Genomic DNA, 277,274 nt, shown 5'->3' on the forward strand with positions numbered 1-277,274 from the left:
CTGGTGTCAGAAGTGTTGGTGTGTGGCTGTGAGTGTTGTAGATGAGAAAGAGAGTTGATTTTCCCACTTCAGGCCCTGAGGAGGCCCCAGAAGAGCCGCTCTAGATCTGAGATAGATGGACCAGGCCAGGCAACCCTGGGTAGGGTGGGAAGGCCCCAGGACTGGAGGCACTGGTTCTCAAAGGACCCAGAATCCTGGGATTCAGGGCTCGGTTCTGGAAGAGTCTGGCACACAGTATGCACTCAATAAAGAAATGTGTATTGAATTAGGTTTTTTCATTAGCTTCAGGTTCAATTAGTTTTTATTTTGCCCAAAAGTTGACTCCATTCTCGCCCAAAATATAAACCGTCTATACCACGTTGCTTCACAACGTTCCCCAGGAAGGTGGGGCCTCCCATGTCCATGGTGAGGGGAGGACTGCTGAGGATTCCTCTGAACACATTTTAATATTCCTGTTTATTTTTCATCTGCAAGAGAAAAGGGGAGGGGTCATGCAGTGTCCAGAGCTGACATGACGATGACAGGAGAAGGGTAGGGCGGCCAGTGGGGAGGGGCTGCCAGGCCTTCAGGCTAATGGAAGCCCCCACTACCGTCTCCAACCTGACCTGCGCCTCCCCCAAGCCATTCCCAGGCCTCCTTCTACTCATGCGCACTCCCTACCCCCACCATCCAAGCCATGCTCTGACCTTAGTGTCCATGATGTAGGTGACAGCGAGGATAGCAACACAGCCCAGGGCAACACAGGGCCACACTGCTGCCCCGGAGGCTCCTGCATGCAGAGACATTTTAGCCACTTTCTAAATGGAGGAAAAATGGGCCAGGGTGACCTCAGTGACCCCAGGCTGACCCCACAGGATGGAGAGAATGAAGGGACTGTGGGGCTCAGGGTCCCAGGCTGATGTGGGATGGAAGCAGAAACCAGAGAATATACAGGGACACTCGAGATGGTCCAGTCCCACGGAGCTCAGTGGGAAGAATGGGCTCCAAGGCAGATGCTGGCCCTGCTCTACCCTCTGCAGTGAGCAGCTGGTGGCCCCCGGGTGTTCCCATGACTCCTTTGGCCTTGCCTCCTCACAGGTCATGGGCACCCTCCACCCCCTGGGCTGGCAGGAGAAAGCAGGTGGACATATGGAGACACCTGGAGCAAGACTGGCTGGTGAGCCGGGCATGCTGCAGAGGGGCCTCCAGGCTCTGAGAGATGGGGTCCTGCTGATTCTCCCGGCATGGCTCTGGCCAGGCCTTGGACCCTCAGTAGGGAATGAAGGCTGGGGGGGGTGGGGTGTGTCCCATGAGTCCCCAGGGAATTCCTGCCCCATCCCAGGTGTCCTGGGGGCTCAGCGCAGAAACCTCTGAAGCCTTTGGTCATCCTGGGTGCACCCTGTCAATGGCGGGACATCACCAGGGTCCTGTTTCCATCCCAGCAGCTGTGGCTGGGCGTGGCCAGGCCTGGCTGATTGCCACGGGGGTGGGGTGGGGGATTTGATCTTGACTCTCACCATGGCAGCGACAGAGAGTGAGAAGGCAAGTGAGGACCCCGCTTTTTCTGTAGTCATCTTCTCAAGGTATCAGAACTGACCCCTGTGGGGAGAACACCCCAAGTCACCTTTCCGCATACACCCATTCCTCCTCAAATGCCAAGGCCAGGTCCCAATTGCACGGGAACCGTGCCTGGAGGGGGTCTCCTAGACAAGAGACCCGAGTGTTGATTGCCCTGGAGCCTGCAGGGCTGCCTAGGCCCATTGTCCCCGGGGGCTGTAGAGGTCCCAGGACCCCACTCTGCCTCAGGCTCAGAGTTGCCTATGAAGGCCTGGAGGAAGAGCTCACCTTCCCCTCAGGACTGGGCTGAGAGCCGGCTGACTTCAGGATCCCCAACCCTGCTTCCCTAGCCCCTTGCCACAGGGCCCCTTACTGCCCCCAGGCCTGAAAACACCAGGGACCCTCACAGAAGCTGTTCTCCACGTTTCCTCATTCTTGCTCTGCCAGGCCTGGCGGGGAGGCGGCAGCAGATGGCTGGCAGGAGCTGAGAGGAGGGAGGTCAGCCTGACCCACCTCACCCTGCTCAGCCAGTGCTGTCCTGCTCTGGTCCTCGCCCCTTCAGACTACCGCTCTGGCTGGACTCCTCCCAGGGTCCCTTAGGGCCTATGGACAGTGACCACTTCCCAAGGGGTCAGCCCTCATGGCTTCCTGTCTCCAGAACCACCTGGGGAAACTGTCCTCTGAGGGAGCTCCTGTGGCTACAAGCCCAGCCCTTTCCCCTCTGCCCCATCCTCCTCAGCCCCCTCCCGCTGCTCCCCATACCTTGCAGCCCTAGGCGTGGCCCTTGGGCCCCTCTCCTGTGCTCCCTTGGTCATATGGGATACCCACCAGCAGCCCCCAATTCCTTGTCCACCAGGCTATTTTGTCTGGTTGCTCAGAATCCTGATACCACCCCCCGACCCCCTCCAACTCTGTCCCCGCAGGACCTGCTGTGAGAACCTGCTCTGGGGAGAACCTGAGAGGGAATGTCCTTTGGCAAGTGACAGTGGGGTAGGGGGCTGGGCCACCCCAGGGATTTCTCAGTGCAGAGAAAGGAGCAGCTGGGGCCCTCAACCCACTGACACTCCCTGACCAACTCCCCCCACCCCTCAGCAAATTCAAAGGCACACAATCCAAGGCCAGATGTCCCAGCTGACCATGGGCCTCATCCTTTGTTCCTTGTGCCCTGTCGTGCAGGGTGTCAGGCGGGGTCTCTGCTCCCGCTCCCCACATAAGAACGCGGGATGTGGCCAGGCCCAAAAGGAAACACCACGGAGCCATAGGTAGGGGAGTCATACCACTATACTCTCGCTGGCGGCTGGGTTGGAGAAACAGGAAGCAGGAGCCACACTGTTCGCAACCCTCGCTGCACCGCTTGCAGGCTCAGCCGCCATCTTCTTGCTAGGCCCCCATTTTCTGCTAGCGTAGCCACGACAGTTATATTAGTGGCCAATGGCTCACTGGTTACAGCTGACGGCCAACTAGCCACAGCTGATGGCCATCCAATCACAGTTGATGGCCATTTACTACCTGAGCCAGTACCTTTCTATGTGAGGCCTTGAGCCTGGAATTTGCTCTCTGGGGCTCTGTCCCACATGCCCCTTCTAGAAGGAAGATCTGATTTCTGTATGCAAATCATTTCCCTATTTCTTCTAGGCCTCCCTTGGCTGAGGACCCCATTCTCTGAGGCTAAGCCAGCTGCGCCATTGCAGATAATGAACCTCCTGTTGGAACCCCACATTTTGGTGGAGCAGCTCTCCACCCCCGCCTCTTTCCCCCGACTCTCACCTTGGGGAACAGACCAAGTTCTCTGCTTGAGCTCCTTCAGACACTGACTGACTGAGCCAGACTGAAAAATAGACTGGAGAGTTTCTCTCCTTGCTCCTCCCCACTGTACACCCAATATGGCTTCTTAGACTAGCAGTGGTTTCACTGAAATCATGTGACATTTTCCTGATGTTACTGTGGTTTGGTTTATTTGTTTTCTCTTTCACTTGCTCTGAAGGACAACCAGTTAAAATATAACTTTTTATGAAACAATTAAGGACAGCAGGGTGAGGGAGACAGAGAACCAGCACCTGGGTAGGCTTCCAAGGGGTGGGTCGAGAAGGAATGTAGGTGAAGCCCCAGACAACAGGGGCAGTGCCAGGGGGCAGCAGGGAGTGGGGACAAAGACTCCACAATTCTGAGCCATTTGAAGAGGACCCTGAGTTCCTTGTGTAAATACACCTTCAGGTCCAGCCTGTGTCCAGTCCCCCCCCCACACTCCCCAGCCCCCACCCCATACTCATAATCCCTGGAGCCAACATTTTTGGCAGAAGACCCTTCCCCTGGGAGCTCACAGCTGGGAGCCTTCAGTGCTGGGAGACTTCCTGGAGGAGATGACACTTAGGCCTGGGAGGGCAGTGACCACGGGGCAGCCTGGGGAAGGCCAGCAGGAGGGGACCTGAGCTTCCTGGAGACAGATCTGGCAGGGGAGGGTCAGGAGGGACTAGAGTCCCTGACACATGCAAAATGCCACTCAGCCTCACCATCTGCCAAATACGCATTCGCCACCATCCACCATCCACCGTCTCTGTATCCCTACCTACCTACCTCCCTTCCTTCCTTTGCTGAGAGTGTAGCCTGCCTGACTCGTGCCTTGAGAACCACGAGAGTACAGAGTTCCTCTTTTAATGCATGGTTAGTCTACAGTTAATTTAACTAATATCCCTATAGATTGGGATTTAGGTTTTTTTCCACTTTTTTTGTATTACGAAGTTGTGTCAACACTCAGCTTGCATGAATGTCTCTGTTGGACCTTAAGCCCACACAGTGCTCTATGGCCCCTCCAGCGATCGGCTCCCACAGAAGCCCCGGGGGGAGTGGGGGGAGGCTCTGCTGTGCAGGGCTGAGGGGTCCAGCCGTTTGGGGCATCGCCACTTCATATTTTATAATTTTTAAGTGATTGATCTTTCACTTTTCAGCAGTTCACCCCACCCCCCAATATTTTAAAATAAAAAGTGCCAAGCCTGGCAGTCATAATTCATCTGAAATAAAACTTTGACTGCTAACCGCTCCAAAGAGACTAAGTAAACAATCCTGAGAAAATAATGTTAGTGCTTTAAAAGTTCTAAAATACCCTACGTTACAGAGAGCATCCCCCATGAGAATGAAGGAGAGGGGGAGGGCAGTGCCCACCTGGGCTCGGGCTGCACAAAGATCACTGCATGTGGCAAAGGAGGCAACACCTGCAAAGGCACAGACTGGGGACAGTCCCTGTTTCCTGCGTGTGGGGAAAGAGCCCCAGAAAGCAGTTTCCAGGCTCTCGGCGTCATGTGGAGGGGTGCTGGCTCGGGTAGTGGATGGCCGTCAGCTGTGGCTAGTTGGCCGTCAGCTGTAACCAGTGAGCCATTGGCCACTGATATAACTGCCGTGGCTACACTAGCAGAAAAAATGGGGGCTAGCAAGAAGATGGTGGCTGAGCTGGCGAGCGCAGATTGCAGTTAGGATGGCGATTTGTGGATAGTGTGGATCCAGCCTCCAGTGAGACTATAGTGCCACCAGCGAGAATATAGTAGTATGACTCCCCTACCTATGGCTCCGTGGGTGTTCCTTTTTGGCCTCACCATATCCTGCGTTCTTATGTGGGGAGCAGGAGTAGAGACCCCACAGGTCTCCCGCACGATACTGCAGGAAGGCCTTCCCTTATTGGGCTCCTTCCTGGGCACAGAAAAATGGGCATCCTCCAGGTGCTCAATCCGAGGCTTCTTTGGGGGCAAATGCTCTGCTTGCCGGGTACCCTGCCCCACCTGTGCTGATGCCACACAGGGCCTGGAGCTACCAGGCCTGGCCAGGACCCTACTTGCAGGCCTGTGGGAAGGGGTGGGCGGGGGCCAGGCCTTCAGATAAAAGGGTGACATTGGAAACCCTCACAGGCTGCTGGCCAGCTGAGGGCACTACAGCATCAGCCCTGAGAGCTGCTCTTCCACCAGGGTTTGGTCTCCCTCTAGAGGTCGGGGGTGGGATCCCTTACCAGACCACCACCCACTTATGCTCCCCCAGCTGCTCCCATGATTGGTAATTGCCTATTTATGTGTTTGCTTATGGTCTGTCTTGCCTCAGTTGAATGGCAGCTGTGGACACAGAGTCCCAGAGAGCAGTTTCCAGGCTCTCAGCCTCACATGGGAAGGTGCTGGCTCAGGTAGTAGATGGCCGTCAGCTGTGACTAGTTGGCCATCAGCTGTTACCCGTTAGCCATTAGCCACTGATAGAACTGCCGTGACTACACCGGCAAAGGGTCGGTTGGTTGGCAGGGAAGCGGATGGCAGATTGTGGCTCCTGCTTCCCGTGTCTCCAACCCAGCCAGCCACCAGTGAGAATATAGCGGTATGACTCCTGTATCTATGGCTCCGTGGGTGTTCCTTTTTGGCCTCACCATATCCTGCATCCTTATGTGGGGAGCGGGACCAGAGACCCTGCATTACAGCAGCTCCTGGATTTCCGGTTCCAGGAATCAAGGGGTGGAAATGGGGTCACCAGCACCAGTTCCACTTCACAGGCTCTTCTGGTCCAGCGGCGTCAGTTCCAGAGGAGGAGTGCGTCCACTGTGGGGTGCTGTGACAAGGCCACGGAACCCGAGGTTGAAGGCAGAGGCCAGGCCTGTCCCCAAAGACCAAGCAAAGGCAGGTGTGAACCTGGATTCTGAGAGTGGAAGGAAAAGAGCTGACAAAAAGGCCATATTGTAGGAGGCCCAATTAAAGAGTTTTACATTTTATCCTGACGGCATTTGGGAGAGGTGTGAGCACTTTAGAAGTTTGAGTTTTAGAAATATTACTCTAATGAGACAGACACAAAACTGGTAAACAGTGGTTGTCTGTGGGAGGTGGAATTGCCTGTGTATGGTTTTTATTTTCTTTTGTTTACTTCCTTTTCTGTTCACGTATCTGCGTTTTCTCATGTTTTCCACAATGAATATGGCTTACCAGTATGTATTAGCGTCCTGGGGCTGCCATAACCAAGGACCACAAACTGGGTGGCTTAAAACAACAGGAATTTATTCTCTCCCAGTTCTGGGGGCCAGAAGTCCAAAATCAAGGTGTCGCAGGGCCATGCTCCCTCCTGGAGCTCCAGGGGAGGATCTTTCCTGCCTCTTCTGGTTTCTGGTGGTTCCTGGCGTTCCTTAGCTTGTGGCCGAATCACTCCACTCTCTGCCTCCATCTTTCGAGGCCTTTTCCCCTATATGTCTCTGAGTGTCCTCGCCTCTTCTTATTTCATATGGACACCAGTCATTGGATATAGGGTCCACCCTAAATTCATGATGATCTCATCTGGAGATCCTTAACTCATTTTATCTGCAAAGCCCAAGGTCACATTTTGAGATTCTGAACAGGCACGAAGTTTTTGGGGGCTGCTGTTCAACCCACTACACTGTAGGATACAAAGAAAGCATCAAAGGAAAATTTCCAAATATTCTGGAGGCCCCATGAAGACTGGAGGCAAAGCCCAGAGCCCAGGAGCCGGAGAGGAGGCTGTCGCTGGAGTCCAGGCCCGGGTTCGGACAGCAGCAGCTGGGAGGACAGAGTGCAGAGTGAGAGAGAGGCTTGGAAGCCACGGTGTAAGACTCCAGGGCTAACTGGGTGTGGAAACCTAGCGGGGCCAGGTGCCAGCTTTCTGGCTTGGATGACCGTGCCACTTATCCAGATGGGACTGACGGGAGGAGGGCATTCGGGAAGAGGGCGTCTGCTAGAGCCATGAGCAAACTCTCCACAAGCTGGTGGTACAGCTTCCAAGGTGACCAAGATCATGTGACGGGCCTATGCTCTCTGAAGGAGGAGTCCTAACTAAAGAATCCTGGGGGAAAGGCGTTTGTGGTTTCCTATTCATGCCAAGCATACTTTTCTAATTGTCATGCATGTTTAATTGCTCCACCTAGCAGATGAGGAAACTGAAACCTAGCATATACCGTTCAGAATGTATGGCTTTACCCATGCTGCTTAGTTTAACCAGACTGTCAACGTCTATAAGGGGAAAACCATATCTCATGTTCAACCTCACTTGTGATAAATGAAATGTGAATTAAACCTACACTGAGACACGGGCCTAAAGGGACAGGGCAGAGCTCGAGAGGGGAAGGGTTTGGAGGCCCTGGGTCTGATCTGTGGGAGCCTCATCTAGTGGGGTTCCAAGGTGGTGGTGGCGACAGCGTCATCAGTCCAGGCCCTGCTCCATGATGTCATCTGTTCCTTTTCACCCCTCTGGTTCCCCAGCTCTAGACTCTGGGCCCTTCCTCCCACCCCAGCTCTGCCCTCGGGTGTCCTACACCCAAAGCCTGCATGCGCCCTGGGGTGTCCCAGGACCAGGAGCTGGTGGGTCTGTGGGCTCCTGGGCAGGGGTCCTGGGGTGCCCCTTCTCCTTCGGGACATGTTATTCCAGTCCTCGTCTTTTCCCCGGATCTAGTATTCAGGGTGGACCGACGCAGTGGCCCCCGGCAGGTGCTGACCCTCTATAACCCCGTGGGAGGTGTGCTTTGCTTCCGAGTTCTGTGCACTGCACCTGCCATATACTCGCATACAGTATTCACTGCCGAAGGCTATGTGAAGCCTCAGTCCTGAATTGACATCCCAATTGGTCATGTGGCCCCCATTCCCAACCACTGTAATGTCCAGGACCCATTCCACATTGAGCTGTCTGAAGGCCGAGTGGGGGGTACAAGGATATCCCCTCAATTCTGAGGCCCCCAGCATACCCCCCTGAATGTCAGGAACAGCCCCATCCAGGGCCTCCTTCCTGGATAGCTCCACCCATGGCCAGACACCTCCTGGAAAAATCCCACTCGCAACTGGCCACCAGCTCCTTTTTCCTCGTCTTGCTGGTGGGCATAGTCTTGGTGGCCTTCCTGCTGCTCCTGCTCCAGGACGAACTCAGAGGCCAGCCGCCCCAAATCCTACACGTTTCCCTGGGACAAAAGTTGGTGACAGCGTACGTCTTGGGCCTCCTCACCATGGTCTTCCTCTGGACCTGAGCCCCCGGCTCAGCCTCCACCCGTCTCCCCAGGAAGGGATGTGGACGTGAGATAGCCACGGTGATGCTCGTATCTTGCCTTGTCTCCTATTCCCTCCTTCCCGCCCACTCCCCGACAAAAAATACCCAGGGACTTGTATTTATTTTCCAAGATGAATAAAATAAATTTGTAAAATTAAACTGAAAAAAAAAAAAAAAGCTATCCTGAGATAGACTGGACTTCATTAAAAACTTTATTGCATGAAAGGATACTATCAAAAAAGTGAAAAACCACCCACAGAATGAGAGAAAATAGTCACAAATCTGATAAGGAATCAATATCCAGAATATATAAAGAACTCTTAAAGAATAAAAAGAATGAAATTCTGATACATGGCACCACATGGGTAAACCTTCAAAACGTTATGCTAAGAGCAATAAGCCAGACACGAAAGGACAAATATCGTATGATTCCACTCATATGAATTACCTAAAGCAGTCAAATTCTTAGCGACGGAAAGTAGAATAGAGGTTACCAGAGGCTTGGGAGAGGGAGGAATGAGAAGTTACTGTTTAATGGGTATAGTTTCAGTTTAGGGGAGGACAACGTTCTGGAAATGGATAGTGGTGATGGTTGCACAACATTGTGAATGTATTTAATGCCACGGGATTGTACACTTAAAAGTAGTTCAACTGGTCAATTTTATGTTATGTAAATTTTACCACAAGAAAACTACACGGAAACTCCATTGCTCACCAATCAGGTTATTAAAATTGAAAAGTAGATATATTTAAGTCCTAACCCCCATGTGGCTGTGAATGTGATCTTATTAGGAAATAGGGTCTTGGGGCCGGCCAGATAGCCCAGGTGGTTAGAGTGTCCTGCTCCTAATGGCGAGGTCGCATGTTCGATTCCCACATGGGCCAGTGAGCTGCGCCCTCTACAGCTAAGATTGTGAACAACGGCTCTCCCTGGAGCTGGGCTGCCATGGGCTGCCGTGGGCTACAATATGGCAGCCAGTGGAAATTGCCGTGAGCCACTGTGAGCCGCCCACCGACGACCAGGGACCGACTGCCTCAGCCAGGGGGTAGCGCAAGGCTCATAATACCAGCATGGGTCAGGCAGCTGGGTCTTACACAACTAGACTGAGAAACAACGGCTTGAACCCGAGTGGCAAGGGGAAGAAATAGGGTCTTCGCAGGTGTAATTCGTTCAGGATTTCAAGATGAAATCATCATGGATTGAGGGTGGGGCCCTAAATCTCTTGACTGGTATCTTTATAAGAGGAAGGGAGAGGAGATGGGGATGCAGACACACAAAGAGACACAGAGAAGTGGACATGTGATGATGGAGGCAAAGATTGGAATGCTCTATAAGTTAAGAAACTCCAGGAACCACCAAAAGATGGAAGAAGCAGGGAAGGATCCTCCCCTAGAGACTCTGGGGGAGAGACACCTTGATTTTAGACTTCTGAACTGCAGAATTGAGAGAGAATACAATTCTGTTGTTTTAAGCCACACAGTTGTGGGGATTTGTTACGGCAGCCCCAGGGGACTAATATACCTATTTGGACTATCTGTACTGAAAACATCTGGAGGGACAAGGTCCAGTCCACCAGAAATGAGGAGTGTAATTGGGGGCGATGGGATAGAAAGATTGTGCTTTCACTTTACAGTGTGATATGTTTACAGGATTGACACTTCTGGCAAAATGAGATTTCATCTGTCTGTTACACTTCTACTAAGACCTACACACACAAAATTAAGGAGAGTCCTTTTGCCATTCCAACCATATTTAAGTGTATGATTCAGTGGCACTAATTATATTCACAATGTTGTTCAACCATCACCACTCTCTGTTTCCAAAACTTTTTCACCACCCCAAAAGGAAACTCTGTACCAAATAAGCAATTGTTCCCATTCCTCCCTTCCCCTAGCCACAGAACTGCAAGATAATAAATGTATGTTTTCTTAAGTCACTAAGTGTGTGATAATTTATGGCAGCAATAGGTAACTAATCTAATCTCATTCATTCATCCATTGATTAATTTATTCCTAATATTTATGGAGCACCTGCCTTGGGAACAAAACAGACACAAATCCTTGCACCGCCGGAGAGTGAGATGGTGCCTCCATAGTGGGATGGTGTTGGGGTAGGGGGATCAAGTCATGTGGGAAGATAGGGAAGGGGCCAGGCAGTGCTTGCCCTCTGCCTGTTCTATACTAAGACAGATCTAGGACCTCATTACATTTTCCCAATAGCCCATGAGGGAGCTGTGTTGTGATTTTCCTTGTACAGACAGGCCCAGAGAGGTTAAGTAACTTGCCCAAGGTCACACAGTAAGTTGCAGAACTGGGATTTGAACTGGCTCTGTAATGCTCACCTACGCTGCCAGGTGCTTGTTTCTGCCCAGCATGGGCAGTGGATGGCCAAGTGTCACCGCTATGGCTGTGATCCCATAACTATGTTTATGTAAATTCCTCTGTGGTCCTTGGGGTACCCAGCAGGTCTGGTGTTGCCATGGCTGATAATTTATTGTGGATTCACCTCTGAGGAATGGAGCAAGGAGGGGTACTGGGGGAGGTGGCAGGGCTGTGCCTGAGAGGTGGTGGGGTGGGCGATGAGAGGTAGGGGACCAGAGCAGGTTGGCCACCCTCACAGGCGCCCAGGCAGTGTGCCCACCTTGGAGCAATGTGCCCCAGGCCCAGGGTCAATCTTTGCTTTAGCAGCACAGGCCCCTCAGCTTCTTCTGAGCCCCAGAGGGATGTCAGCTGTGAAACAGATCATTGGAAAACAATTAATAATGGAAAGAGAAGTTCAAGGGGGCACACGCCATAGAGGCAGCTGGACACTCGGTCTCTGTCCTCCAGGCGCACCTGACTTTGTCCTCTCAGGCCTGGGTCTCATTCCACCTTCAGCCCAGCCTCTGCCTCCATCTCCTGTTTTTCCCCTTACTCACCACAGGGGCCTGTGTCCCCTTTTGGCTGCAGACTCCACCACATGTCCCTTTCCTTGGCTGACCCTGGCACAACCTGAGGCACTGTTTATATTTTCACCTTGGACTTTAAGTACAATTCTTCTTTTTCAGGCTTACAGGTGAATGCTGCTGGGAGAGTTGAGTGTTCTAGAAAACAGCACAGCTGTTGGGGCCAGAGCCCGGAGGTGACTTGGCAGCCCTGTGTCCAGCATTTTGGACCCCATATACCCCACTAGTCCCTATGAATCCCTGCTATGTGCTCAGGAGTGACTTGAGCACTGAAAGGACAGCAGCAGGCCAGGGGGAAGGGACTCCAGACATCTAGACGCTGAGTTCGTTCTTAAGAATGGGATGGGAGGGAATATGGTAAGAGAAAGTAGCCAGACCATATGACAAGAGAACTCTGACTGCAGTTCTTGCAACCCCTGTCCCAGGAAGCCAGACTAGTCTCTGCAGCAATCGGCCAGTTGAGCAGGACTCTGCCATTGACCATGGCTTCTCTATTTCTTGCCCCTGCTTCCAACTCAGGACCAACAGAGAAATCCCGATGTGCTCCTCAAGCCCATCCAGAGAGCGCTCGCCTGCCCACGTCAGCCGTCCCAGCTTCCCTAGGCTCACTGCCTCCGCTTAGGGCAGGCCCACGCCAGCCCTTTATTCTACCTTAAATTTTCCCACTACTCCGGATGCAGATGACATGGCTGACCCCCTTGCCATAGCCCGTCTGGGCAGAGGGGCTAGATAGTGGGAGCACCGCTGACCCGGGGCTGGAGGTCACCCCATGGCAAGCGCAGAGAACTAGAGACTGCTAGATTCGCTGTGTCTGGAGGATTGGGTTTTCTCCGAGGCCGGTGTGCATGTGGGTGTCATTGGACTGTCTTATGAACTAAAAATGACAGAAGCTGTGACAACTGGAAAAGAGATCACCATGTGAAGGTGACAGGAGCCTTGACCATGCTGGAGGTCCCACTGGCCTCCTTTTAGGTCAAGGGCACCAGGAAGGGGGAAACCTCAGGGACCCCATCTAGTGAATATGTTAGCGACTGGTTTTCCAGGCTTAGGCTGCGCAGAGGTATGAGGTCTTGTGACACAATAAGAAATATGTATTTGGTCTCTGCCTGTGGTTCCTGACACAGCCCTAAAACCCCTGCAATTTCCTCAGTGATAGGGGTGCTAGGAATATCTTTTTTTCTAATATTTGATCTTTGGCCCCAGACCCTGACATAGGGCTCCTAAATCCCTCGAAATTTCTTGGGTGACAGGAGTGTCTTTTGTTCTAATGTGGTGATGCTGGGTTGGCTCCTGGATGGGAGTTGGTCACCAGAAAGACCAAAGCTTGATTAAACATGGAACTTAGAGACTCATCCTCTGGGGAGGGGAGAGGGGCTGGAAATTGAGTTAATGATTAATGGAGCCTATGGAACGAAGCCTCCATCAAAATCGAACTGTGGGACTCGGAGAGCATCCAGATTGGTGACACATGAGGAAAGGGTGGCACCTGGAGAGGACATGAAAACTCCTTGCCCCTCCCTCCACACCTTGCCCTGTGCATCTCTTCTATCTGGTGGTTCCTGAGCTGTAGCCTTTATAATAAATGGGTGATCTAGTAAATGAACTATTTTCCTGGGTTCTGTGAGCCTTTCTAGCAATTACTGAACCCAAGGAGGGGTTGTGGAAATCCCTCATCTGTACCCAAGTAGAATAAAAGTTTGTGGGTAACCAGGGACCCACCACCTGAAATTGGCATCTGAGGTGGGGCCAGTTTTGTGGGACCAAGCCCTTAATTTCTGGGGTGTCTGATAACTCCTGTTAGTGTCAGAATTGAGCTAAATCAGAGCAAACCTGGCTGATGTCGACAGAGAAATGGAAAATTGCTTGGTGTGGAAAATCCCACACATTTGGTGTCAGAAGTGTTGGTGTGTGGCTGTGAGTGTTGTAGATGAGAAAGAGAGTTGATTTTCCCACTTCAGGCCCTGAGGAGGCCCCAGAAGAGCCGCTCTAGATCTGAGAGATAGACGGACCAGGCCAGGCAACCCTGGGAAGGGCCAGGGTTGGCGGGGGTGGGGGGTTGGGGGGGTGGGAGGGTGGGGTGGGGGGTTGGGAAGGCCCCAGGACTGGAGGCACTGGTTCTCAAAGGACCCAGAATCCTGGGATTCAGGGCTCGGTTCTGGAAGAGTCTGGCACACAGTATGCACTCAATAAAGAAATGTGTATTCAATTGAGTTTTTTCATTAGCTTCAGGTTCAATTAGTTTTTATTTTGCCCAAAAGTTGTCTTCATTCTCACCCAAAATATAAACCGTGTATACCACGTTGCTTCACAACGTTCCCCAGGAAGGTGGGGCCTCCCATGTCCACGGTGAGGGGAGGACTGCAGAGGATTCCTCTGAACACATTGTATTATTATTCCTGTTTATTTTTCATCTGCAAGAGAAGGGGGGCGGGGTCATGCAGTGTCCAGAGCTGACATGACGATGACAGGAGGAGGGTAGGGTGGCCAGTGGGGAGGGGCTGCCAGGCCTTCAGGCTAATGGAGGCCCCCACTGACGTTTCCAACCTGACCTGCGCCTCCCCCAAGCCGTTCCCGGGCCTCCCTCCTACTCATGCGCACTCCCTACCCCCACCATCCAAGCCATGCTCTGACCTTATTGTTGAGGATGGTGACACCGACGATGACACCGATGACGAAGGCTACAGCTACGATAGCAACGCAGCCCAGGATAACACTGGGCCACACTGCTGCCCCGGTGGCTGCTACTTGCAGAGACACGGTAGGCGCTTCCTATATGGAGGAAAAATGGGCCAGGGTGACCTCAGTGACCCCAGGCTGACCCCACAGGATGGAGAGAATGAATGGACCGTGGGGCTCAGGGTCCCAGGCTGATGGGGGATGGAAGCAGAAACCAGAGAAAATACAGGGGCACTCGAGATGGCCCAGTCCCACGGAGCTCAGTGGGAAGAATGGGCTCCAAGGCAGATGCTGGCCCTGCTCTACCGTCTGTAGTGAGCAGCTGGTGGCCCCCGGGTGGTCCCATGACTCCTTTGGGCCTTGCCTCCTCACAGGTCATGGGCACCCTCCACCCCCTGGGCTGGCAGGAGAAAGCAGGTGGACATATGGAGACACCTGGAGCAAGACTGGCTGGTGAGCCGGGCACGCTGCAGAGGGGCCTCCAGGCTCTGGGAGATGGGGTCCTGCTGATTCTCCTGGCATGGCTCTGGCCAGGCCTTGGACCCTCAGTAGGGAATGAAGGCTGGGGGGGGGGGGTGTCCCGTGAGTCCCCAGGGAATTCCTGCCCCATCCCAGGTGTCCTGGGGGCTCAGCGCAGAGGCCTCTGAAGCCTTTGGTCATCCTGGGTGCACCCTGTCAATGGCGGGACATCACCAGGGTCCTGTTTCCATCCCAGCAGCTGTGGCTGGGTGTGGCCAGGCCTGGCTGATTGCCACGGGGGTGGGGGGGTGCGGGGGTGGGATTTGATCTTGACTCTCACCATGGCAGCGACGGAGATTGAGAAGAAAAGCCCGGACGCCACTGTTTCAGCAATCATCTTCTCAAGGTATCAGAACTCCCCTCTGTGGGGAGAACACCGCAAGTCACCTTTCCGCATACACCCATTCCTCCTCAAATGCCAAGGCCAGGTCCCAATTGCACGGGAACCGTGCCTGGAGGGGGTCTCCTAGACAAGAGACCCGAGTGTTGATTGCCCTGGAGCCTGCAGGGCTGCCTAGGCCCATTGTCCCTGGGGGCTGTAGAGGTCCCAGGACCCCACTCTGCCTCAGGCTCAGAGTTGCCTATGAAGGCCTGGAGGAAGAGCTCACCTTCCCCTCAGGACTGGGCTGAGAGCCCGCTGACTTCAGGATCCCCAACCCTGCTTCCCTAGCCCCTTGCCACAGGGCCCCTTACTGCCCCCAGGCCTGAAAACACCAGGGACCCTCACAGAAGCTGTTCTCCACGTTTCCTCATTCTTGCTCTGCCAGGCCTGGCGGAGAGGCGGCAGCAGATGGCTGGCAGGAGCTGAGAGGAGGGAGGTCAGCCTGACCCACCACACCCTGCTCAGCCAGTGCTGTCCTGCTCTGGTCCTCGCCCCTTCAGACTACCGCTCTGGCTGGACTCCTCCCAGGGTCCCTTAGGGCCTATGGACAGTGACCACTTCCCAAGGGGTCAGCCCTCATGGCTTCCTGTCTCCAGAACCACCTGGGGAAACTGTCCTCTGAGGGAGCTCCTGTGGCTACAAGCCCAGCCCTTTCCCCTCTGCCCCATCCTCCTCAGCCCCCTCCCGCTGCTCCCCATACCTTGCAGCCCTAGGCGTGGCCCTTGGGCCCCTCTCCTGTGCTCCCTTGGTCACATGGGATACCCACCAGCAGCCCCCAATTCCTTGTCCACCAGGCTATTTTGTCTGGTTGCTCAGAATCCTGATACCACCCCCCGACCCCCTCCAACTCTGTCCCAGCAGGACCTGCTGTGAGAACCTGCTCTGGGGAGGACTTGAGAGGGATGGTCCTTTGGCGGGTGACAGTGGGGTAGGGGGCTGGGCCACCCCAGGGATTTCTCAGTGCAGAGAAAGGAGCAGCTGGGGCCCTCAACCCACTGACACTCCCTGACCAACTCCCCCCACCCCTCAGCAAATTCAAAGGCACACAATCCAAGGCCAGATGTCCCAGCTGACCACGGGCCTCATCCTTTGTTCCTTGTTGCTCTGTCGTGCAGGGTGTCATGCGGGGTCTCTGCTCCCGCTCCCCACATAAGAACGGGGGATGTGGCTAGGCCCAAAAGGAAACACCCACGGAGCCATAGGTAGGGGAGTCATACCACTATACTCTCGCTGGCGGCTGGGTTGGAGAAACAGGAAGCAGGAGCCACACTGTTCGCAACTGTGGGGGCGGAGCCCCAGAAAGAAGTTTCCAGGCTCTCGGCCTCACATAGAAAGGTGTTGGCTCAGGTAGTAAATGGCCAACTGTGATTGCATGGCCATCAGCTGTGGCTAGTTGGCCGTCAGCTGTAACCAGTGAGCCATTGGCCACTAATATAACTGCTGTGGCTACGAGGAGGAGGAAGGAGAGAGTGGAGGAGAAAGAATGGGGGCTAGCAAGAAGATGGCGGCTGGGCTGGCAAGCGTGGATGGCGGTTTGCGGACAGTGTGGATCCAGCCTCCAGTGAGAGTATAGTGCCGCCAGAGAGAATATAGTGGTATGACTCCCCTACCTATGGCTCCGTGGGTGTTCCTTTTTGGCCTCACCATATCCTGCGTTCTTGTGTGGGGAGCGGGAGCAGAGACCCCGCCGGACGCCCTGCACGACAAATGGCGCAGCGAGCAGGGTCTCCCGCATGACAAATGGCGCAGCGAGCAGGGTCTCCCGCACGACAGCAACCCTCACTGAACCGCTTGCAGGCTCAGCCACCATCTCCTTGCTAGCCCCCATTTTCTGCTAGCGTAGCCACGTCAGTTATATTAGTGGCCAATGGCTCACTGGTTACAGCTGACGGCCAACTAGCCACAGCTGATAGCCATCCAATCACAGTTGATGGCCATTTACTACCTGAACCAGCACCTTTCTATGTGAGGCCTTGAGCCTGGAAACTGCTCTCTGGGGCTCTGTCCCCACATGCCCCTTCTAGAAGGAAGATCTGATTTCTGTATGCAAATCATTTCCCTATTCCTCTAGGCCTCCCTTGGCTGAGGACCCTATTCTCTGAGGCTAAGCCAGCTGCGCCATTGCAGATAATGAACCTCCTGTTGGAACCCCACATTTTGGTGGACCAGCTCTCCACCCCCGCCTCTTCCTCCCACCGCCCTTGTCTCCCTGCCAGTCACCCGACTCTCACCTTGGGGAACAGACCAAGTTCTCTGCTTGAGCTCCTTCAGACACTGACTGACTGAGCCAGACGAGGAAATAGACTGGAGAGTTTCTTCAGACGAGGAAATAGACTGGAGAGTTTCTCTCCTTGCTCCTCCCCACTGTACACCCAATATGCCTTCTTAGAAATGCAGTGGTTTCACTGAAATCATGTGACATTTTCTTGACGTTATTGTGGTTTGGTTTATTTGTTTTCTCTTTCACTTGCTCTGAAGGAAAACCAGTTAAAATATAGCTTTTTATGAAACAATTAAGGACAGCAGGGTGAGGGAGACAGAGAACCAACACCTGGGCAGGCTTCCAGGTGGCAGGTCGAGAAGGAATGTAGGTGAAGCCCCAGACGGCAGGGGCAGTGCCAGGGGGCAGCAGGGAGTAGGGACAAAGACTCCACAATTCTGAGCCATTTGAAGAGGACCCTGAGTTCCTTGTGTAAATACACCTTCAGGTCCAGCCTGTGTCCAGTCCCCCCCCCTACAGTCTCGAGCCCCCACCCCATACTCATAATCCCTGGAGCCAACATTTTTGGCAGAAGGCCCTTCCCCTGGGAGCTCACAGCTGGGAGCCTTCAGTGCTGGGAGACTTCCTGGAGGAGATGACACTTAGGCCTGGGAGGGCAGTGACCACGGGCAGCCTGGGGAAGGCCAGCAGGAGGGGACCTGAGCTTCCTGGAGACAGATCTGGCAGGAGAGGGTCAGGAGGGACTAGAGTCCCTGACACATGCAAAATGCCACTCAGCCTCACCATCTGCCAACCACGCGTTCACCACCATCCACCATCCACCATCTCTGTATCCCAACCTACCTACCTACCTTCCTTCCTTTGCTGAGCATGTAGCCTGCCTGACTCTTGCCTTGAGAACCACGAGAGTACAGAGTTCCTCTTTTAATGCATGGTTAGTTACAGTTAATTTAACTAATATCCCTATAGATAGGGATTTAGGTTTTTTCCACTTTTTTTGTATTACAAAGTTGTGTCAACACTCAGCTTGCATGAATGTCTCTGTTGGACCTTAAGCCCACACAGTGCTCTATGGCCCCTCCAGCGATCGGCTCCCACAGAAGCCCCGGGGGGAGTGGGGGGAGGCTCTGCTGTGCAGGGCTGAGGGGTCCAGCCGTTTGGGGCATCGCCACTTCATATTTTATAATTTTTAAGTGATTGATCTTTCACTTTTCAGCAGTTCACCCCACCCCCCAATATTTTAAAATAAAAAGTGCCAAGCCTGGCAGTCATAATTCATCTGAAATAAAACTTCGACTGCTAACCGCTCCAAAGAGACTAAGTAAACAATCCTGAGAAAATAATGTTAGTGCTTTAAAAGTTCTAAAATACCCTACGTTACAGAGAGCATCCCCCATGAGAATGAAGGAGAGGGGGAGGGCAGTGCCCACCTGGGCTCGGGCTGCACAAAGATCACTGCATGTGGCAAAGGAGGCAACACCTGCAAAGGCACAGACTGGGGACAGTCCCTGTTTCCTGCGTGTGGGGAAAGAGCCCCAGAAAGCAGTTTCCAGGCTCTCGGCATCATGTGGAGGGGTGCTGGCTCGGGTAGTGGATGGCCGTCAGCTATGGCTAATTGGCCGTCAGCTGTGGCTAGTTGGCCGTCAGCTGTAACCAGTGAGCCATTGGCCACTAATATAACTGCCGTGGCTACACTAGCAGAAAAAATGGGGGCTAGCAAGAAGATGGTGGCTGAGCTGGCGAGCGCAGATTGCAGTTAGGATGGCGGGTTGCGGACAGTGTGGATCCAGCCTCCAGTGAGACTATAGTGCCACCAGCGAGAATATAGTAGTATGACTCCCCTACCTATGGCTCCGTGGGTGTTCCTTTTTGGCCTCACCATATCCTGCGTTCTTATGTGGGGAGCAGGGGTAGAGACCCCGCAGGTCTCCCGCACGATACTGCAGGAAGGCCTTCCCTTATTGGGCTCCTTCCTGGGCACAGAAAAATGGGCATCCTCCAGGAGCTCAATCCGAGGCTTCTTTGGGGACAAATGCTCTGCTTTCCGGGTACCCTGCCCCACCTGTGCTGATGCCACACAGGGCCTGGAGCTACCAGGCCTGGCCAGGACCCTACTTGCAGGCCTGTGGGAAGGGGTGGGCGGGGGCCAGGCCTTCAGATAAAAGGGTGACATTGGAAACCCTCACAGGCTGCTGGCCAGCTGAGGGCACTACAGCGTCAGCCCTGAGAGCTGCTCTTCCACCAGGGTTTGGTCTCCCTCTAGAGGTCGGGGGTGGGATCCCTTACCAGACCGCCACCCACTTATGCTCCCCCAGCTGCTCCCATGATTGGTAATTGCCTATTTATGTGTTTGCTTATGGTCTGTCTTGCCTCAGTGGAATGGCAGCTGTGGACACAGAGTCCCAGAGAGCAGTTTCCAGGCTCTCGGCCTCACATGGGAAGGTGCTGGCTCAGGTAGTAGATGGCCGTCAGCTGTGACTAGTTGGCCATCAGCTGTTACCGGTTAGCCATTAGCCACTGATAGAACAGCCGTGACTACACCGGCAAAGGGTCAGTTGGTTGGCAGGGAAGCGGACGGCAGATTGTGGCTCCTGCTTCCCGTGTCTCCAACCCAGCCAGCCACCAGTGAGAATATAGCAGTATGACTCCCGTATCTATGGCTCCGTGGGTGTTCCTTTTTGGCCTCACCATATCCTGCGTCCTTATGTGGGGAGCGGGACCAGAGACCCTGCATTACAGCAGCTCCTGGATTTCCGGTTCCAGGAATCAAGGGGTGGACATGGGGTCACCAGCACCAGTTCCACTTCACAGGCTCCTCTGGTCCAGCGGCGTCAGTTCCAGAGGAGGAGTGCGTCCACTGTGGGGTGCTGTGACAAGGCCACGGAACCCGAGGTTGAAGGCAGAGGCCAGGCCTGTCCCCAAAGACCAAGCAAAGGCAGGTGTGAACCTGGATTCTGAGAGTGGAAGGAAAAGAGCTGACAAAAAGGCCATATTGTAGGAGGCCCAATTAAAGAGTTTTACATTTTATCCTGACGGCATTTGGGAGAGGTGTGAGCACTTTAGAAGTTTGAGTTTTAGAAATATTACTCTAATGAGACAGACACAAAACTGGTAAACAGTGGTTGTCTGTGGGAGGTGGAATTGCCTGTGTATGGTTTTTATTTTCTTTTGTTTACTTCCTTTTCTGTTCACGTATCTGCGTTTTCTCATGTTTTCCACAATGAATATGGCTTACCAGTATGTATTAGCGTCCTGGGGCTGCCATAACCAAGGACCACAAACTGGGTGGCTTAAAACAACAGGAATTTATTCTCTCCCAGTTCTGGGGGCCAGAAGTCCAAAATCAAGGTGTCGCAGGGCCATGCTCCCTCCTGGAGCTCCAGGGGAGGATCTTTCCTGCCTCTTCTGGTTTCTGGTGGTTCCTGGTGTTCCTTAGCTTGTGGCCGAATCACTCCACTCTCTGCCTCCATCTTTCGAGGCCTTTTTCCCTGTATGTCTCTGAGTGTCCTCGCCTCTTCTTATTACATATGGACACCAGTCAGTGGATATAGGGTCCACCCTAAATTCATGATGATCTCATCTGGAGATCCTTAACTCATTTTATCTGCAAAGCCCAAGGTCACATTTTGAGATTCTGAACAGGCACGAAGTTTTTGGGGGCTGCTGTTCAACCCACTACACTGTAGGATACAAAGAAAGCATCAAAGGAAAATTTCCAAATATTCTGGAGGCCCCATGAAGACTGGAGGCAAAGCCCAGGAGCCGGAGAGGAGGCTGTCGCTGGAGTCCAGGCCCGGGTTCGGACAGCAGCAGCTGGGAGGACAGAGTGCAGAGTGAGAGAGAGGCTTGGAAGCCACGGTGTAAGACTCCAGGGCTAACTGGGAGTGGAAACCTAGCGGGGCCAGGTGCCAGCTTTCTGGCTTGGATGACCGTGCCACTTATCCAGATGGGACTGACGGGAGGAGGGCATTCGGGAAGAGGGCGTCTGCTAGAGCCATGAGCAAACTCTCCACAAGCTGGTGGTACAGCTTCCAAGGTGACCAAGATCATGTGACGGGCCTATGCTCTCTGAAGGAGGAGTCCTAACTAAAGAATCCTGGGGGAAAGGCGTTTGTGGTTTCCTATTCATGCCAAGCATACTTTTCTAATTGTCATGCATGTTTAATTGCTCCACCCAGCAGATGAGGAAACTGAAACCTAGCATATACCGTTCAGAATGTATGGCTTTACCCATGCTGCTTAGTTTAACCAGACTGTCAACGTCTATAAGGGGAAAACCATATCTCATGTTCAACCTCACTTGTGATAAATGAAATGTGAATTAAACCTACTGAGATACGGGCCTAAAGGGACAGGGCAGAGCTAGAGAGGGGAAGGGTTTGGAGGCCCTGGGTCTGATCTGTGGGAGCCTCATCTAGTGGGGTTCCAAGGTGGTGGTGGCGGCAGCGTCATCAGTTCAGGCCCTGCTCCATGATCTCATCTGTTCCTTTTCACCCCTCTGGTTCCCCAGTTCTAGACTCTGGGCCCTTCCTGCCACCCCAGCTCTGCCCTCGGGTGTCCTACACCCAAAGCCTGCATGCGCCCTGGGGTGTCCCAGGACCAGGAGCTGGTGGGTCTGTGGGCTCCTGGGCAGGGGTCCTGGGGTGCCCCTTCTCCTTCGGGACATGTTATTCCAGTCCTCGTCTTTTCCCCGGATCTAATATTCAGGGTGGACCGACGTAGTGGCCCTCGGCAGCTGCTGACCCTCTAGAACCCCGTGGGAGGCGTGCTTTGCTTCCGAGTTCTGGGCACTGCACCTGCCATATACTCGCATACGGTATTCGCTGCCAAAGACTATGTGAAGCCTCAGTCCTGAATTGACATTACAATTGGGCATGTGGCCCCCATTCCCAACCACTGTAATGTCCAGGACCCATTCCACATTGAGCCATCTGAGGGCCGAGTGGGGGGTACAAGGACATCCCCTCGGTTCTGAGGGCCCCAGCATACCCCCTGAATGTCAGGAACAGCCCCACCCAGTGCCCCATCCAGGGCCTCCTTCCTGGATAGCTCCACCCATGGCCAGACACCTCCTGGAAAAATCCCACTCACAACTGGCCACCAGCTCCTTTTTCCTCGTCTTGCTGGTGGGCATAGTCTTGGTGGCCTTCCTGCTGCTCCTGCTCCAGGACAAGCTCAGCGGCCAGCCGCCCCAAATCCTACACGTTTCCCTGGGACAAAAGTTGGTGACAGCGTACGTCTTGGGCCTCCTCACCATGGTCTTCCTCTGGACCTGAGCCCCCAGCTCAGCCTCCACCCGTCTCCCCAGGAAGGGATGTGGACGTGAGATAGCCACGGTGATGCTCGTATCTTGCCTTGTCTCCTATTCCCTCCTTCCCGCCCAGTCCCTAACAAAAAATACCCAGGGACTTGTATTTATTTTCCAAGATGAATAAAATAAATTTGTAAAATTAAACTGAAAAAAAAAAAAAGCTATCCTGAGATAGACCGGACTTCATTAAACACTTTATTGCATGAAAGGATACTATCAAAAAAGTGAAAAACCACCCACAGAATGAGAGAAAATAGTCACAAATCTGATAAGGAATCAATATCCAGAATATATAAAGAGCTCTTAAAGAATAAAAAGAATGAAATTCTGATACATGGCACCACATGGGTAAACCTTCAAAACGTTATGCTAAGAGCAATAAGCCAGACACGAAAGGACAAATATCGTATGATTCCACTCATATGAATTACCTAAAGCAGTCCAATTCTTAGCGACGGACAGTAGAATAGAGGTTACCAGAGGCTTGGGAGAGGGAGGAATGAGAAGTTACTGTTTAATGGGTAAAGTTTCAGTTAAGGGGAGGACAACGTTCTGGAAATGGATAGTGGTGATGGTTGCACAACATTGTGAATGTATTTAATGCCATGGGATTGTACACTTAAAAGTAGTTCAACTGGTCAATTTTATGTTATGTAAATTTTACCACAAGAAAACTACACAGAAACACCACTGCTCACCAATCAGGTTATCAAAATTGAAAAGTACAGCAACCCACTCTGTTGGAAAGGCTGTGGTTTGAAAGCAGGCCCTCTCATATGTTGCTACTGGGAATGCAAATTGGTGTAACTGTCATGGAGAGTAATCTGTCGATTGTGACAAAACTACATAGGTCTTTAACTTCTGCCCCAGCAATTCTACTTCTAGGGCTTTACCTTGTAGATATATTCTCAACCATACGAAAATACATAGGCAATTGGTTACTCATTGCAGCATGGTTTGCAATTACTAAATATTGGAAACAATTTAGATGCTCATATATAAAAGAGCGGTTGAATGAAAAGTTCATCCACACATCCCTGTGAACTGAGGTGGGATGATTTCCAGGAAATAATGTTAAGTGGAAAAGATATAGTGGGAAAGAGTACAGTGTGCTAGCTTTGTGTAGGAAAGAAGGGGATTAAGAAAATAGATGTTTGCCTCCTCACTTGAGCAAAACGAAACCTAGGAAGGCAAAAGCAGAGAGGACTGTGATTGAGTAACAGAAGGCAGTCGGCAGGAATTGCCTAGAGAGGACAGAGGAATAGGGGAGAAGACGTTTCTCTGAATACACTTTTTTGTACAGATCTACCTTTTGGTACCATGCCACTGTTTTACATATTTGAAAAAATAAAATCTCCAAGATGGGAGAAAAAAATCCTAAAATGTAATACAAACAGAAACAAATGATCCCAAGCATATTTCAAATGAATAACATAAACACACTCAAGGGTGAGAAAAAATAAAACCAACTAACTCAAGCAACTTTTGAAAATAGTATTTAGAGAACATGCCCTCAGAGTAAAAACAAAAAGAATTCTAAGCAAATATTGAACTCTAGTTGGTAGGCAGTATTTTCCAGGAGCATGAAGGAACAATTCTGAAGTTCCTTTCTGGAATTCTAGGATTGAGCAAATAAGTAAGTATATTGGGGAAATGGAATCCAAGTTCTTCATGGTTGGGGAATGAAGCCAAGTTCTCCATGGTTGGAGTTACAAATATGGAGAGAGGAAAGGATGGAATGAACCCTGTAGCATTAGATTGGAGATACCAGTGTAAACTCATGGATGCATATACACCTCATCCATTTCCCAGCTCTATCCTCCAAGAGGTAATGATGCCACAGTAACTATAAGTACACCTAGTATTCAGATCCTGGTTTCTAAATACGTTTCCCACTAGACACTTTGAAAAACAACAACAACAACACACTATGAAGGGTAGACTAGAAATTTTACAGCAGAGAAACATGGTTGACCCCTTCTTAACCAAATGATCAAAGTCAGCATTGGCAGTAATGGAACTATTGGCCGGTATGTACCTCTTCATATTCTACACCAAGAACACAGCATCACTTTTGTGGTCTTCCTGCCAAAAGTGTATGACCTGAATCTAAACATGATGAAATTGAAATTGAGGAACACTCTACAAAATAAATAGCTTGTACTCTTCAAAACGGCAATGTTGTGAATTACAAAAAAAAAAAAGTCAGGAATTGTTTCAGATTAAAGGAGTCTAAAAAAGACATGGCAACTGAATACAAAGCTTGCATGATTTTGAATTTTGCCATAAGGGTATTATTATAACATTGACAGTACCTCAGTAAGGTCTGTAGATAATAGTATTGTTTCAATGTGATGTTCTTGATTTTGAAAACAGTGCTGTGGATATACAAGGGAATTCATTGTTGTCCCCATAGGAAAAGGAGAGTAACACCTACACCAAAGGGTTGTCAGGAGCATTAAATGCACTGATTCACATACCGAATTTAGCACAAAATATTCAGTAAATATAGAGAATATCATTGGGAATTTGGTTACAAGAAAGGATTTCACTGCAGGTGATGGGTTTCAAGGAACCACCACTCTATATTCTCAACCTCAGAAACACCAGCTCTGGCACAGAAAGACAAAGGCTTTGCTACTATGGACCTCAACAAGGAATATATCTGCCAAGAAGGACGCCTCCTGGTTAACAGCACAAATTCATAACTAGAGTCTAGCTGCCATTGCCAACAGAGGCCTCTCATGTTCATTGCATTTCCGGGAAAAGCTGCAAACTGAACTTTCAGCCTTCTGTACTGTGCCACTGCCAGCCGACTCTTATAAAGGAGTTCCTGGTATGCCTTTCAACCCCTGGCTGAGAACTGCACTGCATTTTGCATCTTTGTTGACCAATCAGAGTAGCTCCATAACAACCAATCAGCACATGCAATTCTGACCAATCAGGAGAGTACTACTTGGACCAATCAGACTGTGCACATTTAGATTCCTCATTTGCATCGAAATGGACCAATCAGGGACAAGGGCAGAGACTTTCCTCCATAAAATGCAGCCTGCATTTGTCTCTGGAATGCACTGGTTTCTGCTGGAGGCTGCTTTTCTGTGGTTGCCAACTGTTCTCTTGAATAGTTTCTCTTCTTCCCATACTGTCAACTTAGGGCTTTAGTGAACATTAGGTTGGTGGCAGTGAGCTTTTGTTGACACCACGTTGCTGTAAGTTATTCCAGAGGCGCCTAGCTGGACAATCAGCGCTAATGCATCTTTTGGAGCAAAAATTAATAAAAGACCTGGCATTATATTATACCCAATCTTATAGTAAAATAAGACCAGGTCTTATATTAATTTTTGCTCCAAAAGATGCATTAGCGCTGATTGTCCAGCTAGGTCTTATTTCCGGGGAAACACAGTGGCTCATGGAAGCTGTATCCCAAGGTGTCCAAGTTCAAGGAGGCAGGCTTAGGACAACTTGTGGGTACTGTAAGCTGCAGTTATAGCTCCTGCACAAAATAGTGGGTCTCCCAGTTATAGCACCTGATGAAAGTTTACCCTTACATGGGCAGATTAATAAGAAAACTTAGTAATATTGAATACAATGCCTCAAATTCAAACGAACAACTCAATGGTTATCAGGTGCTGGTTCTTTTTGAGGCTGTAAGACACGCCACCCCCCACCCCCCCATAACCAGGACCACTGAATGGTAGTCCAAGGTGAATGGGCAAGTGAGTGGTGTCAGGTTGAAACTTTGGCCCAGCTGAGAAGCCCAGCATTTTTCAGCTCTACTCTAACACTGGCTGGCTTTCAGGCTAAAGAAAAGTGAACTTAAAGAAAATTAACAGGAGACGTTCTATAAAAGGGTGAAAATTTTAAGAATGTTACGTTTTTGCCCTGCCAAGTATAGGTATCACATCCAAGATTTTGTAGAAGACTGCATTGTTGCCTGGCTGCCTTACCCAGAGGTAACAAAAAATTATTCCCTGGGGCAGACGACCCTGTTGAGCACCGTCTGCAACCGTGGAAGCTGAAAACACAAAAGACCTCATGCTAGACGGGCTTTTGCCTCGGGCCCTGGGCCTGAAGCTGGGCTCTGGGCTCGTGGGGGTGCCCGCTGGCTGGTGTCTGAGGGGGCTTCTCCCAGGTGCACAAGACCGAGTGCGGCGCGGGTGCGGATTCGCCCCGGAAGCCCGAAGTCATACGGAAGGAGCAGGGTCCCTGGACTCGGAGCCATCGCCTCCCAACATGGGGAGACAAAATGGCGACCATGCTCCGAGCCGAAACTACATACGGGTTCCGGGCCATGCTACAACCACAACTCCCAAAATGCTCTGGGTCGAAGGCGGGAGGCCGAGGTCGCTCGATGTGGCGCTAGGCCCTGTACCCCTCCCCCCTAGCGGAAACCCTCAGGAATACGTTGCCTGCTCTGGTCCCCTCCCCCGTCCTTTCTCGCACAGGCCGACGGGACTTGTAGTTCTTCGGGAAGGGAATTGAACGTCCCTCAGGCCTTAAGAAACTACACTTCCCGGTGGGGTTTCGGCGCCTGCGCACAAGACCGCGGTGCGTACTACGATTCCCGGCGGGCTCTGCGACGCGCGCGGCGGCGTGCTGACGCGCTTAGTTAGTTGTGCTGACGTGCAGCGCGGCCCAGGCGAGGTGCGAGTGGCGCAGTCGGTGCCCGCTGCGGCCCCTGAGGAAGCGAGGAGGCGTCAGTGTCGGCTGAGGCGGCGGCTCCAGGCCCCGAGAGACTCGGGAGCTTGAGTAGCGGCAGCGACAGCATCTCTTTCTCTCGGAGGCGGCGGCAGCGGCGGCGGGCGGCGGCGGAGCGGCGGCGGCGGCGGGTGAGGGAGCGCGCAAGCCAGGTGGGGGAGGGGCAGTGGCACCGGCGCGAGGCCAAAACGCGCGGAGAACGGCCTAGGCCGCCGCGCGCACGCGCTCTCGCCGCCCCTAGCTCGCGCGGACGGTCTCGCTTGCCTGCCTCCCCTCCCCCTTCTCGCGGTTCCTGTCGCGCGCGGGCTTTTACTTTCACCCCTCCCCCATGGCAACGGCGCGCGCCGCCGACTGCACTCGGTCTCGCGCGCGTTCTGGGCGAGCGGGGGGAGCGCGCGCGACTCGGCTTCTAGCCTCCCCCACGCATGCAGCCGCGGAGGCTTTTCTGCAGCTGCCCCTTCCGGCTTTTTCTTGGCGGGGAGGGGCCGGCAGCGACGGGGGCTTGTTCTCGGATCCTTACCCTTGCGCCACTGCGGCGTCCGGCTTCCCTATCCCTCCTGGGGGCCTGTGGTCGGGCTGGGAGCCTCCCAGACTGCGGGGCGCCGCGCAGCCCCCTCCCCCATCCCTGAAAGCCGAAAATAGGCCTTGGCGGCCCAGTCTGTGCCGAGAAGGCCTTGAACTAGATGCCCCTGATATTTAGACCGTTCGGACTCGTTAACTGTTTGCCGTGAAGTGTTAGGAAGAGAAAAGCCCCAAACCTTTAATTAAAAAATTTAGCCTAGAGCAGACCAGGTGCTTTTTTTTTCTTACCCACTTTTTTATTATCTCCCCGAAAGTTGTGTTAAAGCTAGGAAGGAGGCTGTTGGAGCCCTTCCTTTGAAAGAAAACACTGGACTCTGTTTCAGGCATTATTTGGCACACAGCTCTCCTGAGCCTTGGTTTCAGTTCACGCTCATCTAAAATGTCTTCTGGATCAAAAATTCGAAGAGTCTATTTTGTTGTTTTCCGTCTTAAGTGTGTGTGCTTAGGCCTTTTCTTGAACTAAGATTTTAAGTTTTTGGGTTCCATAGTGTCCACTCAGCTATACAATGCAGCAGTGCTGAGAATGCCGTGCTTACCTAGGTCCATTTTTCTGCACACCCACCACCACTATCCGTTTTGGTGCCTTTTGCTTCTTGGATACCTTAATACTGAATTTCAGGATTTCACTTCCTCTGCCTTGTTCGCTTAGCATCATGATAATTTTCCAGTAGAAAAAAATGTATTTTGTTTTCTTTTGTAGCTTTTATTTTCTATTTAGTTTGAGTAACTTTTGCATACCCATAGTCTGTGGACCCCAGTTTAAGACTCACTATTTTATAAAGTTAACTGGTTTTTGGTGGGGGGGGGGTGTGTGTGTCTACCCCTTGGTTTGTCCTTTTAGTGTTTCCAGCACTGCCTTGGATGCTGTGGTCTATGGGTTTTTTTCTTTTCCTTTCGTTTTTTTTTTTTTCCCCCTTCCGTTTTTTTGGCTCATTCCTTAAAAGTTCTCCAATTCATTGTGACTTAATACCCTTTGCTTAGCTGTTGGTTTAACCTCCCTAGGGAGTGGGAGGATTATTGTGTGAGCTGGTATGGAAGTGTGGGTGAATGGTTAAGTTGAAGAATTAATTGCAGGTCAGAAGCATTCTGCAAGGGAAGCAGAAATTAGGAGGGGTATAGAGAGGCAAAGAAGGACAGAGTAGGGAGGATTGGTATTTGAAAAAATGAAAGTGAGGTTTGGAAGGTACAGAAACTGATTTCATGTTACAAAGAAGTTTTTCATTGTGCATTTTCACTTGGCCTTTTCTAGATTTAGCCTTATCTGTCACTCTCTTTACCCTAGTAGGGTTTTTTCTTTTTTTCCTCTTTTGAGTCTGCTATTGGGATTGGGCAGGGACCCAGACTTAGAGTTGGGAGGTTGGGCTAGCTCCCTTCCATCAACATCTTGCTATACTTTTTTTTTTTCCTTTTTCTGCACTTTAGAACATTTTCCCAGACATTGGCATGATGTTTCTTTTTTCTTTGGTTTAAAAAATGTAGCATTCCTCTTACCCAATTCAATATCTTTTCCCTCTACTTTTGACTAACTTGCCCACTTTGTTCCCTGGGTTTTTTTCCTGGGGTGGTTTTCCTCATACATTTATGCTCTGAAATTATGTTGGCCAGGATGAGTTGGAGAAAGAAATAGAGTATATGTAGCATGAGAAAGGAATATGAGTACGTGTAGCCAAGAAATCTAACCAGAAAAACGGGCTTGAGGGCTCTTCGGAGTCACGTTGGGGTTGGGACAGGTTGAGGGGATAGAGGATAGAACCTACTGGGAGGCATGAAGATAACAATATGAAAGGGATAAAGCAGGGCTGGGAGAGAACAATTAGGAAATGAGATATAGGGGATTGGTAGGGAAAGCTGACAGTTTGATATCAGTGAAAGTGAGGTATAAAGAGTAGGAGTTTTCATTATAAGTTTAAGGCAAAGAATCCTAGAGAAGGTATGGGAACCATATGAACAGAGGAGGCTGGTTTGATGTATTTAGAGCATTACGTTGAAAACAGGTAATAATTAACAGGTGCTAGGGAGACTTGGGTGAGCTGCCAATCTTGTGGGAAATCCCATTGGAAGGAAGTTAAAGAAATAAGGCATTAGGATAGTTGATAGGAGGTATAAATATTTGGAATTGAGGAAATGGTCCTTCACCTGGGAAGTAAAATACAAGAATTACATATCCAGGATTCATGAGTTTCTGGTGTGCATGCTGGCCTGTGGTCTGGGTGTGAGGCTGCACAGGATATTTCTGGTTTATCTTTAGAACTGGTCTGCCTGTTAGATATGTAGGGGCTGTTTAGTCCATTTCGTGTTCGTAACAGGGTAGTCTGAAATCCTTAGGTTAGTTCTTGGAAGAGTCTTTGGACTTGCACTGCAGGCCCTTGGGAGCCACAGATCTGTTCTGCTTGTTGTGCCTGGTTTGGAAGCCTCAGTCAGTTACCAGAGGTTAGGAATTAGAGTAGTTGGTGGAGACAACACTTGTGCATATTGGGGCCAAAGGAGAATAAAGGGACAGTGGAGAAATTTGAGAGAAATATGATCTTTGTTTGCTTAGGGTGGAAAAAGAAGAAAATCTACGTGCAAGTAGGAATGGTTCTTGGACATCGAGAGAAAAAGGCTCTAAGAGCTGAGCTATGACTTGGTAGAAAGAAAGCAGAGGGAAGGATGGAAGAAGGTTTTGTTAGGAATCCAGGAGACTTGTGCAGCTAAAGGAGATTTAGTGTGGAGATACATGTTGACATAGGGATGAAGGCGAGTAGCGATTTGGGTGGTGGTAAGTTGTTAGTTTGAGGCCAGGGGCCTGACCCGTGTCTCCCCGCTCACCCTTAGGAGCGGTGGTGCCCTCCCCCCTGGGCACGGGGCCATGTACAACGGGATCGGGCTGCCAACGCCCCGGGGCAGCGGCACCAACGGCTACGTCCAGCGCAACCTGTCCCTGGTGCGGGGCCGCCGGGGTGAGCGGCCTGACTACAAGGGAGAGGAGGAACTGCGGCGCCTGGAGGCTGCCCTGGTGAAGCGGCCTAATCCTGACATCCTGGACCACGAGCGCAAGCGGCGTGTGGAGCTGCGATGCCTCGAGCTGGAGGAGATGATGGAGGAGCAGGGGTGAGGGGAGGGCTGGGGGAGAGCCAAGCACTGAATGAGTGCAGAGCTGGGGGAGTTAGGTGGGTTGTAGAAGGTTAGGGCTGGTTGAAAGAGGCCTGGAGAAGAGTTGTAGAAGGGGTGGAGGTAAAGGAACTAGCAAATTGAAAGGAGTTAAGGGAGAGTTCAGAGTGGGTGATGAGGAAACTGTGTGTCTGGGACATAGAAGGGAGCGTGAGGGAGTCCTGAGTTATTTAGATGGAGGCACATGGGGAAAGGGGCCATTGAGAAACAAAAATGTGCTTTAAGGGGAAGGTGGGAAAGCAGAGACCAGGCAAGAGAAGAGCTAGGTGAGCTGACAGGTGTTGTTATTGGTAGAGAAGAGGAAGGTAAATGGATTTAAGGATTGAGCCCTTGGAAAGTAGCAAAGGCAGGAAAACAGGAACTGGAAGAATATTTGGATAAGGGGATCATGGGTTGAGTAAGGAAGTGAAATTTTGGAATAGGAGCACATTCAGGCAGAAAACCTTTTAGAGCAGTGGTTTTCAAACTTAAGCAGTGGCGCCCCTTTTATGTAATACACCTTTGGAATTCTGGGAAATGAAAGACCTGTTCTTGTTGAAGTTGGGAAGGAGCACCTGGAACTCTGCCTGCTTAACTTTCTTCTTTTGGCTCCTGAGTGTAGCATGTTTAAAATCCACTGTTCTAGAGGGTGTAGTGAGTGGAAGGAAGAAAGATGACAGGAAAAGATCAGAAGGATTTAAGAGAAGGGTCCTTTGGGTGACAGTGAGTGAGAAGTTCTATGTGTGCATGGAGAGGGAAGGCACCCTGTTGGGAATGAGGGAACTGTAAGTCTGGGACGGGCAAGTGTGTAGTCAAGCTCTAACCCTGAAGGGATTTGTTCTTCAGGTACGAGGAACAGCAAATTCAGGAAAAAGTGGCGACCTTTCGACTCATGTTGCTGGAGAAGGATGTGAACCCTGGGGGCAAGGAGGAGACCCCAGGGCAGCGGCCAGCGTGAGTGTCTCACTCTCCCTGGATTTCCTTTGGACTGTGTGCTGCTGCTTCTGTTGTCCTCTCTTCTTAACTTGTACTTGCTATTCTCGTCTTCCTTTTCCCAATCCTATTTGGCGTCTGCCTACAATTGTGTGAAAAGGACTGTGCCCTTTGCTCTATGTCCTTCAGACCTTTGCTGTATTTTCTTCTAGGGTAACTGAGACTCACCAGTTGGCAGAATTGAATGAGAAAAAGAATGAGCGACTCCGTGCTGCCTTTGGTATCAGTGATTCCTATGTGGATGGCAGCTCTTTTGATCCTCAGCGTCGTGCTCGAGAAGCCAAACAACCAGCTCCTGAGCCTCCCAAACCTTATAGGTATATAAGACCAAGAAACCAGTGTTAGCTTCTCTTAATTCTAAGCACTGTGCTTTCTTTTCTTTTAAAAATGTGGACTATTTCTTCGAAAACTCTTTAGATTTTGTTTTTCTGAAGTTGAAACGTCTGAGAAAATTTTCTTAGTATCCATCCCTGCTTCTTTTCATCTTTTCCAGTCTCGTCCGGGAGTCTAGCAGTTCTCGCTCACCAACTCCAAAGCAAAAGAAGAAGAAAAAGAAGAAAGACAGAGGACGGTAAGTTAGTTGGAAAGTTACTATAGTAGCCAGAGGATCAATCCTGTCATGCGTGCCCTTTCTCCTCCTCAATCTCAGTCTCCCCCCCACCCCATTTTTGCTTCTAGGAAGCAGGAGAGAGTTATCAGAAAAGTCAGGGACGAGATAGTTAACCATTCAGGTCTCAGCTGGGGGAAGGAATGTGTGCGCTTCTTTAGTGGGAAGTGTTGATTCTGCAGCTTGGCTAATTAAGAGCTGGCCAGCAGCATTTTTGGATTTCTGGGATTTTCTCATTTTGAGGTTTGTTGATTTAAGGAGGAGGTACCTGTTCTTAGAGAGTAATGAATTCTGGACTTGGGTCTGGGATGTTGATGCTGTTGGAGTGGTTTGGTACTTTAGAAGCCTTTTGAGTGTGTATTGTAAGTGGGAGGGCCTGAGAAGGGTCAAGCAGAATGACCTTGTTTCTAAACTCATCTTTAGCAGGTCAGAAAGCAGCTCTCCGCGACGAGAGAGGAAGAAGAGTTCTAAGAAGAAGAAGCACAGGTATGAGGTGGGAGTACATGGAGTGATTGGAAAGATTTGATGAGTCCTGGCGTAGATATTGGTTTATATTTTATATTTTTTTCCCCAACAGATCAGAATCGGAATCCAAGAAACGGAAGCATAGGTAAGAGCTCTTAGGGGCAGAGGGGACATGGTGGCATATGAATGGTGAGCCATTGCTTGATGGCCTTGCTTGTTCTCTGGGAGGATGGTGGTTATCTCTTGGAGTATAGCTCAGTTCTTTAATTTTTTGTCACTCCAATTCTTTACATTTCATTTTTTGTTTTGTCTTTTTAAAAAAAAGATTGTTTTTAATTTTATTTTCTAGGTCTCCCACTCCAAAGAGCAAACGTAAATCTAAGGACAAGAAACGGAAGCGGTGAGTGAATTTGTGTGAATTGGTGGGGAATTTGTATAGCAAGTAGATGAATGTCATTTAGAGGGATAGGATAGAATCCAGTACAGGTGTGACAGCACCCTAAGTTATGGTGGTCTTCCTTCAGATCTCGAAGTACGACACCAGCCCCCAAGAGCCGCCGGGCCCACCGGTCAACTTCTGCTGACTCTGCTTCCTCTTCTGATACTTCCTGCAGTCGGTAAGGGGTGGTCCACGAGGAAGGGAGGGAGAGGGACTTGTGGGCTAATCAATTTAATATTTATTGAGCGCCCACGGTGTGCTAGGCGCTGCACAGACCATTCGGAAGACACGGTCCCTGCCCTCTAGGAGCTGACAGGCTAAAGCAACAGGATGGACAGACATATACATTTCCCCTTCTCTTTTTTTTTTTGTTTTTGTTTATTTTGTTATTTTTTGTTTTGTTCTGATGTATATGGACTGCCAGAATAGGGGGGGTTGTGGTTTGTTCGTGGTGTCTGGGGGAGGAAGGAATCCTTACCCTGGCTTCCTTAATCGGGGAAGGCTTCCTGAAGGAGGTGGGCTCAGAGGTGAGTTGTGAATGAAGCGGGTAGGGAATGGCTGGGTGGAGGGATTGGGGAGGTTCGTGGGAGGTAAATAAAGGGGTAAAGGGAGAACATTTTTTGGGAGTGTGTTGGGAAGAGAAGGACCAAAGTGAATTTTAGACTTCAGTTTCAGTGAGTGATTTGAGTCTTGCGCAAAAAAGAAGGCTTTTTGGAAGAGGGTTTTGTACCAGTCAGGAAAAGTGGTTGGGAGCTGGGGAGGGGGTTTTCTGTTCTCCCCTGAGCTGATTGCCTTCCTCTCGCCCATCCTTAATTACTTCTCTCAGGTCTCGAAGTGCTGCAGCAAAAACTCATACAACTGCCTTGACTGGGCAAAGTCCTTCCCCTGCTTCAGGGCGTAGAGGGGACGGAGATGCACCTTCCAGGGAACCAAGTACCACCAACACAGGGCATCCCAGCAGCCCGGAGCCCTCTACAAAGCAGCCTAGTAGCCCTTGTGAAGACAAAGATAAAGACAAGAAGGAGGTATGTTCTTGAGTTAATGGATGTTCATTGGGTTGCAGGGTTATGGGCTTTAGAGTAGGTGTTTGAAGTGGAGGAGAGAAGTGAGAACTTACGAGAAACGAATGTTTTTTTCCTGTATTCTTTGTTATTAATTTTTTTCTACAGCTGCAAATCCTTTAGAATTGTGGTTTTTAAATGTCATTGAATTTAGGTTTTACATCATTATCCTGTTCACGTAGGTACATAGAACTCAAACGTTCGTTTGAACTACTTAGTCTTAACTACTTAACGATGCCTCTAGTTGTTTTATTTCATTAAATGTTGGTCATGGCTAAAACGTTTCAACCCACTGGGTAGCTGCCTGCAGTCTGAAAACACTACTCTGGAATGGTCCTTTCAGCACCTGTTCTTTTATACTTGATATTCTAATTTAAGCCCTAACACTTTCATGTTTCAACTATTACAGTGTATTTTAAATGTTCTTTGCTAAATTTTTTGCTTTCTTGTCCGTTTTTTCATGTCCTTTATCTTTCCCTGTGCTCCATCGTCTTTTTTACTCACACAAATCATGTTCTCCCTTTCCCTTTGTTCCTTTACTTGAATATAGTTATTTTTCAAGGATAATGTCAGATGCGACCTACATTGGGGAACTGCTTTAGCTTCCCGTTTAGAAATATCCTCTTTCCTGTTCTTGTAGCGTTTTGCAATCGTTATTTGTTGTAAAATGGGTATTTGCATTCTTTTCTCTAGATTATAAGATTTGAGGTTACAGACTGTCCATATTTTCATGTTTTCCCCCAAATGTTTTTTATGTTATGTGATCTTTTGTTATTGAATGAATGTGGCTACCTATCATCAGGAAAACGACCAGTTGGTGTAATGGGGTGTGTAGAAGAAAATTTCATTGGAGATGGTGTTGGGATCTTATGGGTGATAAGAAGTTTTGGTGACTATATATTCCTATCCCTACTTTCTTTTCCACTCTTAGAAATCTGCAGTTCGACCTAGTCCCTCTCCGGAAAAGAGCACAGGCCCAGAACCACCTGCTCCCACTCCGCTCCTTGCCGAGCAACATGGCAGCTCCCCACAACCCCTTGCAACAACCCCCTTAAGTCAGGAGCCAGTGAATCCCCCATCTGAGGCTTCCCCAACCCGGGGCCGTTTACCACCTAAGTCTCCTGAGAAACCTCCCCAATCATCATCTTCGGAGAGCTGCCCACCATCCCCTCAACCGACCAAAGTTTCTCGGCATGCCAGCTCCTCTCCTGAAAGTCCTAAACCCACACCAGCTCCTGGGTCCCGCCGAGAGATTTCTTCTTCTCCTGCATCTAAGAGTCGCTCACATGGCCGAGCAAAGCGGGATAAGTCACGTTCTCATACTCCTCGTAGGGTGGGGAGGTCCCGTAGCCCTACCACCAAGAGGGGGCGATCACGGTCTCGAACCCCTACTAAGAGAGGGCATTCTCGGTCCCGGTCCCCTCAGTGGCGTAGGTCTCGGTCTGTACAGCGTTGGGGACGATCTAGAAGCCCCCAGCGACGTGGCCGCTCTAGGTCTCCACAGCGACCAGGCTGGTCCAGGAGCAGAAATACCCAGAGAAGAGGCAGGTCTAGATCAGCAAGGCGAGGCAGGTCGCACTCTAGATCCCCAGCAACTAGGGGCAGATCTCGTTCTAGAACACCAGCCCGGCGGGGCAGGTCTCGCTCTAGAACACCCACCAGGCGGAGATCGCGATCCAGAACACCCAATAGGCGTAGATCTCGGTCTAGAACACCAGTCCGGAGGGGCAGGTCTCGGTCTAGAACACCTGCTAGACGCAGATCCAGGACCCGTTCACCAATACGACGGCGGTCTCGTAGTAGATCGCTAGCCAGGCGAGGTGGCAGGTCACTCTCTAGAACACCAGCCAGGCGTGGTCGGTCGCGCTCTCGAACACCGGCTAGACGAAGTGGTCGATCGCGTTCTAGAACGCCAGCCAGGAGAGGGAGATCTCGATCTAGGACACCAGCAAGACGAGGAAGGTCCCGTAGTAGAAGTCTAGCTAGACGGGGAAGGTCCCGTAGTAGAAGTCTAGCCAGGCGGGGAAGATCTCACTCTAGAACACCACAAAGAAGAGGCAGGTCTGGCTCATCATCAGAGCGGAAGAACAAATCCAGAGCATCACAGAGAAGGAGCAGGTCCAACTCAAGCCCAGAAATGAAAAAATCTCGTGTTTCAAGGCGAAGCAGGTCTCTCTCTTCGCCACGGTCCAAGGCAAAATCTCGCTTGTCTTTGAGGCGAAGCCTTTCTGGGTCCTCTCCGTGTCCTAAACAAAAGTCTCGGACACCACTAAGGCGTAGTCGCTCTGGATCATCCCAACCTAAAGCTAAATCTAAAACACCACCAAGACAAAGTCATTCTAGTTCATCTCCTCAACCTAAAGTGAAATCGGGAACACCACCAAGGCAAGGGTCTGTAACAAGTCCTCAGGCAAATGAACATTCTGCAGCACCACAAAAAGAAAGCTGTTCTGAAATGTCACCTGACCCTGAGGTGAAGTCTAAGACCCCTTTGAGACATAGCTGCTCTGGGTCGTCTCCTCCTACAGTAAAATCTAGCACACCTCCAAGACGGAGCCGATCTGGGTCATCATCTCCACAACCCAAAGTGAAGGCAATAACATCACCAGTCCAGAGCCATTCTGGCTCTTCTTCTCCAAGTCCTAATAGGGTGACATCTAAAATACCACCAAGACAAAGCAGATCAGAGTCTCCTTGCTCCAATGTGGAATCTAGATTGTTGCAGAGACAGAGCCATTCTAGGTCCTCCTCACCAGATACCAAAGTGAAACCTGGAACACCACCAAGACAATGTTACTCAGGGTCTACTTCACCGTGCCCCAAAGTACAGTCCCAGACTCCATCAGGGCACAATCTTTCTGGATCAAAGTCACCATGTTCTCAAGAGAAGTCTAAAGACTCACCAGCACAAAGTTGCTCTGGATTCTTCTCCCTCTGCCCAAGAGTAAAGTCTAGCACACCACCAGGAGAGAGCTATTTTGGCACCTCATCTCTGCAACAGGAAGGACAATCTCAAATTTCACCAGACCCTAGATGTGATACTTCAAGTCCAGAAACAAGACAGACCCGTTACGAATCTCCATCTTTGCAGAGCAAATCTCAGACACCTCCTAAGGGTGGCCAGTCCAGGTCCTCATCTCCAATCACTGAGCTGGCGCCTAGATCTCCAACAACACAAGACAGAAGCAAATTGTCAATAAGTCCTAGGCTGAAATCTGGACTGTCTCCTGAGCAGAACAGATCCCATTCTGACTCTTCCCCATATCCTGCAATGGACTGTAAATCTCTTCTGGGGCAGAGCAGATTGGAGTCTTTTCCTGAATCAAAAGAGAAAACAGACTCACTCTTTCAGGAGGATGTTACTGTCTCGTGTAGACTAAGAGACAAATTGAGTCCTCCTTCAGTGCAGGATAGACCTGAGTCTTCACCAGTACTCAAAACCACACCTGGAACCCCAACAAAGGAAATATGTGTTGGGTCATCTCCAGATACAAAAGACCAAAGTAGTGCATTAGCTAAACCAAGCCAAGACGAGGAATTAATGGAGGGGGTTGAGAAATCTGAAGAATCCTCAAACCAGGTCCTATCCCATGTGTCTCCAGAACTTAAGGAAATGGCTGGAAGTAACTTTGAATCATCTCTTGAAATACAAGAAAAGCCTGCTGTGTCTTTGACTCTTGGCCAAAGCCAATCACAGGCTTCTTTGGAAGCAGAAGTCCCTGCAATGGCCTCAACTTGGAGTGGGCCACATTTTTCTCCAGAACGTAAAGAACTGTTAAACTCCCCTCCGAGGGAGAAGAGCTATGAATCACCTTTAGAATTTAGAAACTCAGGTCCTTTTGCAGAAGTGAATACTGGATTTTCTCCTGAGGTTAAAGATTTGAATGTACCTTTTCCTAATCAGTTAGAGACAGATCCATCTCTAGACATGAAAGAACAATCGACTAGGTCCTCCAGACGTAGCAGTTCTGAGTTATCCCCAGATGCTGTGGAAAAAACAGGAATGTCTTCAAATCAGAGTGTTTCTTCACCAGTACATGATACTATACCCAGAACACCCTCAAGGGAAAGTAGTTCTGCATCTTCTCCTGAACTGAAAGATGGTTTACCCAGAACCCCTTCAAGGAGAAGCAGGTCTGGGTCTTCCCCAGGACTTAGAGATGGGTCTGGGACGCCCTCAAGGCACAGCTTATCTGGGTCATCTCCTGGAATGAAAGATATACCCAGAACACCATCAAGGGGGAGAAGTGAGTGTGATTCTTCTCCAGAACCAAAAGCTTTGCCACAGACTCCAAGGCCAAGGAGTCGTTCTCCATCATCCCCAGAGCTCAACAAGTGTCTTACTCCCCAAAGAGAAAGAAGTGGCTCAGAATCATCAGTTGAACAGAAGACTGTGGCTAGGACTCCTCTTGGGCAGAGAAGTCGGTCTGGATCTTCTCAAGAACTTGATGGGAAACCCAGTGCATCCCCTCAGGAAGGGAGTGAATCAGACTCTTCTCCAGATTCTAAAGCTAAGACACGAATGCCACTTAGACAAAGGAGTCATTCTGGGTCATCTCCAGAGGTCGACAGCAAATCCCGACCTTCCCCTCGGCGTAGTAGGTCTGGCTCATCTCCTGAAGTCAAAGATAAGCCAAGAGCAGCACCCAGGGCACAGAGTGGTTCTGATTCCTCTCCTGAACCCAAGGCTCCTGTCCCTCGGGCCCTTCCCAGACGAAGCAGGTCAGGTTCATCAAGCAAAGGTAGAGGCCCTTCTCCTGAAGGAAGCAGCAGTTCTGAGTCCTCTCCAGAACACCCACCCAAATCCAGAATGGCTAGAAGAAGCTCCAGGTCATCACCGGAGCCCAAGACCAAGTCTCGCACCCCACCTCGCCGTCGCAGCTCTCGATCATCTCCTGAACTGACTAGGAAGGCCAGACTCTCCCGTAGAAGTCGCTCTGCATCATCTTCACCAGAGACCCGCTCTAGAACTCCCCCAAGACGCCGAAGAAGTCCCTCAGTGTCTTCCCCAGAGCCAGCAGAAAAGTCAAGATCCTCACGCCGGCGGCGTTCAGCTTCATCCCCACGCACTAAGACAACTTCAAGGAGAGGCCGTTCTCCTTCACCAAAGCCTCGTGGACTCCAGAGGTCCCGTTCTCGCTCAAGGAGGGAGAAAACCAGAACAACCCGACGTCGGGATAGGTCTGGATCTTCCCAGTCGACTTCTAGGAGAAGACAGCGGAGCCGGTCACGGTCTCGGGTTACTCGTAGGCGGAGGGGAGGCTCGGGTTACCACTCAAGGTCTCCTGCCCGGCAGGAGAGTTCCCGGACCTCCTCTCGACGTCGAAGAGGCCGCTCTCGGACACCACCAACCAGTCGGAAGCGTTCCCGCTCACGCACATCACCAGCTCCATGGAAACGCTCCAGGTCCAGAACACCCCTGGTCAGCCGACGTAGGTCCAGGTCTCGAACTTCACCAGTCAGTCGGAGACGATCAAGGTCTAGGACATCAGTGACTAGACGAAGATCTCGCTCGAGAGCATCCCCAGTGAGTCGAAGGCGATCCAGGTCCAGAACACCACCAGTGACCCGTCGTCGTTCAAGGTCCAGAACACCAGCTCGCCGCCGCTCCCGTTCTAGAACTCCACCAGTGACTCGCAGAAGGTCCAGATCTAGGACTCCACCAGTAACGAGGCGGCGATCTCGAAGCAGAACCTCGCCTATCAATCGCAGAAGATCGAGATCCAGAACATCCCCAGTCACCCGTAGGCGATCTCGGTCTCGCACATCTCCAGTAACTCGAAGGAGGTCCCGCTCTAGAACCTCTCCAGTGACACGCCGCCGGTCTAGGTCCCGAACACCTCTAGTTATTCGGCGCCGCTCTAGGTCTCGAACCCCACTGTTGCCACGCAAACGTTCTCGAAGTCGCTCACCACTTGCTATCCGCCGCAGGTCTAGATCCCGTACTCCACGGACCACCCGGGGCAAACGGTCCTTAACAAGATCGCCTCCAGCCATCCGCAGGCGCTCTGTATCTGGAAGTAGTTCTGATCATTCACGTTCTGCTAGTCCTCCGGCAACAAGGAATCATTCTGGTTCTCGGACACCTCCAGTGGCACTCAATAGCTCCAGAATGAGCTGCTTCAGTCGCCCTAGCATGTCACCAACTCCTCTCGACCGCTGTAGATCACCTGGAATGCTTGAACCCCTCGGCAGCTCTAGAACACCCATGTCTGTCCTGCAGCAAGCTGGTGGCTCCATGATGGATGGTCCAGGTCCCCGAATTCCTGATCACCCTAGAACATCTGTGCCAGAAAATCATGCTCAGTCTAGAATTGCACTTGCCCTGACAGCCATCAGTCTTGGCACCGCTCGGCCTCCTCCATCCATGTCTGCTGCTGGCCTTGCTGCAAGAATGTCCCAAGTTCCAGCTCCAGTGCCTCTTATGAGTCTCCGAACGGCCCCAGCTGCCAGCCTTGCCAGCAGAATTCCTGCAGCCTCTGCAGCAGCCATGAATCTGGCCAGTGCCAGGACACCTGCCATACCAACAGCAGTGAACCTGGCAGACTCGAGAACACCAGCTGCAGCAGCAATGAACTTGGCCAGCCCCAGAACAGCGGTGACACCTTCTGCTGTGAATCTTGCTGACCCTCGCACCCCTACAGCCCCAGCTGTGAACCTCGCAGGAGCCAGAACCCCAGCGGCTTTGGCAGCTTTGAGTCTCACAGGCTCTGGCACCCCCCCGAACGCTGCAAACTATCCCTCCAGCTCCAGAACACCCCAGGCTCCAACCCCTGCAAACCTGGTGGGTCCTAGATCTGCACATGCCACAGCTGCTGTGAATATTGCCAGCTCAAGAACCCCTCCAGTCTTGGCTCCTGCAAGCCTCACCAGTGCTAGAATGGCTCCAGCCTTGTCTGGTGCAAACCTCACCAGCCCTAGGGTGCCCCTCTCTGCCTATGAGCGTGTTAGTGGCAGAACCTCACCACCACTCCTTGACCGAGCCAGGTCTAGAACCCCGCCAGGAGGCCCAGGCTCCAGAACCCCACCAGCTGCCCCGAGCCAGTCGAGAATGACCTCTGAGCGGGCTCCCTCTCCTGCCTCTAGAATGGTCCAGGCTCCCTCACAGTCTGTTCTCCCTCCAACTCAGGATCGGCCTAGGTCCCCTCTGCCATCTGCTTTTTCTGACCAATCACGATCTTTGCTTGCCCAGACCACCACCCCTGTAGCAGGGTCTCAGGCCCTTTCCTCTGGGACGGTGGCAAAGGCCACATCCTCTGCTGGTGACCACAATGGCATGCTGTCTGGCCCTGGCCCTGGGGTGTCACACCCTGAGGGTGGGGAACCACCTTCCTCTACGGGGGCCCAGCAGCCTTCTGCGTTGGCCACGCTGCAGTTGGCAAAGGAGCGGCGGAGCTCCTCCTCATCGTCATCCTCTAGCTCCTCCTCTTCGTCGTCGTCATCGTCATCGTCGTCGTCGTCCTCCTCTGGCTCCAGTTCTAGTGACTCGGAGGGCTCTAGCCTTCCCATTCAACCTGAGGTAGCAGTGAAGAGGTGAGAGGCTTGACTTTTAGAATTTTTCCACAGGGAAGGTTTGGGGGCTGGATGGGGGGTGGGGCCGGGAAAGCCTGTCCGGAGGTTCTTGGCTCATTGAGGAGGTATGGGGACCTTGACCGTGAAGCTGGGGGTAGAAGAGAATGCTGGGGTGGGGGTGACGGGGGCGGAGGGAGGACTGGGACAGAAAAGTCTCCAAAGGTTACTTCTCTAGAGGATAATGATAAGTTTTCCGTCTCTACAGAGGACAGAACTAGAGGAAATGGACTTAATTTTACAGCAGGAGGGATGGCAGTTAGACCTCAAGAGGAACTCCCTGGGCTGGAAGGATCTTCAGAGGTCATCCCATCCCTCTCCCTGCCTCCAGGCAGGACGGCCCCTTCCCCAGCCAGCCTGCAAACAGGGGCCTCCCCAAGCTGGCTCTCCAAGGAAGGAGACCACCCAGCTTCGCTTCCACACCTGAGCCCAGGGGCCATATTCCTCCATCAGGGACATTTCTTGAGGTTTAACCTTGATCCCTGGTGCTGCGGGCCCCAACCTGTTGCTTGTGTTAGCAGAGGTTGGGTCAGCTCGGGGCCACTGCTCTCCAGAGAATTCGCTTCACTGGCTCTTGGGCTCTCCGCTGGGAGAGCTCCCAGGGCCTTGCTCAGGAACCCCTCCCCCACTGCCCTTCCTCCAGGCCAAGGAAGGTAGGGTTGGGGCTGGGGCAGCTTGTCTCCTTGTGACACTCCCCTCCTCCCACAGGGTCCCCAGCCCGGCCCCAGCCCCAAAGGAGGCTGTTCGAGAGGGACGTCCTCAGGAACCAACTCCAGCCAAGCGGAAGAGGCGCTCTAGCAGCTCCAGCTCCAGCTCCTCCTCCTCTTCTTCTTCCTCCTCCTCCTCCTCCTCTTCCTCTTCTTCATCTTCCTCCTCTTCCTCCTCCTCTTCCTCCTCTTCCTCTTCTACTTCCTCCTCCCCCTCCCCTGCTAAGCCTGACCCTCAGGCCTTGCCCAAACCTGCAAGCCCCAAGAAGCCGAGCCCTGGCGAGCGGAGGTGAGTGCTGCCTTGCTTGAGATGGAACGGGTGGGGTGTGACCCTGGGGGGTGAGATGCCTGCTGGGTGTCTCACACGGACTTGTGGTGTCTGGCTCTCCCCACCTACACTGTTGTGCCCTGTTTTGACAAAAGGGCTGCACCATCCAAGTGGGTGCCCCAGCCCAACTTGGGGAGTCCTAGGTTCCTTCCTCTCCCGGCCTGACATGCAGCCTGGTCCCAGGTTCTAGGGAGTCTAGCTTTAAAGTCTCCCTATTGCTACTGCCAGTGCTCTGGTCTGGCCACCGTCGTCATCTCCCGACTCTGTCCACAGCCTCTTCCCTGTCTCCCTGCCTCCACGCCATTCTCTTCCACACGTAGCCAGAAGGATCTTTCTAAAACGCACATCTGGTTACTTCCCTCCACTCCACAAATCCTTCCGGGACGCCCTGTGGCCTGCAGGATAAAGCCCCATCTCTGCGGGAATGGCGTGTGAGGCTCTTCACCAACTGGCCTTGCCTGCCCTGTGTTCTCCTCTCCTGCCCGCCCCCACACATGCCCTCTGCTCCAGCCATACCCAGCGCCTTGCAGTCTAAGGAGAACCCCATGCCTTTGGACATGCTGTTCCTTCTGCCTGGAATTCCCTTGTCCGTCTGGTGAACTCCTCGTTCTGCAAGACTCCGCTCAAACAGCACCTTCAAGAAGACTACCCTGCCCCTTCCCTTCCCTTCGTCTCCCTCCCCTGGGTCCCCAGACCCATCTACTTTGGTCCCTGCGGGGCTGATTCCCACACACGGGGCTGAGCAATCCTCCCTTGGCCTTCATCACCAGACTGAGCCCCTCCAAGGGCAGGGACTGTCTTTTATCTTTGTGTCCCCCGCTGCCCCCATGCCCAACCCACTGGGGCACTCGGTGGATGGTGTGCGGGCGGATGGGTGAGTGAGCAGACAAAGGTGGGTCTGAGGCTGGCCCCGTGTGGTGAGGTTTGGTGGTCAAGACCTGGGGAGGGTGGTCCTGAGTGCTGGCAGGTGGATTTGGAAATGTGTGGCACTATGGAGACCTACTCTGCTCCCTAGGTCCCGCAGCCCCCGGAAACCAATAGACTCCCTCCGAGACTCCCGCTCCCTCAGCTACTCGCCTGTTGAGCGCCGCCGCCCCTCGCCCCAGCCCGCACCACGGGACCAGCAGAGGTAGGGCCACGGGTGTGTTCTTGCCTCCTGCCCGTAGCCAGCCTGGTCTGGCTACCATCATCTGCAAAAAGTTTTGAGATTCAGCAGTGTGATGGGTTGGTGTGTATATATATGGTTTAACATGTATCCTGTGTTGCAGCAGCAGTGAGCGGGGTTCCCGGAGAGGCCAGCGTGGGGACAGCCACTCCCCGGGCCACAAGCGCAGGAGAGAGACACCTAGCCCCTGCCCTGCGCGGCACCGCTCGTCCAGGTGCGTCCTGCGTCCTCCAGGACTGGGCCCCTCCTGAGAGCTCGGGTGGGCTGGGACCTTTGCATTGATGCCAGTCTTCTCTTGCAGGTCTCCATGAATGTTTAGTGGGGAATCACACCGTACCCCAAGTTCTGGAGCCACATGGAGTGATCCCTTTGTCCCCAACAAGGCTGCAGGAGGGGTGCCTGTCTGCCCCCCCCCAACCCTGGCAGCCTCTTGGGGGGAGGGCTCCCTTATTTCCCTCCCCCGTTTTTTTCTTTGTTCCTGTGAAATGTTAATCTCTGTGAGTTTTTCCTGGTTCACGTTTTTTGGGGGGGTTTGGGGTGGGTGGGAATGAGAATGGGAGTTGCTAGTGGAGAGGAGACAGTTCAGGACTCCCCAGTTTTGAGTCAGAAAAGGCCTGGGAGGCACTATCCCCGCCCTTTACCCAAGTTCTGGGGGAATGATGGTTTGGGACTTGGGAACTTGTGTGAGGTGTTCCTGGAAAGAAGGGTCAAGAGTAAAAAATCGTTGGCCTTTACTGTCCCCCAGTAAGATTGTGCTCCCCTCCCCCCAACTATTCTTCACCTTTCTTAAAGGCATTTTGGTTTTTTAAAATCTGTACAGTAAGAGCAACTTTTTCTGTCAAATAAAAATGAGAAATGCAGGAATTGGGTCTATATAGACTGTTTATTAGGGGTAGAGAGGGGAGCTGCCCTTCTACTGACTGCAGCCACCGGAGCGGTGGGCCCCCCTTAGAGCCCGCTCTAGAGCCCACACTGGCTCTGGCGGACACTGGCTCCTGGCCTTTGAGCAGGACAAGAGGTCCCTGCCTGGCAGCCAGTGGGGCAGTGGGGCACTGAAGGAACCTCTGTCTGCAGGGTGAGCAGGCTAGCCTGGAGCTCGAGTTCCCTTCAGTCCTCTCCCCATGGCCTGTGACGGGCAGGCTGGCATGGGAGTAAACTGCTGGGCCCGGACAGCCTGTGTGATCCAGCAGGCCAGCCTGGCAAGCAAGAGGCTGAGGAGCCTTGCGGGGAGTGGGCCCCATCCTGCTGAGGGTGGTGATGCCTGGATCAGGACAGGGTGCACAGAAAGAGGCAGCAACCAGGCGGACACCCAAATCTCTTTTATTGGAGGGGGATGGGGCACTGGAGGGTGGGCCCCAAGCCCTCTCACTGCACGGCTTGTTCATTGGCGCTGCTTCCTGAGTCCTGCGGCTTCATCACGTCAGGCAGCTCCGGTGGGCTGGAGAAGGGCTCGATGCGCAGGGCCTCAAATGCGTCATCTGGAGAGGAGACGGGGAGAGCTGGAGGGGATGGATGGCTGCCTCTAGGCTTCTAGGAGCCTCCAAGCAAACCCCCACCCCCACAAAGAGTGTCCTCCACAGCCGATACCCCCCTACATCCAACTGCCTAGACCTGAGACCTGGAATGTCACCCACCTATAGACAAACCTGATCCTGTCCCACTGCCCTGGCCTGCCATCCTGGGGCCCTTTTCCTCACCCCATCTTGTTCCCTTCACATCCCTTCTCTACCAACCAGTGATCTGAAAAATCAAACCAGACTATTTTATCCCTGCTTAAGCCTTCCAATATACTCTGAATAAAATACCAACTCCTTGCCATAATGTCTCTCCAATCACTGACTCTTGTGCTCTCCATGTTTCTGTATCAAGCTTATCTGCCGCTGGGCCTGTGACTGTTGGTCTCTAGCCTGCTACTCTGACGTTCAGGGTTCAACACATCACCTCATAGAAGCCTTCCCCAGCCACCCATGTAAACGATCACTGCATCCAAAGGCCCTGTGTGTTGCCTTAACCACTAGCCAAAATGGCCATTGCTTTTGGCCAGCTGCTTGATCCACACTAGAACAGTGGCTCCAGGAAAGCCTTCCCTGTCTTGCTCCTGCTGTCACCTCAGCACAGGGAATGAAACCCACTTCATTTAGTGTTTCTCTTGTGTTTTCTTCTACCTGGGAGACGTTACCTGGCTCAGGGTTCTCGACTAGGCCCGCCAGGGAAAGGTGGCCCTATATGGTGACAAAAGTTTGGGTTGTCATAACTTGGGGTGCAAATAGCATCTGCTAGATATATGGCCATCTCTGGTAGTGGTCAGAGATGATGCTAAGAGGCCTGCAACGCACAAGACAACCGCACGTTACTATCCAGCCCCAAATGTCAAGTGCTGAAACTAAGACACCTTACCAGCTGAATAATTCATGTTCCAAGCCACAGATGATGAGCGACTGTTCTTGCCTTCGTCACCTTTCCCAGTCTTTGGAAGTCTGGATAATGCCTTTTAACACTTGATATGAATACTGTCATCTTCCTAACTGAAGCCAATTTTGGGGTGAGGACACAGACCTGTGTCTTGTCCTTCCACAAGCTGCACAAAGAAACAATTACCCCCAGAAGTGCGTTTTTGCCCATGGTGGAAGCTAAGAGCAGCCAGTCAGGCCACAGCACACCGTGACCCCTGCCATCTGCAAAGTAGGCCTATCAACCTACTCCAAGAGTTGCTGCAAACCTATAGGGGTGCCTTTGTTCAAGTGAGAAAGGGACACTTCCTCCAGGAGAATGGTGCCAGGCCTGGCTTAGGAAGCAGAAAAGATGAGCTTTTAGCCCTCACCTGTGCCATTCAGAAGGGCATGCCTGTACCAGCTCTGCACCTGCCTCAGCATCACTGAGGGTCAGTGGGAACCCACTGAAAGGCCCTAAGACTTCTGTTTGCTGAGCACTCAAAGGCTGGGGCCTGGGGGGTGTGGGGGCTCAAGCTGCCTGGCTGTGAGGCTGGTCCTAAGATCACACTCCTTCATGAAGACAGGAACCCCAGGCCGGAGGGCTGGGTTGTGAAGTAGCTGCTTGAAGATGGGTGCTAAGGTCTAGCACACTTATCCTTATGAAACTGAAAAGTGGCTAAGGCTGTACGCTCCCTCCTTAGCTAGAAAAACAATTCCTTGTAACTTTACCCAAGATTACCCAGCTATCCACATAGCCCCTGGGTCCACAGCTGTGAAAACACTTAGCAGCTGTTTAAAAATAAAATTTAAATCTCTCTTCTTGGGGGAAGGAGGTACACTGGAGGGAAGTACACTCCCAATCCTTGTGTTTCTAAATTTTGGGCAGGGTGGCGCATGGCTGATGAGGACACAGGCTCTGGGGCAGGCAGGGCCAAGACCTGACAGTTCCAGCAAGTGACCTTAAACTTCCCAGAAGCGGTTGACTCATCCTTAAAATGGGCATAATACAAGTCTGGCCTCACAGAGACACTGGGAGATTAAGTGATGCACTGCAAAGACAGCATCTGGTGCGGTGTGTGGGAAGGTCCCAGCTGCCTGCATCTGAACCAGGGCTCCCCACGTGACTTCTGGCTAGGGTTTCCAGGCGGGAATTCCCACCCGTTCTCAGGAATTTTTTTTGCTTTCCCGTTCCCGAATCCTGAGAAAAGTTGGTTGGGAAATCGGGAAAATTGGCTCCTCGAACCCAGTAATACCCACAATGGAAAATAAACACACTATTCACAATGTATCTCTTAGACATTTTTCCTATTTATCGCTAGGGTTTCCAGAGGGGAATTCTCACCCATTCTCGGGAATTTCTTTCGCTTTTCTGTTCCCAAATCCTGAGAAACGTTGGTTGGGAAATCGGGAAAATTGGCTCCTTGAACCCAGGTGGTTGGTAGTATCGGCCGTCACTTTGTGGAAACGATTCATCATGGAGAACAGAAAACAGTTTATATCTCGGGAACGGGAAAGTGAAAAATTCCTGAGAACGGGCGGGAATTCCCGTCTGGAAACCCTGCTTCTGGCAAGTCTCAGTGTCCACATGTCCAAAATGGGGATGGCAGGGCTTACCTCCCAGAGCTATCGAGAGGATCCAATGTTACGTTAGAACCAGGTACTCAGTAATCAGTAAGTCCTCTGTGAGGTCCAAGATGGTGGTGGCAAAGGAGGAGGCTGAGCTCGCCACCTCCCATCATCAAACTCAAATACATATGTCTACAGGGAGCAATTACTCCGGTGAGACAACTGAGGGCTGAAGGAACAGCCTCTGAACAACAAATGAGAAAAAGACCGAACAGAGAAGGCTGGGAAGCCTCGAGGGGAAGCCACGGGAGCTGTCCGCAAGCTGTGAGCTCTCCTGGCCAGAGGACCTGGTGAGCACCACTGTTTACATCCCCCTAGGTAGGGTGGGGAGCTCTATTTGGGTGCTTCGGTCTACCTGCCAGATCACCACTCGGTGTTCCTGGCTATACTGCCCAGTCTTTTGCCTCCCAACAAGAACAAGCAAGAACAGGGCATCACCACAAAGAAAGACCTGGCCCCCTGCATGTTATATAATTATAAAGGGATCGATCCAAGAAGAGGATATAATAATTGTAAATATCTACGCACCCAACACAGTAGCACCAAAATATATAAAGTAATTATTAATGGACACGAACATGAAGGGAGAAATCCACAAAAATATAATAATACTAGGGATTTTAATGCTTCACTCACATCGATGGATAGATCATCTAGGCAGAAAACTAGTAAGTAAATGGTTTTATATGTCACATTAGACCAGATCAAATTAACAGACATTCTCAGAGCATTTCATCTAAAAACTACAGAATACTTATTTTTTTCCAAGTGCATATCTTCCAGGACAGATCATATATTAGCCCATAAAACAAGCCTCAATAAATTAAAAAATAATGAAATCATAACAAGCACCGGTTTCAACAACAATGGCAGGAAACTAGAAATCAACTACAGGAAGAAAACTGGAAAAAACAAATATGTAGAGACTAAAGAACGCGCTACTAAACAACCAATGGATTAAAGAGAAACTCAAACAAGAAATCAAAAACTATTTTGAAACAAATGATAATGAAAATGCAACTTTTCAAAATTGATGGGATGCAGCAAAAGCAGTCCTAAGAGGAACGTTCATAACTATACAGGCCTACCTCAAGAAACAAGAAAACTCCCAAATAAACAATCTAACTCCACAGGTAAAGGAACTAGAAAAAAGAACAAACAAAACCCAAAGTAAAGAGAAGAAAGGAAATAGTTTAGATCAGAGCAGAAATAAAATAGAAATGTAAAAAAAACAATACGAAAGAGGTTTGTACCTTCCCAACCAACACCACAGAAACAGAATCAATAAAGGGTACTACGCGTCGCAGCCCCTTGCCTTCGGCGGCGAGGGGCCGGGCCTGCGGGGGCGGAGCGGGAGGGTTGGGGGCCCGGGCGGCGACGTGGATTGGTGTTTGGCCAGGTGGCCAGCGGGGATCCCCCATCAGGGCGGGCAGCGCCAAGATGCCGCCTCCCGCGGGCGGACCACGAACGTGGACCGGGCCCCATTGAGGCAGGGGCTGTGGGACGCACCCCGCGCCTCTATCCTTCCTCCAGGTACCTAGCGCATCCCAGCGCGTGCAGGTTTAAAGACCCCGGGGGTTGCCCGTCCTCCGGTCTGCCCGTGGGGAGTCAGGTGACCTGGCCCTTCTCCCCACAGACCCCGTCACCCCCGCCCCTTACTCCCACCCCCCTCAGGTGCGGGGGTCGTGGTCATACCACGCGCCCCCCCCATGTCCACGCTTCCCCCCCATGTCCGTCGTGGGGCCTGGCGGGCATGCGCACAGCCACTCCGAGTCTTTAGGGAAGGTCAGAATCCCCCCAGACGCCTGTGGGGTGGGGAAAAAAAAAAAACACTACAGGAGGCATCCGGATGGCTCAGTTGGTTGAGCCTGAGCTCTCAACAAGGTTGCCAGTTCAATTCCCACATGGATGGTGGGCTGCGCCCCCCCTACAACTAAGATTGAAATTAGGAACTGGAATTGGAGCTGAGCTGCGCCCTCCACAACTAGACTGAAGGACAATGACTGATGATAGGTCCTGGAAACACATTGTTCCCCAATATTCCCCAATTAAAAAAAAAATACTACAAACAATATATGCTAACAAATTCAATCTAGAAGAAATGAATAAATTTCTAGAAATATATAACCAAGACTGAACCAGAAAGAAACACAAAATCTAAACAGACCAATTATAGTGATACTTTGGTTTTCGAACATAATCCGTTCCGGAAGACTGTTCGAGTTCTGAAATGTTCGAAAAGAGCCGACAGCTGGGCCTCAGGATCTTGAACTCAGCGGAAGCCGCGTGACATGTTCAACTTCCGAGGCGTGTTAGAAAACGGAAGCATTTACTTCCAGGTTTACAGCATTCGTAAACCGAAATGTTTGTCAACGGAGACGTTCGAAAACCAAGGTACTACTGTACTAGCAATGAAATTGAAGCAATAATAAAAAAAACTTCTAAAAATAAAAATCCAGGACCAGATGACCTCACAGGTGAATTCTACCAAACACTCAAAGAAGAATTAATACCTATTCTTCTTTTCAAAAAATTGAACTATTTCAAAAAATTGAAGAGGAAGAAACACTTCCAAATTTATTCTACAAAGCCAGCATTACCCTGATACCAAACCAGACAAAGACATTAAAAAAAAAAAGAAAATTACAGGCCAATATCCTTGATCAGCACAGATGTAAAAATTCTCAACAAAATATAGGCAAACCAGATACAACAATACATGCAAAGATGGTTCAACATCAATAAATCAATCACCATGATAGATCACATTAACAAAATAAAGCATAAAAACCACATAATTATCTCAACAGATAGAGAAAAAGCATTTCACAAAATTCAACATCCTTTTATGACAAAAACTGTCAATAAATTGGGTATAGAAGGGACATAGCTCAACACAATAAAGGCGATGTATGACAAACCCACAGCTGATATCTTATTTAATGGTGACAAGCTTGTTAAAAATAAATGAAAAATAAAAATAAACAGAGCCACTGTTAAGATGGAGCCAGAGCTGCCACACCAGAGGAGCTGTCTTGCACATCTTATACCTCAAATGTTTGGAATAACTTTCTAAGTTACCACAAAATAACCTTGGGACTGGGCCCAAAGCAACATTATGCCCCAAAGAACTGTTTGAAAAGATAACAAGAAAGCAATGATTATGACTACTGGACTGAAAATTAAAAACATTGTTTAGAATTAACGTCACTGTGTTATCTGCACCAACAGAAATGCCTCCTTTTTATAAATATAATTGTTTCCCTTCCCTTTCTCAATACCCATTGCCTCTGTCTTCTAATTGGAACATTATTTGGGCTTCTGAAAGAATAGATGCTTCCCAAATAGCTATTCTTTTTTTAATCCCAAATAAATGCTTGTTGCGTCTCACACTGAAAGCTCTTTTTATTTTTAGGTTAACAAGCTTAAAGCTTTTCCTCTAAGATCAGGAACAAAACAAGGACGCCCACTATCACCACTTCTATTTAACACAGTATTTAGTATTGTTAGTCCTAGTAGTCACAGCAATCACACAAGAAAAGGAAATAAAAGGCATCCAAATTGGAAAGGAAGTAAAATGCTCATTATTTGCAGGTGACATAATATTATATATAGAAAACCCTGAAGACTTCACCAAAATAAATAAATAAATCGTAAAGTTGCAGGATACAGAATCAATATACAGAAATCTGTTGCATTTCTATACACCAATAACTAACAATCAGAAGAAGTTAAAACAATCCCATTTATAATTACATCAAAAAGGTAAAATACCTACAAATAAGTTTAACCAAAGAGGCGAAAGATCTGCACTTTGAAAACTCTATGACACTGAAGAAAAGGAAGAAAATACAAATAAATAAAAGGATGTATCTTGCTCATGGATTGGAAAGATACTGTTAAAATGTCCTTATTACCTAAGGTTATATACAGATTCAGTGCAATCCCTACGAAAATACCAATGACATTCTTCTCAGAATTACAACTAATTCTAAGTTATATGGAACTACAAAAATCCCCGAATAGCCAAAGAAACATTAAGAACAAAGTGGGAGGTATCATGCTGTCTGATATCAAACTACACTACAAAACTATAATAATCAAAACAGTATGGTACTACCATAAAAATATATATACAGATCAATGAAACAGAATAGAGAGCGCAGAAATAAATCCTTGCTTATACAGTCAATTAATCTACAACAAAGAATGCGATGATATACAACAGGTAAAGAGAGTCTCTTCAATAAGTAGTATTGGAAAAACTGGACAGATGTGTGCAAGCAAAAAAAAAAAAAAAAAGGAAGAAATTGGACCCATTTCATGCACCACATACCAAAATACACTCAAAATGGATTGAAGACTTAAATGTAAGACCTGAAACCATAAAACTCCTAGAAGAAAACATAAGCAGTAAACTCTTTGAAATCACTTAGCAGTTATCTTTTTGGATATATTTCCTTGGGCAAGGGGAACAAATGAAAAAATAAACAAATGGGATTACATGAAAATAAGTTTTTACACAGCAAAGGATACATACCAAAACGAAAAGACAACCTACTGAATGAGAGAAGGTATTTCCCAAGGATAATCTGATAAGAATATCCAAAATATATAAGGAACTCATGCAACTTAATACCAAAAAAATCTGACTAAAAAATGGGCAGAGGACCTGAATAGACATTTCTCCCAAGAGGCCATACAGACGGGAACAGACATGAAAAGAGGCTCAACATCACTAATCATAAGAGAAATGCAAATTAAAACCACAATGAAATATCACCTCACCTGTCAGAATGACCATCACCAATAAATGAACAAACAAGTGCTGATGAGGATGTGGAGAAAAGGGAACCCTCATGCACTGTTGGTGGGATTGAAAACTAGTGCAGCCACTGTGGAAAGCAGTATAGAGGCTCCTCAAAAAATTAAAAACAGAGCTGCTATACAATCCAGCAGCTCTACTTCTGGGTATTTACCCGAAGAAAACAAAAACACTAATTCAAAAAAATGTATGTACCCCTATGTTTACTGTAGCATTATTAGTAAGAGCCAAGAAACCTAGATTTCCATCAACAGATGAACGTATCAAGAAAAGGTGGTACATATACACAATGGAATATTATTCAGCAATTTAAAAAAAATGAAATCTTGCCATTTGCAATAACATGGTTGGACCTAGAAAATATTATACTAAATGAAATAAGCCAGACATAGAAAAACAAATACCATGATTTCACTCACACCTGGAATCTAAAACAAAACAAATGAATAAATGAAACAAAACAGAAACAGACCCATACAGAGAACGAGCTGATGGTTGTCAAAGGGGAGGGGAATGGCGGAGATGGGAACTAAAAAAAGTCCTCTGTAAAGGTAAGCTGGTACCTTGACTAGGGATCTTTGAATCGTGTATGATACAGGCTTCAGTTTCTACATGCATCTTGTTTGCTTCTCTTTTTTGTGTGTGGGGAAACAAGTACACTGTCACAGGATACTGCCTGATGTTTGTGGTCTGGGAAGACACTGTACCTGAAGGCTCGGAAGAACAACTGCAGGATCCTTCCTGACCCCTTTCTTTGGCTGTTTCCACCCTGCCCGGCTGCCCCTCTCACCTGCCCGGAAGGCCAGCCCCACAGTGGCTGGGGCCTGCGGCCTCGCTGTTTGACTGGTGAATCCACATTCGCCCAGTGTCTTGCCATCATCCAGAAGCTGGTCATCCTGAGGAAAGAGGCAGGCAGGGTCTCAGGACTGGCCCCAGGAGGATCGAGTCCCAAAGACTTCTCTGGTCAGCAACTATACTGGAAGTCAGAAAGGGTAAGAGAGACAGCCCAAAGTAGGGCCCAGGGCCACCCCCGAGTTTATCAAACACAGTTTCCAGGGCTACACTCAAGACTTTCCAAATCAGAACCTCCCAGGGTAGGGTTCTGAAATCTGTTTTTCCCCCCCAAACTCCAGGTGAATCTAATTTCAAGAGCCTGGCTTCAATCCCAGCTCTGCCACCCTGGACAAAGTGATCTTTTTGATGTGAGTTTCCTTATCTGTAAAATGGGAATTACTGGAATTCCCAACTCAAAGGGCAGCCAAGAGATTTCAATGAGTGAAGGAGTACAACATATGGAAATACCACAGAGAGCAAGAAGGATGTTTATCAGGGATGCCCCAGTGGGTATCAGGGAGGAAAGACCTTTAGAGACCAAGGCAGTGGAGGTTCAGTTGGGAGTGAAAGGCCAGGTTCCCAGTTAGTTTCCAGGCAAAATTAGATCAGCGCCCTTAGGTGAGGGCCCTCATGCTGCCAGAGACTTCAATCAGGGGCTGACACACCACATTCCCCAAAACCCCATCCCATCCTTGCTGGATAACAGCTGGTTTGTAAGCGGGGAATGAGTGGCGGGGGAGAGAGGTTGCTTTTTGAACATCAGCAGCAGGTTGGGGAATAATAAATAGCGGTTGGGTAAAGAACTGGGGGACCTGACTCATCCTGACACTCCCCATTTTTTTTTTTTTTTTTTTGTATTAAGCAGCGTGTGCTGGCAGTGTGATTCTGATGGGCTTGCAGAGGATTATGGGCACGGGGATCAAATCCTCCCTCAGCCAATGACCTTGGGCTGTTCAGTGGCCACCTTGCCGAGCCTCAGTTTCCTCAACCATACAGTAGAGATGTCACGGGCCTGCGTGTCGCGGGTGCGACCGTTCTTAAGTATCAGATACTATGACCGTCGGCGCTCGGCACAGGGCCTGGCGCGCGACTTTAAAGCCACCTTTAATCGATACCTCCCGTGCAACTAGAGCTATTGGTGCTTCATCTCCCCGAGTCCGAACAACAGCCCCTACGCGGGGGAGTTCGCCACTGTTTACATCAATGACGCGGCCGCCGTGCGCCCACGGCCAGACTCGGGACGGCGGTTCCGGGCAGCGCCCGCCCCCGGCACCAGCCCGGGCCCTTGCCCGGCCTCAGCCCGCCTGGAACCGGCGCGGCCGCACCTTGTACAGCCGCTGCTCATCAGGCGGCCGCTTGAGGATGCCCTCGACGATGCGCTTCAGCTCGAACACGGTGCTCGACTCCTTGGCGTCCGTAAAGATCGTGGTCTTGTGGCGCCGGATCATGAGGAATACGTCCTAAGGGCAGACGGCTGGTGTGAGCGCAGAGCCCAGACACCCCGCGCGGCCGGCCGCCCCCGCCGCCCCCGGCCCGGGCCCCGGCCCCGGCCCAGCGCCCCTCCCCCCGCGCCCGCTCACCATCTCAGCGGCTGCCTCTCCCACTCGACGCGCCGGCGCGGCCGCGCTCCGCCCCGTTCCCGGCGGCCCGCGCGCTGGTCCCCAGAGTGCCCCGCGCCGAAGGGCCCCGCCCCTGAGGCCGCCATTTTAAAAGATCAGCAAGCCGTCGCGCTGGCCGAACGTCCGGCCGCCATTTTGGCGCCGTCGCGCTGGGCAGTGCCGATTGGCAGGGTGGCCGAGGTGGTGGGAGACTGGCAGGGCTCGAGCGCTGCAGAGACGCGGGAGGCAGTGGCGCCATCTTGGGAGTGTCAAAGGCGAGGTCCCCGTGTTCATCAGTCAGGGGGAGGCGCGGGCCCAGGCTTATTTTGAGGGTATTCGGGACTAGTTTCGCGAGTGTAGGGTACCCCGACATCCCGGGGAGCGTGAATAAGTGATGTGTATTTTGGTCATCGGAGGGGCAAGACATTTCACATCTCAGTGACACCTGGGCTGCTATATTGAGGGATCTGACTCATGATTCTGAGGCTCCGTGGCGGCCATTTTGAGGAGGTTTTAAATTCTGGATTTCCTGGCCACCGTGTGGGAGGACTGACACCGTTTCTCTGCCCCAGCCTTGGGTGTAAGGGTTGTTTCATCAAATACAGAGACGCTTTATGACTTGTAAGGACCTCGGGGAGCTGCTGTTTGGGGTAAGGACTAGGTCGGTGTGGGGACAGAGCCAGGAGTGCAGTTTCCAGGCTCTCGGCCTCCCATACAAAGGTGCTGGCTCAGGTAGTAAATGGCCATCCACTGTGATTGCATGGCCGTCAGCTGTAACCAGTGATCCATTGGCCACTAATGTAACTGCTGTGGCTACGGTAGCAAAAAGTGGGGGCTGGCAAGAAGGTGGCGGCTGAGCCTGCAAGCGGCACAGTGAGGGTTGAGAATTGTGTGGCTCCTGTTTCCTGTGTCTCCAACCAGCCGCCAGAGAGAATATAGTGGTCTGACTCCCCTACCTATGGCTCTGTGGGTGTTCCTTTTTGGCCTCACCATATCCTGCGTTCTTGTGTGGGGAGCGGGAGCAGAGACCCCGCCTGATACCCCGCACGACAGTCGGGCGAGCATCCTGGGAAGACGCAGCTGAATGTCTGAAGTTGGTGCTCGGTTGCCCAGGAGGAGGAATGGCGAGCCCCTTGGCCTCATGGGCCTTGAGCACCTCCCCGCCTCTCTGCGTAGGTGGAGTTGGGCCCCGAAAGGGCCTTTGGACTGTATTTCCCTGTCTAGCCGCCCTTTTACGGGGGCATCGCTACCGACAGCCTATACTTCCATTTTGGCTGTTGGACACTGTCCTGTGTCACCCCAAATTGCAGTTACGCTAGAGCGAGGGAGAGAGGTTTTTTTCTCACTTAACCACTTCCCGGCAGAGGGAGAGCCTCAGCTGCATCGTTGCTGGTGTGTGTCAGAGAAGGCACGCCATGGCACCCAGAGAGAGACGAGCCGGTGGATGGCCCTGGACGGCAAACAGCTTTGCAGTTGTTGGGGCTGCAATTTGAGAATTCTTGAGAGTGAGTGGTGGAATCTGCTGGTGGCCAACCTCACAGGCTGCTCCGGGCCCAGACCAGCTGGTATTCAAGTCCGTGCTTCAGCGCTGCCTGTGCAGCTTTGGGCAGTTAACCTCACGGAGGCCCAACTCCCTCCTCTTCAAGATGGGAGAATAACCATGTGTCAAGTTTTTAAGGCCTCGCCAAGAGTTAGCACTCAATAGACGTTTCGTAAACTCTTAACTAGTTATTTTTGACTATCCTCTGGCTCCTCAGGAGCCCTCTAAAGTCCCTTCCCCTCCTGTAATTCCTTCTCTGCACCTCAGGGCAGCCCTGGCTCCTTGCTAGCACACCAACCCCTTGCTCATCTCTGCCTTGGGTCATCCCCAGTCACGAGGAGGTGGACACACAACTGATGGGGTGAATCCTTGGTCCAGGCTGAAGGTTACCTTCTTAATCTCCTCTGTGTGTACAGAGTTGGAGGCTTTTAGATACTGTGTTGCTGAGGAAGGAGAAAGAGGGATGTGGGTGGTGAGGGCCAAGGCGGTTCTCAGAGACCGCCAACAGACTTCCCAGAATGAGGCAGGTGAAGATAGAGTCCATGGGTACGGGGACAGGAGGGACCTCCTGTCCCCCATGATGTTCGGGCTCTGTACAGCCTGGCCACACCTTCCCGAATCGGGGCTCTATTGCAGACCAGCATGTAGATCCCTGGCTTGCTGGGGCTGGCCCAGCTGTTGGTCCAACTCCTGTTCACCAGCAGTGGGGGGGTGGGAGGGTGATGGGGGGGCAGCCAACTCCACCCCATCCCTCTGAGGATCCTGCCTGTCCCCATCCACCTGTGAGCAGACCGCCTGAGTTCAAACCCCAGCTTATTAACTATGAACTTGGGGAAGGAGGCACTGAGACTCCACCTGGTTTTGCATCCATGAAGGGAGAATACACAACTGGACCCCATAGGGCATTTGGGAGTAAGTATTAATGAGCTAATGCACAGCACGGTCCCAGGGTTCAGGTGATAACTGGTGTCTGATTGTAGTTGTCTGTGCTGTCTGAGGTTGCCCAGCCTGGGGGAGGTGGTGAGTCCTTCCCTTCAGAGGGGGGGTCTTTGTGCATCCCAACATGATCCCCTTGGTGGGTTGGTTGTAGGAGGTGACTGCAGGCATCTGTGTCATTCAGTGTAGTGACACCCACACAGTGGGAATGGGGTGGGGGACAGTCTGGGGGGGAGAGCAAGGGCACACCCCATCCCCAGCCCTGGTCTCTATGTTCTTGCTGGTTGTAGGTCCTCCTTCCTGGGTGCTGGTGCCATGACACACCAGTGGGGGGTCCTGGGCCGTGGGGTTCCAGACAGGACTAGGACACAGCCCCGGGCTCACCCTGGGCATAGATGGGGTAACAACAGAAACAACAGATGGCGGAAGCTCCTGCCAGGCCTGCCTGGGGGCTCCTGGTCCCTCTCAGGCAGAGGGCATTATGCCCGGTGGCCTGGACTCGAGCCTGGTGGAGGCCCGCCCCGCCCCCAGGCACCTCCATTACGGTGGGGCAAAATCTAGATTTGTTTCTATTGCTGTGTAACTAATGACTACAAACATAGCAGCTTAAAAACAACACAAATTTATTAAATCACAGCTCTGTGGGCCAGAAGTCTGGGTGGGCTCAGCTGGGTTCTCTGCCTAAGGTCTCACCAGGCCGAAATCAAGGGCTTAGCCTGTCAGGCTCTCACCTGGAGGCTGGGGGAAGAATTTGCTTCCATGTTCAGCTAGGTGTTTGCGGTCACCAGATTCAGTGCCTTGCGGTTGTAGCAAGTTTCCCTTTTCCTGAAGGCCGTCAACCAGGGCTACCCTCAGCTCCTGGTGGCTGCTTGCAGTTCCTTGCCACGTGACCCGCCCCCATCTTCAAAGCTAGCGATGGAGAGCCATCTCCTTGGTGCCAAATCTTTCTACACTTAAATCTCCCTAATTTCCTCTAGAAAAAGGGGCATACAGGCCAGACCAGGCACTAGTTTGCTTGCCTGTTTCTGGGTGCCAGTCCCAGCCCTGGCTGCAGCTGAGGAGGGTAAATGAGCAGGAAGGGGAAGGCAGAAGTGTGAGACCCCGACACATGGGTGGCTTCTAGACGGGGTGACAGCTTGGATTTGGTGAGCCCCAAGGAAGAGGCAGGGATGGACAGATGGACGAATGGATGGCCCGTTAGCTTTATCAGGCCTCTGAGCCTCAAGTCAGAAGTGGATGTGCAGGTCCCCAGATGGTCCAGGTAGCTGACGGACCCCAGTGTCTGACTCCAGGTCAGTGTCACCACATCAGAGGCTGAGGCAAGCCTGAATCCAGGGACTGTAAATGGCCACATTGGTATAGACACCTGGACGGTTGGGCAGGGCACAGCCCTTGCCCCAGCTCACCACGCCCACCAGGACCCAGCGCCCAGACTTCAAGCAGGTCAGGGGTCCCCCGGAGTCACCCTGAAGGAGAAAGGTGAGCTTAGGTGGCAGCCGTCTGGAGACTACGGCAGTCCTAGGGCACCAGTCCCCTAGGGGGTGCATCGGGGTTAGCGGCCAGGACGCTGAGCCTTGGGTTGGTCCCTCCTGCATCCTGGGTTCTAGGGAGGTAGGGTGCTGGGCACAGAAGCTTGACTCCAGAGGTTCCAGGCACCTTCACGCACCTGGCAGGCATCCTTGTGGCCCTGGATATAGCCAGCGCACAGGTTCCCCGGGAGCACTATGTGCTGGGCAAGGGGCACATTGGTGCCAACGTGGTAGAGGCGGTCACAGGTGTGCGAATCCAACAATGGGACCCTTACTCCCTGTAGAGGTCGCCACTCTGGAAGTGGCACTGAGGGAAGAAGGGGGACATGAGAAAGGGTGTGGCAGTAAGCAGGGGTGGGTGGGAGAAGCCACACCTGAGACTGACCTGCGGGACTGGGAGGTTTGGGTGCCTGGAGGTGGAGGTCGTACTGGGTCCCAGATAGAGGCAGTGGGGGACACCTGGCCCTCTCCCCCGCCCCCCCGTGCCCCGCCCTCTGCCTCACCTCCAGGATGGAGGCTGCCCCAGCCAGTGACCCAGCACGGTGTACCGGGTGGCGGGTGGACCCCGGGCTCCGGCAGGCAGACAGGCTGGACTCGGGTGCTTAGGGGCACTGGGCGGCGCAGCTGCAGCAGCGCCAGGTCGCCGCGGGCCTCGTCCTCGAAGTAGTCCGGGGGCCGCAGCACCTTTCGCACAGGCACCGAGAGAGCGCGAGGCGAGGCAGGACCCAGGCGCATCGCCCCGAGGCGCACGCGGTACTCGGTCGGCAGCGCCCGACTGCGCCAAAGGAACGGAGCTACTTACAGCAGCCCCTCCTTCCCGTCCCACAGGACCTCAGTCCCTGCCGTCCCACGGGAGCCGCTACCGTCCCCGTGCCTCCGCCAGGTGGTGCCCCACGTTCCCTGGGCCTTGCTCCCCCAACACCACCGTGTCCCCCTTGCCCAAGTTGGGTGCCTTGCCCGCAGACCTCCGGAAGCAGTGCGCTGCCGTCAGCACCCACTGGAGGGCGATGAGCGAGCCCCCGCACACATGCGCCCCGCGGTGCTGGATGCTCGCCTGCCACGGCCACTCTCCGACCCCGGCGTCCTGGCCCCCCACAATCCGACTGGACACACGAGGCTGCCCGCAGGCTGCGAGAGGACACGGGGAAATGCCAGGGTGGGCGGAGGAGCGGGAGCCTGCGAGGCAGGTGGGGGCGGGGAGACGAAGGGCCAAGGTCAGGGAGGGGTTGGCTCCCGGGTTGGGGATGGGGATGGGGACCCTGAGGCTTCCTAACCTGCAGACTCCAGTGTCCCAGCAGTTCCTAGAGGAGGAAGCAAGGAAGGGACTGGATTACGGATTTGGTGTCAGATAACAGGTTGAAGAGGAGGGAGATCAGATTAGGAAGGAGGGTGGAACATATTTTATCCACTGACCTGGTGCCAGGCTTTTGTGCAATGGGTTACCTGATTTAACCCTCCCCAGAACAATGTGAGGTGGGGACTTATACCCATTACGCAGATGGGCACATCCTGCCCTGGTTTGGAGAGCCCAAGATTAGTGACAGAGAAAACTTGAACCCTTGAAGCCAAGATTAGGGTGCCCTGTAGTGCTCTAGGGTAACCAGGCCAGAGAGCAGTGAGGTGAGACATTTGGTAGCCAAGGTCCCTGTAGTCAGCACCCATAGTCCCTGCCCCCCCACCCCGACTCACCCAGCAGAAGTAGGAGCAGGACCTGTAGGCAGGAAGCCCCCCTCATTCTGTTTTCAAGACTGGGCTGGTTAAGGATGGCACTGCCCAGGGCTTGGAATCTGGTGGGAGCCTGCAGAGAGGAGGGGAAGGTGCTAGCCCAGGGCACTAGTCCCCAGAGGCCCATCTGTCTTCCCTCAGCCCCTAGTTGGTCCCAGACATAGCCCCATGACTAGGCTCTATCTGCTTCCCTCAGCCCAGGCCTCAGGGACCACCCCTGCCCCCCATCCCCTGTGAGATTTGGGCACCGTAAGTCTCCAGGTGAGCCCTGGAGCACGGCCCTTTCCCCACCCTCTATTTCCAGTGCCTGACAGTTTCCCCAGACCGCCCTGGCAGCCCCTGGACCCCGTTCTCACCCTCACAGCCTGGCTCCCTTCCTGCTGACTGGGCTGGGGGAGGACATGGGGGCTTAAAGGGCCAGGAGGGGGCGGGAGCATGGACCTGGTAATTAAGGAGGCCAGGGCGGGGCTTCAGCTTCACCTGTCCTGTCTCAAACAAAGATGCTTTGAGAAGTGCTTTCGAAGTGGCAGGAAAGGGGCACCTGTATTTCCCAAAAGAAACCTGGTTTAGGCTAAGGTGCTGAGAACTGGGGGCAGGAGCCTGGGCCCAGCTGAGCAAGGGTTTGTGGGGGGAGGGGGACGGAGACAGGGAGGGGAGCCTGGGGTCAGGCCAGGAAGCCCCAGAGAGGATCCTTGGCTGCTCACCTCCAAAACTGACCCTGGCTCCTGGCTTCTTGCAGTACCGGTGTTTGGGGCATCTGAGCACTATTACTCTGTGCAGAAATTCCGGCTTGGACGGCCCCACACGGAACCCCGACCCCACGACTGGCCAAGTGCTCTCTGAACATGGGCGCTTGTGAGCTGGGTGATCCCGGCAGTCCTGTCACCTCACGGAGCACCAGTTTCCTCACTGTGACAAGGAGGAAGGGAAGTTCCAGTCTCGCAGGGCTGTGGGTCAGCAGGTTCAACAGACTCACTTTTCGAAGCCTTGCATGGCCAGCTGAGCAGGCTCGCTCTGCAGGTGTGACCTTTAGGAAGGCGCAGGCTGACCTGCCACGGCCAGTGCCTGCAAGGGAGTCTTTTCTGCCCATGACGGTGGATGTTCAGGTGGCCACATGGCCCTGGGATGGACAATGGCTGAGTTGCAGGAGAAAGGTCCACCTGCGCGCCACAGCCTACCAGGGAGCACTCCCTGAGAAACTACGAGTGTGGTCGTGCTGTGGAAGGAGAAGGGAACGCTGGGGGCCCTCCCCACATGCTCAGCAGGCACCCGCTCCTCGCCCCTGGGCCCATCAGTTACATGGAAACAACAGTGAGTTCTCGAAACCTGGGCAGAAGAGATGAAAAGATGAGGCACCTTTTACGCTCCGGCCCAGGTGTCCTGCATGAGGAAGCGCGCGTCCTGGGCCCCTCACCTGGAAACAGCAGGTCCTCATCCTGCAACTCTGCAGGGAGGAGAGAAGGTGAGCCCTCCTCGGTCTCCATGTGCCCCATCCGACCCCCATCACCCCTAGGTCGGCCCGCAGCTCCGGCCTGAGCTCACCCTGCAACTGTAGTTCCACTCGCACCAATAGCTGCACCAGCAGCAGGACCCCGACCTGAGCACCCATGGCCTCCTCTCCCGCTGCTTGGCGCCCCCTCTGCTTCCGCCTGCTCCAGAGCCCGGCTGGGGCGCCCCCTGGTGGAGAGGGAGCAGCAAGAACCCTGGCCTCCACCTTCTCCCAGCTCGACATCTCTGGGTCCAAGCGTTTGTGGAAAGATCAGACCTCACAGCACCTCAGCTTTGAGCTTCTCTTGGGGCTGGGTCCCCAACCACCCCCCTTGATATGGCCCAGGTACCAGTGCACCCAACAATCCCTTTTTGTCTGCCACCCTGGGACCCTGGCTGCCCCCTTTTCTACCCTCTCCTCCTTCCAGGAAGAGCTGAGGCCCTGGCCCCCAGCCAGGACTCCCGGGAAAGCACATGACGTCTTCACTGAGTGCTCATTAGGGAGCAAGCACTGTGTCACCTCTGTTAAAAGTGATAATCCTTTATGGGACCCACAGAATAAAAGTTGGCCTGATTTTGACGACCCAGAGGGCTGTTCGCCTCCCTGTCTGCCTGCTGTCCTGTAACAGGCCCCACCTAACTGCACAGAACGTACGGGAAGCTTTCCTTTCTTGTGGGCAATGTTGCAGGGCACCAAAGTTAACGAGCTGGCTCTTCAGTCATAGATGTGAGTGGACAACGGAGCTGGGTTCACAGAACCACCCTCAGAATCAATGGTTCACAAGAAGGATTCACAGAACTCAGGAAAGCTGTTACACTCTGGTTATGGTTCATTATAGTGAACGGATAACAGGTAACATCAGCAAATGCAAAAGGTGCAGAGAACAGAATCCAGGAGAGGCCAGGTGCAAGCTTCCAGCTGTCCTCTCAGTGGAATTAGATGGACAATGCTGAATTCTCCCAGCTTTGATGTGTGACAACACACGTGAAGTGTTGCCAACCAGGGAAGCTCATCTGAGCCTTGGTGTCTGAAGTTTTTATTGGGGTTCCATCACATAGGCATGGAGTGCCCATGTGACTGACCTTAGTTTTCAGACTCCAGCCCCTCCCGAGGTCTGAGGGGTACAGCGTAACCCAAGGCCCCACCATAAATCACATTGTTGGCATCAACTGCCTGTAGTGGCACAAGGTTCCAGGGCTACAAAAACACTTTTTAGGCAGGACATTCCAAGGACTCAGAGGTCACTTCCTAGGAGCTGGTCAATGACCAGTCTTTTCTTTGGACTATGCAGGGTTTGAATATCTTAGGTCTGTTTAGTTAACCTTTTACTGCACAGCAACCAAGATGAAGAAATGTTCGAGGAAAATGTGCACATGCAGCAGAATGGTCTATCTGAATAAACTGAACTGACTCCAGAGAAAACTGAGATAATACAGGGAAGATCAGACAACTTGGAAAATTCTAACTGGTATCCTGAGAGAGTTTCAAGAAGTGTTTACAAGCATTAAAGAAGAATTATATGGGAAAAAAAGCAATCAGAATAAGAAAGAATGTTTGAAAATTTAAAATATTGCTGAAGTAAAACATTTTAGCCAAAGGGCTGAATAATAAAATGGATAGTGCTAAAGAACAAATTGGCAAACTTGAGGATAAAGTAGAGAAACATATTCAGAACTTAGAGCAAAAATTTATTTTTATTTTTATTTTTTTATTGGTTGCCAAATGATCTTTAATTGAAATAGTTTCTTTTGTAGTTCTTAACTAGCTGGGCCTTCTACGGCACCACTGTTGATGTCATCTATGATGTCATGAGGGTGGCGGCCATCAATATTGCAGCCCACAGACTGGGCAGTCCCCAAGATCTCTTTAATGGTTCCAGAGAGTTCTCTAGCTAAAGATTGGTGCCACATCTGTAGGGCGATGTTGACAGTCTCATTAAAAGTGGTATTTCCGGAGGGAGGGAGTGGTAAATGAGGGTAAAAGGGACCAAATATATGGTGATGGAAGGAGAACTGACTCTAGGTGGTGAACGCAAAATGTGATATATAGATGATGTGTTACAGACTTGTACACCTGAAACCTATGTAACTTTGCTAACAATTGTCACCCCAATAAACTTTAATAATAATAAAAAAGTGATATTTCCACTGTGCTTAATGTTTTTCTTGCTTCTTTCCATCTCTTGGCGGTTCTTTGAGGGCTTTGATGATCCGGGCAAAAGCAGAAGGTACCACCTCAGTCTGGCCCTGTCTGTTCTGAATGGTCAGTTTCACTGTTATCCTAGACCCTTCTAATCACCGGTTGCTTTAGTGATGAACTTTTTTGGAGACAGACCCAGGGGGCTGATCTGGGGGGCCAGGGCAGATGTGGCACCAGCTTCCCCACTGGTGCACCTCAGGTATACAACTTTGATTTCATTGGGGTCAAACTTGGTGGCATGGTGGAGACGGCTGGTGTTAAAGGAACCCAGACTCAGGAGGACAGGAAAAAGTTGCTCCTTGGCCTCCTCCGAGCCAAAAGCCAAAAGCTAGAGCAAAAATTTTAAAAGGACTGATTCCATGAGAGAAAAATGTGAAGATGTGGAGAGATCTAAAGATCGGTTCTATATTGATAATTGTTTAAGCTGAGTGACAGATGTAGATTTTAAAAAAAAAAAGATTTTTTTGGGGAAGGGGAACAGGACTCTTTTGGGGAACAGTGTGTACTTCCAGGACTTTTTCCAAGTCAAGTTGTTGTCCTTTCAATTGTAGTTGTGGAGGGCGCAGCTTAGCTCCAGGTCCAGTTGCTGTTGTTAGTTGGAGGGGGCGCAACTCACCCTCCTTTGCGGGAATCGAACCGGCAACCTTGTGGTTGAGAGGACGCGCTCCAACCAACTGAGCCATCCAGGAGCTCAGTGGCAGCTCCGCTCAAGGTGCCGTGTTCAATCTTAGTTGCAGGTGATGGGGCCCACCATCCTTTGTGAGAGTCCAGGAGTCGAACTGGCAACCTTGTGGTTGAGAACCCACTGACCCATGTGGGAATTGAACCGGCAGCTTTCGGTGTTAGGAGCATGGAGCTCCAACCGCCTGAGCCACCGGGCCGGCCCAATGATTTATTTATTTATTTATTTATTTATTTATTTATTTATTTATTTATTTAATACTCATCAGCATTTGTGTATATTTTTTAATTTCCATAATAAAAAGTATTTCAAGTAAAATAAAGGGTTGAGAAAAAACACAGACCAGGCCAGGCTCTAGAATCCCCATCAGCAGACTTGGTGTTGATTCCATATACTCCAGGTTTTGTTCTACAGCTGTGTGAACTGTCCTGGATTGTGTAAGTCTGAAGAGAAAGAAGTATCTCGTCCACTTTGTATATTCCTAATGTAACATGAGCAGAAACTGGGAACGTACTAAACACAACACGGGAAAGGCATTTCCCAGTCAAATGCTTTGCTGGGTGTCCTAGTCTGCTTGAGCTGCTGCAACAGAATACCACAAAGTGGGTAGTTTATCAATCACAAACGTCTTTCTCACAGTTCTTCGGCTGAAAGTCTGAGATTAAGGTGCCAGCAGATTTGGTGTCTGGTGACGGCCCGCTTCCTGGTTCAGAACTATTGCCTCTCATGGTGTCCTCACATGGCAGAAGAGGAGAGGTGGGGGTTAGGATTTCAACGTATAAATGGGGGAGGGGGGCACAAATATTTAGACCATAGCACCTGGGCTGTGACTATTTTACTTCCTCAATGTCACCTTCAGCAGGTGACCTGATCCTGTGAGCACAAAAGGGGTTATTGAATGGGTCTGAGTTCTAAGCAACACTCATTGATGACGATGGTAAGGACTGTTGTGATGTCTTTAAATCAGATTTACTGTGAAATGCATGGGCTCTTCCATAATTCTGATCATCTAGGAGTTCTCAAACACAAGCTCAAGGAGGCAGGATGTGCCTTTATCCCCATAATGTATCAGTGAATCATAAAAAACTTTTGTAGTCACAAAAATCGATAATACTGTTAATAGAATTATTTATTATTTATTACTGTTAATAGAATTATTCACTTTTTTTTGCAAGTATTCCAGCAAGTATATTCCCATCAAGGCAAGTAAGTTAAGACATTTAATTATTTTGTAATTTCTTTCTAAATGTCTTTGTTTCATTTTGTCTTAATTTAAAAAATATATTGGTGAAGAAATTGCAAATAATAGGAAAGCAGCTGTGGACTATCACATATCAGATAATCTCATGTAAAATAGAACCCAAGGCTAACCCAATGAAATATAGGGATATTTTACATTGATCAGTCATTGGAAAGATGTAAGAGGCATGAGCCTTTAAGCCCCCGTCAACAGCTTTGAAATACATTTAAAAAAATGTTCTAAGTATTTGAGAAACAAATCCACAATTTTTTCTCAGAAATCAAAGTATGGGGTAGAGAGAAAAAGCAGTAACACCTGAGTATTCACTGAGCATGATTTTGGCTTAAATCAAGCATTGGGGGCTGCTGAGACCCATTGTGCCATCCAGGGGTAATGAGCCCCTTGGAGGGGGGAGCTGCCTGGAACTTAGGTTGATTGGTGGGGGGGAGGGCATTGGAAGGATGGGTACTTTTCTTTCGAGAAGTGGAAAAAGCTTAGGAATCAGGATAAATCTCCCACATCCCTTTCTGACCCATATAGCAGCTGTAAGGCCCCTGGCTCAGAGGGCCAAGGTCACAGCTGCAGGCCAGGGCAGAGGCAATGGACATCAAGGTGCCTGCTATTTGTGGTCAGAGGGGGGTATCAGGGGGCCGTCATCTTCTCAGGTTGAGAATCCCACTTCTCCAGCTGCTCTACCTCCTTGAATAATGGGTCCCCTCTCAGGACCCAGGCATCCTGGCCCCACCTTAGGCCCTTGAGAGCCCCAGGTTGAAAATGAATAGTCAAGGGGGAAGAGTGGCATATGCCCCAGGGTCTACAATTCCACCCTCTCCCAGGGTTGCTGGGCACTGCATAGGGTGCCGAGTAGATTTTATCTGGCTTTGCCACCTGTAGGGCTTTGGGCAAATCATTCAACCATCAGAGTCTTGGATCCTCTGTTGTAAGATAGGGTCATAATAACCTCTGGGAAATCAGGCAAGAAGATATAGCATGGTTGGCAGAGTGCCAGCACACAGTAAGTACCCCATAGGTGGTGGGGGAGTTAGGTGCTGTGATGCCAGAGCCAGGGCAGGGGAGGGAAGGATTGAAGGTCTTGTCAAGGATGTTTCTAGGAGGGGTGAAAGGGCCCAAGGCCTGAGGACATGGAGTGGAGGTGTCAGCCCCACCCAAGGGCGAACCCAGAAACTTGGACTGGAGCTGCAATCATCTTCTCCGTCCTGAGTGTGTTTGAGGACTCTGACCCCAAGAAACAACCCGGAAGTGGCTGCCGGAAGGTAACATGGAGCTGGCCATAATCGCCATCCTGCTCTCCCTCCACCTGAGAGCCCTTCAGGGAAGCCCCCCAGCTCTCCCATTCAACTTCACCCCAACAAATGCCATAGCGATAAAACTGGACTCAGGTAGGACAAATACCAGGGTGGGGGAGAGAGGTACTGCAGGAGAGAGAGCCTGGGTTTGGGGGGCAGATAAAGAGAGGTGTGTAATCCCAGCTCCGCCCCTGGTAGCCTTCTACTTGGGCAAGTCCTGTAAGGAACCCAGACGTTGGGGGCCAGCATCCACTCCCCCAGACTCAGCACCTTCACAGCTTCTGCCAAAACCCCACTGCCTGCTGCATTTTGTGTTGCATTTACTGCACTGCATTCAAACCCTCCCCAGAAGCCCCAGCCCAGCTGCTCCAAGATTCCCTCTCCCCAGTAAGCTTGGCTGAGCAATCCAGGCCCCCAGCTCCCACCTCCCCCAACTCAGCTGCTATACACCTGCCCCAGGGTCGTAAGTCCTACCATGAGGAGAGGTTCCTGCATCACAGGGGACAAGATGCCAGCCCACGAGGGGCAGATATAAATGAGGGCACGTCTGCAGGGTGAGGGGAAGAGTACAGAGGGGACTTGGTATAACCCACTGCCTCACCCCGCAGTGTGTGGACGCCCACGTGAAATAAGCCGCATTGTGTCGGGCCAGGATGCCCGGCCGGGCCAGTGGCCATGGCAAGTGAGCCTGAGGGAGCATGGAGAGCACGTGTGTGGGGGCTCGCTGATCACCAAGGACTGGGTGCTAACTGCAGCCCACTGCAAGGACCGGTGAGGATCTGCAGGCCAGCTGGGACCTACCTGTCACCCCTCCCCAACACCCTCCTTTCCCCATTTGAACAGGAGCCTTCTGCCCACTTGGGCAGGACACAGGCTGGGGATGTCTCACGTATGCGCTCGGGATGCCGCTAATCCCTGCGTTGGGCACTGGGGAGAGAGCAGGGGAAGAGACAGACCCAGCGCCAGCCCTCCCATTGTCCACCTCCTGGGAGTTATTCATTCCCCAGAAATCAAAACCTCCCAGGTCAGGATGTCCTTTGAGAACCCGAGGTCCCAGGTCCATTACTTACCAGCTGGGCAAGCTTTGGACAGGTGGTTTCACCTCCCAACAAACAGAGGGAGAACTGGGCACCTTGCAGGGTTGCATGTGGATTAAACAGGGTGCTTGTCATTGCTGGTATATGCTCATCTCACAGAAACATCCCTTCGCAATGTTAAGACCCTCAAATCAAGATTGGGACGTGGGCACAGCCTTATAACCCCCTTGACTTCTGGCTCCAGGAACCAGCCGCTGTCCAGCTACTTGGTGCTGCTGGGCACCATCTCCTCCTACCCCCCGCCTGGCGAGGCCCAGGAGCTCCGCGCCGTGGCCCAGTTCATCATCCACCCAAGCTACAAGGATGTGCAAGGCGGGGACATCGCCCTAGTGCAGCTGGCTTCCCCTGTCACCTTCAGTGACCGCATCCTCCCAGTCTGCCTCCCCAAACCCGGAGACCCACTGGGTCACGGCACCTTGTGCTGGGTCACCGGCTGGGGGAACATCGGCACAACTCAACGTAAGGAGGTCCAGCGGGTGGTGGGGCTGGGTGGGCGGGGGTGACTCACTGGAGGCTGATCCTGACACCCTCCCTAGGGCCAGCTTTACCTGTCACTAACCCCACTCAGGCCTCACTGGCATGGCCCCGGCTGGGGGGGGGGGGGCTCTGAAATACTGCCATGCTAATGCAGAATCAGCCCGCCACCCCAGATCCCACCTTGGGCTTCCAATCCATCCTCCCAGCATCCAATAACATAAGGATTAATGCTGGGCCCAGCAGAGGGTTCTAGAATGCTGGCCCAACCTGGTCCAGACCATTCTGAAGGGCTAGTGCCTGTGCCAGCTATGCATTTACAGAATTCACCCATCAGTCTGCATGGGGCTGGGGCAGAGCCTAACTGCCTGGCCTCTTTCTGGCTGGCTGATCTCCACCAGCCTCGCCAGATCGTGGTTTGCTCCTGTGGCAAGTGGAGATCTCAACCGCAAGGGGTCAATGCGAGGGTTACATGGAATGATGCATTTCAGGCACTTCCAGCAGGGCTGGGCAAGAGTGAGTTGTCAATATTTATCAGCAACTATCGTTGCTATCATCTTCGTCATCCTCTTCCTCCTCATCTTTGTGATATCATCTCAGATCAGTGTCTTGGGGCTGCCATAACAAAGGACCACACACTGCCTTACAACAACAGGAATTCATTGTCTCCCGGTTCTGGAGGCCAAAAATCTGAAATCAAGATGTCGTAGGCCCTCCCTCTTTCCAGAGGCTGTAGGGGAGGCTCCTTTCTGCTCCTTCCCGCTTCTGGTGGCTCCTTGGCACGTGGGTGCATGACTCTGGTCTCTGCCTGTCTTCACGTGGCCATCTCCCTGTGTGTCTCCCTGTGTCTTTTCTTTTACTGTCTGTTACAAGGATAATCACCCTAATCCAGTCCAACCTCATCCTAACTAACTGCATCTGCAAAACCCCTATTTCCAAATAAGTTCACATTCTGAGGTTCAAGGTGGACATGAAGTTTTGAGGGGCACTATTCAACCCCCTTTTGACCTGAGCCTTGGAAAGCCCAGAAGGGTAGGGTTATTAGGTGGAATTGATTTGACCATAGTCCATGGCCAGCCCCAGACCCTGAAACCAGGTCTCAGCTCGTGTCCAGCTGCCCACTGTGTCCATCTTCCCCCCTCCCTGCACTGGGGGGAAGGCCGAGGCTGAGGAGCTCAACACCCCTCTGCCCAGTCCGCCTCGGGGAGGACAAGAACGGGTCTTCCTAGCATTTTGAATTTTAAACACTTTGCTACCCTGGTGTGGTATTTCCTGAACACAAATGCGGGCCCCTGTTCCTCGGGGAGGGACACGCAGAAGTGACTTCTTGTCATCAGTCCATCAAAGTGTGGGCAAGCCCCCTGAGAGCCAGGAGGCCACTGCGTCCCCTCTGAGCTCTGCTCTCTACTCCCCACCCTAGCGCTCCCGCCACCCTTTACCCTGAAGGAAGTAGCGCTGCCTCTCATTGACACCCAGACCTGCGACACCTACTATCACGAGAATTCCGGCATCCCCAGCCAGGAGCCCATTATCAAGGAAGACATGCTGTGTGCTGGCTTCGAGAGTGGCCAGAAGGACGCCTGCGGGGTGAGCAAGCACTCCTGGTGGGGACCCCAAGGCAGACGACGAGGGCAACATTTTTCTAAATATAACAGTCAATTCAAAAGAAAAAGACTGTTTCGGAACCCCTTTCAAATATCTTATAAATATTGTCAAAACATAGAATACCTCCTGCAAGTGTGCTTAAGCAAACTGTGACATACCCCTCTCCCTAAAGCTTTCCTCTGGGGCCAGAAATTTCTTTTTTCTTTCCAAAAAATAACACTCGGAGACTTTGAACAAAATTTCCTAAGGAGCAGGTCACTTCTGAGGTGGGTGGGTTTTATCTTTCCTTGTCTGCTTTTATAGGCAAAACACGCTTTAGCTCCCATCGCCTCTTTGTACTGTTTTATCTCAGTCAAAAATTTTCATCAAAAACAAAGCAAACAGCACTGTCAGCAACACAGACATGCTCCTTGGAAAAAACAGTTTTATTTAGAGAATAGAGTATTCCCATCGCATTGCTTGTCCCACCTGCCAAGTATTTCATCCCTAAGTCCCAGACCAGCCAATCTTGCGGCCTTCCAGAAATATCCAAGCCTCCTTGATGACCTGGCCAACAGTGCTGAAGGGAGGTTTGTGGGACTGAGGGGGGCCCTGTGAACCTCAATATCCCCCCTGGGTAAGGAGGGCAGCTGGCCCCGCACAGCCCGCCCTCTGGCCCTACACTTCCGGATTCCTTCTTTCTCCCTAGGGTGACTCCGGAGGCCCCCTGGTTTGTAACATTGATGGCATCTGGACCCAGGCAGGGATAGTGAGCTGGGGCTTCGAATGTGGCCTTCCCAAGAAGCCGGGTGTTTACACCAACGTCAGCGTCTATACCACATGGATTCTCAGCACAATCCAGAACTCAGCCGCAGATGACGGAAGCATCTCTCCAAGCCTCGCTGGGATCTTTTTCTCTGCTTTATTGCTGTTTCTGGGACCACTAGGGGCACCCCCTCTCTCCCTGGGGCTTGCTTAACCAGCTCTGACACCTCAGCTCCCATAATTCAAACTCATGCCCTCTCCTTGCTCCCTGCCGGGAATGCAGTAAGCAGCTTCTCACAGGGACCCCCTCCCAAATCCTCCCCTGAAAGCTGCCTCCACCTTGTCCTCCAGGGATCTTCTCTGGCCCCTCCCCCTCAGACAGCTCCCCACTCTAGTACCCCCACATCTCTCCTTCTTCAGAAGGCTCATATGTCCCCCATAGGTCATAAGCTGCCCTCTCACCCTTCCCCCCCCCCAGGGACAGAGCCTAGTGTTCCCCACTTCTCACCCACCATCCACAGCTGAGTCCCTGCATGTTTTCAGGCTCAGGGATTCCTGTGGGGGGTTCTGGGACTCTTGGAAGTGAGATTTGCAGTCCCCGGTGCTGGGCTGGTCCCTTTGCAGGCATGTCTGTCTGAAAGGCAATAAAGATGAGCTGGCAGAGGGCCATTCCTCCTGTGGGTGTCTTTCCCATACGTCGGGAGCTGGAAGGGTGTACGTCACAGGATCTCCTAGCAGCACTTCGAGGTGTACATTACTATTATCTCCATTTTTCAGACGGAAAACGAGGGCTGCAAGCTCCAGGGCTTACCTGACAGGGTTTTCCCGAGCAGCCCTGTCTTTACATTCAGTGGGTGGCAGAGCAACACATCTGGGAGGCCCTGGGGTCATAGCAGGGCTGGGGGTCATTCCCAGGGTCATGGGAAGGCCTGGGGTGAATCCACCTCACCTCGGGCACAAACAGCAATGGCTCAGGCCAGGCTGAGCTTGCTCTCCTTCTCTCTCCTTCCGTCTCTAACCTGTCTCTCCAGGGAAGCTTGGGAACTGGCTGGAAATATGTCAGCTGGCAGCTGGAGGAGGGAAGAGCAGGTGTGGAAGCCTCAGCTCCACGATGTCCCCAACCGCTAGCCCTAAGCCTGGCTCTCCCATCCGTGGCTGAGCCAAGTGGTCACACACTCTTCAACAGCCCTCACCCCCCACTGGCCCCATGGCAAGGATCCTCCACCCGCTGCAGCCTCCACTTGCGAGGTCAGACTGGCTCCCCTGCCTGGAGGGACCCCTAGAAGCCAATGCTGAGTAACTCATCTCTGTGAATTCCATATCTCTGCTGGTATTCAAGACACACAGAGGGCCACCAAGCAGGCACAGCCCTCCTGGGACCGCCACATCTCCCCATACAGAGAATCACCAGTCACAGGGACACTGGGATGGGCAACCTAGCAGTGTCTCTCCCATTTTGGTGATTTTCTTCCATTCAGTACCACAGGCAAGAACATTTACAAAAGACAGTTTCAACTTGCAAAATTTAATCCAGATGGTGACGAGACAGGCTGGGGCCTGCCACCAGGGGGCAACCTGGGCAGGCGGGGACTAGTCTGGTTGTCAGCTCAGGAAGAGACAAGACCCAAGGCCATCATTTCCCAAAGAAAGTCTGGTAAGGGATCTTCCCTTCCTGGGTCATCCCAAGAGTGCTAGCCCCCCAAGGGGCACTCAATGAAGACGTCGTGTGCTGTCACGGGAGTCCTGGCTGGGGGCCAGGGACTCAGCTCTTCCTGGCAGGAGGAGTGGGTAGAAAAGGGGGCAGCAAGTGGCAGCTAGGGTCCCAGGGTTGCAGACAAGGAAAGGATTGTTTGGGTGCACTGGTTCCTGGGCCATATCAAGGGGTGTGGTTGGGGACCCAGGCCCAAGAGAAGCTCAAAATGGGGTACTGTGAGGTCTGATGTTTCCACAAGCGCTGGGACTCAGAGATGTCGAGCTGGGAGAAAGTGGCGGCTAGGGTTCCCGCCGCTCCCTCTCCCCCAGGGGGCGCCCCAGCCGGGCTCTGGAGCAGGCGGAAGCAGAGGGGGCGCCAAGCAGCGGGAGAGGAGGCCATGGGTGCTCAGGTCGGGGTCCTGCTGCTGGTGCAGCTGTTGGTGCGAGTGGAACTACAGTTGCAGGGTGAGCTCAGGCTGGCGCTGCGGGCCGACCTAGGGGTGATGGGGGTCGGATGGGGCACATGGAGACCGAGGAGAGCTCACCTTCTCTCCTCCCTGCAGAGTTGCAGGATGAGGACCTGCTGTTTCCAGGTGAGGGGCCCAGGACGCGCGCTTCCTCACGCAGGACACCTGGGCCGGAGCGTAAACGGTGCCTCATCGTTTTTTCATCTCTTTCGCCCCAGGTTTCGAGAATTCATCGTTGCTCGCATGTAACTGATGGGCCCCAGGGGGGAGGGGCGGGCGCATGCTGACCATGTGGGGAGGGCCCCTAGCGTTCCCTTCTCCCTGGACAGCACGATGCCAGGACTCTCGTGGTTTCCCGGGGAGTCCCTTCCCTTCGCGCTCTCTGGTAGGAGATGCCGGTCAGGTGGGCCTTTCTCATGCAGCTCAGCCGCCTGTCCGTCTGTCCATCCCAGGGCCATGTGGCCTACGGGCCTTGCCTACGCGTGTGGTGGGTGGAAAGGACGCGGAGCTCGGGCGCTGGCCCTGGCAGGGCAGCCTGCGCGTATGGGGTTCCCACGTCTGTGGAGCGAGCCTGCTCAACCGGCGCTGGGTGCTCTCTGCTGCGCACTGCTTCGAAAAGTGAGTCTGGGGGCTGGGAGGGCTGACCCCAGGCCGTGGTCTGCACCACGCACATTGTACACCGATGTGACCCTCGTGTCCTCCTGAGTCCCAGGCCCCACTGCAGCTGGTTGCATCCACGCGAGTTCCCGATGGTGCCCTTACAGGGAACCCTGTTTAATTTTTTTCCAGAAGGGTCTTCCAGAATATTCCCATACACATTTGTGTCTGGTTCTCTTCTTTGTCTCCTTCCTGTTCTCTTTTCCCCAAATGGCACCACCAGCCTTCACCTTCCATATCCCACCTCCACTGGAGGTGTACCACGTGGGAGGAAGGAGCTGAGGTGGGTGAGTGCTGGGCACAGAGCCTGGCCTGTGGTGACAGTGGCCCTCAAGCTGTTGTGACTCCACCCTGCTGAGTGTCCCACTTTGGCACCTGTGCATCTGCTTCTTCTTTTTTTTTTTTTTAAGTGTGTTTTTCCAGGACCCGTCAGCTCCAAGTCAAGTAGTTGTTTCAATCTAGTTGTGGAGGGTGCAGCCCACTGTGGCCCATGAGGGCATCCAACCGGCAACCTTGTTGTTAAGAGCAGGGTGCTCTAACCAACTGAGCTAACAGGCTGCCCCCTGCTTATTCTTTTTTAAGAACAGTTCTGGGAGGTGATAGGCTGGTTGAGTGGCCAGGTCAGACCACAGGGGGCGGCACCCTCCTGCCCCACCCCCACCCCCTAAGTCCCCAGGTTCTGGGGCTTTGGTTACTGCCTCTCTGGGCCTCTGGGCTCTCACCACTCATGGAGTCCGGGATGAACCCTAGTAGCTCCCCTGGCAGTCTCCCCTCAGGGAGCGGAGCCCAGGTGCGCTCAGATGGCACACCCTCCACTAAGGACCCCTCACTGCTCTCCTCTCTGCCAGGTACAATGACCCCTATGAGTGGACAGTCCAGTTTGGTGAGCTGTCTGCCATTCCGTCTATCTGGAACCTGCAGGCCTACTTCAACCGTTACCAGGTGGAAGAGATCATTCTGAGCCCCATGTATCTTGGGGCTTCAGCCTATGACATTGCCCTGCTGAGGCTGTCATCCTCTGTCACCTACAATAAGTACATCCAGCCCGTCTGTATTCTGGCCTCTTCCACTGAGTTCCAGAACCGGAGTGACTGCTGGGTGACCGGCTGGGGGGACATCGAAGAAGATAAGGGTGAGGCTGGGAACTGGTGGTGGGTATGGGGTGGGGGAGCAGGCGCATGACCCTGTGCCCCCTGTGCCCGCTGCACAGCCCCCACCCTGGTCTGTGTTTAGCTGCCCCTCCCATCCCCCCACCCCGGCCTGCTCAGAATTCTCTCCCTACCTGCTTTTCTTTTCTCTTTCCTGTTCAGAAAGGGCAGGAGCTTCTGTACCCACATCCAGTTCCCTCTCTCCCCCTTCCCCCACCAGAAACTGAGAGCCAGAAGCCAGCGGTGAGAGGGAGGCCAGCCGCACTCCCAGCCTGCAGGGTTGTTGGCAGGAGAGGTGCATGGGGCCATATCAGAAAGGCCTCCGTGTGGTGCTTAACCTCACCTGGCCATCCAGCCTCCCCATTTTGGCTCCTCCGTACCTTCTTTATCCATCCACATTGGCCCACTCTCCTGGAATGCTGAGCCCATTTCGCTATCTTCCAATCTCGGGCTCTGCCGGGGTCCTTAGGCCAGCATGAGCTGCCACCAGCTTATCCCTTACCACGAATCCCCCGAAACCGCTAGGCACATCCTCCCCCCAGGTGCCCAGGGGGTTCTAGCCCCCCAGATGGGGCATAGTCCCTCCATGTCGACTGCCCCTTACACTGCTCCCTGGCCTGGTCCATTCCTGCCTCACCTTTCACAACAGTGATAATAACAGAGAAAGTTCCTGCAGGCACCCTGTGTGCCCAGCGCTGGTCTATGCGGTAGGGATCCAGGAGTGAGCAGGGCACGGGATGTCTTGCTTCTGGAGCCTACCTGCAAATGAGGCTGGGAACATTTTTACACCTACTTTACAGATGAGGAAGCTGACAAGGGTATGGAACTTGCCCGAGGCCCCAGGAGTCAGTGGAGAAGCCAGAGCTTATTGGCCTCAAGGGAGTGATGTGTCCCTAAGGTCACACATCTGGACTTGGCAGGGGGGATAGGGAAGTCAACACTAGACCTGTTTCCCTCTAGAGGTGGGGTGCTTTCCTTTCCCCTAGAAGGGCTGGATAAAGTGCCCCTGCTGTAGACCTCCCTGGGCCCAAAGGGCTGAAAGAGTGTGAGCCAGGGGACCCAGCCAGGAAGACTCTGCTCCCTTTCTCTCTGGCCCAAGACTGGTAGGTGGTCACATCCAGTCCCAAGCTCCACCCTCCTTCTCACAGGTGGCAGGCAACTTCTGGTGTCCCCCTGCTTGGTGTAAAACTTAGCTCTGCCATGTGCTAGCTGGCAGACCTCGGGCAAGCATTTCATCTAACTGTGCCTCAGCTTCCTCACCTGTAAAATGGGGTAACAACCGTTCCCACCTCACAGAGCGGTTCTGTGTAGGGCTTAGCAGAATCCCTGGCAGGTAGGAGGCTCTACCGACATGTCAGCCTTTAGTGTTATTGCCGTCAGCATCCTCTGTAGGATAAGGTGGTGACCAGGGCCTGCACTTAGGAATCGGACAGATCCCGGGTTCATGTCAAGCTCTGGTATCTCCCCGGGGGGTTTGCCAGGGGTGGGGGAGGGAACCTTCCCCCAGTATCTTTCCTTACTTGAAAGTGAGTCATGATTGTGCTGCATCCTGGAGGTGCTGCGGGAGCCCTAAGAGCACGTAGGAAAGCTCTCAGCTCAGGCCCTGGAGTATTCACAGACATGAGGAGAGCAAGCCCATGGGCTGTCCCACCTGCTCAGGCACATGGCTGCTACAGTTGTACTGTACTAACCCCAAACCATCAGCCGCGTTAGCCCCCACGGTGCATGCTAAAGTCTCTCCCCACTGGCTCAGGCGGGGGCTGTCATCTGCATGCTGCAGATAGGGAAACCGAGTCTCCGGGAGGAGCTCTAACAGCCTGTCCAGCCACTGGGTCCTTCTGTGATGTTGCTCATCACCTGTGATGTGCTGGGTGCTGGACTAGAGCAGAGGACTCATCAAGGCACTATGGGTGTCCCAGGGACACCCCACCCACCCGTATAGCCTATGCCGTTCCTCCCAACCAGCTGGCAGAGGAAAGGCTCAGGATGCCATCTTTCTCTGTCCCCTCAACTCCCATGTAGCGCTGCCATCTCCCTACATCCTCCAGGAAGTGCAGGTCGGCATCATAAACACCACCATGTGTAACAACCTCTACTCACAGCCTGTTTTCACCTATGACATCTGGGGAGACATGATTTGTGCTGGTGATGCGCAAGGTGGCAAAGACGCCTGCTTCGTGAGTGTCCCTCCCCACTCCAACCAGGCCCTCATGTGTCCCAGCCTCCCGCCACCCCAACCCCAGGCCTGAGAGCCACTTGTATCCTTGTGCCTCATTTGGTCCTCATGGCAACCCCGGGGGGTTAGAGACTATTGTCCCACTTTGCAGATGCAGAAACTGAGACTTGATTGCTTCTAGGGGGAGGAGTAGGATTTGCACCAGGTCTGCCCAGCTCCACAGCCCCTCCCGCTCTCCCAGCCTCTCTGTTAACCCTTCCTGCCCTGACCCAGGCCAGGCTCACCCATGCTGCTCCCTAGGGTGACTCAGGTGGACCCATGACCTGCGAAAAGAAAGGGCTGTGGTATCAGGTTGGAATCGTGAGTTGGGGAGTGGGCTGTGGTAGGCCCAACCGGCCTGGTGTCTACACCAACGTCAGTAGGCACTTCAACTGGATCCGGATGCTGATGGTCCGCAGCGACACTCACATGCCAGACCCCTGGCTGCTGCTGCTGCTGCTGCTGGTGCTCCGCCCACTGCTCTGACTGCCCTGTTCCCGCAGCTGGCCTGAGCCTAACAGCCCCTGAGCAGGGCAGTCTGCTGCATCAGGCCCAGCCCCCTTCTGTCCCACTTCTAATAAATACGTTTGCATGTTCGAGTTAATGCCTTGCAGAGAATTCTGTGGACTCCCGTGGCTTCCTAGACACCATCATGGTAACCCGTGTCCCGTCCACCTCAAGCCCACTCCCTAACTCCTCAATCTTTCTCCACCCACCTGCACCATACAGGCTTGGGTTGCAAACAGCAGAACCCACTCAGGTTAGTTCAATCAGAAAGATAATTTATGGAAGGACATTAGTAGCATCAGAGACTGTGGGGGCTAGGAAGACAGGAGTGGGGGGGTGTTGGGACAGAACCAGGAGAGCAGTGTCCAGGCTCTCGGCCTCACATGGAAAGGTGCTGGCTTGGGTAGTAGATGGCCGTCAGCTGTGACTAGTTGGCCATCAGCTGTTACCAGTTAGCCATTAGCCACTGATATAACTGCTGTGGCTGAGCTAGCAAGCGCGGATTGCAAGTTAGCACGGCAGATTGCAGCTAGCAAGTGACATTGGTTGGCGGAAAAGTGGACGGTGGGTTGCAGATCGTGTGGCTCCTGCTTCCTGTGTCTCCAACCCAGCCGCCAGCGCAAGTGTGGTGGTATGACTCCCCTGTCTATGGCTCTCTGGGTATTCCTTTTTGGCTTCGCCATATCCTGCATCCTTGTGCAGGGAGCGGGAGCTGAGACCCCGCATAACACCCAGAATGACAGGGTACTCTGGAGGAAACACCCCCAGTTATCATGCTGGTGTCCCCATCACACAGACATCAGCGTCCTCCTGGTCTTACTGCAATTCCCCAAAGGCCAACCTGAGACCAGGACTGAGGTGCGGGTAGTTTATTTGGAAGGTGATACCAAGAAGCCCCAGTGAGGAGTGGGGAAACTGAGGCAGGAAAGGCAGAACCCAGTGATATTTGCCTGAACGAGGAGATTACTGCTATGGGCAACTGAGCTGCAGTCTTGCTAGGGCCCTCTGAGAAACCACGAGGAACGCACCCCTGCACTGGGTGCCTGGAGGGCAAGGGCACTGGGTGTGGGCACTTCTCTACTGAGCCCCTCAGGATTCTGCAGATGTTGTTCAGTTAAAGACTTGAGATGGGGAGATTTTTTGGATTGTCCAGGTGGCCTAGTGTCATCACAAGAGTCCTTAAAGCTGGGAGAAGGAGTCAGAAGAGGAAGTCAGAGTGACGTGATATGAGAAGGACACGACCCGTCATTGCCTGCCGGCTTTGAAGACAGAGGAAGGGCCACAGGCCATGGACCGTGGGCGGCCTGTACAAGCTGGAAAAGGTGAGGTAATGGATTCTCCTCTAGAGCCTCCAGAAAGGAATGCAGCCTGCTGACACCTTGGTTGTAGCTCAGTGAGATAATTGTCAGAATTCTAGCCTACAGGGGCCGGCCCGGTGGCTCAGGCGGTTCGAGCTCCGTGCTCCTAACTCCGAAGGCTGCCGGTTCGATTCCCACATGGGCCAGTTGCCATTTCAATCCCTCGAGTCCCGCAAGGGATGGTGGGCTCTGCCCCCTGCAACTAAGATTGAACACGGCACCTTTAGCTGAGCTGCCTCCCAGATGGCTCAGTTGTTGGTTGGAGAGCGGGCTCTCAACCACAAGGTTGCCAGTTCAATTCCTTGACTCCCGCAAGGGATGGTGGGCAGCGCCCCCTGCAACTAAAATTGAACACGGTACCTTGAGCTGAACTGCCGCTGAGCTCCCGGATGGCTCAGTTGGTTGGAGCGTGTCCTCTCAACCACAAGGTTGCCGGTTTGACTCCTGCAAGGGATGGTGGGCTGTGCCCCCCTGCAACTAGCAACGGCAACTGGATCTGGAGCTGAGCTGCGCCCTCCACAACTAAGACTGAAAGAATAACAACTTGAAGCTGAACAGAACCCTCCACAACTAAGATTGAAAGGACAACAACTTGACTTGGAGAAAAGTGCTGGAAGTACACACTGTTCCCCAATAAAGTCCTGTTCCCCTTCCCCAATAAAATCTTTAAAAAAAAAAAAAAGAATTCTAGCCTACAAACTATGACAATAAACTTACGTTGTTTTAGGCCACAAACAACGTTGTTTTACGTTGTTTGAGTGTGTGTGGTAATGTTAGGGCAACAATAGAAAAATAATACGTAATGTAAGCCTGCATTCCTGCAAATCTAGGGTGAAAACTCAGAAAAGGAAGATGCGGAATACAAAAATGGTGGAACCTATCCAGGGAGATCTGAAAAGAGATTCAAAGGTAAGTGTGGCTGGACCAGAAAGCAATCAGAACAGTAAGTCAGCAGGCTTCAGGCTGTGAAATGGAATGGACTTAGGAACTAGAATAAACAAGAAATTTCAAGATGGTAGAAATAAAGTACAGCAGTCATGTTTCTAAGGAAAGAAAAAAAATCAGAAACCCTCGGGTGAAGGAGTCAGGACTATGCAACAAACCCAAGATCCAAAATGAAACAGTATGTCCTCTAGCTTCTAGCCATGACATGGCCGGGCTGACCCAGCCCTGCCGGTGAGAGCAAGGTCCCATCAGATCCACCAGGGACCTAACATGAGGCGGAAGTGGGAGAGGGCTTGGGATTCAGAGGGGACGTGAGGACAGAAGGCTGTAGAGAGGGAGCCCCCTAGTGGCATCCACCTGACTTTGCACAGCTCCCTTCCGTGTCAGAATGGGTATCTGGGGCAGACGTCCCAGGTGACCACACACAACCCCAGCTGGCTGGGGAGGCGCATGTTAGAGCTCCTCAATGTCCTGAGGAGACAGGGAAGGTCCCCTTGGAGCCAGAATCAGCCCCCAGGATAGGGAACAGAAGGGAGGCAGAAGGTCCTGGGAGGTGAAGTAGAGCCCAGTCATGTCACCAGCTGTTTGCTCAGGTCCAGCCTTGGGCACACTGTGTGTCCAGGAGGGGACAAGAGCCCTGCACTGATCCCTTCCCGGGAACTGGCACTGGGACCTGGCCCCTGGCCTGGCTGGGAGCCAGTGGGGCCAGCAGGGGCCTGGCCCAGGAGCACCTGAGTCAACACCAAGAAGACAGACAGGCCCAGCCTGGCAGCTGTGTTGGGTGACGTTACCCAAGACATGGTGTTAGGCGGAATGAGAAGAGGACAGCTGACCGGCTCACCCAGGGCCCGAGAGGACATGGGATCCAGACTGAGGAGCCCCAGACCCAATGCAGGTCCTGCTGTGAGGGTGAGGGTGGGGTAGGGTGGGGAGTGCAATCCCCTCTTCCTGGAGCTGGTGACTCACGAGTAACCCAGACAGACCGGGGCCTGCTCTCAGGAGCACCACCTAGTCATTGGGCCGACATCCAGTCAACGAATAAACAAGAAATATTGAACAAAACCAAGAAATATTTATATCTCCTCTCTTCTCGGAGTTCCTGGGGCACACTTGCTTCAAGGCTGAGCCTAACCAGGAGAGGGGAGATGATCTGGGGGGTGGCTCTCCAGGCCCCTCTCCTGAGAAGGGCAGGGGCTGGTTCTGGCCCCACGGGGATTCCTGGGCTGCCCCCTCGACAAAGCCTGGGATGGCCTCTGAAGGCCTCATCTCCCTGACCCTCCTAGCAGGTGGGGGTCTGTCACACACCTGAGTGACAGGGCTCTACCCCTCCCAGGCTTCGCTGCAGATTGGGACAGCGCCCTCTCCTGGCCCAGGGAGGAAATCCCACATCAACACTGATGGGCTCCTGGGGACAGAGACAGAAAAGGAGTCACCACTTGGTGCACAGAGAGTGAAGACAGTTCTGCCTCCGGCCAGGCTGCCTCCTGCTCCACGCAGGACCCCCTAGACCCCGCAGATGTGTCTCCCCAAAAGAGAAGCAGGCTACAGCTAGCTATCCTGCTGTCCTCATGCCCCCTTATCTCTCCCTCCCTCACACTTGATGCCCCTCAACGTCTACCTCTGGAGAACCTCAGAAACAGATGGGTCCGTCCCTTTTTATTCTAGGGAGACCCTCTCTTATTTGAAGAAACCGTCCTCCTCAGGCCATCGGAAGACCCTGTGGGTCGCCCTGTGGGCATTAATTGGATTTAGATGCGTCCCTAACTGTACAGCAGCCCGGGAGACATGTCTGTCTTCCAAAGTGGCTGTATCAATTTTGTGTTCCCACCAGCAACGAATGAGAGTTCAACTTAGTTTTTCGTATCGAAAAATTTGTACATACCCTATAGACTGTTGTGAGAATGAAATGAGTTAATATATCAGGTGCTTAGAACCATACCTGGCATAGAGGAAGCACTATGCATATGCTAGGTGCTGGCGTCATATTATTATTTTCTGAATTCACCCGGCTGGACTTTGAGATGAAGAAACTGCCAATTCCTGAGATCCCAGCATGAGAACTGAGCCAACATGACCACTTTACTTTCCCGTCTCCAGCCTGATCCTGGGACAGCCCAGCCATCCTCCTCACCCACGGTTCCTCTTCAGCAATGGTTTCAACAGAACGTTATTTCCGAGAGATGTTAGTGGACTGTATTTGTAAGAGGATTTTATGATCACAGACTTTTGGAAAAGTGAAATTGTTTTCTTGTTGCAAGACCTTTCAATGACTTTGTGCTGAAATGCATCAGGAATGTGTAAGAGGAAATATAGTAGGCAGCATTGTGCAAAGTTACTTAACCACGGAACCCTGGTTTGGGGGGATTTCATAAGAGACTTGTGAGATGCTGTCCCATGGTCGCTAGGGCCTAGCTGGATCTTGGCAGTTCCCTTGGATGCTTCTTTTCGTAAGATCCCCTCATCAGACATCCATCTTCTCAGGTGGAGTCTTCTTCAGTAAAATCACATTCCTTTCAGCATCTGTCCCTGCCATGTGCAAACGGGGGGCGCTGGTGAGATGCGACCTCACTGTCTAAGTTGCCCAGGTACCCATCTCCAGGTTAGAAAATGGCACGAAGTCCTGGGTCCTCACTGGATGTTTACTGAATAAAGCAGGTATGTGAAAATGAAGGTAACTTGAGGTGCCTAAAGCAATGCTTATTTGTGATATATGTCAATAAGACCCCAGACCCCTGCCTCCCTGTTCCCATCAACCCCATTCTCAGTCTCCAGGCTGAGCAGCCCCTCTCTGCGTCCTTCACGGGTGTCTCCCTTTCTCTCCACCCTCAGGATGTCTCCCCCTTTCTGGGTCTGCGGCCAGGTGCAAAGCCACGTATCCAGATCATCTGCCTACAAAGGAGGCCTGTTTTCTTCTTAATGTAAGAACTGGATCATGGTTTGAAGAGGAATTTGCACGCTGCCTGTCGTTCTCAGTCTGATTATGCCACTGCCCTGGACAGCTGGGAACAGGAGAAATGGTTCTGTCATTTCATAACCAGACTACTTGGCAAAGGAAAAATAGCTTCACGATAATTATAAAAACAACGGACTTTCATTAGAAAGGAGCATAAGAGGAAATTCTTGAAAATCACCAGAACCAAACTTTAACCTATATCATGTTGTTGGATATTTGACTTGTTGACAAATTAAAAACAATATCTTCATATAAATCTTTATTTACAAATTTTGGCACATCTTTCTAATCATCCCTTAGGATAACTTATCTCTGGGTGCAATGCTTTAATCAAATGGGCTTCATGTTTTTACAGGTTTTTAAACCTTGAGAAGGTCCCCAGGAAACTCCCCCAGCAAAGTAAGAGGGACCCATTTCCTGAAGTGTTCCCGACACTGAGGACCTTCCACTTTTATATCCTTTGTGAAGTTGTAGGTTAAAAAATGCATCTCAGTTTTTAAAAGAATAATCACTTTGTTTTTATAGAATTGGTACAATCTTTAAAAAATTGAAGCAATTAAAGAAAAGAACAGGGCCGGCCCGGTGGCTCAGGAGGTTGGAGCTCCGTGCTCCTAACACCGAAGGCTGCCGGTTCGATTCCCACATGGGCCAGTGGGCTCTCAACCACAAGGTTGCCAGTTCAATTCCTCGAGTCCCGCAAGGGATGGTGGGCTCCGTCCCCTGCAACTAAGATTGAACACGGCACCTTGAGCTGAGCTGCCTCTGAGCTCCTGGATGGCTCAGTTGGTTGGAGCGCGTCCTCTCAACCACAAGGTTGCCGGTTCAACTCCCGCAAGGGATGGTGGGTTGCGCCCCCTGCAACTAGCAACGGCAACTGGACCTGGAGCTGAGCTGCGCCCTCCACAACTAAGACTGAAAGGACAACAACTTGACTTGGAAAAAAGTCCTGGAAGTACATGCTGCTCCCCAATAAAGTCCTGTTCCCATTCCCCAATAAAATCTTTAAAAAAACAAACAAAAAAAAAACAAAAAAACCCAGAGAAGTAGAAAAATGTCCTAAATCAAATCATCTGGAAATAATCATAGTTTCGTTTGAACATTGTTCCAGAAATCTGTTTGGAAAAGCAGGTTCAAAGGACAGGCAGATGGAAAGATGTCTAGGGTGTGGGTCAGGATGGAGGCCTAGACCTACTTGCCTACTTGTCAAGACACCTCCAAACTCTCAAAAACAACAGGGAGATATTTACAAAGAGAATAATTCTTTAAGAAAGCTGGGCCTCAGAGATATGGTGGAGTCTCTCAAAGGAGGGAGGAAGATGGTGTCCTATTAATGGGGATAGAGGCCTCAGTGTTGCTGGGAGCAGGAGTTCTGGGGACTTCAGGTAGGGTACAGTCTCTTGTTGAAGTGTTCCAGTCTATGGTGTTTGTTACAGCAGCCCATGCTGACTAATACACCAGGTAACGAGTACACGTGCCACGGCAGCCTTGGGGAATCACAACCTGTATCCCCTGCCTCCCTCAGTTTCCCACTTGGGTAGAATTCATTTTCTTTTCAACACTTGCACGAATAGAATTTGAATTACATAAAAGATTAGACAAAATGTGTGGTTAGGTGTCCTGGTTTTCCAAGAAAAGGATTGAGTTTCTTTGGGGAAAAGTGGAGATAAATGCTTAGCTTAGAGCTCAGCATCCAATTAAGAATTGGAATGAGTGAGTCAGTGAATGAGGGGGAGAGCACTGAGAGTTTCAGAAACGCAAAGCCAAATTGCCCCCCCCCCCTTAATGTGGGCCTTCTGCCTGGCAGCAGCCTCTCAAGGGAAAAACACAAAGGCCAGCAAAGGCCACAAAGGTCACGCCCGTCCCCCAACCAGCAGGCTTTTTCCTCTGATTTCTGGGGCCCCAGGGATCAGATGAAGCCATGTGAAGGAGCCAGCTCCCCCACTTTGCCCTGGGAGTCTCAGCCAGGCCAGGCTTACCCTGAGACCCGAACCAGTAACACAGTTCCATCCTCCAAGGTGGGCTGAGGGCTTCCCAAATAGGGTGGCAGGGAGGCTTGGCCAGATGAGTGGGCAGGGAATGGAGCCCCTCCTGTCTGCTATGCCTCAGGATGCCCAAACTCCACACTCAGAGGGCAGGGAGCTCAGGGAAGCCAGCCCTGACCACCCCCCCACCCCATCCCCAAAACCAAACCAGCCAGGCCAGGGCCTGCCTGTGCTGGAAGAAGGGCCCATTGTTTGGGGCTCCTGGCAGAATGAGGTCTGGGGCACGCCCATGGAGGAGATTATGACCTTGTAAATGTCCAGTAAATCCCCTCATGGGGAGCTCTGATCCCAACGGACAAAGGGCCTGTGTTGAGTCTCCCTCAGGCTCAGGGCCAGCACTGAGCCAGAGTGACCTAGGAGGAGGGTCTCCTATAGGCTCGAGGCCTCCTACGCAGGTGTGCACGAGCTTATGCAGGTGTGTGGAGGGCATGTGCAAGCTCCTGTGCATGGCGGTAGTGAGTAAGTGTGTGTGTGTGTGTGTGTGTATCATGGTGCATTTGTGGGCCAGCATATGTGTGTGAACGTGCATCCCTTATAATTATGTTCACAGCTCTATGAAAATGTGCCTCATGTGTGCTTTCGGGCAAGTTCAGTTATCCCCTCGTTGCTCAGGCCAGAAACCTGTCTCTTCTTCCAACTCCCACCCCAGGTGGGGCTTCCTGGAGTCCTCGCCCAGACACACTCTCTGGGCGCCAAACCCTGCCAGCTTGGAGCTGGAAAGAAAATGCCTGAATTGGCAGCAAAACTCGCAAAAGTACCCTCCGGCTGGGCTGGGGCAGGACCACAAGCCCCTTTGTGCAACGTGCCAGCCCCTGCCTCCCAGAGCTGTGCTGTGAGGTCCTAGGCCTCTTCCACCTCCTTTCAGGAGGAGGTTTCTGGAGCCTGGGGGATGGGAGGCCTGAGCATCAAGGAGCCTTTCCAGGGAAACCACTGCAGAGTCAGAAGAAAGGGCACAGTTTTCAGCATAGAGCACCTCTCTGTTGTGTTTGTTAAATGGAACGCCCCTCCTGACCTCCCAGCCCCGTGTGTCCAGCACCCTGGACAGGGCTGCGACTGTTCCCAGGAAGAGGGATCACCAGGGGTCTGCTGACTTTGTGAGTGAAGGGCCAGAGAGTACACAGTTTAGGTTTCCTAGGTTTTAAAGTCTCTGTCACAAGGACTTAGCTCCGCCTGTAGTTGAAAGCAGCCCCAGAATATATGCAAATGAGTAACACTTTATTGGTGGGTGATAGCACTGGAATTTCATAGAATGTTCCTGTGTCACAAAATACTATTCTTTTTTTTTTTGAGTATTTCCTAACCATTTAAAAAAATGTAAAAAGTGTTCTTAGCTCATGGGCTGTGCAGAAACAGGCAGAGGGCCAGCTTCGGCTGCAGACCGTCGTCACTAACCCCTGCCCTTGGTACCTGCTGAATACAATGGAGGTGCCAGCTAACAGGGCCTCCACCCCATTCTCCAGTCCTTCCAGCACTGCCATCCTGATGAAACCAGTGTTCCCAGCTCCTGGTGAGCCAGCACTCCCAAAGCAAGTCTGTGTACACATGAGGCCATTCTTTGCAGCCTTGTAGGCAAATGAGGACATTCTAATCCATCGTGTCTCCAGTGGCCTGTGTCCTTGGGCAATGTGTCAGTGCGGCAGGAGTGTTTCATTCCTTCTTCACACCTCTGTAGTATTCCACTGTATGGATGACAGCATCATTTATGTAACGGGTCACCTCTAGACGGACAAGTCTTGTTGTTTTTAATCTGTGATTTCAAAGGATGCTGCAAAGAAAAACCTTGTATACCTGTCCACGTGGCATAAAGTCTTTGGTGTTCAGACCCTTAGCTGGAGAAGCATCTTGTTAAATTCTCATAACACCCTGTGAGTAGTTTCTACCATTATCCACATATATCAGATGAAATACTCGAGGCACACAGAGGTGACATACGCTCCCCAAATCGCATGACTAGCAAGTAGAGAAGAAAGGACTTGGACCTGATCTGGCTCCAGCACCCACACCCCCATTCAGCCCCTATCTTGACTCCCTGTGGCTCTTCTCAATGGTTGGGGAGACCCCTGTGGACAGCCTTAGCTCCGGCCCTTCGCAGAAAGCCTGAACTTGCCACACCAGCAGGGTCCCCAGAACCCTTAAGAATTACACCGTTACCTTCCAAATAAAATCTGACCCCTTGGCCTGGCCACAGGTGCCTTTGGAAGGACTGGCCTGGAGGCTCACCTGTCTCCAATGCTCTGTGCCTCCTGTCATTGCACCTTTGCTGTTGGTCATCCTATAGCCCGTTAAGGCTAGTTCATCCTTAGCTACTCCCAGACCTGACACAGAGGAAAGATCACAGACATCTTCCAAGTGACAGCCCGTGGAAGCCCTGGGATATGTCTTCCACCTCGCACCAGACACACAGAACTGGATCGTCCATTCCAGCTCTGAGGGGGAGCTGGGAACTTGACCTGGGCTCCTGGAAGCCCACAGGACTCCAGGCTCTGCCCAGGCCTGAATGAGGTCTTGAACTCAATTGTGCACAAGACAGGATTCCTGCGCCCCATGAACCTTCTGTGGACATTTGACCTACATCCCCCCATGGGGTTGAAACCCGTTTGGCCAACCTGAGAAGGGCTCTCAGCCAACATCCCCCACCTATGAAGTCAAGATTTAGTTCAGGTGCTGAGGAGAGAGACCCAGAGGTGACAGTGACATCCCTGTCACTGTCTCGTTTTGTTTGTGTAGGCCCTGGATCCAAGAAAACAAACACAGCATGTCCGGGAGCCGCCCCTAGGATGGCTCCGGGGATTCCCCCAGGAAGAACCCCCGCCGACCAGCTCCTTCCTGTCCCCCTGGTGGCCCCTGCTCCTTCCTTCTGGATGGGGGCCCACAGGGCTTGGGAGAGTATAAAGGGCCAGGTGAAGGGCACCCAGGTGCAAGACTCCCAGTGCCAGGACTGGGTGACAAGATTTTCCTGGCCAGGTAGGTGGTGCTCCCCTCTCATGGATGGGGCCCAACAAGGTCAGGCAGGGCCCCTCTCTGAGAGCCAGGTGGCCTATCCCTTCTCTCCAGGAGCCTTGGGACTCACCAGCCAGAAGTCATGCTGCTGTGGCTGACCCTCACCCTCCTCTGGAGTACCACCTGCTGGGCACAGCGTAAGTCTGGCTGGGTCTGCCTCTCTCCAGCCCATCCCCCTGGTGGCCACCCTCAGCCCCTCCAACGAGGAGACCAGAGTCTAGGCTCAGTCCTTGTCACAGACTAACTCTAGTCTCCGGACCGTCCCGTCTGCCTGGAGGGGCTGCATCGAGTCTGGGCAAAGATAACCTGTATATTACTGTGTGTGTGTTGTTTTTTTCATCTTCTTCTTTTATCCATCTAGAGATGTATGGGAATGGAGGAGGAACGTATTTCAGTAGCCCTGTAGATGAAGACAATGATATAACTGGGATTCGGGTGTCTGTGGGTCCTATAGGCATATTTAAGAGGTGAGTAGGAGCAGGGCACGGCCCTATCCCTGTGACCCAATTCATTCCACAGTCTTGGGAACTTGGGGAGGGGGGTCCCCGCCTCTTCTCCAACATCTTCACTAGGCTCTTGATGACTCTTTGAGGCCACTTGAGTCCTTGGAGTCAGGCAGCCACCAGCCATCACCTTTCCATGTGTCCCTTTTCCTCAGCCACCTCCTCTCCTGCGTGCTAACCTCACTTCTTTCTGTCTCCACCTGCAAGTCCAGTCATTGCTTTCTGGACTGACCTCAAAAAGGCGGGGGGGTGATGTTTCTCCCTACTTTCTCCTTTCAACCCAAACCCAACTCAACCAAAACCGGCCTTTCAGTCTGAGAATGCCTGATGGGAAAATCAGGGGGGAAGGTCAGGGTCAAGGAGGAAAGGAAATGAAGGTCAGTGGACCCCTGATTGAACACAAGTCGCCAAAAGTGTGTACAGGCAGAAAGACCAGGGACATTCCCCTAATGTGGGGGTGATGTCCTTGCTCAAAGCCTGGGGCAAATCTTTGCTCTGCACTTAAGGGGTCCCAGGGACCTGGTAGACCGAATGGGGCAGAGAAGCTGGCACTACAGGGGACGAGTTGCGGGCAGGGGAGGTGGCGGCGGAGGCTCTAGGACAGGCACCGAGGACACACAGATGAGTCCAGATGGGTGGAGCGAGTGGAAACCCCCTCCCCCAGTAAGTGTGGGAGCTCACCTGCTTCTCAGAACTGCAACCTGATCCACTTGGAGTGACTTGGGCTCAGAAAGCCCAAGCTTGGCCAGGGGACAGCTCCCCACTCTGAACAATCATGACAGCTGGCGCCGCCTGAGGGTCATGGTGACCGGGCTCTGTGCAGAACTCTCCTTACGGAGACCTCAGTGCTTGCTCCCAACCATCACTCCCACTTTGCAGATGAAGAAACTGAGGCCCAGAGAGGCTGGATAACAAGCCCAAGACCACAGAGTCCGAAAGCGGCAGAGCAGGGGTTTGACACCAGTATGTGTCTCAGGAACCCCAAGCCATGTGCTCAGGGACTTGTATTGCAGTGACAGGGTCACTCTCCTTGCCAGTGACTGGGGGGGGGGGGAGAGGTGATGCAGGGGTAGAGGACCTGGGGAGTGGTGAGTCACCCTGGATCTGGGGTATTCAAAGTTCCCCCTTTGTCCCAGTATCCAGGTGAAACATGGATCCAACTGGAGCGAAATATATGGTGTCTCAGGCGGGGAAACGCAGGAATTCCTCCTGTGGCCGGAAGAACACATTATAGGGGTGTACGGCATGCACAGGATTTTCCTCCGGTACCTGGTCCTATACACCGACACTGGGCGCTGGGCTGCCTTTGGGAAAGAAGGTGGCCGCAGCTTCGTCGCCTACCCCGAGCAGCACGAAAAGGTGCTCACAGGAATCTTTGGCCAGTATCAGGGCCTCGGCCTCACGGGCATTGGTTTTAAGTGGGATTATCCTCGAAAAGAGCTTGGCGCTGAGCAGCAATCAGAGGGGATGAATGGTTGACTGCCCCTGGGTCCCCAGGGATGGGGAGTGGGGTCACCTTGCTGTATATGTCTGGCTAGTGGCGGGCTGACGGCACTGAGGTGGGACCCTGAATCAGAATCCAATAAATGAAGCTTCTGCAGGAACAGTGCTTCCAGGTGTGGTTCTTGGTCTGGGGTACAACCAAAGCCCTCTGAGTGTTGAGGGCTGAGCCCTCTGGGGTGGAGCTCAGTGAACCAAGCTGCAGGACGAGACAGGAGGTGGGTCTGACCCTCCAAGTCCTGGTGATTCTGCTGAGAATGCAGGACCTGCCCATGCAGACCTGGGCCGATCCCACAATCCTTGAGGATTCCTGGCTCTCGGGATGCCCTGCCCCCGACTCCCTACCCCAAGCCCAGCCAGCGGGCCTCAGCTGGCCCAGGCTCAGTTCCAGACTTCTCTGATTACGCAAGGGGCTTCAGGGAAGTCACTCCTTCATTCATTCACCCATTCACTCACCCATTCAGCACACATTTGCCAAAACCTCACCCATGCCAGGCTCTCCTGAGCACTGGGGATATAAAGAAGCCACGTGTCCAGCTGAAGGGCTCCCCATGGGGGATGAACGCAGAAGCAGATGATAACAGATGGTTGTGGCATCTGTGTTAATTGGGATCCATGCAGGGCGTTGTGCACAGGCACCTTCCCAGAGGTGGGGTGGTGGAGGTGTGCTTCAGGGAAACCTTCCTGGAGGAGGCAGTGTCTGAACTAAGTCCTAAAGGCAGAGTGAGAACTGGCCAGGTGGAGATAAGGGGAAGAGGACATGCTAGGCAGAGGGATCCACATAGACAAAGGTGAAAGCCAGAGATAGCCAAGGGCAGCGCTCCTCAAAGTGTGGTAAATTGTTACAGCAGCAACGGGAAACTAATGCAGACCCCCGACCTTGCACGTTCTTTGTATCCCCTGTCCCAAGCATGGAATCCCACATGAGCGTTTGCCAAGGTCTGAGTCCCAGAATCCTCCAGGGTCAAGGCTTCCAAACATTTTGCACCACAATCCTCAGGAAGAAACACATTCTACGTTGTGATACAGAGCATGCCCGCATCGATCCATCTGCAATAGCCAAACAGCCAAGCGCCAGGCCCCAGCCCACGCGGCCTCCCTACTCACAGCAGCCCTATTAGGACAGGACTTCCATTATCACCATTTGCAAAAGGAGAAAACGGAGGCACGGAGAGCAGTGGCTCTAAGTCACACAATATGTGACAGAGTTGGGGTTTAACTTGAGGAGTCTGGCTGTAGAGTCTGGGTTCTGAACCCCAGACCAAGGCAAAGATTTCCCAACCAATCCTCATCTTCCTGCGTGAGATATAAGCTGACATTTTTCTCTTCTCTGCTTTAATTTTAAATGCTGGTGGAGAACCACTTTGGGGTTTCAGTCTGGAGGCTGTGGGGAAAATTCAGAGAATCCATGAACTTAGATGGGGGAAAATTACTTCTTTATTTCCGCTGTCTTCTGCTGGAAATTGTTTTTCATTCAAGTATGAATGTAACCTTGCACACAGTGCCTGTGACTTTGTCATATCAATTACGAGTATTGTCCCATATATCTTGGAATGTATACTCATAACTACGTCAAAGTTATGGATGTTTTCAGACTTGTCTTTTAATGTGTCAATAATAAAAGCACAGGAATTTATAGAACACAGGTAAGAAACATTTTGACGAGCGTGTCTGAGGTTGCTTCGCAGGACCCCCTTTTCTTCCCGCGTGGGGGAGAAGCTGCTGGGGTGGGCAGGGGTCTTCCCGTCCCACTTTTGCATCTGCTCTGTGTTGCCTGAGGGCCAGTGCTGTTGCAGAATGGTCTTGCCCTTCACTCGCTAAAAAAAAAATCTGTTTTCAGTCCTCAGGGGATTCTTGACCCCTTTCACTGGCTCCCACCTTTCTTGGGGCTGACGACTGCGAGGAGAGACCGTGTCTCCCCATATCTCCTGGTGTGGCAACAAGGAGAGTCAGAAATGGGACAACGTTCACTTGAAAAGTGACAGCAGTGATCCGCGTAGCACTCACTGTCTTGTGATGGGGAGCAGATCGGATGAGGGGAGGAGGGAGAGGAGGAGGGGCGGACAATGGCGCCAGCTCAGGGCTGCTGTGTGGACTAATGTGAGACGGTCGGTGGGACAGTCAATCCTTATTTGTGGGACGGTTCTCCATCCACAAATTCCTCCATGGTTCCCGCAGCAAACACAGCGTGGCACCACGGAGTCAGGCGTTGGCTGAGACGCCCCACCTAGTCTCAGGACCTGGGCGTCATCGGGACGCAATCCTCCCGCAGTGTGCGGGCCCAGGGTCAGAGCTAGGGGCAAGAGAGCTTGGGGCCGCCCGGACCCACTCCCTTTGGTGACAAGGACCACGCGGGTTCACGGGTGTGAGGAACATTTATTCAACACGGGCATTCAGGGTCGCTCTGGCCTTGTCAGGGGGTACCCGCGGAGTCACCTGGCGTCCCGGCCTCGCCAGGTGAACGAGCACAGCTAGCCACGAGGATGCCGCGCGCGGTGCCACCTCGGACCGGCTCAGGAACCCGCCGGCGATCTCGCTGTGACTCCCTTCCCCTCGCTGGTCGCCGGCTCCCCTGTTACCGCGGCGGGCCCTTGGGCGGACGGCTTCTCTGGGGCAGATCCCCACTTGAAGCCGATCCCGGAGAGGCAGAAGAGCCCATGCTGGCCGTTGGCAGACAGGAGCTGCTGCCCGGCGGCGGGAGGGTGGGCGCTGAACCTCCCTCCCGCCGGGCGCCCGAAGGTGGCCTGGCGCCCCCTGCTGGTGCTCCAGCGCAAGTGTCGGACACAGGCGCGCGCGCTGCCGGCCACCGCGGTGATTCTCTCGCCCGACCGCAGTAGGAACTCCTGCGCGCGGCCGCCGGGCGCTCCGTACCGCGGGCTCCAACGCTCCCCAAACTTCAGCTGGATGCTGGGGCGGGAGGGAGGCGGACTCACTGGCCCGTCCCTGCCTGCCCAAGGTCTCCGTGCCCCGCTCCATGCCTTGTCCCAGCTCTGCCCGCCCCACGTCTAGGAAGTCCTTTCTACCGTCTGCCCATTTGCTGGCCTGCACTGGCAGCCCGCTTCTCCCGCGGGAGTGGACAGTTCTTTCCCTTCTGTACCAACCGTCCAGCCCCTGGGCTGCGGCTGGGACTTCTCCCGATTCATTACATGCACTTCTGTCTCCTGGACAGCTGCTTTGCTCACTTGTACTCTGACAAGTGGTCACAGCCGCTTCCTCCAAAAGGTGTTGGAGGCCTGTGGGGGCAGAGCCAGGAGAGCAGTTTCCAGGCTCTAGGCCTCACGTGGAAAGGTGCTGGCTCGGGTAGTAGATGGCCATCAGCTGTGACTAGTTGGCCATAAGCTGTTAGCGATTAGCCATTGGCCACTGATATAACTGCCTTGGCAGAACTAGCAAGCGCGGATTGCAGTTAGCAAGGAGTGGGTTGGTTGGCAGAGAAGCAGACGGCAGGTTGTGGCTCCTGGTTCCTGTGTCTCCAACTCATCCGCCAGCGACACTATAGTGGTATGACTCCCCTATCAATGGCGCCGTGGGTGTTCCTTTTTGGCCTCATCATATCCTGCACTCTTATGTGGGGAGTCAGACTAGAAACCCTGCATGACAAGGCCTCATTGGGACACATCCCTTCTCCTCAGTTCCCAAAGAGCTTGGACCCAGGTGTGAGTGTGAGACCCACAGTTGAGGTCCTGGGTCCCCCAGCTGCTTCAGAGTCTGCTCCTGCATGTCCTATTGAAACAGGTAGACAGCTGCGAGCTGGCTGGGGCAGAGGCCACAGCCATAGGTGTTCTGGCCAGCGACTTCCTGCTGCCCCCGTGGGAAAGACTCTAAGAGTGTGGGGTGCCTCCCCCCTGCAGCCCTCCTCCTGTGGCTGCGTCTTGTACTGAATCTGCCCAGTTCACAATTTTTCCCTGTCTGGGCCCCCTTTCACAATTCACCTCGAGGGAGGCTGAGGCAGCCACACTGAGCCCTTTGGCCTATCCCTTCACCTAAGCCCAATAGAGCACAGGTGGATCTTGACCCAAGCTGGGCAGTCATTCTTAGGGCTAGAGATGGGCAAGTGAGGCTCTGGGTGGGCCTGACTTATGAACAGATGGCTGTGGGGCAGCTGTGCCCACCAAGGGCTGGGCCTTCTCTCTTGACTAGGTGAGGAAAATCAATGAACAAAGAACAGCAGAAAGATGGAGAGAGGTGGCCTCAGTGGTCTTCTAGCCAGGTTGTAGACTATTCCTAACTTAGCTTATTCCTGCTCTTACATTCCATGACACAGCCCAAGTAGGAATGCCAGATAAAACACAGGACACTCAGTTAAATTTGAATTTCAGATACACAAGGAAGAATTTTTTAGTGTAAGTATATATCAAACATTGCCTTTTTTTTAAGTATAATTGTATCGCAAATATTGATATTTTTTTTTAGTATAAGTATCCATGGGGCATACTTATAATGAAAAACTATGTGTTGTGTATCTGAAATTCAAATTTAATGGAGTGTACTGTTTTTTTTGTTTTTGTTTTTTTCATTTGCTGAATTTGGCAACCTTAACCCAAGACACTCTGGGCGCTGGGGGAGGAGAGGTCCCAATAGGCAGAGGTTGATGGGAGCTGTCAGGATTGGGCCTGTCAGGGGGACCACTCCTCTAGGAGAGAGAAAAGGATCTGTGGGGGAGACAGAACTGCACACCATGAAGAGATGTCTGTTGGTTACTACCAAGGGGCCCCAAGGCACCAGGAAGGGATCCTTTAGATCAGGGGTGTCCAAACTGCGGCCCGCGGGCCAACTGTAGCCAGCGATCCATTTTTTATTGGCCCACAGCAAATTCCCAAAATATATTTAGTTTACTTAAATAAACCAGGTGAGGCAATACGTACTTCACCTCGAGTGAGTGGCCTGGCTGTTTGTGTATTTTACCGAATATGGCCCTTGGTGAAAAACATTGGAAAAAGTTTGGACACCCCTGCTTTAGATGTTCCCATCCTGACACACCCTGTGTATGTGTGTGTGTGTGCACCTTTCCGAACTTTAAGCACTTTCACCAGCCTCATTTAGGACTTGCCCCTCCCTCACTCAAGCCTCTATCATTCCCTTCTCCCTCTAGCATCCCAAGCCTTGAGTGGGACGCGCAGGTAGGGTGGGGAAGGTGAGACAGAGGGCATGCTGAGTGGTGTCGGCAGGAAGGCAGGGACTGATCTAGGGCTCCAGTGGTTTGAAACCCTCCTCGGAGAAGCAGCACATTTGGGGACCATCTGGGGAGTCTTACTTACCCCTTGATGAGGCCCATCATCCCTACGAAGATCCGGATTCCCTGGATCTCCCCTTGCTCTTCCCCCCTGACGTAGAAGTAGGAGCCACCGCCTGGGCCCTGCATCTCTGCAGGTAGGTGTGGGGCAGAAAGTGAGATGACAGGGCAGCTCCTTGGGCAGGGACTGCATCTTCAAATGTCTGGTCTGGCTTTGCATTCAGCTGATGTGGAGACCAGGCCTGAGAGCTGGGCAGACATTAGCGGGAGGGACAGAGTCTTACCCTGGGCGCTGCAGGCAGGACTGGAGAGCAGCGAGAGGACCAGGAACAGCAGCATGGTTTTGAGGTGGCGTCCCAGGACTTGGGCCTTGGGGTCAGGAGCCACGAAGCTGGAGAAAATTTCAGGGCAAGCTCTGGGGAGGAGAAGTCAGGTGTGAGTGGTCCTGCAGCCCCTAGAGGTGGGCTAAGGGGAACTGAGGGAAACTTCTTTTCCTACAGGCTTCAGGGCTTAACGAGAAGACAGTGTCCAGGGCTGTCTCACGGCCGTACCACCTGCACAGTCGCTCAGACGGGTCCCCGCCTGGTTGGATGCTCTGATGTCAGCATCTTGATCAAGGAGCCCCACATTTTCCTTTTACATTGGGCCCCCCCCCCAAAAGTATGTAGCCAGCCCTGGAAGAAACTTCATTTCCCGAGGGCCCTACTCACCGATGCTCCTGATTCAATCTCTAGGTGGGTCAACTCCCGCCTCCCCTTCCCGTCCAGCCCCCTGCCCCTCTCTCACCTGCTCTGTGTGGGCTGAGCCCCTCAGCCTGTCCATTTATACCCATGCGCTGCCCAGCCATGTCCACCGCCAGTGGGGCTTCGAAGGCTCCGCCCTTGGCAAGGGCTCCGTCAGGGGTGTCCTGGAGGGGTGCTGGTTGCTCAGTGTTTGTGTTCCTGGACAAGTGAGCCCCGCAGCCCAGGCCAAGCCCACGGGACACTGGAAGAACCAATGAGGGGTGAGGAGAATGGTCACCCTCCGTGACCAACCAAAGCGAAGGATGGTCCAAAGCCAAGGGATGTTTGCTCTGAGTGCCCAAGGTACGCACAGCCCTGGGCACGTGGTGAGGAAGAAAACAGAGAGGTCCTGCCCAAGGTGACCCCCAAGGGATCAGAGACACACAATCAACTACCAGGGGCTGAACACCCACCCCAGAGAACATGGAAACAAGCCTCCCGCTCTTTCTTCGCTGGGGTGGATTTCCCTGAGCTCTTTTTACATTCCCCACTTAAAAGATCTCCTCCACTGCCCAGTCCAAGGACTCACTATAACACCTATTGATGGAGCCCTCACAGACATCTTGACATCACTTCACTGCTTTATTCCCATTGTACAGCTGAAGAAACTGAGTCTTGAGAGCTTCAGCACCCTGCTTGAGGTCATGCAGGGAGAGGGTGGCCAAGGCCAGGCTTGGTCCCAGGACATGTCCTTTACCTGACCCTCATCACCATGCCCCATTGCCTCCACACCATGGAGATGCCAAGGGAGAGACGCCCACTGCTGGGCTCTGGGCATCCCTGCACTCTTTGTTTCTCCCAGCATGCTTCCTGCCTGGGGGCATCACTAGGGAGGATGGGCTGTCACCCATTCAATATGTGGGGAGCTCACCTGCTGAGCCCACAACCCCTGGGGCACTCCTAGCTGAGGGGAAGGGGCAGGGGTGATGGGCAACCTTCCCCAAAGCCCGAGAAAGACCCCATGGGCTGCTGTGATGTGAGAAAATGGGGTGGGAGGGGAGCCTTGTAGGGGAGCTGCCAGCTGCTAAGCCCTCAGCAAACAGCCCTGGGAGAAAGGGCACTGGGAGAGGCAGAGGAAGAGACAGACAAAGAGCTGGTGGTTCTGCTCAGCCAAGCCTGAGGCTGGGGAAGCTCCTGTGTGGACTTTGTTGCCCTTTAGGGTCCTTTATCTGCCTCCCCAAGATCGCTTCCTGGGGGGAGGGAGGGCTGGGAGTCCACAGGCTTCACTGGGGCTGGGAGGTATGGGTTTCCTTTATTATCACCACGTGCCAGTCAAAGGGCAAAGCACTGGGCAGCCATCTCATTTGATCCGACAGCAAACTCAGAGTAGACAATGTTTGCTCTGTCTTAGAGATGAGCAAACTGGGACCAAGGAGGGGAAGTAAGGAGATCAGGGCTTGCCCAAAGTGAAGCAAGGATCCCTGCAGGAAACTGGGGCCTGCCTTCACAAATGAGAGAGCAAGTAACCCACAGCCGGGCTGGCCTGGTGGCTCAGGCGGTTAGAGCTCCATGCTCCTAACCCCGAAGGTTGCCGGTTAGATTCCCACATGGGCCAGCGCGCTCTCAACCACAAGGTTGCCAGTTCAATTCCTCGACTCCCGCAAGGGATGGTGGGCAGTGCATCCTGCAACTAAAATTGAACATGGCACCTTGAGCTGAGCTGCCGCTGAGCTCCGGGATGGCTCAGTTGGTTGGAGCGTGTCCTCTCAACCACAAGGTTGCCGGTTCAACTCCCGCAAGGGATGGTGGGCTGTGCCCCATGCAACTAGCAACGGCAACTGGACCTGGAGCTGAGCTGCGCCCTCCACAACTAAGACTGAAAGGACAACTTGAAGCTGAATGGCACCCTTCACAACTAAGATTGAAAGGACAACAACTTGACTTGGAAAAAAATCCTGAAAGTGCACACTGTTCCCCAATAAAGTCCTGTACCCCTTCCCCAATAAAAAAAAGAAAAAGAAACCCATAGCCATCTTGTCCCCATTGGCTGGGGTCAGCGTTCCCAGCAGCAATGGGGCTCTCCCAGTGTCTCCAGGGCTTTGTCTCCATCAGAGGCTGGAGTAACCTGCCCAAGGGAATCCGCTGATCAGAGGGATTTCTCTGTTGATGGAAGCTGGTTTGGTAAGAAAGCCTGTTGCTTTCCTTTATAGATGGTCCAGCTCCTCCAGGCCAGGCAGGGAGTGGGGGCGGGGGCTTGTCCCTGACCCTGGGGGAGACTATCCTGGGGCAACTCAGTTTCATTGAGGAAGTCACAGATTTTCCCAAGGGTGGGAGTGATCCCTTTGGCTTAGAGCAATGGTTCTCAACAGGGGTTGATGGTGCCCACAGGGGACCTTTGGCCGGGTCTGGACATTTGGGGCTATTACAAGTGGGCGAGTGTTACTGTCATCTAGTGGGCAGAGGTCTGGGAAGCTGTTAAACATCCTACAATGCACAGGATAGCCCCACATACATACATTAGAATTATCTAGCCCCAAACCTCAGTAGGCCAAGGATGAGAACCATGAAAGGGTTGCTTTGGCCTGCCCTGCCCTCCTTTTCCTGGGGGGTGCACCTCTCCCTCTCACTCCACGTGAGTCTGGTGGGGGTACAAGAGTGGGGTCCATCTACCCAGAGCTCCAAACATGGGAGCCAGGGCATCTGCGACCCCACCCTACCCCAGCATGCCCCTGGGCATCGCAGCTCCCTTCCTCTCTGATCCTGCTTCCGATCTCTCTGGGGGTTTTCAGGTAAGGAGGGGTTCTGTGGTATTTTCTACATCAAGTCATACATTGTAAGAGACTGGCAAATATTTTTATTGTAGTAAAATACACATAAAATTTACCATTTAAACCATTTTAAAGTGTCCAGTTCAGTGACATTAAGAATATTCACAGGGTGGCCAGTTAGCTCAGTTGGTTAGAGTGTGGTGCTGATAACACCAAGGTTGCCAGTTCAATTCCCTCATGGGCCACTGTGAGCTGCGCCCTCCTTAAAAACAACAACAACAACAACAACAACAAAACAAGAATAGTCACAGTATTATGCATTATCACCAGTATCTGGCTCCAGAATTTTTTCGTTACCTCAATAGAAACCCCATACCCCATACCCGTTAAACAGTCACTGCCAGTATTTTATCCCATTTATTTTATTGACCTTCAAAATGTTTTGCATACAAAAGTTTTCTATGGTTTTTTTCCTTCTTCTTCTTTTTTTTTTTTTTTTTACAGAGGTCTTTTATTTTTTTACACTTACGCCATGAATTCACAGGGAATGGGTTCCAGCACCTCTGGCTCCTTCCCATTGGTTCTCACAAAGTGCACTTCTCTGGGTGGGGCAGGCTGGCGTTTCAGTTGAACCCAGGTACCTTTTTCTTTGGCTTCCTTCTTTTTCTGATCATTTTCCTTCACCCATTTCAGGAGGCTATCTCAGCTCTTAGTGTGCTTAATATGCTCAATACAAACATTAATCCTCTTGGCAAGAATCTTGCCCTTGACTTGTTTGTTTACAACAATGCCAACTGCACGCTGAGTAACACTGTAGACCCTTCCCGTTTTGCCATGGGAAATATTTGTGGGGCATTCCTTTTTGAACGGTGCCCATTCCCTTGGTGTCTACAATATCACCTTTCTGGTAGATTCGCAGGTATGTGGCCAAAGGAACAACTCCATGTTTTCTAAAAGGCCTAGAGAACATATAGCGGGTGACTCCCCTCTTTCCGTTTGTGTTGGTCATTTTGACGAATTACTGGAAGATGGCGGTCCCAGGCGAAAAGGAGCTCCCTTTATGGTTTTGCCTAGTTCTTCCAAAGTTAGATCATTCGACACTTTACAGAGTTCTAATATCCAACTGTATTCTCTCTGAGTTTTCCTGTTTTGTTTTTGTAATCAGCTTTATTGAAGCATAATTTACGTACAATAAAATGCATCAATGTTAACAGTACAGGTGAATAAGTTTTGACAAATGTATACACCTATGTAACTACCACCACATTCAAAATGTAGAAAGTTTCTGTCACCCTAAAAAGGTCCCCCGGTGCCCCTTGGCACGCTGACCCTCCCAAACTCAGTTCCAGGTCCTTGATGTTCTGCTTTTTGTCACTATAAATTAGTTTTGCCCTTTCTAAAATTTCATAGAAATGAAATCATATACTATGTATGCTTATGTGTCTGCCTTTTTTCATTAAACGTTCTGATTTTATACTATGTTATTTGCACTTCAGTGGTTTGTTCCTTTTTATTGCTGAGAAGCAGTTCATTGTATTTATACTTTATTTAATCTACCCATTTTCCAGCTGGTGAACATTTGGCTTGTTTTGGGCCATTATGAACAAAGCTTTTGTAAACATTTGCGTGTGAATCTTTGTGTACAGTAAATTTTCATTCCTCCTAGGTAAATATACAGGTGTGGGATTGGTTACCTGCAGGATAAGTGTCTATTTAAGTTAATAAGAAATTGCCAGGGGCGGACAGGTGGCTCATTTGGTTAGAGCACGAGCTCTGGGCAACAGGGCTGTTGGTTCCATTCCCACATGGGCCAGTGAGCTGCACCCTCCGCAACTAGAATTAAGTCAATGACCTGCTTCTGAGCTCCCGGGTGGCCAGATGGCTCAGTTGGTTGGAACGCATGCTCTCAACCACAAAGTTGCGGGTTTGAACGCTGCACCTTGAGCTGAGCTGCTGTGGAGCTCTCGGATGGCTCAGTTGGTTGGAGCACAGGCTCTCAACCACAAGGTTGTTGGTTCCATTCCCGCAAGGGATGGTGGGCTGTGGCCCCTGCAACTAGCAATGGCAACTGGACCTGGAGCTGAGCTGCGCCCTCCACAACTAAGACTGAAAGGACAACTTGACTTGGATGGAGCTGATGATTCCTGGGAAAAGCACACTACTGTTCCCCAATAAAAGGTCCTGGAAATACACACTGTTCCCCAATAAAGTCCTGTTCCCCTTCCCCAATAAAATCTTTAAAAAGAAAGAAAGAAAGAAGAAGGAAAGAAGGAAAGAAGGAAAGAAGGAAAGAAGGAAAGAAGGAAAGAAGGAAAGAAGGAAAGAAGGAAAGAAGGAAAGAAGGAAAGAAAGAAAGAAAGAAAGAAAGAAAGAAAGAAAGAAAGAAAGAAAGAAAGAGAGAAAGAAACTGCCAAACCACTTTCCAAAGTGCCATGTTACATTCCCACCAGCAATGTATGAGCGTTCCAGTGGCTCCACATTCTTGCTAAGTCTTGGCATCGTCAATCTGTTACATTTGTGCCATCCTGCAACTAATGATGAGCGTCTTTCTGTGTGTACATTGCCCACTCATATAGCTTCCTTTGTGAAGTCTCCCCCCAGATCTTTACCCAGCTGTTTGATTTTTTATATTGAGCTCCTTCTTCCTTCTGGCTGTTGTCTTGGAGCATCAGGTGAAGACAGGATCTAGTGACGCACCAGTAACGCAGCTGTGGGCTCCTTCCCACTTCGACTCCATCTGCTTCTGCCTGGGCTCACCCACGGGCATCTCAGACCGCAGAGAAATGTTAGGGCCAGGGTTGTCTTTTGCTTGGGAGGAGATGGATTTTCTCTGAGGTTTTCATTTTCTCATTTGCAGTTTGAAATGTGCCTGCTACCTTGACATAAAAGTCCTTCGATAAATGCACATTTCCAGTGTTTCAAAGTTGACAAAATAGAAAAAGACGTTTTGGCAGCAGGGGGAGAGGGAATAGAAATTGAAATCAACCCTTCTATGAAATGTACTTTTTTGTTGTTGTTGTTGTTAAATTTTATTTTATTAAATTTATTGGGGTGACAATTGTTAGTAAAATTACATAGATTTCAGGTGTACAATTCTGTATTACATCATCTATAAATCGCATTGTGTGTTCATCACCCAAAATGTACTTTTTAAATACTACTTTTCCTATGAAAAAGTCACACGTGTACTGCAGAAATTAGGAAACACAGCTTAATTGAATAGAAGTCCCACTACCCAGCAGTACTCACTGTTAACATTTTAATGCATCTATGCCCAGGATTTTCAGAGTGCATTTAAGCATATAAAAGGGTTTCAGTTTGATAAATAGGACACCCAGCCATTGAAGTTGGTTTTAGGGAAGAAAGAATCTCTCTGAGGAACAAGAGGAGGTGTCCAGAAAGAAAAGTTACCCAGGGCGACTTGAAACAAGAGAGAGACAAGAAAATACAGATCTTGATGTTTTCAGACAACCCTGTTTAAAGCTGAGGATTGAGAAGCCTGGGGGAGGGGAAGAGCAGAGAGGATTAGATGTAATGAGAAAGTCTGTAGCAAAGGGGACTGAGTCCCAAGTGCTTCTTTGGAACTGGTTTCTGCTGAAGTGTATCATGATACGTGTTAGCAAGTCTCTGATTTGGATCTTTTACCTGGAATGAGAGGATGGATGGATGGGTGGATGGATGGATGGATGGAACACTAGCATTCATTGTACACCTATATGGGGCCAGACCTAGGTGCTTTCACAATTGTTATCTCATTGAGTCCTCACAAACACCTGTAAGGCGGGTATTGCTCTCCCATTTTCACAGACGAGGAAACCCGGGGTGAGAGAGTTAAAGTAATTTACCCAGTGAGTTGTGGAATTTAAACCCAAATCCCATGATCCTTCAGCCTATCAGAGGGGGAGAGATGTCCTTTCCTGAGTGTGTCTGTAGTCTGAGTACCTCGTCACGTTAGCACTTGCAGGGCACCAGGGTTTCCTGAAGGTTTCTTTCCACTGCTCAGGAACTGGGGGGCCGAGGCCCACACAGTGCCTTTGGCAGAGCCACCATGTCCCTGTGACTCTCTCAATGACTCACTACAAGTTCAGAAATAAGGCCCAGGCCAGACCTGAGCCCCGGGGCCAGGCTAAGGAAGGGACTGTTCATTCTGCGTTCGGTTCCTGCTCCTCATCCTTAGCCAAACAGCCTGGCCTTTGGACAGAAGTCAGACTGTCAGCTTTCCGGAACATTTGAGTACATTATAATCACTTCCTTATCCACGTACTGGCTCAGCCCTACAAGGGACGTTTGTGTGTTGGCCGTGAATTGTTTCTTCTTACACAACACTGAACCAGGCAGCTCCCGGCCACCGACCTGTCCCTGGGCGGTGTCACTAGTCCCAGGGCCTGCCAGGGGCCCACCAGGGTGCACAGACTGGCCAGCCATAGGGGGTGCCCTTGAAGGACATTTCGCTGGGCAATCGTGATGGGCTGGGCAGCTAGATGCTGAGAGAAGCTGCTGGAGGTGGTGCAGTACCCCCTCCACACCTACCCCCACCCCGCCTCCCAGGCGCCAGGACCCACACTTACTCCCCCCACCCAGGCACCAGGCACCAAAAGAACCCTCTTTGTCTGTTGCAATCAGCCCGGGTTAAGGGTGGAGTTTTATAAGCAGAACTGTCAGTCTTCTAAATCCTCTACAAATACCACCTGTGGATGGGGCCCCCGGAAAGGGACAAAGGGGGCTTGTGTTTGTATTACAGTCAAGGTCAGACTGGAAAAACCTTTCCATGAATTTTGCTGTTGTTTCAGGCTCCTTCCTTCTAACTCACTGTTGGCAAAAGTGGGAGGCATGGCGGGGGGGGGCGGGGGGGGGCTGGGAGGCATCCCATGGGGGTGAGTGGAGTGATTTGCACTGCCTACTGCAGGAAAATGCGGGTGGATTCTGAAGAACACACACACACAGCCTAAATAAGGGCATCTGGACAGGAGTGGGTCCTGGCACAGAGCCGCAGGATGTGGAGGCTCCGGTCACTTGGTTATTTGGGGAGATGGGGGCTGCTGTCTGTCTAAGATTGGAGGAGTTGACATTTCTGAGGTGGCTCTGCAACAGGATTATTATGAAGAAGAAATAGCTGGAGAATTCATTAGCAAAATAACACAGGAAAATTACTAGTGGGGGTTGATGGGTGGCTTAGTTGGTTAGAGCGTGAGCTCTGTTGCCGGTTTGATTCCCACATGGGCCAGCGAGCTGCGCCCTCCACAACTAGAATGAAGACAATGAGCTGCCTCTGAGCTGCTACTGAGCTGCCGGGAGACTGGATGGCTCAGTTGGTTGGAGCACGGGCTCTCAACCACAAGGTTGCCGGTTCGACTCCTCGAGTGCAAGGGATGGTGGGCTGCGCCCCCTGCAACTAAGATTGAAAGGACAACAACTTGACTTGCAGCTGATGTGTCCTGGGAAAAACACTGTTCCCCAATAAAGTCCTGTTCCCCTTCCCCAATAAAATTTTTTAAAAAAGAAGAAACTTATTAGTGAGAAGAAGTTCCTGAGGGTCCAGTGCAGCCCACCCAGGAGGAAGCCGTCCCCACAAAGGCAGAGGAGCAAGGAGGAGGCAGGACACAGGGGAGCAGGAGGGAGAGCAGAGGACCGGGTTCTGAAGGTGACTCCATGGGGAGAAGAAATGACCATTCCAGAACATCCTGGGTGTGTGGCTAAGAGAGCGAGATTTCTCAGGCAGTGGGCTGATCTCAGTTCTTCCAAGCTTAACTCAGAGGCTGCCTGGGCTTGTCTGGCCCCTGGAAGGGCAGAGGCTGCTGAAGTAACAAGTCCACTGCCCACCCACCAACCTCTGGGGCTGGCAACTTCAGTCAGTCTTGAGTTCTTGGCTTTGAACCTGGAAAGGCCTGTGGCCCCCGTCAGTGAAAGGGACAGCCCCCTCCAGGAAAGAGAGGGGCATGGGAGACACAACTCAGCCCCAAGTGGGTGGTTCTCCCCCATAGCCCTCAGGGGCTCTGGAATAAAAACAGGACCACCTTGTCTTACAAAGGCCATGGGAGTTTATTATGACCAGTTCCCAATGCTCTAACAGACGTGGCTTTGTCCTGCTTCTAAGACACAGCCAGGGGGCGCTGGCCACCAAGTTGGTGGCAGTTCCCAGGACCCCTGTGGGCTACCTGGCATCACCAGCAGGGAGGGTAGAGGTGGTGGACGCACCATTGGCCAGAGCTAGCAGGTCAAGGCCTAACGCCGCCAATTGGTGGGAAGAGATTGAAAATCACCGGGCTCCAAGGGGCTGGGGTCCTTAAGTTATCCGAGTCATCATTGGGATGACTAACTTATCGTCCAACTTTTGGGATACTTACGAGAGTATTAGTAATTACACCAGGACAGGCATCACCCAAGACTGTCCCAAGCAAGACAGAGCGTGCAGTGACTATAACAGTGAACAGACGCAGAAGAAATGCCAGGTCAAACTGCCCAGGGCAGTGCTTCTTAAACGTTCTGTGGTGAAGAATTTTTTTCCCGCATCTACTATGGTTGGATATTGTATTAATCTGCTCAGGCTGTCACAACGAATACCACAGCCTGGGTGGCTTAAACAAAGGAAATTTAGTTTCTCACAGTTCTGGCGACCAGAAGTCCAAGACAAGGTGGCTCCGACATCTGCCTCATTGGTTTGCAAATGACCATTTTCTCCTACGTCCTTATACGATCTTTCCTCTGCACATGGCACATGTCTGTGTCCAAATTTCCTCTTCTTATAAGGACATCAGTCATACTGGTTAGGGCCCACCCATATGGTCTCAATTTTACCTTAATTTGAAGTAGAATTATGTGAGGAGCCCTGCTCAGGTGTGCTAACATTAGGTTAGTGGGTACCACTGTCGTGCAGGGAGGCCTGCGGGGTCTCTGCTCCCGCTCCCCATACAAGAACGCAGGATATGGTGAGGCCAAAAAGGAACACCCACGGAGCCATAGGTAGGGGAGTCATACCACTACGGTCTCACTGGAGGCTGGGTTCACTGGACGTGCAACCTGCTGTCCGTTTTGTCTGCAACCCACCGACGACTCTCTTTCACTCTCCTCCACTCTCCTCGGCTCTCCTTCGTAGCCGCAGCAGTTATATTAGTGGCTAATGGCTCAATGGCTACAGCTGACGGCCAACCAGCACCAGCTGATGGCCATCTACTACCCGAGCCAGCACCCCTCCACGTGAGGCCGAGAGCCTGTAAACTACTTTCTGGGGCTCTGCCCCCACAACCACTGTGGTGGAGAAAAGAGGTGATGGGCCCTTTTGTTTGTGGACTGTGAGTTGACATTCTGAGACCCCTTGTGTCATGCGGGGTCTCTGGTCCTGCTCCTGCATAAGGACGCAGGATATGGTGAGGCCAAAAAGGAACACCCACGGAGCCATAGGTAGGGGAGTCACACCACTATACTCTCGCTGGCGGCTGGGCTGGAGACACAGAAGCAAGAGTCACACGATCCGCAACCTGCCATCTGTTTCTCTGCCAACCAACCAACAACCTCTTGCCAACTGCAATCCGCGCTTGCTAGCTCAGCCACGGCAGCTATATCAGTGGCTAATTGGCTAACTGGTTACAGCTGATGGTCAACTAGTCACAGCTGATGGCCATCTGCTACCCGAGCCAGCACCTTCCCACGTGAGGCCGAGAGCCTGGAACCTGCTCTCTGGGACTTTGTCCCCACACCTTGATATGCAAATCTGAGTGACGATATGAGTAAATTTGCCTAGGACCCAGCAGCAAGTCTAAAAGGAACTCTGTCCTTCCAGCCCTTATGGGATCCCCAGTGAAGTGGTCACTACTTCCTGGTATGTGGATTAAACGCAGTACCTCTTAGCCGTACACCATGATGCACGTGATACACAGGCTAGGTGACAAATAGTGCCAGCATAGGTAAATAGCAGTAGCACTTTCTGGAGCTCATATCATCACAGAATAGAAAATGTGAAAGATGTTACTCACATGTGGGAAACTTAAAGTAACTAAAAGGATTGAATGTAAAATCTACCAATTGGAGAAACATACAAGAACCGGGAGTAAAACCCAATGGTGAATGAAGCATAAAATAGGTGAATAAAATACAGTTAGGAGACCAGTCATGAAAGTCAAATTTAGTGAGGTTTGATATCATTAGAATTTCCCTGATGAACTGGGACAGTCCCAGCTGGACCCATTAGCAGGAAGTAACCCCAGGTGATCCTACTATCTAAGGGCTCGAGCACATGCGGGGACAGAGTCCCAGACAGCAGTTTCCAGGCTCTCGGCCTCACATGGAAAGGTGCTGGCTCGGGTAGCAGATGACCATCAGCTGTGACTAGTTGGGCATCAGCTGTTACCGGTTAGCCATTAGCCACTGATATAACTGCCGTGGCAGAGCTAGCAGGCACAGATTGCAGTTAGCAAGTGGGGTCGGTTGGCAGAAAAGTGGACGGCAGGTTGCAGATTGTGTGGCTCCTGCTTCCTGTGTCTCCAACCCATCCGCCAGCGAGACTATAGTGGTCTGACTCCCCTATCCATGGCTCCGTGGGTGTTCCTTTTTGGCCTCACCATGTCCTTCGTTCTTATGTGGGGAGCGGGAGCTAAGACCCCGTATAAGACCCTGCATGACAGCATAGCATGTGGCTGAGGCCAGAAGCCCTTTGAACATGGCCACTCAGGCCCTCTGCTCTGGGAAATGATGACTGGCCCTCTGAGTATGACCTTCAAGACCTGCAGCGTTAGGTCCCACATGTAGGGCACCAAGGCAGGGGCCAGCAGGGAGCTGGGTGAGCAAGAGCATCACCAGGGCATGGGATGGCATGGAGGTTGGTCTGTCAGACTGTGGGGGCCCCCGTTCATCAACATTACCATTTGACCTTGACCCAAGCAACGAAACTTAATTAAAGGATTGAGGACTGGTCCCTTTGGACCAAGTAAACCCCTAGGAGTTTTGTACAATTCATGGACAGAGTAGGTGCAGTCTCAAGAGAGAATGGACTTCTGCTAATGAGAGAACGTGGTACTTGAGTTATTCGTTAGAGAAACAAAAGAGATATGTCCACATTGTCCACCAAACTGATGAAGTAGATCATACTCCATAACTCATGAAACATTTATAACATCTGCTATTTTGCCAGACCCATTTTCTGGACACTGACTATACCGAGATGGATAAAAGGTCTAACCCCTAATATCAGAATATTTCTTGGGAAAGATAGTCTAATAAACAGACAGTAAGAACAGAAGATGACAAATCCAGGGACAGAGGCTTACCTTCTAGTTGTGTGTGTTTGTGAGCCGACACTAAACAAAGAACCAGAAAAATATAGTATGTTACATGTAATCAATGTCCTGGAAAGAGAGAAAACAAGAAGCAAGAAGGGAGGCGGTGGGCACTGCTCTTGTAAACAGTTTGGCAACATGTTGACATTTGAGCAGAGATCTGTAGGAAGTGAGGGAGTGAGCCATGCAGTCATGTGGGGAAGAGGAAACTGCAAGTGCAAAGGCCCTGAGGCAGGAGCAAACCTGTTGTGTTCCAGAATATAGCTGGAAGCAAGTGGGGCTGGAGCACTGGGAACAAGGAGGGGAGAAGTGAGAAAGGAGGCCAGAAAGATTACGTCATTTCCTCTGAGTAAAGAGAGGAGCCATTAGAGGGTTTTGAATAGAAGAATGACATGACATGACTTAGGTTTTAAGAGATTCACTCTGGTTGTTGTGCTGAGAATAGACTGGTGGGAACAATAGCAGAAGCCAGGGACCAGGTAGGAGTCTATTATAGAAATCCAAAATAAACAGGAATGTGGCTTGGGCCAGCATGGGAAGAAGTGGCCAGATTTGGACATAATTTGCAGATAGAAAAAAACCAACAGGGCCAGCCCGGTGGCTCAGGCGGTTAGAGCTCTGTGCTCTTAACTCCGAAGGGTGCCGGTTTGATTCCCACATGGGCCAGTGGGCTCCCAACCACAAGGTTGCCAGTTCAATTCCTCGAGTCCCGCAAGGGATGGTGGGCAGCGCCCCCTGCAACTAAAATTGAACATGGCACCTTGAGCTGAGCTGCCGCTGAGCTCCCGGATGGCTCAGTTGGTTGGAGCGCGTCCTCTCAACCACAAGGTTGACGGTTCGACTCCCACAAGGGATGGTGGGCTGTGCCCCCTGCAACTAGCAACGGCAACTGGACCTGGAGCTGAGCTGCGCCCTCCACAACTAAGACTGGAAGAACAACAACTTGAAGCTGAACAGAACCCTCCACAACTAAGATTGAAAAGGACAACAACTTGACTTGGAGAAAAAAAGTCCTGAAAGTGCACACTATTCCCCAATAAAAGTCCTGTTAAAAAACAAACAAACAAACAAACAAAAAACATATATAATAAAAAAAAAAGAAAAGAAAAGAACAAACAGAATTTGCTGATGGCTTGAATTTAGAGACGGAGAGAAAGAAAGGAGTCAAGGAGAACTTTATATTTTTGTATTGTTGGCTTTTTTTTTTTTTTTTTTTTAAAGATTTTATTGGAGAAGGGGAACAGGACTTTATTGGGGAACAGTGTGCACTTTCAGGACTTTTCTCCAAGTCAAGTTGTTGTCCTTTCAATCTTAGTTGTGGAGGGTTCTGTTCAGCTTCAAGTTGTTGTTCTTTCAGTCTTAGTTGTGGAGGGCGCAGCTCAGCTCCAGGTCCACCAACTGAGCCATCCCGGAGCTCAGCGGCAGCTCAGCTGCAGCTCAGCTCAAGGTGCCATGTTCAATTTTAGTTGCAGGGGGCGCTGCCCACCATCCCTTGCGGGAGTCGAGGAATTGAACTGGCAACCTTGTGGTTGAGAGCCCACGTTTCAACCAACAACTGAGCCATCCGGGAGGCAGCTCAGCTCCAGGTGCCGTGTTCAATCTTAGTTGCAGGGGCTGCTGCCCACCATCCCTTGCGGGACTCGAGGAATTGAACTGGCAGCCTTGTGGTTGGGAGCCCACTGGCCCATGTGGGAATCGAACCGGCAGCCTTCGGAGTTAGGAGCACGGAGCTCTAACCGCCTGAGCCACCGGGCCGGCCCTATTGTTGGCTTTTTAAAATCAGGTTTATGGAGGTGTAGTTTTCACACAGTAAAATTTGAATGTTTCATGTATAGTTCTGTAAAGTTTTGACAAATGCATAGAATCATGTAGCTGCCACCTCAATGAACATACAGAACCAGGTCCATCACTGCAAAAAATTCCCCGTGCCCCGTTTGTGGTCAATCCTTCCTCCATCCCAGCTTCTGGCAACCACTATCTGTTCTCTGTCCCTATAGTTTTGCCTTCTCCATAGCGTCATAAAAATGGAATCATACAGTGTGTAACCTCTTGAGTTTAGCTCTTCCCCTGCATCCAAGACTAGAAGAAGGAAGAAGGTGGGAAAGGATCATGCCAGCTGAATATGTCTCTTTTATCATAAAAAAATCCTGCTCAAGAAACGACCCATCAGACATCCACTTCCATCTCATTGGCCAACACTCAGTCTCATAGGCTCTTGTGACCGTGCTGGAGGTTGTGGGAGTGGGCATTTCATTTTCCAGCCTCTAATGTGGAGGGAGCAAGGGATGGGGGTTAGAATGGGTGTTGACTTCGCCAACCAAAGGAGTCTGCCACCTCGGGGAAGTCAGGGTGGGGGGGTGGGGGGGGTGGCGTTAACTGTGTGTTTTTTCACACTTGTTCTGAACACAGAGTGGAGAAGAGTTGGGAGGTCCCAGGCATGAAAGGGAAAGTCTCCTCAGGGGTTAAAGATTTGAGGAAGGTGTGTGTGAAGGAGCCACAGCCAGACCACACAGCCCGAAGCTAAGGCAGTTTCTGCTTAATGACAGTTGTTACTGTGGCCAGATGGTCTCCACCCCTGCCCTTGGGGAGGTAAGGAGGACTCTACAAAAAGCTGTTCTGTGGGGGAGGTCCCAGGAGATTGGAAGGTGAATGGAGACATCTGCCTGGGAGCTCAGGATGGGCATACTGGCCCCCTTCCCACTGAGCTCCGTGGGACTTCCCCTGAAGGAGACAGCTGGGCAGGCCCAAGGGTCTCCATCTGCAGCCTCTAGAGGCAGGTGGTGTTTGTGAAACTAAGGCAGTGAGGCCTTCCCACCTAGAGAGGCCTAGGTTTGGGGTGTCTTCCTGGGCCCGCCTCCAAGCAAGGACAAAGGGGCTCTGTGGTCCTGATGTGGACCCTGCTGGGACTGGGCTGACTACATTTCTACCCCCGATTGGAGAGGGGGCATCATTGGACATCCTGTTGCACTTTGGAGTCAGAAACCAGTTCCCACTCCAGGCCCAGCCTGTCCCTCAGGCTCCTTGAAGAGGGCAGTAGGGTTCCCTTGGGCTCAGGGGCTCCCTGGAGGCTGATCACTCAACTCAGAGAAAACCCACCTCACCCAGGAGTGTCCTGCCATTTATGGGGCGACTTTTCTGCCCCAGCAGATGTTTCTAGGCATTGCTTTCTCAGGGGCTTCTGTCTTGAAGGGGAGGGATAGGGTGGGATTATAAACAGACAGGCATGGGAGAAACTGAGGGACAGAAAGGGGGACAGAAGGAGGGATCCAGGGAGGAGAAGAAATGATGGACAGGGCACTTAGGGATAGAAGGTGGGGTTTCAAGGAGCAGGAGAGCCTGCAGGACAGAGGGGGAAATTGAGGGAGGGGCAGGGGTAGCAAATGAGGTTGGGGGGATTGAAAGCAAGAGAGGAGGGTGAGGTGACGAGAGATAGAGTGACAGGTAAACAGGGGACTAGGTCATAAAGGGGAAGCCCCAAGAGTCGCCTCTTACCTGAGCCACCCACTCGCTCCCCAGGCTGTTTCCCACGTGAGCAGGAGGCCAGTTTAGTGTTTGCTTGTTTGTTTGTTTGTTTGTTTTTTAATAAAACCAACCCCTCAGCATTTACTGTGATCTGGTAATAACCTAAAGGTAATCAAAACAATATAAACAAATGTTTTACAACAGTACTCCCAATAAAGGATACCAAAACACAAAAACCTGCCACTACCTTCTTAAAAACTCACTTCCCTGACCAGTTTCGTTTGGAAATACCTCTCTCTTTTAGTACCACTAGACCTAGTTGTTTTCTTGATTTTGCTTTAGAATGAATCACTTTTGCATGAACTATTTCCAGGAAGCCCAAGTAGGCTAGGACAGGGTTCCAGATGTGGGGGTCTGACTGGGGAGGAGGAACGGGACAGGCCCGGGAGGCTGCAGAAAGGTGGGCAGTAGGAAAGGCCTTCCTGGGGGAAAGAGTGTTAGCTGGGTCCCCTGCAGTGCAGGAAGCCTGGTGGCCCCTTGCGGCCTGGGACTTGGCTCTCCTCCCCCACTGTGGGCACAGGCAGGTGACTCAAGCCGGCCTTGCTGTCTCATTGTTGTGATCCTTCCTCCGCAGGGAGGATTCACAAAACCAGCAGTGAGTCACTCCTGAGTCATCTCCTTGGGGTGTGGAGGCCGCCTCAGCCCAAATCCAGGAGAGCGGGCTCTGAGCGTAAGGGGAGGGGGGAAGACACCCAGGATGGTTTCTCTCAGCCAGTCCTGTTTCACAAACCCAACTGGCAGGGCTCTGCAGCTCCCATATCCCCCAGGGGCCTTTCAAGTGGCAGAGCTGGGTCTGCCAGGCCGCGGGGCCTCCTGCCTTCTCTCCATGGAAGGACAGTGCCAAGGACAGGGGTCAGGATGTTGAACCCCAGGTGGACAGGACCCCTGCCTGCCCCCATTTTAACCCCAAGTGGACCCGGGCTTCCCAATGTCCCCATACACAAGGGGAAAAACAGAAACTAAGGAATAAATAATTTATTGAAATTGGGGGAATAAATAAGATTGGCGAGCAGGGTTAGAAATAACTGTAAAAATTATTAACATGTATATACACAAAGGCTCTCTGGGCCCCAGAGGTGGAGCCGGAGCCCGGGGGCGGGGCTAGGGCGGGGCCTCCCAGCGGAGGCGACCCGGCGCCGGCACGCGGGCGCCACCCAGAGGTAGATGGCTTATTTACACTGGAGGAAATCACGTGGTCAGGCAACTGAGGCTCCCCGCGCCGCTCTGTGTTCGCCGATCCCTAACTCGGTCGGCGGTCTCCCCCGAGAGTGTCCACGGAACTGCACGCCTTGCACGATCCTCTGCACCCAGGAGCGATGGGCGGTCAGGCTGATATAGACGCCCGGCCGGTTGCGCTCTGCACAGCCCTCGCCCCAGCTGATGATCCCCGCCAGCAGCCAGGTGTCCTCAACCTGGCACATCAAGGGGCCTCCAGAGTCGCCCTGCGGAGGAGGGCACGTTAGGGAGTCACGTGGGGCAGGGAGTGGGCAGAGCCCAGGACCCGACACAGCGGGTGGCAGACGGTTCCCTTTGGCGAGGGGCATTTCTCCATCCCGGAGGTCGTGGCATGCAAACTCCACCCAGGCCGGGAGGACCGGGGACACACCTTCCGGGCTCACTTCTGGCGACAAGCACTTGGTGTGAGACCTCTCTCACAGGTGGGGCAGGGAGTATTGTTATTTGTTTGACAGGTAGGAAAACTGAAGCTCAGAAAGAAGAAATGACTTGCCCCAACTGGCAACCACCGGCAGCAGAGTAAGAATTGTAACAAGTACAATGTCCACGCCCAGGCTTTGATCATCACCTTATCCTACCATCCTCCACCACAGGGAGGGCATTGTAGCTTGTCCTGGAGACCAGGACGTGGGACTCCCACACACACACCCCTTAGGAGAATGCAGACTCCCTGAGAGTGGGGTCTGGACACCTGACATACTCGGTATACATTGGCTGTATGAATGGAAGGATGAGTAGCTGAGCCCAGGCCAGTTCCAAAGGCATCTAGGGGGACTGCAGGTCACAGATGATTCTGGGAGAGGCCCAGCCAGTGGTGATGGAGCTCAGTGGGGCAGGGCTGGGAAGAAGGTGGGGTGCTCACCAGACAGGCATCCCGCTCCCCTTCCAGGTAGCCGGCACACAGCATGTCCTCGGTGATGGCTTCCTGTCCAGCTCCCCGCCAATACAAGCGGCCACAGATTTCCGGGTCAATGATGGGAACCTTCAGCTTCTGCAGCGTCTGAGGTTGGGACAGGGGCACTGGGAGTAGAGAGGAGAGAGTCAGGCTTGGGAAGCTCCCCCCTGGTTGCCTCCTCAATTCTCTCTCCCAGTCCCCTCCAGGGCGCTGCTCCAAGGCTAATGGGTCAGCTCTGTCAGGTTCTCCCAAGTTATTTGTGGAAAACCCAAATTCCAGGCCTCCACCTCTGGACCTACTGACTCCAAGAATGAACGCGTATCTGGAAGCTCTGAATCATTACCAAGCACTCGGATGCCCACAAAATGTTTAGAACCTATGGTCCAGGCTTGTCCTGTCTCAGGCACAACTCCCTCCAGCACGGGGACTGCTGCAGATGAAGTGTTCAATAAATAACCAGTCAGTGTTGAATGTCATCAAGGCTTCAGGAATCGCTCCACAGCCTGGGCTGAGGGGATTGTGGACCCTCCTCACTCGACAATTCCAGTTCTCACAGGAGCCCCTAAGAAGGGCCACGGGGAGGCTGGCTGCAACCTCAGAATCAGTTTGCCTGGTGTCAAATGACTGGTGTCATTTCTCTTAAGTCTTCTGGAATCTGGTTAAAGTCCCATTTTTCTTACATTTTGTCCTTCCTTGGTGTCTCTCTCTCTTATCTATTTATCTACCTATGTATCTATCTTTTTCTGATTCACTGCCTTACTTTTTCTAATCTGCTTTGTGTGTCTAGATGATGTTTTCCAAACCTCCAGGCTTAGTTTGAGAATTATATTTTACAGTAGTGGAAACTATTTTCTCCTGGGAATTTTGCCTGCAATTATGGCATTCTGCCACGAGGGGCGCCTATTCCCACTTTGGACTCTTAGGGCTGTTTTCATATTCATCATATTCTCTTGGCCCCCTGTCTGCCTCCACTCAGCCATTTGTAGATCATGTAATAGCTTTGTTGAACTGGCTGTTGTTGCCTCAGAGCACAGCCAGAGGTACTCTGTAACTAGAAATGACCTAAAATTGTCCACCTAGGCTTCTGTGATGTCACATCTCTGGATTGCAGCCCATCTTTTCATCTTTCTCTGTCATGCTATACCTCTGGTCTCTCCATTTTGCTGCCTATGGCACCTGTGTCTCTGAGTGCCCGCCATGGTCTGTCCCCACCCTTCCCCAACCACCTGATGGTGCAGAAGCACACCTCCATCATGGACACTGCCCCAGCCTGCAATCCAGCAGTTGGTGTTCGGAGGGAGATGGACGGAATAATCAGGCAGGCAGATGGGCAGGATTCGCTCAGAGAACTGGATGGGGTGCTCGAGGCGCACCAGGGCAATGTCAGCACGGGAGCCCTCCTTCCAGGAGTACACAGGGTGGGGGTACACCCAGGAGATGCCCACCTGCTGGGACCGCTGGCCAGGGTTCGCCAGCTGCCAGATGCCCAGCAGCACAGAAAACTGGAGTGGCTTGTTCAGAGTGCTAGGAGGAAGAGGGAAGGGGACGGGGTCAGCCAGGAACCATGGGTAGCCAGGAAGAGCCTGGGAGGGGTGTCTGGGGAACGGCATGCACAGGAACGCCCCACGAAAGCAAAAGAGGCTTTTTGGCAGGAGCAGGGGCCTCCTGAGGGGCCCCAGACTGGGCCAGGGCCTGGCAGTGGGAAGAACCTGGGTCTGGGGCAGGAAGCCAGGGACTCAAGTGGAGGAGACTGGCTGTCATACCCCTTGAAACAGTGGGCAGCAGTGACCACCCAGCGGTTGGTGAGCAGGGAGCCAGCACAGTGGTGGGTTCCGTTCTTCTGGATGCTCACAACCCAGGGCCATTCGGAGTCTGCGCTGTCCTCACCACCCACAATCCGGTTCAGCTGCTGGGGCTTCCCACAGTCTGGGGGGGCTGGCAGAGGACGGTTTCAGTTTGTGTTATCCCCTTGGTGGCACAGTCCTCGTCCCCTTCCATCTTCCCTTCGCCCACCTCAAATAGTTAGGCCTGTGCTCCACGCCTCTCCCTCTGCCCTCCTACCCTGCAGGTACCCCCTCCCTTGCTTTTTCTTCCCTGCCCTGTCCTTCCTCTGCCTCCACTCTGGCTGAGCTTTCCCCCTACTCTTGGTCCTCAAGCTTGCCCACAACTCTTTTCCTTTTACCTTCTGGACCACGCACCCTCCTGGGCTCTGGGTGCAGTCGGGCCTCTCTCTTCCACATCCCAGTCTCTGCTCGCTCTCTGGGCCTCATTTCCTGCCTGCCCTCCAGCTTCTTTCCCCCCTCTTGCCCCACTGCCCCCTTCTGACCTGTTCCTGACACACAAACCGCCCTCCCCTTCAGGCTTCATCCGTCCCCCCTCCCCTCAGGGTGGCTCCTACTCACCAGGCGTCTTGACAGCATTGAGGGTGGCTGAGGACAAGAAAAAGAAAGGGTCAGGCCAGTGGAGATCCCAGTGCCCAGTGAAGATGAGGCCACAGTGTCCAGAGGGGAGGAGCCTCCAGTGTCCAGCGAAGAGGGGCACCCCACTCGGTGCCCAGTGACCCTCCCTACCCAGTCTCATTGCCAGGCCCCTCCAGGCCTCCCAAGGTGAGGCATTGCCTGGAGCTTGGATAGGGCAGGCAGAAGCCTCATGCCCTCACTATAAACGGAGCTTTAGCCCTCCCACCAGCTTCCTGTCCAGCTTGTGCCCAGGATCCATCCTACCTGCTGGTGGACAAGGGACCAACTCCTGGGGCGTTCTCTCACTGAGGGTAAGGGGGGGGTACATGCCTGACACTCTCGGGCTTCCTCCACCAGACCTGAGTCAGTGACCTGAGACACCCCCCCACCAAATACCCCCAAGCCCAAAGCCTGGATGCTGCTGCCCCAGGAGATCAAAGAGACAGGCGGGAAGGAGATGGTGACAGTGATGAATTTGATCACTAATAACCACCAGAGCTGAAGCTGTGAGTCCTGTGCCTCCCAGCAGTGTTTCATTTCATCCTTGTGGCCTTGGAGAACAGTGACGAACAGAGCAGTCAAATAGCAGGAGAGAGGAGAAAGAGAAAGAGAGAGAACACAAGCAAAGGAAGCAAAGAGAATGCAAGCAGGACCAGGAGGGAAGGCGCTGAGTCGAGAGGGGGTACGGGGTGATCCTGTAGGGGCAGAGATGGAAGGAGGAGAAGAGGGAAGGGGACAGCAGGTTCTCAGGACTCACCAGTAGAAGCCAGAAGCAGCAGGGAGGTTAAGATCCTGAGCCAGCCCCCACCCCGGGCTGGGGGGTGTCTGGAAATGAGCATGGCAGGTGGGGGTGGGGTTACAGCCAGACAAGCTGCTCTGGCCGCTGGCTGCCAGGAGTGTTCAGAGTTCCCTGCAGGTCACCCCAGGTTTTATCCAGGAGGCGGAATGCAGTCGGACCAGTCCCCCCAGTGAGTGGCTCAGTCCCTGCCACCTGGGGCTGTAGGTCACCCAAGGGGGTGGGGCTGCTGGGAGGAAATGAGCCGTTACAGGAAGTAGGGGGCTCTAACTGGGACCCCTGCTTCAGGTCTGGACCAATGGACTCAGGATCTGGATATGGGGCTAAGGAAGCTAGCCCCACCCCCAGCTCTGGCTGTGGGTCCAGGATCTGGCCTCTGGAGGAGCAGGTGAGGGGACCTGGGGTGTGGCCTTACATTGAAGGGGGGGAAGAGAAAGGTCCCCACAGCTTGAAAGGATGGGATCCAGGTGGGAAAGGGCAGGCGCTCAGACAGAGGGCCTGGGTCCACAGCAGAGGAAATCTCGGGGATGCCCCAGGGCTTGGGGAGATGGGGGCTGGCAATGGGGCTGCCCAGAGGCTCAATAACTGCTCCTGCCTCCAAGACTTAAGACACGTGCCCAGCCCAGGGCTTGGGTATCCTGTTAATCCATTTACTGGAGAGCTGTGAATCAGGCCCACAGTGGCTGCCTGTCATGGGGCCACCTTCCTGTGAGCTGTGTCACTTGGAAACCCAACAACTCACCCTTTACCTAGACTCTGGAGAAGCCAGGAGAGGCCAGCCAGGTGCTCGGATGGTTGTGATTGACAAGACTGCCTGGGAAGGACTGGGGGGCTGGTTCTCCCACATCCCAACCTGGCCTCTGAACTCCTGGGATCTCCTCATAGGGGGTAAAAGGGCAAGAGGGCTGCGATTACGGGGGGAGCCCAGGTCAGGCGTTGGACCTGAGGTGCGTCTCCTCCCCCAGGAGCCTGCCCTCCTGATCCTGGAACCCCCCCAACCCCAACCCTGAAGGCAGGTCTTTCCTGACCCAGTGCTTGCTCTCTTCCACACCCCGACCCCAAGCAGGAGGAGCAAGCTTCTTCCTCCTCAGAGACAGACATGTATCTTTGTCCCTTCTTTCATTTAATCAAAGAAACTGGAGCTAGGCCTTTGCTATGCCTGTGGAGGGGGCAAGAGAAATAACAGTAACAACTGAGGGAGTTTTTAGTGCACCAGGCTTCGCCTCATTTAATCCTCAAATTCCCTTGTCATTATCCCATTCTGCAGATGAGGAAACTGAGGCCACTTAGGGAGGTTAATGATTTGCCCAAGGTCTCCCAGCTGGTGAGTGGTGGAGGCCGGATTTGAACCCTGAGCCTGGGGACAGGGGACTGGGTTAGACTCAGTGGAGCCTGAGGGAGTTCAGTCCAGTGGATGGATAATTGTCACCGGGGGTCCTATGTGAGGGTGGGTGAGGGCCTCAGGGGTCCAGAGAAGGCACCTGACCCCAGTGGGGGGTGCCAGTGAAGGCTTCCCAAAAAAGAAGGACCTTGAAATAGAGGCAAGGAGAGCAAGTTGGAGTTGGCCCTGCAGAGACGGTGGGGATGAGGGTCAGCAGAGGGGGGACCAGGCACAAATGCTTGAAGGAGAGGGCGAGTGAGTGCGGGTGAGTCTGGGGCTGGGGCACAGAGGGACAGAGCGCTGGGAAGGGCTGGGGGCTGCTATAGGCAGGTCCTCAGTGCACTCCCTGCTAGGCAGACCCCAGCTTGATCAACATGTTCTACCCCCAGAGGCTGCCCCAGGGGTGGACTCCTGTGCTGCATACCTCTTTGGGCTGTTAGGGGTTCTGTGGTGGCAGGATTCCGAAATCAGAAACAGATAGCCTCCCCTGGGACTGTCAGTACCAAAAAGGATTATTGTGTGTTTTACTGGTGTTGCTTCTGTTAGGAGGCAGGATTAACTCAGGTTAAATTGCAGGGGCCAGTCCCCATCCCAGCGCACCCAAAGACAAGCCATGTATGGGCCCCCAGCTGATGCATTATTCTCTGTCCTAGGACTGAGGGGAAAGAGGGACTGCAGGAAAACACCCACACAGAATCGTCAGGTGAGGGGCAATTTCCATGGGGTCCCCTGAGCCGCTGAGTAGAAATGCCCTAGGTGGGGGGAGGGCGCCCTTCCTTACCTGCCCACTCTCCTGGGTCTGCCTCTATACCTATACCCCTCATTCTCCCTCAACACTCCCTTCCTCAAACTGAGGTGGTGGGCCTCCCCGGCTCATGTGACAAGCATTTATTGGGCGCTTGCTGTATGCCAGACTTTGTGCTGGGCACCGAGGCACAGTGGTGAATAAGACACAGGTCCTATCCTCAGGCAACACGTGTCTCCCGGGGGTGGGAGGCAGTTGAACCAGTAATGACAGTGAGGTGTCACAGAGTGGGCACAGAGGCCCTGGGACTGGAAAGGGGGTGTTGGGAAAGGGGTGGCGGTGGGCACAGATTCTGAAGGGCCACCCTGAAGTTGGGTGCTGTATGCTGCAACCCCTTGAGGGGAAGCACAGTGTGAGGAGGCTCCCCATGGATCCTCGGGTTCTAGGTTGGTGCCTCGTGCGTGCTGAACCTCAGTGGATGTTTGTTGAATGAATAAATGAGTGTGGAAGAGGGGAGTCAGCAGGAATCCACTGGGAACTGACGGCTCCTGCCTCCTGCCTCTCTAGTTTCCTCTTTGTTCCAGATTTTCCTGTCTTTCATGAGACCTGGATCACTTCCCAGATGACCCCAGGGGCAGGCATGTACCCCGAGATGTTTCTGTCCTTGAGATGGGGTGGCCAGGAAGAGAGCCACAAGGAGCAAGCCCGGTGGGAGCCAGAGGAAGTCCTGAGCAGCCATTGAAGACTTCCTGGCACAAGGCCCGGGCAGGGGCCCCAGAGACCGGCTCCCCAGTTCCCAGGGAGTGGAGACCCTGGTATGATTCAACAGCCATTCAACAAAATGTTGTCTACCATATGCTGGACAATCATGGGGCACCCTGGCTGGGCATTTCTTCACCTGGGCATGAGATGGATGGGCCGTCCACCCTGCCATCCATTCCACCATGTCCCTGCCAGGGCTACCAATGATTTCGAAGAGAGGTCTGGATGACAAGACAGGGTGCTGAGGCCTTACATGGAACAGCAGCTGGAACTGGCAGTGCTTCACCCAGAGAAGTGACTCACCGGAGGCATTTCAGACGTGGGCACTGGGGTCAGGGCAGAGATCTGAACAGGGGTATCCATTCATCATCATCCAAAACCGACCGAGCACCTATTGCATGCCAGGCACTGCCCTACGAGCTGGAGATACAGCAGTGAACAAACCATGAACTATCCTGCCCTCATGGCAGGGACGCTGGAGTAAACAGAATCAACATAGTAAATCATTTAGATTGACAGGTGGTAAAGGCTCTGGGGAAAAACAAAGCAAGAAGGGGGTTAGGACAGGAAGAGGGGAACAGGAGGTGGGGAGGGGGGCGGTGAGGGGTTGCAATCTTCTATCAGGAGCCCAGGGCACTGCTCACTTTTGAGCCGAGATTTGCAGGAGAGCGGGTAAGAGTTGTGGGTGCTCTCGTTCATTATTGCAGCCCCAGGAACGGCTCGTGTGGGTGGGACTGGTGGATTGGAGTCATGGCAAAGCAGAGGCACAGGGGCTAAGGGGGGCTGGCTCTGCTTGAGCCGGGCTCCAAAGGACAAGTCGGGGATACTAGGAGAAGGGAGTGCTCCAGGGTGAGAGACCAGCCAGCTCGGGACAGAGGCCGCCCTTGTGGGCCCACCCATGTAGAGGAGCCTTTGCTTATGGGCAGCGGGAGCAGCGAGGGCTGCTGGGATAACACCTGGATCAGAGGCACAGGAAGGGGAGGGAGGAGACAGGTGGGACACAGAGTCATGAGAGGTGAGCCCGAGTCAGGGACTCCTCAGGTGGCCATGGAGATGGAGAGACATGGATGGGCAGGTGCCAGTGAGCAAGGCAGGTAATACGCTGTCCCAGGCAGGTAATTGCCTGGGACAGTCCTAGGCAAACTGGGATGGCTGGTCACCCCAGGCAGAGCCTCTGTCCGGAATCATGGGAGATGGGAGAGAAGGTGACAAGGTGCTGCACGCCCAAGCTTCCATTGTTGGAAATTTGGGGAAAGCGGAAGGTAGAAGCCCAGGATGCTGTGATCTCTAAGGCCTTCAGTTGTCCTCTGATCTCCCAAGAGAGAGGATCTGATGAGCCGTGTGGGGCCTGAGAGAAACCCAGCGGAGAGTGATGGCAGCATGGGACTGCTCCCTCCTCGGTGGCTTAGATTTTCATGACATTCTGGCCTTGGCTGGAGATTTCAAGCCATTTTCTGCAGGGAGAGGCTTGGTCTCTCTGAGCTGGGGAGGGGGAGTCCTCCATGATGTTGTAAGCCTGGGTGTGAGCCCACCTTGAACTCCAGGTAAGTCGCTTGGCCTTCAGGAGCCCCTTTCCTCTTGGTTCTAGCCATGTGTTCCGAGATCAGAGCTGCAAACCAGGTGTTGAATCTCAACTCCAATGGGTTTTGTTAGACCTGCAGTGTTGTTTGTTTTTTTTAAATTGGGCAAACACACATTTAAAATAAGGTATATGGGGGCAGCTGAGGGCTCAGTAGGTTAGAGCGCGATCTCTTGACAGCAGGGTTGCCAGTTCAATTCCCGCATGGGATGGTGGGCTGTGCCCCCTGCAACTAAAGATTGAAAATGGCAACTGGACTTGGAGCTGAGCTGCGCCCTCCACAACTAGATTGAAGGACAACGACTTGGAGCTGATGGGCCCTGGAGAAGCACACTGTTCCCCAATATTCCCCAATAAAAATTTTAAAAATTATATATATATATATATATATATATATATATATATATGAATTTTAACTAATGCTGCTGTGAACGTAAGTATACAAGTATCTGATTGAGCCCTTGCTCAAACAGATATTTGTACATGGATGTTCACAGCAGCATTACTCGTAACAGCCAAAACATGGGAACAACCCAAGTGTCTATAGACAAATGGATACACAAAACGTGGTCCATCCATACAATGGAATATTATTAAGCCATAAAAAAGAATGAAGTACTGACATTTGCTAGAACATGGATGAACCTCAAAAACATGCTCAGTGAAAGAGACCAGACACAGAAGGAAAAATACTGTGCGATTCCACTTACAGATGTTTGACCAGAGTTGTCAAACTCATGCAGACAGAAGGGAGGGAGGGAGGAGCTGGTGTTTAATGGGGACAGGGTTCCAGCCTGAGAAGATGAGTGGGCGTGGCGGTGGTTGCACAACAGCGTGAATGTACTTTATGCTGCTGAAATGTACACTTAAACACGGTTCAAATGGTAAATCTTATGTACACTTTACTGAAACTTAAAAAATGGGGGGGAAAATCTGAATGTCCATCTTTTCATGGATGTTCAAAGCTGTGGCAACGCTGGGTTCCGCTGGCTGAGTGGCCCTGATTGCAGCGCAGCCCCGCCCACCCACTCCCACTCCGTGACACTGGCCAGTGCCCTGGGTCCTCAGGCATTTCCTGTTCTTGGAGGGCAGGGCCTGGGACAGAACAGATGCCCCATTCCCTCTTGAGATGACTCAATTTAAGCTCCCAGCGTGAGCAGATCCCTCCAGAGGAGCCACGTAAACAGTAGCTCCTTCCTCCAACCTGGGTCTCAGTTTATCCGTCAGTGAAGGGGATCTGCCATGATCCCCCACTGCCACGCCTGTCGTGACCACCTGCAAAAGGGCTGCTCAGTTGTGAAGGAAGGGCTAGTGGGCGGTCTTGCAAGGTTGAGTGCAGATTGAGCAACTAGCTGGGCTGGGCTCTCTGCAGGCAAGGTTTTCTGGGGTACTAATGGTTTTGAGGAGCCTGCCCTGGCTGATACTGGGGACATTAGAGGACATGCTGAGGGTCTGGCATTTTGTCACCTTCCCACAGGGACATCCTTCCTCCTGTCTAACCATACGCCTGAACTGTCCTGGGAATCAGATGTCACTAGGGGGCTCCCTGCCTCTTGGAGACTTGGGTCAACCTTGGTTCCAACCCCGCCCCATGTCGCAGGTCCCAGGTCCCACTCAGAGCCCTCCCCACGGCCCGCATGCCACAGACCTCACATTTTCCTCTGGCTCCTCCAGGTCTGCTGGGCTCCTCAAGGTCTTCTTAGTTCTACCCATCCCAGTCCTGGCCCCAAAGCTCTGTCTCCTCCCCTCTATAAGAAACCTAGCCTGACATTGCACATAACACCGAATCCTTTCCCCGGATCTTCCAGCTCTCCAAGCCTGGGCTGTGTGGTCAGGCATCTATCTCCCACCCCACATCCTTACTTAAAATTCTGCAAAATAAAATTTTCTCCATCTTATAAAAGCATTGCCTGTCCTCTTAACACTACTTTAAAATGGAAGTTGAGCGTCCTCTCCTTGCCCAGAGTTTCTTTCTCTAGTCTTAGGGGTCCCTCCTCCCCAGTACCTTCCTCAACCCCAAACTTTCTAAATGCAGAGCTCCCTACTGTCTGACTCTTTGAAGGTTGGACTTCTAGGGTTCCGGTGTTAATTATATGACACCATGTATCTTCATTCTGGCTAATGTCTTCTTGGAATATAGAGCACTGTTAGTTCTTGTGGTCCACTAAGACCTTCAGGCATTTTTTTTTTTTTTTTAAGCTGCACTTACGCCTGCCCCTCCGTCCCTTGCTGGTCTAAATCTTTCACTATGGCAGCGTCGTTCAGTTTTCCTTCCATGGCTTAGAGCACTCTCTTAGGTTTTGTTCGCAACCTTTTCCTCCTTCAGAAAAGTTGGCTGTACAATGGAATTCTTAGAGTTAATCCCATTTTCCCCATTCACTCCTATTGTTCTCCTGGAAAAATACCCCATGAGCCTGGAATGAGACTGTTCAGGGAGGGAAGTGGTTAGTCTTCCTACAGAAATGTCACTGGACTGTCCCCTCTAGGGGTCAGAATCCCTCACTCCCACTCCCTACTTCCCAGTCTACATGCGGCTTTTTCCGGTTGATGGAAAAAGCCCCCCACCACCACCTCCATGAGAATTTTCTCCTTGTGTCAGGCTAATCCAACTGATCACATGTGAGCTTGGAGCCCGTTACTTTGTCTGTTTACCCTTAAAATAACATGTTTATTAAGGGGATGTGTTAATGCGGCTCTTACTAGCTAGCAAGAGCTGATTGTTAAGTTTTCAGGAATTTTCCAAGCATTTGACATCACATTAGTATGTTGAAATCAGCCATGCATAATGGAACAATTTATACCATGAAAATCAGCAAATGCTATAAAACAGGTCTTCTTTCCTCCCGATAGCCCACTGTGCAATATTGACCAGCATATTCTTTTTCTTTTTTATTGGGGAATATTGGGGAACAGTGTGGTTTTCCAGGATGTCAAGTCATTGTTTTTCAATCTAGTTGGGGGGCGGGGGGGGGGGCGCAGCTCAGCTCCAAGTCAAGTCCTTGTTTTTTCTTTTTTCAATCTAGTTGTGGAGGGCCCAGCTCACTGGCCCATGTGGGACTCGAACCAGAGATCTTGAAGTTACGAGCTCTGCACTCCAACCACTGAGCCAACTGACCACCCACCGTTGGCTCAGCTCCAAGCTCAAGCCGTTGTTTTCAATCTAGCTGTGGAGGGTGTAGTTCACTGGCCCATGTGGGAATCCAACGGGCAACCTTGTTTTTAAGAGCTCGCACTCTAACCAACTGAGCCTTCCGGCAGCCCTGACCAGCATATTCTGAAGCCAGACTCCAATAGTCACGCATACGTCTCTCCCTCCTACCTAGGACCAACAAGAACTTCTACTCTCGCCCAACAATGAGAAATCAGTCTGGCAGGATTGTGCTTCCTCCCTGACCAGGAAGCAGAAAGGGAGCTCCAGGCTGGGAAGGGCTCAGAGCAGACTGCTGGTGATAAGAGGTGAACTGGGAAGGAAAGAGGGAAATGGGTGAGCTGGGTGAGCTGACTCGCTGGGTACCCGTTGCTGGGCTGAGCAGTTTCCAGCACTCCTGGTGACAAATCAGTGACTCGAAGACTGAGGGCAGGACCTCAGAGTGGTGAGGTCAAAGGTCATTGCCAAGGGCTCACGGAGAGGAAGTGACTGACTGCACAGGATTAGCTATGTCTGGGGGTAGGTGCAGAATGAGGGGCCCCAATTCAGTTCCAGAGGTGAGCTGGATGTAGAGCTGGGATTTGCAGGTCCTCCTGGCCCTGCCTTTGAGGGGACCTACTGATCGTGTGACTCAGCCCCCCCAGGTGACCTGGGCAGCCACGTCATGCTGTCATGCTGGCTGCAGAGAGGAAGCATGGAGAAACCAGCTCCAGCCTCCCCCGCAGGGTGGAGAGCCACCTCCAACCACGTTCCTCCTCCCCACTCATCCCTCCAGGGAAATGAGTGACTGTGCTAATTACTACTAATGAATGGCTTCTGGGTAAATCAGAGTGTGGAGGTTTCTCCAGCCAGGAAGACAGAGCTCTGGGGTGAGAGGCACATGTGCATGGGGGGGTCAGTCAGCAGCTGGGATTGAGACACCCCTCTGTGCTGGCAGCCTGGGGAAGGCGAGCCCCAGAGAGCCTGGGGGAGACAAAAGTCACCCCTTCCATCCCTCAGCTGTTCCTTGAAGCCATAGTCTGGATGCTGGAAACTTGAACTCCCAACAGGCATTTCAAACAGGGAAACTTGAGATTCTCTTGAATTCAGACCGTACCACCCAGGCCCCCATCTCAGAAAATGGGACCACATGCACCCCAGTCCTCAAGCCAGAAGGCTGAGAGTCACCATTTTCCTCCCACCTATATCCAACTGAAAAGGAAAAACTCTGTATACACAGAACACTTTTAATACCAGATGTGTGGGGTTTTCCACACCAAGCAATTCTCCAATTCTCTATGGACACCGAGAATCCTGCGACTTAATTAAATTCAGACACGAACTAGTCTTCATGCAGACCCTGCGGGTTAAGGACTCAGTGCTATGAGACTTCCCCCACTTCACGTGGTTGTTGCTGAGGTGCATCTTGCAATCCCAGTAAGAACCGCAATGGCTGACAACATGTCCGTGGGGCCTCCCACAAGGAGTATGGGCCCCAGGCAAGTGCCTCAGGCATCCGTAGCCAACAGCATTACTATCGATAGGCTAAGGCTGATGCAACAATATTTCTTATTATTTCACACAAATCCATCAGCAAGACATGGTTTCCTGGGGCGGCCAGATGGCTCAGTTGGTTAGAGCGCGAGCTCTGAACAACAGGGTTGCTGGTTCGATTCCCACATGGGATGGTGGGCTGTGCCCCCTGCAACTAAAGACTGAAAATGGCAACTGGACTTGGAGCTGAGCTGCGCCCTCCACAACTAGATTGAAGGACAACGACTTGGACTAATGGGCCCTAGAAAAACACACTGTTCCCCAATATTCCCCAATTAAAAAAAAAAAAAGACATGGTTTCCAGCCTAGAACAAGTGGAAAGATCCAGGTACAAAAGTCCATCAGCTCTGCTCCGGACACTGGAACAGCCTCCCGATGGTCCCCTGCTCCCCCTTCCAGTTTCTTCTCCCACAGCAAACAGAGATGTTTAACAAAACAAATATCAGATCACGGCACTTCCCAGGTGAAAACTCTAAAGGTGCCTGCTGCCCTTAGGAGATCCAAATTCCTTGTCCCCTCCTTCCAGGCTTTGCATTACCTGCCCCCGTGCTGACCTCTCTCCCTAGCTCATTCCTATCCAGCCACGCTTGTCCTCTGTTTCCTCTCAGCCCTTTGCTATCTCAGGGCCCCTGCATGTGCTATTCCATCTGTCTGAAGGTCTTACTTAACCCCATCTTCAGAGTTGGCACCTTCTCTTAGGTCTTAGTTTAAGTGACACCCGTTCTGTTTCTCTTTTTCTCAGCCCTGTAGGGAAAAGTGTGGAAGATTTAAAATGGGCAAATGAGATTACCAAATATCCTTCCAATGGAATGCTGCAACCTCCAGGGGTTATCTGATCCTACAGGGGTGTGTAATTTGTCTGATTAGACTATTTCATAACTCTATAAGCCTATAGAGGCAGAAGTTAGTCGGCAGAAAACTCATAGTAATGAAAAGAATTCTTGTTCCTAGAAAAGAAAATCACATCCCCCCTATGCAGTTTTGCCAGTTTGCATCAGTTGGCAAAATTCATTTCGACATTCCTCATCTGACCATAAATGTGTGGTACTCTGGGTCCTCTTTTGAACAAGTTGTACTATCCTACTGGTTCCTTCCTTAATTGATAAATAGTAAAATCTTTGAGATGACCTTAAAAAAGTCATAATTTTACCTTTGTGAAAATTATCTTTTAAGGGTAGCCTGTATATTTCTTTCATTGAAGTTATGGGTCTTGTTTATAAACTGGCTTACTAACCTGTAAGTTCCCTGAGGATAGGAACCTTTTGTGCTTGTTAGGGATAATTGTGGAAGAGTTTGAAATGGGCAAAGAAGGTAACTGAATGCCCTTTCAAAGGAATCTGACCCTTGTCTGATCCTTCGGAGCTATGGTTCCTTGGGGGTCTTTGTGTGTGTGAAGACAAAGGTCTTCAACTAGGCTCTTTTACAAGTACATTTTCCCCTTCCATTTTGCAGAAAAGATGATTCCAAACATTACACTTTTTGTTTTTAATTTTTTTTTTTTTTAAAGAGAGTGCAGCTCACAGTGGCCCATGTGGGGATTGAACTGGCAACCTTGGTGTTATCAGCACCACGTTCTCACCAACTGAGCTAACCAGCCACCCCAAACATTACATTTTCTTGCTCTGTGTGACACTGACCAGCTTTGCATCCATCTGCAAATTGATTTCAGCATTCCTGATTTCCCATTTACTATATGTCTTTTCTTCAGATTCCCTTTTTAGCTGTTTAACATCTTGCTGGCTTCCTCATTCAAATGAGTTAAAATCTTTGACACATGCCCATTTTATATTTATTTGAAAGTTATGCTTTTTTACCTTTTTGGAAATTATACATGTAACAGCTTACTATTCTATCCTCAGTGCTTGGTATGCAATGGCCCCCCAGTTTTGTTGACTCAATTAATTAAATGAAACAGTTTACAAATTTTTACTTAATTAATAAAACAAGTTACAGATTACATATTTTTTCCTTTTTATAATATTGGGATCATACTAGTACATTATTTTCATGGTTTTTAAATGTTTTAGTATCTTTCAATGTCAGTAAATTATTCACTCACAACATGCTCATTAATCATATTATATTATTAATCATACTATATTATAATATGCTATTATATAATTTACCAGAAGGCCATACCCTCTGATACTGGACATTTGTTCTTTTACTGTTGTACATAATGCTTCAATAAACAATATTGTTCATAAATCTTTGAAAAAAAATGTCTGATTATTTCAAGTTACATTCCTCGTAGGGAAATTGTTAAGTCAAATGTCATAAATTTATTTACAGGTCTTGGTATGTATCATAAAACTATCCTTTTTTCTAAAAAAAATTTTTTTTAACTTTTCTGAAGTTGTATAATGATTTTTCTTCCCTTTCTTTACCATAGAAAAATAGAATGAAAACATTTTCCCTTGTATCCTGACAGGGTTTGAAGGTTCGGTCTTTCTTGCCCTTGAGGAAAGGAGAACTAGTTTTCCAGTTACTAATGACTTGTCTCAAGGCTTAATGTGGCATTAAGGTCTGTTGTGAAAGAGTAAGGCACAGGTTTGAAGAGAGAGGAGACAGGAAATGCCTCAGCTAGGAAGAGGAAGGGGGAAGGATTTCCCCAAGTCTGAAAGATGGGAGGCCCTGAAAACCTAGCAAAGCTCCACGGGAAGGCACTGCCCCAAGGTTCAGGAGCCCCAGGGAGCCAAGGCTTCCCTGGGAGAGCTCAGCTCACCAGGAGACCCCAGCCTTCTGGTGCCACGGCTTGGGAGTGCCCAGAGTGGACTCACCTGATCAGAATCTGCCCCTCTCTCATGCCTGCCCTGCACAGGGCTGTACTGCCAACCTCCACTTGTCCCACACCTGGTACCCCCAAACTCCCCCAAGTCTGCAGATTTTCAGCTAGGATGCTGATAGGGCCAAACTGAATGTCAACTACAGGTTGGTAAACAGCCACTTCCCCAAGTCCCGGATTGCCCCTTAAAGCCCAGCTGTTCCAGCCCTCCCTAGACGGCCCCCAAAATCTAACAATTAAAGAGTTAATGTCTGTTGAGACAGGGGGACTCCAAGGGTTCCAGCAAGCCTATTCGGATTGTTCCTTTCCTATAAACAACTGGTTAAATATTTTTAATATTGCCCCTGCACCCGTGCTAGGGAGCAGGGGTAGAGAGCAGTGCAGGAACTGACCTAAACAAGTCCTAGGCTCCCTGGGCTGGGATAGTGGTTAACATCGTCTGCCTGTCTTCTGCTTTCTCCCAACCTAATTAACCTTGAGCCCTTCCCAACTTACTTCCTATGGGCCCACAGTCTCTCATCGTTTGTTATCTACAATTTATAGAGCAGCCCACAGTCGTAAGGCTGACACTACTCCAGAATCATCCGGACCTCGCTTCCAATAACTGCCGACTTGCCATACTCAACACATGACCTCACTTCATCCTCTTCCTTCTGTCCAAAGCATAGTCTTCCCCACTGTACATATGAAGAAATGAGCTGAGAGAAGGGAAGGATTGACCCCACTTCACAGGGCAAGTAGGAAGGCCAGGAGTCAAATGCCCCAGGGCCATTTTAAGATCTTGATAAGCTACAACATTCTTAGCTTTGGAGACCTGACCACCTGGCATCAAACATGAACATACACCTGTCACTACAGAGTAAATGCAGTGGACTGGTAACCATAGGCTTTTGAGTCGCAGTTGGCTAGTGGATATAGTTATGTGTTGGGGACATTTAATAAACATCTGTGCGTTTCAATTTGGCAGCTCCCCTTTCTTATTTGAGAGTAGAATTATTTTTCAGAGCTCAGACACTGCTGTAATACTGAAAAGTTACAACAGGCCGAAACCCTTGCCTTCTCACTACATGACTTCCCCTTTTCCCTGCAATATGATCCCCATTTCACACACAGAACACCACATACAGGATTCTTCTGGGTGCAAATAACAGAAGACTGTGACTCACCCTTGCTGGAAGCAAAATAACATGACTGTACTACTGTGACTTTATCATTCCAGGAAACACCTGCCCAGGAAGACAAAAGGTGCAAACAATCTTACTCCTTTACTTCAGGAAAATCCATTTAGAACCACACAACTTTTTGTTGGTAGCATCAAATAACTAACTGTTGAAGCCCCAAGACTCTTTGAAACCTTTACTTCACCATGACTACAAATTCTAAACTACTCTGACCCACAGTCCCAAGCTATATAACGCGATCTTTACCCAATACTACTTAAGTCCTGCATCAAAAGGCTCACCTTAAACCAGACCCCAAAACTTCAACACCTCAACGTTGCCCTTCCCACCTCTACTCGCAGAACTCTGAAGATAATGCTCTCCCCGAACAAGGGAAGCAACAAACTCAGCTTTGTCTTAGCAACATGTTGTTTTGATGGTATGTTAGGGGAGCCCGCATTTGACAGGACCAACACGGTGGGCAGAGTCCAACCAGGGAGCTCTCCTTGGAGGGCTGGGAACTAACTGCCAACGAGGGAGAAAAGAATACAGATGTCAGGGAGACAGTGTCTGTTGCAGAAACCAAATTCCAGCAAAGGTTAAATGCCTTGCCCGAGATCACTCAGTTGGCTGAGGACCTTGAGGACAACACAGGTTTCCGTACCCAACTCCCGGCTTTTTTACTACGCGGGGCTTCGCCGCTTCCGCACCCGCACCAGAAGCCTGGGTGACCTCCTTCCCTGCCCTCCCCGGCGCTGTGGCCTCAGGGTGCCTCAAGCGGAAGCTCCTGTCCTTCATCCCTCTGCATTCATCCAAACTAGCTCAGGATCCGGGAAAACACAAGCTAACTGCGAGGTGATTAATTAACTCCAGCCAATGAATGACCTACACTCGCTCTGGATGCCCAGCCAGCGGAACTGTGGTCTCTGCGCGAGGGATGCCGGGAAGGAGAAGAGGCGGGGCGACTTCCGGCCGCAGAGGCTGCTGGGTGGGGGCTAAGGGCTCTAGGGTTTCGTGGGTATCGGCGGAATGACAGCTGGGTTTTTCCGGACACAGGCCTGACCCCGGGTGCGGCACTCGCCGTGTGGGCGGTCCCTCCGCGGCCCGAGACCCCTGCCACCCGCCGCCTAGGCCGGAACATCTCGGAAATAGAAGGAAAGGCGTGTACACGGCCCAGGAGCAGAGGACGGGCCGCAGAGCCCAGGGGCTTCCGCCTTCGGCCCCAGGCCGTGTATTGGCCTGTGTCTGTCGCCCCCCGGTGGCCGTTGTGAGGAACTAGCGCCAGACTTGGCTCTCCCCAGTGAGTCCCTTTCCTCCTCCTGGCCTGGAGTTTCCCAGCACTTGTACAGCTCTGTTCACGAAGTAACGTATGAACCATCGAAAATGGAAGGAAACAACAGTGTGCTGGAAACGGCTTGTACCAAGTCGTTAGAGCTCTTGGTTAAATTTTCAGAATTTTGCAAGCTGATTCATTATCTTTTTATAGTCATTGTTAAAAATTGAATTATATAAACCTACAATTAAATAAATGATATTAAAAGCAAAGGTAGCAAATATTCAAATTCTTCACTTTCTCATTGTTATTGCTACATTTTACAATGATCTATGTTCTTGATTTTTGTGTCTGTTATATCTGCATGGTGGAAATGCTGTGTGATGGTGTGCTATTGTGCATTTATTTCCAGCCCCACATTCACCGGACCATGTTGGCAGCTTGACATTGGGCCACGATAGGAATATTTACAAGATAGAAATCGGCAAACTCTAGAAATTACTCCCCTACCCCCCAGATTTGGTTGTTAAACATTCACCAGCACACCACTTGAGTCAGACAATGGCCAGGATGGATGGACAAGAGAATAAAGCCCAAGTCTTTTGGGGGCCAGCACAGAAATATAATGTTTCCTCGTTATAAGGCCCCTGCACAGGTCCTGACCATGGTTCTTAAAAAACATTTGAGGAAGGGAGAAAATGATGTGCTAAACTGGGCTCTCGGTCAGTTTACTTAAGATCAGCTTGCCTAACCCTGACCCTACTGTGACTATCACCTGAACTTTTTCTCTCTGACTCTCCTAATAGCTCTCATGGCAAGGCCTTGAATGCCAACAATTGAGAGTTTCCTGATGAAGATCAACCAGGGAAGGAGTTTGACTTGGGGGTGATATAATCCAAACCTTGCTTTAGGATGAGAATCGGGCCTGTATGCAGGACAGGTTGAGGAGAGGAGCAAACAGAAACAGGGAGACCAGACTGCTCATTCAAGACTTTGTTCAGCACTCACTGTGTATCAGAGCTGTGTGTATCAGGGCTGCAGAGATGAAAGACACAATCCATGGCCCCAGGGAGTTCAATTTTACGGGGCAAGAGATAATAAACAATTACTATGAGTTGGTAAGTGCATTGAAAAAAGGCAGGTCAAAGTGCCAAAGGGTGAAACATTCTTTCTGGAGGAGGCAAGGAAGCTGTGACCCATCCCAGACAAGTGGAGCTTGTAGTCAGAGGGGAGTCGTTAAAAGAAAAAAGACGTGTGGAGATCCCAGACTGAGAGCACTGCCTAGGCAAAGGCCTGGGTTTGTTGAGGGCCTAGGAGATTGGGCTGGAATGGAAAGGCTGAGGGGAGGGTGATGGAAGATGGATCTGGAAAAGGGCTGTTGTTCTTACTGCAGGATAGTTAGCTGAGGGGACAAAGAGCAAGTCCTGACAGAATGGGTTTTGAGGGTGTTCTTTATTATTTATTCTTCAGTCATGAGCTCCGTGTCTGTAGCTACACTCAACTTTTCAGCTATATCTCCTACCTTCCTCTGTGATCCAGCCAGAAAGGAATACTGATTCCCCAGCGTGGCTGAGGGCTCCTGACTCCATACCTGGTCCATGCTGCTCTTGTGCCCAAAGCTCTCTTCAAACACACATATTCTCTCTCTCTCTCTCTCTCTCTCTCTCTCTCATAACTCCATTTTGGAAATTTTACCAACTGTATCATCTAGCTGGATGTCTTGACTCAAAATCAGTTCCCCGAGATTCTTTTTTTTTAAACAATCTATAGGACAAATTAAAGATGCCTTTGAACAGCTTTTCAATTAAAAAATTCAATCTTTATGATATTTGCATTTTGTTTCTGCATTCCAGGGTTATAAACAGAGAGAGACAATACACTTTCAGTCAAAGTCTGTCACAAGAGACAAAGAAGGTCACTATGTAATGATAAAGGGGTCAATGCATCAAGAGCATATAATAATTGTAAATGTATATGAACCCAATATTGGAGCACCTTAATACTTGTATATAAAGCAAATATTAACAGAACTGAAGGGAGAAATAGACAGCAATACAATTATAGTATGGGACTTCAATATCCCACCTTCAACAATGAATAGATCATCCACACAGAAAATCAATAAGGAAACAGTGGACTTGAATAATACTATAGTCCAAATGAACCTAACACACCTATATAGAACATTCCATCCAAAAGCAGCAGAATAGACATTCATTCCAATGTACATACATGGAACATTCTCCAAGATAGATTATATATTAGGCCACAAAACAAATCTTAACAAATTTAACAAGCTTGAAATCATATCAAGTATCTTCTCTGACCACAATGGTACGAAATTAAAAATCAGTAATAGGAGAAAATTTTGTAAATATGTAGAAGCTAAACATTTTACTTGTGAACAATCAATGAATTGAAGAAAAAAATCAAGAGGGAAATCAAAAAGTATCTTGAGACAAATGAACATAGAAACATACATACCAAAACTTAAGTAATGCAGTAAAAATAGTTCTAAGAAGAAAATTGAAAGTGATAAACACCAAAATTAATAAAAAAGAAATATCTCAAATAAATTACCTAAATTTACACCTCAAGGGATTAGGTAAAATAAGAAAAAACTAATCCCAAGGAAATAAACTGATTAGGAATGAATGAAGTAGAGAAGTAGAGAATAAAAGACAATACAAAAGATCAACATTTTCTCATTTCAATTAAAATCTTTAAAATAAAAAATTTTTATCTTTCAAAAGATAAAATTGACAAACCTTTAACTAGACTAACCAAGAAAAAAGGAAGAGAATAAATAAATTTGTAAATATAAGAGGAGACATTACAAGTGATACTACAGAAATACAAACAATCATAAGACTACGATGAACAACTATATGCCAACAAATTGTATAACCTAGAAAAAAAAGGACAAATTCCTAGAAACATACAACCTACCAAGACTGAATCATAAATAAATAGAAAATCTGACCATAACAAGGAGTAAGGAGACTAAAGTAGTAAAAAACAAGACAAACAAACAAAAACTTCCAACAAAGAAAAGCCCAGGGCCAGAAGTCTTCATGGGTGAATTCTACCAAACATTTAAAGAAGAATTAACATTAATCCATCTCAAATTCTTCCAGAAAAATTGAAGAGGAGGGAACACTTCCAAACTCACTTTACAAAGCTGGCATCACCCTTACACCAAAGCCAGATAAGGACACTACAAGAAAAGAAAATTACAGGCTAATATCTCTGATGATCATAGATGAAAAAAACCCTTAAAATACTGGTAAACTGAATTCAACAGCACGTTAAAAGTATCATACACTATGACACAGTGAAATTTATCCCTGGGATGCAAAGATAATTAAACATATGCAAATCAAGAAACATGATACACCACATTAACAGAAAATACCCAGCCCTAATTAAAAGAATAAGTGTTAAGGATCCGATTAGCCACCTTTAATTTATCAAGTACCTTTTAAAAATTGATGGACTGTTTTATCTTTTATTTGGGTCAGAGTCAGAGATAAATTACAGGCACACACTTTTTAAATAATTTTTAGCCAGGGTGAAAATTCTTGTACAAACCAGTGAAATCCAGAGTATTGGGTGTCTTCTGAGACGTTAACACACCAGGCTTCTAATAGGATATCAGTTACTGGGAGTTTGGTTTGAATATATGGATGCCCCCATAACAAATGTAAAAAGTGGAAATTATTAACTTTTCTTTTTTTTATTAACTTTTCACAGTCTCCTTAAAGTTCATGTTGTACCAATTCTTGTAAAATGTATGAAATTTGCAATTATAAAGGCTATTTACCTCATCCTGTACTTTATACTATAGGTGTCATATGTATTACATCTACATGTTACAGATCCCACAGTATTGGTTTTGCTTTAAACGCTCATGTATTTTAAAGAAATTCAGAGGAAAAAAACAGTATTTTATATTTACTTACATATTTTCCATTTCCAGTGTTCCTCATTCCTTTCTGAAAATCTGCAATTTCATCTGGGATCATTTACCTTTAAACTGAAACCTTCCTTTAGCTTCTCTTGTACTACCCGCCTACTGGCAATAAATTCTCTTAATTTTCATTTATATGAAATTGTCTATTTCCCCCAAGTCTTGAAGAATATTTTCATCGGATATAGCAGTATGGATTGGCAGGTATCATCATCATTTCAGCACTGTGAAGCTGTTTCATTGCCTTCTGACCTCCATTATTTCTGATGAAAATTAAGTCATCAAATTTTATGAGCTTGAACTGAAAGGGACAGTTCTTTAGATTCCCAACTTTCTACAGACAAGAAGTGGGTTGGCAGAGAAAGCTAGTCAGCTACAGACATGGACCATTTCTTATGGAAAAGGATGGATGATTCAGAAGCCAGACCCAAAAGCCCAGAGGGTAGAGCTAAAGGTCATGAAGAACCACTCCCAAGGACTCATAAAACACACACTCCTTCCTCCACAGAGTAGGAAGAAGGAGCAGCATGTGCCTAGCTGGATTTCAGAAATGCTATGGACCAGTGATTGCTGTACGGGGGGTTATCTATTGTGTTTACCAGTCCCTCCCTCACCATTGTATGTTGGGTGGGCAGGGTGAACTCTTTAGTTCACAGTTCTTCAGATTGAGAGGAACCCTGCCCAAGAAGCCTCATCTGCACCTGAATTTGATGTACTTGACAAGATCCTGGACCTCGAATCTGGCTGATGCCATAATGGGATGAAACTTTGGGGGTGCTGGCCAACCCCTGTAGTGCACTATGTTTGTTTCCTTTCTTAATTTTTTCCTGAAGTTAATAATTGCCTCTGTTCTTGTTGTTCATTTCTTTTGTACCTACCCAGACTTTCCAGTTCCCACAGTGTCAATCCCATTAGGGAATACATCACTTCATTTTTTTCTTCTTTCCTGCATCCCTCCTTGAGATGCCTGTTTTCCTCCTCTCTGGGATGTCCCATTAGTCATCCTTGGAATTCCATTTGCCTTTCTCCTGGTTTGGATTCCCTATGTCCTTGGTCTCATGTTTTCTTCTTTCTTCATTCACATCTTGTTTTGGTGGAGCACACTATTCAGTAGTTTCATCAGATTAAAAAGATAGTGCAATAGCACAGGGCATGATGATGACAATATCCGCATTCCTGTCTGTTGTGTCACAGTGTTCCAATGAGGACTGACTTTGCTTGTGGCACAGCTGTCATTCTGGAATCTCCCTTCACCAATATCCTTATTCCCTCCACTTCTCATCTGTGTTCAATCTGTGTTCTACAGCCCACATTTCCTACTTTCTTGGTTTATTCCTTCTTTAGTCAGAGATCATCTTTCCTCCAGAGGCTTCCCAAGAATGGTGCATGGGGGGGGGTACATTTTCTGAGACTTCTTTTGTCTCAGAATATCCTTATTTCACTCTCCCACTTAACTGAGAGTGTGGTGCTTATTGCTTCTTACTGACCAGCATCTTTCCCTTCTCCTCTTTTCTGTTAACAAACTCTGCACTGTGGCCCCATGGTGGCCATGTGACCAGTCTGGGCCAATCATAAAGCCAAGAGTCAACTGAGGCCAGTTAATGTGCTTCCCTGTCGTTCATACTAAATGAACAATCTCTCTACAGATAGAGACAGAGGAGGAGCTCTGGTCCTCTTAGTTGGCATTCCTTAAGGAAGAGACTCCAGCTGGCGGCCACTTTCCCAGCTTTGGGAGTCACCTTGGGGATTAAAGAATGCAATCAGTACCAGAGGAAGGCAGAGTATCCTGGGGATTAGAAGGGAGGCTGTCAGCACCACCCTGGATCAGGCTCACACTTCAACTGGAGCATTGCAGGAAGGTTCTATGAACGGTTCCACCAACCAGGACCAAAGGGCCCAGGAACACCCATTGTGTTAGTCTAAGTTCCTATCACCTGCTTTTGAAAGAAATCCACATGAGTACGGAACCAGTCCAGCTGGTCATTGCTAAACATTCTGTCACCTTTCCTTTTGGATGTTGCTGCTGTTCCTTTGAAATTAACGTGTGTGTTTTTTTCACAGCTATTATACTTTCTACAAATGTTCACACCTGTCCTGTTTTCATTTCCCCTTCTTCATGCAAATGTCATTTTTATGAATTCTATTCAGAGGATGTTTTATTTACCAACACCCAACTAGTGTTTTGTTTGTTGTTTTTTTGTTTGCTTTGTGAATATAAATAACCTGGCCACTAATGCCTCTGGTCATAATGCTTTTTCTACATTATTCTCTTAGGCTAGACATCCAGTGGTGAAGTCATTGAGTCAAAGGGAATCAAAATTTCAAAAAGCTGAAGCCACAGACTGGCAAACTGATTTACTAAAGGGCTGTGCCAGTTACATGCCCATCAGCTGGCCCATTTCCCCACAACCATTTCCCCACAGCATTCCTCCAGCATGGTGCTAACTCCATACAGGAGAACCAGCATCTCTCTGCTGTGGCTTTGATTTGCATTCATTTAATTACCGAGGCTGAACTTCTCCCAGTAAGTCTATTAACCAAATTGATTTCCTCTTTGGTGACTTGTCAGTGTCCTTAGTTCATTGCATCTTTAGAATCTCAGTGTTTTTCTGATCAATTTCTTGAGCACTTTGAATAACAACCATGTTGGTACTTTGCCACATATGAGGTCTGACAATTAAGTTCGAGAACTAGTTGCAACGACGTTGCTACCTTTTTTTTTTATATCAGAGGGATTATTCATTATGAATTTGTACCAAATGGACAAACAGTTAACCAAGTTTACTATTTGGAAGTGCTGAAAAGGCTGCGTGAAAAAGTTAAAACGACCTGAAGTTTTCACCAACAATTCATGGCTCTTGCATCACGACAATGCACCAGCTCACACAGCACTGTCTGTGAGGGAGTTTTTAGCCAGTAAATGAATAACTGTATTAGAACACCCTCCCTACTAACCTGATCTGGCCCCCAGTGACTTCTTTCTTTACCTGAAGATAAAGGAAATATTGAAAGGAAGACATTTTGATGACATTCAGAACATCAAGGGTAATAGACGACAGCTCTGATGGCCGTTCCAGAAAAGAGTTCCAACGTTGCTTTGAAGAGTAGACTAGGCACTGGCATTGGTGCATAGCTTCCTCAGGGGAGTACTTTGAAGGAGACTATAGTAATATTTAGCAATGAGGTACGTAGCACTTTTTCTAGTAGGATGAGTTCGCACGAACTTAATTGTCAGACCTCGTATCCTGCAAATATTTTTCCCATTGTTTGCCTTTTGATTTTGTAACCAATTTTGCTTGTAGTTTTTAGCTTACTGGGCACATCTCTTCTTATTTGTGATATGCACTATGATTTCCAACATTAGAAAACATGTCCTCTTCCAGAGTTGATAAATGTCTATTTTTTTTTAGAAAGGATTGACTTTTTTTCTTTTTCTTCGCTCTCTCTCTCTCTCTCTCTCTGTGTGGGATTGACTTCCTCTCGCTCTCTCTGTTTGGGATTGACTTCTTAAAAACACATTTAAGGGGATGGCTGGATGGCTCAGTTAGAGCCCGAGCTCTGAACAAGGTTGCCAGTTCAATTCCCGCATGGGATGGTGGGCTGCAACTAAGATTGAAAACGGCAACAGGACTTGGAGCTGAGCTCCGCCCTCCACAACTAGATTGAAGGACAATGACTTGGAGCTGATGGGCCCTGGAGAAACACACTGTTCCCCAACATTCCCCAATAAACAAAACAAAACAAAAACATTTAAGTCATTGAATTCCTCTGGATTCCAATTCTCTTCATTTGTTTGATGGACACGGTGAGGAAGGGACCTGGTTTCCTGCCCGCACCGCACCCCTGCCCAGCTCCTGGCTCAGCCCTGGTGTTCCAGGCTCCAGGCTCCAGGCCCAAGGGTGTGGGTTAAACCTGGGCTGCTCTTTCCTTAGTCACCGGAGTGACTACCTCAGAGCACGTCCTCAGAGCACGACTTTCTCTGGCATCCTCGCTTTCTGATCACATCTTGACTTTTGTTGCTTGCTTGACTATAAATAAGGCAGAGCTGCCCTTAGAATTGGCATAAAAAAAAAAAAAGCAGAGAAAATGAGAAAGGCATCTAAGAGGAAGCAGTTACCTGAAAAGAGTCTGAACCATCTCTGAGATGGGGCAATTGATCAGCCGGGGCCTGGAGGAATGCAGTCCCCCAGACGTTTTGAAATACTTCCCAGTTTGTGATTAAACATTTCACCCTTTAATTATGTGTTGCCGTAATTGAGGACACCGTAAGCTGAGGACTGTTTTGTTCACCTCGGTATTTCCCATAACTGGAACAGCTATGGGCACTAAATGTGCTCAAAAAACACTTATAGAACGAAGGAATGAACGAACAACGAATGAACGAAGGAGTGAGTCTGGAATCCTTCTTCCCACACTCTGCGCTCCCTCACTCCCTGCAGCTCGCCCAGACAGCCCACAGGGAACTCCAGGGACAACGCTGGTGGGGTGCGGAAGAGGGACAAGGTGGCAGGGGGCGGGAGAGGGCGGGCCAGCACCTGGGTGGCAGGTCCGAATTGAGGGTGAGCACTTCTCGCTGGAGAAGAGGGGACCTTCGCCCCGCGCATCCTGCCCTGCCGACCCCACGCTGCTGCTGCTGTTGCTGCTGCTGGCCGCTAGAGGGCCGCCTGCGCTGACGAGGAACACCCGCCAAGGTCTAGGCCAGAGGGCGGGGGGGCTGCCGGCTCCCCTACCTCCTGCGGCATACCACAGCACACCCTATCCACATGTGCACCCTCTGTGCAGGCAGGGAAACCCAGGCAGGCCTCTGCCTGCTATCCAGAGCCCCCATCCCCGGCCTGGCGGGATCGCCGAACCTTGTCTAGGGCTTCACCCCCACCCTGACCCCGTGGCCTGAGAGGGGTGGGGCCGCCCCAGACCGGACTCCGGCTCTGACGTCATCCCCGTGGCCCAAATAACCTCCTCCCGGAGCTGCTTCCGCCGCTGCAGCCGCAAGTCCAGGAGCCCGGCCCGCCACGCCCAGGGCAGGGACGCCCGGACGGTCGTCCGGACCTTCCCAGAACCAGCTTCCGCCCCGCCCGCCCCGGCCCGCAGGTTCCAGGAAGCCCCTTCCCCCAACCCGCCCCCGGCCCCAGGAGGAGGGTGCAGCCCTGAGGATGGGCGTTGGGGCCACCCTGGGGCGGTTATTTGGACAGCACCTTTTGGTGGGGACTCCTGGGACCCAGTTTCCTGGGGTGAGGGCCCGTGAGAGACACTGGGGACCGCCCCTCAACACGTTCTGATTACTTCTCCAGCTCTTCTTTGTTCCATGAGCACCACTGACCTGTACTTTTCCCAGCACCGCCGCCCCTCCGCTTTCCCTCACCCTCCCCCCCCATTCGTGTAAGCCACAACCAGGACTCTGGCTCTGATGCCTGGTGATAGGTGCTCAATAAATATGAATGAATGAAACAGGGATGGTCTGACTGGTGGACTGCAGTCAGCTTACATAAAGCTTGTGGCCAGTTGGGAGGTGTCTGTGGTCAGTTCATGGTTGTAGGCAGAACCCCAGGTCACAGGCGTGCTAATGGGACAGGTGCACCCTGGCCCCAAGACCCTACGGTGCATTAGGGTGAGGGGTCTGGCCCCTTGGGGTTCAGGGCCAGGTCATGGAGGAGTTGGGGTTCTGAGGTGCCTCCTTCCTGCCAACAGGAGCTGGGCGGGCTGGGCTGACAGGTTGGGCAGCATAGCCAAGCAGACACTCACCTTCAGCATAAAACCCCATTTCATGGAGGCCAGCACCTCACTCTAGTGATCCAGGAGCTCCTGCCACCACTCTTCCCGGCCCAGTGTCCCAACCAGGTGTGAGACTATGAGGCGGCTGCCGGCCATGACCCTGCTTCTACTGCTGCTGCGGTTTGGTGAGTCCTGAATGTTGCAGGAAGTTGGTCCTTCCCTCCCAGAGGGGCCCCCTCTGTCCTGCCTGGAGCTCTAGCAAGCCCCAATTTCCTGGCCAGGCCTGGGGCTGCGGCATAGGCTTCCCCTCCCCACCCCAGTGGGGGGGCCTCCAGAAGGTCCAGATATCCCACTTGGGGAAGGTAGGATGCGGTGTGGGCACAGGCCAGAGAGGACCTCAGGCAGCGATCTGGGCAGGGGCTTTGCTCTTCTCCCTCTACTTTGCCTGGAAGCTTATGGGCCAAGCTCTGGACCTCTGCTTCTTCTCACCTGGCCTCTCCCTATCCGCTAGAAGAAGACACAGGCTGTACATACGCAGAACCTGAACTCAGGGGCTGCTGGGTTCCAGATCCCTGGAGTACCGTCAGCTGGGCTCCCGGAGGGGTGGCCAAGTTGCTGCCTGAGCCTGGGTGCCCCAGGAGGCTGGCGGGAACTCAGTAGGGTGCAAGGAGGGGAGTGGGGGCCAGGGGTGGAGGCTTCTGCTGCCACTAGAGAGAGAGTGTATGGGGAGGAACAGGCCCTGCACCCCTGTCCCGTCTTCCAATCTTGGGTCAGCGTCAGCAGGTACCAGCAAGGAGCCCCACCTGCCCTGCCGCTCCTGGCAGGGCGGGCTGCTCTCTACCAGGGAAACCTTCCTGCATTCCTGGGCCAGCCTGGCCAGCCCGGCCACCACCTCACTTCCCTGTCCTCAGATTACCTCCCAGGGCCAAGCCAAGTCACCCCAGGCTGCAACTTGGCTGTGGCTCCAGGCTTCCTCCCAGGGGTTGGAGGGCACCAAAGTGGAACTTCTGTGGGGTACCACGAAGGGCCAGCCTCCCTGGGTTCCCCTCCTGACCTCCTGGCACGAGGATAACAATGTCCTTTGAGGGCCAGGGGTTATAACACCAGGATCGCTCCATGAGTTTAAATAATCAAGGTCATTGCCAAAGTAGAAACAGCTGCCTGCATTTGACTCACAAACAGCTGTGACCAGAGGTCTGACTACTTCAATGCCATCCTCACCCCACCTCTAGCTCTTCCTCCTGGAGGCTTAGGCTTCTCCAATTCCCACCAGCTGAGCCCCTTCCTCTCCCACCCCCCCACCCCCCACCAGCTACAGGAGCATAGGCCCTGGGCCCAAATGAGGGGCCTTATCCCTTGCCTGGCTCACCCAGCCCCTGACAGGATGCCCAGAAGCTCCTTGAAGGCAGAGCCCAGGTCTCCACAGCCGCTGTCCTTCTGCCCTCTACATTCCCTGGGCTCAGGCCTCTGCATGTGGGCTCTGCCTTCAAGGAGCTTCTGAGCCCATAGGTGAGATGAGCCATTTTACTTCCAGGGTGATCAAGGTGGGCAGAGCTCTGTGAGGCATGGAGGGAAAACCAAGAGCTCAGGAGAGGGAGCCAGCTTCTCAAATGGACAGTGCAAGCAAGGAGGGCTGCCTAGAGGAGCCAACATTTCAGTTAGGCCTTGATCTGGATTATGGCCTGAAGATTTGGACCTATAGAGATGGGGAGGAACGGGCCGCCAGAAGAGGGGTGTTGTGAGCAAACCCTCAGAGGCCAGAGGTGAGGAAAGCTGGGGTGAAGAAGCCTGCAAAGCCTCAAGGGGGGCCTGGCGGACCACAATTGATCCTGGGAGTGTGGACCATGGATCGATCTGCGTGTATGGGAAGGGGGCTGACTGTGGGAAGCACCAGGACAAGGCTCTAGAAAATTCCCCCAAGGAGGGAACAAGCCTGTAAGTACGTTAGTGCTGGCGAGTACAGATGGGTAAACCAGAGCATGGAGCCAAGGGCAGGGGTCGGGTGCTATCAATCTAAATTGTACTCAGATGAAGGGGCTGGAGGGACAGCCCTCTCAGGGGACATTTGCATTTCAAAGGGCAGCTTGTAAACACAAATCCATGAGCAGAATGTCCAGGACAGACTTCCTATTCCCGTCACTGGCCTGGGCTGACCCCACCCTTGCCCCCACACTTCTGCTTAACACCCCTACTTTGAAGCGTGGCCATCCTGCTTGTGCCTCCTCAGCCCCCCAGTGTTCATTTCCTCCTCTTGCCACGTCCACAGCTCCTGTCGCTCACTGCTTTCCTGCACCCTCTCGGACTGAGAGTCCGGTTGGAAGAATGGGGATCCTGTAAAAACCTCCAGGGTCCTTGGGCACCCCATGAAGGTGCTTGCCCCTCCCCCAGGGCCCCTCACTGCCTTGGGACCTGGTTACCTCTTCTGGTCAGAGTGAAGACAGGTTTAGAAGCAGCTGTCCCACTCTCTGGGCCCCCAAAAGGGGTTGGGGCATAGGTGAAATGCTGAGGGCTAAGGTCCATAACCCCCTACCCTAGCTCTGATCAGATCTGCCCATAACGAACCAGATATGCTGGGTGGGGGCACCTCTTACTGGAGGAGCAGGTATTTCCAGAGTGTTGCTGGCACTGGACTGGGGACTGTTGCCCTGGTTGGGGTCTCAAGGGGTCTCAAGCCAGGGGTGGGCGTTCCTGTCAAGGCCTCTTAGCAGGTCCTATGCCTGTGTACAGAGATGGGAGGGGGGCAATGGATCCCGGAGAGATGGGATCTCAGAACGCCCTATTCCCATCCCTCTGCCTGGCTCCTCAACTCCCCACCCCAAGGCACCATAACCCAGCAGGGGGTCATGAGCTCCAACTGCAGAGCATGCTGGAATGCCTGAAAGGGTGCAGCTCTTGGGAATCGGGAATCTTGGGAAGACCGACCCATGATGACCACTGGCTGGCTTCTCTCTATTCCCCCCGAGACGAGAGAGACCTGTGGGGCTGGGCTGTAGCCTCAGGATTGAGGATAGATTGGAGACGTGCTCCTCCGAACAGACTGTGTGAGAAGCCCCAGACCTCTAAAATGCAGAGGCAGCACCGGGGCTTCTGCCTTTATCCCAGGTCCAGGCTGTCTGGTGGGGGAAATGCAGACCCCGCAGTACCAGGGCTGAAGTCTGGATTAGCCAAGGATCGATATGGAGAGTAGAGGAAGAGACCGCTGCGGGGATGAGAGGAACCATCCAGCCCCACGCAGGAGAGTCAAGTCATGACAGGGTTCCATTCACTGGCACCTCTTGATTGGCTCCCTGTATGGGAAGGAGTCTGTCCGCCCTTGCAGATAAGCTCTGGCCCATAGGCGTGGGCCTGTAGACCTTGAAGGGAAAGGCTGTGGGGAAACTGAAGGCCCCGTGGCCTCTCCTGCTGGGTCCCTCTGTGGACTGTCCTGAGATCCTCGCGGGGCTGGGTACGGAGTAGAGGAGGGCCCCACGTTGGGTGGTGGGGAGGGGAGCAGCAGACCCTGGCTTTGGCAAAGTTAACTGATCACCCCATCTTTGCTTCCTTCCAGGGACTCAGGGAGCCAAGGCATCGAGTGGTAAGCAACAAAGCCCTTGGGTGGGGGGATGGGAATGGGTTTGTCTGAGAGCTGCAGGACTGGCCAGAGGTTCTCACACACACCGGAAAGGAGACCCAGAATCAATGGGTGGGGCGTGGGGAATCTCAAAGGAAAAGTTGCCGAACTGGAGCCCAGGCACGAGGAAGGTCTGATACAGGGTGCAGACAGGACAAGAGGACCATTGAGGCATGAAGCACAGAGATGGGGGCAAGAAAAAGTGACAGGAAAGAAGCTAAGGATAAAATCTGAAGATCATTCTGCTGTAATAATAACAGACTCCCTTGGGGTAACCTATCCGGTGTGGGGCCCTCCCAACACCCACTGTCCTTCCGGGAGCCCGTTTGTCAGGTCCTGGGATAAGACCTTTATATGTGTGATCTCAGCCCTCCCCCTGTCACCATTTCACAGGTGAAGGGCGTGAGGCCCATGGGGGCAGAGGGTCTTTCCCACAACTGGAAAGGATCTGCCTGTGTCAGAAGCTGACAGGATGCCCAGGTCTCTGACCTCCCCAAACAGGTCAGGGGAAGGGGGAGCCCAGAATTGAGCAGAAAGTGGAAGCTGGAATGTGGGGTTGGGGTAGGGGATCAACAGATGGAACTCACCCCCAGTGAGCGCTGCCCTGACTGTGTTCCCTAGTCTGCGGGCACCCACGGATGCTGAACCGGATGGTGGGCGGGAAGGACGCCTTGGAGGGTGAGTGGCCGTGGCAGGTCAGCATCCAGCGAAACGGAAGCCACTTCTGCGGGGGCAGCCTCATCACCGAGCGGTGGGTCCTCACCGCGGCACACTGCTTCTCCAAGTGAGTCAGCCAAATCCCTACGGTCTCCCTCACCACTGAGCGCCCACTTCTGCTCTGCCTCCCTCCCCACCAGGGGCGCAGCGGACAGAGTCCAGCGCCTGCTGGGCTGCAGTACCGCGGACAGCGCTCAATCTGACCGCCTCCCCCCTAAGAAGCCTTTCTAACACTGACCCGCCTTCCTGGCCAGAGCGCCCTTTAGGTCCAACCCTCAGGGCTCACTTCCAGCGGCAATCGCTGCTTCCCAGCCCTTGCTCCTCGAAACAGGGCAGGGAGATGCACTGCTGGTCTCACCAGGGAGACACCAGCCCAGGCCTGGGGCCCTGTCCCTGCAAATGGTGACAGGCTCCTCCTGCACCTCAAATCCAGGACACTCCCTTTTCCAGCTAGGACTCTGGTTACAGACGAGCCCCTCATCAAAGGGGGTAGCATCCCTGCTACCACACTGGGAGCCACCTGGTCCCTGACCTTTGGGGTTTCCCACGCTCTTGCCTCTCACCACAGCTCTGCCATTCCTTTAAAACCTCACATCTTAAATTTAGCAATGCAGGCTCAGAGGGAGTAGTTCGCTTACCCAAGGCTCATGGGCATGGCTGTGCCAACCCCAAGTTGGCTGGCCCCCAGCTGCACTCCTGTGGGCGGTCATCTCCCACAGCAAGCCTTTCAGGTAGGGACTGTTACTGTCCTCATTTCACAGCCGAGGAAACTAAGTTACCGAGAACTCGATACGTGACTTGCCTAAGGTCACCCAGCTGGCCAGAGGTGGAGCTGGGAATTCAAGTCAGAAATTGAAGCTGCTTTACCTTACGCACCCTTAACTACCCGCACCCTATGTGTGTCCCCCTGAAGATTAAGTTTTTTGAAGGTACTGTGCAGAAAGGCGTCAGGCACTGGACCTGGAGGCCAGGAGGGAGGTATCTGGCAGCAGAGGAAAGACACGACCTTCTCCCTCAGTCCTTCCCACCTCCACCTGCCCTCCAGCAGTGCCCCCTTTGAAGCCCCGGAATGGCTGTCTCACACCAGCTCTCTGCTTTTTCCCACCAGCGCTTCTGAAAAATCCCTGTACCGGGTCCTGCTGGGAGCACGGCAGCTGGTGAAGCCGGGGCCACATGCCACATACGCCCGGGTGAAGCGGGTAGAGAGCAACCCCCTGTATGAGGGCATGGCCTCCAGCGCCGATGTGGCCCTGGTGGAACTGGAGGCACCCGTGACCTTCACCAATTATATCCTCCCCGTGTGCGTGCCTGACCCCTCGGTTATTTTTGAGACGGGCATGGAATGCTGGGTCACCGGCTGGGGCAGCCCCAGTGAGCAAGGTAATGGGGCAGGGTGAGGAGAGAATGGGGGAAATGCCTAGAGAAGGTCCCAGGAAGTTTGGGGCCACTCTGAACCAACAATCTTTTTGTTGGCATTGGCACACATGAGCTCTACTCAAATGGGCGGAGTGGGTGTGGGACAGAGCTGTGGTTCTCGAGAACCCAGGGCCACGGTGTCCTTGGTAAGACTGTCCGCTGAGCTGCCGGCTGTCTTGCCCCTCCCTAGAGCGCCTGCCCAACCCTCGAATCCTGCAGAAACTCGCCGTGCCCATCATTGACACGCACAAGTGCAACGTACTCTATAGCAAAGATGCTGAGTCCGGCTTCCAGCTGAAAACCATCAAGGAAGACATGCTGTGTGCTGGCTTCGCTGAGGGCAAAAAGGACGCCTGCAAGGTAGGAGCTGGGATGGGCTGCCCAGGAGGCTGACTGAGCCCTGTCCCCTAGCCCCAGGTCAAGGTGGGTGCCAGCCCCAGGTGAATGAGGCCCCAGCAGGAGGGCCCACAGAGCTGTGCATTCAGTCAGCTGGGAAAAGCAGACTCCTGGACCCCGCCCAGGGGAGTCCATCGGTAGGTCTGTAGTAAGGGCCAGGAAAACACAATTTCAACACACCCCTCCGAGCAGGTGGTCTGGGGATGATAAAGAAATGGGCGCTCCAAGACAGAAAAGGAAGGACCAGCCAGTGGTGTGAGAGGAGCTGGGCAGGGCCATTTGTAGGGCAGGGAGCTGAGAGGGACAAAGGAAGACAGATGTGTATGTCCACCTGTGTGCCTGCTGGCTCCTGGGCCCCTGTGCGCTCTGACAGTGCCTCTGCTTCCTCTGCAGGGAGACTCGGGGGGCCCTCTGGTGTGCCTCAAAGGCCAGTCGTGGCTGCAGGCTGGGGTCATCAGCTGGGGTGAGGGCTGCGCCCGCCGGAACCGCCCAGGCGTCTACATCCGGGTCACCTCCCACTATAACTGGATCCATCGGATCATTCCAGAACTGCAGTTCCAGCACACTAGGTCGGATGGCCAGAAGCGGGGCCCCCGGGTTCAGCAGCCCCTTGATCGGAACTTTGCACCCTGCCTGGCAGCCCACACCGTCCTCCTGGGCCTCGTGGCCCTGCTCACCTGCTTCTGAGTCCCAGGGCCCACATGTACATTTGTAAATAGCTGATTCTCCCTTCTCTCAAATGCCCAGTTACTTTTATTTATGTTCCCCTCCAATAAAAACCCAATCTCAGTGGGTTTTGTGGACCCTTGGGGGAAGGAGGGCAGTGATGAGGCACCGGATGGGGGGAGGTGCTGAGGAGCTGTGAGTTGGGGGCGCTGGTGGGGGCACGTGGAGGGGTGGAGCATGTGGAAGGGAGGCTCCCAGTGGGAAGGGAGCTGCAGCAGCCACACTACAGGCTGGATATCCCTGGAGTCCAGGGCCTCTGCGTCCTGTGACACCGTCCCAGGTCCCCTCACAGGCGAGCAGCTCCCCTGCTCATTGTCCTTGCCAATGCGGCCCTCACCCTAAGTACCGCCAAGGGGAGCAGTGACAGAAACAACAGCGGCCTGGCAGAGGGTCCTGGAGGAGGGGTTTGTGAGGCATGGGGAGATCACTGCCCCCTCAGCCTGTTTCTCTCCTGTACCAGGGACGGCGCTCCCACCTGCTTTTCATGGTACGTAATGTGCCAGAGGATATAGCAGGGAGAGGCAGATATGGATACCTCCCTGGGCTCATGTGCACACCCCCCTCAAAACTGCCTGGGCACAGCTCCACTGGGGCCCGGCAGACCCAACGCCCCAGGAGGCTCGACATCCCCAAAGCTCAGGATGAAGGGACCATCGTGGCCTCCTCGAGTCCCCCACTCCTGGGCAGTCAGAGCTACGACAGGTGTCACACAGAGGAGGCAAGGCCCCAGCCACTTGGGGCCATGGAGGCCGAGGCTCTGGCACCTCCCTGTGCTGGGACCCCTTCCTTCCTATTTCCAGTGTTCAGAGTTCAGGCCAGACTTGGTGTCTATAATGGTTTGTGCAAAGCCCCTCCCCTCAAATTCAGAAAGGAGCCAGAATCCTGCATGCCTGTCATCAGCCACCCCACACAATCTCCCTAGACCCAGCCCTCCTTCCCCGTGTGCCATATTCTGGCCTGTCACTACCAGGAATCCAGCAGAAACAGGTGTCTGGAGTTCAAGCCCCAGTGTGCTCCGGCCCTGTGGTGATGGCACAGACGCCCATGGGGCAACCTCAGGTTCGCAGGGTGGCCCGGGCGTGTCCACAGCAGGCCGCTTCTGCAGCCAGATGGTCAGCTCCCCACCCCATGGGGGCTGATTCTCAAAAGGTACCTGGGCTTACCTGCCACGCTCAGCAACTGGGAACTGGACGAGACTCCTAGGACAGGGATATGTCTACTGCTTCCTTGCACACACACACGTACACACTCCCTAGCATAGCACACAGGCACATTCGTGCAAACGCGTGTGCACATCCATGCACATATTCACTAGTACATAATACATGCCCACCCATCCTGACTTACATACCGGTGCACACGGAAACACGCATGCGTGCACGAGCACAGGCACAGTTTGCCCGCCCAGTGCCGGGAAGATAGACGGCCTGGATATTTATGGAATAAATCAATAAGCACTTAGCCAGCACCAGCTGTGGACGGGCCCTAGGGACAAATACTGAATTCCCTGCTGTGCTCCACTTTGCCCAGTGCATCCCGGACTCCAGGCAGGGAGGACCAGGAGGCATAGCGACTGGCATTGGCTCACCCCATTTCCCTGCTGGCTGCTCTGTGGCCCTCTGGCGACTGAGCTGTCTGCTGCATTCCTTCTCTAGACCAGAGATGGGCTCCACGTCTGTCAGGGGACAGCAAATACACCGAGGCCCAGGCAGAGGGGTGGGATGTGGCACCAGGATGGGGGTGTCCTGAAGGCAGCCCCAGGGACAAGTTCTGGGTCATCCTGGCCAGGAGCAGGGGCTGGCCTGGGTCCCGCAGCCTTGGAGAGGCCTAGACAAACCCTCCACTCTGCTCGAGGGCTATAAAAAGACTCAGGCCCCGTGGTGGTGGTGGTGGTGGTGGTGGTGGTGGTGGTGGTGGTTGGAGATTAGGTGGTCACTGGAGGAAGGCCCCTCTGCAGCCTCTGTGGGGAGACCACAGTGAAGCCGGACTGCGTGGACACGGGCAAGGACCAGGCTCCTCTTGGAGGACTTGCCCACCCATCTCTGCCTCCTTCTGCCTGCTGTCCCAGCTTTCTGGGTGCTCTGGGATCCCCCAGTATACCCTGATCCTCCTGCTACAGGGTAGGGGTCTGGTCAGGTCCCAAGGGGCTAACAAGGAGGAGGGGCAGATGCCAGGGCAGCCTGGACCCCCGTGATGCCCCAGCCAGATGGGCTGGGAGGGGGAGTCTGGGGTCCTCACACAGCCACTGAGCTGCTACAAACTGCCCATCCAAGGCGGTGGCCAGCGCGATGAGGGCACAGTTCCCCCACTCCTGGGCTGCCCCAACACTGTCCCTGCCAAGACCCAGCGTAGATGCTCAACCAGATGGCCGTGGAGAGGAAGGGCATGCGGAGAGGAAGGGCAAACACTCTTGCAGAAACCGGGAGATTGAAAAGGAAAGGTTTATGTCATGCCATTCACAGTTCATGGCGAGCTTAGTGTTGTGAGAGGAGGTTAAGGAGACACATGCCCCCAGCTGTCAGGGGTCCCCTCTCCCACAAAACTTTCCACACTGCCGCCAAGCAGCACCTCAGAGCCAGGCCAGGTGGGTAGGCAGTGGCACCAGGGCCCCGCCAGCTGCAGGAAGAACACTTCGGAGAACCAGAGACTGCCCCGAAGCGGGGCAGAGGGCAGTGGGCCCAGCCCTGGGCAGGAGCCCAAGATTAAGGCCCACCTCGCAGCAACCACAGCAGCCTACAGGTGAAGCAACAGGAGGGGCCAGACAGCTCCTCTGGGGCCCACAACCGAGCCCAGAAATGCACACATGTGCACACACACTACAAATTTCCCCCCACCTGTAAGCATAATGATTAGCCCATGGGAGCTGCAGGAAGAAACACTGCTGGGCCAGGACCCCAGACCGCTTCTGGCCTCAAGGACCAGAGGTCAGCCATGGCTCTGATGTCACAGGGCAGGCTCTGTGCCCTGAGCCGAGATCCAGGCCCAATGCCCCCATCCAGATCTCAAGTGCTTGGACGGCAGGGAGGAGGGAAAGGCAAAGAGGGGGTGCAAATCAAAGCTCCCAAACCAGAGACCCTCCTTCCTGACCTGGGGGTCGTACATGTGTCCAGATCTGTGGTGCGTCTCAGGGATGCCTGGTTCACTCCAGAAGTGCGGGAGTGGCACTGCTTCTGCTGAAGGATGCCGACCCCACCGGCTGCGAGACACCTGGGTCTGTCCCACAGGCCTGAGCACACAGACTCTGTAGGACGGGCACACAGCTGCACTGCAGGCTCAGTCCTTTATTGCCTCAGTTGGGCTCAGTGACCAGTGGGCAGTGGGGTAGCAATCAGCCACTGCCACCAGCGCTGGGGAGGACAGAAGATGCCAGAAGTGCCTGTTGGGTGGACACTAGTAAATGCAGGGGAGAGAAGGGACAAGATGAGGGGACGAGGAGCGGTGCCTGCTCTTGAGCGGGGCCCTGGATGCTGCAGGCACGGGCTCTGCAGGAGGCCCAGCAGCTGGGGGCCCAAGCAGGGAGCCTGCACATGCCGAGTCCCCCACTCCCTCTCCTGCCCTGCCTACTGGCTTCCTGAAGCTACAGGGCTGGTGGCCCTGAGAACAGTTCCTTGCCCCGCCCCACACAACCCACAGTGGGCAGGCTATACCTGCAGCACAAGGTCAAGGGTTAGTGCTCTCTCCTCAGCCTCAGGACCCAGATTAGACAGGAGTCTCCTTTCCAGTCCTTTGCTTGGACAGGAAACAAGCTCAGGGCTTCCATGGGGACACCCGAGATGCTCTGGGCCTCTCCCGAGTACCCACCTGGCAGAGAGAACTGGAGGCATATCCAGGTTCACTCTTGGCATCAGGAAGCTGGGAGATGCCAAGTGGAGTCTGTTTGGAAAGCAAACTCCTCAGAGCAGAACTTGGAGTCCTTCCCCATGTACCCTGGGCTGTACCCCAAGCGCCCAAGAGCCCAGCCCCCAAGCAGGCAGTTCCCGCCCCTAGCCTGGCAGGCGGGGCCCCTGGCCAGGCTGGCCACACACCTGGAAACAAGACAGACACTCCAACAAGGCCGGGAGTTTGGAAAGCCGGAGATTCCAACATGTGAGGTCAAGGCCATCCCAGCCAGCCTCAGGGAGCCAGAGCTCTCCAGGGGACATGGGAACAGCAATTTCCCTGGAGCGTCAAGGGCATCCCAGGAACTTTCCCAGGAAAAGCCAGAGCAGCTGCAGGGGTGGGTGGGAGTGGGGGGATTTGGATAAATGTGAAGCTGATCCTTTTGGCCAGAGTCAGAGACAAGACAGGTGGACATGCTTAATTTGATGGGTGTAAGTACTTTGCAACAAAGTCACTCAAAGGCGATCTTATTCCGGAGATGGGGGCATGATGCAAGATGTAGTTGAGGCACCAGGGCTGGCATGGCCAAGCTGAGAGATGGGTGTGTGCTGCGCCAATCCCCCAGCCCTGGCCCTCACCAGCCCCCAGGTTGGATGGTGACAGACAAGTGGACGGTCCGGCTCCACCCTGGCCACTGACCATGCCCACGGGTGCCAAGAGCTTTTCCATACATTGAAAGACACTAACAGTTGCTCTGCTCATTCATAAATACACAATTTTATTTGCTATTTTCAGGGGAAACTTAGGCATTAAAGTGTAAGCTGATAAAATACGGATACCTAAAAAAGTATAAAAGTATAAATATCCCCTTAGAATAAATTTTAGTGAATTAAGTCTTAATATCTTTAAATTAAAAAAAAAGAAAACACCACAAGCCTACCTATAATGTCAAGGTCACAAATTAAACGACGCTAAGCGGCCAGCAGCGCCCCACAGGTATACCCGAGGCCAGCAAGGGCCGCCCTCCTCCCAGGGTTCCACGGGCAGAATGAATCACCAGGGCTAAATGTGCCCTATAGAAAGGTTGCTATAAATGGTTGAAGCCAAACATTTAACAACATACAACAGACCTTACAAAAAGGAGGAGGTAAGTCCTAGGTGCTGGAGAACTTGGTTAATCAGGTTATTGGCAAAGGAGGAAAGGGCTCCGGAAGCATTTGAAACTAGACGTGTCAGAACCTCTCTCCGACGTGTCAGGAGCCCCCGTCAGTGTGCACAGCTGCCCCGGGAAGGAAGCCCGAGGTCAGGAAGCAGAAAGCTGCTCATCGGAGCCAGGTCCCCCGACTCGGACAGTCTCCATGACCAGCTCAGAAAGGTCTGTTCTCAAAGCATGCGGACAGCAGGTTTTAAAGGAATCCTAGAAGCTCCAATGTTGTGTCAGGTGGGCAGAGCCCATGTAGGTTGTGTGTAAAGTCTCAAACATCCCAGAAATACCAGAGAACTGCATAGTTATACAAAGAAAACGAAGAGAGCTGGCAAGAAAGAGAAATATTTGTGATGCGCTGTAAACATCCAATTTTCAACGTGACCCGGTTTCAGCTCCAGACGCCAGGTGGACGGGCCTCCCACCCTGACCTCCATCCCAGCGAGACAAAGGCACTAACCGACGGGCGCCAGCTCCCCTACGAGCCCGTGGGTGGGACGGACATGACAAAATTTCTACCTCCCTTTCAATGACTTAACAGATCAATCCAAAATGCAGCAACACTTTTAGGCATTTCTAAAAAGTAAAAACATTGGGAAGTCTATCCACACTGGGAAAAAAGGGGTGCAAAGGTCTCTCGCCTGGAAAATACAAATGGAGAAGCCTTGAATGTTCCCGGCTGGATCAGGTTGGGGGAGCACGGCCTGAAGGAGGCCCAGCTTCAGGGTGGAGGCTCGGGAAGTAGTGAACACACAGAGGCCGCCTCTGTCAAAAGCTGCCCAAGGCTGAGAGACGGCCAACCGATCACACCTGGGCATGACTCCCAGACCCGAGGACCAGGGCCTGGTGCGGTGTGGGTGCCCATCGGACACCCAGGCCCAGGGCCACAGCACTGCGGCCACTTGCTACCAGTGCGGCCCAGGCTCCATTACAGACTGTTTATGTAGCACCAAGAACGCGGTCCTTTAAATGATCTTCGGTGATTGAAGGGGTTCGTCGGGAGCATCCGCCTTAGGCCTGTGCAGCACTTGGAAAACCCTAGTGGAGGCCCCCGCAGGAATGCCCGCCTGGCCAGCACGCCACCTCCCAGTGGGGATGCCCAGCCGTGGACAGCTGGTCCTGTCTCTCACCACCCACCACAGAGGCAAAAAAGGATTCACACCGATCTCTAGAGAAATTGTCAAAAGCAGGTTTCTTCTCATGGCCAAGGTTCCTCGACATGGCGGTTCGTTGCAACTTGGGAAAAGTAAAATGTTTCTTCAGCTGTTGACGCGGTGCTCCTCACATCCTTGAACCCCGCTCTTGCAAAATCTGAAAACACCAAACGCAGAGAATGAGGACGTGGGCCTTGGACAGGGAGGTGGGGCTACGCAGCCCTGGAGCCAAGTGCCTGGCTCCAGGGAGCTGAGCCCACAGACGTCAGTTGGCCAGCACCCCCAGCCAGGCTCTGAGAACAGCAGGCCTGGCCCAGCTGACCTTCTTTGTGGGGGGCTGGCTCAAGCACCTCAAGGCCCCACACAAGGGGCTGGCCCCTCCAACTCTCTCCACTCTTCGTCCCAACCTGCCGTCAGAAATGACACGCCCTCAGGTCCAACCAGCATCCCCCTGGGCTTCCTCCAGAAGGCCTGAACGTGGGCATGGCCCAAGGGGGTACCGCTCATTATTAGGCCTCAGAGACCCTCGACAGCATCCCCCCAGATGGCCACTTCCTGCTCCCTCCCAAGAGTTCCAGACCCCAGCCAGGGGCTTCACTGCCCGCCTGACAAACACTGACTCCTGAGAACCTCTCCAGCCCAGCTCCATCCCAGGCCACAGACACATGCACAACCGGGGACTGTGGGGTCCCAGAGGCCCCACCCCAACCTGCTTCTCTTCCTTCTTCCACGCCCCATTGAAAACCATGCATCCTCCACCCTGCATCCAGTCACACAGCCCAGAAGCCGGGGCTCCGGGCCTGTCCCATCACCCCGACGCCCGCCAGCTTGCCCTGTATGCTGCCTGGCTGGGCTCACGTCTTGTTGCACAGGGCGTGGCCTCCTGTGACTGGACTGCCCACCCCGAGGGGTCCAGCCCCTCCTGCTGGAGCAGACAGGCCTCTACAGAATGTGCCCCTGACCCCACTGCCAGCCCTGCAGAGCCCACGCCCCTCTCCCTTCCGCTTCTTGGCAGCTCAGGGCCAGAGCAGCCCCTCACCTCACCCTGGCCCCTCTCTCACCACTGTGCACCCCATCCACCTCCCAATCAGGCTGGAATTACCAGGGGACAGGCCCGCACACTGCCAAACACCTGCAGACTCGAACCCTAGAGCCCAGGTAGAGGGGGCGGGACCACCGCGTGTCCCCAGATGGGGGCTTCAGAGCTGGCCAGTATTTTCATTTCGATGTATCAAGTATGGCCACTAAGCACCAGGAAACCAGGACAGAAAGGTCTCAGCCTGGCCCGTAAGATGACCCTCCCTGGGATCTCCTCAGCAGTGTGAGAGTGAACCGCCCAGGGGCATTTTCTGCTTGAATTTCATAGCTGAGATATGGCTCCCGACACTGTGCTTCTGAGCCCTGGGCCTGGGAGCCGCAGGGGGACGTGTCCTGGAAGGTGGCCAGCCCTATTCATGCCAGATCCAGACCCACACAGACACTTTGGCCAGAGTGAACTTCACTGATGCCCAGTAAAGCCCTGCGGGCGGCAGGCAAAGTTCTCAGACTCACAGAGAGTGCCCCACTGGCCCCATGACCTCCCGCTCACCAGCCAGGCAACTGCCCACAACAAGGCAGCCAGTCCCTCACGGTCACCCAGGGCTCATTGGAGAGAAGGTGAAAGTTCTCAGGAGCCGCTCCAGCCATCCCTTGACACCCCTCCCCCCCCGCTGGCCTGGGCCCCCTGAGTCTCTGAGAGCTCTGGGGTCACTCAAATGGCCCGTGCTTCAGTCCCTGCAAGGAGCACAAAACGCTGTACCCCAGACTGCACGCCCCTCCTCAGGCCAGATCAGAGCAATCCCCCAGGTTTAGTAAGATGCCCTGGGAAAGCCTGGGAGGTGACTCGGGGTGACAGTGCGTCCTCGCTCAGCCCTTGCAGGTTCCTCCTGCCTAGATGCTAGTCCCAGCCCCAGGAGGGTCTGTCAGCCCCTTATCTTTGCTGTTTGCAGGGAAAGCTGGGGCATGAGGGGTCCCATGATACACAGAGCTGCCCTCACTTTGTGGGAGCCCAGCAGAGCAGAGTTCGAAGGACTAAGTGGTGGAAACGAGGCCCACACAACCGGAATGTGGCCTGGGAGCAAGGTGACAGTACAGGAGGGGCCGCCCCGCCAGAGCAGAAGCCCCAACAACGATCTCCTAACGAGAACAGAAAAACCCTTGCAGGCCCTGTGAGTCACCGCCCCATCTGCCCTGGACAGAGCTGTCATCGGGGCCACCTCCCGCGGGGACGAGGGCCGGCAGTGCACTATGAGCATCCGCAGGGGGGCTCCGGAGGGGCCAGTGGTCACAGCAGGCCCAGGGCCGCTCTGTGATCAGCTCGCACCCGCCCCTCCCACAGCCCAGACCCGAGTGAGGCCACCAGAGCAGCTCCAGCAGACGCACAATCAGTAACTGACTGAAAGCAGCCCCCTCCGTACTCCCGGATGTTGGCCCAGTGCCAGCGCCCAGCAGCCCTCCCACAGGTGCGGCTCCCCTGGCCCACGCAGGCTCCCTTGGCTCCCAGCCAGGTTCCTACCACAGGTCACCATCGGGCCGGCCCGAAGTCCAGGGAGCCACTGCTGCTGAGCCACTAAGACGTGGCCGCCCCAAACCGAGAAGGGCCACAAATGCAAACTACACACCTGATTTCAGAGACTCTGAAGTGAGAAAAGTATCACAATGATTTTTTTGATAAAATGACAATATTTTACATGTACTGGGTTAACAGTTAGCATAAATCTCACATTTCTTATTTAATGTTTAAAAAAGACAGCTGGAACTTGTGCCGCATATCCCCTGGGCTCTGTCGGCTGGTCCAGACCTGCGCTCTGCAAACATTTTCTTAAAGGGCCAGATAGTAAATATTTTAGGATTTATAGTTCAAGAGGCAAAACCGAAAAACCAAAAGACCCACAAAAGACCCAATCACTACAAGTATAAAAAAGCCCCCTGGTCCAGCCCTCATGACCAGAGGGTTGGCCTTTCATTGCTCGGCTGGCCTCATGCCTTTCCGTGCTGCTCCCAGGGTGGAGGCTGAGGGTCCCAGACGACAGGGCTCAGCCCAGGAGGAGGGCCCTGGTGGGAGCAAAGGACCCCAGGACGATGCCTGCCCATCTGCCTGCAACGTGCCCTCTCTGGCTCTCAACTTCCCGTGTGAAAGAGGAGAGAGCAGACCAGTGGTTCCTGCTAACGGAGAACACTGGGCTTCTGGAACCAGCTAGGACTATGCGTCCTGGGCAACGAGAAGAGGCTGGGACGTGACGGACAAGAGGAGCAGCAGGGGGCGTTGACGGAGTCTCCCATCACAGGGGAAACAGAACTGTCCGCCTTCATCCCTCGCCCAAGGCACCAGGGAACAGGGGCGCTGCCGTCTTTGGCCTCAGGGCCGGGGTGCAGCCTCTGCAACACAGCCCCGACTCTGCGGCCCTCAGCCCGTGGCCCGGTCACAGGATAGGAAAGCTGGCAGGGTGGGTGGCCTGGCCCCCAGGAAGTGCAGGCCCCTGTCCTCGCCCAATGACATCCATGCCGAGGAGGCCTGACACTCGGGGCTCGCAGGCCCCCAGCCAAGGTCCCCATCCCACCCACACGGGGATCATAAAGGGGACGACAGACAGCCCCGCCCCCAGACAGGCCGGCTCTACTGCAGATCTACACAGCTGGCATCTAACATGGAAGGTTCTGTCAACTACAGGCACAGAAATACACAGCAGAGGAGAGGCTGGTAAGAGGAGACTACAGTACGGGGTCCATGGCAAGGGCAGCAGAGCTCACCGGGACATTTACACTTAATCTGAGTCATTCTTATCGTGACCCGTCTCCTCGTCGTCACTCTGGCTCGGCACACAGCACGCGGCAAGGGAGGAGAAGAAGAGAGGACACCATCAGTGCAGGGTGAGGTGTGGAGACAGCAGAGGGAAGCGCGCCCGGAGGCCACTCGGGGCCAGGAGTCCCTGCTGTGCAGTCAGCAAAGCGCAGACCAGCCTCATCTTGGGGGCCTAGGCCCCCAACTCACACCCAGATCGTACCATGAAGGAACATAGGACTCAGGCGTCTCCTGTGCCCCCGTGTTCCTGGGCTCCGACACCCCCAAAATGCCAGACTTTTCCTTCCCTGTGCACAGTGAAGAACTGAACCTCATCCAAAAAGAAGTCTGGCCTTTGCCCTCGGCTCCTGGGAGGTCATGACCTCCAGGCCACTCCAGACAGTCTAACAATGTGATGAGGGCTGGGTCAGTTGGCCAGGGGACCTGGACACTGCAATTAGGCAAACGGGCCATCAATCATCGATTAATCAACCAATTAATCGATCACGTCATGACCGAGCCCAGTAAAATCTCTGGACGCGGAGGCTGGCGGAGCACCCCGGTGATCAATGCTCCAAGCGTGTGGCCAATCATCCTGACTCCACAGGAGCACAAACAAAGGAGCCCCAAATCTGGCTGGTTCTCTGGCTCATCTGAAGTCTCCCTCCCGGCACTTCCTGTAAGAAACCGCGACTGTGAGCATAACGGGCTGCGAGTTCTGCATTCCTGGCAAACCCCGGAATCAGAGCGTGGGTGGGAAAGGCCCTGGCCTGGCCGCTGGTGGTGGATGCAGGTCTTGTGTGGACCATTCCCCTCGCTGAGTGACCCCACACCCGCCCACTCTCTCCTGCCACTTCCACCCTGAGACAGGAGATGGGCCCTTTAGTGCCAAGATGCTCTCACGTGCTGCACGGCACCTGGTGAGCAGATCCACGGCAGAGAAACGTGCTGCCCGCAGGATGCACACGGGTTCCCCCAAATCACCATCCCCAATCCTGCGCCAATGGTTTTCCGTGGCTTCCCTGGACCGTGCTCTGCCCGTTTAGAAGTCACTTGGCTGTCACACTTCAGAGCTAGGTATTTTTGGAGAGAGAAATAGGGCCATGTTCTCAACGGCAAAGCGATTTGGGGTCATGCCTAGAGCTCCCTCACAGCACAGACACATCCTTTCTGCAGCCGAAAAGCCACCTGAGGAAAACGAACTCGGGCAGCTGCCCTAGTGAGATCAGCTAGGAAAACTTTTCAAGTTCAGAAATAACAGCTTCTAAAAATAAACAGCTTACAAAAGAGCTCTGCAATTGCTAGGAAAGAGGTGTGCCTTCTCATGAGGCTGGGGGGTCTCCGGGAGGTGGGGTCACATTCTACCCCTGACTCTACAGGAATACACCCCCAGGGCCGGCACTGGGGTTCCTTCACCCAAGCATGCCTGCCTGTTGCCCAGCCCCACAGGGACCCCCCTGGTGCTGTCCTGTCCTGAGCAGCAGCAGGAGGGCAGCGTGGGGACGTGAGGCCTGGAGGCCTGGACATGGGCCCTCCCCCAGCTGTGCAGACACAAGGCTTCTTCACATGTGGTGCAAAAGCTACCTCAAGCAGCTGGAGAGGTCACTTTGGGAGGGCCAGTGGGCGTGGGGACTCCGCCGAAGCCAACACCTCCAAAGAAGACCCTGACAGGCTCACAGGGGTGGTTCTGGGCAGCTGGGGGCCAGCTGGAAGCCACTCCAGCATCTGAGAAAGCCCTGGGAGTCCCGGTTTTATGTCATCAGTTAAAATCCAACTCTGGCCTTTTCCCACACTCACTCCAAACACCCTTTTGGCAGGCAATACCCTGAGCCTTTACGAGGGCTGCCAGAGCCCTGCCCCCAGCTCTGCCAAGGCCTCGCAGACCCCCGGGGCCTCTCCGAGCTGGCTGCAAGGCTGTCTGGCCACCACCTGGCTTGAAAGTCTGAAAGTCCTGCCAGGTGGAGGTAGCCCAGGCCAATGCTGGGTTGTCTGTCCTGGAATCCCTGACCTCAGGAACGAACCCAGAGGGGATGCCACTAGCATGTGTCGCCTATGGGCAAGGCCAGCCACCGCTGCCTGCCACGGGGCTAACCTGAAAGCAAAGGACATGTGAGTTCTGCTTTCGCCCTGGCTGCACTGCCCTTCCCAGGAGACAGAAGTGCCAGCGCCCACCAGGGAAAGGTGCCAGTTTACACAAGGACTGGCCCATGCTGGGCTGAGGCAATGCTCTGCAGAGTCTAAAGTAATAGAACACGCAGAATCCACTCCTTTTACAAACCAAACTCGACTCCCGGTGCAGGATGGGTGTGGCTGAGGCAGGCACTGCTCAGGGGATGCACCCAGCAGCCTCCACGCTCCCAAATCCCCAGGAAAACAGCCCACAATGGTGGCATCACTTGAAAGCACAGCTACCACACTTCCAGGCGCAACGCTCCCCATGAGAAGGGTTATCGGAGAGCTTTGCTCTGTGGGAAGCCTGTGTGCAAAGACCCCTCGCTGTACCACCCCCATCCCAAGGGATATAGATGTCCTTCATTACAGGACTCTGCTTCTGGCACGTGAGGCACGAAGTGCATGATAACAGATAAGCAGCACAGGTGAGCAAACCACCAGGACGCCTGCGCAGCAAGGAGCGCGACCAGACCAAGAAATGATACAGCTCTGGGGGGAAAACCCAACCCGGCCGGGCACCTTCCACCCTCACAAGCCCCGCCTGCTGGCAGGAGGCCAGAGCACCCGTGGGCTGCCAGCCCAGTCACCCCCGTCACCCACCTTGGCTTTCTCGCTGGGCTCGCTGGTCGTGCCGTACGGGGAGTTGTGCAGCTCCTTGGAGACCACACAGAGGAACTCGGCCTGGTCTTCGCTCCCATAGTTGTAGGAAGAGCCAATGCTGACCAGCTGGGAGGGGAGAAGACAGGTGTGATATGGGCAGAGCCAAACGTGCGCCTGGCTCAGCACCCACAAGGAACGAGGCTCCAGCCTGTCAGCACCCACGGCAAAGTCAGCGGGTACTCAGGGAGATTAGGGACAGGTTTCACCCAAGAGATTTTTAATGAACTTATGGGAAACCAGGTCCCCAAACATCCACACGCGGGCACCTACGCAATGACACCCGGACACTACGACATGCGCACACCTCGTGCCGGACAGGCCTTCTCTGCAGGACGGCTGACTGTTTTCAGGGTTTCTGGGCCCACAGGTGATGCTGAGTGACCACAGGGAGAGGGGCGCTCAGCGCTAAGCAGGGTGTGAAGAGGGGAAGAGGGGCAGGGCTGGGGCGGCGTGCTCAGAGCTCGTCCTCTCTGTGCAAGCAGCAGAACCACAGACGTGGGCCAACCTGCCTGCTACCCCGGGCACCAAAGACTTGTGCTTTTAAATGCAAAATTAATCAAAAGAAAACTACTGAAACTGTACTAAGGCCACCCATGGCATAATTATCACAGCAACAAACACCTAGGAGGCCCCTTGCTCGCCAGCCTCTCCACAGATGAATCTGTGCACATAGGAGAGGCAGGGGTGGGTGCTCTGCGTACAGAGACACAGGAAGGACGAGGTGAGGGCAGTGGGTGCAGCCGAGCAAGAGACACATGTGGACAGGAGAGGCCGGCATGGCCACAGGAGGGGAGAGCAGAGGGGCCCACAGAAAAGGGGCAGACATGCTCTCCGTGTCTTTGGAAGTCTGTTCTAGGGTCACAGGAGCTAGGCCCTGCCACCTGCAGACCACAGGGGGGCCTGGCCCTGGATGCAGACTGGGCAGTGGGTATGCAGCCCCTTCTAATCGGGTCTACCCGGACGCCATGTTCTCAGGAGGCACGCAACGTCTCCCAAAGCTCGCTTGGACTTTGTTCTGGCCTCACCACTGAGCACGGGGTGAGCCTGGGTTAGGTCCTGCCCTCGCTGGGCCCAAGCTGCTGCTCCACATCCCCTGCAGTAGGCAGGTCCAGCTCCTGCTTCTGTGAGTAGAGCATTTCTCATTAAGCAAACATGCCTCTGGTTCTGGGCTTCTGCTGGCATGAACCGGGAGGAGGATGTCCCGGAGTGACAAACTGAGCCAAGTACGGAAGGCTCGAGAAGAGAGGACCCTTCTCTTCTCGGTGGATTTGGGATCCACTCAGAGGAGCTAAGGACAAAGTCCCTGTGCTGGTCATGGGGAGGAAGACGCCCAGGCAAGAAGCAGGACGTGCTCTCTCCCTCCCAGCAGGAGCCATAGGCGTGCTTAGCGCCACTCAAGGGTGACCTATTACACACCTCCTGAACTGGTGACAGCTGTTCCCATCTCCCTCGTCCAGGCTGTACACCGAGGGACAACAGGAGGGGCAGCAGGAGACTGCTGTTCCTGCGTGAGTCTCTGGCCAGATTTTGATTGGGTCAGAACACGAGAAACACACGTGCACAGCCCAGGACCCTACTGGGCCTCTGGTGCGAGGGCAGGGCAGGACAGGACAAGCTGTGACACCCTGAAAGCAGGACACACAGAGCAGCCCTGGTGGCTAGTCCCAGGGTGGAGGGAAGGACACAAATGCTGACTGTACCTGTCTTTAGTGACATTTTAAGGGAACTCCAAGCACTCCACAATGCGATCTATTATTTCAAAAGACCCAAAGCAAAGGGGTAGACTTAATTAGGAGGGGCGCTGGGGAAACCCCCTAAATTCCCACTCTCTCTCTGGGCAGGACCACTCACAATGGACAGAACCTGCCCCCTATGGAAGCCAGCAACAGAGGAAACTGCCAGAGCCAGAGGGGGCCCCGTGAGCAGGGCGGCCGGTCTCTGCGGTGAAGGTCACAGATCCAGTGCCCACCCTTCACCACCAGTGCCCGGGGCTGGGGGCCGGACAGCGTCCCAAGCCCGAACCTCAGAGTCTCTGCCTAAGAAAGTAGAAGAGTGAGGACGGGCTGGTGGGAAAGGTGCTGGCCACTCAGGACACCCCTGACACGTGAGGCCACAGGTACTGAGCGCATCCACCCGGGACGAGATCAGTGCGCAGAGCTGCATGGAGTGAGGGAGCCTGGGAAGAGGCCCCAGCCTGAGGCCACAGCAGAGCTGAGGACAAGGGAGAGGCACAGCTGGGCCCGCATCTGCAGCATCTTTCCCATCAAGGGCAGAAAAGGGGCTGCAGGGCCGCAGGGCAGCCCCACCGGGAAGGGGTACCCGTGCCACCCGCAGCGCTAAGGAGCCCGAGTCCGCCTCTGCTCAGCCAGCACGGGAGGGGCTGGGTGGACACGGGGAGGGCCAAGCCAGGAGGCCCTCAGGACGTCAGCCACATACACGCTAGACACCAGATGGAAGCTCAGACAACAGTCCCCCCGAAATGGGCTAGAGCAAGAATAACTGCAGAGAGAAAAATGGGGTGAAAGCGGCGGGGGGGGGGGGGTGTGTTCTTTAAGAACAACTCTTCCCTCCCCACACAAACGCTGAGGTTCAGGCTGCCGTTGTGAGCGGTGCCAGTGAACCACGGTTCCAGGAACCACAGGCTCCCAGCGCTTCATTACTGGTCCCTGGGGCCAGCCCTGAGGACCCAGGTGTGGCCTTTGTCATGAAAAGCTCCACTGTACCACAGGCTCAGGTCCCCCCTGCGGGGAGGGCTGGCGGGTGGGGTTCACCTGCTCAAACTTCCAGCCATCGGACATGGTGGACACCATCTGTGTGAGCTCCTCCTCCTGACACTGCAGCACACGGTACACGTGCTTCACCGGCACCTGCGAGAACAAGGGCCACAAGTGAGACAGGCCCCACACCCTGCTGCTCCCAGCCCGGCCCAGCTACCCTGCCCTGGGTGCTGGTTCTGGGGACCGCACGAGGGCCCCGATGAGGCTGGTGTTTTCTTCTTCCTCTAAGGCTCAGCTCGAAGCAGCCCCGAATGAATCTACCCCAACAAAACCAACTGGGCTAGAACAGCGGCCGTTTGCTGCTTTCTCGTCTGCCTCCAAAAGTATTTCTATTTCTAAATTCCAAAATAAAATGAGTCATGTTCCTAAAACGCCCAAAGCACCTGTGTCTAGACGTGAATGCACGAGGACATCCATCTCTGTTCCTCGGGGGAATCACACAAAGTCCCTGAATGCCCCTGCTCGAAGGACAGACAGACAGGCCTACTCCCAGCAAAGCTTTCAGACCTCCCAGCAGCTCAGACAGGAGCCCTCCCTTGGGCTGAACTGGCTCCCCCAAATTGGTGTATCTTCTGACCCAGCCTCCCACTTGACCTTCCCTGGGCTCCATTCCAGGCATGGCACTGGTGCTGGGAGCCCCTGGGGAGGTCTGCCCTTGCCGTGCTGCTATTCCAGCAGGAGGCGGTGGCCACCACACACAGCACATGTGTAACCGGGGGAAGGGGCCAAAGGCACTCCAGGCTGTTCTGACATTAAGGCAGTGAGTCATACCAGTGACACTTGAATGACAGTGTCACAGCCTGAAGCAGGCTGCTTCCGTTTGAGAAACAGTAACACTAACATCCGGCCTGAGTCCTCTAGTCCTGACGCAGGCCCTGTGACGCGGGGCTCCTCTAGCTCTGCTATGGAAAGGGAGACTGAGGCACACAGGTTCAGGGTCGGCCCAGGTCACATGGATCATAAGTCGGGCTGTGAGGGGGGAGGAGGGAGATGAGGCAAACTGGCCAGAGATGACCAGGGAGTTTGTGGACGTATCTCCTCCCAACTGTCCTGGCACCAAAGAGGCTCCCACAGGAGGGCTGGAGGCCATGCGGGCAGGTGGTCCCAGCCTCCCAGGCTGTCCCTGAGGCACGCCCCTCTCCCAGCCTGACCAGACACTCCGAGTGGCCAGGCTGTCAGCCAGTCTCTTCATGAAGGCCAAGAGCTCTGGCTCAGAACCTGCCAGGTGCCCAGGGAAAGCCCACGGGGGTTGGGGGATGAAAAAGTTTTCAGTGGACTGAGACTCTCCAGATAATGGCAGCTCTGAGGGACCATCCACTTCGTCCTCCTGTCTAAGGAGCAGAACTCACTGGGCAAGGGCGTATCGTTCTGTGCCCAGGAGCAGAGCTGGCACAGCAACAAAGACCAACCCCTTAGACCCTTGGCGCCTGCCTTCACAGTGGGGCCGAACATAGCCGACTTCACTGGCCCAGTGGGCAGCAACGTGGCTCTGCTGGCTCTGGCACTGCCAGGCACAAAGGTGGTACAAAGAGAACCGAGCGAGCCCTGCTTTTCTAGTAAAGCCGAGTCCTCAGCGCACCGAAGCTGGCTTGCAGGATCCCCACCTCCACAGCCTGCCCCCTCCTTGCTGCCCCCCACACTGGCCCTCTCAGTGGGCAAGAACCCTGCCTGCAATGCCCTCCCGAGACGGCTACACACCCACTCTCCCTCGGAGGCCTCTGTTCCCCACCACCCCCTCACCCTTCCCAGGCTTTCCTTTCTTCCTTGGTAGCTGCCTGTCCCTTCTCACTGCAGTGGGACTCCCTGAGGGTAGGCTGGGCAGGGCTAGATGAATGTGCCCTGCGAGCCTGCCACAGTGCCAGCTGGCAGCACCGCAGGTGGCTAGAGGGCAGGCCATTGGGCGCTAGGACAATAACAGAGGAAGATGGTCATCAAGATAGGACAGCCCACTCCTGAGGCCTCCTGAGAAGGCCCCTGGTCAGCTAGGGGGAGAGGTGGGAGCCGCATCCAGGAACCAGGCCTTGGAAGATTCCAGCACATTAGTCATGGGCTCACCTGTGATGTTTTGCTGTCTCGTTCTCTAATTTTGTCTTTTACAAGTTTTATTAGTGAGGTGATATTGTAAAATTCCGCTTCCTCCAACACTCCTGGAATAGAGAAAATTAACTGTGATTTTCAGCAGATCAAGGAATAAACGTTTCACCTCGGCCTTGCGGTGGACCTGTGGCATGTGCCCGGCCCACTCAGCGCTCCTCAGCCCCCGTCCCGAACACCCCTAGACTACGTGCAGACACTGTTGGCTCTCTGTGGGGCTCCCCAGGACTGGGATGGGGGCGCAGATGGAGGAACAGCAGGTTTTGGAACACACTCTTACATGAATCCCAAGGTGACCTGCTGGGTGCCGAGCGCGTGCACACAACAGCTGCTGCACACACGCCTTTGTGAGTGTGGCCTCCGATCTCCACGCCAGGCATGACGGGTGGGACGCAAGCTCTTCCCTCCATAGCCTGCAGCTGTCTGCCCTGGGCTGGCCGACTTGTCCCCCCCCGCCCAGAGGCTCCGGCCTGGCCAGGCCGCCCCGTGCACGTCTGAGGCACTGGGCACCTCGGGCTCCCTATTCAGTCATCAGCACTGTGGCTGCAGCTCCTCGCTCCAGGACTCCTGCCAGTTGGGGAAGTCCTTTCCTCCCAAAGATGGCTGTTTGTAATGCACCACGTGAGAGACGCGAAACCTCCAGGAATTCTAAAGAATAAACAAGAGGAGCTCTGCTTCAGGGATTCCTCGTGGGTATTCCAGAAGGCTCAGAGCGTGCCGTCAGCTGCCATGCCCGGTCATCCTGGCCAGCCCTTGCTCTGCACGGTGCGGTCCCTCCACTGGCAGCACTAGGGGCTCAGAGCCGTAGACTCTGGCGGCCAGACCTGCTTGGGCTGCCTGTGCTTTTTCAGGGCCACCCAAAAGGAGGCTGCCTCTCGAATGTCACTTCTCAGGATGAGTCTTGGCCACCAGCCCTTCCCATCAGATCCGCAGGTGAAGACTGACGGGCACTGCAAATGAAGCTTTAAGACAAGCGCGGGGCCTGAAGGGCACATCTTTCTTCCGCCTGGACACTCCAAGCACTAAACTCTGAAGGGCAGAGCCAGGAAACGATGTCCTGAAAGCACTCTGTCTGAGGCCGGTCGGAAGGCAGGTGAGCGAGGCTGGGCAGCGGGGCTTCGTCACATCGAGTACCCCTTTCTAAGCAAATCACGTTGGGAACAGGCTGTGAAGTTTAGCCCAGAATTGTACAGCTGCACACACACAAAAGGGTGCTCCAAACCATGCAAGTATGTGCGCATGAAAAAAGGAGTCTGAGGGCCAGAAAAGACACCAAGCAAGACGTGGTGAGAGCTGACGTACCGCAGCACACAGTTCAGTGCCGCCGGCGGCTCCAGGACGCAGGCAGAGCGGGAGAGCCACTCTGAGTGCCAGTGCCCTGAACCTCTCCGGAGCTCCCTGGTGCTGGGAGCCAATCCCACACCACAGCACGCAGACACGCCAGCCTCGGGTCTGGTGCCCCCAGGGCTGCGCCTGGCATCCCTGCTTCTTGTGCCAGAGTCTGAACTTAGCGCGACGCTTGAGAACGCAGACAGAACTCAAGTGGTGATGACACGGGGTGCCCTGGAGGGAGAGTAGAGCCGGGGTGATCGAGACTCTGAGGGACACCTGGGCACACGCTAACGCACGGCCCTCACAGTGTGAGAACAGGTGGCTGTCCAAGGGGACGAGCCCCACCCTCATGCATCATTGAAGGAGGGAGTCCGTGGAGAGGCCCACAGCCTAGGGGACCCCATAGCCAGGCAGTGGGGTTACAGGAGCCTGGGCCAACGTCCCCGGGCCCTTCTGCTACAGAGGTCCTGACGAGCCAGCCCAGCTCTGAAGAGCCTTTGCTTCCTGGGGGAGGGGAAGAGGTCATGCCAAGCAGCCCTCTCACCCCTCTGAGACCAGTGTCTGCTGCCTCATAGGACATGTTTGCGAGGAAGCTGGACAGCAGGTGAGGAGACGGGCATCTAGGACTTCTGAAGGGGGGAAGGGGTGCACGGACTCCAACCTGGCCCTTGGCGCACAAGGCCTGCTCCTTGAGGGCAGCTCGGACTCAGAGGGGTCCAGTTGGCACCTTCACTGGATCCTGCCCTCAACTCACCTTCCTCTGCAAGGTCTTTGTTGATGACCAGCTTTCCATGTCTCAGGTAGTTCAGCACGGGCCCAAAATAGGTGGGGTCTCTGTCGATTAAATAGGCACCTGTTTCATCCTAAAAAGAACAAAGCACCAACGTGAGTCTTGGGCCAGAAAGCAGCGACTACAGCTCACCCCAAGCCAGGTCACATTCAAAGGGGCTTTTAGAGGCATGTGGGGCGTGCGTCTTTTTACCCCACAACCAGATGGCGTTCATGGCACTTTTGGGAACCCCAGAGCGGTGTTCAGGCCTCCTGCCGTCCTCCACCCCTGATCTGTCACCATTTCAGGCCTAAGCCGAGTTTAACTTCCGTTTCGTACCAAGTTAAGCTCCCTTTATTCACTGTGAAGCAAGGTGATTATGGATGGAGCCTCCTGCCTCACTGCTCCAAAGATGTCTGAGGAAAAGCTGATCCTTTTCTCATTTTAGAAGCCATTCCACAAGCGTGACTAACAGACTCTCGTCCGTGGAACTCCTAAAGGCAGGGCTGACACCGACGGTCCCACTTCGGAAGGCCACTGCGACACGGGCCTCTGCGGCCAGCACCTGCCCTTCTCATTTCGGGGTTCCTCCCGGGGCAGGTGTGTAGGACTGGGGGTCAGAGGCACATGGAAAAGAGCCTCGTTTTCCTCCGAATGTGGCCCCCGAGCTTCCCAATGACTGCTGACCACCAAGGGAGCCTTGGTCGGTGGGCGGTAACCCTGGAGGCTGAACTGTCTGTAAAACAGACCCTCAGAGGGTGCTGCTCCCTCGCCTGGACCAGCCCAGATTCCTCCCCAAGGCCGGGGGCTTCCAGGGGCCCTCGCCGCCCACTGGCAAGTCTTCCAAGTTGGTGCCAACCACAGCCTCTCAGTGGCCGCTGCAGCCATGGCCAGGGAGGGTGGACACTCGGGTGGGGGCAGTCCCTGCACAATGACACCACCAGAGGGGACCTCATGGAGGTCACGCAGAGTAACAGGCATGGGGGGGCGGGGTGTCGACGGCGAAGGAGCCACAGTGGTGGGGAGCGTGACTGTACCAGGGTCCACCAAACGCAATGGACCTGAAGCTGCCAGGATACATGTCGACCACATCTCTGATTTGCGTCGCTGAGTATGACCCTGCCCAGGCTGCCTTCCAGTGCGGCTGCCCGGTGGACAAGGGACCGAGCAGCAACTCCCGCCACACCAGCGCCTATAGCCCATCAAGAATCCTCCCTCCCACAAGCCCACCTGCCCTCCCCACGCAGTCTGGTACCTGGACTGACAGCTCCAGGGAGGGCAGCAGGTGCCGAGGCCTCGGCCATGAGACAAGAAGTGACGGTAAAACAGTGTGAGAGTCGACGTGTCTCCCTGTCCAGAAAACGGCTTCTGGGCTCATGAAGGTCCTCCGCAAGTGAGGACCAGAGACAAGAAGGCAGCCAGCTGGCTGCACCCCAGGACCGCATCGGGCATCTCTGCCGGGGCCTGGGCGGCGGAAACACCTGAACCTCTTGGGTGTCAGAGGCCCATGGGCACCAGAGCCCGACACACAGCGAGGCAGGAGGCATCGTGACCACAAAGCAATGCTCTGAGACGTTAGGACCCTACTTTTCATTCATGAGCATCAAATCCTGGAATTCATGTGGTAAAACCTGGTGGTTTCAAAAGTTTCTTCCCTGGGCCGGCCCGGTGGCGCAGGCAGTTAGAGCTCCATGCTCCTAACTCTGAAGGCTGCCGGTTCGATTCCCACATGGGCCAGTGGGCTCTCAACCACAAGGTTGCCAGTTCAATTCCTCGAGTCTCGCAAGGGATGGTGGGCAGCGCCCCTGCAACTAAGATTGAACATGGCACCTTGAGCTGAGCTGCCTCCCAGATGGCTGTTGGTTGGAGCACGGGCTCTCAACCACAAGGTTGCAGGTTCGACTCCCGCAAGGGATGGTGGGCTGTGCCCCCTGCAACTAGCAACAGCAACTGGACCTGGAGCTGAGCTGCACCCTCCACAACTAAGATTGAAAGGAAAAAAAAAAAAGTCCTGGAAGTACACACTGTACCCCAAAAAAGTCCTGTTCCCCTTCCCCAATAAAAAATCTTAAAAAAAACACACAAAAAAACAGTTTCTTCCCTAAGTCCACGATCACAAAGCGATAAAAACCCGCTTTCCTCCGCTCACATCAACGAGGCTCTGGACGTGAAGGCACGAGGACCTGGAGCCTTGGTCTGTGTGGGGGCCCCGCTCAGCCCAGAGCACCTGTGTCCCGCTCTCCCGTAGGTCCGGGCACTCCGCCCTGTCCTCTGTCACTGCCTGCTCCTCTGCCCCCACCGAGGACTTCCTGTCCCCCAGGGCAGTGCCCCACTCGCAGACTCCCAAATTCCTCCTTGGGCCCCATCGCCCATGGAAGGAAGCACTGGTCAGACACTCCCATGGGCTCCTACCTGCCGGCCCTCCGGACCCCGGCTGTTATCCAGGCGAGGCCAAAAGACCCCACAGACCAACTTACAGAAGAATGTCGCTTCAGCAGCCTCCCTACTGGGGAAAACGGCCACTGTTTCCTACAAACGGGCCCAGGTCAGAAAGGAAAGGAATGGAGCTGCCACGACACAGAGTCGAGGGGTTCCCTCCCCCCCCACTCCCAAGGTACGAAAAGAGCCAAACCGTGACATTTATACGTTAGCAAGCTCAGAAATTATTCATCAGCTCGCTGTTCCCTCACAGACAGCTGGCAGAAGGTCAAGTAGGAAAGATCAGACGGCACGGGGCTCGTCTCCACCCTCAGGACACCCCAGGGAGCCTCCCTCGTCAAGGGGCTGAGGCCTCAGGACCGGCCTGAGGTCAGATGGAAGACTCAGGCCACACGACTCACGAGCTGGGCACAGCACTCAGAGCTGGGACCCAGCAGGAGAAAAGCATCTTTACTAAGTGCCAACACCACGCTGAGCAACACGAACTACACAAAAGTGACCCAGGTCCACAAAGCCTGGGGGGACCAGGCCATGGGACAGAGAAGGGAAAGGCAGGTGAGCCAGATGAAACCAGGGTGCCAGGTGCAGAAGGAATGCAGACTGCCGCTTGGACAGGGCACAGCGGGCCTGGCACTGTGCTGGGCCGCAAACGTGGGCTAATCCGGAGACGGGCAGGGACCCGGGGGCACTCTTGGGACACGCTGCATGTCCCTTTCTGAGGACCAGCAGCTTTGAATCAGTTAAAGCAGGGCCTCAAGTGACCCCCCAACACTTCATGGCTTATCTTCAAAGCCCATGTGAATTTTACACTTGATTCCTTGTTCTATTTTTAATACAAAAATGTTTTCTCAAACACCTCGCAGCAGCCACCCTGAGAAACTTGATGAAACACATGAATTTAGAAAGTTCAGGGTGAGAACACCTCGGGGAGCTGCGGGGGACCAGGCGTTCAGAGGCACAACAGAACCCCAACTGCCCAGAGCTGGGTACCCTCCCACCTTTGGGGAACACATGCCAGCTGCCTGGGCATTGTGCCCAGAACCTGCCGGTCACTCAGACACACCTGTTGCCTGCGCCGGCGTCCAGGAGGACAGGTGCAGCCTGAGTGGGCCTTAGAAGGGACCCTCACCTGACCGTGTTCTCCACACGGCATGACTCTCGCAGCTCCGCCCATCCAGGTGGCCCAGGCATCACCAGGCCCGGCGGCTGTCTTCACACGGCCCGACACTCCCTCCTGGGAGGGATGCCACAGAGCCCATGCCCAGGCCTGCCTCGAGGCCCACCCACCGGAGTCCAGACCTGCGGTTCACCAGGGGACCCTGAGAGCCTGAAGAGCAAGTGGCCTTGCGTGACAGACTGTGCCATCCGCTGCCAGTGACAAACCAGCCTGTCCAGCCCTGCCACTAATGAGCGGCCAGGATGGAAATGTCTGCATGGCTTCTGCCATGGAGTCACGTCAGGGCTCTCTGGGTGGGCTGCTTCTTGTGGACTCATTTGGATCCAATTGGCATCGTTAAGAATTGGGGCCGAGAGACACCAGGGTTTGGACAGAACAGGCAGCAGCGGGCGGGGGCGGTGCCCTCACCCCTGGGCCTGCGGGAGCGGTGCCCTCACCCCTGGACCTGCCAGAAGGGAGATTTCAACTTGTACAAGAGCCAGGCCCTCCACCAAGACCCGGAAATTCCACGGGGCCTTATCTCGGCTGCAGCCCTGACGCCCACAGACTGACTCTCCCTTAGATGCACAGAGCAGGACCCTGGAAAAGCCGTGTCCCCAGCACCTGAGCGAGGAGTGTTGGCGATGGTGGTCCGAGGACAGGTACCCTGAGGCATCACTGCGGGGTGAGCTGACTAGACAGCGACTGACACGGGTGCCAGGGGCCCCAGCACCTCATGTGCTTGTGTTGGTGATGAGGAAATAAAGAAAAATACAAAACACACAAATACAGAAAACACACAAAACTCCCAAATGCAGAATGTCAGGCTCACGCATAAGCACAGAGAGGACGTCTCCGTGGCATCTACACTAGCAACCGGGTGTGACTGAGGCCCAGGGGCCGGCACGATGGCTGCAGGAGCGTCATTTCGTCACCGCACATCTGCACCAGCACCGGAAGGAGACCCCTTGACGTCCCCTTGGGGAGGCCACACGAATAAGCAAGGGAACTGGACCGTGACCGAACACGGGCCGGGGGCAAGACGCAGGGATCTCTTCTTCCTCCCTTTCTGTCCTTCCCTCGATGCATCTCACAAGCGTGTGCTACATTTACAGAGCTGCACGTGGGTTTCTGGGTTTGTAAACCTGCCAGACTTCAGACTGCTTTCGCACTAATCTTTCCCTCTATTGACCTTCCCCAATTCTCACTGAATTAGCATTTGACCTACTTGTGAAGTGCTGGCTTTAAAAATATACAGCTACCCTAAAGGCATAAAAAGGGAAAATGCTGGACCTGGCTCTTGAATATTTAATGAGGGACAGCACCCCGCCTCCCTGCATTCCACACAGGGGTTCTGGGGGAGGGGCGGGGGCACTGACGCCCAGGGTGGCTGAATCCCACTCCAAGTGGGTACAAGCTGCAGACGGAGCCGCTTGTCTCCAGGAGGGGTTTGAACCCTGCATCCCTGAGTGTGGACCACGGGGCTGTGAGGCGTGTGCAGGGCGGCTGCCAGGCCACAGAGAGGACGCCCTGGCCACGGCCAAGCCCCTGTCACACGCTCTCCCTGGAGACCCTGACTTGGACAGAGGCCGACAGGCAACCCTGACAGCCAACCGCAGAGTGAGCCGTACCCCACCACTCCGCGGAGCCCAGGGGACCCTCTCCCACGTGCTGCTTGGGAGGCGATGCTCTGAGGGGACCCGGAAGGTACCCGGGCCCCTTAATCGACCGCCCCCGAGGCCGAGGTTCTCCCTGTCCATGCCGCGCCCAGAAGTAAAACCTGGCCCTTAAGTTAAAGGCAGAATCGAATGCAGCGCCCAGCAAGTGCCGTGGGTAAACTGAGGGCCACTTGTTCACAAGGGCCGCCACTCAGGGATACAACCATATCGTCCTGAAAGTGGAAAGAAGGAACAAAGGGTCGAGAATCAGGCTCTCATGCAAGATTCTAAACGGAAAATTATTCTGTCGACACGTCTCCCTCTGGCTCCATGAGTTCTTTAGGGAGTTTGCACTTAGCTTCTTTCAATCCTTCCCGATTTCCACACACACGACAACATGGACAGGACCACTTTGTTGCAAGAGAAAAAGGACGGCCACTGGAGACTGGAAACGAAGAGGGCTGAGTGTCCTGCACTAAATGCGACATATATTCTCTCTGTCAGACTCCCCACCGAAATCTAAGTGCAAAAGCAGAGAATTTTCTGTGCACAAACATTTGCAATCAACCTCATTAGAAGTACTTAGGTTTTACTCTGAAATTATCTATTTTAAGTGACCATTTCAAATCTGCACACAAAACCTTCACCTCTGCCGTCTTTTCTGCTTTGTTTTCTACAGTCTCTGATCTGGAAGAGGATCAGACGTCAACAATGACAAGTGAAGAGACGGAGGCCCAGAGGCCAGTCGGAGGCACGGGACTCACAGAGCGGGGCCTGGACTCCCAACAGCAGCCGTGCTCGCTGTACAGGTGCAGGAGGGCCAGCTGGCTCTGACTTAGTTTCCCCTCCCCGAGACCCCATGGTGCCCGGGGCGCACCCAGAGATCTGAAACCCTCTGGCCCACACGGGGAATAAAGGAGAAGCAAGGGCGCATGTGTCAGGGCTCCAGGTGGGACCAGCTGCCCCCGGCCACTTGCCCTGGAAACAAACCCCTCAGGCCGCGGGGCCCTGACCCTCGGGCTGCCTCCCAGCCCCCGACGGACGCCATTCACTGGAGCTTAGAAACAGAATTTAAGATGAGACACACACACACGACTCAAATGAGGCTCAGCAGAGGCAAAGGTCACCCCTGGGAAGCCCTGAGGCTTTTTCTGGAACAAACGTGCCTGAGAGTCACCTGCGGGGCTGCCACCACGGTCTGTGAGTAGCGGAGACAGTGCACAGGCCCCGTTCAGTTCGGCAGGACCGGGCCCACCGAGAGAAGGTCACTGAGGGAGGAGAGTCATGAACAGGATGCGGATGGGCCTGCCGACCCCAGTGCCACCTCCCCAGGTCACAGCTAAGAAAACTGATGTCACAAGACAGGGATGTCCATCTGCTGGGGCTCCTCAGGCACGGCCCTCGCTAGAGACGTCCGTGCACAGCACATTGCACGTAAATCCCTACAGGTGCCACACGACGCATTTTGGTGGCGTGAGTGCATGTTTATCATCAAACTGCTGGCGTCAGGAAATCACCTAGAGATGGAAACGGGCGGGAACCACGACGCCCGGGCAGGAGCTCCAGTCGGAAGGCCCCAGGCTCTGCCAGCCTTGGGGTGAGGCCTCCTCAGGGCCCGGCTCTCCAGTCCCCTGGGCGCCAGCCGCTCAGTGCTGGCAGCAGGACCCTCAGACAGGACACCGTCAGGGTTCACACCAGGCCCACGGCCCCCACGGGGCACCTGGGTCCTCACCACCAGCTGTCCCCACAGCCACCGCCTGCTGGCTCCCTGGTAGCCTCTGCTCTCTTCCTGCACTCAGTCCTGCTGGCAGGTCCAGTGCAGAGTCCACCCACCTTCGCAATGGGGCGAAGGGCAGGCCCACGGCTCCTCTGCTCCCTCACCCCGAGGTCGGCCCGGAGCCACACGCTGCCCGCCTCTCCTGCTTTGAAAAACCGACCTCAGCAGTGAGGGGCCCGCCCAGCTCATCCCTCCAGAACCACCCGCACCCACCCAAGCCTGACTTGCCAAGATCCTGGAAGCCCAACTGCCGAAGAAACCAGAACCCACTAGAACACGAGGCGGGGAGGGACGCTCGGCACAGCCCCACTAGGATGCCGCGGCATGCCAGCGCGTGCCAACACACGCGACGATGGCACGTGCACCAGGAGCGGCACTGCCCAGACTCCAAGGCATCCAATTTCTTGCAAGAAACCTCAGTGGCTGCCCAGGAGGCTGTGTCCCTCCCCCAGGGCACAGCTCCAGTGTCCAGAATGGGAACCCGCCCTCCAGGACCTGTCCTAAGACCAGCCGGGGGCTCTCGGGGGAGCATGAAAAGGCAGCTGGAGAAACGAGGGGGACTGGGGGGCCGGCTCCCACACACACGGCCCCTGGGCCCCTCCAAGAGGTTTGCAGTGAGCCAGTCAGTATATGTAAGAGACAGTAACAAAAACACACGCTGAGGGGGAGATGAAAGCATTCTTGGCACATTCTTCTGAAAAGCAAAGCACCAAAGTCAAATAAAGAGCACTGAGAGCTTTCTCTACTGACCGCAGTGACGCAGCACCAGGTACCGGGCGGCAGGGGCCCATTCATAGTCACTGACACCTCCTCTAGGACCAGAGAGGTACATTAACTACACCACGTCACACTGGAAGTTACGTTGTGGGCGGAGTCCAAGTCAGGCCCGAGTCCCCAGTCTCACCGCCACCAGGGAAACGCTCCGTCCCATCAACTCCAGACTGAAATGTTCCAGGAGCTCTGCAGTCTGGGCAGAGTTGCCCAATTAAGGCTTGGGGAGGGAGCAGTGCGAGAGGCCGGCTGGCATCCTGGCCACACAGACCCCTCCCTTGATGCCAAGCAGTCAGCTCCTTTAAAGGACATTACAGACTGCTGGCCCAGTGACCACTGACCTGGGGCGTCCCTGGAAAGGAGCCATGAGCTCCCACTTACAGGTGAAAGCAGACACAAATAACCTGGCAATGAGCAAGCTTCTCTGTGTTCCCCTAAAACTCTATTTGCAAAATCAGGCTGTTGGCCCATTGTTGTTTGACCACTGCTCTAAACCAAGACCAGTCACTGTCCTGCTGGATGACAGCAAGTGAAGGCTGCATGTGCAGTCAGCAGAAAGAGGCGCTGCTGTGCAGCTGCCACCACTTCCTCCCAGGCCACCCTCCGATGGCTGGTGGGACGGGGATGGCCTGGGGTTGAGGCCCTGAAGCAAGCTCTTCTCATTCTTTCTCAGGACTGTCCAGCACTGACTCCCATGCAGGCTCAGGTCGGAGGGGCGTTCACGTTAGGCACCTTATGAAAAGGTGACCACAGCATTCACCGGGAGTGAGCGCCTGCTATACCAGGGGGAGGGCAGGGGCTGCTGCCAGCACACAAGGGCACCATTCTTTGAGGGCCTAAGCAAACCACAGTGCGTGGTCAGGGGAAGAACATGCCCAGAGCCACATCCTCAAGCAAAGTGTGAAATGACATGCACTGGTGTCTCGGGACACCCACTCGTGGCCTCTGCCAGGCTGGCACAGCTCTCATCAGTGCCGGGGAAGCTCATTGAATTCAGCAAGCTAGCCTTTCACCACTGATGTAGCTACAAATGAACATAACCCGCCCTTTCCACTCCAAGTTATCCCCACTTCTCTTGCCAAGCCGATTAAAAGATTGTACTTCTCCCCACACACCCCTCACTTAACCCTGTCTGCAAAATTCCTTTCACTCTTTCCAGTCCTGAGACTCCTGCTAACACTAAGTACCCCCAAAGTGAGCATAAGCAAAGAACGGCAAGGCATATGTCACCAGAAGCACAGATGGCCCACTCCTCAGACCCATCGGACACAACAGAGCCTGCAGCCCTGAAGCCAGGACAATGGCCCTGTCAGAGGACAAAAGCTCATGGGCAACCCGCAGTTCTCTCTAGGTCTGGCTCAACTGCAGAGACCGAAGCCCCTCAAGTCCTGCGTCATCTGAGGAGTTTCCCACCACCAAGTAGTCATATTTCCGGTTGCCCTTTAACTCCTAAAGCATCTCCACACTAAAGCAGGGGCTGATTCAGCTCTAAACAAAGTCTAACCTGTTTGACAATGCCTACGGGCCAGGTACCAGGGAATACGAGACATAACCCAAATGAATCACATGTCAAGTATTTATGAAGCACTTCCGGGAAGGAGTATAACATCTAGTGTGTCCCTAAGGGAACACAGGAGAGGAAAAATGACCCAGGGCAGCTGAAATGAATAACCGCAGACACAGCTCCACTAGAGGAAGCCACGGGAGGAAGTGAGAATTCACACTTGGGCTGTCTGTAAAGAGAACTTCATGGCAGCAATGGGCCCAGAGTGAGAACTTGAGACAAGAGGGGAAGGGCGTGGGGCTTGGTGAGCAGTGGGTTCTGGGCTCAGTTCCGAGACAGGGATTGTGAAGACTTGCGGGGGGTTGGGGGGGACCAGTCCCAGCCCAGCTCCCCACCCTCCCTAACAACCTGTCTGTCGACGTCTTAATACTCCTCCAGAAAACATCGTATAACCCCACCTGTCCCACATGGCTTCACTGACTGAACTCACCACCAAGCCAGTGAACTCTAAACCCATCCGCTTCCTGAAGGTCCCAGGTCTTCCATTTCTTGGAACTCCTCCCCCCTTAAACCTCCCCACCCCAGCCCTATCCAAGCACCACCCTTTGCAAGCCCAGGTGCTCAATAAACACTATTCAAATGCCCAGCAGGAAACCTCCCACCAGGCCCGCTCAGGTTCAGTCCTAGGATGGTCCGGCAGCGATGATGCTTCCCTTAATCGTAACTAGGAGGTCAGAGATTTTTATGTGTGAATCAACATCCTGTTTCTCTCCCATCGTGTAATTACTAGTGTCCCACTCCTCCAAAACCCCTTTCCCTCCACCCTCATCCTCAGATTCCTCACTCGGGGTTTAATTATCTAAGAGGGAATGTCGGGGACATTCTTTCGTCAGAACCAAGAGAGAAAAAACTGAAGACCGAGTAGCTTATACATTTTCTCATTTGAAGTAAAACACTCTACTACTATGACTAATGTGAATTAACATTATTCTTTCTGCCAAATTCACATTATCTGTGACTAAAACTAACCCTTATTTACGGTCAGCTGTTTTATGAGACAGATTGTATCTGCTCCATTACCTTCATGTTCTAAATTTCAGTTTTACATTTAGGAAAACAAATGTGGTTAAGTGGATGATGATTTTAAAAAATCAACAACAATCTGGATATAGTCTGATAGATGACCCTCCCCCAAAGGACTCCTATTACAGTAAAGCATAGTTTTTTAAGTTGTCTTGAAACAGTAAAATAAAGGGATGAATCGACTTAACTGTGCACGCGATAGTTACTCTGCCTGGAATCAATTGTTTCAGTCCTGAATAGCCCAGCCGTTGCCTCAAAACAACCCAAAGGACATGAGCAATTTAAAATCTGACTCAGTATACAAAACAGGAACGGCTGGAGTAGAAATGCTAGTGAATGACCACTAAGACCCACTGTTTAAAAAGAAAAACAAAACGGTAAAATATACACCCACGCTATAAAAGGAAAATCACAGCTAACAAAAGCCTATTTCTATCCTGGAGATGACTGTCATTTTCTGGGAGGTCAATTCTCTTAAAGAGCTTGGTCAAATGAGCAATGGAAATAGCTGAGGGTATGGGTGTGGGTGGGGGGTGGGGAGGGGGCGGACCAGAGGGCTGGCAACTCGAACTCTGATTTCTATCCAAGGAAGGGTTGTTTTGTGGTAACTCAAGAGTTCTCATTTCCTGATCATAAGGTCATGCCACCCTGATGATGGTCTCTGTCAGGCTTTTCGAAGTTGAGGGATCTGACTCTTTCTGGGAAGCCTTATGCCTGGCAAATGTTGGGCTGGCTAGGCAGAAAGCCAAGTGCAATTATGTAGGCCCAACTTAGAGACCCAGGAAAGAATAAGGCTTGTGAACTCCCTAGGATAAATATAGGGAAAAAACTATTTTTCCAACAGCACCTTTGCTGCGTTTCAATCCTGTACAGTTAGTTGTACAGCTTCCAAGATACTCTTCCTCAGCCACACAAGTCTTGTAAAGTAAAGGTAATCAACAAAATAATTTGTTACCATCTGGACAACAGTGTAAGCGTTAAACTTGATAAAGAGAAGCTGCAAATCAATCTATCCTATCCTTTTTCTAGGGCAGTTGGAAAACTAAGATAATTAGAAAGCAGATAAAAAGATTTCCTACCTGGCCCTTCCTTGACACTTAAACCACACCTTAATATGAGCCACATTCCTTTTGAACTATTCTATGGACAGCACCTTCTTAGTACGCTGAATGGGGTGCGTGTTGTGGCTGAAAATGATGGCGCGCCAACTCTCTAAATGCAAGTCACTGGGAAAGGCAGGCCACCGTGTCAACACCCCACCACCACCAGCACCACCAATCCAGCCTGAAGCCAAACGTCTGGAATGTGAAAAGATGAGAAGAACGCAAGAGGTCTCCCATTCCAGAACCAGTAAGTGCACTGGGACGGAGAAGAGAAGGTGTTCATACACCAGAGACAAAAGAATCTACAGGGAAGAAAAGAAAGTAGATCCAGAGCAAAGTCCGAGGTGCGGGAAACCTCTTCCACCCAAGAGCAGTGAGGGCGACAAAGAGAGACACCCCGAGGTGGAGTGGCTGGGGATCCTCGAGGATGGTGGGCGCTAGGGAGCCACCCTCTTACCCGGGCCCAGAACAGGGAGTTGGGGGGCTCGAGTCGAGCTGGTGACGAGAGCTCGGAGCCCGGGGCGGGTCTCCTCAGCGCGGGCAACCCGGCTGGCCGGCCCGCGCACACCTCACCTTGTCCGAGTCCAGGTCGGGGTCCGCCTGGCACAAACGGTACAGGAAAGATTTCGGGTCCCGGCACAGCGTCTGCCGGGTGGTGAGGAAGTAGGTGCCGCCGACGTTGAGTCGGACCCATTTGGACACGCTGCCAGGGCGCTGGACCAGAGCGCCCAGCCCCGCGCTGCAGCGGCGGCAGAGGTTTCCCCCCAACCCCACTCCGAGGCAGCCTGGGGCGGGCTGCAGCAGCTCGCAGTGATTCTCCGCCATGATCCCAGCAAGCCCCACCACAACTCCCATCCACCGGAAGTGTCCGGCCTTTAATAGCGTCCTCCGCGCTCGGGCCCGCCCACGAGTCCATCCTTCAAAAGCGTCCGCACTGGCGTCATTGAGGGTCGGAAGTTCGGCCCAGAAAAGCGGCCGGTCGTGCCCCCTTCCGGCCGCAGCCTGGCGCGGCGCGGTTTAGGGGCGCGGGAGAGGGTGTGCTGAGGCGTAGCCCCGCGCCGGGATCGAGAGGGGCTCGCTGTCGTCTAGTATGTGCGGTGCTCGGACGCGGGGCTCCCGGCCCCCAATCCAGGTCGCGACCACGCGCGACCCCCAGCCAAAGGAAGAGCTCTGCCAGCGAGCGCCTTTTTTTATTTACAAGACAACCACGCATACATGTAAAATTCATCATCCGGGAACTACATCTAAATCACAGATATTTCAAAAAAGAAAAACAGGTTCATTAAATTATGATATGACTAAATCATTGGCCGAATAGAAAATTTATATAATAAAGTCAGAAAAAAGTTGTAAAATATAGTTTACAATAATTATTCACATTCAAAGCTGTATATATACAACGTGGCCCTGAAACATGAATTGAATCCAAATAATTCATATATTGAATTTTAAATAACATAGACTGAACTAGACGCCAACATTACCAGCAAATAACCTTATATAAGAATAAAAATACGAAAGTGTATATCCTGTATTGCATTGTTTTCACAAGTTTGTTTTTTTAATATTTGCTGTGCCTTTACACCACAACTACAGCTACAGACCAGGTAGAGAATATTATGCATGTCCTAACTGACTGACACCAACCTGAAAGACGGTTAAATACTCTTGATTCACCCTATTTTGTGTTAAGGAACGGATACAGCAGCTCTAAATACTGCAGGATTTGATTTTGCCAACATCCAATTAAACTTAAGATCGTGATAGAGGCTTTTCACCAACAGAATGACCCTGTTCATAGTCATTCAGCCAGACAGGTTCTACTAGGGTGGATTACACAGCTAAAAAATGATTGCCTTTTGTAAAAAGTCCTCTGTACATAAAGTTTGGTGTTTCTCCATATTGAAGAAATGAGCTGTGGGAAACTTCAGGTATTCAGGTAGGCTTGTTCAGTGGCCCACTACGGCTGTCTGAGCCAGAGAGAAAACTGCTCTTTGCCAGAACAACTTCCTCTCCAGGCCAGTTCTCCACGGGCAGCCTGGTGTACAGCCCTGCAACCTTGGGCCATCACCCTGTGCCCCTCAGGAGCTCTAGGAGTGACCCCTGGCCTGATCTAAAGCACTTGCCATGGAGGTTGCCTCAGAGGCCAGGGCCCCACCCACTTGAGTCACCATCAGTTCACGCTAGTGAACATAGGTTTGGATAGGAAAAGAAACAATATGGAAAGACGTGTGTGGCAACATCTCCGAGAATAGTAACATCACCAAACTCCCAGTGACTACAGCCTCTGCAGTCTGGGCAGTGAGCACGATCAGGCTGTGGCCTGGCCGAGAGAGAGGGGGCTTGGGGTGTCAGAGGACGGTGGTGGGAGACCTAATTCTGCACAATTCAGCCATAATCGCTGGCAAAGTCAAGTGGCACTGACTGAGAACGGCACCTTGAAAAATCTCTTGTGCATGTTTCCCCTCAGAATAAACGGACCCAAAACCAAAGTGGGGAAACTAAGAATGAAACCAAACTTGGGTGGCCTGGACTGAAAGACAATAGTCACAGAGATGGCACTGCACAGCTGCCCTTCTCTCTGCAGAATTTAAACATCAGATACGCAGCTTCGTGTCAACACATTTGGACTGAAGAGGACTTCAAGCTTGACGCTGTAGCAGCCCCGCCCCGAAAACATCTGGTCAGCCCAGATATGCCACCAAAGCTCCTTCCCCAGGTGAATGGCTGTGTCTAGTCCATGAGCTGTGAGTATGAGAACAGGCAACGGGCTCAGATCTGTGGCGGCCCCAAGGTGGGGTTCACCCTGGAAGCTGCCAGGGCTACACTAAAGCACAGGCCGCTAGGAGGGAGCCCACCACCATGTGCTCCCAGTGTTAGGAAGTTTGGGGCCCCTGATGCATATTCTATCCCAGTAGTTCTCAACTGGGGACATTCTGGCCACTCCCAGGGGATCCTTGCCAAAGTCTGGAGACATTTTTGGTTGCCATAACTGGGGGAGAGAGAAAGTTACTGACATCTAGCAGGTAGGAGCAGGATTGCTGTAACACTCTGCAATGACCGAGAGAGCCCCAACGACAAAGGAGGATCCAGCCTGAGTGTCCACAGCTCCTGGTTGAGAAGTCCTGCTCTATCCTTACAGACTCTATCATCCCCCCTCCAGGAAGAACCACGCCAAGTGCTCAGTGACCACCCGCAAAGCACTCAGCACGAGGGCAGGCCCTGTGTGCAGCTCAACTCTGCACCACCCTTTAGAGCAGGAGGGAGAAAGAAGCCCAAGCACAGGAAGATGGGATCCACAGAGGTAGCTGTGCCCAGGTTGAAAAAGGCATGTTAAAAAATCCTAAAGCTGTTCTGTGTGATTCATAGAATGTGACAGAAGAGTTGCTGTATCAATTCTGAGGTTAGGCTTTAAGTCTCTGCAGCTTCCATCTTGAGTGTGCTCTCTTTCTCTCAAAACACTAACTCTGGGGAAAGCCAGTGGCCATGACATGAAGATACCTAGACAGCCCTGTGGAGAGGCCAACCTGGTGAGGCACTCAGGCGTCCACTAACAGCTGGGCAAATGGGCCACCTTGGAAGTGTATCCTCAAGCCCCAATAAAGCCTTTAGTTGGCTTAGCCCTGGCCAACATCTCGACTGCAACCTCATGAGAGACCTTGGGCCAGAACTATCCAAACTGCTCCTGGATTCCTGACCTATAGGCACCATGAGTTAATAAATGTTGTTTCATGCCTTTAAGTTCTGTGATAACGTTACACAGTGCTAGATGACTAATAACACGAACTGTGTGACATTAGGCAAGTTCCATAGCCTCCGAACCCCGTTTCCTCCCTTGTGCCATGAGGGTTACAGAAGAGACTGAGGAAGAGCACGGGCCAGGTGGGAGCTCAGAGGCTGTTCTGCAGAGAGTACTCCGCACACATGGGCCGTGTGTGTAAGGCAGCCTTCCAGCCCGAACCAGGATGGGTATGGCCATCCTTTGGCCCCTCCCTGGGTGGAACATGACCTCACAATGTCAGGCCAAGCATAGCACTGTTGGCCCGAGATCACCCTTCTGCCTTGGGCACGAAAGGCCAGAGAAGAGCTGGGGCTGTCCCTCTCTTTCCTCCAGCCAGGGTACCAAAGAACTGTGCTGGACCAGGTGAGTCCATCATCCCTCTGCCCACTTTCCCGGGAGGGGCAGCCAGATCCAACCCATGGAGTAGGTGCCCTGCTTCTCCACAAAGGAGAGCTGCCGGGCCAGGCCTGCTTGGGCTTTGCACACTGGTTGCCTTTGAGGTCCCACGAGAACTGAGAACTGTCCTTCCTTCCTCTTTCAGCTGCCCCTCCCTGCCCTGTCCCTGCTGCCTGCTCAGCTGCCTTCTTCAGGGCCACAGCTTCCCCCTCTCCCATCACCCCTAACCTGAGGCTGCCTGGGACCCAGTTGGCTCCACCTGTTGCTCCAGTGGGCTCTAGTATTCACCGTGTTCCTTTTCCTCAAGTTTTTCTCTCTCCTTGTTCTCTTTGACTTACTCAAGAACTACATGGCTCTGCTTTAGTTAGTAATAGACTGAAAAAAGTTAGGCCCCAATTCACATTCTGCAACTTGCTGCTTTACCTTCATGCTCCTTCTCTGCAAGCTTTGTCCCGTTCTTTTCAGTAGCTGCATAGAATTCTCCAGCATGGATGTACCATAATTTATTTTACCATTCTCTTGTTGATAAATATTTTGGTGGTTTCCTTTTTCTTTTTTTTGTGTGTCACATTAAAGCTGTGTTGTCACAAAGATCCGTGCACAGCTTCACATTCATGAGTGGGAGATTCTTAGAATTTCTACAAAGAAGATATACTCATTGTATTAATTTTACTTGCATCAATGGTGAAGAGGCCAACTAGTACTAAAAAGGCTTGTAATGAAAAACAGCAGCCCCTACCTCATCTTTCCCTATTCATACCCCGCTTGGTTTCAATGTTCTTCCTGTGATTTATGTCCATCTTTCTAAGTAATTTCTTTGTACTGTAGGTTGGTTCATCACTTGTAGTCTTTATCTATTGCCTTTCTGTTAAAAGAGGTGAGGCTTCAGCTCTCTAAACCCTCCTGTCTTTGAGTCCTGCAGAGATGGGGTATAATTACTGATTGAATCAGTGCGTCTGTATTATGACCGTAAATACCACTCACAGCTGAGATGAGTGAGATGCCTAGTGAACTGTGTTTGCACTTCCTTCCTGGTGTGGCTGTTTCTCAGGAGCTTTCCTCATGTCTGTGTCAGCTTCTTCAGTTTATTATGTGGTGAAACCCACCAGAGAATCTATCATTTTCAGTATTTTTCTGGAGCCCTCTGAAGCCTGATCCCCTTGGGTCTGTGTGCTCTCCGTTCTTATCATGGGATTTCTTATTAACTATTCAAAATTGCACCTCTTTGCCTGGCACTTTTGAGTCCCCACTTACCTGATTTTTGTTCCCTCCCACAGCCTTATTACTTTCTAACACCCCATAAGATTTACTTGCTATGCTTACTACTCCCAACCACAAGCCAGCGGTATCGGAGTTCCATGAGGACAGCAATTTTTGTGTTTTGTCACCAATGAATTACCAATGTCTAGCATAGTGCTTCGCATGGAGGGGAGGAACAATACATATTTGTGGATGGACAATCCTAGGACTTCTCTTCATCACCCTCCTGTGTGTTCTGTTTCTTCCCGCTTCCTGGATCTCATGCCTTCTTCTCGATGTATTTCCTCTTTAGTGGAGCACATCCTTCAGTAACTTTCTGAGAAAAGGTGCTTGTGAGCTATATATTTTTAGACTCTATAACTACGTATGTATTTACACTATAGCAATGTATATATTTACACTCGCATTTATTGTACAGTCTGGCAGATTTCTTCACATGTACGATGGTAATAAATATTATTTCATAAGGTTGTGATGAGAATTAAGAGAAATTATACCAAGTGGTTAGCATTCTCTGAGGACGGGTTATTATTTCTTTGCGACGACTGAAATAAATATAAAATAAGGGTTGTTGGGCGGGAGTTGAGTACAGTGGCCAAGAGCAGAAGGTACCAGCCTTGGTCAGGACTAGTTTTGAGTCCTGTGCTTTATGACCTAGTAACTGTATGGCCGAGAGTAGGTAAGTCACTGAAGCCTCAAATTCCTCATGTAAACAATGGAAATGGTCATAGTACCTACTCTTTATATGTAGTAGGGGTTATTAAGGCAGGTTAATGTTCCCAAATGTTGAATGTGGCTTGATATGGTGGCAAGAGCTCATATGTACCTTGAACTTGACTTTGTGGCCATGGAAGGTGAGAGTGTCTGGAGTGGGGATGGCAATGGACTATTGGCAGCATGTATCAAAAGTCCTGAGAGGGACACCTGCCTTTGGACCCCGCAGTTCCATCTGCTAAGAATTTATCCTAAGGAAATAAGCAAGGGTGTGCCTAGATTTAAGTGCAGGGCCTTGTTCATGGGGAAAATTTCCGGGAAACATTTCCATGTCAGTTAGAAGGGAGCTGGACCAACACAAGGCTCCATAAGCTATAGGCTTCCTCCATTGGAGTCCTTGGTGCCCTTACAAGGTGCCTGATGACAATAAGATGTCAGGAGAGTGTACATGATACACAGCAGTACATTGTTAAGTGAAATAAGTGAGTATCAAAACAGCATGAACCCTGTGGGGGACGGGTTCCACTTGCCTTTTTGTTTTTAAGTAAGTAAATGTACAGACGACTGAAAAGCTGGAGTGTCAAACAGAGGCGCTATAGCCTACTGGTCCAAGTACAGCTTCTGGAATGTGGGGATGAAGATCCTGGTTCTAGCACTACAAGACCGAGGGCGAGTTACAGAACTGTGCTATGATTCAGCTTCCTCAACTGAAAAGTTGGGTAACGGTAGCTGAGATGCTTGTTCAGAGTAAATGAGATTAGGCAGGAAAATTCCATACTAAGAGTAATCGCTGTGTAAATGGTAAGGGCTATCATTGCTATCTAACAAAAGTGTGGCCAGTGGGAGTCACAGTACAGTTATTTTATTGCGATTTCTTTATTTCTAAATTGTTATTGTTGAAAATAAGTATTTTTTTCAAAATAGAATAAAAGGTCATTTAAAAGTATGTCAAACCTTCAGGTAACAAAGATGATTCTAGTTTTGTCTAAAAAAATCATAGCACAACAATGTGAACGTACTTAATGCCCCTGAGCTATACACTACAGTGGTTAAGGTGGTAAATTTTATGTGAATTTTCCCAGAATTAAAAAGAAATCAACATCACCACCATCATAATCAATAACAACAACTACCAAAAAAATTAACCGTCATCATAATCATCCAGAGCTAAACTAAAATTATAAGCAAATAAGAAAGTTCTGAAGGTGTCCCTGAGATTGTCAGCTGCGATGAGATGGGACTGTTTTCTGCCCTGTAAATATGACTTCATCCCCTGAATTTCTTACCTTGAACACTTCTTAGTTTTGTAACTAGTAAAGTTTGGTCTCTAGGTGTTCACGCTCAGCTCAGCTTCTGAGTCAGAGCGGCGGATTGCAGCCCAGCCCCGCCTCTGCTTCGGGTGTGACCTTGGCCGGCCCCGGCCACTGCGAGCCTCAGTTTCCCGGCTAGGGAACCTGGGATGACAGCTCGCACCCTCCACCGCCCGGCCCCGCCCTGCGGCCCTGGGATTGGCTCGCACGAGGCCCCAACACCGAGGCGGGGCCGGCGGCTCCCGCCCGTCGGACCCCAACCCGGAAATGCGGCTCGAGTTCGCTGGCAGGCCCCAAAGTGCCGCGGGGGAGCGGCGGCGGGCGCGGCCAATGGGGGAGGGCGGCGACGGCAGCGCGGCGGAAGTCCCGACCAGCGTCGCACAGGGGCGGGGCGCCGCCAGGGTCTGCGAGCGGCGGGGCGGGCGCAGGATGAGGGCGGCCATTGCTGGGGCTCTGCCGCGGGGAGGAGGACGCTGAGGAGTCGCAGAGCCGCGCAGCGCTGCGGAGGAGGCGCCTGAGCCGAAACGGGGCCCATGGCCAGGACCACCAGCCACCTGGTGAGTGCGCGACGGCCGCCCGTGCGCGCCAGCCCGTCACCCGTCCGAGCGCGGCGGCCGCCGGGGCCCGGCGAGGAGGAGCGGCCCGGGTTTCCGAGGGCCGGGCGGCGCCTCACCTGGGGCCAGGCGGCCGGGCCGAGGACCGTGGGCGTCGTGCGGTTGCCGCTCAGCCGCCATGGGATCCCGGACCCGGTGTGGCGGGCGCCGGCCCGGCGGGGGCGCTGACATGCGCGCGGAGGGCGGGGGCGGCCGGGGAGGTGTCACCGGCCTGTCGCGGTGGAAGTGTTTGGAAAGTTTGTTGTCGGCGCAGCGCGGCCTGGAGCGGAGCCTCCGGGGTTACCTTTCGTTCTGTTCACGGAGGAACCGCCCTGGGCCTTCACCAGTACCCGTGTCCCTCGGCCTCCGGCCGCAGCACAGCGGGCGGTGCGAGCTGTTGCTCAAAGCACCTGATGCTCCCGGCCCTTCAGATTCCCGATTAGCCTGGAGTCTAAGACACTCCTTTCCCGGCCGGGAGCGTGCTTTTCCTGCCTTGAGGCTCCGCTGGGGCACAGGCGTCTGTGTTGTGGGAAGCCCGTGGGAGGCTGGACGTGAACCTACCGTGTTTCCCAGAAAATAAGACCTAACCGGAAAATAAGCCCTAGCATGATTTTTCAGGATGACATCTCCTGAACATACGCCCTAATGCGTCTTTTGGAGCAAAAATTAATATAAGACCTGGTCTTATTTTTTGGGGAAAACTGTACCTCCAGGGGAAAGGGAGCGTGACAGAGAGGAGGGATTGTAGGGGAAAAGAAAAACAAACACTTGTTAGGTTAAATGTTTTGGTAAAAGTATTCCTAGTGTTTTTATGTGTTATCCTCTGTTAAGTTCTGGACTTAATAAGATGGTTTAAAGATTTATACCGTGTATGTGAATGTGAAATGGGTGATAGAAGCTTGCAGAGTTTGGTTCAAAAGGCAAATCCCTTAAATGAAGGAAGATCCATGAAATATACTTGAAGCCTTTTCTTTTGGGGAGGTCATGAGGCCCTTTGAGAATCTGATGGAAGGTATGAGTCCGCCTGAGAAAAATGCGCAGCTGCACTGAATTTTGTAATAATTTCAGGAAACTCTTGAACCTTCTGCAGCTCACCTGTGAACTTCAGGTTAAGAACTCAGTTTTGTAGAGATGGGTGATAATCCAAAGTCAAAGAGGAGGACGTGTTCAATTGAGAAAAATGGTGAAACGCAAAAGGGATGTCATTGTGTGTTGCGACATGTGTGACTGTACCCTGGGGTGCCCTGGCTAACACGCAAAACATGAATTAGGAGGCTTGGCGAACCTCAGTGGAGGCTTAAGCTGACGATAATCCTGGATGTTTGTAAAATGAACTTTTGCACAGTGATGCTTTTGCAATGCAAGGTGTGTACTTTGATGGCGTCCATCGGAAGAGGAAAAGGGCGATTTTCCCATAGTCTTGGTAGTTCCCCGTGATGGACATTTGACATCTGGAATTTACTTTGCATGAGGCAGCTCTCTAGTTCAAAAACACTAGGATCCAATGAGAAAAAGTGAATTACAGAATAAAGGTTAGACCTCCCATCGGGAAGTGGGAGGAACGAGGTTTCTGTGTCTTGAGCTAGTGTCCTGCACACGTACGCATGTGAGAATATGCCACATTTCCCCTCAGTAATGGCAGCGACGCTCCCAGTATTGGATGTTTCACCTGAGGACAGATGGATTTGTACGGGAGTTTGTGGTTGAAGTCTGGAATTTTGCGGTGGCGCTATGAGAATTCCCAGTCCCAGTGATTCATTTCCCGGTTCTTGAAGTGTGTACCGCCGACAGGGGGCGCAGTAGGAGCTGTGAAGTCTGGAAGGGCAGCCCAGCTCCACACTCAGGGGGCCAGAGGCTGTGGTACCACTGATGGAGCGCTTCCTTAAGGCAGCCGCTGGGCTAGCTGGCTCCCACTTGTTGCTTGGCTTCTGTCAACAGTGTTGTGAGGTAAGTGTTCCCATTTGACAGGTGTGGAAACAGAGGTGCAGAGAGGTTAAGTACCTGCTTGGTAGATGGAGCGCATCTGAGCGATGGCAGAGGCCTGGGTGCCACCCTGCCCCTCACGGGAGCAGTGACCGGAGGGAGGGTCTTCTGGGCAGCTCCTTGCAGCACTGGGTTTAAGGACGTCCTGGTGTCACTGCCCAGGACGTCGTGCCGGGGGTGGCGCCTGAATGTCCCGACTGTGCTGGAGGCAGGAGGGACGTCTTCACATGGATGGACAACACGCTTATTTATTTCTTTGGGCAGATGGCTGAACTCTGTGCCCCCTGGAGCCTGTTTCAGCCTCACGCTGTCAGAAAGCAGCTGTTTGGAAGGAGGCTCTGGTTCATCGTGACTGGGGGGCTGATCCTCTGAATGGGTGAGGCTTGGAGTCCTCCCTTGGAGAAAAGAACTGGGCAGTGATTTTGTTAAGGGTGAAATTGGCCATGAGGCAGAGGGGCTCCCTGCAAGTCGAGCGCGGCCGAGTGTGTTTGCAAAGGTGGCTGCACGTGCAGGAAGGGGGTGGGGAAGGCAGAGAACATGGAAAGAAGTGGGTTCTGATTTTCGCTCTCCCTCTGGGTAGCTCCTTCTCGTGTGCTCTCGTGTAGCGTGATGTATTTCTGTCCCCGTGTCTCCCCTACAGCAGTTCCTGAGCTGAGTCCAGAGCTGATGAGGTCCCCAAGCTAAGAGGGGAGTGTAGGTTTGTTCTACTCTTCTGATGTGCCTTTCACAAGAGGGATGCCAGCAGCAGCCCGTGGAGACGTGGGGCCTGAAAAGAGGCTCGAGGCAGCCAGTTAAAGCAGGTCTGGGCTTCTGGGCTGCCGTTAGCAGTGGGGGGAGGAGGGAAAGATGCTCCTGGGGGTCCCCCCCTTGAATTTGTGTGCTCGTCCCCTGAGCCGTCTGGTACTAGGTGTGGGTACCTGTGGAGCAAATGCGCGATGAACTGGGAAGCGTGGCAGAAATGGGGGGGGGGTAGCGAGGTCCTTCCCTTCTGAGTTGATGGTGTGTGGAGAAGCTTCACAGGCGGTCCACTTTGCCCCGTCCTAAGGGCTGTCGTTGTGGAAATGGACTTTGGCTGTAGCAGGAGCCACTGCTGAAGACACTTGATGCAGAAATGATTCCCTCAGCAGGTGCGAGGACTAGGTGCCAGCTCTGCCTGCCTTGTGATGACAGCTGGCCACAGGGCTGCAGAGCGCAGTTGTTTTGAAGGCAGGTTCAAAGGGCAGATCACCGGGGAGGAAGTGCTGGTGTGGAAACTGTACATTTTGGACAAGTATCATTCAGGCCTATTCAGTAGCACAGTGTTCTGTAACCGTATCACATCCTTTACTTGTCAGTGTGACACCAGACCCATGAAAAACTTATTTGAATATCAGAGCCGGTGCGTAGCCTCTCTAGCTGAATCGACAGGCAGAGCGCATTTGCTCAAGAGTAGTGGGGAATGTGTCTGATGCTACTGTCTTGGAGGAGAAAGGCCTGCGGGGTTCGTGGTGGTTCTTGGAATCTGTTTTCAGTGCGTGGTGCTGGTTGAGTTTATATGGTTGCACAAAGTCTGTTTCCATCCTCTTAGTCTAGAAAAATTTCCTGATTTAGACTGAAATGTTTACTCAAAGAAATTCCCACTTGTTTTGAATGTATTAAGAGAATTTATTACAAAGGATTTATATTTGTGGGCTTCAAATCTCTTATCAGAGCAACTGAGTCGGGTTTCTGTTTAAATAGTTGGATTACACCCAGAGCCACAGATGCAAGAACCGACAGCACCGCAAAGTGTGTGTGTGGAAAAGATGAACAAGTCTGACGTTAGCAGCCGGGCCTGGGTGCACGGCCCCCAGAAGGACAGCCACGTGTGCTTTCCGTCATGAGGATTCCCAAGGGGCCTGATGAAGGGGGGCATGTAGTTCCTGGTGGCCCGGTGACCTCATGCCTCCACAGACAGGATTGCACGCCTCCTGCACCAGCCACTGGGCTTTAAATCAACTTGCAGCCTGCAGGGAATCGAAACATTTACAGGCGTGTTTTGCCGTCAAGAAGTTTGTTCCGGGAGCATTTGAGACCTTGCTTCCCAGCATGTCAGTTTAGCTCAAGTAAAACCTTACAAAAATTAAAATAAAGAAGATGTTTGTTCCGGAGGTGTGTGTCCTCTGCATGTGTGTGGAGCTGGTGGCAGGCCTGCCCACGTCGCAGAGGCCATGACAGGCTTGTGCAGACAGCCGCATGTGTGTCTCGGTGGGATTTCAGTCAGAATTCATCCCGCTGAAAGCTTAGCTTTCACAATGAATTCATTGTTCAGGTCTCATTCCCCAACCTGTTGTTCTCTTGGAATTCATTTTACTGCAGCAGGAGTTGTATCTCAAAGTGACAGCCGTGTATTGGATGCTGTCAGAGAGGGCTGATAAGATTCACAGGGAAGCTGGAAGCCTCTGGTTTCATAAGTGCTCGGCCGGTCGTGGAAACGTGGAGAAAGCGGCTGGGACTTAACTTTTCTGTTCTCCCTCCCTGTTTCTGGGAGCCTGGAGGACGGGGCGTGTAGGGCCCGGGAACTCTGCCCCGAGCAGGGGAAGCCAGCTGTACCTTGCAGACCTTGCTCTCAGCCCCATGTGAAGTGCGGTGTGTGTGCTGGGCTGTCACCTGGCTTTGACGCTCTCCTGCAGTGAAGGCAGGAGTTCCCTGTGGAGGGGCCACCATGCTGCATTCCCATCCTGTGCTGTGCTGGCTGGGCTGAAACATTGACACAGACTCTTCCTAGTTCCCCCTCCCTGCTGAGGGAGGAAGTGAGGGCTTGCTGGCGGGTCCCCAGGTTCCAGCACCCCTGTCAGTTTCCCCTGCCTCTCCTGTCATTTTGCTTCTCCTTGGTGAGGGTCCCTCCTCAGATGCCCCTGCCATGTGGCCTCTCCTCCCAGCCAGGACAGTGTCAAGAGGTTCTGGGCTGCCAGGTTCTCCCCTTTAAGCCCTTCCTCTTGGCCTGAAGATACCCCCTCGGTGGAAACCGCCCCCGGTGGCTGTGAGGCCTTTTCTGACCCATCAGTTTCTTCGTCCTGCTCCCCTCTCCGCCCCTGCCTTGGTCTGACCTGGTTCTGTTGTTTATTCAATGTTTGGTTTCTCTAAAGCAGGTTTGGGGCCTCTATGTCCTGATCTCTCTAACCCTTGCGTCTCCAGACGGCTTCTGTTACTCTTGCACGTTTCCTCCCTGCTCCTCATGCCTGGGCTTTCTGCGGTGTATTGTCACACGCCTGTGTGTCTTATTCTTTTTGCTGTTTGTTAGCAAAACCCCGTCTGCATCTTGCGTGTATATCCTGACTCCCCTGCGTTCAGAGCTGTGTGTGTTTGAGGGCTGCAGGCCTCATTCTAGTCTCTCTCATACCCATTTAATGACCAATACGGCAGCATTCCAAAGTAGGAAGACGTCAGAGGGTTAAAAACATGGACCCGTGTTCCACTTCTTCATTGTGTAAGGAAATGTAATTTCAAATGTAATTTCAAACTTCTGTGTGTGTGTTCTACCGCCTCCCTGACCCTTGAAATGTTATGTTTCCAAGCCCCTGGTTCCGTTTTATCCGATAGCCCTTCCTGGGAGGCTTTGGAGATCAAGTGTTGGGTTAAATCTGGATCAGCAACTGTCAGTGTCAAGTATGCAGTGTTCTGGGCTGAACTCTCCATGTTGGCCCTGCTGTCGCCGTGGCGGGCGAGACCTGCCCTGGACCCATCCTCGCAGGGACCCCTGTCCTCGCAGGGACCCCCGTCCTCGCGGGGACCCCCGTCCTCGCAGGGACCCCTGTCCTCACAGGGCTGGGCCCCAAGTTTCTAACCTGTAGAAGAGCCAGTGTCAGCGCTGCACACACTCCGGGAGGCAGCCCCTCCCAAGGCAGTTCTGTTCCCATCAGGAGGACTGTTTCTGAAAGATCCCTGGTAATCACGGTCACCTTCACAGTCCCTGTGACCGGAAGCCAAGCTGCTCTCCCTGTGATGGAGGGACCGTGGGGGAAACGCCCCCTGCCCTGTGGTGCTTTGACACACATCTCTTTGCCACTTTGGGCAAGGTCATTGAGCGCTTTTCTCAGGCCTCATCTTTGCTGTGGTTTCTAAGGGTGTCCTGTTCCAAGAGGGGCCTGTGTTCCATGCGTGGATGCAGCCACCTATAGTGCCATTGCTTTGCTCGCAGGTGCCGGAGGTGCCACCCTCCTGAAATGACCGGAAGTGCAGTGGGTGAGCATGGTGAGTGAGAGAGCCACCAGCCTGGCAGGAGGGCAGGAGCGGATGGGCACGTTAGGCTCAGTGTCACCCAGTGCCACGTGGGCTTCCTTTGGGAAATGATGGGAACAGCACAGTCTTGGGGGCAAAGTGCCCCGACACTGGCCCTGCTCAGCCGTGTTCTTAGCATGTGGACAGACACAGCAGCCAGACCCTGGGCCAGCGGGACGTACGTAACAAGCTGCCGTCCTTAGCACTTGAGAAGCTCGGGAACTGCTGGGGTCTGAGATCTGGTCATTACTCACCAGCTCTGTCCCTTGAGGGCGAGCGCGCAGCCGTTCTGCAGATTCTCTCCCAGTGGCCTGTGACTTAGGCTGGACAGGACGCTGAAGACGGAACTCTTCCCTCAGTGCGCAGTCGCAGAGCTCAGCCTGTACTGCCCTGTTTCTCTATTGTTAACTCATTTTTTCTTCCTGCACTTTGGCATTTTTCTTTGATGGGTTTTTTTATTGGTCAAAATTACAGTCTTCTCCTGATTGTGTGTACGTAGCTGGTTATTACCAGTTATACAGATTTTAAAATGTGCGTCTAAATATAGTTTATTTGTGAATGCACTTTATTCTCATTCCAAAAAAAAAAAAAAAAAAAAACAACTCTAATAATCTAAATTCTCTCTCTCTTTTTAAAACAAAATCTTAGAAAACTCTCCTGCCCAGAAGCTGCTGGCCCGGAGTTTTGTGTGTCTGAGGTGGAAGTGGGTGAGGATGGGCTGATGGTGGGTTAAAGACGCAGCAACAGAACAGGGCTCCCCGCTCTTGGCCGGGAGGAATCCTTGGATGTGAAAGACCCGATCTGCAGCGTAGTGGGTGGGGGACAGCCCGCCAGCGCTCCCACCCGTCTGTGAGCCCCACCAGCCACCGGCCCTGCCCCAGGGGCTGAAGGGAAACCGACAAACAGCACGGCCATTACCACTGGTGCCTGAAGGGCAGCGAGGGCCCTGCCAGGAGGGGTAGCTGGCCTTTGTGGGCTGCTGCAAAGAAGCCAGAAGAACCACAGTGCACCTAGCAGGGTGCCCAGAGGGCAGCGGAGCAGGGAAGTGGCTGCGTGTGGAGGGAGTTCAGGGAGGGCGGCAGATCCCAGCTGGGAGGACCAGACTGTGTGCCTGGCTTCGGCTCCCACAGGGAGACCTGCTCGGCTCAGACACTGAGGCCTTTGGACAAGGCGAGCTGAAGAAAGTGGTGCTATTAGGTAGCAAATGTATACTGAACGTTTTCTGTGTTGCTTTCCTTCCCTTCCCTTCAGTAGCCCTGTGTTTTTCAAATTAGTGTTGAGCAGTGACTCTGAGTCAGGTTTTTAAAGACAGGATGTTCTCAGATCCTTGAAATTTGCGTGAAGATATCAAAATTGCCTCCAAACAAACTTGTTTTTATAATAAACTTCATTTTGGAATTTTTTTTGATGTATAGAAAAGTTGCAAATACGGCACGGAGCTTGCATGGTACCCATGACCCACTTCCCCTCGTGTTAACGTCTGTGCAAGCACGCCACATCTGTCAAGAGTCAGAATTGAGGTGTGCTATTAACTAAATGCTAACCCGTTTGGGGTTTGTGTTAGGTTCCCCCAGTGTCCTCTTTTGTTCCAGGATTTCATCTGGGGATCACATTGCGTCTCTGGCCCAGGACAATTTCAGTCCTTCCTTGTTTTTCATGAACTTGATGTCCTGGAAGAGTAAAGGTCGGGCACTTCGTGGCCTGTCCCTCAGTTTGGGTTTGTCTGATGTGTTATGGAGACAAAGCTGGGGGTGTGGGCTGAGGAAGAACCGCAGAGAGGGGGGGCCCCTAGTGCATCCTGTCAGGGGTACCCGACGCCCACTGACTGTCACTGCTGAGGTGAAACTAGATTAGTGCTGAGTGACTAGAGTTAGGCCCATGGCCCTGCTCTGCTCTCTGATACGTGCTGTACGTGTGTCATAGCGTGACCACAGTATGTTGATTTTGGAAGGACCTGCGTGTACCCCATTGGGTCCTTCCAGTTTCCAGATGAGGACACTTGGGACCTCGGGGCCTTCAGACTTACGTGTACCTGGTCAGAGCCTGGCATGGGGTCCAGGCACCTGCCGGCTCGGGCCAGTCTGCAGACATGGACACTTCAGGGAACTCTGCAGTGACGGAGATGTCCCCAGGTGCAGAGTGGGCCTGAACTCACTCAGAACTGCTTTCCAATCGGGCGGGCCCACGTCCCTCTGGAGCATTTGCCTGTGGTCTCACTGGCCTCTGTGCGAGCTGCTCAGGTCCCTGTGCCAGGTCTCGTGGCGCTTTCTGTGCAGCTGGGAGGATGGTTTGGGTCACCCGCCTTTGTGAAAGTAGGTGGTCGGCTCTGACCGTCTCCTCTGGCTGCTTCTCAAGCTGCAGTGTCGTTCACTGTCTAAGGACCTTTGCCTGGAGTCAGAGATCGAGCTGCGTGCGGGTTGTTCCTTTCAGGCTGTTCGATTGACCCGAGAGCAGAGGGCGGTGTTTCTTCTAGCCTGGAACTCAGAAGGTCGGCGTTCAGGAAAGCCATGCGTTTCGCTCGTTTACCCCCCCCACCCCCTGTAGATTCTGAGCTCCAACCTCCTTTCTGCACAAGCACAGCAAAAGCAAGACAGTGCTGAAGGTAAGAATCGGTAGGAAGAAAGACAGACACTGGTCCAAGTGGAAAGCACTGGAAGAAAATATGGTGACGGCTCCTGGCAGCCGGCGGACAGGTCTCTGGGTGTTGAACCCACCCAGGGGCTCTGGCCGGTGTGAAGGCGCGTCAGGTGCTCGGCGTTGGCTAAGACACGGCGAAGTGCGGACGGCCCGGCTGCCCATCCTGCCTTCCTTCCTCCTCCTCCTCGCTCTGCGGACTGAACTCGATCTAAATGCGTGAGCGGCAGAGGTGTGGACGTCTGTCATGCTCCACAAAATAGGTCTTTCTCTGCTCGCTGATGTGCAGTGTTGCTGTGGGAGTTGGCCCTGAACACTGGGACAGAGGCTCTCTGTGTTTCATCGGCCATTGTTGGCCCCAAGAAGAAACTCTTTATTCAGAATTTGCAGATAAGGAGGGCAGGGAGGGAGAGCACCTGTTTATGGTGCTTTTTCAGGTGTCAGGATAGGCGTTCTGGCTTAGAAATGAGCTGGGCTGTCTTCCGTGTTGCTGCCCCCGGAAGTTCACATTTCTGGAGGGGTGTTCCTGCCAGATGATGCTTATTTACATGGCCAGTGGCATTCTGGGGGCTGGTTTTTGTCTTTTTCTTATTTCAAGGAGAGAGAAGCTTCCAAGGATTAAACAGCAAAAGTTTGACCACATTGATCTGGCACTTTCCTTACAAGACGGCCTGTTAGGGTTATTAGAACAGGTGTCCGTATCGCTGTGGGTATGTGTTTATGGGTGGGAAACACTGACGGAGGGTAAACAACATGCAGGGCGTTGTAAGGACTTTGGGAAGTTCCCCCAGGTCCAGTGCTGCTCTCAAGGGTCTTGCATCTTGCCTGGGAGGACGCTCTTCCCTCGGGGTGCACAGTCCTGGGGGGGTAGGACAGAGCAGCTCAGTCCACACTGAGGCTGAAGGACGGGACACAGGAGGGGAAGAGGGTGGGGCTAGTGGTCAGTGTCAGCCCGGGAAAGGGGAAGGCGCTGGGCCTGCTGCAGGCATCAGACGGGGGACCCTGAAGGGTCCCAGCCCAGCAGAGGGGCCGGGGTGAGTGGGGGGAGCTAGAGGTGGGGCGTTGGTAGGACTGGAGCCCCAGAGAAAGGCTCTCATTTCATTGGAAGTGCCAGTAGCTCTAGGTTTTATTTTAGCTTTGACCTTTTATTCTGAGGCCCAGGGAAGTTTTGTGTAAGGAGCTGGGGTTGGAAGCTGCAGAGAGAGAAAGAGGGAAACGCTCAGCACATTCCAGCCTCCCCACCCCCCTTACTTACCTACCAGATAACGCACTTTTGATCAACTTAGGGGTCCCTCAGATTCCCAAACAAGGTCGTGGGGAGAAATGTTTGCTGATTGAATGTAATTCCCAAGGAAAGATTCATGTTTAAGGGGCATATAATCAATGTGACTTGAGATTAGAAACTCAGTGTTTCTCTTAGTTGTCCCTTTAATATGTTAAATTATTAATTGTAGCAAAGCAGAAAGCAAGACGAGCTTGTTCGTAGTGTTTTCTGCCTAAAAGTAGATTTTACTGAGTGAAGTTTTAATGCATATGGAATCTTAAGTCTATGGAGTGAATGAATTATCTTTGAAATGCTGCTGTTTTTCTGATGCAGCTCCAGAATGAGTCTTGAAAAGCAGAAATAGGATTTCCATGTGGGGAGGGGCACCGGTAGTTATGATTTCTGCCCCTCACTCGGATCTGCATCTAAAAGATACTAGTTTATTCATCTGCTCATCAGCAAATGCGCCTCATACCTTTGTGAGTCCTTCCTGAAGGAGCCTGGAAGGAAATTGAAAAGGTTTGTGGGCCCCATGTGGTATCACCAGTGTCCCCTGGTGGGTGGCCATTGACAGGGTCCCTCAGAGGCAGCAGCGAGCTCCCCTGCTGTTTCTGCTGACCCTGCCCGTGTCTGACTCTGTCCTCTGTCCTTTACACTTACCAAGGTAAATGGTCACAGGAACCACCTAGAAGATGTGCCTCTCCTTCTCCCGGAGGTCATCACTGCTTCCCTCCTGTCTTCTTTGAACCCCATTGGTACCTCTGCTGTACCCTGACAGCCTTGCCTCCTGCTGTTTCACTTCACATTTGGGCCAGGCATTTGTCACACTCCACTTCCAGTGGCTGCTGCGTCCTCCTCCCTGGGGAAACCAGGAGTAGCCTTTGTCCTGTTGGTAGACATTTACATAGGCCGTTACCAGTGTTAGGAGTTTGTCCTTAACGAATGTTTTCGTAATACAAATCTTCTGAATTTCTGACTGTTTCGGCTAGATTCTGTATGGAGGCCTGTGCCCGGTCGAAAGGCGTGAGCCTGAGGCGTGCCGTGGTGGGGATCCCTAACTGCTTCCCGGGGAGGTCCTGCCCGTTGAGGGCCCGTCCTCAGCCCCTGGCTGACACCCAGTCCCAGTGTCAGGCGGTGCACCCTCTACGAGCTGGAAGGGTCTAGAGCATCAAGTGTCAATGTGGTTTCACTGCTGGCGTGTGAGTTTACGCCAGGATTTGCTCTGTGCCTCAGGGACCCCGTCTGTGGAGAGGCTGCTGCCAGGGTGTTCACACAAGGAGTCATGTGAGGACTAACCGTGATCGCGCGTGAGATGCTCAGAAGAACGTGTGGCAAACAGTAAGCTCGTCGCTGTTAGTTACTGTTTTCAGAAGTCGAGCAAAATGGCATTTCATTAATTTTATTTTGAGCAGCGGTATTTAAGGTTGTCTGTAGAAGGGGTGTATGTAATTATATGGAGAACTTAAAGAATGAGCGGAAAACAAGCTCCCACGTGCCCAGCATCCTGCTTTAAACATAGGGTTTTGGGGGTTCTTAGAAGCCCGCCCCGGGGTCCTCCTCGCCGTCACCCTCCTGCGTCATGATGTGAAGTGAATGAAGTTCCTGGTGTGCAGAGTAAACCGTTCGGCAGTTCCCACGTAGGAAGTGAGCAGAGCTTCGGTGTCATGCAAAGAAATCGTGTGTGTCAGCATTTCATCAGAGGTTTGTGGTGACACGTGCGAAACTGATGTTGACAGTGCAGGTGAGTGAAATGCAGACACGCTGTTTGCTGAGTCCTGAGCTGAGGCCCAGACTTCAGGCTGCGGGCAGCCCGGCCTCGTGCCCGGCGCCCGCCTCGCCTGCCTGTCGCTGCGGGAGCGGCTCGAAGGGGCTGGAGGAGAGAGTGGGAGGACAGATTAGGTGGCCACGCTGGGAGGCTCACGCACTGAATACTGCTCGCTCCCTTCTTGTCCTTTCCACGGCCCGCTCCGTGGAACAGTAGAAAACAGCCCCACGTTGGTCTTTGTTTCAAACCAGCCTCCCACTTGCCCGGAGCTTCAGCTCCTATGTGCGGTTCCATGCGAGTGAGACAAACAGCATTTGGCTGGGGGCTGTGCTGGGGGCCCACCTGTCTCCTGTGAGCCTGCTCCCCGTGTGCGCGGGGTCAAAGGCCAGCATGGGCCAGGCATGCGGCACAGTCGGTCCTAGGAGCACACGCAGGCGGGAGCCTGGGCCCGAGAATCCCTGCGTCACCTCAGCCCGTAGCCTCATCCTGTTCGTACAACACACTTCACAAAAGGCCTTCGTGTGTCTGTCGCCGGCACCTAGCCCTCAAGGGGTGGGTCTGTGTTATCAGCCTCATTTAATGGAAGAGCACCTTATGGCTCAGAGAGTGGGGTTCAGCCGTGGTTACCCTGTTTCAGCGAAGTCACAGACCTTGAACTTGGGTCCTGGGTTTTGCTGCTCCACCGCAGTTGTTTCTCATGGTGAAAGTCTGGCGTCCGGGGAGGCAGCAGTGCTTGCTGTCGCTACCTCCACCTGCTTTTCTGTGCTGGGTCTGGCTTTGGGGGATTTGTTGGGGTGAGAGAGGAGGGTCTTACCAGAAAGTTCTTTGCCAGCGAGCACAGCTGACCTGCCAGCAGAGTCCCTTTGGGGATGAGCTGGTCAGATTTGATGGCAGCCCCCCACCCCGTTAATGCAGGGGCCTAGGGGGTGTTCCCTGTGTGTGGTGTGCTGGCGGTACCTGTCGGGGTGCCTTCGGAGCCCCAGAGCACACCCCGCCCAGGGGAGCTCTAAAAGGCAGCTTCGCTTTGGGAGTTTGGGAGCGTTTCTCTTGGCGGCTGGAGCCTCAAGCTGCGTGACAACGTCCTGACCATACAAGGCCCTGATTTTGGTCTTGATTCCTCTGCTGGTGTGTTAGGGAGCTCAGCCTTCCTGTATCGTTTTGTCTGACTCGCAGCAGAACCGGGCCTCCTGAGAGAGTATATATTTAATTCACATTTACTCCCGGATGGATAAACACATTTGGGAAGGGCTCGAAGGGCTTCTTTTAGGATGTGATGGCCCCGGGGAGGAGAAACTTTGGGTCGGTATCTTGTGTGATTTAACTGTAAAAGTGCTCCTGGCAAGCTCCCTCCCAGTCCGTCAGCTGGAGTGTTTTGTGTAGATTCACTCACTAAAGCCCGCGGTTCTCCGTACCCGTGACTATGCGGTAAAGGGTCTGAGCCAGAAGGTGACAGAACTTGTCCAGGGTCAGAAGGCCAGCCAGGTGCAGAGTGCTCATTGTAACAGTTCCACGGTGGCCCTTCTCTGCTTGTTCCTGTAACTGCCTGTCTGTCCAAGGCCCGTTACTAGTTCACACGCAAAAGGTTTACAGTCAGTAACTAATGATTAAGCTTCGAATCGATTTATTCTTGTCACGTCCTGGAATTCCTCCTCAGCAAGTTTTTAGAAATTAGAAAAACGTCTCTCAGAGCCACAGCATGTTTAAAGAATCCAGTTGTGATTGCTCAGATCTGGGGTGTGTCTGCCCCCCACCTTTGAATCCTTGATCCTGGTGCAGATGGATGGGCTGCCTCTCAGGATGAAAGACTGTCTCTCATAGCACCGACCCCCATCTAGCTTCCAACTCCCCAGCGCTGTGCTCATGTGACATCCTTGCTTACTTTGCATGTCTCTGTCCTAAGGAGAACAAGATACAGGGACAGATAAAGAAAGACCCAGAGGGATCTGAGGACCAGCAGGCAGCCCTCTCACCCCAACTCAACTCCTTGGCTCCTGGCGCTGACCCAGGTCTGTCTGCTCTTGTCTCAGTCCCAGGGCTCAGGGAGGAGGGGGCTTCTAGTCGCTGCTCAGTGACCCTGTTATGTATCATCACTTGTCAGGTGTTTTAAAGGACATTTCAAAACAGGAGAAACCCCGTGTCTCCCATCCTAACGCAACCCCTGCAAACCGTTTTGGAGAAGAAAGGTCCTCTTCAGCTGGGCCCCATTCCGTGTAGACACAGGAGCCCTGGGAAGCCGCTCCTGGCCCCCCTGCTGTGGCTTCCGGAAACCTGGGCCCATTGTGTCACTGGCCACTTCCTCATGTCCTCGGCCCAGCACTGCCCTGCTGCAGGTAATTAAGGACCGTGAGGGGTGCTTTCAACACGTAGGGAGGGCTCTGTATTTTAACAGCAGATTCTGTCTTCCTGGCAGTGAGGCTCCGAAGGGTTGGGGAAGCTGTTGTCCGCAGCTGTGGGAGAGGCGAGGGGTCTGCGTGTCAGAGTCGATGGCAGCGGGAAAGAAATCCAGAGGTCATGTGTCCTTTGCCCCCAGTTCGTTGCATTTGAATATATTTATCAATCCAGTGGTTGGTACGGTTAGCAGTTTTGGATGTTGGACATTGGATGTCTGATGCTGCTATTTTCCTAAACTCTTAGTGGCTAAGCCAGGGACTACAGAGTAAACTGAGCCCCGACGTCCTTAGGTGGGTATGAAAATGGAATTTGATGTCAAAGTAATTTTCCCTTAAGAGTTTCTACTTCTAAGAGGCGACTCCGAACTCAGGACTCAAAGTCAAAGAAGTGGAAGCTGTTATGTTCTTTCTTACAAATTGTGTGGAACAAGTGGAGCCTTCAGAAAACGCCCAGTTTCCATCGGGACTACATTTTTACGGGTTCATTTAGAAGCCAGTGGTTTAGAACTGGGGCTTGTGTTCCTGTCATAGGTGCCCTCTGAAGGGGTGTTTGTAGTCCTGGCCCAAACCCCGTGTGCTGCTCTGAAAAGGTGGGACGACCACAGGTGGCAGTCCTACCTACCGATCCCCAGGACACACTCACAGGTACAGACGCAGGTTAGTGGTGAGTGCAGTGGTGCGGACGTGGTGAGACCCACTTGTCCACAGTCCAAAGGGGCCGCTGTCGAGGGCTGACTCTCCCCACCAGGTTCATTGGGCACAGTCATCCTTCCTTGTTCTCCATGGAGCTGTGCCAATCGTCCCCTGTTCTCAGAGGTGATGCACTTACGGAGCTTGTCCCAGCCGTGCCTGGGGCCGTGGGGAGACGCATGGGGGGCTGGTGCTGGGAAGTGGGGGAGGAAGAGTGGGGGTTGGGGCTCGGCCTTTGGAGGCTCCTGGCGGGAAAGGAGTGGATTTGACGTCGGGCTTCGGCCCCGGGCAGCCGCGGGCGGCCACTGCTGTGACGTGCGTCGAGGCCACAGCCCCCGGCCTCCCTTGGGTGTGAGCGGCTCTGATCTGGGGGGTGTGCACATGTGTGCGTAGGGCGCCTGCGATCAGAACTTTCAGGGTGACTTTGCGCCTGCAGGACCGGGCAGAGGGCACGTTCTCGAGCACGTGTCTGTCCAGCGCCATGTGATTAGGGAGGACAGGAGGTGACGCTAACCTGGGGTCTGCTGCTTGTATGTCTCCCGAGATGCGATTGCAGAAGCTGTTGAGTAACCGAAAGAATTTACTTACCATACTTTTGGGTCACCAAGTGGGGGGCAGGCTGATGGGCTGTGCCAGGAGCGAATGACTCACCCGCAGACCCTGGGTCGCCTGGGTCCCTCGGCTCTGCTGCCTCCACAGGCCGGGCCGGGAAGGGGCACCGCCACGTGGCCCACGGGTCAGCAAGTGTCCTCTCCACGTGGCAGATGGTCTCCAGGGGCTGTTTGTGCAGCTCCTTACGGCCTCAGAATGTCACCCAACCAAAACCAGCTCTTTAGAATAAGGTCCGTAGTACAAGTAAACATTTGGACTTTGCACACTGATGAGGGCGTTTTTCCTTCGGCTTTTCGCTTCATAATTGACGCTTAAAAAATGCGTTACTAGGTAATACTGCTTCCATCATTTCCGTTAACTGCAAAAGTAAAATTCTTCACTAACAGACCCGTGCCCGTGAGTTCTGCCTGTGGGAAGAGAAGGACGAGCACCGTATGGACCTTGTAAACATCTCAGGGAGAGGCCGTGCGATTGTCTGGGCCCTGAGGTACTTGTGGCGGAAGGAGATCCCAGAATTCCACCAAGGAGGACAGCTGCTCATGGCGCCGCAGCGGCGGGGACCCTGCCGGGACGAGTTAGGAGCTACCGTGGGCTGGTGCCCGGCATCTGGGAGCCGAGGGTTGGTGCTGGACCACACAGCTTAGGGTGGCATCCGACTCCGGTGCAGGAGGCTCCTGGGTCCTGAAGGGCACCCCATTTCTCAGGCTGCCACCCCTGTCATTTGAGGTGGCCAGAACGGGTGTTTCGGGTGTGCTGGGGTCCCCACCGGACACCCAGGGGTTTTGTGTGGAGGTGGCCCCTGCTGTGAGCCTTGAGCTGCTGCTCCTGCTTTGGGGCCTTTCCACCTGCCCGTCCTCTGCCCAGGAGGCTGTGCCCAGGGGTCAGTAGGGCTTTGCCACCTGCTGCGGTCCTTGCTCAGATGTCACCTTCCCAGTGAGGGCTTCTCTGACTGTTCAGTTCTGCACCACTCCATCCAAATGCTCCCTTCTCCCTTCCCTGCGGTATTTCTCACAGCAGTTACCACCGCCTGACACACTAAGTTTTACCTGGATTTTGTTTTGGGGGGGCTCTATCTGTCCCACCAGAAGGTGCGTTTCTTGAGGCCTGGGCTCGGTTCTGTTCTTGGTGTCTCTCCAGTGAGCAGAGCCCGTGGCTCACAGCAGGTGCTCAGTGAACCTGTGAAGGGGCTCGAGCAGTGTGGCTCTGAGCTCTGCGTTTCCTTAACCATTGAAGCTGCTGTGAGGCGCTGGTGGAGTCCCTGCTGTTTGACGTACAGCGTGTGATGGAAAAGCACGTGTGTGGGGCATCATCTCAATGCCCTTTCCAAGTTCCAGAGTTCTTTCTGTACTTCGCTTGAATGTGGATTTCGGCATGACTGGCTCTGCTTCCTGCCTCAGGAAGGCGGCTGTATTTTGAACCTGAAACATTAGGGGAAAGTGAAACTTTAAAATGCGTGATGCACGAAGCTCTTCCTACATTTCACTTTCTACGTGTGAGTATTCCCTTCCCTGCCATTCCAGCACCATCTAAGCCTCCATCACCCTCCCCTGGCCAGTGCTGCAGCCTCCAGCCCCTCCTCTGAGCCCCCTGCCGACCCTCCTTCCTGCCCCCCAGCAGCCAGGGGTCTGCTCTGTACCCCAGCACTCATGCATCTCACCACGGCCAGCCTCATGGCTTTAAAACCAGTCATTTCTGAAAATGATGTCGGGCCCGTCTCCCCATTAGGATGTAGCTTCCTGGGGGTCCCACATCTGCCCCCCTGGCACTGCCATCCATGTTCGTTCAGTCGTTGGGTGAATCATATACCGGGTTTCCCCAAAGATAAGACCGACCCGGAAAATAATCCCGAGCAGGATTTTTCCGGATGATACCCCCTGAACATCAGCCCTCATGCGTCTTTTGGAGCAAAACTTAATATAAGATCCAGTCGTATTTTCGGGGAAACACAGTAGTTCGTTTACCTCCTTGAAGAGCGTCTGATGAGTAAAATGAGTGCATGTGTCTTTATGAAATAACAGAAAACCCCTGGCTTTGGAGAGTCACGTGTACGTAGAGACGTCGCTTCATGGGGTGTTTGCTCTGTGAGTTAAAGGTCTCGGAGCTCCCATGACCCCCCAGGACTGTGCTCCCGGAGTTGGGGGACATGCCGTGAGCTGTGGCAAATGACAGACTGTGTCTGCTGAGCGGCGTGGACGGCACTAGAGAGGTTCCCGGGTGACGGGGAGTCTGGGAGTTCCAGCTGGAGGGGTGCTGCCAGCACCCTCTCCCTGCCCCCGTCAGCCTGGCCTCGGGGCCACCTCACCACCCTCTGCAGACACCCGTGTGTCCTCTGACTGTGCCCCCAAAGCAGGCACAGCTCCGCTCAGGCTCCAGAGCGTTCTGTCCCCACAGAGCACGCGCTGGTTTCCGCCCACAGCTGACAACTGCCAGGTGACTAAGTAGTTAATGGTACAGGGAGGCGGCGTGTGTCCCTTAAAGGAGAGGCTTATTCTAAAGGCCTTTAAACCTGTCATTGGAGTTGTGCTCGGGGCTGGCTGAGCGGCCGGGCATCTTGAGAAGCTCTGAGTTAGCAGCAGGGGTGTCACGTGTATAGGTGGCGAAGCCCAGGGCTCACACCTTCTTCTGTGACAGGCTCTTTGAAGGATCAGAACACAGTGTTTCCCTCCCCAGGATCTCAGTCCTGGCCCACCCCGGGGCCAGTGCTAAGAACAGAGGCCCAGGTTTGTCTTCATTCTTAACGCCCCTTACCTGCTGTTTGGGGGTGGGGGGCTCCTCCTAAGAGACGTGATTCCCCACGGGAGCGGCTGTTCCAGGACAGGTTGTGGGCTGGTGGTCAGTGTGCTCGGCCCTTCTCCTCCTCGCACCCGTTTCCTGGTGGATGTGTTCTTGTTCTGCCTGTTGCTTTATCCTGGTACAGTCAGGGGTTCTTCCTGACGATCAAAGGGGCGCCCAGCTGTGTTTTTCATCCCTGCTCTGAACTGAGAGTTCGCTTCTTTAGTTAAAAAAAAAAAAATCGTAAATCAGAGAAAGGATTGGGTATAATCTTATAGCGAGTGAAGTGTTGAAGGCGAGCATTTGCCAACAGCAATGTCACCAGAGTTCCACCCACGAGGACAGAGCAGGATTTCTCAACCAGGAACTAAGGCTACTCGCGCCTTTGTTGTTGGGGTTCTCTTGTTTACTGTAAGGTGTTAGAGCATCCCTGCGCCTGTCCACTAGAAGCCAGTAACACTTCTCCCTCCCCCAGTTATGGCACCCCAAGATGTCTTGAGAAATTGCCAAAGATCCCCTGGGAGGCAGCAGAATGTCCCCAGTTGAGAACCACTGGGATAGAATATGCATTGGGGACCCCAGACTTCCTAACACTGGGCGCACATGGTGGTGGGCTCCCTCCTAGCGGTCTGTGCTTTAGTGTAGCCCTGGCAGCTCCCAGGGTGAACCCCACCTTGGGGCCGCCACAGGTCACAGCCCGATGCTTGTTCTCAGGCTCGCTGCTCGCGGACTGGACACATCCTCACTGAGGAAGGCGCTTTGGTAGCACGTCGGGCGCAGCAGTGTCCGCCTTGAAGTCCTGCACCATCCAAACATGTCGACACGAAACCGTGTCTGATGACGGAATTCTGCAGAGAGAAGGGCAGCTGTGCAGTGCAGTGCCGTGTGTGTGGCTGTCTGCCCGAATCGTGTCTCACTAACTCTCTGCCAGACCAACAAATACCACTGGTACAACGCCACGCACACACTTCCGATCCTTCCAATGTCAGTGCTCACGGCCCCACCTGTCTTCTCTCTCACCTGCTCGGTGCTCTGCGCATTTCTCTGACTCTTACCACCTCCCGCGTGGATGGGTGTCAGAGAGGAAGTGAGCAGGTTTTATCCGTGCGGTGCTCTGCTTCCTCCCTCGTCAGGGGCTGGCCTGGTGCCCCTCGGTGTCACAGGGTCTTTTGGTTCAGGTCTTGCTGCGGAGCCTGGGAACAGGCAGAGGTGAGTGCCCAGGGCCTCCTGCTTGGCTGGCACCTGCTTGTGGGGTTGGCTTAGCCCAGGGCGGGTACAAACCTGCGTTTTCTAAGGGGCAGAGCTCTCCTTTGAAGATCTGTTCTGGAGACCTTTTTCTTTCTTTCTTTTTTTATAACTTCTCAGAAATACGTGCTTGTAAACTCGCGTCTCATCAGGTTGAACCTTACTGTCTTGGGGGGGACCGCTCTCTGCGGGCGGGCCGGTTGTTCAGGTAGCCTCAGGAAGTTTGAGCTGAAGGCAGCTTGTCTTGGAAAGTGCTCCCGAAGCCGGCCCTCCAGGGGTGTTTGATAAACAGGTTGTCTGTTGTAATGGAGGTCATCTCAGGTCGTCAGGCCCCCCACCCTGTGGACGTGCTGACGTCTATGCCTGTTACATGTACCTGCCGTCTCAGCCATTGCTGCTGAGCCTTGGGGAACTCGTCACTGCTCGCTCTTGGATGTCACTTACGGCACCTCCTGGAGCGGAGCTTCTGCGCACTGAGAAGCAGCAATGGGCTGTCCCCTGCCTGCACCAGACATCTTGATGTGACAGATTGTTGGTGCCTTTACTGGAATTGTCGTTGGGTCCAGAAGCAGGTTGATGTACAATTACGTTTTTCCAGAGCCACAGATCAGCCCATCACATTTTGTTATTTAAAAACTTCATGTTTGAGATTTTACTCAGTAATTCAGTTGTCACTTTTGAATTAAAAGCAGCGTTTGTGACTGTTCTGTGTGCCTTTTCTGTTGTCTCCTTGAGCCTCGCTTGGCAGGCGGATGGACACATAGGTGAGGCCTGTAATTAGGCCCGTATTGAACTGCTTACACACTTGGTGGCACAGCTGTGGTGGGGGCAGGGCACGACAGGGACACGTGGTGCTCTCCGCTCTTCCAGCCGGTGGGGCAGTGAGGCGGCAATGGCCGCTGCCCAGTGGGCATGTGACCCGGTCGATCGAAGGCGCGCTGTAGTGTCCAGGACCGTGCTGCGAAGTGCTGGCTCCTTCTGCTTTCCCTCCCTCGCGTGTGCCTCCATCCTGCTGCTCTTCAGTCCCGAGCCTGAGGGTCTAGACTGAGGGTCTACACTCGGGATGACCTGGAGGCCCAGGGAGCGTTTCCCCCCTTGGCCAAGTATGGGAATCCCGTGAGATGCTCTGTGTGCACAGCCCAAATGCAGGGTAGCTGGCCTTGCGGTGAGGATAGTTCAGGCCTAATCTTGGTTCTTTTTTTTTTTTTTTTCCATTGGGGAATATTAGGGAACAGTGTGCTTCTCCAGGGCCCATCAGCTCCGAGTCGTCCTTCAATCTAGTTGTGGAGGGCACAGCTCAGCTCCAAGTCCAGTCGCCATTTTCAGTCTTTAGTTGCAGGGGTGCAGCCCACCATCCCATGCGGGAATTGAACCAGCAACCTTGTTGAGAGCTCAAGCTCTAACCAACTGAGCCATCCGGCCGCCCCATCTTGGGTTTTGATGAGCCTCAGCCTGGTGACTGGGACCTCTTCCCCCTCTCTTACCTCTGCCCCTGAGGATGGAAAGTTCCTGCTAATCTGGGGAAATAATTGAATTTGAGTGTGAATTTCAAAATTATTAAGGTACTGACTGAACCCCAGAGCTTGGTCTAACCCTTGGTACCTCTTGTGAGACGGAATGTTTATGAAGTACGTAAGGCACACCTGACTTACTGCCGAGCCATAGGGCGTGCAAGGACACAGCAGTTTTCTGTAAAGAAATGGTGGGCTTTGGGCTCCCAGTCCGGCTAGAGGACCTGTACCCCTGTCATGTTGCCACTGGGTGCCACATTTTAAACATCAGATTCTCTTAGATATTTTTTACAGTCATTCGTCATACTCGCCTAATAGTTCCTTGATACTGTGTGCCTGGTTAATTCCTTCACATTTTCATGCCTCGCCTGGAGTTATAACGATCTCAGCAGATGTGAAAGAAGCCGCCTCCTCCTGGACGTGGTGAAGCCCCAGCGCTTGGTGATGGCTCCTGGGCTGGGAGCAGGGACGGGATGTGTATTCTGGGGTGACCCTGCCTGAGCCAGCCTGCCATGTGGAGCCGAGGATTATATGACACTGTGGGCACTGCCCAGGCACCTGCCTGTTCTGCCAGCTGCACCCTCCCTTCTCCACCTCTGGGCTCACCGTGCTCGGCTCACAGGATGTTCCGTCTAGATTTGTTTTTGACTTTGTTATATGTTTTGTGCATCTCAAGATGGGTATCTCCGTTAGCTCTTCTCTTGTGGTGGCTGAGGTGTCACCCGCTGCATACCCACATGTCGATTGCTGCGTGCCCACGTCTTTCCTGTTCTGGATGCAGTTCCTGCTGGATCCTGGCGCCTTTGTCGTTTTCTGTGTCTCCCTTCCCTATTTAAGTGTAGAGAGGACATTTTTTGTCTATCCTTTATGAACAAATATATACACAGTACAAGAAACAGCTCTGTATGGCTGCACTCCCTTGGCTATGCAAATTTATAAAATTAAGCATCCAGTTGTATTCAACCTGCTCTTAGGTTACAATATGGATATGCTTTTTGTCACCTGTATGTATTGTCACAGACTGCTGAGTTTTCCCAGTTTCAGTTTATTCTGATTAGCTGTCCTTACTGATCTCTTTTTAGTGTTTACAGCACAACGTGGCCAGTGGCAGCCCCTTCAGGTCAGCTTCCCTGCCCTTTCCTGCTGTCACAACTTATGAAGGCACCTCCTTTTCAGACCCCGCATGGGATTCCTGGACTGTTTTGATTGTCTTCTGTTCCAAGACGTGGAGTCAAGTGCTCTCCTGGGTCCTTTAACGGGGAGTGCTGTTAGAAACGGTCTGGGCGCTCTGAGCTCATTTCGTGTTGTTCTTCAGTCGTCTGCTGATGGCACGGCGAGAACCCTTCAGGGTGGGAGTTAGAAAATTGTTTGTTTATGGTTGTGGGTACAACTTCTTTGTATTTCCGATTTGACTTTGGCGCTATCTAATCCTTTCTTAATGCCCTCCTTAAATTTTAACTGTATTTATGCCCACTTTTCTTCAATATTTCCGTGTGTCTCATTGACAACTGTTTTGTTGTCGCTTTGTTGACTAATTACCGAATTGCTTTCCAGAAACATTTTAGCAGCAACACAGGTTTGTGGTGCCAGCTGCGGTTGTAGGAGTGCACTTGCTTTATCCTCGTCTTGCTAGCATCGGGTGTCTCTGTATTGAAACATATTTAGTCATCGTTCTTATCCGTTCATCCCCCCACGGTTGAAAGTGGCCCGTGCCGTCTCTGGTTGCTTTAACTTCTTGAGTTCTGCACGTTTTCATCTCTTGGTGGCCTGAAGTAGTTTGGTGCCTATCCCTTGTCCATTTCTTCATTAAAAGTCTTGGGGATTTATAGATTTGAATGAGTTCTTATATATAAATTACTGCAGTAATTCATGTACCATAAACTGTATAATTTAGTGGTTTTTAGTATATTCACAGGGTTGTACAAACATCACCACCATCCAATTGCAAAATATCCTCCTCATTCCAAAAAGAAACCCCAGCCCCATAAGCAGTGACTCCCGCTCTCCCTCCCCGGCCCCTGGCAGCCGCGGATGTACTTTCTGTCTATAGATTTGCCTGTTCTGGACCTTCCATGTGAATGGGATCGTACAGTACGTGGCCTTTTGTGCCTGGCCGTTTTCACTTAGTAGCAGCATGTGTTCCATGTTCATCTGTGTTACAGGAGGTACCACTACTTCCTTCCTTTTGTGGCTGAATGATACTCAATTGTATGGCTACACTGCATTTTATTTACCCATTTATCTGTTCATGGACATGGGTTCTAGCTACGTTTTGGCTGCTATGAATAATGCCACTGTGAACATTCTTGTACAAAGAATAATTCCTCTTGGGTATTCCACCTGGGAATGGAATTGCTGGGTTACGTGGTACCTGTTTCCTTTTGAGGAACTTGTCGGACCGTTTGCCAAAGTACCTGCACCGTTTTACCTTCCCAGCAGCAGTGTCGGAGGGTTCCAGTTTCTCCACATCCTCACCAGCATTTGTTATTGTCTGTCTTTTGGATTCCAGCCACCCTAGTGGGATGAAGTAGAATCTCACGGTGGCTTTGATGTGCATTTCCTAATGGCCGCGGATGCTGAGCGTATTCTCGTGTGCTTATTGGCCATTTGTATTTCTGTTGGAGGAATGTTTATTTGGATCCATTGCCTGTTTTTTAATCGTGTGTGTGTGTGTGTGTGTGTGTGTGTGGATTGAGTTGTAAGAGTTCCTTATATAGTCTGGCTACAAGTCCTTTAGCAGATATGATTTGCACATATTTTCTCCGTCTCTCTGGGTTGTCTTTTCACTTTCTTGATGGTGCCTTTGAAGCACAGAAGTTTTTAATTTTGATGAAATCCCTTTGATCTGTTTTTTTAATTGTTGTTGCTTGTGCTTTTGGTTTCATATCTAAGTAACCATTGCCAAGGTTATGAAGATTTACTCCCTTATTTTCCTCCAAGAGTTTTATAGTTTTAGATATTAGATGTAGATCTTTGATCCATTTGCGTTAAAGTTTGTATCTGACATGGGAAAAGCATCCAACTTCCTTCCTTTGTGCGTGGTTATTCAGTTATCCCGGCACTGTGTGTCTAAAAGACTATTCTTTCCCATTGAAGGTTTTTGGCAACGTTGTCAAGAATCAGTTGGGCCATAGTTGGTTGATGTGTGGGTTTATTTCAGGACTCTGTTCTAGTCATCTCTGTGTCTGTCCTTCTGCTGGTACCAAACTGTCTTGATTACTAAGGGATTTTTTGTCAGGTTTTAAATCTGGAAATGTTGAGTCCTCCAACTTTGTTCTTTATCTGAGATTGTTTTGGCTATTCTGGTTCCCTTGACTTTCCATATGAATTTTAGGATCAGCTTGTGAATTAATGTCTTTCTCGCTTTTTTTTTTTTTTTAAGGAGGGTGCCGCTCACAGTGGCCCATGTGGGGATCGAACCAGCAATCTTGGTGTTGTTATCAGCACCGCGCTCTAACCAACTGAGCTAAACGGCCACCCCCAGCTTGTCAATTTCTGCAAAGAAGCCTGTTGGGATTTTAATAGGGATGGCATTGAATAATTTTTTAAATTAAAATTTTGAATTTGTTTAAATAGTTTAAAAACAATTCTTTAATTTGGTATGTAGGGCTCAGGTTGATTCTAAATCAGTTATTTTCCAAATTGTTAACCAATTCCACTACAGTTATTTTTGAGAAGCTTATTTTTTTTTATAAACTGAAATTTTTACGTGCAGTTGGCAATTCTTGGACTCTTCTTTCCATTAAGTTATACTTCTGTGTTCCCGGGCTGCCGGGTTACAATTCTGTTTAGCTGTGGGATGTAGTCTCAAGCCAGTCTGTTTGTTCAAGCCCTAATTGAGTGCCTTCCTGCATGTCCTGTCTTGTATGAGCCCTGGGTGGGTGAGCAGGGCGAGGGCTTCTGGAACGAGAGACCCCATGGTCACGGGGTTCAGACCGGCTTCCACTGAGGGTCGTCTGGGCAATGACGGAAAGACCGTTGGGTGGCAGGGGCTTTGAGACTCACGCAGTGCTGAGAGAGGGGGAGGACAGCAGGTAAGTGCTGGGCCGTGGGGTCTGTGGGCAGGCCCAGCTGAGAAGGGATTTGGGAGAGCGGGCAGCAGCCTGAACCGTGCGGCAGAATGTCACATGGCCTGCCCTGTACTTGGCATGTGCATGTCCACATGTCAGCACTTCACTTCATGTGTTTCACAGGAAGCGGGCGCAGCTTGAGTCTTACCTTTCTCCTCTTGCCCACCAGTATGACGCCGTTCCTATTCAGTCCAGTGTGGTGTTATGTTCCTGCCCATCCCCATCAATGGTGAGGCCCCAGACTGAGTCCAGCGCGGCCCCTGGCGTCCCCAGCGGTGGTAGCAGGCAGGGCCCCACCATGGACAGCACCGCGACGGAGCCCCGGCCCAGTGCCACCTCGCTGCAGCACACCACACAGCCACCGCCACAGCCTCGGAAGAAACGGCCTGAAGACTTCAAATTTGGGAAGATTCTCGGTGAAGGCTCTTTCTCAACAGTGAGTACCTGCTGCTGCTGCTGTTGAAGGAGTGGGTTTTCCTTGGATAGGCTGAACTTCCAGGCTCGGCGCTGGGAGACCCGGCTGCCCGGGTGCTGTTCTTCCCCAGAGGAGGGTCTCAGGCTGGGGGTCTGTCCTGTGGTGAAGGTGACTGGGGGCTGCTACCACCAAGCAGATCAAGTGGCCAAAATATGTCAGCTATGATTTTGTACATGAAAGCTTTAAAAAGCATCTCTTGATCTTAGTTTTTACTTTTGGAAAAATGCAGTTCGTTTTAATCTAATCAGGTATCAGCACGTTACATCCATGGCCTTGGGCCCCAGGGCAAGGCCCTGGGCAGTTTTTCTGTTCCTTAGATTGCAAGTTAGAAACTCTTCAGAGGTTTGGGAAGACATTTGACAATCTTTATTATTTCCCTGTTATTTTTATTTTTTCCTTTTTTTTAATTCAAAACTAGCTGTCCACATGTTATTAATTAAATATATGTATCTACGTATAACAGTACACCCTTGACCCTTGCTGCACTGTTATAGCCTAAGACCCGCTGGGCTCCAGGTTCTTGCAGCCTCAGTTTCATAAACAAATGTTGTCACAGCGCTTCAAGTCACACTCGGGGTAACTCTTTTTGCTACCGGAGCGAGTTGTATCAGTTCTGTAGTATTTTTCCTCTTAAAGCAAAGACACGAAGGTTCACAGAAGCCCCTTTGTTGAGGTGGCAGCCCCACGTGCTCTGCCGGGGCCCGGGGCCTGCTCCCCAGCTGGCGTGCCTTAATAAAAAGACTGCTCTTTGCCACCGTGGTCTCCAAGCCGGGACCAGCCGCGCCCAGCGCGCGCTGTGGACACGCCAGGGGGGCGCTGCAGGCCCCCTAAGACCTGCCGCGTTCCTCCTGACAAGTCTTCCTCGCCTGGCTCTTGTGAAGACACCTTATGTGAAATTCGTTCTCCTTTCCTCTCTTGACATTTATGAAATATTTCAAAGCGCAAAGAAGGACATGAAATATAGCTCAGCCATGTTCCCAACATTGTTTTAATGAATGTTAACGTTTGTTCCCCTTACACTTTTCATTTAGATTTTTTTTAATTGGCAGTTTTTGTTTAAATTATTAAAGAATTGTGCCCTGGGGATAAAAACCTTCAATTATGAGGCTAGTCCCCAGTCCTTCTGATACTCACAGATCTTTATAGGAAAAAAACTGTTTTGTAGAGAACCTTGGTGTTCTGCGTTACCTACCACGGTCCAGTAAAAGAGGAAGATTGCTCTCCTTTCTCAGCTTCACTTCACTGGACATTTATCTTGACTGGAAAATGAGGGCTTGTTTGTGAACTTCCCCCATGTCCCTGGCTTTGCACAGTGGGTATCAGTAGGCACTGTCCATCTGGGTGACATGCTTCTGATGGTGAGAAGCCCCAGCCTTGACTCTTCCCAGCGTCCCTGTGCTGGGAAGTACCGTGAATTGGAGGATTCTTTCTGGTGCTTCATGGAATCCCGCAGTCCCGGGTCTTAAGTTATATGTGCTTCCCTCAGGTCTTTCTCACCACACCTAAAATAGAGACTACTTACAATTAGGACAAGCAGCAGTGCCCAGGCTGGGCTGGTCTTCACTGGGCAGAGCCTGGTGCTGGAGCTTAGGGAGGCGGGTCTGCTGCCACCCGGCTCCCTGAGGATGATCGTGATATCCAGATGAGCCCTGCCATCAGCCTGGGTGGCGTGGAGGGGTGCATCATGCCTTTTTTGGTGGAAGAGGGGCCCTCCCTGCCCTGCGCCCATAAGGAAACCTGCACATGAAATGCTGAATTCACACAACAGAAAGATGACATAACCATCTTCTTCAGAAAGGATTCCGTTAAATATTAAGTATTCTTTCTGCTTACTTAGTTAGTGTGTGCTCCTGTGAAGAAATGTAACATTGCATAAACACCTAACCTAGAGAAGGGAAGTCCCTCCCTCCCTCCCTCCTCCTCCCTCCCTAGCACCTTCCACAGTCCACACAGGTCCATTCCTCTGGAAAGATCTTTGCGATCTCACTTTCCACTTGAGTTCATACAGTCCAGCCTCATTCTTGATGACTGCAGGGCGTTTCATACAGTGCTTTTCCAGGATCGCTTCTGGTAAGTCTGGAAAAGAATTCTGTGGCAGGATTAACTCATACTCGGGCAGGATGAACACAGCCTGCGGTGCTCTGGGGTTTCCCCAGGAGTCGGGCAGGTTTTCATCTGTTCTCTGGTCCTTGGGCCATCCCCCTGCAGATGTCTTAGGAGAGGCGTTTGGTACCAGCTGGCGGTGGTGGGGGCTGCCCAGGGTGGGCTCATCAGGCATTTGGAAGTTGGTGCTTAGGTTGCGCCCAGGGTTTGCTTGTGTAGAAAAGCCTTTCCCATGTTCTGTGAGGCCCCCCAGATGCTCTGCCTCGCAAGTGAAGTTTGAGCACCAGACTCAGGTGAGCCACAGAGAGGACAGGGCCAGGAGTGTGCCTGTGTCCTGTGAGGGCGCAGGCCTCCCAGCAGGCACTGTCCTTAAGCAGGCCATGTGTCATTTCATCTCCCAGGCCCTTGAGCAGGGGTGGTATTTAAGCTGCCTGACAGTATCAAGTGAAATGCATGGGAACAATTATTTGGAAAAGCCCAAATTCTGGGTGGCTCTTTGCAATGAACACATAAAGTTATTTTTTGAAGCAATTCCCAGTCCCCACTTGGGAAGGTTTTATTTGCTGCTTCTTCCTACGGTTTGTGAGGGTAACGCTGGTCTGCACGTGCCGCGTGTCTATTTCACTGCACAGTGGGGACTGTTGGCAGCTGAAGAACTTCCTGGAAATAGTCGAGAGATATATGTGTTTGCTGTGAACCGTTAGAATACGTTAACTTAGTCATTGACATTCAGCTGTATTAGGTAGCACAGGGCCAGAAATATTTCAATGTAATTTCACAGTGGGGGCGGGGTAGCCTGGGTGACTTGTGAGACTCAGTGCCCTGGTTACATTGGGTGTTTTTTCTCTTCTCTTTCCCCTTTTCTTCCCAAACCAGGTTGTCCTGGCCCGAGAACTGGCAACCTCAAGGGAATATGCTAGTAAGTACTAACTCAGCGAGCTGTGTCTGGGATGCAGGGACAGTACAGCTCTGGGCACGTACCGTCCGCCCGGCTGCCCGGAGCCTGGGGGTTTCTGCGCCGATCTCACGGGATGGGCGCCGGTGGTCTGTCTTAGAGACCATGAAGCTGGTGGTTGCGTTTCGTGAAAACCTTTCATGTGTACCAGTTACTTTTATGAGTTGTGTCCTTCGTATTTTCTCACTGTTTCCAATTGTGGTAACTCACTTCTCTCTTACCTTAAGTTAAAATTCTAGAGAAACGTCACATTATCAAAGAGCACAAGGTCCCGTATGTAACCAGAGAGAGAGATGTGATGTCACGCCTGGATCACCCCTTCTTTGTTAAACTTTACTTCACGTTTCAGGATGATGAAAAGCTGTGTATCCTTTGAACAGTCAAAGCGTTCTGAAATCACACAGTGACCTCTAATCATTTTGGAATTGTGACACCATTGTTTGTTTTCACAAGGAGCCCCTTTCCTGTCCAGGAAAGGGGCAGCATGTTTTAAACACAGAGGAATTTACGGTGTGGGACCCCTGGGGTGACTTCGAGGGAGATCATCACAGAGATTTTGGAGGGGTTTCTTATTTGTCAGCATTGTATCTAAAGGATTGTTATTGTAACCCCGTGGTTGCTTTATTCAGAGGCTTTATTCAGAGGCTTCCCTCATTCCTCTAAGCATCGTGCGTGGAGTATCTATCAGGTGTCAAGTCCTGTGCTTAAAGTTAGAGGAAGGATGATCTCGAGCACCTGGGCTCCTGAGGTGGGCACCTCTCTGCCCTCTTTGGCCCAGGCGTGTGGGTGTTGGGTTGGAAGGGACATCTTTCCCCGGCTCAGCCCCCAGGGGAGAAGTCCCACAGGTGAGGAATGACCCACAGGAGCTCGCGCCCTTTCTGCCTGACCCAGGATGCTGTCCTCCCAGAGACAGCCCCTCCCTGGGGCCCTGCAGCCTCCCTCCTCCCCGTCCCCGTCCCCTGTGGCACCACTCTGGAGTCTGCTCTCTCTGCCCATGGGTATCTCTGATCACGCAGGGCGTCTGGCTCTCCGGGGCTGTGCTTCTCCAGCAGAGATGTCACACCCACTGATTCCTTGCTTTATTTCAGGGCATCTCATGCTCCCTGACTTCTCCTCTAAGTCCTGCAGAACTCTTTCCCCTTACGTTTGCTTAGGGTTCAGGGAGGCAGGGCTCCGTGGCAGTCAGGGGGCCGCGCAGCTCATCTGCGGGCCTGCCGTCGTGCAGCCAGGCCCACTTCCTCCTCACTCCTCAGCGCTTGCCTGCCTGCAGTTGTTCTTCTGAACCAGGACTTCCTCAGCCACTGTTTGCCCAGTGACTGGCCTCGCTGCTCTTGGCTTCCGCTCGAGCGGCAGTGGTTGGACTGTCAGATGGAGTTGGTTCCCAGCTCGTTCAGGCTTAAGCCTCAGTCTTTGCGTCTGCCTTTTCCTCCTGTCCACACGGTTTCCAGAGCCCCCTCCCCTCACCCACCGTAAGCAAAGCTGGTCCCGTATCTTGAGGGTTCGGCTCCCCCGTCCCCATCCGCACTAGTTCAAGCTTCCCCTTCCCTCCCTCTCTCCTCCGTACACACAGGTTCTTCAGGGTTAAAACTCTGCTCAGTCCTATTGCCCCTAAACACCACTTTCTGGCTTTGTCAGCTGAATTTGCTCTTTTGTTTTCTGAGAAGTCCTTGCTGATTGCCAGGCGATGGGAATGTGCTGGTGGATAAGGTGACTGGCTCTCCCGTGTGGAGCTTACATTTCCGTAAAGGAGACAGGGAGCACAGGTGATTGGTACCTGTGTAATGGACTCTGAGGGGCCACGAGTAGCAAGGCCAGGTAAGGGAGTATTGGAACGTGCCACTCTTTTAGCTTGGTGGCCTGAATTGGTGACATCGGGCAGAGACCAGGACCCATTGAAAACAGGTGTGCAGATGGGTGGGTGGAGCGAAAAGGCTGGGTGGGGGCAGCTCCTCGACCCTCTGAGGCCGGGCAAGAATTTGGGATTTTCTCCTACGTGTGGTGGGGAGCCTGGGAGGGACTCGGTCAGCGCAGCTGTTTGCTCTGCTGCTGCGGTAAGTGAATGCGCGAGGGAGAGGAGTCGCGTGGCTGCCAGGTGTGGAGCTGAGAGCCCGGGTGCACAGCGGTGCTGTAACTGCGCCGAAGAGACCGGGGAGGCCAGGCTGGGAGTGGCTGTCGGGCTGGCATTTGCTGCATCCACAGTGCTTGCTGCTAGCAGAGCTCAGGAAGGAGCCAGGGAGGTGTCCGTGGCCTGGCCAGCCACTGGGGGGCGCTCCGCAGGGGCCGAGGTTGGAGGCCTGAGCCCGGCTCATCCCCGCATGCAGACTGATGCTTAGAAGGGATCCTTCAAGGCAGCTGAGGGTAGAGGGGGGTTGTGGCCAGTGAGTTGAGAAGACAGACACGGGGGGGGGCCAAGGAGCCAGATGGTTTGTGATGGAGGATGCTGCCGAGTGGTCAGGTACGCGGGCCTGGGCCTGATCTGTGGATTGGCCCCCGTGGCAGTTTGGAGGTGGGAAGAGGGTTCAAGACAGCGGAGCGAGGAAGTGCAGACAGCGCCCGGGGCAGGTTCTTCCCAGTGGATTCACTATACAGGGGAGAGTAAAGTGGCCTGGTAGCCAAGGGCATGTGGGGTGGGAGGGGGACGCCTTGTTGGTGTGTTTTAGGTGTTATAGTATGTTTACCTCTCCCCCTGGCCCCAGCATCCCCGTGTCCCCACCTTCTGCTGTCATGCTCATGCAGCAGCCGTCAGTGGCCTCCTGAGGACATTGAAGGGGCCTCTTCACGTCTGTTCTGTGTCTCTCCTCAGAGGCCACCTTGACCCCCCATCCTCGCTGCTCATGCTCCTCGGGACCCACCTGACTGTTCCTCCTCAAGTCTGTGGGGTCTCTGGCTGCCAGATAGTCCGGAGGCCTGGACTTCCTGCAGGGCCCGTGGGACAGGGCGTCGTGTTGGTTGGGGCGCTCCGGCAGACTGCACGCACGTGGCTGCTTCCCCTGAGGTTCCGTGTGGTGAGACCAGGTGGCTCAGTCCAGATGAGGGAGCTGATTTCAGACGGGGTTGGCCAGAGCACTGCAGGGGAGGGGACTACAGGCTTTTGCCCAATGGTAACTGTTGCTCTTCCATTTTACAACAAATTCCAATGCCTGTGAAGGCTGTGAGGGCTTGCTTTTTACCTCCGACAGGAGTGAACCTGGGGACTTGTGCCCCGCTTGAAATGCTTAGTAGTATACATTGTATTGAGAGAGAAAGGAAAGGAAACTCTCTGCCTAAAGAACACCCCTGTATCATACCACCCTCACTTTAGCCATAACTTACATGTTGGGGAGAGACTGGAGCAACGGCAGGTGTAAAACCCCCTCAGAACAGGTGAGGCAGAGCCCGGGGACACCCCGTGGCAGCTTGGAAACTGGCGGTGGGTCCATGCGGGGCCCTGGGCACTGGCAGCTTCTCTGCCCTCTGGAGGTTCAGCTTGACAAGACTGAGGCCCGGCTCCCAGGAGACGGAGCCGAGCTCCAAGAGACCCCTGAGCGCAAGCCCACCCTCCCTCCCAGGCTGCAGCGCTGGGCTGAGCACTGGAACCAGCGGGGGCAGCAGGAGTGTCTTTCCCTTCTGCAGGGATGAGGGCTGAGTGGTTTCAGAGTCTGTTGCTTGGCTAACCTGCATTCTTCTTCTACCCACCACCTACTCATCCTTGTGTGTCCCCTCTTGCAGCTTGGGGACAGGAGCAGTGCACTAGGCCTCAGGAGGCTGGGCTCCAATCCTGTCTCCCCTTGGCTTTGTGACCTTGAGTGAGTTGCTTAACCTCTCTGGGCCAGGTTCCTCTGCAAAGTGCAGGCTTTGGGTTCACCAGGTTCTGCCATAGGTCTAATCCGTGCTCATCCTCCTGGGAATGTGCCCATGCCATCCACTAGAACTGCCGCCTCGGAGTCCTGGGGCGTCGGCTGTGCTGAGGGAAGTAGAAATGTTTGATGGGAAATGGACCAAGGAGGCCTGAAAAAGTGCTTCTGGAGGATGAGGAATGTGTGTGGTTGGAGGGAACACAGGCCTGGAGCTGTGATCCTTAACCTCTGCATCTGTTGTGTTCAAAACCTGTCAATCATCTTAGCTCCACAGCCGAGTAGAGAACTAGAAGTGTCCCTCACACAGGAAATAGGAACTCAGGGAACGGTCAGATAAAGGGCAGAACCTGTGAAACAGGAAGAGGCGCTGTGCTGAGTCTCTGGGCTGCAGGCTCCTGGGAGAAGATGTTCCTAACTGGTGAGGCTCCTTGGCTAGTCCGGGGGGGCCACTTGCCCAGGCAGCACTGAGCACCTGCTTGGGGTCAGGCGGGCCAGAGTCTGCAGCCTTCCCTAGGGAGGGGACAGAGCCGGGCAAGGTGGGAAGAGGGCTGGCCCAGACCCTTTGCATTCCCTAGGAGTCAGGTTTGCGTTTTGCTTCAGGCTCCTGTCACATATCCTAGTTGGAAGGGCTTGGGTGGCCATAGGTGGGGCTGGACCCAGGGCAGGTTTGGGCAGCCCTGGTGGCTGGTCCCTTCCTCCCGAGCTTGTCCTCACGGTACTGCAGCTTCAGATTCCTTCCGTGGTGGCAGATGGCAGTGCCTTGGCAAACAGAAGCTGGACGAAACACCCTGAGCACGGACCACACCTTCCCACCCTCAGAGATGCTGCTCAGGGCAGGTGAAGACGTGGGTCCCCACGTCTCTGGCTGCCAGGGAACAGCAAGTGACCTGTAGATTTGCATTAATAGGCGCAGATGTTTGGTGCTTCTAGGAGGAAGCAGTTATGTGGGATCCACTTACTTTTGTAACCTTCAGTCCTATTTGGAAAAGGGAGACTAGAAAGAAAACAAATCTCTGCTGTGGTGTCCAAGGGAAAGACGACCATGTTCCGCGAGTGTCTCCCCAGTGGGTGCCCAATAAATAGAGTGAACCAAGAAGTGAATAAAATGGCATTTCTCTTACAAAACTTGTCACTTTGCACTTGGAAAGGAGCATTCCTCTGAGAAACCTTTAAATGAATTGACTCTTAGCACAGCATGTAGAACGCAGCTGGTGCTCAGTAAATGTGTGCGTGTTGTGCTGGTGTGGAGACTGGATTATGGCGGGGTGCTCCCTACTCCACACCCCCTGTATGCACACACACACACGCACACACACCTTGGCTGAAGCCTCCGAAGAGGCATTTGACCACCATCTCTAGCACTTCCCTTCACTGGGGCCACAGGTGCCTTCTGGGACCAGTGAGGTCCAGAGGGGCAGTTGGGCTGAGAGGTTTCTGTCGCTGTGTTCTTGGCGAGAAAGCCACCCAGGGCCTTGCCCTGGACCTGGGGCCTGGGATTCCCATTGGCCACAGGTCTGACTTGAAGAGGGGCAGCAGTCTCGGGCCACAGGTACCTTCAGTTTTCATGAACTTAAAAAATTCCTATTAGGTTGTTCAGGTTAGTTTAAAAAAATGACTTTTTGCATTCTTCCTTAACTATGCAATATTTAGATTTTGGCCTTAGTTATGCCAAAAATGGAGAACTGCTTAAATACATTCGCAAAATCGGTTCATTCGATGAGACGTGCACCCGATTTTACACGGCCGAGATGGTGTCTGCTCTAGAGTACCTGCACGGCCGGGGCATCATCCACAGGTACCGCGCGGGGCTCGGCTCTGCCCACAGGCCTGGGCAGCTCTGGGGAGTTAACGGAGGGTGGATGTCTGATGGGAGAACTGAGAAGAAAGCGTTCACGTCACCCTGATCCTGAGAGCCTCGTGGACCTTCACCTATAACATAAAACGGCTCCGATGTCTTTTTTGCCTGGCTAACAGTTTTCCTACCCATCTTGACAGCTGCTTTTATTTTGTCACTTGGAGCTTTTGTGTGTACTTCTGGTCTCGTTTTCCATGACTTTCTGATAAAAGTCAAATGGAAAGTATTCAAATAAGCTCTTTTTTATTGATTTTTCAAAGTTGTGGTAAAATGTAAAATTTACCATTTTAACATTTTTTCCAGTTTTAGTGAGAAATAATTGACATACATCACTATAAGTTTAAGGGGTACAGCATTATAGTTCGATTTACATATATTGTGAAATGATTCCCACGATTGGTCTAAAAGCTCTTTATTTTATGGATTGAAAATGACAGTTGGTATTTCAGTAAAAAGTATTAAAAATAATAGGTGCAGCTTTGAAGTGATGTAATTTGAATGTCTCCATTGTATGCTGTTGATATTTGTTCAGTATAAGACTTGCATTCTTGGTTGTTAGTCTGTAAAGATTATAAGTATTGACCAGTTCATTTTGTTTTTAGCAAAATTTAGAGTAATAATGTTACTACTGTTCTAAATATTTTCTCTCAAATATAAAAAATCTGCTTTCACAGGGACCTGAAACCAGAAAACATTTTGTTAAATGAAGATATGCACATCCAGATCACAGATTTTGGAACAGCAAAAGTGTTATCCCCAGAGAGTAAACAAGGTGTGTGAGTGCTTTATTTCCATAGACCCCGCTTCGTGCTTGGATGGAAACCTCTTAGCATATGGTGAATCGCCTTGTAGTCGTGGTTCATGACATGTTTGTAATACCTCTGTTATTACTGTAAAGTAGATGCTCCAACCTTTGCTGGGGAAGGCCTGGCCTCACCAGGCGGCTCTCGCTGTGAGGGCCTGGGTATTGGGTGCCTGGTCGGGTGGGTGGAAGGTGGGGCTTCCTAGGCCACCTGTGGTTGGGCCGCCTGGCCTTGAGTCACCAGGCGCTTTCTGCATGTTGTCACAGGTCCTTGTGAGCGCCAGCCCGTGCCCTCCCTAGTCTTCTTCCTGGGAGATGCTGGGGTGCCACATTTGTACCCGGTCTATGCAAAGGCGTGGGCTCCATGGGTCAGCTCCCCGCTCTCCCTGTTGACTGCAGGTTGTAACCAGGGGAGGGAACGCATTGTCCCTGTATTCTGGTGCCCGCCGTCTGTCTGTCTTCCCATCTCCTGGGTGCAGCTGGCAGTGGTGACGCAGGCACACTCATAATAGCAAGATTTCACAAAATCACAGAACACCGGGGGCTGATTTTAACCTGCTAGTCAAGCGCACGTTTATAATTGCAAACCCTCCTCGTCACTGTTCGCCTAGGGTGATGCCCTACCTTTGGATTATGTCTTGTGACAGCTCCATCACCTGAGGGGAGGTTGCTGGCTGTCCACTTGGGCCGGAAGAGTGCCCTGGGTGTCTTTGTCGTAGCTAGCCGGGGATCATCTTGGCAGGGGCTGTCACTGCCCTTCAGATGTTTAATGGGTGGAAATCATAAACTCTGCGAGTAGAAAGAATGGCAGTTTTACTTCTGAAAACTGTTTTCAAGTGTTGGGATAGAGAGAAGATAAAGCCCTTTATGGTGAGGTTAGAGGGAAGCGGAAGGCCATCGTGAGTTAATAAGTGACCTTGCAAATGAACTTTGGGTCTTGGGACAAGTGTGACTGTCAGCCGCCCTGACTTGAGAGGCTGTCGCAGGGCCCTCCATGCACTGCACGCGTGTCTCTTCCACGGGAGAAGGACCTTCATGGCAAGTGCTGGGGAAACAGATACGCTGGGTGTGAATGCAGGGTGTGTTGGTGGAAGGAAGATTCAGCCAGAAGCTCCCACTTCACTCCAGCTAGAAACTGAGCCCTGCACAGTGGCGGGAAGGAGCTTGGCTCTTCAGAAAGCCCTCTAGCTCGGCCACTGGCCTTCTCGGCCGTGGGCTGGGACTGCAGCCGATTATCCACAGCACACTGGGCGGCCACTGTGCTGACACCTGGGTCCCCCCCTGTGCCAGCCACACGTGGGCAGAGCTGCAAATCTGTGCTGTTGGAAGGTGCCCAGCGCACCTGGCTGGGCTTCTGTGGGTTCCCTTCTGCAGGGTGCCCTATCTTTCCTTTCCGGGTATTATTCCAGCCCTGTGTTTTCAAACATAGGTTTCTTGTGAAGATTCTATCAGTTAGTGCTTTAATCTCTGCGCAGACACTCACTGAGTCACCACAACAGCATCTTGGACGTGGGGACTTCCGAGAATCCTGAAGCACCACCCTCTGGGGCTAAAACAAAACCTGCCATCAAGGAAGATGCTCTTATTTCTGCTTTTGTCCTGGCACCACGTGGCTGCCTTTTGCGGAAATCCTTTCCTTCCTTCTCACTGGGGGTGTCAGAGGATGAGCCGCTTCCCGCCTGGAGATACGTAAAGCTGGCACGTCCTGCGGGCACTTGGGAGATGCCCCCAAACCTTGATCTGTTAGACGCATGCCTGTTGCATAGTAACATTTTATTGGCTGGTGATCATATTTTTATGGACGCATAACTATAGCATTGTCCACGACAGGTGAACCAAGCAGGATCCGTCGCGTCCCCAAATGTTCTTGTCAGGCTACTTGTCACCTCGTTTTGACTTCTGCTGTGGGGCACCCTGTCAGCCTTGGTAGCTGCCCATCTCGGGCCCTGCCCTGGCCTTTCTTCCGTCATTGAGATTTCCTTCAGAAGCTGGTATTTGGTACAGGCTGGTCCTATTGCCCTGTAGCCATTGAAAAAAACATAAGAATTTAAATGCATTGGTGAAATAAATTTGCTTTTCTTTCTTTCTGGAAGCAGGAGGCTAAAAGTCTTCGTTGTAAACTAGGGAGACTTGCTTGTATATATAGATGAGTTGGCTTTTTTTTTCCTTTCTTTCTAGAGGAAAAGGGAAAAACATACATAATTATGTGAATGATTCATTTTAGTGACTTTCATTTTCTGCTTGAAGTACTTAAGAATCTTAGAATTTATTCCTTCATTAGCTTTTTAAAAAAAAGCATCTTAAAGCTTCCAGAAGGAAAGTGTGGGTGGGAGCCCAGATTCCTTGGCTGTGCAGTGAGTACATCTTGCCTTCCTCCTAGCGGGAGGCAGGTTGTCTGTCTTCACAGTCCTCTGTCCCACGGGTTGCTCCTGGAAGGGGGTGAGCCCTGCATCTCTCTCTCACTGCTGCCTGTTGGGGTAGAGTCACCCCATGTCTGTCATGGGCAGGGATGGGAAACAGCAGGGCAGCCGTTGAGGGCATGTGGGATCAATAAGCACTTTCTGGCACAGAGGACTTGTGACTTCTTACCTTTCCCAAGGGTCCCCCAGACATGTCCGGGTGAGGACAGCTGAAGCATGTGGACCAAGCCCCTTGTCTGTACTGTGTCTCTGACCTTTGTCCTCTTTGCAAGAGGCCTGAGGAGCTCGGCTTGTCCCGGAAGCTCAGATTTGTGGTTTGTGTCTGGGAACCTGTGTCCTGAGCTATGCAGGCCTTGCTGGTATGCAGCCAGGTGTGGAGGCTCCGCTAACCAAACAGAGGGGTGGGTCGGGGGTGAGGGGTGAGAGGGTGGCTGGAGGGGAGATGGAAGGGGAGGCTTCGGAGCCGAAATCATTGTTACTCCAGCCACACCTTCTCTGCATGGCTCCTCTGGACGCTGTCGTCCGTTCTCTCAGAGCAGGATCAAGCCCCCTCTAGGTGTGCTAAGCCCCTCTCACAGTGCCTTTGCTTTGTAATTTGCTTTGCCGCCATTCTAGCACAGACAGGACCGTACCACCACCTCATTTCTGGAGGAGCTGCCTTCAGAACCGATTTCCTTCCACCACAAAAGCAGAGTCCACATGGTAGAGGAGAAAGTCGAGTCCCTTTTCTTACACCACCAAACACAATTCTTAACTTACATCGAGAAACAGTTGACTCTGGTCTCAGTATTTGTATTTGTTTAGTTGCAGCTTCGATGCATGGAGTGTTGGTTTTCTTTTAAACACAGCGCACCTGCTTTTTTAAAAATTCAAACCACGCATGTGACCTGATTTCTGCCATCGTCAATTTGTTTTTCCTATAAATATTTTAGTATTGATCACTAAGATGTAAAGTGTCTTTTAAAAAGTAACTGCAGTACTGTACCACTTTTATACATAGAAAATTAACAGTAATTGGTTAATATTTCAAAATAGTGTTAAATTTCCAATCATAATTCCACATCATAATTTTATTGGTGGTGGTTTACTTGGATCAGGATTCAGATACAGTTCCCTCATTTGAGCTTAGTTAACATGCCTCTTTACATGGCTTTTAATCTGTAGCGTCCCCTTTATCTTCACTTTTCCCCTTGCAGTCTGTTAACGAAACCAGGTCGTTTGTCTTCCAGTTTCCCAGACTTTGCTGATTGTATCTGTGGAGTCATGTAGCATCCTCGTCTCCCCTCCGCCGCGCCCTGTAAACGGGCAGTTGGAGCTGGCCACTTGGTCACCTCAGGTTCAATCCTCTCATACCAAAGGCTGGTGGTGGTGCCTTCTTCATTAGGAAGCATTTGCCATCCATTCATTTCTCCCTCTGGGGATGTCAGCAGCCCTTTATTTATAACCATAGTGGCCTAGATCCATAAATTCATGGAGAATGCAAAATGATCATAGTCTAATTTTTTTCATTCACGAGTTGGAATTCTTCCTTAAAGAGAAACTTCTTCATAGCAACTATCTGCTTATTAACTAGTGGTATCAGTTGTAGAGGAAAAACAGGATAAAGGCTTGTTTCTTTCCCCTTTCTCTGCCACTTTTGAAAACCATGGACTGGTTCACCATCATCCTCCAGTGATGAGCATTTTGTCTAAAACATTGTTACCCCCCTGACTCATACCACACACAACAGTTGACTCAGATGTTAGCCTGGAGAGATCAGAGGTCTGAATGGAACACTCTTGGGAGAAAGCTCAGGAGTAAATCTTCGTCATCTTGGGTTAGGAAATGGCTTCTTAGGTACAATACTAAAAGCACAAGCAACAGAAGAAAAAATAGATAAATTAGACCACATCGAGTTTAAAAGCTTTTGTGCCATGATACTTTGTGCCAAGAGTGTGAAAAGACAACCCCTAAAGAGAAGAAACTGTTTCTAAGCCATGTATCTGATAAGCACTCATACCCAGAATGCAGGAAGAACTCGTAATAACAAAATAACAAAGGCGGGCAAAGGGTTTCAGTAGTCGTTTCTCCAAAGAGGACAAACAAATGGCCAAGAAACATGAAAAGATGCTTTTGATGTCATGAGGGAAATGCAAATCAAAACCACTGGGAGATACCACTTCAGACCCACTGGGGTGGCTGTGATCAAAAGGACAGCTAAGTGTTAGCGAGGGTGTGGAGCAACTGAAACCCTTATGTTCTGCAGGTGACGTGGTCAAATGATGCAATCACTTTGGAGACTAGCCTGGCGCTTCCTCAGAAGTTAAACATAGTGACCTGATAACTCAGCAGTTTACTTCTAAGTATATATCCAAAAGAATTGAAAACATGTTCACGTAAAAAGTTGTACAGGAATGTCCAAAGCTTTATTTGTAATAGTCCTTAAGCAGAAGCAACTTAAGTGTCCATCAGCTGATGAAGAGATAAAATGTGGTCTAGCCAGGCAGTGGGATATCATTCGGCCATGAAAAGGAATGGAGTGGATACATGCTGTGCTACAACCTGGATGAGCCTTGAAAGCATTGGCCTCAGTAAAAGCCGGCTGGGATTTGGGCAGGAACGGTGTTGAAGGTATAGATCAGCTTGGGACGTGCTCCTTGACTTAACAGTGGGTTTACGTCCTGATAAACCCATCATTAGTCGAAAATACATTGACTATACCTCGCCCACTGCACATAAGCGCTTAGCCTCGCCTACCTTAAATGTGCTTAGGACACAACATCCAAAAGCGCTGGCTACACAGTACACTGCAGAGTATCCATTGTGTGCCCTCAGGGTCACGTGCCTGCCTGGGAGCTGTGGCTCTCTGCCCGGCGTCCCTCATCTTACTCGCCCCAGGAAAGATCAAAATTCGAAGTACGGTTTTGTGCCATCGTAGTCAAAATATCGTGTCAAACCATTGTAGGTCGGGGACCGTCTGAATTGCCATCTTAACATTAAGTCTACTGACCCTCTAACATGAGATGTCTTTCTATTTATTTAGATCTTTTGTAATTTCTTTCAAAAACCTTGTATAGTTTTTCAGTATATATAAGCTTTGTACTTTTGTTAAATTTATTTGTAAGTATTTTATTTTTGAGGCCATTATAGAGAGTATTTTCTTAATTTCATTTTCAGTGTTCATTGCAAGCGTGTAGAAATCCAGTTGATGTGTGTATACAAGATCATGTTATCTGTGATTAGAGTAGTTTACTTCGTCCTTTCTAATCTGGAGGCGTATTGTTTCATTTTCTTACCTAATTGTCCTGGTAGAACCTCCACTACAATGAATAGAAATGGTAAGAACTGCTTCCTTGCCTTGTTCCTGATCTTAGGGAAAAGCTGTCAGTCTTTCACCATTGAGTATGATGTGCGTTGTGTGTCTTTCAGATGCCTTTCTCAGGTTAAGGAAGTTCCCTTTTGTTCCTCGTTTTATGTAGTTTTATCACGAAGGAGTGTTGAATTTTTTGTTAGATGTTTTTCCTGCATCTATTGAGGTGATCGTGTGGTTTGTCCTTTATTCGGAGGATGTGATAACAGTACTGCGTTGACTGTTCTCTATATGTTGAATCACCCTTGTATTCCTGGGATAAATCCCATTTGGTCATGGTGCAGACTCCTTTTTATGTGTTGCCGTGTTCATTTTTCTTGTCTTCTGTCCAAGAGGTAACCACATTTTATGGAGTGTTTGCTGTGCTTCGCATGTGGGCTTATGGGTGAGACACTAGCAGTCTGTACTTCTGGCTTGAAAAGAGTGGGGGTGTCTCCTGACCTCCTGGCTCCCCACGTCCCCACTGGCACCTCAGAGTCTGACTTGTAGATCTGCGGTGGCCAGAATGGTCTGTGGCCCACGTTGCTGGTCACTTGCTTTGAACCACGTTGAGGGTGGAGACAACACCCCCCGTCCCCCAAGAAAAAAAATTTTTTTAAAAGAGAAGCACACACACAGAAAACCCAGTCCGAGACCCTTCTCCTTTCCCCAGACTGTGGCCTGCTGGTGAGGGGTCAGCGGCACAGAGGACGTCAAGGTGGCCAACGGTGGGTTCTCGGCCTGGTTTTCCAGTAGCTGGAGAAGGTTGACCTTTGTCTTAATCTCTGAGCTTCCAGGCGGAGGTGACTGGATTATCTCCCTGGTTTTTCTAATGCTCTCTCTGCAGCTCTTACCCTGCTGTCATAGATAGAAGCCAGCCAGCCCTGGAGCTGGAGAGGAGGAAATTACTTATTTTCACTCACCTTTCAGTGAAAGAACATTTCCTTCCATTGTGAAGTTAGGCAACAAGTACCTGTGTCATCAGGAGAAATCACAGGTGTTTTCGTGTCCTGTTTCAGTTGTCACAGATTCTTGATCTATTGTTGACGCTCATCACCAGTTCAGAATTACTGTATTGTTAGCTCTGCTGCCAGATTTTATGTAGCGTGTTAAAGAAAATGATATATGATTACATCCCGCAGTTATTACTTTCATATTTTGACACTTCCATTTGTAGTTGTGTATATTTTATTTTGTACCTTTAGAATGTCATTCTGAGGACAGTGCTATTCCTTTCCACACGCCAGAGGACTCATTCCTCTCTCGACTCACCAAAGCTCCTTTCCAAAGGGGATGACTTCGCCCATCCCCAGGGACTTGGAATCTGGCCTTGAAGAAGGTGGGCACAGGCCCCTGGGCACAGGAAGCAGCAGGTGTCATGGGCGAGAAGCCGCCCCAGAGCAGAGAACAACACAGTCCTAATGACATGAGTCACTGTTCAAAGCCCCGTCGTGCGGGGGCGTCTGTCCTTTACACTTTGTTGTGTGCGTTGTGTATCCATTCAGAAGCACAGCCACCTCTGTGCACTGCTTGATAGCCTGAGCTACTTAATTAGGCATAATATACATCTTTCCATATAAAACACATTGCTAGAACTTTGTAATAATAGCGTAAAAAGATAGAAACCACAGAAACTGCGTGATTACTGCGAAGAATGGAAAACTGCTCAGGCAGTGAAATGTCAAGTGCAGGTCTTGGGGGGGAAGTCTCTATGGCTTTTGGTGCTTATTGGAAAACGGCTCCCCCCAAAGTTGTTGCACTGTTTTGTATCCCCACCAGCAGCACTGAGTGTCTGTCTCAAACCTTTGCCCACACTGTGTGTAATTTTCCTTCTTTTCTATCTTTGCTGATTCGATAAGCTGTGGTGTTTTCATTTGCATTTCTTTGATTCATTTGTGGTTGAATGGTTTCGTTTGGTTTTGGCTCTTGGTTGGTTTTTTTTCTCTCATGAATCAGCCCAGTGTCCTTGGCAGTATCAGCCGGGGTCCTGGCAGGGTGCGTGTGCAGCCTCGAGGTCTTTAGAGGAGAGGAACTCGCCAAGGGAACCAGGTGTGGACAGCAGGGCAGAGGAAGCAGCAGGGCTGATCCCCCAGGGGGACTGTGAGCCCCTGGAACCCGGGGGGCAGGCGGGAGGGACCCGTGTCTGGGTGGGGGCCACTGATGGGAGAGGGTTACAGCATGGGGGAGGGCAGGAGGCATGACCCCCATCTCTCCCCCGGGGGGCTCCTGCTGGTTTCAGGCTCCAGTGCATAGGATCCTGCCTCGAGGACAGAGGCTGCCTCTGGGGACACGTGGGGAGGAGCCATCACATCGGCCTTGTCTGCAGTTTCTTCCTGGGCACTTGCCTTTGGAGGCCATTGAGCCAGCATCCAGGAAGTCCCCGCCGGGGAGCCCCTCTCGCTTTCGGGTGGCCTGGGGATGGCGAGCAGGGATGTGGTGGGCCTGTCTCAGTGCTGCCATCGCATGCTGACCTGGTGTGGCTGTGGGCCCTGGGCGCCTTTTGCATTTTAATTCACGTGTATGTTATTTATAGCTGTATACTATAAAGGATTTTGTAGACAGACAACACAGGGTCTGTCGTGTTTTATCACAGGTAGCTGTAACCTGTCACGTTATTTCGGAGTCAGGCCCAAGCCCAGCACAGAGTCTTCGGTCCATGCGGGAAGAGACGTATTCTTCCCCCAGATTGGAACCTATGTGAAGCGGGTGATCAGTTTTGAGAACCTTTGAGCTGTGCTCTCTTCCCCAGCTCGCCCTTCTCCAGGATGTCCCGGACCGAGCTGGCTGCGCTGCCATGTTCAGGCCGTGTCTTTAGGGGGCTGGTGGTCGTGCCTTGGAGAGTGCGGTCGCCTCCCAGGGGTTCCCAGCCGAGTCCCGGGGACATTTGGGGCTGGGGGATGCTTGGCTGTGGGGCTGTCTGATGCCCTGCAGGAGGGTGAGCTGCATCCCTGACTCCCACCCACTAGGCAGCAGTAGCCCCTTCCTGCCCCGTTGTGGCAGCTAGAAGTGTCTCCAGACATTGCTAGATGTCCCCAGTTGTCTCACAGCTGAGAACCCCTCCTAGAGGAATGCTGACGTGTGTCGGTGAACATGTCACTATCTTTAGTGCTGCCTGATTTCAGAAGTGTTTCCAAAGGGCCCAAGACCTCTCAGCGGTAGGTGTACTGGCGTAATACACTTCAGGTTGGTTCAGGAAAATTTGTCCTCAGAGACAAATAATTTCTAGCCGAGTATTAAAGACGCTGAGAGAAAGGACAGTTGGACCTGCAGAGTGGTCAGGCTGGGTCAAAGGGGCTGATCTGTGCAGAACAAAATGGTGTTAAAGCAGGTGTCGTCTCTCCTGTGTGCCTTGGGGGGTGGGGCGGGGGCGGAGGGGACGGGACGGGCTGGGATGGGAGACCGGGCCATGCTGGGACCTGCTGATGGGAACGCCAGTCTCCTTGGCTGGTCTTGTCTGAGCGAAACCAGAGCCTTGCCAACCGCCCCTGAGAGAGGGTTAGACAGTGCTGCTCACACAGCCAGCGTGGAAGGTCGTGGGAGGCAGGTAGCTGTGAGGGACGTGGGCTGCACCAGGGACTCGTTGGAGGTGATGCAGCGTTTCACACGCTCCTTAGAGAACTGCTTTGCTCTCAGACAGTGGTGGCTCTTACACTGGAGTCCCCGTCCTTGATCCTGCCCCCTCTGGCCTTGGGGACAGGCCAGGAGAGCTGCCGATGCCAGAGGACGCCCCGTGGGGTATGCCTCGGGCCCGGTGTGTGGGGCAGGCTGCCCTGATGAGCCTCCGAGGTCGTTCGGGGCCGCTGGGTGACGTGGGTGTCAGTGCCTCCTCTCTCTGCTGTTGGGCCTGTCCAGCGGGCCCTGCTGTCAACCGAGCCCACAGGGCTGCAGTTGAACTTGGTGACCCTTGAGTCGCACCATCAGTACCAGAGGCGGCGGGATGTTGCAGACATCCCGGCTGGGACCCCTGAGTCTTATTCCCCTGTCAGCCCCCGTCCGCCCTGAGCAGTTTGGTACAAGGAGAGGGTATCCCTGCTGTGTGCACAGCCTGCGTCTGCGCACGTTCAGTGTGCTTGCTGGGTGTCTGCGTGCGTTTGAAGCGCCACAGGCACGTCGAGATGCTCCAGCTGCCAGAATGCTGGGTGAGTGCAGCTCTAGTGTGTCAGTGAGAAGGGCCAGGAGAACGTGAGGCAGGGAGGGGGTCAGGGCAGGTGTCACTGAACGAGTGACCTTTGAGCCTGCCCTGGGAGGGTCCTGGACAAGTTAGGCGTTCGGGTTCGCGCCGTCTAATTGCAAGTGACCAACCAGTGCTGTGCTGACAAAAAGGTCCAGTTACACGCGTGTCAGCCATGACGTTCTGGTAAATGAATGTCCACGATTGTGCGTGCTTTGTGTCTCAGCATGACCTTTCCCCCTTTTCCCTCTTCTCATCAGCCAGGGCCAACTCGTTTGTAGGAACAGCCCAGTATGTTTCTCCAGAGCTGCTCACAGAGAAATCGGCCTGTAAAAGGTAACCTGCTTTTTTCTTTTTCTGATCCATAATTTTTTTTCCTGATCCATAATCTTCTTTTCTCTAAAGTAGCTAGTACGGGTTTTCATGTGAAATTAATAAGAGTTAAGAGAGTGCCTTTCATGGCCTTTACGTAGCTAAGCCTAGTGTGGAAGAAGTTAGCATTTTTACTTTTTAACCAGTAGTATCTTTCCTTTGATAACCTGTGTGCTGCTTTATTGTTACATTTTGTACTTCCTGGGGCGGAGGTTGCTTTATGCTTTGAGATTGGATCTTGTTCCCTTAGGAACAGCTATTCAGTGGCAAGAAGTGTGGCGGACAGGTTTGTATTATTTCCTTGAGGCTCTGCCGTGTCCGGAGCTTGGGGATCCTTGGTGCTGCCTCCCACCCTGGCAGCCTGGCAGTGGCGGCGGCCTCAGGTCAACTGTGCAGTGTAACAGGCTCTGCAGACTTCAGGAAAAGGTCCAGAAGGCAGCGTGTGAGGGAAGGGTCAGAGCCAATTTCCCAGCAGGGGCCCAGTCAGCACGCGCCAGCCCTGCTCGGTGCTCAGACCTGGGGCACGCCTGGCAGTGGCCTTGGGGGCTGCAGAGGATGCAGGGGCGGGAGAGGATGCAGGCTCTAGACCTCAGAAGAGCAGAGGTCTAGAGAGTGGAGAAGGGTCAGCAACAAGGCAGCTGGGCAGTGAAGGGAAAGACCGTGGGGGCACCGATGGCCAGGAGTGGGGACAAGTCTGGAGAGCTGTCAGGTGGGTGTGAGGCAGGTGGAATACTGAGAGGTGGCAGTAGAATCTGGGGTTTCAGAGTTTGGGAAGCAGTTCCAAGCAGTGACAGGTTCTGTGGTTGAAGCTTTGCCTTGGATTCTTCCTGCCCTTGGCCCACTGGCACCTTCCCTTGAGTTGACAGGGTCACAGGGTCAGTGTCTTGCCTTGCAGGCTGCAAGGGGCCGCTGCCTTAGCGGGGCAGAGAGACCGTGCCAGAGACATTGGAGTGAGTGGTTCTGGGGACAGCAGCTGTTTCTGAGCATGACAGCTTTTTAGAAACTGTAGATGGTGGAGCCACAGGGCACAAACATGATGAAAAATGGAAGGGTGCTCTGAAAGGTTAAGCTCAGGCAGCTCAGTGGTCTCCGCGCTCTTTTGGTTTTTTGTTTTTTTTTAACCTTATTCAGTCAACAGATTTTGAGCCCTTCCCATGGGCTTGAGCTGTTGCAAATGAGAGCTTCCCAGCTGGGGCAGTTCTACCGCCCAGGGGACATTTGGCTGTGTCTGGACATGGTTTTGGTGTCACAGCTTGCTGGGGGTAAGGAGAGCGTGCTGTTAGCATCCAGCGGTGCTGAGATGTCTCCACAGCGTGTCGGCCCCCGGTGGCCGCAGTGCCTGGGCTGAGACACCCCCCTCTGGTGGTGAGTGCTGGTGGCCAGATTCTTTTTTTTCTTTTTCTTTTTTAAGATTTTATTGGGCGCAGCTCAGCTCCAGGTCCAGTTGCCGTTGCTAGTTGCAGGGGGCACAGCCCACCATCCCTTGCGGGAGTCGAAACCGGCAACCTTGTGGTTGAGAGGACGCGCTCCAACCAACTGAGCCATCTGGGAGCTCAGTGGCAGCTCAGCTCAAGGTGCCGTGTTCAATCTTAGTTGCAGGGGGCAGAGCCCACCATCCCTTGTGGGACTCAAGGAATTAAACTGGCAACCTTGTGTGAGAGCCCACTGGCCCATGTGGGAATCGAACCGGCAGCCTTCGGAGTTAGGAGCATGGAGCTCTAACCGCCTGAGCCACTGGGCTGGCCCTGGTGGGCAGATTCTTGAAGTCTATGTCACTGCTGCCTAAGAACTAGGTTTTTGTCCAGTTGGGATTTACTTACAGGGTGAGGCAGCTCGTTAGCACTGATGGGGGAAGGTCTCCGAGCTCTACCGAGTGAGATAAGGGAGATACAGAGTGGTCGGTCACCTTCTGTGTGAAAACCAGAGGGAGAGTGTCTACCCAGCTCCGTTTGTCTGTGGTTTACAACTCTTAGAAGGACATACAGGGAACGGGTAGTAGTGATTATCTGGGGGGGTGGGGGGGGTTAGGTAGCAGGGCTGCGAGGGAGACACGTGTATTTTTCTAGCTTTTTCATTTTTTTAACGTGATATTTATTCAAAAATAGTTAAGCATTTTTTTCCTGATTCGAAAAGTGATTCTTAGAAAATAATTCATTGAAAAGAATTCTTAGAAAATATGGAGAATAAAAAAAACAAAAAACATTCAGAGTCTCCAGCTGTCACAATGACAGATAATGAGTTGGTATATCTTCTGAGTTATTTTTTTCTATGGGTTTTATGTGTGTTTATGTAATTTTTATACAACGAGGTGATACTGAATAGCCGGTTTTGAATTCTGCTCCTTGAGGTTATATAAGGAACATACCCCATGTCACTAAAATTCTTTGCAGATGCCTTTAACAGTTGTATGGTTTTCCAGTATGTAAATTTATTGCCATTTATCAAACTCTAGTGTCCTTTCCTCGCACAGTCCGGTATGCCTACTGTGTGCTGCATATCCTGTGCTATGGGGCAAAGGGGCACACCTTCCTGTCCAGTGGGACACATCGGGCGCCTGCAAGGCGTTGCCCGGGCTGCCCCAAATTTGCCCTTAGTTCCTCTGTTGGACTGCAAGAAGTAGAATGACTAGGCCTAACTCAGCATTTAAAATCCTTGGTCCATGCTGCTTTCCAGAAATGTCACCCTGGCTCCCCCTTTCGTTTTTATTATATTAAAAAAGCATTTTAAATGATAAGCTACCTGCTGATAAAACATTCAGGTAATGCACAGAGGTAAAAAGTGAGCCCCTAGCAGGCCCCCCCCCCCCCCGTGGTTGACCCTGGGAAAGCAACAGAGACAGCCCTGCCCATCCTCTGGCCACTTCCGCACCTAGAGGCTGGTGCTTTGCTGTCGGCGTTTTGCCTATGCAGCTCCTTGTTTTTACTAAAGAAGAGAGAAAACCAAGTGTAAAAACTAGTTACTGGGCAGAATGTAGATTCATTTTTAAAATGCCCTCCATCTGCGCGTTGTGACTCAGATCTGATCGGTTGCATTTCTAACCCACATCAAGAGCCTCATCTGACCCGGGCCTGCAGTGCTGGGGTTACGGAGCCTTCACCCCAAGCCCCGCACTGCGGTCAGCCTGGTATCTCCACCCCACGCCCTGCGAGTTCATCTTCTAGATGACAGGCTGGGGCCTCTTCTGGAAACAGACTGTATCCAGCCAACCCTGAGCTCTGCGTACACTTAGGGCTGGGGAGAGGCTGCTGGTATGGGGGTGGGAGGGGCCTGAGCTGGGAATAGAATGCAAAACCTGCAGAGGAAATCAAATATGCAAAGTAGATGTCAGCCGTGCTCCGAGATGGCACTGCGGGGACAGAATGGATGAGAGCAGGCTGCAAGAGGGAGTGCTATCTAGGGCAAGGAGAGCAGCTTCCCCTCACCTCCAGGGTCCCTGCCAGCTAGCTAGCTGGCTCTGGAAACGACCCAGGGCAGTTTAGAGCTGCAGTGTGTTTCTTTTGAGACATATAATTAAACTGTTTATAAAGGGGGCAGGGCTTTGCACAGAGAGTCCGAGAAGAGAAGGAGGAAGCTTGCTTGGTGCACATTCTCTGCATTGTCTAATGTGTCCCCTTGGTTCTTGTGCACCTGTGTCTGTGTCCTTGGGGTGCACACTGAGTGAGCTGTGAGAAATCTGAGTTTGTGCTCAGCTGTACCGACCTGCCCGTGCTCCTAGTCACCCTCCCAGTACCACCCCCCGTTCCCGGCACTGGAAGAAGGGGTGGCCAGTATCCTCTGGGCCCAGGTTCCCAGGAGGCCCCTCGAGAAGGGCCCGGAGCAGGGTCCCACCCTCATGCTGACCTGCTTTGAAAGGAGAGCAGTAGGTTGAAGGCTGAACGGGGGGTGTGAACAGAGGAGCCGGAAATGAACTGTGCTTGTCCCTGAAATTTTACAAATGTCATTTTTTTGTTTTTCCCCTTCCTTAAAGTTCAGACCTTTGGGCTCTTGGATGCATAATATACCAGCTTGTGGCAGGACTGCCACCATTCCGAGCCGGGTAAGAGATACCCCCCAACCCCTACCCCACACTCCGCCCATTGAAGCAGCCAGACAGAGAAGTGGGAGGGGGCTGCGCCAAGGGGAGGGGCCTTTCACGATGCTTCTAATGAGCACAGCAGCTCTGTGGGGAGAGAAGGAAGCCACTGTCCCAGGAAGGGTGCAGCTCTCTTCTGGGAACGTTTGTGTGACCCTGCCCAGAATGATGGTGTCTCTTGTTTTACAGAAACGAATATCTTATATTTCAGAAGATCATTAAGTTGGAGTATGACTTTCCTGAAAAATTCTTCCCTAAGGCAAGAGACCTTGTGGAAAAACTTTTGGTAAATATTTTGAATTTTCTTCTGGTAAGATGACCTGATAGCCACACCTTGAGTCCCTGTGAACCGCGGGTCAGAGGGGCTTTTCTGGAGGCAACTGTTTAATAAAAGGCAGTTTGAGGGTTGTTACTGATTGTAGCGAGTTTCGTATCTCCTATCTCATTAGAAGCCCTTTTCAATTTCCAGGTGCCTGATTCTTGACCTTAATAAGACAGGAAATTACTGTATCATTTTACATTTGCTCATCAGCATACATAGCATTTTAAGTTACCTGATGCTGGAACAAGGGGTATATTACAATGGCAGGTGGCTCTAAATCCTACTTAGTGACATCTGTGGGTATCAACTCTGGAGTCAGCCCCATGAGGTTAAGATCAGCGCAGATAACGTAGCAACAGTACACAGGAAAAGTAAGTTTGCTTATGCTCTAGAACCTGCAGTGTCCCGTCCCTGCGTCTTTGGCTCTAGACCTTCCCTTAACTTGATCCTGGGGAAGAACAGTGCAGTCAGCCTCTTGCCACCTGTCTGTCCTGTGTCTGTCCCCTCGGTGGGTGTGTGCTTGATCCTGTGGGGCGGGGGAGCGCAGCCGAACCCCAGAGGAGATAGCTGTGGGGCCCTGTGAGACATGAGCTGGTGGGAGACACAGGTGTTCTGCTCCCCACCTGAGTTTACCGTGCGGACAAATTCTTTGTTCTCTTTGCTGTTAAAACCCTTACGTTCATTGTTTCCTTATTTTAGGATTTTCATCTGTGTATTTTGAAATAATACTTGCTGCTGTTCATTAAATTTTGAGGTTGTGATTCCTTTTCACCTGTGGGAGGGAAAGGGGCAGAAAAGAAACCCTAGAGAATTGAAAGGAACCCCAGAAGGTGACTCAGTATGTCCCTGGCCTGCGGTAGGATGGGCCACCAGAATTGAAAAGAACTACTCAAAAATGTTTGGGGGGGGGGGGCTAGGGAGGGTCAGTGTTACATTTTAACTGTGACACTGACTTGTCTTGATTTCATTTAAGGTTTTAGATGCCACAAAGCGATTAGGCTGTGAAGAAATGGAAGGGTACAGCCCTCTGAAGGCTCATCCGTTCTTCGAGTCCATCACGTGGGAGAATCTGCACCATCAGACGCCGCCGAAGCTCACGGCCTACTTACCAGCCATGTCGGAGGATGACGAGGACTGCTACGGGAACGTAAGCGCGCTGGCAGACGTCACAACAACCCGTGCTCAGAGCAGTTCTGCCTGTCACACTGCGTGAAAGTGGTTCCTCTGTGCACAGGGAGTTTGTCCCCGTAGGCCCGGGGGCTCCGCTTCGTGGGAGGCGTGGCTTCAGGGGAAGCCAGCAGAAACCTGGTTGTGGGTGCATGCTCTGCGGCCCCCCAGCCCGAGTCTCACAGACACTGGGCCCAAAGAGGCTTCTGTCTGCTTGTCTTCCCCGAGTGCAGGTGTCCAGGCCCTGGGGTGGGCTAGTCCCTGTTTCTCACTTCCTCTAGTTAATTTTCGCCCAAAGGGGTCGAACTAGAGCCAGATGTTGGGTGGGAGCATCTGGAGCCTGGGGGAGCAGCACCCTCCACCTGTCTCCCTGGGCTTGTGGGCACCGAGTCTCCCGGCGGGCATCTGTCTTCGGCTCGATTGGACCTTTGTACTCAGGTGTCTGAAGACATTCTGATCTTTCCCAGAGAAGGCCAGGGTGCTGCTGCTTTGAACTTTTGGGGGAAATGGCATTGAGGGTGGACACTGTGACTGTTGGCTTTTAGTGGCTGGTAGAAGCAGGGACTGGTACAGGCCTGAGGGGCGCAGCGCCCAGGCGTCTGTGGGAAGCTGTGGTCACCACCATGACCTCAGAGGTGGGGTCTCAATACACTTTGTTCTTTAAACTGTTCTTACGGAAAATGCGAGGCATGTGGAGGTGGCCCAAGGAGTACGAGCTGCGTGCACCATCCACCCACCGTCAGTCACCCACACGTGGGCAACCTGTACTCCCCTCATCGCCCCTCACCCGACCCCAATACCTGTTTAACTAGGATTTCAGGCATTTTACGACTGATAGTCTATTTTTCTGGTTTGATTGCTGTCATTCTGGCTTATTCTAACCACTTGTCACATGTAGAGTTCCACTTTAGTTGATGTGGGAGTTCTAGATTTTATCTGAGAGGCATCCGAAGCCAAGTTAAAATTACTAGTGGTATCACCGCTCAGAGATCAAGGCTCCCTGTGTCTCCTACCTGCTGTTCACGTCCTCTTTGCTTGTCCTAAAATGTCCTTTGTGCCCAGACTGGAAGGGAGCCTGACCTGCTTCCCTGCTGCAGTGGCTGGGACCGTCCGCAGCCAACACGGCAGGTTGCACAGGGCTCAGCCAGCAGGAGCGGGTTCGGGTCTCCGGTGCCTTTGGCAGGGGGATCCCCGGGAAGAGCACGCTCTGCTGGCCGAGCTCTGACGGAGCCACCTGGGATCTCAGTGCTTGGGAGCTCGGCTGCATGTAGTGTGTGTGCGTGTTTGTGTGCATGCGTGTGCAGCACAGCTGAGTGTCATGCAGGCCCTCTGCTGTCTCATCACCTTCACTGTGGCGAGCGCAGGCATCAGTACTCAGCGTGACCATCTGAAAACCGGCTCCACGTGTTAACAGCTTGCTTTTTGTTAGATGGCTCATCCTCAGCTTTAACGGCTGTGTGGTTTGAAAGCCTTGGAAACGATTCAAGCAGAGCTCCCTCCACCAGCCTCCAGGGCAGTTTAGTGAGCCTGGAAAGGTGTCAGCTACAGAGGAAGCCTTCTCAGGAGGCGCTCCCTTCCTGTGGAGTGTGTCACGGAGGACGACGTCTCATCCAGGAGGCTGAGAGTCTGGTGTCTTGGAGATACTCAGAATTGAAAAGAATTTGCCTCTGGTGCAAGGAGCAGACACTGCCTGTATTCAGGCAATGAAGAGGACAGGCACCCCGTTCTCGTCTGCACCCCTAAACCCCCACCCGTAGCTGCTGGTGCTGGTGGCTGGGTTCCGAGTGGGCCGGCCCAGGTGTGACGCTCCTGGGGAAGGTTCGGTGTTGGGCCAGCAGTCAGGCGTTTCCTCCACTCCAGCCCAGTGTCACCCCTTGTCACACCTCCTTTCTGGGTCGGGTTTTGTGCTGTGGTCAGGTCTGTCCTACTGGGTGCTGCTGAAGGGAGGAGAGTAGAATGCAGAGACAGGAATCAGTAAATGGAGCCCCCAAGACAGGACTCACTCAGCAAGCAGTGGCCATGGTGGTTAGTCAGCAGCTCCGCCCTGGGAGCAAGGCAGCTCCTGTGTTGGAAAGACGCAGAGGACCAATTCTGAATTCAGTGTTGGGCCATTGGGGTGTGACCTTGGGCCAGTCTGAGCCTCATTTCCCCGTTTCAGAAATGGGGGTAAGGGTAACAGCCATCTCCTTGGCTTCATGGGCTCGGTGAGATAGCCAGGGAGGCTCGTGGAAGCCTCTGGAAACTGTGAGACCCTGTGCAGAGAGTAAGCAGAGAATGTGCCAGAACAAGGCCTTAGATGGAGGGGCTGCAGGAGTGTCCTGGGGCCACTCCCACCTCGTAGCCAGGACGCGGCTGAGGCTGCTGTCAGCTGTGCGAGCTCACGGGAGAAGGGGGCCCAGGCAGCAGGTGAGGAGGGTGGGTACCTGCTCTGCAGGAGGGGCCTCCCTCTAGAGGCACCGGGGACTCGGAGGGATGTGCTGCGCTCTCATCGCACCTGTTGCCCGTGACTTCGTTTCTTTTCCCTTGTCGTTAGCTGTGGCGTGACTCAGGTGTGGGGCCCACAGCTGTGGAGGGCGAGGGGCACACTGTCCAGGGTGCCTGCTCCTCCCCAGCTCTTGTCCGGGCCTCCGGGGCCCGTTCCGCGGCCCAGGAGTGTGTGGGTGCACGCACCTGCTTGTTTGGTACATTTGTGAGTCATTCCATTTGCTGTGTCGCCAGTGCTACATAGATTTCTCCAGAAAAACAGGCAGCTTTGTCTATCTCAAGCTTAATTTGTCTTTGCTGGGATTAAAAAGAGTATTGTTTTTTTAATTGAACACAGTCAAATGGGAATATGTAATGACACCCACAGACTCAGAAACATAGGAGCACGGGGCCCAAGGAGGAGGGTTCTGAGCTCGCAGTCTTGCCCCGGCCTCTGCACCCAGGAGAGCGGTCCTCCGGGGCGCACGTGCCCCCTTTCTCCTTTTCCCAGAAGGCTTCCCAACTCCGTCAGGTGGGCGGCACGGGGGCTTGCAGAGGTCTCCCCTTCCCAGAGATGGAGACTGAGGGTTAGCCCCTCTCGGGGGCGAGCATGTTCTGATGTCCCCTCAGGAGGAGGCTCTGCCCTGGTTCAGTGGCCAGCGTCCCGTGCAGGAGAAATGCCCGCACTTATGGGAGAAGCAGAGCGGGCTGGGCTCCGTGCTCGTCTCCCATGGGGGCCTTGGGCTGTGAGCCTGCTGGTGTAGGCCGGTCCGAGTGTGTCTGCACCGGCGCACTCGAGGGGAAATGAGGGCTCTGATCGCACGTTTCCCTCCTCTCTGTGCAGTATGACAATCTCCTGAGCCAGTTCGGCTGCATGCAAGTGTCGTCGTCGTCTTCCTCCCACTCCCTGTCTGCCTCGGACGCGGGTCCGCCGCAGAGGGCGGGCAGCAACATCGAGCAGTACATCCATGACCTGGACACTAATTCTTTTGAACTGGACTTACAGTTTTCTGAAGATGAGAAGAGGTTATTGCTGGAGAAGCAGGCCAGTGGAAACCCTTGGTAAGAACGTAGAGGCGCAAGCAGTGCCCGCTTTCGAAATGCAGGCGCAGTGCATGGGGACGCGAGAGGGGGCCCCCTGAGGGAGCCGGCATCCTGTTCTCGTCACTGCTGCTGCGAGGCTCCCACGACTGCCCTTAACACTGTGCAGGAAGGACCCGCCAAGGGTCCAGCTCTCGGAGGCACTGGGCTGGGGGTGAAGTGGGTTTGGGGCTCTGCGGGCCAGGCGTGCATCCCTGTGTGGATGTGGATTCACTGTGATTTAAAGAACCACTGCCCTGTGGTGAGATGTTTTGCAAGTCATCCTTTGCACACAGCTTTCCCCACTTGCCTGACTGTTTCTCCTAAGGTGGAGTCCTGGGGTGGCAGGTGGAATGGGGGTGCGCCCATTAAGAAGGCAGTGCTTTATATCCAAAGTGCCCGAGAACCCGTTTCCCAATGGTCACGCCTGCCCTTGAGTGTTTTGATGCTCTAAAAATGGGCGTCTGTGAATTTGCGTTTGTATGCGTGGTCTCATCACGCAGACATCGGTGTTCATTGGCCATTTGTATGTATTTTTTGAGGTACTCTGTGTCCTTTGACTGTTTTTCTTGTATGTTTTGCATCTTTTTAAAATGGACTTTTAAGAGCCAGAGATACGAAGACTATCTCTGTTGTATATTTTGCAAACATTTTTCTTCAGTTTGTCTCTTCTGTCTGTCTGTGCATGTTTTTGTATGAAAGTTGCAGATTCTTACAGAGTCAGACCTGCCTATGTTATTATTTTCTGTTTTGCATCTTGGTGATGCGGAGAAGCGCTTCTCTACCCTGACGTTGTCCTCTACATTTTCATGGTTTCACTTTCCGCATGGGCAGCGAGGAGCCCAGGGCCGGGGGGTCAGGAGGGCTGTGTCTTCCAGGAAGGCGTGTTGGGGTAGGAGGCTGCGTGGAGATGGGCGGAGAAGCAGGGCAGGATTTGAGGGCTCAGCTCGCATGAGAGAGGCCACGTGTGGCTTAGGAGCATTTGTGTGGAGGAGGAAAGCCAGGAGGAGGTGGGTGCAGGGGAGAAGCAGCACGTGGGTGAAGCTAGGGTTTGTGTTACTAGAAATTACTGTGTGTAGCAAAAGTGAGCATAGGTGGTGGCCAGCTGAAATACTCTGCACTACTCAGGAGTCTGTATTTTCTAAAGTGTTACTAGGAGTATTAATAGGTACCGAGCAGGAGGGAAGGGGCTTTGATCAAAGCAGTTTGAGCACTGGAGGGCCCGCCTGCGTTGTCCAAGAGCTTCCTGGGACACCTGCGAGTGCCCCCTACGGGCTTGGCCGGAAGCAGGGCATGCAAGAAGGGCTATTGCAGCAGGTGGCTGACTCCCCAGAAGGCCCACAGGCCCTGCACCCTGCAGTTGTGGGCTGCACGGAGCAATTGGCGGCAAGTCACAGCTTGCGGCCTCTTGCTTGCTTTTTGTTCTAAGTTCTCTGTGTTTCCTTTCTGTTCAGGCCCATTTGGAGGCTGGTGACTGCAGATTGCTTGAAGCATCTCTTACGTGGCCAGTGGGAGATCTGTCAAGCACTTTGGTCTTTAGAACAGTGGTTCTTCGTGTACGGCCACAGACCATCATGATAATTTTGCAATACTAGGAAAACGATACGTGCTTTTTTTCACCCTTAGTCTCTATGAATGTAAGGTGGAGGTTTTCAGAGGCTACACGCTGTAGGATGACATTGCTTTGATGGCTAATGGAATGTGTGTGGTTTTTGTCTGTTTGGGAATCTTCTGAAGAAGTAGGTGTGCGGTATAAACTTATGCTTTCGATCGCAAACAAAAAGTTGACTAGGTATTCCGTTTGGGAAAACTAAGGATGGTGAGGTGGTCCATGCAGGCTTGGAGAGCCGCGTGCCAGAAGCAGGCTGTTGTTTTACAGAGGGGGAGAGGACATTAGGGGTGGGGACTGTTTCACCCTCGAGCTCTGCTGGAACCCTAGAATTCTTCCTGTGGGGTGTGGCAGCCAACGTCATGTGTGAGATCCCCTCGCACAGGCAGTGCCTCCCGATGCCCGTCTTGGTTAACTCATAAATCCTGAGGGCGTTTTCAGAGAAGAAGCTCTTGGTATTTCTCCTGGGCTCTTGGTAGCCATCTTCAATTATACCCGCTATAATTACTGCAACTTTGTATCATTCAATAAGTCATTTCTTTGGAATCCTGAAGTTTTCCTTGTGCCACATGGAGCTACAACAGGAAGTAAGTGTACTTTGTGGACTTGTTTTACAGTAGTAAAAAATGTCTCCAAAACATTTCTAAATTGTATCTGCAACTATTTTAGATTTTAATGATCTGTCCTAAAATAAGAGAAGATTTATAATATGTTTTTCATATTTAAGTATGGATCGTTGACTTAAAAAGGGAGAAGAATTGGGGTGACAGCTCAGTTGGTTAGAGCTCGGTGCTAATAACACCAAAGTTGCCAGTTCGATCCCCGCATGGGCCACTATGAGCTGCGCCCTCCTTAAAAAAAGCAGGGGGTGGGGGGAGAATTGTTTTCTTAACCCACAGCAGCACCACCTAAGTATAAAGATGCTAAAAAGAAGACATGACATGACTCACGGAAGGGAGGAATCTACTCCAGAGCAACTGGGCAAAACTGTAAATGTGAAACAAAAATAGGACAAAAGCTATCTTTCCCTTGGCTTTATAGATGCTAATACCCTGCCATTTTGTGTCTATGAACAGAACACTTTGCATACTGTTATGGTGCCAGTTAAGTTGCAGCAACATTTCGAGAACAGTCATTTAGAGTTTTAAAGATAAAAGAATTGAATTTTTTTTTTTTTACCAATGTGGAAAAATGTTTAATGTAAATTTAAATGCTAAAACAAGCATATTAAATCACACCTATGCTATTATTACAATTTAAAAGACGTACACATATGAACAAGGACTGGGAGAAAACATGAGAGAATGAACGAAGACAATTTGGTGGGGTGGTAGGATTACTGAGGATTTATGCAAGATTTAAATGTTGAATTTAAAGGCCCCCCCCTTCACACAAATATCAAACGATTAAATACACAAGGTTGATCAAGCTTATCTCTCACTCCTCCCACCGTTAATGATATTCTTCTCAAACCAGTGAAAATTGAGCACGTTGCTTCTTTAAAAGGTTCAGAACTCCTTTGTTGACGGATGGCTCTAATCCTTTATCAATTCATTTCAGTGGGCACCGGGGTAAGGGGTGAGGGGAACAGGGCAGGACAGACAGAATAGTGCTCCCCAGGAAGCGGTAAGAGAGGTGAGTCAGATGAAGGAAGGCGGGGACTCGCCCATGAGAGCCCTGCGGGACACCCCCCGACGGCAGGCACTACTGGGGGGGGGGAGGTACACTACCTGTTTGCCCGGTCGCGCCCCATCCACAAGAATGGACTTCTCCTTTATCCGTGAGGAACAGACTGTGGTCCTGACCTCAGGCGACCTGGACCACCTCTCCATCGAAGTCCTGCATTCTGTGGACTTTGTGATTTCACTGTAAATTTCATTTTCGACCACCTTTCTTCCACATGGCCCATGAGAATTGTTTCCCATGCTGAAGACTCCGCGGTCTGTGAGGACCAGAGAGTGGGCTCAGCCACAGGAGACCTGTAGCACGTGTGTCTCCTGAGGTCTGTCCAGAGGCAGTGGAACTGGTGAGGGCTCCAAAACATACTGGTATCCCTTTGTTTTCTCTTTCCGGCTCCTGTGAAATCCAAGCTGAGAATCTTTGTTGGGTCCCATAGCCCAAACCTTCCTAACATCCTTGGTTTTAGAGGACAGCAAAGTGAACCCATAGCCACAAGCAGCTGATGAAATCTTTTGGTCCAGGTCCAAGTGGCGCGGGGCTGGGGCGCGGAGCCGGGCAGCACGAAGGTGGGCACGCCCAGCGCTCCCGAGAAGCTGAAGCCGCACACGAAGATGCGGTCCACGCGGCCGCGCTCGCCCACGTACTGGAACACGGGCGCGGCCGCCTCGCACCGGCTCCGGGAGCGCCCGGCCGCCGTCCAGTGCCCTCGCCCCGGCCTCGGCCCGCGCAGACGGCGCCCCAGCCGAGCCCCAGCCGCCAGCGCCACCAGTGCCATCCTCAGCTTCACGCCTCAGCGGCTCCTGGGCGCCGCCATATTTCGTAACCCTTGACCCCACGCCCCGGCGGACAGGAATTGAATATTTTAAATGTACACATGATGAGCTCTTGCAAAACCAAACAGTAAAAAGCCACTGAAGCGTCTTACCGAGCAATTACGTTGTCGACGATGGAGAAATGCACATAACAGCTGGGAGAATAAAAACCCTCGACGCTGCCAGGTGTCTGCTGCATGGGAGTCGGTGAAAGAAACCCTGGCACTGCCCACGATATAACTCTCTGGATTGAAGACGTGGCTGCAGACGCAGAGAGTGAGTTGGTATCTCTACCGCCCAGCGGTACTGTTGCCTTAAGAGTGGATGAATCTGCAGATGGAACTACACTCGCTGTTCTTGCATTTGTCTGGTATCAGCCCCCACGTACCATCGAGGAGGTTCCTGTATCTAAGTGCGTGTATCTAAGTGCGTGGCAGAAGCACAAACGGTGCCAGAACAGTCAGTGTCGAGCACCTCTTTTGAATCTCATGGTTGGTTCTGGAACAGATGTGTTGACGTGTGCACTGACGGTGCGGAAGGACTGGTGGGTAAAAACGCTGGTGCCAGATCCAGGCCATGGCACCAAGCGGTGCTAGAAAACGTGGGTTCTTCACAGCCACAGGCTCACTTATGAGTGGTCATTAAACATTGTTGATTTCAGTCGTATTGTGTGGGATGAAATGGGAATTAGGCACGAAACACTTCTGCCAACCCAGGTGTGACAGTTACCTCAAGAAAAGCACTTGTGTGATGGTTGCCATGAGAGCTGAACTATCTCCTCTTTTCATGGGAGACCATTTTCATTGGAAGCTTGACAAACTGGTTGCTTAGACTTAGCTATTTGGTCAATATTTTTCTGGAAAATGAGCAAAATGAGCTTGTCACTTCAAAGAAAACAATTGTCAGTATTTGTTACCAACAAGAAAATCAAAACCTTCAAGTGAAAATTAGAATTTGAGGAACCTTTATCCTATCACTGTGAGCTTGATACCTTTCTAACACTTAAAGACTTTTTTGAGGAGAATAGGCAGTGATATTAATGAATTGACTTACTGATACTGTAGAATGAAATTTGTCAACATGTGGGAGAGCTCCAGAACTCCGTGAACATTGTTTTCCAGATGACCAACGTGTGGCGCTGTAAAGTCATGTAAGGCTGGAAGATCAAAGTTTACCGTCAATCGATGGATTCTAATGTCACACTATGAAAAATTCATTGTCGGGGATTCAGACTCCCCATAGCAGCCAACCTCAGAGAAACTGCACTTGTCAAGGTTGGGTATGTTATCAAAGAAGAATGCTCCCAGATGTCTGAGAAGTATTCAAACGCCTCCTCCCTTTTCCACCAACTTACCTGAGTGACGTCAGTGAGATCAGACGACCCGCCACAGTGGCGTGAAGGCAGCAGCAGATGGGGGAGGCTGGCTCTTCTCTGAGGCCCGATACTGAAGAGATTTGCAAATGTACAGCAGTGTCACGCGTCTCATTAATTATCTTGGTTTTGATTAAAAGCTATTTTTTAAATATAAAATATTAATATGTAATAGGTTTATGTTTTAATGAATTAAGTAAATACTTGAAAATGTCCATTTTAATTTCTCAGTAAATATCAGTGGATACAACCCAAATTAAGGAAAGCTCTTTGGGGTCTTCCATAAAGTTTAAGGATATAAAGGGGTCCTGAGACCTGAAGGTTTTAGCGCAAACTGGCCGCTTGGTCCTCCCTCCCCTGTGTGGAATGTGGAGTGCCCTCCTGGGGGTGGCTGTGCCCTGAAATGGCCCTCGCTCACTGGTGGCCTCAGGTTTACATCCTTGAAATGGTCTCCTTGGGGACTGGGTGGGTGGGATAGGGTGAGGAGGAGAGGACCCTGGCTTTAGAACCAGGAAAAAGGGGGATTTTACACTGTCACCCCCTTGTGGGCAAGTCATGAGCCCCTCAGCCCCTGTGTCGACATGGGCATTGAGATGATGGTACATGTCGGCTGTGTGTGGGGGCCAGTGGCTGTGTGACCTCATGAGGCCGTGGGAAAGCCTCTTCTACACGCTAACTACATGCCAAGACTTAGGCATGTCTGACTTAGGTCTGCTTTTGGCTCTGAATCTGCAAACGGCACCGTCACTTGCCAGAGAGGAAAAGGTGCCTGGTGTAGGAGAGGGGTGTTTTCTTCAGGCGAGTGGCAATCGACCTTATGAAGTAAAAAACTCAGAAGGATTCCTTGGGGTACTTAAACTTTTCCTCGTAGGTAAATCTTAGTGGCCTGTTTCAACTACCTGGCTAATTAACATGGACTGTGGTGTGTACGCTGTTAGGTTGGTGCAAAAGCAATTGCAGTTTTTGCAATGATTTTTAACCTTTTAAACCACAGTTACTTTTGCACCAACCTAATAGTAAGGGAGCTTCTGACTGTCTGTCCACCCGCTCCTGGCCTGCCTCCTCGGTGCATTTCATCCCAGCCACTGCATCCCGCCAGGAGCCCCGTGTTGGCTCTTCGCCGTCTGGGACACCAGTGGCTCCTCTGTGTCCCGTGTCATGGGAGAAGCTGGAGAGATGGGGGCATGTGTGTGAGGGGGAGAGAGCGTTCGCTTCCCTGCACCTCCGCCCCCCTCCGAGGGCTGGTGCCTGTCAGGGTCCTCACCCCGCAGGGACAGGGACAAGGAAGGGCTGGCCCGTGTCCCTGTGGTGCCGCAATGCTCTGTTGCTGAACCGCCGCATGGCTTCAGGTTCACATGTGAGTATCATGGCTGTGAGCGTGCCCACGCTCCGGTCTTTGCTTGTCTTTTCTTCCTCGGGAGAGATTTCTGGGAGGGCGACTACTCAGTACACTATTTCCGAAGGGCTTTCTCAGTGAGGCCTCGTTTCGGGGACCACCACGTGCACCGTGCCCACGCGGCACGCGCGTGCACCCCAGTAGAACACGTGAAAGTGGGGCTCAGTTTCATTTATTGATCATTTTGGGGGTCACTTCATTCCTCTTTGGGGAATTTCCAGTTTGTGTCCTTGGCTCAGTTTTCGGTTGAGGTTTTAAACCTCATGTCACTGCAGGTGCTGTGTAACGGACAGATGTTGACTCTTTGTAGGTCGTGTTTGCTGAAAATCTTCCCCAGCACGTTTTCTCATTACTTTTGGTTATTTGTGTAGAGGTTCTTTTTGGTCTCGGGTAGTCATGTCTGTCACTCTGTATTTGGTGACTTGTTTCCAGCTTAGACAGTAACCCCGCCCACCGAGGCTCGACCTCTTCTTTTTTTCTTCTACTTCTTCTCTTGTTTGATGTAATATTTAAACTGTGTCTCGCGTTGATCCATCTGAGGCTGCAAAGGTGCCGGGGGTCCTCTTGTTTCCTTGCCTACCTGTCAGGCTTGCCTGGTCATCTGGTACCCTCAGCCCAGTGTCCCTGCAGCCCCGCTAACTGGCCTGGGCTGACGTTGACACCCCCCTCCCTGCCCCAGTGTAATTGAAATCTTCTCCTTATTAACTTTGGATTCTTTACTACACGTTGAATTCTTACGTAACGACCTGTCGATTAGAAGGGGCTTTCTGTTGGCTCCATTGTCTTATCTGTGTGTTTCTATTACACAGTAGAGACTCATTGTATCTCCTTGTCCAAAAGCTCCTTGATGTTTTTTCTCTTGGTTTCAAGTCTGTTTTTTTCTGTTTGTTTAAGTACCTCTTAGCGTGAAGTACTGTACTTTTCCTCATACTGTGAATAAGACCGGGTCTTATATTAAGGTTTGCTCCAAAAGACGCATGAGGGCTTATGTTCAGGGGGTGTCATCCGGAAAAATCCTGCTAGGGCTGATTTTCCAGGTCAGTCTTATTTTTGGGGAAACACGGTAGAAGTCACAGCACCCCCTCTTTTTGTTAAAATTCTTCTTGGTTATTTCCAAATCCATACCATGCTGTCAGTTTACTTGGGGCTCAGTCCTCAGGAATGGGGTCCCGACGGGCAAGCCCAGTGGGCTGTGGGGAGGGGGCGTTGGTCTGGTTGGGTCGAGCTGGGCAAACTGTGGGGCTGTGCATGCTCAGTGGAAGAACAGTGGTCCCACCAGCTCGGCCAGTCCCCTTGCATGTGTGCTAGGTCCCTCCAGGAGCCAGGGGAGCGCGTGCATGCGCTCAGATCCTTACGTGGTGAAATTGTCACTGTTTGAGATGACAGTTGTCTTACGTGTTTTTCAAATATAAAATATTTTGTATTTCTACAGTAGAACCTTGGATCAGGAATTTCAGTAAAATCAGACCACAGGCTGGTAATTATTAGCTTTAACCAAAAGAGAGAACCTCTTTTAAACTCCTAGGAATCAAAGTGAAGTATACTTTGCTGATTATGTGTATTAAATCAAGACTTGTGTTTGAAGCTTTCTCTTCCAAGTTCCTGCCACGTTTGAATAAAAGTGCTTTAGTACTGTGGTGGAAGCACCAGATGAGACGTTCTTCACCACGTCCAACTTGGGTCTTTTGGGGATTTATGATTACGAGACGCCCAATGGTTTCTGAGCACTGACTCGGGGGACCAGCTTGTGGGGGTAACCTGTGAACCACAGGCTGCGTCCTCGGGTTGACTCCCAGCGGGCTCCACCCTTTCGGTGTGGTTCTGTGTGTCGGCACCGCTTTGTTTCAAGTAACGAGGACTTGTGATGGGCTCAGCTCTGCCACCCCGTCTCCCGCTGTCTTTCCTCGGTTGTGTGAAAGCTGCCGAGTGAGGGGACGGCAGGCAGTGTTTCTGGTGTCTGGTCCCAGTACAGATCGAAAGTTCTATAAAGCAGCGGTGCTCATGGGCTCAGTTACATTTGGAGCTTCCACATGTTGCTCAAGTGAGTTTGGGTCTGTGAAGGGAGAAGCTTGTTTTGAAGGCAGGAGTTTGGAGAATTTCTGTGTCTGACTTCTGTGAATATCTCATTCTTATTTTCTTCTTTTCATAGGCACCAGTTTGTAGAAAATAATTTAATACTAAAAATGGGTCCAGTGGACAAGCGAAAGGTAAGTCAGATTCTGGCTGCGTCTGCCTGTACGTCTGTCCCTGTCTCCCTCCCAGTTCTCACTCAGAATCGGGTCTTCCTCTCGGGCTCCTGCTATAACTTGTTGCACGTGGCATCCTTCAGCTTGGTTCCCTTTTATTTTTTAAAATTTAATTTAATTTTTTTTTTTTTATTGGGGAACAGTGTGTTTTTCCATGACCCATCAGCTCCAGGTCAAGTCGATAGTTTTCAATCTAGTTGTGGAGGGCGCAGCTCACTGGCCCATGTGGGAATCGAACCGGCAACCCTGTTGTTAAGAGCTCGTGCACTAACCGACTGAGCCATCCAGCCGCCCCCTGGTTCCCTTTTAGAGATCATCTGTAGATTTGTTAGCTAAGGAAGACTTCAGCCAAACGAGGGAAGCTGTTTGAAACCACATAGACAGACCGTAGCAAAACAAATAGAGCCTCTCATTTCTTCGCAAGAGCCAGGGTTCTGGGGGCTCCATGAGGCTGGGCTCCCTGAGGTCAAGGTTTCTGTCCATTGAAGAGGCTCTGTTTGACATCGCACAAGTCGTCTGTCACTTCATTAGAGTTTTTGAAAATGGTTATTTATTATGTTTTTTGGATTCATTAAATGGGTTAATTCTTTTAAAACATATCAGACTCCATAACTGTTCTCCATCTGCTGGCAGGGGCCCTTCTAAGCTCGGGCCCCTGGCCTCCATTCCTGACCCACCCCAGGGCATCCTCAGCTGATGAGAACCTCCGTGGAAGTGGGTGAGGTGTGACCGGCCAGCGGGCAGCGGTCTGTGGAGCAGAGAGCACGAGAAGCAGTGGGGGCCTGTCTGTGGCGGGCCCATCAGAGTTGGCTCAGCAGTGGGGGCCTGTGGGGGCCTGTGCTGCCATCCCTCCCCATGGCAGCCAAAATAGAGACACCCAGAATGGGGACGTTGGGCTCCAGCTCACCAAGGCCAGGCAGTAAATGCTCCAAACTCTCTCTGACCCGAGGCTGGGTCCATGTGGGGAAGAGGTGCTCACAGTCCCTTTGTCCCAGGTGGGTGGTGGGGCTGGTGGAGGTCCCTGTGCCCTGAGCCTCTGACAGTCCTGCCTCCAAGTTAGCAGCAAGCGCTGTCAGCACCCACTTCTGAGCCTCTAAGTAGACCTTTTTATTTCATTTTATTTATTTTTTTTGCATCAGGGTTTATTTGCACGGCGACGACAGTTACTGCTCACAGAAGGGCCACACTTATATTACGTGGACCCTGTCAACAAAGTCCTGAAAGGTGAAATTCCCTGGTCTCAAGAACTCCGACCAGAGGCCAAGAATTTTAAAACCTTCTTTGTCCACACGGTGAGTTTGTCCCCGTGGGTTCTCCTTTGCACCGCCTTTGAGCTGCCATGCCAAGTGTCCAGATACTGTAGCTCGAGGGCAGTTGTCTCCCCATTTTCACGTCCCAGGGGCCCCATGTTTATGGCGCACTGCCAAGTTGGGCTGGAAGACACCTGTGCTGGTTTTTCGGTCTCTGCACATATGTGGAAGGAAAACACCCACATGCTCACGGGCTTCCACAGCGGCCGCAGTAGCACCGCGGTTTCTGCTTACGGTTTCTCCCCGACTGGCTGAGGTGCTGGTCTTGGTGAGACTCCCTCGAGCACGTTACCGTTTCTGTCTCTGCAGCCGAACAGGACATATTACCTGATGGACCCGAGCGGCAATGCTCACAAATGGTGCAAAAAGATCCAGGAGGTGTGGAGGCACAGATACCAGAGCCACCCAGACGCCGCCGTGCAGTGACAGGCCCACGGCCGCTGCCCTCGCTGCCAGGACACGCGCCCCAGCGCGGCTCGCCGCCACCCGGGACGCTTCCAGACCACCTGCCAGCCATCTCAAGGGGGACGCAGACAGCGGAACCTTGCAGCTTTTTTATTTAAAAGAAAAGAAGAAAAAAATACCCAACCACACAAAGAACAAAACCAATAATGAACAGGAATTCAGGGTCGCTTTGCTTGCTCTCTGTGCTCTGTGGAGGCCTCCCGGAGCTGGCCTGGCCGCGGTGCGGGTCCCAGCGCCGTGCACGTCTGCCTGATTCCCCACCTGGCCCGGTGGACCAGCATCACCATCGTGCACCTTGGTCACCTGCTGGTCCTGCTGTGGCCGAGGGGACGGGCGTGGCTTTGGGCTGCCTGTGCCCCCGAGATTATCCCAGAACTCCACCAGGAAGCCGTGCACGCGCTGCCGGGGTGGCCTCTGAGCTCCGTGGGGGGAGGGCTCTTGGCTTTTGCCCATGTGCGCCTTACCTCGCGTTTCTAGTTCATGGCCCACCCCCCCGCGCCCCCACGGGCCCTTTGCTTTCTTCCTCAAGTAGCTCTGGCTGCAGGATTTCCGTGGCCTGGTTGTCTGTCTGTCTGTCTGTCTGCAAGTGCTGCACACGTTGTCTGCCAGGCCGGCTCCCAGGGCTGAGAAACAGAGCAGGTTGTCAGGTAAAATCGCTGGAGGTACCAGCAAGGCTGTCCTCCATCCTCATCCCTCCGAACAGTGTTGTCCCCTGGGGTTGGGAACCAGCGCGTGTCTGGGGAGCATGGTGTGCAGTGGCCCGGGGAGCCCCCATCTGCGCCGGAAGAGGGCTCTGCCTGCCCCGTGAGAGCCCGGGCAGCAAGCCAGAGGGCCTGGTGGCCTCCCCGTGGAGGAGTGAGACCTGATGAGCCCCTCGGAGAGTGTTTAAAGGGTGAAGCGTGCAGTGAAGTGGGGGCTTAGAGAGTCCTGTCCTCACAGACGGGACAGGACCCAGTCACATCCGGGCGGCACACACCCTTTTCATGTTGTGTTTATCGTTCTCACAGCCTAACTCAGAGCATTTGTACGTCCTGACACAATCCAAATGCCTTCTTGCGTTGCCAGGTCACCTGGTCCCTGTTGAGTGGACTTTGCTGGAATAGAGTGTGACTCCCCTTGCACGAGGGGCAGGAACACCACACTTGAACTCGAGCGCCCGGCCTGCTCTCCTCCGGGTTCAGGTTCCCTCCTTTGGCTGCTCGGAGGTGGCTCCCGCCCTGCTGGAAACAGCGCCCAGGCCAGGGCCCGGCAGTCCTTTGATTCATTTTGCTGCTGCTCCCCAGATGGTGAGAACTGGCGGGCGTCCTGGCGGAGCTGGGTGTTCCTCGCTCTGCCCAGGTTGTCCCCGGAGGGCAGTCCCGCTGCTGCGGGCTGCGCCCAGACCCGTCTCTGTCCCCAGGGGATGAACACCTGGCCGTTTCCTTTAGACTTGTCCCGAGGCACCAGCAAAAGGCTCACCAGGAAAGACCCCACCACCACCACTTCCTGCCCCATCTCCTATCTCTAACGCACTGTCCGTCACCCGAGTGACCAGGGGTCCAAATGGAGAGGAAAGATGTCTTTCTCACACTGTTTGAGGGATAAGAGTAGCTCTTCTTAGACCGGGAGGAAGTGTGCGGTGCTTGGGCAGGGGAAGGGGTTGGCGGGAGCAGAGGTGGGAGCCAGGTCTGCATGTGGTTTCTGTTCGGACCTTGCCCTCTGCTCTGTGAGAGCTGAGAGGGAGGAGAGCGAGCGAGAGTGCGTGCGTGCGTGCGTGGTGTGTGTACGTATGACTGTCGGTGCCAGGGTGTGGGGGCCTCGCTGCCTTTGGGTCGTTCTCCCTCTTTCCTCCTCGCTTTGGAAAGGCTTGCCTGTGTTTCCCTGCTTTTCCAAGTGTCGGACGTAGCCCTTTCTTTCAGGAATTCCACTTCAGGCTTCCTCCCGTATTTCCATTTCTCCCTAGTCCGCACACCCGCCTGTGTGTGCAGTTAGGGGAGTCAGGAGCCCACTCCCGGGCGCGTCTCCCCTGGTGTCTGGCGACGGCACCAAGGAGAGCTGGTATTTGGCTTTAACGAGAGCAGTCGGCGGGGCCGCTCAGGAGACTTTCTGCCCCCAGATAGCACCACTACCTCCTGGGCTTAACCAACAAGCTCCATCTTAACCTCCCAAACCAGAGAAGAAGGGGTTCAGGGATGAGCTCGCCGCTGACAGAGCTGGAATGACTGCCCTGGCCTGAGCCCGTGACGGCTGAGCCCTTCTCTTAGGCCACCTGCCTGCCTCCCTCCGCTCACTCGGAGTCCTTTTTCTTTTTCATACATGTTTTCTTCCCCTGTGCTTACTCCTACCGACCTGAGTCTGAGCCCCTCCTCCTGGAGCCATCCTGGTGTGCAGGCAGGTGCCTTACGTTCTAAGATGCAGATGTCGGCCTGTGTACAGAACAGACATGCATGGAATTATTAATGTGCATTTCTCCAAAGTGAGAAAGAAATGCCCTGTTCAATATTTACTAGATCCAGGAGCCATGTCTCCTACTAAGAGGACAAGGACAAGTGTAAGTGCCTAACTAAGCACCCGTCAAGTGGAGACGGTCCCACACTGCGTGGGAGGGGACAGCCGGGGACTTGGTGTCCGCTGTACCTTGCCGCTCTGAGAATGCGAGGAAGCTGGGGTTGCGTAGGGTGATTTCCGCCCCTTCCTGTGGACCTGACCAGGGCCTTGGGCAGCAGGCAGCCCCACCGGTAACGGGCACCAACACATGCCTGCCATTCTGAGCCTCTGGAGGCTTGTGACAGACTTGCTTTGGGAAGGACGGCTCTTGTGGTCATGCCAGAGCGGAGGGACACTGCACCTCCTCCAGCCCCTAGGGACACGTATTTGTGGCCCAGGCCGGAAGGAATTGCAGGAGATGGTCCTATGGCACAGACCCCCCTGACCCCCCAGGCGAGGGTACCAGAACGGGGGGCTCTGGGAGACTGCATACTTTCTTAAAATACTTGTTTCCTGAAAAACTCAAGCCTAGGCTCACTGCCCAGAAAAGAGCGCTGAACGTGCTGGCATCTGACCTGCCCTCCCCCCACTGCTGCTTGGCTTGTGTACTAAACTGGGAACATACAACAGAGTTTGGCACCCAATCTTTTTCACTTGATACTTTATCTTAAAGCATCTCCTCGTGTCATGAACAGTGATTCAGAAACATTGTTTTTAATGATTGTAGAGTTTAATGGTTATAAATTTTATCATAATTTATCTGACCATTTCCCTGTTGTAAAACATTTAGATTGTTTCTGGTTTTTTTCACTATTTAAATTATGCTGTGGTGAATATCCTTCTACATCTTTTGATTTTTGACTCCAAACCCTCCTCCCCCCATTCATAGCAGTGGTTATTTTTTTTAATTTATACATTTTAATATGAGAAAAGTATTTTTTACAAGCAATGAAAGCCAGTATGAAAAAGCAGTTAGCAGGTGGCCTGAGGCAGGACAGCTTCTCTCTGTGGTGTCATGAGCTCTCCCCTTTCCTCACCCGGCTCTTCAGTAGCCCAGTCTGTAACTGGCCTTCTTCTTTCTTGTGACTTCATGGCACGCCCCTTTGTCCTTCCTGAAAATCTCGTCCTCCTCAAGAATCTTTGTCACATGGTTTGTGTGCCATGTTTTTCTTGCGTGTGGCCTTGAGAGGCCTGTACATATCCCTAGGCCAAAGCGGCCACCTTCTCCAGACAGCCCTCCAGACTCATGTTCCGACGAGCATCTCTTACGCAACAATTGAAAAACACCCGTGGGAAGCTCAGTCTAGATGTCAGTGAAGACTAATCCCTTGGTGGTTGCCACGGATGTTATCGGAGACCGGGTCCTTGTATCATCTCAGGAAGGCATTCCAGGATGTACAAATACTAATCCACGCAAACAAAGCCAAGCAAGCCGAGGATTTATTAAAAGAGAAAATATTACAGTACGCTCTCAAGATGGCGTGAGAGAGGACAGGCCCAGGAAAAAGCGCAACTGCCAGGAGTGGTAGGTATTTTTGAGTCAGAGTTTGTTCATTTAAAAGTTAGTGTTAATCTCTTTCTCTGTCTTGATCTGATGCTTAGATGCTCAGAATTCTAGTACAGAACCTTGGTGGTTTCCTTCAGATTCTGAAGAAATGAATTCCTGGTAAGCTGTGTGTTCCAAAGAATGTTTGACTGAGACTGCTTTTTCTTTTTTTTCTTTTTTTTTTTTTTTTTTGCTAAAATGATGTCATTACTGCAGTCCATTTGTGAGAGATTTTTTCCAAAAGCCAATTTCCTTATTTTCATTGAAAGAATCTGGTGTGCTTGCATGTTAGTTACCTTCCCATCGCTGCTGCTATCGCTTTCCAGTGCTTGGTGATATTTTCAGAATCTCGTACTTTGTGTTCACAATGGTACTGAATTTCCATCTGCACAGTCAGCAGAGATAGAAAGTGTTGAACTGACCTTGCCACGTGCTTACTGGGTGATTTGTATTTAAGTTCATAGACTCAAAGTGCACCGGGACATTTGGAATCAGAAACAGCCAAGGCTCTACTTGAAAAAGAAACCATGCAGACAGTTGAGTTTTACAGAAGTGTGTTTGCCCCCATGCTCCTCAAATCCTGGGACTCGGTGGGTTTAGTAGAGCAGGTGGCCAGGCGTTTTCATGGTAAAGTGTAACTGTCCTGGCTGATGAGAATTTAAGGACTTCTTCTCCCCTCTCCTAACCCACCACGTTGCAGGTTTGCCTAGTTATCTTCAAGTCCAGGCCACCCAAGTTTGGTTTCATTCTTAGTTTCCCCACTTTAGTTTTGGGGCCGTTTATTCTGAGGGGAAACATGCACAAGAGATTTTTCAAGGTGCCGTTCTCAGTCAGTGCCACTTGACTTTGCCAGCGATTATGGCTGAATTGTGCAGAATTAGGTCTCCCACCACCGTCCTCTGACACCCCAAGCCCCCTCTCTCTCGGCCAGGCCACAGCCTGATCGTGCTCACTGCCCAGATGGCAGAGGCTGTAGTCACTGGGAGTTTGGTGATGTTACTATTCTCGGAGATGTTGCCACACACGTCTTTCCATATTGTTTCTTTTCCTATCCAAACCTATGTTCACTAGCGTGAACTGATGGTGACTCAAGTGGGTGGGGCCCTGGCCTCTGAGGCAACCTCCATGGCAAGTGCTTTAGATCAGGGCAGGGGTCACTCCTAGAGCTCCTGAGGGGCACAGGTTGATGGCCCAAGGTTGCAGGGCTGTACACCAGGCTGCCCGTGGAGAACTGGCCTGGAGAGGAAGTTGTTCTGGCAAAGAGCAGCTTTCTCTCTGGCTCAGACAGCCGTAGTGGGCCACTGAACAAGCCTACCTGAATACCTGAAGTTTCCCACAGCTCATTTCTTCAATATGGAGAAACACCAAACTTTATGTACAGAGGACTTTTTACAAAAGGCAATCATTTTGTAGCTGTGTAATCCACCCTAGTAGAACCTGTCTGGCTAAATGACTATGAACAGGGGCATTCTGTTGGTGAAAAGCCTCTATCACGATCTTAAGTTTAATTGGATGTTGGCAAAATCAAATCCTGCAGTATTTAGAGCTGCTGTATCCGTTCCTTAACACAAAATAGGGTGAATCAATTGTATGGTAGCCGTCTTTCAGGTTGGTGGCAGTCAGTTAGGACATGTTTAATATTCTCTACCTGGTCTGTAGCTGTAACTGTGATGTACAGGCAAAGCAAAAATAAAAAAAAATAAAAACTTATGAAAACAATGCAATGATATTAGGATATACACTTTTGTATTTTTATTCTTATATAAGGTTATTTGCTGGCTATTGTTGGCCTCTAGTTCAGTCTGTGTTATTTAAAATCTAATATATGAATTATTTGGATTGAATTCATGTTCGGGGCCACTTTGTTGTATGTATTGATGTACAGCCTTGAATGTGAATAATTATTGTAAACTATATTTTACAACTTTTTTTCTGGCTTTATTATATAAATTTTCTATTTGGTCAATGATTTAATCATATAATTTAATGAATCTTTCTTTTTTTCAAATATTTGTGCTTTAGATGTAGCTGCCAGATAATGAATTTTACACGTATGCTCGGTAGTCTTGTAATAAAAAAGCATGTAGTGTGTAGACGCTCGCTGGCCCAGCTCTTCCTTTGCTCGGGGGTCGGGTGTGTGGCGACCTGGATTAGGTGCCAGGCGCGCGGCCGCACACGCTGCGCCGGTGCCCGCGAGCCCGCCTTGGGCTCTAGCGCGAGGGCACGACCGGCCGCTTGTTCGGGCTCGAACTTCTCCCTCCCTCCGGTGCCGCCAGCCGGGTGCTTGCAGAGGTCGAACCCGGGGGCGGGACAGAGCTCGGAAGACGCTATTAAAGGCCGGACGCTTCCGGTGGAGGAGGGAGGCGGCGGGTTTGCTGGGACCCTGGCGGAGTGTCCCTGCCAGCGGCTCCCCCGCTGCAAGTGGGGGTTCAGCTCCGTGGCCCGGCGCCTCGGCAACGTGTCCGGCTCAACGTCGGTGGCACCTGCTTCGTCACCGCACGACGGACGCTTTTCCGGGACCCGAAGTCTTTCCTGTACCGTTTGTGCCAGGCCGACCCGACAGGTGAGGTGCGCGGGGCTGGCGAGGGTCTGCGCAGCCGGGGACGGACACGCCGCGCGCCCCGCCCGGGGACCCGATGCCCGCGCTTCCGGAGGACAGTCATCTCCAGGATAGAAATAGGCTTTCGTTAGCTGTGATTTTCCTTTTATAGCGCGGGTGTATATTTACCGTTTTGTTTTTCTTTTTAAACAGTGGGTCTTAGTGGTCATTCACTAGCATTTCTACTGCAGCCGTTCCTGTTTTGTATACTGAGTCAGATTTTAAATTGCTCATGTCCTTTGGGTTGTTTTGAGGCAACGGCTGGGCTATTCAGGACTGAAACGATTGATTCCAGGCAGAGTAACTATCGCGTGCACAGTTAAGTCGATTCATCCCTTTATTTTACTGTTTCAAGACAACTTAAAAAACTATGCTTTACCGTAATAGGAGTCCTTTGGGGGAGGGTCATCTATCAGAATATATCCAGATTGTTGTTGATTTTTTAAAATCATCATCCACTTAACCACATTTGTTTTCCGAAATGTAAAACTGAAATTTAGAACATGAAGGTAATGGAGCAGATACAATCTGTCTCATAAAACAGCTGACCGTAAATAAGGGTTAGTTTTAGTCACAGATAATGTGAATTTGGCAGAAAGAATAATGTTAATTCACATTAGTCATAGTAGTAGAGTGTTTTACTTCAAATGAGAAAATGTATAAGCTACTCGGTCTTCTCAGCTTTTTCTCTCTTGGTTCTGATGAAAGAATGTCCCCAACATTCCCTCTTAGATAATTAAACCCCGAGTGAGGAATCTGAGGATGAGGGTGGAGGGAAAGGGGCTTTGGAGGAGTGGGACACTAGTAATTACACGATGGGAGAGAAACAGGATGTTGATTCACACATAAAAATCTCTGACCTCCTAGTTACGATTAAGGGAAGCATCATCGCTGCCGGACCATCCTAGGACTGAACCTGAGCGGCCTGGTGGGAGGTTTCCTGCTGGGCATTTGACTAGTGTTTATTGAGCACCTGGGCTTGCAAAGGGTGGTGCTTGGATAGGGCTGGGGTGGGGAGGTTTAAGGGGGGAGGAGTTCCAAGAAATGGAAGACCTGGGACCTTCAGGAAGCGGGTGGGTTTAGAGTTCACTGGCTTGGTGGTGAGTTCAGTCAGTGAAGCCATGTGGGACAGGTGGGGTTATACGATGTTTTCTGGAGGAGTATTAAGACGTCGACAGACAGGTTGTTAGGGAGGGTGGGGAGCTGGGCTGGGACTGGTCCCCCACCTCCCCCGAGTTTCCACATTCTGTCTCAGGACTGGGTCCAAGCCCTCAGCCCCCAAACCCTTCCCCTCTTATCTCAACTTCTGACAATGGACCCACTGCTGCCATGACGTGCTCTACAGACAGCCCAAGTGTGATTCCCACTTCCTGCCCTGGCTCCCTCCAGTGGGGCTACGGCTACAGTTACTCATTTCCGTTGCCCTGGGTTGGTTTTCTCTCCCGTGTCCCCTTAGGGACACACTAGATATAATTCTCCTTCCTGGAAGTGCCTCACGAATAGCTGGTGTGCTCTCCCCAGACTGCAGAGCTGGAACATTTCAGTCTGGAGTTGATGGGACGGAGCGTTTCCCTGGTGGCGGGGAGACTGGGGACTCGGGCCTGACTTGGACTCCGCCCACAACGTAACTTCCAGTGTGACGTGGTGTAGTTAATGTACCTCTCTGGTCCTAGAGGAGGTGTCAGTGACTATGAATGGACCCCTGCCCCCCCCCCCCCCCCCCCGTACCTGGTGCTGCGTCACTGCGGTCAGTAGAGAAAGCTCTCAGTGCTCTTTATTTGACTTTGGTGCTTTGCTTTTCAGAAGAATGTGCCAAGAATGCTTTCATCTCCCCCTCAGCGTGTGTTTTTGTTACTGTCTCTTACATATACTGACTGGCTCACTGCAAACCTCTTGGAGGGGCCCAGGGGCCGTGTGTGTGGGAGCCGGCCCCCCAGTCCCCCTCGTTTCTCCAGCTGCCTTTTCATGCTCCCCCGAGAGCCCCCGGCTGGTCTTAGGACAGGCCCTGGAGGGCGGGTTCCCATTCAGGACACTGGAGCTGTGCCCTGGGCGAGGGACACAGCCTCCTGGGCAGCCACTGAGGTTTCTTGCAAGAAATTGGATGCCTTGGAGTCTGGGCAGTGCCGCTCCTGGTGCACGTGCCATCGTCGTGGGTGTTGGCACGCGCTGGCATGCCGCGGCATCCTAGTGGGGCTGTGCCGAGCGTCCCTCCCCGCCTCGTGTTCTAGTGGGTTCTGGTTTCTTCGGCAGTTGGGCTTCCAGGATCTTGGCAAGTCAGGCTTGGGTGGGTGCGGGTGGTTCTGGAGGGATGAGCTGGGCGGGCCCCTCACTGCCGAGGTTGGTTTTTCAAAGCAGGAGAGGCGGGCAGCGCGTGGCTCCGGGCCGACCTCGGGGTGAGGGAGCAGACGAGCCGTGGGCCTGCCCTTCGCCCCATTGCGAAGGAGGGTGGACTCTGCACTGGACCTGCCAGCAGGACCGAGTGCAGGAAGAGAGCGGAGGCCACCAGGGAGCCAGCAGGCGGTGGCTGTGGGGACAGCTGGTGGTGAGGACCCAGGTGCCCCGTGGGGGCCGTGGGCCTGGTGTGAACCCTGACGGTGTCCGGTCTGAGGGTCCTGCTGCCAGCACTGAGCGGCTGGCGCCCAGGGGACTGGAGAGCCGGGCCCTGAGGAGGCCTCACCCCAAGGCTGGCAGAGCCTGGGGCCTTCCGACTGGAGCTCCTGCCCGGGCGTCGTGGTTCCCGCCCGTTTCCATCTCTAGGTGATTTCCTGACACCAGCAGTTTGATGATAAACATGCACTCACGCCACCAAAATGCGTCGTGTGGCACCTGTAGGGATTTACGTGCAATGTGCTGTGCACGGACGTCTCTAGGGAGGGCCGTGCCTGAGGAGCCCCAGCAGATGGACTTGTCTTGTGACATCAGTTTTCTTAGCTGTGACCTGGGGAGGTGGCACTGGGGTCGGCAGGCCCATCCGCATCCTGCTCATGACTCTCCTGCCTCAGTGACCTTCTCTCGGTGGGCCCGGTCCTGCCGAACTGAACGGGGCCTGTGCACTGTCTCCGCTACTCACAGACCGTGGTGGCAGCCCCGCAGGTGACTCTCAGGCATATTTGTTCCAGAAGAAGCCTCAGGGCTTCCCAGGCGTGGCCGGCCTCTGCTGAGCCTCATTTGAGTCGTGTGTGTGTGTGTGTGTGTGTGTGTGTGTGTCATCTTAAATTCTGTTTCTAAACTCCAGTGAATGGGGGGCTGGGAGGCAGCCAGAGGGTCAGGGCCCCGCGGCCTGAGGGGTTTGTTTCCAGGGCAAGTGGCCGGGGGCAACGCGAGGGTCCCACCTGGAGCCCTGACACATGCGCCCTTGCTTCTCCTTTATTCCCCGTGTGGGCCAGAGGGTTTCAGATCTCTGGGTGCGCCCCGGGCACCATGGGGTCTCGGGGAAGGGAAACTAAGTCAGAGCCAGCTGGCCCTCCTGCACCTGTACAGCGAGCACGGCTGCTGTTGGGAGTCCCGGCCCCGCTCTGTGAGTCCCGTGCCTCCGACAAGCCTCTGGCCTCTGGACCTCCGTCTCTTCACTTGTCATTGTTGACGTCTGATCCTCTTCCAGATCAGGGATATGAGAAACTGTAGAAAACAAAGCAGAAAAGAGGGCAGAGGTGAAGGTTTTGTGTGCAGATTTGAAGTGGTCACTAAAAATAGATAATTTCAGAGTAAAACCTAAGTATTTCTAATGAGGTTGATTGCAAATGTTTGTGCACAGAAAATTCTCTGCTTTTGCACTTAGATTTCAGTGGGGAGTCTGACAGAGAGAATATATGTCGCATTTAGTGCAGGACACTCAGCCCTCTTCGTTTCCAGTCTCCAGTGGCCGTCCTTTTTCTCTTGCAACAAAGTGGTCCTGTCCATGTTGTCGTGTGTGTGGAAATCGGGAAGGATTGAAAGAAGCTAAGTGCAAACTCCCTAAAGAACTCATGGAGCCAGAGGGAGACGTGTCGACAGAATAATTTTCCGTTTAGAATCTTGCATGAGAGCCTGATTCTCGACCCTTTGTTCCTTCTTTCCACTTTTAGGACGATATGGTTGTATCCCTGAGTGGCGGCCCTTGTGAACAAGTGGCCCTCAGTTTACCCACGACACTTGCTGGGCGCTGCATTCGATTCTGCCTTTAACTTAAGGCCCAGGCTTTACTTCTGGGCGCGGCATGGACAGGGAGAACCTCGGCCTCGGGGGTGGTCGATTGAGGGGCCGGGTGCCTTCCGGGTCCCCTCAGAGCATCGCCTCCCAAGCAGCACGTGGGAGAGGGTGCCCTGGGCTCCGCGGAGTGGTGGGGTACGGCTCACTCTGCGGTTGGCTGTCAGGGTTGCCTGTCAGCCTCCCTCCAATTTGGGACCCCAAGTCAGGGTCTCCAGGGAGAGCGTGTGACAGGGGCTTGGCCGTGGCCAGGGCGTCCTCTCTGTGGCCTGGCAGCCGCCCTGCACACGCCTCACAGCCCCGTGGTCCACACTCAGGGATGCAGGGTTCAAACCCCTCCTGGAGACAAGCGGCTCCGTCTGCAGCTTGTACCCACTTGGAGTGGGATTCAGCCACCCTGGGCGTCAGTGCCCCCGCCCCTCCCCCAGAACCCCTGTGTGGAATGCAGGGAGGCGGGGTGCTGTCCCTCATTAAATATTCAAGAGCCAGGTCCAGCATTTTCCCTTTTTACGCCTTTAGGGTAGCTGTATATTTTTAAAGCCAGCACTTCACAAGTAGGTCAAATGCTAATTCAGTGAGAATTGGGGAAGGTCAATAGAGGGAAACGATTAGTGCGAAAGCAGTCTGAAGTCTGGCAGGTTTACAAACCCAGAAACCCACGTGCAGCTCTGTAAATGTAGCCACGCTTGTGAGATGCATCGAGGGAAGGACAGAAAGGGAGGAAGAAGAGATCCCTGCGTCTTGCCCCCGGCCCGTGTTCAGTCTCAGTCCAGTTCCCTTGCTTATTCGTGTGGCCTCCCCAAGGGGACGTCAAGGGGTCTCCTTCCGGTGCTGGTGCAGATGTGCGGTGACGAAATGACGCTCCTGCAGCCATCATGCCGGCCCCTGGGCCTCAGTCACACCCGGTTGCTAGTGTAGATGCCACGGAGACGTCCTCTCTGTGCTTATGCGTGAGCCTGACATTCTGCATTTGGGAGTTTTGTGTGTTTTCTATATTTCGGTGTTTTGTATTTTTCTTTATTTCCTTATCACCAACACGAGCACATGAGGTGCTGGCGCCCCTGGCACCCGTGTCAGTCGCTGTCTAGTCAGCTCGCCCCCCAGTGATGCCTCAGGGTACCTGTCCTCGGACCACCATCGCCAACACTCCTCGCTCAGGTGCTGGGGACTCGGCTTTTCCAGGGTCCTGCTCTGTGCATCTAAGGGAGAGTCAGTCTGTGGGCGTCAGGGCTGCAGCCGAGATAAGGCCCCGTGGAATTTCCGGGTCTTGGTGGAGGGCCCGGCTCTTGTACAAGTTGAAATCTCCCTTCTGGCAGGCCCAGGGGTGAGGGCACCACTCCTGCAGGCCCAGGGGTGAGGGCACCGCTCCCGCAGGCCCAGGGGTGAGGGCACTGCTCCTGCAGGCCCAGGGGTGAGGGCACCGCTCCTGCAGGCCCAGGGGTGAGGGCACCGCTCCCGCAGGCCCAGGGGTGAGGGCACCGCTCCCGCCCGCTGCTGCCTGTCCTGTCCAAACCCTGGTGTCTCTCGGCCCCAATTCTTAACGATGCCAATTGGATCCAAATGAGTCCACAAGAAGCAGCCCACCCAGAGAGCCCTGACGTGACTCCATGGCGGAAGACACGCAGGCATTTCCGTCCTGGCCGCTCATCAGTGGCAGGGCTGGACAGGCTGGTTTGTCACTGGCAGAGGATGGCACAGTCTGTCACGCAAGGCCACTTGCTCTTCAGGCTCTCAGGGTCCCCCGGTGAACCCATAGGTCTGGACTCCGGTGGGTGGGCCTCGAGGCAGGCCTGGGCATGGGCTCTGTGGCATCCCTCCCAGGAGGGAGTGTCGGGCCGTGTGAAGACAGCCCCGGGCCTGGTGATGCCTGGGCCACCTGGATGGGCGGAGCTGCGAGAGTCATGCCGTGTGGAGAACACGTCAGGTGAGGGTCCCTTCTAAGGCCCACTCGGGCTGCACCTGTCCTCCTGGACGCCGGCGCAGGCAACAGGTGTGTCTGAGTGACCGGCAGGTTCTGGGCACAATGCCCAGGCAGCTGGCATGTGTTCCCCAAAGGTAGGAGGGTACCCAGCTCTGGGCAGTTGGGGTTCTGTTGTGCCTCTGAACGCCTGGTCCCCCGCAGCTCCCCGAGGTGTTCTCAGCCTGAACTTTCTAAATTCATGTGTTTCATCGAGTGTCTCAGGGTGGCTGCTGCGAGGTGTTTGAGAAAACATTTTTGTATTAAAAATAGAACAAGGAATCAAGTGTAAAATTCACATGGGCTTTGAAGATAAGCCATGAAGTGTTGGGGGGTCACTTGAGGCCCTGCTTTAACTGATTCAAAGCTGCTGGTCCTCAGAAAGGGACATGCAGCGTGTCCCAAGAGTGCCCCCGGGTCCCTGCCCGTCTCCGGATTAGCCCACGTTTGCGGCCCAGCACAGTGCCAGGCCCGCTGTGCCCTGTCCAAGCGGCAGTCTGCATTCCTTCTGCACCTGGCACCCTGGTTTCATCTGGCTCACTTGCCTTTCCCTTCTCTGTCCCATGGCCTGGACCCCCAGGCTTTGTGGACCTGGGTCGCCTTTGTGTAGTTCGTGTTGCTCAGCGTGGTGTTGGCACTTAGTAAAGATGCTTTTCTCCTGCTGGGTCCCAGCTCTGAGTGCCGTGCCCAGCTCGTGAGTCGTGTGGCCCGAATCTTCCATCTGACCTCAGGCCGGTCCTGAGGCCTCAGCCCCTTGACGAGGGAGGCTCCCTGGGGTGGCCTGAGGGTGGAGACGAGCCCCGTGCCGTCTGATCTTTCCTACTTGACCTTCTGCCAGCTGTCTGTGAGGGAACAGCGAGCTGATGAATAATTTCTGAGCTTGCTAACGTATAAATGTCACGGTTTGGCTCTTTTCGTACCTTGGGAGTGTGTGGGGGGAGGGGAACCCCTCGACTCTGTGTCGTGGCAGCTCCATTCCTTTCCTTCCAGACCTGGGCCCGTTTGTAGGAAACGGTGGCCGTTTTCCCCAGTAGGGAGGCTGCTGAAGCGACATTCTTCTGTAAGTTGGTCTGTGGGGTCTTTTGGCCTCGCCTGGATAACAGCCGGGGTCCGGAGGGCCGGCAGGTAGGAGCCCATGGGAGTGTCTGACCAGTGCTTCCTTCCATGGGCGATGGGGCCCAAGGAGGAATTTGGGAGTCTGCGAGTGGGGCACTGCCCTGGGGGACAGGAAGTCCTCGGTGGGGGCAGAGGAGCAGGCAGTGACAGAGGACAGGGCGGAGTGCCCGGACCTACGGGAGAGCGGGACACAGGTGCTCTGGGCTGAGCGGGGCCTAAAGTTGTCCTTGGGAAACAACGAGAAACTTACATCCGTGACCTACACAGTATTGATGGGACTTCACAGTAAGACTGCCGACCTGGGCTGAGTGTACACTGAGAAAGACTGACTGAGCAGAAGAAACAGCTGCAGGGCACAGCGGCCAGTGGCCGAGGCAGCAGGACGAGGCTGAGGAGGGCGTGGGCACACCTCTAACGGGGGTCAAGTGACACACAACTCCCTGCGAAGCAAGACCCACATTCAGTGCTCAATACGGTACAAATGCCAACCAGGCAAAGATGCTCATCCAAAGGTCTCCGCACAAATCCCTGCTGACGGGAAAGCAGTCGGGGCCCCGGGATTGCAGGGCTGACACAGCCCATGTGAGTCAGGCTTTCCTTTCCTTTCTGTTGGTCTCAGGGCTGAAAATACAAGGGTTTTGGCTGGAACTCTGGGGACATTGCTGTTGGCAAATGCTCGCCTTTGATATTTCACTCGCTATAAGATTATACCCAATCCTTTCTCTGATTTACGATTTTTTTTTTTTTTTAACTAAAGAAGCGAACTCTCAGTTCAGAGCAGGGATGAAAAACACAGCTGGGCGCCCCTTTGATCGTCAGGAAGAACCCCTGACTGTACCAGGATAAAGCAACAGGCAGAACAAGAACACATCCACCAGGAAACGGGTGCGAGGAGGAGAAGGGCCGAGCACACTGACCACCAGCCCACAACCTGTCCTGGAACAGCCGCTCCCGTGGGGAATCACGTCTCTTAGGAGGAGCCCCCCACCCCCAAACAGCAGGTAAGGGGCCGTTAAGAATGAAGACAAACCTGGGCCTCTGTTCTTAGCACTGGCCCCGGGGTGGGCCAGGACTGAGGTCCTGGGGAGGGAAACACTGTGTTCTGATCCTTCAAAGAGCCCGTCACAGAAGAAGGTGTGAGCCCCGGGCGGGGAGAGTCAGCCCTCGACAGCGGCCCCTTTGGACTGTGGACAAGTGGGTCTCACCACGTCCCCACCACTGCACTCACCACTAACCTGCGTCTGTACCCGTGAGTGTGTCCTGGGGATCGGTAGGTAGGACTGCCACCTGTGGTCGTCCCACCGTTTCAGAGCAGCACACGGGGTTTGGGTCAGGACTACAAACACCCCTTCAGAAGGGCACCTATGACAGGAACACAAGCCCCAGTTCTAAACCACTGGCTTCTAAATGAACCCGTAAAAATGTAGTCCCGATGGAAACTGGGCGTTTTCTGAAGGCTCCACTTGTTCCACACAATTTGTAAGAAAGAACATAACAGCTTCCACTTCTTTGACTTTGAGTCCTGAGTTCGGAGTCTCCTCTTAGAAGTAGAAACTCTTAAGGGAAAATTACTTTGACATCAAATTCTATTTTCATACCCACCTAAGGACGTCGGGGCTCAGTTTACTCTGTAGTCCCTGGCTTAGCAACTAAGAGTTAAGAAAATAGCAGCATCAGACATCCAATGTCCAACATCCAAAACTGCTAAACGTACCAACCACTGGATTGATAAATATATTCAAATGCAACGAACTGGGGGCAAAGGACACATGACCTCTGGATTTCTTTCCCGCTGCCATCGACTCTGACACGCAGACCCCTCGCCTCTCCCACAGCTGCGGACAACAGCTTCCCCAACCCTTCGGAGCCTCACTGCCAGGAAGACAGAATCTGCTGTTAAAATACAGAGCCCTCCCTACGTGTTGAAAGCACCCCTCACTCACGGTCCTTAATTACCTGCAGCAGGGCAGTGCTGGGCCGAGGACATGAGGAAGTGGCCAGTGACACAACGGGCCCAGGTTTCCGGAGGCCACAGCAGGGGGGCCAGGAGCGGCTTCCCAGGGCTCCTGTGTCTACACAGGATGGGACCCAGCCGAAGAGGACCTTTCTTCTCCAAAAGGGTTTGCAGGGGTTGCGTTAGGATGGGAGACACGGGGTTTCTCCTGTTTTGAAATGTCCTTTAAAACACCTGACAAGTGATGATACATAACAGGGTCACTGAGCAGCGACTAGAAGCCCCCTCCTCCCTGAGCCCTGGGACTGAGACAAGAGCAGACAGACCTGGGTCAGCGCCAGGAGCCAAGGAGTTGAGTTGCGGTCAGAGGGCTGCCTGCTGGTCCTCAGATCCCTCTGGGTCTTTCTTTATCTGTCCCTGTATCTTTTTCTCCTTAGGACAGAGACATGCAAAGTAAGCAAGGATGTCACATGAGCACAGCGCTGGGGAGTTGGAAGCTAGATGGGGGTCGGTGCTATGAGAGACAGTCTTTCATCCTGAGAGGCAGCCCATCCATCTGCACCAGGATCAAGGATTCAAAGCTGGGGGGCAGACACACCCCAGATCTGAGCAATCGCAACTGGATTCTTTAAACATGCTGTGGCTCTGAGAGATGTTTTTCTAATTTCTAAAAACTTGCTGAGGAGGAATTCCAGGACGTGACAAGAATAAATCGATCCGAAGCTTAATCATTAGTTACTGAGTGTAAACCTTTTGCATGTGAACTAGTAACGGGCCTTGGACAGACAGGCAGTTACAGGAACAAGCAGAGAAGGGCCACCGTGGAACTGTTACAAGGAGCACTCTGCACCTGGCTGGCCTTCTGACCCTGGACAAGTTCTGTCACCTTCTGGCTCAGACCCTTCACCGCACAGTCACGGGTACGGAGAACCGCGGGCTTTAGTGAGTGAATCTACACAAAACAAGCTCGTCTTGCTTTCTGCTTTGCTACAATTAATAATTTAACATATTAAAGGGACAACTAAGAGAAACACTGAGTTTCTAATCTCAAGTCACATTGATTATATGCCCCTTAAACATGAATCTTTCCTTGGGAATTACATTCAATCAGCAAACATTTCTCCCCAGGGCCTTGTTTGGGAATCTGAGGGACCCCAAAGTTGATCAAAAGTACGTTATCTGGTAGGTAAGTAAGTGGGGTGGTGAGGCTGCAATGTGCTGAGCGTTTCCCTCTTTCTCTCTCTGCAGCTTCCAACCCCAGCTCCTTACACAAAACTTCCCTGGGCCTCAGAATAAAAGGTCAAAGCTAAAATAAAACCTAGAGCTATTGGCACTTCCAATGAAATGAGAGCCTTTCTCTGGGGCTCCAGTCCTACCAACGCCCCACCGCTAGCACCCCCCACTCACCCCGGTCCGTCTGCTGGGCTGGGACCCTTCAGGGTCCCCCATCTGACGCCTGCAGCAGGCCCAGCGCCTTCCCCTTTCCCGGGCTGACACTGACCACTAGCCCCACCCTCTTCCCCTCCTGTGTCCCGTCCTTCAGCCTCAGTGTGGACTGAGCTGCTCTGTCCTACCCCCCCAGGACTGTGCACCCCGAGGGAAGAGCGTCCTCCCAGGCAAGATGCAAGACCCTTGAGAGCAGCACTGGACCTGGGGGAACTTCCCAAAGTCCTTACAACGCCCTGCATGTTGTTTACCCTCCGTCAGTGTTTCCCACCCATAAACACATACCCACAGCGATACGGACACCTGTTCTAATAACTCTAACTGGCCGTCTTGTAAGGAAAGTGCCAGATCAATGTGGTCAAACTTTTGCTGTTTAATCCTTGGAAGCTTCTCTCTCCTTGAAATAAGAAAAAGACAAAAACCCGCCCCCAGAATGCCCCTGGCCATGTAAATAAGCGTCATCTGGCAGGAACACCCCTCCAGAAATGTGAACTTCCGGGGGCTGCAACACGGAAGACAGCCCCCGCTCATTTCTAAGCCAGAACGCCTATCCTGACACCTGAAAAAGCACCATAAACAGGTGCTCTCCCTCCCTGCCCTCCTTATCTGCAAATTCTGAATAAAGAGTTTCTTCTTGGGGCCAACAATGGCCGATGAAACACAGAGAGCCTCTGTCCCAGTGTTCAGGGCCAACTCCCACAGCAACACTGCACATCAGCGAGCAGAGAAAGACCTATTTTGTGGAGCATGACAGACGTCCACACCTCTGCCGCTCACGCATTTAGATCGAGTTCAGTCCGCAGAGCGAGGAGGAGGAGGAAGGAAGGCAGGATGGGCAGCCGGGCCGTCCGCACTTCACCGTGTCTTAGCCAACGCCGAGCACCTGACGCGCCTTCACACCGGCCAGAGCCCCTGGGTGGGTTCAACACCCAGAGGCCTGTCCGCCGGCTGCCAGGAGCCGTCACCATATTTTCTTCCAGTGCTTTCCACTTGGACCAGTGTCTGTCTTTCTTCCTACCGATTCTTACCTTCAGCACTGTCTTGCTTTTGCTGTGCTTGTGCGGAAAGGAGGTTGGAGCTCAGACTCTACAGGGGGGGAGGGGTGAAAGGGGGGTAAACGAGCGAAACGCATGGCTTTCCTGAACGCCGACCTTCTGAGTTCCAGGCTAGAAGAAACACCGCCCTCTGCTCTCGGGTCAATCTAACAGCCTGAAAGGAACAACCCGCACGCAGCTCGATCTCTGACTCCAGGCAAAGGTCCTTAGACAGTGAACGACACTGCAGCTTGAGAAGCAGCCAGAGGAGACGGTCAGAGCCGACCACCTACTTTCACAAAGGCGGGTGACCCAAACCATCCTCCCAGCTGCACAGAAAGCGCCACGAGACCTGGCACAGGGACCTGAGCAGCTCGCACAGAGGCCAGTGAGACCACAGGCAAATGCTCCAGAGGGACGTGGGCCCGCCCTTGATTGGAAAGCAGTTCTGAGTGAGTTCAGACCCACTCTGCACCTGGGGACATCTCCGTCACTGCAGAGTTCCCTGAAGTGTCCATGTCTGCAGACTGGCCCGAGCTGGCAGGTGCCTGGACCCCATGCCAGGCTCTGACCAGGTACACGTAAGTCTGAAGGCCCCTAGGTCCCAAGTGTCCTCATCTGGAAACTGGAAGGACCCAATGGGGTACACGCAGGTCCTTCCAAAATCAACATACTGTGGTCACACTATGACACACGTACAGCACGTACAGCACGTATCAGAGAGCAGAGCAGGGCCATGGGCCTAACTCCAGTCACTCAGCACTAATCTAGTTTCACCTCAGCAGTGACAGTCAGTGGGCGTCGGGTACCCCTGACAGGATGCACTAGGCGCCCCACTTCCCTGCGGTTCTTCCTCAGCCCACACCTCCAGCTTTGTCTCCATAACACATCAGACAAACCCAAACTGAGGGACAGGCCACGAAGTGCCCGACCTTTACTCTTCCAGGACATCAAGTTCATGAAAAACAAGGAAGGACTGAAATTGTCCTGGGCCAGAGGAGACCGAGGGGCTCGACCACGAGACGCAATGTGATCCCCGGATGAAATCCTGGAACAAAAGAGGACACTGGGGGAACCTAACGCAAACCCCAAACGGGTTAGCATTTAGTTAATAGCACACCTCAATTCTGACTCTTGACAGATGTGGCGTGCTTGCACAGACGTTAACACGAGGGGAAGTGGGTCATGGGTACCATGCAAGCTCCATGCCGTATTTGCAACTTTTCTATACATCAAAAAAAATTCCAAAATGAAGTTTATTATAAAAACAAGTTTGTTTGGAGGCTATTTTGATATCTTCACGCAAATTTCAAGGATCTGAGAACATCCTGTCTTTAAAACCCTGACTCAGAGTCACTGCTCAACACTAATTTGAAAAACACAGGGCTTCTGAAGGGAAGGGAAGGAAAGCAACACAGAAAACGTTCAGTATACATTTGCTACCTAATAGCACCACCTTCTTCAGCTCGCCTTGTCCAAAGGCCTCAGTGTCTGAGCCGAGCAGGTCTCCCTGTGGGAGCCGAAGCCAGGCACACAGTCTGGTCCTCCCAGCTGGGATCTGCCGCCCTCCCTGAACCCCCTCCACACGCAGCCACTTCCCTGCTCCGCTGCCCTCTGGGCACCCTGCTAGGTGCACTGTGGTTCTTCTGGCTTCTTTGCAGCAGCCCACAAAGGCCAGCTACCCCTCCTGGCAGGGCCCTCGCTGCCCTTCAGGCACCAGTGGTAATGGCCGTGCTGTTTGTCGGTTTCCCTTCAGCCCCTGGGGCAGGGGCGGTGGCTGGTGGGGCTCACAGACGGGTGGGAGCGCTGGCGGGCTGTCCCCCACCCACTACGCTGCAGATGGGGTCTTTCACATCCAAGGATTCCTCCCGGCCAAGAGCGGGGAGCCCTGTTCTGTTGCTGCGTCTTTAACCCACCATCAGCCCATACTCACCCACTTCCACCTCAGACACACAAAACTCTGGGCCAGCAGCTTCTGGGCAGGAGAGGTTGCTAAGATTTTGTTTTAAAAAGAGAGAGAGAATTTAGATTATTAGGGTTGGTGGGGTTTGTTTTGTTGTTTTTGTTTTTTTGGAATGAGAATAAAGTGCATTCACAAATAAACTATATTTAGATGCACATTTTAAAAATTGTGTATCTGGGCCGGCCCAGTGGCTCAGACGGTTGGAGCTCCATGCTCCTAACTCTGAAGGTGCCAGTTCGATTCCCACATGGGCCAGTGGGCTCTCAACTACAAGGTTGCCAGTTCAATTCCTTGAGTCCCGCAAGGGATGGTGGACAGCGCCCCCTGCAACTAAGATTGAACATGGCACCTTGAGCTGAGCTGCCGCTGAGCTCCCGGATGGCTCAGTTGGTTGGAGTCCATCCTCTCAACCACAAGGTTGCCAGTTCGACTCCCGCAAGGGATGGTGGGCTGTGCCCCCTGCAACTAGCAACGGCAACTGGATCTGGAGCTGAGCTGCGCCCTCCACAACTAAGACTGAAAGGACAACAACTTGACTTGGAAAAAAGTCCTGGAAGTACACACTGTTCCCCAATAAAGTCCTGTTCCCCTTCCCCAATAAAATCTTAAAAAAAAAAAAAAGAGAGAGAGACAATTTAGATTATTAGGGTTTGTTTTTGTGGGGTTTTTTTGAATGAGAATAAAGTGCATTCACAAATAAATTATATTTAGATGCACATTTTAAAAATTGTGTATCTGGTCTGGCCCGGTGGCTCAGGCAGTTAGAGCTCCATGCTCCTAACTCTGAAGGCTGCCGGTTCGATTCCCACATGGGCCAGTGGGCTCTCAACCACAAGGTTGCCAGTTCAATTCCTCAAGTACCGCAAGGGATGGTGGGTTGTGCCCCCTGCAACTAGCAACGGCAACTGGACCTGGAGCTGAGCTGCGCCCTCCACAACTAAGATTGAAAGGACAACAAACTGACTTGGAAAAAAGGCCTGGAAGTACACACTGTTCCTCAATAAAGTCCTGTTCCCTTTCCCCAATAAAAAAAAATCTGTATAACTGGTAATAACCAGCTACGTACACACAATCAGTAGAAGACTGTAATTTTAACCAATAAAAAAACCCATCAAAGAAAAATGCCAAAGTGCAGGAAGAAAAAATGAGTTAACAATAGAGAAACAGGGCAGTACAGGCTGAGCTCTGCGACTGCGCACTGAGGGAAGAGTTCCGTCTTCAGCGTCCTGTCCAGCCTAAGTCACAGGCCACTGGGAGAGAATCTGCAGAACGGCTGCGCGCTCACCCTCAAGGGACAGAGCTGGTGAGTAATGACCAGACCTCAGACCCCAGCAGTTCCCGAGCTTCTCAAGTGCTAAGGACGGCAGCTTGTTACGTACGTCCCGCTGGCCCAGGGTCTGGCTGCTGTGTCTGTCCACATGCTAAGAACACGGCTGAGCAGGGCCAGTGTCGGGGCAGTTTGCCCCCAAGACTGTGCTGTTCCCATCATTTCCCAAAGGAAGCCCACGTGGCACTGGGTGACACTGAGCCTAATGTGCCCATCCGCTCCTGCCCTCCTGCCAGGCTGGTGGCTCTCTCGCTCACCATGCTCACCCACTGCACTTCCGGTCATTTCAGGAGGGTGGCACCTCCGGCACCTGCGGGCAAAGCAATGGCACTATAGGTGGCTGCATCCACACATGGAACACAGGCCCCTCTTGGAACAGGACATCTTTAGAAACCACAGCAAAGATGAGGCCTGAGAAAAGCGCTCAATGACCTTGCCCAAAGTGGAAAAGAGATGTGTGTCAAAGAACCACAGGGCAGGGGGCGTTTCCCCCACGGTCCCTCCATCACAGGGAGAGCAGCGTGGCTTCCGGTCACAGGGACTGTGAAGGTGACCGTGATTACCAGGGATCTTTCAGAAACAGTCCTCCTGATGGGAACAGAACTACCTTGGGAGGGGCTGCCTCCCGGAGTGTGTGCAGCGCTGACACTGGCTCTTCTACAGGTTAGAAACTTGGGGCCCAGCCCTGTGAGGACAGGGGTCCCTGTGAGGACGGGGTCCCTGCGAGGACGGGGGTCCCTGCGAGGACGGGGTCCCTGCGAGCACGGGAGTCCCTGCGAGGACGGGGTCCCTGCGAGGACGGGGTCCCTGCGAGAATGGGTGAGGACAGGGGTCCATGTTTCCACGACCGGCCGAGCACTTATGAAACCAGAGGCTTCCAGCTTCCCTGCGAATCTTATCAGCCCTCTCTGACAGCATCCAATACACGGCTGTCACTTTGAGATACAACTCCTGCTGCAGTAAAATGAATTCCAAGAGCACAACAGGTTGGGGAATGAGACCTGAACAATGAATTCATTGTGAAAGCTAAGCTTTCAGTGGGATGAATTCTGACTGAAATCCCGCCGAGACACACATGCGGCCGTCTGCACAAGCCTGTCATGGCCTCTGCGACGTGGGCAGGCCTGCCACCAGCTCCACACACATGCAGAGGACACACACCTCCGGAACAAACATCTTCTTTATTTTAATTTTTGTAAGGTTTTACTTGAGCTAAACTGACATGCTGGGAAGCAAGGTCTCAAATGCTCCCGGAACAAACTTCTTGACGGCAAAACACGCCTGTAAATGTTTCGATTCCCTGCAGGCTGCAAGTTGATTTAAAGCCCAGTGGCTGGTGCAGGAGGCGTGCAATCCTGTCTGTGGAGGCAGGAGGTCACCGGGCCACCAGGAACTACATGCCCCCCTTCATCAGGCCCCTTGGGAATCCTCATGACGGAAAGCACACGTGGCTGTCCTTCTGGGGGCCGTGCACCCAGGCCCGGCTGCTAACGTCAGACTTGTTCATCTTTTCCACACACACACTTTGCGGTGCTGTCAGTTCTTGCATCTGTGGCTCTGGGTGTAATCCAACTATTTAAACAGAAACCCGACTCAGTTGCTCTGATAAGAGATTTGAAGCCCACAAATATAAATCCTTTGTAATAAACTCTCTCTCAATACATTCAAAACAAGTGGGAATTTCTTCCAGTAAACATTTCAGTCTAAATCAGGAAATTTTTCTAGACTAAGAGGATGGAAACAGACTTTGTGCAACCATATAAACTCAACCAGCACCAAGCACTGAAAGATTCCAAGAACCACCACGAACCCCGCAGGCCTTTCTCCTC

At 52.4% G+C, this 277,274-nt stretch overlaps 10 protein-coding genes, 8 long non-coding RNA genes and 3 pseudogenes across 37 annotated transcripts in view; 11 read left to right on the plus strand and 10 right to left on the minus strand.

Annotated features, from left to right (window-relative positions):
- Positions 1-283: 283 nt before the first annotated feature.
- On the minus strand, positions 284-106,920 carry LOC109439324 (uncharacterized). Its single transcript, XR_012493109.1, has 5 exons — positions 106,906-106,920; positions 3,304-3,514; positions 1,497-1,578; positions 687-797; positions 284-467 (listed from the first exon to the last, which is right to left on the minus strand). It is a non-coding gene; the product is annotated as an uncharacterized LOC109439324 (long non-coding RNA).
- LOC109439321 (motile sperm domain-containing protein 3) lies at positions 7,830-8,518 on the plus strand (annotated as a pseudogene).
- Positions 21,858-22,557, plus strand: LOC141569494 (motile sperm domain-containing protein 3 pseudogene; annotated as a pseudogene).
- SRRM2 (serine/arginine repetitive matrix 2) lies at positions 27,204-45,202 on the plus strand. 14 transcript variants are annotated; one of them, XM_074322588.1, is made up of 15 exons: positions 27,206-27,424; positions 30,690-30,965; positions 31,851-31,958; positions 32,150-32,314; positions 32,491-32,568; positions 33,028-33,090; positions 33,182-33,214; positions 33,419-33,469; positions 33,594-33,686; positions 34,335-34,533; positions 35,501-42,102; positions 42,847-43,134; positions 43,684-44,302; positions 44,442-44,552; positions 44,640-45,202. In XM_074322588.1, the coding sequence occupies exons 2-13, from the start codon at positions 30,724-30,726 to the stop codon at positions 43,706-43,708; spliced, it is 7,947 nt and encodes a 2,648-aa protein (XP_074178689.1). In that variant the 5' UTR covers positions 27,206-27,424; positions 30,690-30,723; the 3' UTR covers positions 43,709-44,302; positions 44,442-44,552; positions 44,640-45,202. The 14 variants fall into 14 exon arrangements, with proteins under 14 accessions (XP_019575156.1, XP_074178689.1, XP_019575153.2 ...); XM_019719594.2 differs by having other exon boundaries at positions 44,445-44,552; XM_074322585.1 differs by having other exon boundaries at positions 27,207-27,445; positions 44,189-44,302.
- Positions 45,643-55,770, minus strand: ELOB (elongin B). The gene is made up of 4 exons (XM_019719603.2): positions 55,636-55,770; positions 55,381-55,515; positions 54,012-54,117; positions 45,643-45,816 (listed from the first exon to the last, which is right to left on the minus strand). Exons 1-4 carry the CDS (start codon positions 55,636-55,638, stop codon positions 45,704-45,706), a joined length of 357 nt encoding a protein of 118 aa, XP_019575162.1. The 5' UTR covers positions 55,639-55,770; the 3' UTR covers positions 45,643-45,703.
- LOC141569436 (uncharacterized) lies at positions 55,830-65,011 on the plus strand. Of its 3 annotated transcripts, none has more exons than XR_012493050.1 (3): positions 55,830-58,105; positions 60,487-60,845; positions 62,123-65,011. It is a non-coding gene; the product is annotated as an uncharacterized LOC141569436 (long non-coding RNA). The 3 variants fall into 3 exon arrangements; XR_012493051.1 differs by having other exon boundaries at positions 60,487-60,814; XR_012493052.1 differs by lacking the exon at positions 60,487-60,845.
- On the minus strand, positions 58,731-61,473 carry PRSS33 (serine protease 33). Of its 2 annotated transcripts, XM_019719634.2 has the most exons (6): positions 61,348-61,473; positions 60,933-60,959; positions 60,624-60,786; positions 60,162-60,433; positions 59,796-59,965; positions 58,731-59,595 (listed from the first exon to the last, which is right to left on the minus strand). In XM_019719634.2, exons 1-6 carry the CDS (start codon positions 61,391-61,393, stop codon positions 59,437-59,439), a joined length of 837 nt encoding a protein of 278 aa, XP_019575193.2. In that variant the 5' UTR covers positions 61,394-61,473; the 3' UTR covers positions 58,731-59,436. The 2 variants fall into 2 exon arrangements, with proteins under 2 accessions (XP_019575193.2, XP_019575195.2); XM_019719636.2 differs by lacking the exon at positions 60,933-60,959 and having other exon boundaries at positions 61,315-61,472.
- LOC109439313 (serine protease 33) lies at positions 68,254-72,554 on the plus strand. The gene is made up of 5 exons (XM_019719581.2): positions 68,254-68,393; positions 68,909-69,071; positions 69,582-69,856; positions 71,292-71,458; positions 72,165-72,554. The coding sequence occupies exons 1-5, from the start codon at positions 68,273-68,275 to the stop codon at positions 72,432-72,434; spliced, it is 996 nt and encodes a 331-aa protein (XP_019575140.2). The 5' UTR covers positions 68,254-68,272; the 3' UTR covers positions 72,435-72,554.
- On the plus strand, positions 73,884-78,991 carry LOC109439318 (testisin). The gene is made up of 7 exons (XM_019719588.2): positions 73,884-74,377; positions 74,476-74,505; positions 74,598-74,624; positions 74,832-74,997; positions 75,885-76,168; positions 78,207-78,361; positions 78,661-78,991. The coding sequence occupies exons 1-7, from the start codon at positions 74,188-74,190 to the stop codon at positions 78,883-78,885; spliced, it is 1,077 nt and encodes a 358-aa protein (XP_019575147.2). The 5' UTR covers positions 73,884-74,187; the 3' UTR covers positions 78,886-78,991.
- Positions 89,102-91,186, plus strand: ZG16B (zymogen granule protein 16B). The gene is made up of 4 exons (XM_074323022.1): positions 89,102-89,168; positions 89,259-89,341; positions 89,566-89,671; positions 90,844-91,186. Exons 2-4 carry the CDS (start codon positions 89,287-89,289, stop codon positions 91,184-91,186), a joined length of 504 nt encoding a protein of 167 aa, XP_074179123.1. The 5' UTR covers positions 89,102-89,168; positions 89,259-89,286.
- LOC109439416 (large ribosomal subunit protein eL21) lies at positions 100,456-100,958 on the minus strand (annotated as a pseudogene).
- A 6,761-nt stretch (positions 106,921-113,681) lies between the features above and the next one.
- Positions 113,682-118,282, minus strand: LOC109439412 (brain-specific serine protease 4). Its single transcript, XM_019719719.2, has 6 exons — positions 118,069-118,282; positions 117,255-117,281; positions 116,616-116,787; positions 116,099-116,376; positions 114,820-114,977; positions 113,682-114,163 (listed from the first exon to the last, which is right to left on the minus strand). The coding sequence occupies exons 1-6, from the start codon at positions 118,148-118,150 to the stop codon at positions 113,918-113,920; spliced, it is 963 nt and encodes a 320-aa protein (XP_019575278.1). The 5' UTR covers positions 118,151-118,282; the 3' UTR covers positions 113,682-113,917.
- Positions 118,283-118,302: 20 nt separating this feature from the next.
- On the plus strand, positions 118,303-124,664 carry LOC109439413 (uncharacterized). Its single transcript, XR_002136498.2, has 3 exons — positions 118,303-118,495; positions 120,142-120,191; positions 120,818-124,664. It is a non-coding gene; the product is annotated as an uncharacterized LOC109439413 (long non-coding RNA).
- Positions 124,665-141,155: 16,491 nt separating this feature from the next.
- Positions 141,156-149,069, plus strand: LOC109439415 (serine protease 27). 3 transcript variants are annotated; one of them, XM_074322854.1, is made up of 8 exons: positions 141,156-141,534; positions 142,132-142,340; positions 145,703-145,729; positions 146,159-146,245; positions 146,387-146,549; positions 147,591-147,862; positions 148,089-148,258; positions 148,688-149,069. In XM_074322854.1, the coding sequence occupies exons 2-8, from the start codon at positions 142,292-142,294 to the stop codon at positions 148,979-148,981; spliced, it is 1,062 nt and encodes a 353-aa protein (XP_074178955.1). In that variant the 5' UTR covers positions 141,156-141,534; positions 142,132-142,291; the 3' UTR covers positions 148,982-149,069. The 3 variants fall into 3 exon arrangements, with proteins under 3 accessions (XP_074178955.1, XP_074178957.1, XP_074178956.1); XM_074322856.1 differs by having other exon boundaries at positions 141,158-141,534; positions 146,159-146,266; XM_074322855.1 differs by lacking the exon at positions 146,159-146,245 and having other exon boundaries at positions 141,158-141,534.
- A 4,523-nt stretch (positions 149,070-153,592) lies between these two features.
- Positions 153,593-181,175, minus strand: KCTD5 (potassium channel tetramerization domain containing 5). Its single transcript, XM_019719725.2, has 6 exons — positions 180,886-181,175; positions 168,807-168,915; positions 166,682-166,773; positions 164,621-164,716; positions 161,790-161,915; positions 153,593-155,354 (listed from the first exon to the last, which is right to left on the minus strand). The coding sequence occupies exons 1-6, from the start codon at positions 181,165-181,167 to the stop codon at positions 155,325-155,327; spliced, it is 735 nt and encodes a 244-aa protein (XP_019575284.2). The 5' UTR covers positions 181,168-181,175; the 3' UTR covers positions 153,593-155,324.
- A 6,994-nt stretch (positions 181,176-188,169) lies between these two features.
- On the plus strand, positions 188,170-259,957 carry PDPK1 (3-phosphoinositide dependent protein kinase 1). Its single transcript, XM_019719724.2, has 14 exons — positions 188,170-188,330; positions 213,711-213,977; positions 216,996-217,038; positions 217,302-217,439; positions 222,561-222,705; positions 223,440-223,537; positions 233,747-233,822; positions 237,826-237,894; positions 238,120-238,216; positions 239,226-239,399; positions 242,727-242,944; positions 251,981-252,038; positions 253,217-253,369; positions 253,697-259,957. The coding sequence occupies exons 1-14, from the start codon at positions 188,307-188,309 to the stop codon at positions 253,811-253,813; spliced, it is 1,677 nt and encodes a 558-aa protein (XP_019575283.1). The 5' UTR covers positions 188,170-188,306; the 3' UTR covers positions 253,814-259,957.
- On the plus strand, positions 188,337-196,749 carry LOC141569428 (uncharacterized). The gene is made up of 4 exons (XR_012493039.1): positions 188,337-190,313; positions 190,614-190,725; positions 190,990-191,149; positions 192,069-196,749. It is a non-coding gene; the product is annotated as an uncharacterized LOC141569428 (long non-coding RNA).
- On the minus strand, positions 201,570-206,947 carry LOC141569430 (uncharacterized). The gene is made up of 3 exons (XR_012493042.1): positions 206,692-206,947; positions 202,418-202,698; positions 201,570-202,146 (listed from the first exon to the last, which is right to left on the minus strand). It is a non-coding gene; the product is annotated as an uncharacterized LOC141569430 (long non-coding RNA).
- Positions 245,814-248,639, minus strand: LOC109439418 (RCC1-like G exchanging factor-like protein). Its single transcript, XR_012493037.1, has 3 exons — positions 248,418-248,639; positions 248,117-248,219; positions 245,814-247,919 (listed from the first exon to the last, which is right to left on the minus strand). It is a non-coding gene; the product is annotated as an RCC1-like G exchanging factor-like protein (long non-coding RNA).
- A 3,858-nt stretch (positions 259,958-263,815) lies between the features above and the next one.
- The window catches only part of LOC141569427 (uncharacterized), an 18,672-nt gene continuing 5,213 nt past the window's right edge, over positions 263,816-277,274 (minus strand). Inside the window, exon 2 of the long non-coding RNA XR_012493038.1 lies at positions 263,816-264,081. This is a non-coding gene — a long non-coding RNA (uncharacterized LOC141569427). The remainder of the gene's footprint in view (positions 264,082-277,274) is intronic.
- Positions 276,612-277,274, minus strand: part of LOC141569429 (uncharacterized) — a 3,872-nt gene continuing 3,209 nt past the window's right edge. For both annotated transcript variants that reach the window (XR_012493041.1, XR_012493040.1), the window contains one exon: positions 276,612-277,017. This is a non-coding gene — a long non-coding RNA (uncharacterized LOC141569429). The remainder of the gene's footprint in view (positions 277,018-277,274) is intronic.

This window comes from Rhinolophus sinicus, linkage group LG18 (genome assembly GCF_036562045.2).
Source record: "Rhinolophus sinicus isolate RSC01 linkage group LG18, ASM3656204v1, whole genome shotgun sequence".
Lineage (NCBI taxonomy): Eukaryota > Metazoa > Chordata > Mammalia > Chiroptera > Rhinolophidae > Rhinolophus > Rhinolophus sinicus.

Bases quoted from the DNA above. Each gene is read 5' to 3' on its own strand.
- SRRM2 (XM_074322585.1), top strand. From the start codon at position 30,724: ATGTACAACGGGATCGGGCTGCCAACGCCCCGGGGCAGCGGCACCAAC. The intron at 31,959-32,149 runs GTGAGTGTCTCA...ATTTTCTTCTAG, and splicing joins ACCCCAGGGCAGCGGCCAGC to GGTAACTGAGACTCACCAGT. The intron at 33,215-33,418 runs GTAAGAGCTCTT...TTTATTTTCTAG, and splicing joins TCCAAGAAACGGAAGCATAG to GTCTCCCACTCCAAAGAGCA.
- PDPK1 (XM_019719724.2), top strand. From the start codon at position 188,307: ATGGCCAGGACCACCAGCCACCTG. The intron at 217,440-222,560 runs GTATCCTTTGAA...TGCAATATTTAG, and splicing joins TCAGGATGATGAAAAGCTGT to ATTTTGGCCTTAGTTATGCC. The intron at 223,538-233,746 runs GTGTGTGAGTGC...TCTTCTCATCAG, and splicing joins ATCCCCAGAGAGTAAACAAG to CCAGGGCCAACTCGTTTGTA.
- LOC109439415 (XM_074322854.1), top strand. From the start codon at position 142,292: ATGAGGCGGCTGCCGGCCATGACCCTGCTTCTACTGCTGCTGCGGTTT. The intron at 142,341-145,702 runs GTGAGTCCTGAA...GCTTCCTTCCAG, and splicing joins TCTACTGCTGCTGCGGTTTG to GGACTCAGGGAGCCAAGGCA. The intron at 147,863-148,088 runs GTAATGGGGCAG...GCCCCTCCCTAG, and splicing joins GGGCAGCCCCAGTGAGCAAG to AGCGCCTGCCCAACCCTCGA.
- KCTD5 (XM_019719725.2), bottom strand. From the start codon at position 181,167: ATGGGAGTTGTGGTGGGGCTTGCTGGGATCATGGCGGAGAATCACTGC. The intron at 168,916-180,885 runs GTGAGGTGTGCG...TGTTCTTTTTAG, and splicing joins CCGACCTGGACTCGGACAAG to GATGAAACAGGTGCCTATTT. The intron at 155,355-161,789 runs GTGGGTGACGGG...TGGTGTTTTCAG, and splicing joins AGCCCAGCGAGAAAGCCAAG to ATTTTGCAAGAGCGGGGTTC.
- LOC109439313 (XM_019719581.2), top strand. From the start codon at position 68,273: ATGGAGCTGGCCATAATCGCCATCCTGCTCTCCCTCCACCTGAGAGCC. The intron at 68,394-68,908 runs GTAGGACAAATA...CTCACCCCGCAG, and splicing joins AGCGATAAAACTGGACTCAG to TGTGTGGACGCCCACGTGAA. The intron at 69,857-71,291 runs GTAAGGAGGTCC...TCCCCACCCTAG, and splicing joins GAACATCGGCACAACTCAAC to CGCTCCCGCCACCCTTTACC.
- ELOB (XM_019719603.2), bottom strand. The intron at 54,118-55,380 runs GTGCGGCCGCGC...CTCTTTCCTCAG, and splicing joins ATGAGCAGCGGCTGTACAAG to GATGACCAGCTTCTGGATGA. The intron at 45,817-54,011 runs GTGAGAGGGGCA...TCTCCTCTCCAG, and splicing joins GGGGCTGGCCTTCCGGGCAG to ATGACGCATTTGAGGCCCTG.
- ZG16B (XM_074323022.1), top strand. From the start codon at position 89,287: ATGCTGCTGTGGCTGACCCTCACCCTCCTCTGGAGTACCACCTGCTGG. The intron at 89,342-89,565 runs GTAAGTCTGGCT...TTATCCATCTAG, and splicing joins TACCACCTGCTGGGCACAGC to AGATGTATGGGAATGGAGGA. The intron at 89,672-90,843 runs GTGAGTAGGAGC...CCTTTGTCCCAG, and splicing joins CCTATAGGCATATTTAAGAG to TATCCAGGTGAAACATGGAT.
- LOC109439412 (XM_019719719.2), bottom strand. From the start codon at position 118,150: ATGCTCATTTCCAGACACCCCCCAGCCCGGGGTGGGGGCTGGCTCAGG. The intron at 116,788-117,254 runs GTGAGTAGGAGC...GTCCTCTGCCAG, and splicing joins CAATGCTGTCAAGACGCCTG to CCCCCCCAGACTGTGGGAAG. The intron at 114,164-114,819 runs GTGAGCACCCCA...CCTCCTCCGCAG, and splicing joins GGGAGCGGGATGCCTGTCTG to GGCGACTCTGGAGGCCCCTT.
- PRSS33 (XM_019719636.2), bottom strand. From the start codon at position 61,393: ATGAGGGGGGCTTCCTGCCTACAGGTCCTGCTCCTACTTCTGCTGGGT. The intron at 60,787-61,314 runs GCTGACTACAGG...GTCCTCTCGCAG, and splicing joins GGGGGGCAGGGACTATGGGT to CCTGCGGGCAGCCTCGTGTG. The intron at 60,434-60,623 runs GTCTGCGGGCAA...CCTTTGGCGCAG, and splicing joins GCAGCGCACTGCTTCCGGAG to TCGGGCGCTGCCGACCGAGT.
- LOC109439318 (XM_019719588.2), top strand. From the start codon at position 74,188: ATGTCGAGCTGGGAGAAAGTGGCGGCTAGGGTTCCCGCCGCTCCCTCT. The intron at 74,378-74,475 runs GTGAGCTCAGGC...TCCTCCCTGCAG, and splicing joins AGTGGAACTACAGTTGCAGG to AGTTGCAGGATGAGGACCTG. The intron at 74,506-74,597 runs GTGAGGGGCCCA...CTTTCGCCCCAG, and splicing joins TGAGGACCTGCTGTTTCCAG to GTTTCGAGAATTCATCGTTG.